The following is a 278,646-nucleotide window of genomic DNA, read 5'->3' as shown; positions in this document are numbered from 1 at the left end:
TGCCCACAGAGCCCTTATTTCACCAACAGCTTCCGGCCTCTTCCCCTGCTCGCTCACTTCCTACTCTTTCAGAAACTGGCTTCCTCTTACCTACTTCCTCCTGGAGGCTTTTGTTGATTCCCTCGGGCCAGAGCGTGTGTGCACCGCTGAATTCTGAATACGCTCTAGGGATATCTGCAAGGGACTTATCAGATCTGCGTTTACATCTTCCCAATAGACATAGTCGAAGTTGACGCTCTCCTGAACACGAATAACCAGAAACATAACATGAGTTTGCTTCAGGGAAGAGCAGCTTTTACCAATGATCTTTTACAAACTCCACCCAAAACAGATGTGTGGTGACAGACACAGTTAATCTGTTTATGTCCATACCTTGACTGTAAAGCCCTTCGTGACCCATAATGGCCATAGGATAAAATCCAATCTCCCTAGTGTGGCATTCAAAGCCCTTAACAACCAGATCAGATCAGTGTGTACACAGGTCTATTATGATGGGTGTCACTGGAATTATGTAACTCGGTTAATAGATTATGCATTTTTCTCTTACAAGGAATGCAGCTAATGAGCTACAGGAAGCAGTTCTTACTCACTTCCTACACCAGGTCCCACCCACTTCCCCACTCCCTAGCCTTTATCACCAATACAGAGTAAGGGTTCTAATGGTTTGGAAGAACTATTTCCACTGTATTCCTCTGTCAGCTACATTGCTTGCATTGTGCTTAAATAATAAAATTTAACCTTTAATTACTTTTATTTACTTCTTCGGCTATCCCATTGTCTTGGGTTTTCGCCCTTCCTTGTGGAGCTGTGGTTTAAACCCAGACCTTGTACATGCTAGGTAAATGTTCTGCCATTAAGCTATAGCTCAAGCCCTATTTATTTCTTTATTTTTGTGCACTATAGAGGAATTAAATGAAGAATTTCATGTATATTAGGCAAGTACTATACCACTGAGCTATGTTTCCCCCCCCCCAACCTCCTTTCCCTTTAAGACAGGGTCTCCTTTGTAGCCCAGGCTGCTGTTGAACTCACTTGGTAGCCTAAGGGGGGAGGAGGGGCTTTGAACTCCTGATCCTAGTTCTTCAGCCTGCCTAGTACTAAAATGACACGTGAACCATCAGGCCTGGCTCCAGCTCCCCATTTCTAAGTACACCATACAGCAGGGCTTAGTAATATGAACCCATGTTACATAGCTGTCAGCCAGATTTCTGATAGATGTTCATCACCAGATTCTCATTGTAAGGTGATGGGAGAATAAGGCAAATGAGCAGGCAAGGTGGATTTGCCGGCCAGGAAACCAGATGGTTTTCTTCAGGCTATCGCAATAGGGAGACTGCCCATTAACGATGAAGATATCTAAAAGGAATGGAACCCGAGGTTCTAGGGAACAGATAAGCAAGGTGGTCATCACGAGAAGGATGAAGGGAGAATGTCTCATCAGGATTACTCTGGAAGAATTAGGCAGTGGCTCACACCTGTACCTAACACACTCAAGAAGCTGAGTTAAGAGAATTGCTACAGCTTTGAGGCCAGTCTAATTCATATAGCAATTACCAGGCCAGCCAGAGCTATACAGGAAAATCCTGTCTGGAAAAAATATATACATACATATATGTTTATGTATATAAAAATACACACACATATACATACAGAGAGAGAGAGTCATGTTTAGAGGTATGTAACTTTTATTTCAGCACTTGGTAGACAAATGCAGTTGGATCTTTGTCTAGCTTACATAGTGGTTCCAGGCCAGCTGGCGTTATAGTGAGACCCTGTCTCAAAAATCATTATTGTCATCATCATTATTCAATAAAGAAGTGGGTTTTACTTTAGACTATTCTAGAGAAAGACAATTATTTAAAAACATTCATTTCTCTGAACAGGAAATGGTGAGGGGACACAGAAAAGCTGCCTTCCAGAAGAACGGCCCGGTCAATCAGCAATATCAAAGTGCTGAGCTGTAAAGGGAAAGAAGAAAAGCTGTGATCTCTTCCCCACATGACCCTACTCACCAAGTGCCTTCTGAAAGATGGGTCAGGGGTTAACCTGCCACCCTTTCTGCTGTCAGACACTCCCATGATCTGGGGATGCCTAACTCCAGGGCAGGCGGCATCTGTAAAATGCCCATTGTGCATCACTTTGGCTCTGGGAACGGTGGTGCCTCCACTTTGTCATTCTCTTTTTTTTCTTTCTGGTTTTCAGAGACAGGATTTCTCTGTGTAAACCCTGGCTGTCAAGGAATTTGCTTTGCAAATCAGCCTGGCCTCAAACTCAAAAATCACCCTGCCTCTGCCTCCCGAGTGCTGGGATTAAAGGTGTGTACCACTGCACCTGGCTGGAAAAGGTGTTTCTGAGTCCCCTAGTTGGGTCTCCTTATAACTTTATTCAAGTCAAACCTGGTCTTCTAATAAGTTCATGAGGACTCCCAACATTCTCTCTGTCTTAGCAGTTTCCGTTTCTCAGTAGAAATCAAGAACCTGTTGGAGGGGGCTGGAGAGATGGCTCAGAGGTTAAGAGCACTGGCTGCTCTTCCAGAGGTCCTGAGTTCAATTCCCGGCAACCACATGGTGGCTCACAACCATCTGTAGTGAGATCTGGCGCCCTCCTCTGGCGCGCGGGCATACACTGAGGCAGAATGTTGTATACATAATAAATAAGTAAATCTTAAAAAAAAAAAAGAACCTGTTGGGGAGAACCTGTCAGTTAAGAACCCTGGCTCTGCAGACATTCAGGCTTGGGTTCCCAGCGCTTCCATGGTGTCTCACAACTGTCTATAGCTACAGTTCCAGAGGATCTGATATTCTTGTCTGATCTTCAAGGGCACTGCACACATGTGGCCTACAGATACAGGCAGGCAAAACAGCCACACACATAAAATAAAAATAAATAAATCTTTAAAAATAGAAGTTCTGGACATAATGATAATGATGCATGCCTGTATCCCTGGCACTCAGGAGGGTGAGGCAGAAGGAATGCCTCACATTGAGGCCAGCCTTGGCCCTTGGCAACTGAGCAAGATCTAAGACTTTGTCTAAAAACTCTTTTTTGGAGGGGCTTTTTTGTTTGTTTTGTTTTGTGACAGGGTTTCTCTGTGTAGCTTTGGAGTTTGTCCTGATACACTCTGTAGCCCAGGCTGGCCTCAAACTTACTGAGATCCACCTGCCTCTCCTCCCAAGTGCTGGAATTAAAGGCATGTACCACCACTGCCTAGCTCAAAACTCTTTTTAATTAAAAAAGAAAGAAAGAGGCCGGGCAATGGTGGCACACGCCTTTAATCCCAGCACTTGGGAGGCAGAGGCAGGCGGATCTCTGTGAGTTCAAGACCAGCCTGGTCTACAAGAGCTAGTTCCAGGACAGGCTCCAAAGCCACAGAGAAACCCTGTCTCAAAAAAAAAAAAAAGAAAGAAAGAAAGACTAAGTAAGAGCCAGATGTGGTGACATATACCTACAATCCCAAAAATAAGGGTAGAAGAATAGTTGTATTCAAGACTGACTTGGGCTATGGTGCAAAACACTGTCAAAAAAAAGAAAAGGATGAGCCAAACATGGTGGTGCACACTTTTAATTCTGCAGAGGCGGGAGGCAGAGGCAGGCAGGTCTCTGTGAGTTTGAGGGCAGCCTGGTCTATATAGTTAGTTCCAAGACAGCCAGAGCTGCCTCAAAAACACAAAAATAAAACAAAGAGATGAGGATGTAGCTTAGTGGCAGAGGACACAAGGCCCTGGATTCAGTTTTCAGCATACACATACTCACACACGCACACATTTACACATGCACACATACATGCATGCACACACATGTAGAGGGCAGAGAAAAAGAGAAGGAGGAAGAGAACGAGGAGGATGAGGAAGAAAAGGGGGCAAGGAGAAGATTGTAGCTCAAGGGTAGAGCATTTGTCTAACATGCTTGAAACCTTGCCCTAATTTAAAAAATCAGTCTGCGTTTATGACTTCATTGCTTTACTTAGTCAAAGGTGAACTCATCGAAATCAAAGTCCTGATGGCCAGGCCTCAGATCTGTGGCAGCTGTGCCAAGAGGCAGAGCTCCCATGTATTAGGGTCTCCTCTAGCACCCAGATGTCCCCTTGCTACAGAGTCAAGGCTTATGATTGACAAGCATTTGCAGAATGGGGCAAGGAGGAGAGCTCTGTCATATGCAAGTTGGAATTAAATGTCTTTTTTATATTTCCTTCTTTCTCTTAGGGGTAGTGTTTGAGACATGGTTTCTCTTTATAATAGCTCTGCTATCCTGGAACTCTCTCTATAGACCAGGCTGGCCTCAAACTCACAGAGATGCTCCTGCCTCTGCCTCCCAAGTGCTGGGATTAAAGACATGTGCCACTACCCCATTGATTTATTTCATTTTTATGTGTATGAGTGTTTTGCTGAAATGTATGTTTGTGTACCAGGTGCATGAGGTCAGAAGAGAGCGTTAGATCCCCTGAAGCTGGTGCTAAGGATGGTTGTGAGTCACCATGTGGGTGCTGGGAACTGAACCTAGGTCTTCTGCAAGAACAACAAGTACTCTTAACTATTGGGCCATCTCTCCAGCCCCATGTCTGCCTGTTTTTGAGACCAAAATCTGCTGTATGAACTCGGGGAACTTCATCTGCCTGGATCTCTGTGGGTAAAATGGATGTGAGAAGATTAACACAACCCGGATTGCTGAAAGCATGAGATCAAAGACTCTGTGAAGGATATATATGCACAGTGGGATTCTAGAGAGTTCTATAAGGCACATGAGAATTTGTTACAACTCGCCTACTAATTCATTTTTTAAAAAATTTCCTTTTTAAAAGTTATTTTTCCTTTATAGGAAATTATTTCTTTGAGAATTCGGTACAATAAATTTCGACATTATCAACACCCACAACTCCTTTGAGATCCACTTCCCTTCTCTACAAATCAATTTTGTGTCCCTTTTTTTCCCCCCACATCATGTCTGGTTTGCTGTGCCCATATATTCAGGGATGTGTGGCCTTCCACAGGAACATGGTCAACCTACCAGGAACAACACAGTTGAAGAAATCTCTCTCTCTTTCTCTCTCTCTCTCTCTCTCTCTCTCTCTCTCTCTCTCTCTCTCTCTCTCAACATCTTCCAGCAACAGCTCCCAATAGATCACCAGCAAGGGGTGAGGCTTCATGTCTGCTTCCCTTCTCCCTGCTGAGATTTGATTTGGCTTGACTTTGCACTGGGCTTGTACACGTTGTCCTAACTGTCCTGAGTTCCTATGTGCATCTGCTCTGCTGTGTCTGGAAGACACTGTGCTCTTGCAGCTTATCCACTGACTCTGCCTCTTACACTCTTCCCACGCTCGCTTCTGCAAGGATTCCTGAGCTTCGGGAGGAGGATGTGCAGTATAGGCATTCCGTTTGGGACAGAGCATATTCTCTTACTCTCTGTACCTTAGCCAGTTGTGGGTCTCTGTGTTCATCACCATCTCCTGCTAATAGAAGCTTCTCTGATGAGGTTTGAGAGATGCATTCATCTATGAATAAAACAACAGGTCATTAGGAGGTATGGCTGAAAGGGTCTCAATATGTGGTCCAGGTGTGCCTCCAGCTTGAGAAGCTTGTACCTAAACTTGAAGTCTTCCTGCCTTAGCCTCTTCAGTGTTAGGATTATTGATCTGCAGGACCACGCATGGCCTTAAACACTTTGTGAAATGTATTCTGGGAAAGTGACTCTGGCCCTTTTAAAAGGAAGTATTTGGGAGAGTGCGGCCTATTAATCTGGGAGAGCCAGCTGCAGTATCACATGCCTATAGCCGCAGCAGTCAGGAGGATTGCCCCAAGTTGGAGGCCAGCCTTGTTTACTTAGCAAGTAGACATTGTTACACCACACACACACACACACACACACACACAGAGAGAGAGAGAGAGAGAGAGAGAGAGAGAGAGAGAGAGAGAGAGAGAGAGAGAGACTACATAAAAGGAAAGAAAGAAAGAGAAGAACCTAGAACCTGCAAGGAAAATCAGCATCTTAGAGACAAGTGGAAACCATGAGCATGTATAGAAACCAGTCTGGAACCTGGGAGGGTCACCTGGTCTAAGACCTGAGCCTGCTTGATAGTGGTGGTTCCCAATATAAGCAGAGGATGCTGGTTCTCGTGGAAAGCTAAGAGGCCAAGGTTAGACTGAACACTGAAGACTAGGCTTGTGTGGGTATGGCCACATACACCTGTTATCCTAGCACAAAGAGGCACAAGTTCAAGGCAAACCTGGTCTGCATAGTGAGTTTCAGGTCAGCCAATGCTACAAACATAATAAAAATGTGTGTAAGGAGTCCAACTGTGAAAACATGGTAGTGTTTCTCAAATTACATTACTCTATCTTTTTGAACATCTAAACTCACATATGGCTAAGGGCTTTTGTTTTGTTTTTCTTTGCCTTGGGGGGCGGTTTGTTTGTTTGGTTTGTCTTTTTTTTTTCAATACAGGGATTTTCTGTGTAATCTTGGCTGTCCTGGAACTCGCTCTGTAGAACAGGCTGTCCTGGAACTCAGAGACCTGCCTACCTATGAGCCATCTCTGTGAGTTCAAGTCCAGTCCAGTTTACACAGAAAGTTTCAGTCTAACTTGGGCTACACAGTGAGATCCTATTTCACAACAAAACAAAACAAATAACAACAAAACACAGATAACATTCTCACTAGGTAGTCCAGGCTGGCCTCAAACCAATCCTCCTGGGTTAGCCTCCAAAGTGCTCAGCTGACGTGAAGAACACCCTCAGCAGCTTCCCTCTCGTTGGTTTGCACTGAGGATGGTTGTTGTGCGAAGGTCACAGACTACCACTGAGCTGTATCCCTAGCCCACAGCTGTTCCTTAAATAAAGATTCTAGCTTCTGTCCTGAAAATGTGTGTGTTCTTTAGCTTCAACATTTCTCCGTGAACATGGCTCCTTGGAATGCTGAAGACAATCAGGGTTGGATTTCAGCATTGTGCCATGCTGGCCTGTCTAGTCCCTTGGCCTCAAGCAAGGTATTTAAGGTGTTTGGGACCTGTTTTTTTCTGTGTGTAAAAAGGGAATATCACAAAGACTCACATCATAGAATTACTCTAAGTACCAAAGTGGAATAAGAAGAGAAAGGTGAGAGGCTAAGACACAGTTAGCACTTGGTAAGTGGGAGTATGGGTTTGTTTTATGAAAGAAGGTCTCACTATGAAGCCCAGAATGGCCTAGAACATGCTTTATAGACCAGGCTGGCTTTGAACTCATAGATTCACCTGCTTCTGCCTCCCAAGTGCCGGGGTTACATGCAAAATCATGCCCAAATCAGGCTTAGCTTTTTAAAAAATCATTAATTAATACTTATTCCCTTATATCTTTGTGTTTCATTGTCTTAGACGATGTTGTTATGCAGCCAAGGCCAATTACAAACCCTTAATGATTCCACCTCTGTCTTCCAAGTGCTGAGATTATAGTCATGCATCACAATGAAGCGTTTCTAAAAATCTTTATTACATTTATTTTACTTATTGGGGGCCGTGTATATGCCACAGTGTGTGTGTGTGTGTGTGTGTGTGTGTGTGTGTGTGTGTGTGTGCAGGTCAGAGGACAGCTTGTAATCCTAGGGATTGAACTCGGGTTGTCAGGCTTGGCAGCAAGAGCCTTTATCCACTGAGCCATCTTGTCAGCCTACAATACAACTTCTCAGCTGGACAGCTTCCTATCACAGGTACCTAACAGACCATCAACAGTACTCTTCCAAATGTTCTCATTTCTATCACATCCATCACTCCTCCACTAAGGACTCTTGTCTTCCCCCTAACTGGATTCAAACCAAACCACAGGTTGTAGGTCAATGCCAAGACTTTGACTATGACGTCAAAAGAAATGGGAGTGCTTCTGGTAGGTTTTTATCAGAGCGAATATAACTTCTCAGTAGTTTTTAAAGGGTCACTCCGGCTGTTGACTTGAAAAACATAGACTGTAGGGGAACAAGATGGAAGCGAAGAAGCCAGACAGGAGACAAATGGGCGATCCAAAGGAGAAGGAAAAGTGTCTGGGCTGGGTGATGACAACGAAGTGGGGAAGCCTAATTGGGTTTTATGTTATTTTTAGATTTGATTTATTTTGTTTGTGTGTTTTGGCTGCATGCATGTAAGCATACCACGTGTGTGCAGTGCTTGTGGAGGCCAGAAGAGGGAGTCAGGTCCCCTGGAACTGAAGTTACAAATGGTTATGAGCCACCACCATGTGGATCCTGAGAACTGAGCCCAAATCTACAAGAACACAACTGTTCTTAACCACTGAGCCAGCTTTCTATTTACTAGCTGGATTATTTACTAGCTGGATTTTATCTATCTATCTATCTATCTATCTATCTATCTATCTATCTATCTATCTATCGGTTGTGGTTCTGAGGCTTGAACCCAGGATCTAAATGAGCTATACTATCAGCCCCAGCTATCTACATTAAAATGGTACCACCAATAGAGAGAGATTGGTTATTCAAAATGTGAGCCCGTAGGGGACGTTTAAGATTCTAGCCTGAGCTAGTCATGGTGGCCCAGGCCTTTAATCCTAGCATTTGGAAAGCCAAGGCCAGGAGGCCTTCCTTGAGTTTGGGGACAGCCTGGCCTACACAGTGAGTTTCAAGACAGCCAGGCTTAAGGAGAACCTATCTCGAATAAGCAAAACAAAACAAAAAACAATAACATTCAGTGAAGGGGATGTTTCTGTATATCCTGCGAGAGCCAGACCCCTGATGGCTATTTTCAATTTAGGGTCTTTATGTGGGTTCTTCCCTCCAGAATATCAGATACGATCCATGTGACCCACGAAATAGGAATGTAATAGGAAGTAAGTAGTGATTTGTCCTTTTGTGAGACAAGATCACAAAACAAACCTCGTCTTCCCACCAACCCTTCTTGGAGCACTTGTTCTGGGGAAAGCCAGTTACCTAATCCTTCAAACAGACAGAATAATGCAAAAACTCCAGCCTCTTACCGGTGGCCAGGGATGAGAATTTGGAAGTGGATTTTCCAGCCCCAATGAACCATTCAGATGACTGCAGCTCCAGACAGCCCTGAGTACAATTTGTGAGCCAGAACCACCCAGATAAACTGTTTCCTGATTCCTGACCCATGGGAATTTGACTTAATAAATGTTTACTGCTTTGAGCCTCTCAATTAGGAGGGGGCAGTAATTTGCTACACAGCAAACAAACAAAACAACAACAACAAAACTAACATACCTCCCACAGTCAAGAGGTGGGGGTAACCCAAGAAAGAAAAAGAGATTGTCACTTCCTGCCGCCATCAAACCTCTGCTTCAGCAGACGTAACACTCCGCCCTAGGACTATGCAGAGGGACAGGAAGGCAAAAGTGCTCACCACTAATGACCTGAGATTTATTCCTGGGACCCACATGGTGGGAGGAGAGAACTGACCTTTGACCTCTACATGGGAGCCATGGCATACACTTAAATGTATACACAGTCACATAAATAACTGTTTTAAGGATCCACCATCTGCCCAGCCCGGGTACACCTATAGTCCCAGCTCTCAGGAGGAGACAGAAATTGTAGGATTAACCCAAATTCAAGGCCAGCCTGGGTTACAATGAGCCCCAGGCCTGTCAGGGCTACATAGTAAGGTCTTGTCAGTCACAAGACCACAGAGAAAATCCAAAATTTGGAGACAAGTTATACTCTTCGAAGCAGTGAAGACCGAAAGTGGAGTGAGGTGGAAGAGTTAAATTGTGGCAGATTGTTGAGTGATGATGGTGCACACCTTTAATCCCAACACTTGGGAGGCAGAGGCAACTGGATCTCTGTGAGTTCAAAGCCAGTCCGGTCTACAAAGAATGTTCCAGGACAGTCAGGGCTACACAGAGAAACCCTGGCTTTAAAAATGGAAAAAAAAAAGATAAAAAGAAAAAGAAAGGAAAAGAGAAAAAAGACTTTAGTTTAAAAAAAATAGATTTACATGTTTTTCTTACATGTTTATTTTGCATGTTTGGATGTTTTACCTCCATGCATATATACCATGTGCATGGTTGGCACCTACAAAAAATCAGAAGAAGGTATCTGTTGGATCCCATGGATTTGGAGCTCTGGGGCCATAGAGATAAATAAGTGGATAAAAGTGCTTGTTGCTAGCCAGGCAATGGTGGCGCACGCCTTTAATCCCAGCACTCGGGAGGCAGAGGCAGGCGGATCTCTGTGAGTTCGAGACCAGCCTGGTCTACAGAGCTAGTTCCAGGACAGGCTCCAAAGCCACAGAGAAACCCTGTCTTGAAAAAACAAAAAACAAAAAACAAAAAAAAAAAAAAAAAGTGCTTGCTGCCAAGCCTAAGGACCTGAGTTCAAGCCCCAGTGCTTACACAGCAGAAGGAGAAAACCAACTCTGGAGATCAGTTGTCCTCTGATCTCCAAACATGTGTAGCAGCACACACATATATACACGTGCTAAAATAAAGAAATGCAAAAACTATTTTCCAATATTTGTTTTTATTTATCAGTTCATTCTCTGCAACCACAGGGAAGCTCACAGTCTGTAACTCCAGGCCAGGGGATTTGATACCCTCTTCTGCTCCTCCATGGGTCCTGAACACATGTTGCATATATATATATATATATTTAGACAAACACTTATAAAAAAAAGTAAAATCTAAAAAAAGAAAAGACATGGGAGAAGATGAAAGAGGTTCCCATCCATCCCCAAGGGCAGGAGTGGATTGAGCCATGGAGAGGACAGGCCCTGGAACAGATCAAAGTAATCCCCTGCAATTCAATCTAAGCTAGCCTTTTCCTTCAGGTAGTGGAAATAATTGTATTTCCCCCCCTCTGGTTGACTAATATCTTTGTTTATTTGTTCTTATAACAAATTCCTTGAGACCAGTTAGTTTATAAAGAATAGATGTTCGCTGGACTCACGGCTCTGGGGTGGGAGAAGTCCAAGAGCAGGTTCTCAGCAGCCAGTGAGAGCCTGTGCCTGTGCCATACCATGGCAGAAGAAGTGCCATGGGGAGACTGAAAGCATGCCAGGCCCTCTCCCTCTTCTAAAGTCACTAGTGCCCTCATTCTATTGCCCTCATAGTGATCTTGACTAATGCTAATTCCTTCTCAAAGTCTCTACTTGCAGATACCATCAACACATGACTTTGGGGGCTGAATTTCCAACACATGAACTCCAGGGGACACACCCAAACTATAGCCCCAGGAAGGACTGTGCAGCCAAGAATTTAGATTAGGACAGAGCCTGCCTCTGATTCAGTCCTCTTGTGTAAAAGGCCCTGAGGCCCAGCAACACACACTACAGGCTCTTCCGAGGAGCTTGTGTGGTGGCAATCATTAGCTAAACCTGAGGAAATCTGGACACCTGGGAATGAAGATCTCATGCCCTGATTTCTGGGTGGGGCTGGAACACAATCAAAACTTGACTCATTGAATTGCCCTAGGTGATTGATTGCCACATTGTAAAATTACCATGTTACTATCGCTGTGATGAAACACCATGACCCAAGCAACTTGGGGAGGAAAGGGTTCATTCGGCTTATGCTTCCACATCATAGATCATCATCATAGGAAGTCAGGACAGGAGCTCAAGCCAGGTGGGAACCTGGAGGCAGGAGCTGGTGCAGAGGCTATAGAGGGGTGCTGCCTACTGGCTTTCTTATAGAACCCAGGACCACCAGCCCAGGGATGGCACCACCTACAATTACTACTTAAGAAAATCCCTTACAGCCAGATCTTATGGGGGTATTTTCTCAGTTGAGGTTCCCTCCTTTCAGATGACTTTTACTTTTGTCCAATTGACGTGAAACTAGCGAGCACACCATGAATGTGCCAATGACACCAATGACAGGGAACTGGCAAAGAGAACATTCTAATCCTCTTTCCCAGGGCCAAGGGCAGTTCCAATGGGATGCTTTTAGCAACACATGAGACCAGTATTGTTCTTGTTGTGGATTGCTGAAGACATCAATTTAAGCTGGGTGGTGGTGGCCAAGTGGCTCTAGCACTCAGGAGACAGAGGCAGCTAGGTCTCTGAGTTTGAGGCCAGCCTGGTCTACAGAGTGAGTTCCAGAACAGCCAGGGCCCAGTGCTACACAGAGAAACTGTCTCAAGAAAGACAAGAAAGAAAGGAAGGAAGAAAGAAAGAAAGAAAGGAAGGAAGGAAGGAAGGAAGGAAGGAAGAAAGAAAGAAAGAAAGAAAGAAAGAAAGAAAGAAAGAAAGAAAAGAAAATCAGTTTGACTGGGTCAATATCAGACTTTTTTTTCTCTCTCTTTAGAAGTAAAATACCAAGGCCAGAGAGATGGTTCAATAGTTAAGAGCTCCAATAGAGGTTCTGGATTCAGTTCCCAGCACCTACTTAGTGGCTCACAATTATTTATAACTCCAGTTTCAAAGGTTCTAAAACCCTCCTCTTACCTCCGTGGGCACTGGGTACACATGTGGCATACACACATGTTGGAAAAACTACATGCATATAAAATTAAATAAATCTTAAAAAATAAAACACAATAGATGGGCTAGAGAGGTGGCTCAGTGGTTTAGAGTACATACAGCTGAGCTGGGTCCAGCACCACATCCTGTGGCTCTCACGACTGCCTCCCTCTATTCCAGCTCCTCCAGTTCTAGGGGTCAGATACCTCTAGCTTCCCTGGGCTCTAGTACACATGTACACACACACACACACACACACACACACACACACACACACACACACACACGAGGTGGGGAAGGAAGGGGGAGCATGGGGAGAAAGATTGAAGAAAGAGAGAAGAGAGGAGAAAGGGGGGAAAGAGAGAGCCTGTGCGAGCAAGGACTAAACATAGTCTCAGGAAGCAGACTTGTAGTTTTGTATAGAAAGCCACTGGCTAAGTGCTTCTTCCTCTTCTATCCTAATCCCTGGCACTGTCATTCCTGCCTCTTTTTTGTTTGTTTTGGTTTTTGGTTTTTTTGTTTTGTTTCGTTTTTGGAAACAGAGTTTCTCTGTGTAGCCCTGGTTGTCCTGGAACTTGTAGGCCAGGCCAGCCTCAAACTCATAGAGAGCTGCCTGCCTCTTCCTCCTGAGTACTGGGATTAAAGGTGTGTATTACTATGCCGGGTTTAAGAATATTCTCAAGGGCTGGAGAGATGGCTCAGAGGTTAAGAGCATTGCCTGCTCTTCCAAAGGTCCTGAGTTCAATTCCCAGCAACCACATGGTGGCTCACAACCATCTGTAATGAGGACTGGTACCCTCTTCTGGCCTGCAGTCATACACACAGACAGAATATTGTATACATAATAAATATTTTTTAAAAAAAGAATATTTTTAAAAGCTGGGGAGATGGTTCATGGAAATGGCAAAGGTCCCATATGTGCCCGCAAAAGGCAGAAACAGGGAGTCCCTAGAAGAAGCTGGCTCGCAGGACTAGCCATCCTGGTGAGTGCCGGATCTGTTGGAGAAACACTGCTTTTGTCTTGCCAGGCATTGCAAAAATGGAAGAAGCTTCTGTGAAATTTCTTTGGATTTAATTTTACCCAAAGCCAGGTGGGCACTGGAATGGTCCTTAATCCTTACAATTATTCTCTTGATATTCTGCTCTCCCTTTCTCCACTCTGTAGATTGAGCCCTGGGGCCTGGCATATGCTAGGCAAAGCAATCCGGCATCGAATTGCATGGTGTAAGCCTAGGGAAGGCTCACTGATCAGGAGGCCCTACAGCGTGCTGCCCTTTGTATTTTCTCTTATCTTTTCTAGGCAAGGCTGCCTCTATCTGTTGATCATTTGGGATAAGAAGCTTGAGAAAGTGAGACTTGTCAAGGCCAGGAATGAACAAACCCACTGATCAGTTTCAAATCCACACAAGGGTCAGAGGTGCCAGGGAGCGGTGATCCCAGGCACTTAGCTTTGAATCCTCTGTCAACAGTCAGGTTTGTTATCTCAGTCTTTCCTTTTCTCTAGCATCACTAGCTAATCCCTGACAATACAAAAAGGTCAGGGCTGTGGGTTCAGCTTAGTGGTAGAGCATATCTTTACAAGTGTGAGGCCCTGTGTTCCCTCTCCAGCACCAGATTCCAAAGCACCCTGAAGAGGTGGGGGTGATGGCACTGGCCTGGAATGCCAGCACTCAAGAGCTTGGTGGCCCAGGGTATTGAGTTCAAGGGCAGCCTGTCACCAACAAAGAAACAGACAACCTGTTGGATGGAGGACCATCTATGTAAACCACAATCTTAGAACAGAGGACTTGTTTCAAGAATATATAATGAACAGGGATGAAGCCCAATGTTAGAACACTTACTTGCTACACAAGTAAAAACCTGAGGTTTGATCCCTAAAGAATCAAAAGAGATAGAAACAGACATACAGACAGACAATCTTTGTGTGTTTTCAGAAGCAGAAGAAAAATCTTGCTGGGTTAACCAGACTTGGGGACAAACAGGGTCTCCTGGATGCTGGATGGTAGGCTGGATGCTGGGGTCTCCTGGATGCTGGATGGTAGGCTGGATGCTGGGGTCCTCTGGATGCTGGGGTCTCCTGGATGCTGAACGGTAGGCTGGATGCTGGGGTCTCCTGGATGCTGGACAGTAGGCTGGATGCCGAGGTCTCCTGGATGCTGAATGGTGGGCTTCTCTCTCCCTGATTTGCATAGACTTCCAGGTTCTGACCCCTTTGAAGACCTGTCTCCAGCTCACTTCTATCCAGCACCTCTGCCACTCCATCTTCCTTGCTCCCTTCCCCAGAGGCCAGTGTCCAGATGTGATCTGTTTGGTCCCATGTGACCTTTCTCTCAGCTTCTCCCTCCTGCCCCACCATTCTCTACAGATCTTCCTTTGGAGAAAAGGGAAGAAGAAGGCTGTGTGGCCAGGGGTAGACGGGGACACACAGTGATTAAAAAAAGAATGAAGGCATCTAGGGAGGAACCTACTATTATTGTTTTGCTAAATGACCATGTTGCCGGTCTGCCTTTTAAATATTTATGTGGATACCCATAGATTTGTGCTGCTCTCTCCTTTGTCGGGGAAGCTTCTTGCGAGGGGACTCAGAAGTAGGTGAAGTGCTGAGAGTGTGTGACTGAGCGCACAGCTCTAAATGGGCCGTCTATACTAATGTCTCCCTCCTCCATAAGCACCACTAAGGCTCAGGCTTAGGAGAGTTTTAAAGCAGGAGTGTGGAGAGCAGAGCTGTGGTATGCTATCTTCTGGAGATGATATGCTCACTACACTCAAGAACTAATAGCACTTGCGGTTACCGCACAAGATCAAGCCAGTGAAATTTTCGGAACGAATGGGGGAGAGGCTCATGAGATTCCCCCACCCCGACCTGAGAACTATTGGTAGTTAATAGCTGGTGGGGGAGGAAGGGTAATATCTTTTGATGAGTGCAGCCACTGGTAGGTTCCCCGTGCTCCAGGCTACAGCCCCACACCCAAGCACATATGGGTAGCACTAATCTGACACCGACGCTTATTAAAAAGGGGTGGAGCATGAGGTTGGAGGGAGACATATTGTGGGTGGAGATCCAGGGGGAATTGAAAAGGGGAGTAGGTGGCCGGGCGGTGGTGGTGCATGCCTTTAATCCCAGCACTCGGGAGGCAGAGGCAGGCGGATCTCTGTGAGTTCGAGACCAGCCTGGTCTACAAGAGCTAGTTCCAGGACAGGCTCCAAAACCACAGAGAAACTCTGTCTCAAAAAACCAAAAAAAAAAGGTGGGGGGAGTAGGTATGATGAAAACACATTAACTATATGTATAAAATTCCTAAATAATAAGAGCAAATGTTTTTTCAAAGCAAGGGGCAGGGGCGTGTCCTCTTTAAGACTCCTGATTACATCACTTGTATCATGATCGTTATCACTAAGCACATCTATTGAATTCTTGTCATTGCCCGTGAAGACCTCACCGAGCATCATCACACAGCACTCAAGACTATTCCAGAAACCCAGGCTTCATGGGTAGTCAGCAGCTGAACCAGCCCACAGTGTACCTGCAGAACTCTGACTCCCAACACAGGGGCATCCAGCCCCTTGTGGTTCTGCCCCCAAGGAGACCTTTGAAGCCTACTTACCCAATTAGTATCAACCGTCTCTCTGCTCTGTGGCTTGGCATTCCCGCGTGAGGCACATCCTTTCCTTGGTATGGCCCTCTAACCCGATGTTTATTCTCCGACTCAGTGAAGTCAGAAATCATGACACCCGCTACACCCAGGTAACCATGCCCTTACTTGCTGTGATTTGAGTTGGGATTTGAGCTAATTTTCAGCTCATTTTGTCCCCCTATACATGGAGAAAGGTCCCTTGCCTCCTGAGACAATACAATGGCTTGGACATGTCCTATAAATAACAAGGACATATGTAGGCTTACGAGGGGGCTAGTGGAGACTTGCTATGCATACCGACGATGGCTTGCACCATCCTCTGATAAATGCCCCTGTCCCCAATCAGGCTTTCCACTCCAGGGTCCATGACACATTCCAACTCACTTCCAGTGTGAGTTCAGGGCAGGCTGCAGATTCTGGGCATCATTAGCAGAAAGGCAGATTTATTTATTTTTCACAGTTTTTCCATCCTAGGAACCTAGAAGGTGAAGAGACAAAGAATCTAGCTTGGAAGGGTCAGATCTTGGTTTGCCAGTTCAGAGTCCTTCATCACTCAAACCCCGCATTAGTATGAAGCCAGGGGCAAGAAAGAGAGCGACACCGGTTAAGGTAGCTCCATTGCCTAGGAATAAGAAGAAGCGGCTGCAACCGTGGGAGAGGTAGACACACTGTCGTAGGGTCTACACTCAGAAAGGACCATCCACGTCCAAGGAACTCATGAACGGAATGCTTTGAGATGCTCATCGCCTAAGGAGGACTTTCCCCCAAATTCCTTACTTGCAAAAGGAGACAACTCCGGTGAGTAAGGACTGGCCACCCTGAGGCGGAGAGACAGGGGTCTTTCTCTGTCCCCAAAGAGAGAAGTTTCTCCATTCTCACAGCCTAGTTGCTGTGAGCCACACAGCCATCCAGGTTTAAATCTCCTGATGTTATATGCCATAGATTCTTCTTTGTATTTATGAGAAAGGAAGGCAGACGCCCTCCCTAGAGGTGCAAGCTGACAGCCACAACCACCCACCGAGTCACAAGCTTGAGCTCTTCTGACATCTCTTATATTACCATTTCTTTCTTTCTTTAATCCGCGTGCCTGTGTGTGCATACACGGAGTTTGGAGGTCAACGTCAGGTATATTCTTATATTTACTCCGCCTTACTTTTTGAAGATAGGGTCTCTCACTTACTCTGGAGTTCACCGATTTGGCCAGACTGGCTGGCAACAAACCCTAGGGATCCTCCAGTCTTTGTCTCCCAGGGCTGGGATTACAAACAGGCACTGTTTTACACACAGCTTTTTTTTTTACATGAGTGCTGAAGATCAAACTCAGGTCCTCATACTTAACATGGCAAGCACTTTAATAACTGAGCCATCTCCCCAGGTCCCATCGAGCATTCATTTTTTATAAAGCAAGTCTTGTTTGCTCTGCTAGATCAAAGAGGAATTTCATTTCCTTTTAGATATATTTAATTTATGCGTTTGACCTTTAATCCCAGCACTTGGGAGGCTCAGATATTCTTTTTTTTTTTTTTTTTTTTTTGGTTTTTCGAGACAGGGTTTCTCTGTAGCTTTGGAGCCTGTCCTGGAACTAGCTCTTGTAGACCAGGCTGGTCTCAAACTCACAGAGATCCGCCTGCCTCTGCCTCCCGAGTGCTGGGATTAAAGGCATGCACCACCACTGCTCCAAATTACATTTTTTTACTTCATGGAATCTACTCTTCTTCTCCTAATCACTATGGAAATCCAATTGTGAATTAGCTTGAGTTTAACAGACAGCAGACCCTCACCATTGTCCCCGTCTTGCTTTATTTCCCTTGCTTCTTTACATCTTCTTTTAACCCAAGTAGCTCAAGTGCTTAGTTTCTTTCCCTTTGTTGGCTTTTATTGCTTCCACTGAGTGCCTACCTACAACGTGCCAGTGAACACAGCCCCAAAAGGGCAAAATAAAAATAGCCAATCGATCGATAATAGAATGGGAAAGTTTTTAAGGACAGGAAGGGCAATCAGGGGGCCTGTGGACAACTGGGATGATGGGGAAGCCGGGTAGGGGATTTTCAGAGACCTGGGGTTGCTTTCAAATAATGCAGGTGACCTTTCCAGGTTGGAGGAGACAAAGGGGGGGGGGCAGGAAGTCTTTGCCAGTGCCTAAGTGAGGCTACTGTTCACTAAGAGCCTAGTCTTCTGGACACACTGGGTGTGTGAGGTGAGGCACCTACTCACAAGGAACTTCCTCCAGCAGGCTGTTTACAGACACCCTCGCCCTTGATGCCAGAGCATTTAATCCAGCTTCTGCTACCAAGCCTCCCCCACAACACCCCATGAGTGTTCCCTTCTGTTTAGGCTTTTAGCTGCTGGTATCGATTGTTGCTTTTATTGGCAGAGTGTGTACCAAAGTAAAAATAAACACAGGAATTTGTACAGGGAGGCAGAGAAGGGCTTTCTGTGTCTCCAGGGCCTGGGGAAGCCTTGTTGGGAGCCCAGTGGTCCCTGCTGCTTAGTGTAGCTCCACAACTAAGATAAGGATGTTTGTCCTCCACGTCCTGCCCTTCACACACAGGGCGGACAGCTCTGGGTGGAGGGCTGTGGTCATCCTCACACACTCAGTTGACAGCTGCCGAATGACATCCAAGCAGTTCAGGAAGCGGTGATCTCAAGGCTAGAACAGCAACCACACCTCTCCGTTCGTTTCCACAGGCAGCTGCCTCAGCTGGCCACTCACCACAATTTGGGGTTAAGGGTATAGTCCTGAAAGAGCCGGCAGCGGCAACTATTACTCCATAGCAAAGCCTCTTCACAGAGCGTTGTCCTGTCACGCTCAGTATGTAAGCCAATTGTTCCCACATGCTTAGCCAGGTGGTGCTGTTATCATTCTTTCAGCCATCAACTTAAAAACTAAAACGGTAACTAAAAAACACAGTCAACCCAGGCATGGTGGTACCTGCCTGTAAACCCTGCACTTGGGAGGTGAAGGAAGGAAGATCAGGAGTTCAAGGTCAGCCTCAGATTTTGAAAGTTCAAAGCTATATTGGGCTACCTAAGACCTTGTTTCAACAAAACAAAACAAAGCATTCATTCCTACTGTCATTTACAGACAGGAACTAGGATTAACAGTGGAAATCTGAAAGGCCTAGGATTTGTGCCTAGGTTCTTCTTCTTCTTCTCTCTCTCTCTCTCTCTCTCTTTTTTGTACTTGTTACCAGTTTATTATTAAGGGCACAACGCAGGACCATGTGCCTTCCAGTTCTAGGCTGTAAACTACGATGGACAAAGGTTTTAGCTTGTTCATTACTATATCGTCAGAGGCTGAAACAAGTGCCTGGCACATATTGAGTATTCAGTGAAAACCCAGCCCTAAATAGAAATGACAGGTGGTCAACCTAAGTTAGAGGCTGGCCGCTCTAGGCGCTTTAGAGGTCGGGTAGAGCCCCTAGGCAGAAGCGAGCGGTGGGTTGGGGTAAGCTGGAGAGCAGTGACCACTTACTTCTGGTCTCGGGTCAAGGTCAGCAAAAATCTCAGAAGTGAGGAGGTTGTAATGCCAGCCTGAGCCCTTAGGTTCCCTTTTCTTTTTCTAAATCGGGAAATGCATTTTCCTCCCTGTGCCCGAGGAGAAGCGCCACCGCCCCAGAGCCGAGCCACAGCGTGCAGAGAGGATCCGGAAGAAGCCGGGCGCGCGGGGCCAGGGAGTCGGGTTCCCTAAGGGGGAGCGCGGGAGAAGCCGGGCTCCGCGCGGAGGCTTGGGCACACCCCTGCCGCGGGCTCTCGCGTTTGCCTAGCGCCGTTCCACCTTAAGCGCGCAGACCTCCTTAAGCCGGGCGCGTGAGCACGGGTAGGGGCGGGACCTCTCATGCAAATAAGGGGCGTGGGGCGGCGGGGCGGGGCGGGCGGGGCGCGGCCTGACGTCAGGCCCGCTGCTGGGGCAGTTGGCGCGGTGGCGGCGGAGCGGCAGGAGAGCAGGAGCGGCGGCGCCGAATGAGGCGCGCGGCGGGGCGCGGGCAGCGGCGGGGCCGGAGCAACATGGCGCCGGGGGGCGGGGGCGGGCGGCGGGACGGCTGGCCGGCCCGAGGGCGCCTCCTCCTGGCCGCGCTGCTGCTGCCGCTATGGACGCGGGCGGCCAGCGGCCAGAGCAGCCCCCAGCAGAGCGTGATCCTGGGCATGAGGCTGGCGAGCTGCAACAAGTCGTGCGGGATGAACCCGGATGGCATCATCTTCGTGTCCGAGGGCAGCATGGTGAACTTGAGGCTCTACGGCCACAGCCTGAGCGAGATCTCCAGCAACCTGATCTCCTTCACTGAGGTGGACGACGCCGAGACGGTCCACAACTCCACCAACTGCCTGGAGCTCACCAAGGACTTAGTGGTCCAGCGACTGGTCAACGTGAGCCGCGGGAACACGTCGGGGATGCTAGTGGTGCTCACTAAGTTCTTGAGGAGGAGCGAGAACATGAAGCTGTACGCGCTGTGCACCCGGGCCCGGGTGGACGGGCCCTGGTTCAAATGGACAGACAAGGACTCCCTGCTCTTTATGGTGGAGGAGCATGGGAGGTTTCTGCCTCTCTGGCTGCACATCCTTGTTGTTTTGGTGCTGTTAGTGCTGTCGGGTATATTTTCTGGCCTCAACCTGGGGCTTATGGCCCTGGACCCGATGGAGCTGCGCATCGTGCAGAACTGTGGAACTGAAAAGGAGAGAAGGTACGCCCGCAAGATAGAGCCCATCCGGCGCAAGGGCAACTACTTGCTCTGCTCGCTGCTCCTGGGGAATGTGCTGGTCAACACCTCCCTCACCATCCTTCTAGACAACCTCATCGGGTCTGGCATCATGGCAGTGGCCTCCTCCACCATTGGCATTGTCATCTTTGGGGAGATCTTACCTCAAGCCCTGTGCTCCCGACATGGGCTGGCAGTGGGTGCCAACACTATTGTTCTCACCAAAGTCTTTATGCTGCTCACCTTTCCTCTGAGTTTCCCCATCAGCAAACTCCTGGACTTCTTCTTGGGTCAGGAGATTCGCACTGTTTACAATCGGGAGAAGCTGATGGAGATGTTGAAGGTGACAGAGCCCTATAATGACCTGGTGAAGGAGGAATTAAATATGATCCAGGGCGCCCTGGAACTAAGGACCAAAACTGTGGAGGATATCATGACCCAGCTCCACGACTGCTTCATGATCCGCAGTGATGCCATACTGGACTTCAACACCATGTCGGAGATCATGGAAAGTGGCTATACTCGCATTCCTGTGTTTGAAGATGAGCAATCCAATATCGTAGATATCCTTTATGTCAAAGACTTGGCTTTCGTGGACCCTGATGACTGCACCCCGCTCAAGACTATCACTCGCTTCTACAACCACCCGGTACATTTTGTTTTCCATGACACCAAGCTGGATGCCATGCTGGAGGAATTCAAGAAGGGTAAGGACTGATATAGTCCCTGGTTAAGTTTCCTTTTGACACCCCTTAATCCCCATGAAGCATCCCCTGCATGTTTTGTGTCTGCTGATTTTACCATTCTGTTTGTGTGATTGGTTCTGTACCCCTCCGTCCATCACTTCCTATGCCTTTGAGGTGCATGTTATCAGGCGTGGCAGAAACAGTTCCCAAGCCTTTGCCTTCTGCCAGGTACTGTGCTTTGTGTTTAGCTGCATCGAAGAGAGGCACACTTGTCTGGAGCTGGGGGAAGGAGAGAGAGTAAGGCTCATGCCTGTTTGTAAAGAGGCAAACACCAGGCCTCTTGGAGATTTAGAGGGCGAGGAGGGGAAGTAGTCCGGAGAGCTGAGGATGTCACAGGGGAGGAACGGTTTGAGGGGAATCTTAAAAGATGAGTGGCGTGGTTCTGAGTCAGACCCCTTTCATGAGGAAGCCAAGGCTGTGCTTGTGGCTCAGCAGGTGGTCCTGTCTAGTGGACCTTCTGGATGATCGGTGACCACCAGGAGAGGTTGGAGTATTTGCACACCTCTTCCCTCGAGTTTGTTCCCAGGTTGGAGCGCTGGAAAATTTGGGGACAGGGGAGTACAGTCAGTAGCCCTCCAGCCGAGAAGCATAATTGGAACAATGCCAGGAGCCATTCCCACTGTTTAGCAAAAGCATGGAGACCAAGCTTTGGTTATTGTTCCACCTTTCCCAGGTGCCAAACATAAACTTGCCTCCTCTCCCCAACCCCCATCCTAAGCTGGCCTTGAACTGCTTAGTGCGCGCGCTTGCGCGCGCACGTGTGTGTGTGTGTGTGTGTGTGTGTGTGTGTGTGCACATGCGCGCGCCTGCGTGTGTTTTCTAACATGTTTGGCTGGCTCCCAGGTAGAGGGTTTACTCCCCTGTCTCAAAGCTCAGGGCTCACACCCTTTTCCTTATTCCCAACAAAGCCTTCCTCCCTCATCTATCCTGAAACCCTCAAAGTGGCTGTAAACAGAGTGATTACAAAGTAAAACCCTCCCAGGCTGGAGGAGGTGAGGAGGCGGAAAGGGCAACTCTTTAGAGAAGAACCCGAGGCTCATTTTGGAGGGACTTTTCTTCATAATCTTGGTCCCAGCTTTCTTCCCCGTATGTAGAATCGTTTCTGGCAAAGGCCCAGGCTAACCTAAGAACCACTTTGAACCCTAGTTGTGGATAAGCCTGGGGTCATTTCTGAACTGGAAAGTGTTGGGCAGTCCTGAAATGGGATCAGGAGAGGGAGATGTTCTTGCCAGTCTTAAAAAGTGTGCTTGGGTCAAGTCAGGGTCAAGGCCAAGGGGGCAGGATGGTACCCTCTCTCCTTTAAGTGTTCTAGACAGAGTTCAGCATCAGAGCTAAGGATGTCTTCAGGATTATAAACCAGGACAGAAGATAGTCTGGGTAGTCTAGAAGATTTGAGGTTGCAAACCCCGGAGCCTGTTTGGCCAGGGGTCAGAGTTGGGGCACAGGGGCAGTGGGGAGTATGTCTCGTCTCACCCCATCTTGCAGGGAGGGACTCTGAACATTTATTTCTCTTCAGTAGCTTCATTAGGGACTGGTGAAGACTCACACACAGCTTCCTTCTCACCTGCCTCTGTCTTTGAGGTGGTTGCTGGCAACTGGTGACGTCTACAGCCACCAGTACCTCCCCATCTGTTTGGTCAGATCTGGATCCAGCTAGTATGGATTGACTTAATTTGACGTCCAGCTCCTGATCAACAGGGCTAAACTCTGTTCTGTGGGTGCGTGCTGGTTCTGGGCAGGGCATCTTTGAACTCTACTGTCCTGTGAAGAAGGGTACATTCATTGAGTTGGAAAAAACAGAGCTGGCATCTCTTAGGCCAGAGCTCTTCTGGGCCAAACCCTCCCCCACAGTTTGGTCTACCAGACTCTCCCAGACAGAGGTCTGTGCCCTGAGTCCCCGCCTTGGAGTGTGGATCCTAAGCAGTTTGTGGAGAGGCAGGTGCCATCTTCCCTGTGCATCAGGACACTGGTGATGCCAGTGGGACGCGGTGGCCACCCCTTATAACAGACCCTGGGCCTTATGCGGTGCCTTCTTGATGTCTGGAGGGCTTAGGAGACCAGTCTTAGTTTATAAATTACCACAGAGGTGGCCTTCCATGTCCAGGCCTCCACTCTGTGGCCTCTCCTGGGTTTTTCCATCTGGTGCCTACTCTTATTTTGAGGCTGCCCCGGTTGTGGCAAACACACCTAGTGTACACTTACAACTTAGAAGATTTTCTCTGCAAGTTTAGCATCTGGAAAGCTTTTTTTGTTTCTTGTTGTTATTAAGAAGGAACAAGTGATCAATTAGCACCGCCAGCATTATGTCAGATGGAGTGACATATTTTAGTGTCCTTGCTGGATCATTCACCCCCAAATTATTTAAGGGCATTAGACCCACTATGCCGGAAGCCTTCTGCCTAGCTGTAATTATATTTCTGTCTGTTTGGGTTTCTATTTTGAGTCAGTCTTGCTTTGTAGCTGAGACTGGACTTGCCTCCCAAGTACTAGGATTATAGGTGTGTGTCGCTAAGCCTGAATCTGTAAATTTTTTTTTGTAACCAGGTTTTTTTATCCCCACTCCCCAGCTTTGTAAGTTCATTGCGTGGGGGCGCCTTACTGATTTTTACCACTCGAGGCCTGGCCAACAGGTGGGCCCCCAGTGAGCGGTAGCTGAAGAAATGAATGGATGATTGTCTGCCAGGCTTCTCAGGCTTCCCTGCTCTTTGAACACACCTCGACACTCCCACTCTGGGGCCTTTGCTCCAGCCTTCTCCAGGAATGTTAGCGTGGCTCCCTTCCCCTATCTTGCCTCTTCAGCTTCGCCTCCGTGAGGCCTGGCTGCTGCCCTGTTCTGGCCTCTAGCCCCCACATAGCACTTGACCTTCCCAATCCGCTCCCCCCCCCCCCCCCGTGCCGCTTTTTCCTTTTCTCATAGCACATCTCACTGCCAGCCCTGGCGCTTAGTGGTTTGCTGTGGTAGTCCGTCTCCACCCAGTAGGATATGAGATCCAAAGGGCAGGCTCTGAAGATTGTATCGATAACTCTGGAATGGCCCTTGGCACATAGTAAGGCCTCAATAAAACATTACCTAGTGAATGAATAAATGAATGAATGATTTATCAGATTTGGAAGACAACTGTTTCTATTCTGGAAGCTTTAGAATGTCGAGGACACCAAATGAAGTGCTGTGGCATCTCCATCTGCACCTGGAAAAGCCAGGGGCTTCCTGTAATGATGTCTTAATCCCAGGCCTGAAGAGTTGGGGGCTCTGAGTGTGATGCTTGAGTTCACACTCTCCAGTTCCTTCCGTTTGCCTGCTGGTTAGCCATCTTTGGCCTTTTTAACACAGCCTCTCTCATTAAGATGAGTCATGAAATGCCCCTGCACGGAGCAGGGCGTGGGGAGCGGAACTCCCCTAGGATTAAGGCAAAGAATCCTGCTTCCTACCTCAAGACAGTTAACACAGGGTGCTTATCCGCCTTCCTGCCACATTCAGGACAGACTGCAGGTGCTTCAGGGACCTTAGGAGTAAGACTTTGTGTGGCATGAAGATATGCCAGTTCATCAAGGCCACCCAGATTCGTGTAGTTTGAACCTTGGCCCTTCTACTGGAACCTCGCCTAGAACTGTTTGCAGAACTGGGTGTTGGGAGTGGGTTTGTCACAGCTTGGCATCCTGAAACAAGAGTGCCCAGTGACTCCTAGCCCGATTTCCATTTCCACTTATATGCTTTGAAAGTGCTGAGACAGAGTCACAAATGGCACCCCACACACACCTTGCGCTCATCTTCCAGCTTTTGCTGTGGCCTTCTCTGGGGGTAGTCCTGCCCCTCCCAGGCACTTAGCTCATCTTTAACCGTCTTATCTTTCCCCACCCACCTTATAACCCTCTGGACCACTGTATAGCAAAGGACACAAACTGCACCCAGCCAAAGCTGGGCTTATATTCTATCCAGCTTGGTCACTGAACTATGAGGTGACCTTGAATCTGTTAATACTCCTCTCAGCAAGTTAGTGGGGTGTAATTTGAAGGAGAAAGCAAGCTAGAAATATTTTCATTTAAAAAAAAAATCCCTTCCACATTTCTGTCTGTGCCACGTCAGATTTTCCCATCTACTTAACTTTATTCCCAGAATAACTGTAAAGTCAAGGAAAAAAAAATAACAACAACAAAAAAAACACTGCATGAGTTTTGCATCTTGTCTTGATTTCTGTCATCTGACACACCTTCCTAACTTCTCCCCTACCCCGAACACCTACTTGTCTTTGCATTTGTTCAGTAAACATTTAACTTTTTGCAGCTCGTGTGTCAGACACAGTGCTGGCTGTTGGAGTCAGAGATGTGTCAAAGCCATTTATTCACAGAGCTCACAGTCTGCCAGGGAGACAGACGTGCGGCCAAGGCTTGGTTGTGCAAATGCACAGGTGATGCAGGAGGGGCCAAGGCTGAGTGGGATGGATGTTCAAGCGTTTGAGGCGTCTAGCGTGTGATTTGGGATGGCTAATGTGATTTACCCATGGCAGGGAAAGGAGAAGGAGGAATCGATTTGATGAGATTGGAGCAAGAGGAATGAAAACAAGCTTCACCCTCCATTGGCTCCTTGCTCAGTACCGAATACATCAGACCTTCTCTCCCTCGCCCGTGTCCTCAGATCACCCAGGCTTTTTACTGAAACTCTGTGTTTCTTTTGTGTGTGTGTGTGTGTGTGTGTGTGCATGTGTTGCCCTAACTTTTTAGGAGTCAGTTTTTTCATTCTGCCAGTGGGTTCCAGGAACCAAACGAGTGTTTTTACCCTGGTCTTATCTCACTGGACTGGTTTCGTTTTCTTGAAACAGTGTCTCACATTGTAGCCCAACTTAGCTACTGCTGTGTAGCCCACTGACACTGAACTGGCAATAATCCTCCTGCCTCCGCTTTCTAGATGCTGGGATTATAGGCATGAGTCATCAAGTCTGCCTTTCTGACGAGGTCTCAGATGTTACTTCTGTGGACAAACCTGGCCCACGTCTTGTGTAGAACATGTAGGCACCTGGGCAGGTGGATGTGCTCACGTGGGGTTAGGGAGGAAGGTCAGGGCCAGGATGGACATTGTCACTGCCAAGAGCACAAAGAAGGTGAGAAGGTGTCAAGGGTGGTACTGGGAGCGGCAGCGTGGAGAAGCTTGGAAAGCCCAGGCTGTTGGATGGGACGTCTAAGCCGCAGGGGCTCAGGGACAGTTGTACACTCGCCGTCCATCAGCTCCTCGTCAGTCAGTGATCTGTGTCTGAGAGTGACAGTTGCTGCCTGTGTGTGGATGGCACTCTGGGCATGGGGCATCGGTCCCAAGTGTGGGCAGCTGACAAAGCCCTCTGCCAGCCCAGGCTGCTGCCTCCTTTCCTTTTGGTACTGTGCTATGAGCAGGGAGCAGAGCTCCGTGGAGCAGGCTGGCACTGTGCCACCTACAGACCGGTTCCCTCTAAGGAGCCAGGGCTCAGAGATCTCAGGGATCTACGGCTGATAGACCTCTCTTAAAATCCCTGATGGGAGTGCTAGAGGGTACTGCCTGTGTCCAGGTCCTAATAAGAGCTTTTCAGCATAGCAGCATTGACTTTGCGAAAGTCTCGTATTTTTTAATTAAGAGTGCCCAGCTCTAATGTTTTCCTGATAGCACAGGTCGGGATAAGGATCACTGAACAAAGTTGGATCTGGAAACGGATGAATACTGAAAGCACAGGATCACAGGACAGTGTGCTACGGAGGCAGTGAATAAAGAAGGGGCCTCCATGAGGACGCTGTCTGTCGCTAGAAGTCTGGGGAAGCAGTGACGCGAGACAACCTTTCAGGGGGCTCTTCACAGGTGCCAGGACTTAGAGAAAGACTGTCAGACAGGAAGTAACCTCATTGATCTTTGAGCCAGTTTTGGGCAAAAGTTCTTCTGCCTGTTGTAACTGCTTTCAGCTCTTGGGAGGGGCTTTGGGGTGCAGGTCACTGCTTTCTCCGTGTACTCCTGCTCATGTTGGTACCATCCTCTAGACAGGCCTGACACACTGAATAATAAAGACAGAAAGAAGCCTGTTGTGCCTTTAGAGTTACATGTTCCTGCCAGCTTGAATCTCCTTAGAACTGACAGGGAGTCTGTTTAGCCTTCACCGAATGTTGGTTATTAAAAGGCTTCACAGCCAGGGAAGCATGTATATAGGAGGAAGGTGGGCCAGGCTTCTATGTTACTGTCTCAGTGCCTGATTTTGACAGGGCCTCCTACTTGCTTTGTCTAGCCCATGAAAAGCCCTTGCTTGTCTGGCTCCCTCTTATTTCTTGGGGGCTCAAGGACACTTTGAATTTCTGGAGGGAACTGACTCTGAGGATATAAGAACTATCTAGGCTCCCCAAGTACCCATCATGACCCTGGGCTCTGCTGCCATTTCATCCAGCCTTGATCCAGGCACATCTGAGTGAGTCACAGCTGCCCTCAGGTGCTGCCTTGTTGGGTCCCTCTGCCTCACTTGTCCTGACCATAGTTATCCTCACAACTGAGCATGACAAGATACCCTGTTGCAAGGAACTTGGAGGCTGTGTAAGGGACTTCTGAAGTCTGGATTCCTTATTTGTCCTACTGTTTTGTTTATTTGGCATTTTCTTTTCTTTCTTCTTGCTGTTCATTATTACTTTGTAGCCTTAAAAGTCATGCATCTCATTGCCAGAACTTCAGAAAAGACAACAGAAATCTAAGCAAAACCAAGCTACCAGCATCTGACCAAGAAGGAACTACTTTGAATATTCTGACGTGTTGTGGCAGCTTTTTGAGAGATTCACTCTCCTGGTTGGGTGTAGTGGTGCACACCTGAGCTAGCGCTCAAGTCTGTAAACCGAGTAGGAAGATTGTGAGTTTAGCCTAGGGCTGCCAGACAGTCCCGGGAGGAGGGGGAAGATTGAGACTGACTTCCATTGTTTGACTTTTTAAAAATTCTTACCACAAATAGCAGTATCGAAACCATGTCCATGGTAACACAGGTCTGTAGTTCCGGCAACAAAGGAGACAGAGGTGGGTAGATCTCTGAGTTTCAGTCCAGCCAGGGTTACATAATGAGACCCTGTCTAAATCAGAACAAAACAAAAACCATTTTTATTTTCCAGCCGCGTGCTCTGCCTGGAGCTGCCCATAGGTACTTTGACATGAGAATCGTTGTCTGCACAGTTTTTTGTCTTACTTTTGGAATAGCTTCTATCAGTTCTTCCTAGGTAATAAATGACTTCCTATCGTCCTGTACTTTCGTTCTTGTTTTGCCCCATGTGCCTCTGCAGAAAGGCGAGCCTAGAGGCCAGGTCTGCAGTGCCAGCCTGTTTGACTGAGGGGTTAAATGTGGTGGCACTGGAGCATTTCCCAGAGCTTGCCATCAGAGTGGCTTCCCTGCTGCAGGCCTGATTTACTGTGACATGGGCAGGGTTCTAGAAAGACTGGTTCCTTGGGCTCTCTGGAATGCCTACTCTTCGGCCAGCAGGCAGCCTGGATCCTCCGTGGAAGGAAGATCCCTTCCCTACCCCAGTCAGGCGTACACACGCATGACCCCACATAGGCAGGGAGGCTCATTTGCATGATTACATGCATGCCCCTACCCCAGATTTGCATTTGCATAGATGTGAGCACACACACACTCCCACAGCCCTTCCTACCTGCACAGGCAGGGCCACACCCTGGTACTTGCAGGCTCTCTCACACTTGTGTACACATGCACTATAACCTGGAGACTTATTCTCAGCTTAAATCTTTCTCATCAGACTTTACCAAGAGTTAAAATCAAGTTGGAAAAATAAGTAAACACATATACAGCCAGGTTTTTTGTGAAATGTTTAGAACGGTGAATTGACTCTTGAACTCAAAACAATTCCCCTAGTGACCATGACTCTCTGCCCATCCATGCCGATGACTGTGTCCACCTCCGGTTGATGTGAGGACTGAAGGAGGTCAAGTATGCAAGGCATTTAGCCCTGTGCCCAGTACTTTGTCATTCTACAGTAAACATTAGCTGTGTTAACTGTTCCTGTTCCTGTTGTCTAAAACATGCTCCAGTTGGCACTCATGGCAGCTAGTGACTACAGCCCATGATAAGGGCTGTAGAGGTGGCTCAGTGATCAAGAGCAATTATTGCTCTTCCAGAGGACCCGATATTAGGTTCCCAGCACTCATGTCTGGCAGGTCACAGTCCCCTGTAATGCTAGCTCTAGGGTCTGATGCCCACCACACTCATATGCACAGCCCCCCCTCCCAGTTAAAAATGAATACAAAAGAGCTGAGTCTCTGTAAAAAGCCAGTCACTCAGTTTTTAAAAGGCCATATAACCATATGCAGAAAGTCAGAGATTAACTTATTTGTAAGGATCCAAGCCAAGCTTAAAGAAAGGAGTTCTGAACGAGAACTGAAAACTGAAGCTATTCTCTTTTAAAAGAAAAATTGTGTGCGTGCGTGCATGTGTTTGCGTGTGTGTGTGTTATGATGTGTATATGGTGGGGGGTTGTTGGTCAGAGGACAACTTTTGGGATTGATTCTCTCCTTCTACCACGTGGATGGAACTCAGGTTGTCAGGCCTGCTGGCAAGTGCCCATACCCTCTGAGCCATCTTGCCTTCCTCGCTATCACCAACCCTTCCCTTATGGTGCCAGAGATCAGACTCAGGGCCTTGAGCAGGTTAGGCAAGTGTCCTATCATTGAACTGCATTGCCAGCAACATTGTTTTCCTGCTAATTGGAAAACGTTGACTATCATCTTAATTGCTGGTGCATCCATTTCCCAACTATGAGGGCATAATGTCAGGCTAGTCAAGCAGGAGGAACATGGCCTTGCGTACCACTCATAGCTCCACTTGGGTGTTTTCATTTCAGGATAGGGAGACAGAGGCCATACTGGTGGACAAGAGGAGAATCAAAGGGAACAAAAACATGCCAGGAGGCTCCAGACACAAAGAATATATATTTGTGTGTTTTTTCCTTTTTTTTTTTTTTTTTAAGACGAGGGTCTTATAATGTAACCCAGGTTGGTCTGGAGCTCATTGTGTAAAAACCAGACAAATTCATGGATGTCTTCCTGCCTCAGAGATCTGACTGCGGAAATCATAGGCATGAATCACCATGCTTGGCTCAAAATGTTTTTCTTACGGTGGTACACACCTGTAATCCCAATAGCACTTTGGGAGGCAGAGACAAGAGGATCCTGAGTTCAAGGTTAGCTTAGCCTACTTGGAAAGACCCTGTTGCAAACGAAAACAGAAAGCTTTTCTTCAAAGTATCCAAGCAGAAAGGATGAGGAAGCATGCAAGTGCTGCCTGGGGAGTGTGGTGTCGGCAGGGGATGGCTCCTGGGCCTGTGGGTAAAGGCCCGTGCTTGCACGATGACCTCTGTTTGATCACTTGATGCAAGGAAAGAAGTGACTCCCTCAGTTTGTTGTTTGACCTCCATATGTATACTGTGGTATTTCACCCCCCTCAAATAAGTGAATACACAGAGTTGAAAGTAATAATAATAAAATAGATGAGGGGCAAACAGAGAGCGTAAAGAAGAAAATGTCTGCAAGTTGACATTTATGGAATGCTTGTTTGATTCCTAGGTGGGTGCTGAGGCTCAGAGAGGCTGAGGCTCCCTCACGCGGTGGCTTAGGTGACACCCCATGCTGTTGGTCCTAGAAACCGCACTGTTAAGCACTGGGCTGTGGCACTTCAGTTAGCTGTTTAGAGAGAGACTGTGAGAGGCTTGGGAATGGTGAGTGGGGGAAGGGAAGGATGGCTCTAGGACTGTGATTCTGGCCATTAGGGAGGCTGAGGCAGGAGGATTGCAAGTTCAAGGCCTGCCTGGACTTTAGCATGAGTGTGGAGGCCAGCAGGCCCCTTTCAGGTATAGGTTCTCAGCTTCCGCCTTATGGGTAGGAATTGAACACAGTTCTCCAGTCATGGCTTGTGTAGTCCAGGCTGGATCCGCCTGCCTTTGCCTCCTGAGTGCTGGGTTTAAAGGCGTGTGACACCATGCTTGGCATTTTTCCTTTTTTTTTTATTTTTTTTATTTTTTTGAGGCAGAGTCTCACTAAGTACCCTTGACTGTCCCTCAACTGATAATCCTACCTCAGTTTCCCCAAGTGTCAGGATTATAGGTGTGTGCCATCATGCCTATTTTAACATGTTCGTTACGTGTACACATTGTAGAATGACTATATTGAGCTAATGTATGAATTCCCTCACATAATTAACATTGCTTGTGTGTGTGTGTGGTGAGAACACTTAGTTTCGCATTGTTAGTGAATGCAGTCACCACGTTGTACAAGAGAGCTGTTCAACTCATTTCCCAGAACAGTATCTGCCCAGTCCCCAGTCACTCCCTCTCTTGCTTTTCAAGACTTTTGATGACTTGAGCATCTTGGTTTTTTTTTTTTTTTTTTTTTTTTTTGGTTTTTCGAGACAGGGTTTCTCTGTGGTTTTGGAGCCTGTCCTGGAACTAGCTCTTGTAGACCAGGCTGGTCTCGAACTCACAGAGATCCGCTTGCCTCTGCCTCCCGAGTGCTGGGATTAAAGGCGTGCGCCACCACTGCCTGGCTTTTCTTTTGGAGACAGTGTCTTTTTTTTTTTTTTTTTTAATTTATTTATCCATTATGTGTACAACATTCTGCTTCCATGTATGCCCCCACACCAGAAGAGGGCACCAGGTCTCATTACAGATGGTTGTGAGCCATCATGTGGTTGCTGGGAATTGAACTCAGGACCTCTGGAAGAGCAGTCAGTGCTCTTAACCTCTGAGCCATCTCTCCAGCCCTGAGACAGTGTCTTTCTATGCAGCCTTGGAAATCACTGTGTAGAACAAGTTAGGTTTGAACTGCCTTCCAAGTGATAGGATTAAAGGAGTGCACCACTTAAAAAAAAAGACAATTAAGAAAACCCCAAACAGTTGCCTGCATACTCTTGTATTAACTACTGAATAAAAAGACTTCTTTCTGCTGGTGCACTCCTTTAATTCCAACACTCGGGAGGCAGAGGCAGGCGGATCTCTGTGAATTTGAGGCCCACCTGGTCTACAACAGCAGGTTCCAGGGCAACAAGGTCTGTTACATAGAGAAACCTTGTTTTGAAAAACAAACACACATACACACACAAAGATACAGGTTTTCTCAATAACCGGTGTCGTATGTATGAGGTTGTCTCTAGTCTCTAGTCCAATAATCTATTTATTACTCCTTGTTGCAATACTACCTTGACATAATGCAATGACTTTGTACTAAGTTGGTATCCAGTAACAGTGAGGCCTTTGCTTTTAAGGGCATCTTGGCCATCCTTAGCTTTTCTCCTGGGAATTTCTATGGGACTGTAGCATAGATGTCAGTCGCAGATGGGGTCCTTATTCCCTTGTGCACTTCTGACCAACTTGTTATAAGTTTTGGGTTCCCCACAGACCTCCTCAGGTTTACTAATTTTAATTTTTGGTGCTATGGATTGGAGGTTGAACATAAGTCTGAAATATGCAAGACAAAAGCTCTGCTGCTTATACAAGCGGCCTTTCCCAGCCCCGTTAATTCACTAGAACAATTCAAAAGAATTGGGGAAGTGCAGCGCGCAGGATTGCAGTATCATGTTGAAGGGTGCATATAGACAAGTTCAGGGAGAGCTGGGGTTTCAGGGTCTGTGCCTGTGGGTCTAGGCAACTTCCCTCCTGCGACAGCAGTGTGATCACCAGCCGGGAAACCCCACCCAGCTTGCATCAAGGCTGCATTATGTAGGTATGATTGATTAAAGTCATTGCCCTCAGAACTGAACTCGGTCCTCAGTCCCCCCCATCCCGAAGCCCAGCAGTGCAAAGGCCCAAGCTTGAGTTACTGAGTTTGGTCTTCTGGAGAGCAACTCCTGAAGCTACCTGGTAGCCTTCCCCGAGCTGCCTCCTTAGTGTAGCAAAGACACTTGGGCTTTTGAAGCCCTGTGCTAAGAACCAGGGTTAGACACCAGATGTGCTCTTTCATCATACATACAAATACAGAGAAATAGAATTAACTTTTACTGTTGACCTTGTTATCAACTCACTCAGGCTAATAATACTTATTATATATTCTTTTGGATTTTGTGCAGTTATATCATCTGTGAGTGATGGTGTTTTATTTATTCATTGCCAAATCTTTTATATTCTCCATCTTGTTTTTGTCTTATTTCAGTGGTTGGGACATCACAGGTCATGGCATCCTCACCTCAATCTTAATTTAGGGGACATTTTCAAAACCGGTTATCATGAGCTGCTGTCTTAGTTAGGGTTTCTATTGCTGGGAAGAGACACCATGACCATGCCAATTCTGATAAAGGAAACATTTAATTGGGGTGGCTTACAGTTTACAGCCATGTCCCACCATGATGATAATGGACTAAAACACATACATAAACACACACACATACATACATACATACACACACATACACACACACACACACACGCACACATGCACGCACGCACATAGTTAGTAGACAACTGTGGATTCAGGCTGCTAGATTTGCATGGCAGTTCCCTTTACATGTTGATATGATTGAATGATTAACCCCTTTTTTCTGAAATGTACTGATTTTTTTCCCCATGTTGACTGAAACATTGCTCGACTGGAGTCAGCCTGTCTTACTCATGATTTATTACTCCCCTTTAACATCACTAAATTTAATTTGCTAATATCTTTCCTGGGAATGTTGGCACCTATATTCATGAGAGATGGAGCTATAATTGTTTTTCCTGCTATTAGAAGATGCCATCAGCTTTTTTAATAGCAGGAAAAATAATTGTTTAATAATTAAGTCTTTCCCCTTCTTGTAATTAATATCTCACTTTAGGTGAGCAAGTTTAAACGTATCAGAGAATCCTCTCTTCCTCATCTCTCCCTCCCTGATCTAGTACTGACTTCTTACATTACCTCTGCGATTGCTGTAGTTTTCCTCCTTCAGGTTTGACTATCAAGATCTAGAATAATTTTAATAGTTTGTAAACAATTTGGAAATGGCATATGACTACTAGGAACCAACTGGGGTTCACCAAGGGGAAAAATTGCTAACTTTCTTTTCATTAATGTGTAATGGGGTAGAATTACTACGTTCATGGGGTAGAATTACTGCAATGGTGGAAAACCAGTCGCAGGTTAGAATGGGCGTGGATTTCAGCAAAGCCTTTAGCAGAATTTCCTATCAAATATTTATGGCTAACATGCATGTGTGTGCTTACTATGGCCTGACTTTTTGATAGATATGGCAGTAAATTATTGGCTAACTGCCCACAGGTTTGAAGAATAGGAACCTCCCAAGGCGGTGAGCTTGGGAGGAGGCCCTCACGCCCTGCGTCGAGCTCTGTGATTCCACTAGACAAAGCTGAGGGGCTCCTGAAACAAGAGAACTGGGTGGCAAGGGAGCTGCAGTTTGCTGGAACAGGATAAACCCGGAAGGAGGCAGGCAGTGCTGGTGTAGCACTGGAATCCCTGGGCCCTCCAGGCTCCATGGCTCCGCCTTCTCTTTGGAGAGACACCAGGTTATGGGGCCAGGTCAGCCTCTGGGCTGGACTTGGTCACACTCCTCTCTCATTTCCATCCATTGCAAGCAGTGGAGCCAGTTCTGTGTTTTAGTCCTTGCTGCCTGACTCTGGATCCCTGCTTTCTCGTGAGTCCTAACTGTCCCTAACCATCCCACCCAGACACCTTAGATCTGAACTGAATCTATATTAGATAATTTCAGAAACTTTTAAAGAACCCATCCTCAGACGCCTATCTCAAATACATGGAAATACAGATACAGGAGTTTCCAGTATCTATCTGTCTATCTGAGGCTAGCCTTAAATTCACATCTGGCTCAATAAAAACTTAATGACACAGGAAACAAAAGAATGTAAAATACTTAAAAGGCAAAATGCAAAGCCCCACATGTGGTGATCTAGTTCAGATAGTTGAAATCTGTGGATTGTTACCTGTAGAGATAGAGTTTTTATTTTTTTGAGACAGTTGTGCTATGCTAATCAGTTCCATTCGTCCCAGAACTCCTGCTTCTTCTGCATCTGCCTCTTCAGGGCTGGGATTGTATGTCCATGATACTAATGCTAGACATTCTGTGTGTTCATTGGAAAATACCCCACTCCCTAAAAACTTACAGTCAGCTATAGTTATTTCGGAAAGGTAGGCATATTTTTGCATGTTAGGGATTAAGCACTAAACATTGTGGATTGCTGTTAAACTACACTCCCAGCAAGACAAGATTATAAATACGCTTCATATCCTTGCTTCCTCTTTTGTACCAGTGCCAGGGTGTGTATGTGTGATAGTAAACATTTGTAGATGTGTGTTATATACATATATACACATACAGAGTGGTGGCACATGCCTTTAATCCCAGCTTTCAGGAGACAGAGGCAGGTAGATCTCTGGGAGTTTAAGGCCAGCTTGGTCTTCATAGTGATTTCCAGGACAGCTAGGGCTATGTAGGGAAACCTTGTCTCAAAAACACAAATATATATGCCTACCTTTCCAAGATAGCTGCAGCTCACTGTAAGATTTTGGGGAGTGGGGGGTATTTTTAAATGCATACACACACATATGCATGCACATGTATGATAATATTTTTACTTTTAACCGGCCATTTGTGGGTTGGAAATGTAGTTTAGTTGGTGGGATACTTGCTTTGCGTACCTGAAGTGCCAATACTCCACAAACTGAGCATGATGGTGCCTGTGTATAAAACCCCAGTGCTTGAGAGGGAGAGGCAGGAGGATCAGAAATTTCAAGGTATCCTCAGCTGCATAGTGAATTTGAGGTCAGCTTGGCTACGTGAAACCATGCCTCAAAAAAGAAAAAGTCCCTTTGTACAAATACTGGTAACTTTTTTTATCTTGACTCAAGCTACAGTCAACTGAGAAGAGGGAACTTCCGTTGAGAAAATGCCTCCATCTGATTGGCATATAGACACACCTGTGGGACATTTTCTTGATTGACGATTGATGAGGGAGGGCCTAGCCCACTGTGGGTGCTGCCACCCCTGGGCATGTGATATTGGGTATATAAGAAAGTAAAGTGCACAAGCCATGAAGAGCAAGCCAGTGAGCAGCCTGTCCCCTGGCCTCCACCCCAGTTCCAGCTCCAGATTCCTGCCCCGAGTTCTGTCTTAACTTTCGTCTGTGGACTGTGTTTCAGCTTAGTTTATAAGCCAAAGAATCTCTTTCCTTCCCAATTTGCCTTTTTTTCGGGAGTGGGGTGGGTCATGGTCTTTATCACAGTAATGGAAACCTCACCAAGATAGCAAGTTTGAGGGCAGCCTGAGCAAAACTCTGTCTCCAAAAAAGTCCTCTTGAGCTACAAATTGAAATGTTAGATATCTGCAGGTATAGTTTTACAGATGTTTACAGATAAAGCCTGCGCTTTACTTCAAAATACAAAAGCCAGTAAAGTGAGTGGGGGTAAAGAGGAAGCAAGATTGGCCAGGAGTAGTTAAGTATTTAAAGTAGAGGAGGCTGCAATTATGTTATTATCTCTACTTTTGTGTGCGTTTAATATTTCCCATCATAAAAACGTTCAAAACCTAGAGATTAACAATGGAATGAAAAAAATCAAGAGCATGAGCATGTCCCTGGGGTAGGGGACCAGTCTCAGAGTCCCTGTCTTGTTTTTGTCAGCAGCTCCACCCCTGGGTGCTGAGGTTAGTTTGGCCAGGACACACAGCCATTATCACCTCCTGGCATAATGACCCTGGATGTGGCTTCTCTAGTTAAATTCAGGTCTGTAGTAGGAGACTCAGTGGCACTTTCTGGGATCCTTCTCAGGACACAACTGTGGGGACAAACAGACTTCTGGAGGGAAGGTCACCCAAGGCTGTGATGGCGACACCATGTGGGCATCTCTGTATAAGGAGGCAAGCAAGAGAGGCACGGCCATCTTGATGCAGCTGTTGTTTCTTTTAACTAACTTTCATTTATTTAGCTATGTAGGAAGGTAAATAAATAGATGGACAGACAGACAGTGTGTGTACACGTATTGCAGCATAGGTGTAGTGGTCAGAGGATAGCTTGCCTAAGTGGGTCCTTTCCTCCTACCATGTGGATCCTGGGCTGGGAATTGAGCTCAGGTCGTCAGGCTTGGTGGCAAGTGCCTTTATCCACTAAGCCATCCCACTAGCCCTAGTCTTACTCCTTTTCTGCCAGTGGGGCCCCACCGTGTTGTTCATCCTGGTATTAGGTAAACTTCCTAAGCAGCCAGCCTCCTGAAGGATTGAGACTGCAGGGCTATTCTGCAGGGCTTTTCCTTTCTTCTTCTTTTTTTATTTACAAGATTTATTTATTTATTTATTTATTTTGTGTACAGTGGTCTGCCTGCATGTATCCCTGCAGAAGAAGTTGGCACCAGATCTTATTACCGGTGGTTGTAAGCCATCATGTGGTTGTTGGGAATTGAACTCAGGACCTCTGGAAGAGCAGTCAATGCTCTTAACTGCTGAGCCATCTCTCCAGCCCCAGCACAGGGGTTTTCCTAACTTTTTGTTATATACCCTATTCAAAAGAGGTGATTTTTAGTTTCTCTATCTGTTCTTTCAAAAAATTATATATGTATAGGAACCTTTTAGATAGTATATTTCATAAAACAAGCAACTAAAAGCAATTTTCCATACACTTATTATTATGTGTATATGTACATGCAAGAGTGTACCCTGGTGTGTGCGTGTGGTCAAGGGACAACTTGCAGAAATGGGTTCTCTCTTCTACCATGGGAACAAAAGATCAAACTCAGTGCAGGGACCTTTACCCACTGAGCCATCTCACCAACCCAACATAATTTTTAAACAAGAAAAGATGAAGTTACCATGTTTAAATTTGTTTTCCTAATAGTTAATACTGTATGTTAGCTTTAGAACAAAGTCTGTTCTCTCTCAAGACACAAAGTACACCCAGGGTGGGATCCACAGTTAATGACAGTAGCTAGAAGTCGGCTTTAAATGGCGTTCTTAGGGAACAATCTTGAATCATTGTGGCCAGCTCCCGTCAGCCCCAGCCCAGTCATCACACTTCCCCATGCTGTGGTCAGCAAGGCTGGCCTTCCTAGCCTGCTGCTTTCTGTCTTCATGTTCTCTCCCGCCTGCCGTTGGCTTCTAGGAGTCACAGTTGAGCCTCTGTCTGCTTGGTGAGGATTTGACTGACTTAGTGTAAGGAACCCCTCTGGTGTGTTCCCTCTCGGCTGCTGGGGAGAGGGTAGAATGTACGGACCCTCCCCATGCACAGGCAGATCGGACAGGGCCTTGGTTAGTGTGTGTGCAAATAAAAGGGAACTTTACTCATTTTGGATTTGGACCTAAGTGTGAGCAGAGCTGGCACTGATAGGCTCCGGGTAGGCCTGGCTCTGCAGTCTGTGTAGTGTCCTTGTGTTGTGCTATCCCCAGGAACCCTCTCCTCACCTGGCTCCCCACCTGTGTTTTTGGCAAGTTGGCCACGGTGGCTACATCACTGCCTCTCTTTTCTTTGAGGTTGTCATCTATCAACTTTTCTCTCTTTTTTCTGCTTTACTCCATCGTTTTTCCCTTTGTCGTTTCTTCTCTCTCTTTCTTTTTTTTCTAAAGGAGATACCTGGGACTGGAGAGATGGCTCAACAGTTAAGAGCTTTGCTCTTGCATAGGACCTGGGTTTGGGTCCCAGCATTCACAAGATAGCTCACACCTGTCTGTAATTCCAGTTCAGAGGGTCTGATGCCCTCTTCTGGCATTCAAGGGCACTGCATGCACCAAGTACATGTATATGCACAGATCTACCTGCAAGCAAAACACCCACACACATGAAATAATATAAATAAATATTTTTAAAAGACTAAAAGCTTATCTAATCCAGACATAGTGCCACACACCTTCAACCCCATCATTTGATCGTGCCCATCACAAATAGAGGCACGAGGATCTCTGAGTTCCAGGCCATCTAGGGCTACATAGTGAGATTCTATCTCAAAAAAATTAAGTCAAAAACTTAGTTATGACGCACTGTTCTCATTGATGGCATCTATTGAATTGCTTGCTGGTTTATTGAGCATCCACTATAAATAGCCTTATGCAAGATGTAGAGGAGCGGATAGGAATTTAGCACCCGTGACTCTGCTGGGAAGAGTGGAAACCTGAGCTCCCACTGAGAAGGGGATAGAGAGCATACTAAGTGTGCCATTGTAGGGACCCTTTGGCCCGGTAACTCTGTTTTGCAAATGTATGGGACTAATTCCTGTGAGTCAAGCAATAGATGTTTATGCAGAGGTTTTCGCTACAGCATTAGTCACAAAAGCTTGGTCATAATTTGCCTGTCCCGTGGAAGGAAGGAGGCTGGTATGGCAGTGGCACACCTGGTGGTCTAGTGGGCGAAACTGGGATCCAAGTGAACTGGCTGAGGACAAAAGCCAAGGCTCAGGAAGGGGCACACTCTTTTCTTTTTGCTTTGTGTGTGTGTGTGTGTGTGTGTGTGTGTGTGTGTGTGTGAATGTGAATATTTTGCCTACCTGCATTCATGTGTACCATATTGGAGTCCTTGAAAATGGGGCTATGTATGATTGTGAACCACCATGTGAGTGCTGGGATTTGAACTCAGGTCCTCTGCAAGAACAAGTGCTTTTAACCACTGAGCCAGCTCTCCAGTCTTTTTTGAGACAGGCTTTCCCTATGCTACCTTGGCTGGCCTGGAACTGGATATGTAGATGAGGCTAACCTTAAACTCACAGAAATCCTCCTGCCTCTGCCTTTTTTGGGCTAAGATTAAATTGTGCCACCACACCCAGCCCTATTTACTTAGTTTTGAGCTGGATTTTGTTATATTGCCTGAGTTAGTAAAAAAGAAACTGCTTGCTTTCCGTGGCTCATCGTGAAAGCGGCATTCTCATCATTTTTCTTCTGCAAAACTGAGAAGACAGAGTAGAAGTTAGTATAAAATGCCATTTCTGCATTGTGAAGCATGGCCACCACTCTTCCTGCACTGGCTTTTGTTGCTGCCCTTGTTTGCTGCTCTGAGCCAGTCTCACTGGGTAGTCCATCCTGATGTCAAATTCACTCTGTAGTCCCGGCTGGTCTTGAACTAGTGATCCTTTTGCCCCAGCCTAAAGTGCTAAAATTACAGGCATGCACCACCACGCCCAGCTTCTGTGGTGGTCATAACTTTTCTGTTTGTTTTGTGCATATTGTGAATCACTAGTTCCTTCAGTAAATTTAGGTCTGAGTCATCCCTTTTAGTGGCTGCAGTTCTGTGTTATAAATATTGGCTGGGTCTTCCTGGATACACCTTGCACACTCTGGGTGTTTCCTTAGTAGTAAGTCACTAGGAGTGGAAGAAAGGGCTGGGTCCAAGGTCTTGCACATTGTGCACTTTAACACACTGCTACGTTCCTGAAAGAAATAGTTAAACCCAGCAGCAGTGACTGGTTCTTCTACTAATGCAGAGTACTGCTCTGATGAATCGAAAAGCCTCGGTAGCTCACTGGGTTGGGGCTCTAGCATTGCCAAGACAACACAGCAACAAACTCCTAGGTCATTTTTAGAGTTTGCGTCTCATTGGATCAGTTTTAGTCATTGTATTTGTAATTAAAAGTAAGCTTGTGGGCAGGGGACTGCAGTGAACCTTAGGCCACCCTGAGGTACAAATGGAGACCCTCTGTCAAAAAAAAACCAAAACAAATCTCCAGGAGCCAAAGAGATGGCTCAGTGGCTAACAAGCAGACATAAAACAAACGTGATTTTCCCCCTTGGTTTAAAAAGGCTTGCAGTGAGGGCTGGCCCAATTAGCCTAGTACCTTCCAGTGAATAGTCTCCTTTTTCTTTTGATTCAAAATGTCAGATTTGTAATATGATACCACACACACACACACATACACACAGGGCGGGTGCCAACTGGAGGTTTTGTTTTGTTTTAAAAGCAAGGTTAGTTTGGTTGACCTGAAGCTCTCTATATAGCCCAGGCTAGCTTTAAACTTGTGGCAATCCTCCTGCCTCTGTCTTTCAAATATTGGACCTTATTTCTGAACTCTTGAGCGCTGCTGTGGTCACTGTAGTCTTATTACTAGGCACGGTGGCGTGTGCCTTTAAGAGAGGCCAAGGTAAGAGGGTTACTTGAACCCAGGAACCCAGGACTTGGAGAGAAGCTTAGGCACCATAATGAGACAGTATTGAAAATATTGAATCACAGTATGGAGAATGAATAAAATATGAGCCTGTGAGCTGGCTCAGAGGGCAAAAGTTCTTACTTCACAAGCTAACCTACCTAAGATAGAGCCCTAGAACCAATAAATATGGAATGAGAGAACAACCTCCAACCTCCATCTGTGCACTGCGGCATGACCTCCCCCCCCACACACACAGAGAAATAATAATAAATGAAATTATTGAAGTATGTAAGTGAAATTGATTGAATTGAATTAAGGGTTTCTTTAGCATTCCTTTCTGTTATGACTGGCTAATCTGTCATAACAGAATAGCCTAGCTGTGGATAAAGGGAGCTCTAATGTTTGAGTGGTCAGAGTGGGAGGGTTGTAAATTGAGGAACTTTATGTGAGACCACTGCTGTCCTGTGGTATAGCCTGTCTATGATACTCCCGGGCAGTTGGGCAGACTGGTTCTCTTATCTGTTTTCCAGGGAAACAAGGGTGGCCATGCCCCTCCCTAGCCTGCCTACTCACATGATTCCCTTAGATCAGTGGTATTGGCCCGCCTCTCAGTGCTCAGGCAACCCCATTTTTTTTCTTTATTATTTATTGGTGTTAATTATCATTATTTTACGTAGAGTCTGGGGATCAAACTTGGGTCCTTGTGTTTGCAAGGCAAGTACTTTACCAACTGTGCCATCTCCTCAGCCTCCCGCTGTTTTCTTACAGCCTTGGAAACCCAGCGTGGCTGGGCGCAGTGGGTGCAGTCTGCTGGACAACCACAACCTCTTGGTCTCCTAGCTTCTGCCAGGTCATGTGTCCAGCCTGGGAGATGAACCTAAGATGATGGATAAATTGTCCCAGTCTTCCCAGGCTGGAAGGCAAGGTGCTTGTCCCACTCTGGCTGACTCCTCTCCCACCCCTTCGTGCTGGGAAGGGCAGCTGCTCCTCCTGCTGGCTGAGGTCAGCACTATTAATAGCCAGCTTAATCCTGCTCAAGCCTGGGCAAAGGGAGGCAAAAGGAGACAGTTGCCGGGAAGTCAGAGTGCCCAGCCATCTCTAGGTGCAGAACTTAGCCTCAAGGCCATGGTGTCTAGCCACCAAATCGGCACCGAGGACCAGCTCTCGGAACTTGGGATTTTGATGTATTGAGTGACCCGGTGAGGAGGTCACTAAGGACACCATCTCTGGTAGTAAAGTTTTTTTTTTGTGTGTGTGATCTGGGGCCCTGTTTCTTCCCCAGGAGAAAAGTAGCTGGGGCTGCTGGGGGCCCCTGTGGACTTTGAAACCCAGAACCCAATAACACATTTCCTTATAGTGTTGGATAGATTGTAAATTTTTTTTTAAATGGGAGGGAGGAGGACATGACAGTTTGCTAAAATAAGTGCCATGCAGGGTGGGGTTCTGGCCTTCTAGGGCTCTAGAGACCGCTGTTTTAAATCTGGGTGAGGGTTTGGAGCACCTGACACTGGTGAGCTGAAATTCCAATGCCGTGCAAGGAAGCAATGAGGTCTGGGCTGAGTGTAAAGAAAACCTTCCAGGCTAGCTGGGATGATGTGTGAGCTTTGGGCGGAGAAGACAGATGCCATGCTTGGTCACAAGATACATGTCACACATATATATGTGCAGGCAAAACACATATACATAAAAAATAAAATAAATAAAAAAAAGAAAGAAATCCCTTATGCCCGTTTGGGGCTACTCATATGCACACAGGTATGGGGCCATCCACTAGAGTATTAATAACAACTTCCAGTTTTGCTGGCTTGTGCAAGCCTTGTGTGGGTAACCATAGCTGCTGTGAGTTCGTGGATGCATTGCCCGTGTCATGTCCTCTCCATCCTCCAGCTATCGTGTCCTTCCCATCGCAGCCCTCCCGACGACCCCTGAGCCTTGGTTGTTGATGGTGGCGTGAGGTTGTGGTGGTGATAGCTGCCCCATTTAGGGCTGACCCCTCGCGGCCACTCTCAGCACCCTGACTAGTTAGGAATCTCTGCATTAGCTGCTGCCTACTGTAAAAAGTTTCTCTGACTAAGGTTGAGAACAGCACAAATCTGTGGGCATGAACATAAATAAACAAATATTTAGCAACATGACCATTTAGCCAAACAACTCTAAGCTCCAGTTTGGGGGTCTATGACCTTCTTGGCGGTGGGCTTTTGACCAGGTTTATTGTACCAGACGTGAATTCTCTCCTTTGGAGCAGGCGTCACATCAGTCAGAAAGTGGTTGGTTACCCTGTAACAGTCATACCACTGTTGGCAGCAGTGGGCACGTCTTGACAGGCAGAGTATTGTTGTTTCAGCATGCAGTGGTCAGTGATGGCTAAGCCCATGGACGGCCTTTCATCCCCAGTGATCTATTTACTCTAAATGGGGAGTCAGTAGCATGGGAACTTCAAAATTACTAAAACCTAAAGTGTTTCTTTCTCCAGTCTGCATCCCTTTCTCCTTCCCCTCATTTGCTACCTCTCTTTTGCAGCTGAGTAGATGAAGAGGAAGGGGAAGACAGGCAGCAAGGCTCACCACTGCCTCTGAATCTGACTGGCTGAAAGGACAAATGGGACTGTCTTAAGCAGAGATGGAAAGGCTGGGGGCATGTGAACTAGCTCTTAGCCCTTAGGTTCAAGGTGTTAAGGCTTTTAGCTTGCAGTTGAGTAGAAAGGTTGTGGGGCACAGGAGAGGGCTATACAATTTTACTTCAAATCTGGGAATGTAGCACAATTATTAGAGTGCTTGGCTAGCCTGCGCAAAGCCCTGGGTTGGATCGTGAGCACTTTAGAAACTGGGCAGGATGGTGCAGGCCTCTAACCCCAGAATTTGGGCAATGGTCACAGGAACCTCAGGAGTTCGAGGTTATTCTCAGACCCTACCTCAAAAACAAACAAACAAACAACCCCCCCCCAAAAAAACTCAAGGCTTTGTTTTTTGTTTTGTCTTGTTTTGAGATATCTTGACATATGACTATTTAAGTCACTAGGCAAAGTACTGACTGCACAGACTCAGCCCTCCAGCACTAAGAAATCAAGAAGGAACCAGACTTAGTGGCATGCCTTCACACACATTTGTAACTCAAGCATTTAAAAAACTGAGTCAGGAGAACCATGAGTTCAAAGTTAGCTTGAGTTATATGGTATACCGTATTTCAAAAACAAAACACAGAAACCCGGTGTCTCACCATTGCTGTAACTCCAGTTCAGTTCTGGGGATCTGATGCCCCCTGCTGGCCTCCAGGGACATCAAGCATGCTTGTAGTGTACATGCATACATCCAGGTTAACACCTACACATATAAGTTTGGTTCTTATTGTTGTCGTTTTAATTAAAAAGCAAACTAGAACTGGGTGGTAGTGGCGCACACCATTAGTCCCAGCACTTGGGAGACAGAGGCGGGTGGATCTCTGTGAGTCAAGGCCAGCCTGGTCTACAGAGCTAGTTCCAGGAAAGGCTCCAAAGCTACACAGAGAAACCCTGTCTCAAAAACCAAAACCAAACCAAACCAAACAAACAAACATAAAACCCTAGAGACAGAGAGAGGAAGAAGCCCTGGGATCAGCCACAGCAGAACAATGGAAGAAGGGCTTTCAGGAGGGAGGGAGGCCTCTAAGAATGAAACCTCACCACTGAAGGTCACTGATGACCCTGAAAGAAGGGTCTTTCACCAGAGAGGAAGGTTCTGCCAGGATGAACAGGTGTTCCTTTGACAAAGCTTACTAGAAAGAGGCGCATAGCTTGGGGGTCCTGAGCTGGCTCAGTAGAGGGTACTGAATGGCTTCTTAGCCAGAACATTTTTGTAAGGCCCAGTGGGCAAGCCATCTTTAGGGAAAGTGTCCAGAATTCTTAGCATAGAGCAGGACTGACTATTCAGTTTGGTTCCCCAGGGCTACACACCTACAATGTGCCTGTCACTTGTGTGGCTGCCACCAGAAGGTGCCTAAGTGTGACAATAGATCCCACAAAGGAGCCTCGAGGTAGAGGCCGAGTCAAACCAGCTCAGGTGGCTGTTGAGGGGTCAGCTTGTTCTATTTACAGTGGGCATTTCCGTCCTTTAGAGAAGCCGCCAGCCTTTCCTGTAGCCCCAGTAAAACCATGACTGTGTGTTAAGATTTGCTCAGAGCCTGTGGCTCTTTTGAGGAATTCACCGAAAGGTGTGGTAATTGAATTCCTGTCCAATCAGGATGCTTATTCCCCAAACCTTGTCAAAAGTTACAGGCTAGAGGCATGGCTGTCTGGTTAAGGGCACTTACTGTTGTTGGTTTGGTTCCCAACAACACAGCTTACAACACCAATGACTCCAACTTCAGGGAATCTGGTGCCTTCTCATGTCTGTGCACAGCTACACACACATGCACATCCCCTCCCCACATGCACATAATACGGAAGGTGATGATGATGATACAGCCTGGACCAGAGACACAGACTCTTTCCCCATCCTAGAGACTCCCATCAGTTTCCCTTTGTCCTCGTAGTTTTTCTTCTAGGTTTTATTTTGCAGTGCTGAGGATGAAGCCAGGGTTTGAGCACACCTGACACACATTCTACCCCTGAGCTACCGCTCAGACCTTTAGTTAGAACACATTCATCTAATAGAACAGCCTAGCAATGGCCAGAGAGAGGGTCAAGAGGACCCCCACGCACACCCAAACTCCATACACTGTTAAAATAGGATCCTGTCACCACTTCTAGATGTTTCTGGGCCAGTTCAAGCTCTTAGGCCTCTTCATTCCTGGGCAACCGATGACGTTGTTCTGCTGGTTAAGAGCGTGTGTGGGGTTCTGTTCTGCATTTTGTCCGTTCAGCCCTGTCACATTCTAAGAGCAGCTGGGGTCACTGTGTCTGCTGATTTAGGAGGGTTCTGCTTGGGGTTGTGAAGGAGAAGGTTGCGACGGACATCCTATCTTTTGTGTGTTTGTGCTTCTGTGACAGTTGTCTCTACAGGATAAATTCTTAGAGGTGTTGTTAAGTTCAAGTTACAGACCCCTCATTTTGAGACAACTTGCCTTGTCTTAGTCTGTTTAACTGTTATGCCCTATTACCTGTCCACCAGCTACACTGAATGTGAGGGCCTCTTCCTATGCCCCGCACATGCAGACACACTGGCCATCATCAGTAGGGTTTAAGTGGTGCCAGTCTGAAAGCTGCTAAAAGCTATATGCTTCCTTTTAATTCCTAGCCCTCTTTAGTCGCGTAGCTTGTTAGAGACACTCCTGAATGAGAAAGAGGTCCTAGAGTTGGGTACCAAGGTCTTGGCTCTGGCAGATATCTTGCGTTTGTTGGTTCCTCTCTAGACAGGCTCTGGGAATTTATTATTGGGTGCAGACATGGTTCTGCCTACAACCTGTGGGTGGCACGGTAACTGGCATACATGTAAAAACCTTAGAAGCAGAGTGCCCTCATCCTGTGGGTGAGCTGTGGCAGTTCACTTTCTTCCTGAGACCTCAGTTCTCCCCAGTCTCCCTAGGGGGATGCCAGGGGACCCTTAGGACTGAGGAGTCAGTCCCTCTTGGGACTGAGGCATTGTTTGTGGCCTGAAAACCCTGGCAAACACCCCCTCCCAAGGGTGTTTCGAATGAGTTCTAGCCTGAATGTGAGGCCTGTACATTAGTTTGGGGGATGGGGCAAGCCATGTGGGAGACCCAGACTTAACCTGCGGAATCTCCAGAGCTTTTACCTTAGATGGCTCTGAGTCTTCATGTTGCTGGGTGGTGGGCATGTGTGTATATGTGCCCTTTCATAGTTGGCTCTAAGCCTCCATGTGGCTGGGTGGTGGGCTTGTGTGTATATGTGCCCTTTCATCTTAGTTGGCTCTAAGCCTCCATGTGGCTGGGTGGTGGGCATGTGTGTATATGTGCCCTAATAAGCACACCTTTTTATTCTTAGAGTGGGTCAAGCCCCTCTTGGCTAACTCTTTTTGTTCCCTGGGGTATGAGAGCCAGGTGGGCACCTCATAAAAAGCCTGAGAAGCATCTCTACCCACAAAGCTTCTGCAGAAGGTCCTGGTGCACCTGCCTCTCCACTCTGTCTCAGACTGAGGGGAAGGAGTTGGGAGCCATGCGGCCTAGTTTTGGCCCAGTATATGAATGCTTGTCCAGGGCATCTCCAGATGAGGCAAAAGCCAGTCTCACTCAGCAAGGCCCAGCGGACTTCAGGACAGCATAGAATACTGCTGGGGCCGTGTGGCCTGCACACTCTCTTCTCTCTTGTAGTATTGATGATTCTCTTGGCACTATTAGTGTCATTTTGTCAATCTTGCATGGGACAGATGTAATCACTCCTGGAAACCCCATTTTTTTTCTTGATATATTTTCCCCTAAAATTCTTTGGAAGCTGATGCTTCTCAGGTTTCTTGTCTGGGGATGGCAGCTGTCACTCCAGACCTCAGGAGCTGTTCTGACTTAGTGCTGACAGGATCGGAGGCAGATCACCCCTATTTCTGTAAATATGTTTTGAACGAGATTGTTGCTCTTGAAAATGTTTGCCTATGTCAACCACCTTTTAGTTTTGTAAGGACAGGATGTGCCTGGCTTGATATTTGGCCAAGCTAACAAAATGGTATTTTCTTGGCTTAATGATGTTTTGATGTAAACATTGGGAGAAAACATATTTGACATATTTTTGCCAGTTAACATTGGAGGATGGGAAGAACTTGTTTGTTAATATGGATAAACACCCTTGTTTTTGATGTATAAATAAAGACGGCTGGAGCTATTCAGGGCTGACCACTTGTATGAAATTCATTTGGTGGTGGGGCAATTCATTTCTTTGCACCAAAGCCCCTTCCCCGTCTCAGGACCTGAACCTAGGCTGTGACTTGACCACTCCAGGAAGGCCTTCCCAATTGTGGACGCTGCCTGGCCTGATACAGTGAGTTTGTTAGTGCTTTTGAGACCCAGAGCCTTGGCTTTGGGCAGTACAGCAGTCCTTGGTTCCCTGTAGGGGAGTTTGCTAGGCAGAACTGTGTTAGAGAACTGGGTGTGGTGGTCCATGAGGCCCTGGGCGGTGTGAGACCCCCTGTCCAGCTGGCATAGACACACCCCTGACCAAGGGCTTCCTGTGGTCTTGTACTATAGCCTCTCTTTCCTGGGCCCTCGGAATCCCTAACAGGCAGTGCCTGGCAGAGCCTGTCATTTTTATCCTCCTTAGGTTTTTTTCCTTCTTCTTCTTTGGTATGTGACAGGGGGTTACATATAGTTCAGGCTGGCCTGGGATTGACTGTGTAACCCAGGATGACCTTAACCTTGTAGCAATCCTCCTGCCTCTGCCTCCTGAGTATTAGAATGACAGATGTGAGTTACCACACCTGGTTTCCATCCTCTTTAAATAAAGGATCCCAAGTGTAATACATTTAAAAATACTGTGGGTCTTCCTGTTCGTAAGGGCAGTGTCTGCTTGTAGAAGAATCATCAGAAACCTGGGAAGGAAAGAAAACAGCAGGGACTCTGCCCCAGCGACTCAGCCCTAAACGTGTTGACCTTGTGCTGAGGGAGCTTCATACCTGACTTAGTGTTCTCTCTTACAGGGAAGTCCCACCTGGCCATCGTGCAGAAGGTGAACAATGAAGGGGAGGGCGACCCCTTCTACGAGGTGCTGGGCTTGGTCACGCTGGAGGACGTCATTGAGGAGATCATCAAATCTGAGATCCTGGACGAGTCGGACATGTACAGTGAGTTCAGCCCTCTCCACGGGCCCAGAATCCCATGGCAGCTCTGAAATTAGTGTCCTTAGGTAGCAAGACTTCAGTTCAGGGGTGTGGGGCCCCGGCCCACTGAGCCAGGCCTACTGGCCAGCCAGGTGCCCTTCACTGTGTCCTCCTCTGTCCTCCCTGTGGAGAGGGGCCTGGAAACTAGAGAGTCAGGTTCTAGCCCTCAGAGGTCAGGGGTCTCAATTCCAGACTTCTCTTTTTACAGCTGATAATCGAACCCGGAAACGGGTATCTGTGAAGAACAAACGAGACTTCTCCGCCTTCAAGGATGCTGACAATGAACTCAAAGTGAAAATCTCACCTCAGCTTCTTCTAGCTGCTCATCGCTTCCTGGCCACAGGTAAGAGTATGGGAAGTGCCTTCCTCATGGGTGGAGGTACAGTCACAAAGGGGGTAACCCTGAGCCTCTGGCCACTCCTCCTGGAGAGAGAGAACAGTGCGAGCTGGGACACATTCACTCTGGAAGGGTTCAGGTATTCTCCTTCCTTCTTTGTTCACCATGACTGGCTATCACAGACTTCCAGGAACAATCTAGCTAACAAAGCAAGCACTGAGACTTCCAAGGGATACCTGGGAGCCCCAGGCCCTTCAGGCTGTGGCCCTGCCGTGTGCTCTGCCCACTCCTGGCCTGCTCACCTGCCCTGAGGAGCCTGTTCCCAACACCAGCTTACCCACTAGTTTCCGCCTATGCAGGGGAAGACCTTGTGCCCCCAGGTCAGCCTGCAGAGCTGACATGTAAATCAGTGGCATTTCTCTCTTATCACCTCTAATTCAGACCACCCTTCGGGGCCTGGGTGACAGTTCAGGAAAACACTGGCTTCCCATGCTGTCACTCTTTCTCCAGCTTCCTTCTGGCTCACTTGCTAAAGGTACAAGAATTCCTTTCCCTTTGTGTTTTCTTGCTAGTAGTCGTTGGTGCAGAGAGTAGTAATTGTTTGTAGGAACACTTAATGAACATTCTCAAGGGAAGAATGCGCCTAACTGTTGGGTCATCTCACTTGACCACCCAGGGGAGTTTTGTCCTCATCTTACTGATGAGAAAACTGAGATGGGTAAGTCCAGTCATCTGCCCAAGGTCATGGCTGTTAGTCCTGGAGCCCTGTGGGTGGACAGATTCCATTCAAGCAGCAGAGGCCAAGCCTGGCCCTTCCCAGGGAGATGCAGCTTGAAGCAGTGTCCCAAGCAGGGAGGACTTAGTACAGAGTGGCCATGACCACTTAGATGTTGATATAGCAGTAACCCGGCTCCAGGGCTACCTGGTCCCAGCCCCATGTGAAGTCTCCCCTCTCTCTCTCCCGCAGAGGTGCCCCAGTTTAGCCCCTCTCTGATATCAGAGAAGATCCTGCTCCGACTGCTCAAATACCCAGATGTCATTCAGGAGCTCAAGTTCGATGAACACAACAAGTACTACGCTCATCATTACCTGTACACTCGGAACAAGCCAGCTGACTACTTCATCCTCATCCTGCAGGTGAGCCTCTGATGCTGAGCCTCAGAGCACAGGCCACTCGCCCCTCCAGCGCCTGCATCTCCCGCTTCCGATGGGCCCTCGGAGAGTGTGCAACCTGCGCTTGAACCTGTGCTCCAGGTGCTACTCTTGTGCCCACAGGTCAAGGCCTTGAACACTGCAGGGCTCTGGGGCCAGGCTTCACACCTCTCTGTTTTGTAGAGCTGCCCAGTTTAACTCCTCTCTTATTGCCACACAGGCTTCAAACCACCTGTCTAAGCTGTGTTGTAATCTTAACCGCATGTTCTTCCAGGGGAAGGTGGAAGTAGAAGCAGGAAAGGAGAACATGAAGTTTGAGACGGGTGCCTTCTCGTACTATGGGACCATGGCCCTATCCTCGGCAGCCTCGGGTGAGTTGTGGACCAGGTTCCTGTGACCTACTGACACTTGTAAATTAAGGGCAGCCTTGATGGCTTATAGCAGAAGGAGGCAGGTAAGGGCCAGAGCTGCCAGGCCTAGGGGAACAGGATGATCTTTCCCATTGGAAGGCTGAGGTAGTGAGGGGAGGGACTGGCTGCTGCAAGGACTGCAGACAGGGATGGTCAGGGAGTCTGGCAGTTCATGGGCTTTGGAAATTGAAATGATCAACTACCCTTGACTGCAGACAGCCTGATGAGATTAAGATGGACCAGTAGGAGACTCCTATACCATCACTGACTAAATCATCAGGGCAGAATAGGAGGCACATGAAGGTTAGGGACTAGGGATTTGGGGTACACACAGTACTGGTGTTGGGAGGTAGCTCCGAGCCTGTTTGCCTGGATAAGTTGTAGATGACTTCGGCTTCCCAGAGCCTCACCTACTGCATTTTGTTCAGGTTTGGTTCTGATAGTAGGGGCGATCATTGGGAGATGGGTCCTGGGTGGCTCAGGCGTCCCCTGGCAAGTCTCACCCTCCTGGACTTTCCCCTGTGTGGACACTCCGACCTTGGCAGGGAGGGGTGTGCCAGCTTACTGCAGGGAAAGAATAAAAGCTATCTTTGGTGCCTAGAGCAGGCGATGCCAACAGGGCATTGCTGTAACTCTTAAAGAATCCCTGTGCCACGTTTGTCACTGTCCTGTCACTGTGCTCCTGCTGCATAGCGCTGAGGCACCCTCGAATATCAACACAGCACAGCCACTGGATTAGGATGAGCCAGGGTGTTATGGGCTCCCAGGGCAGGATCCAGGGCAGACAAGTTGGGCTACAGAGCAATTGCACCTCACCTGAACCCACCAGGCCTAAGGAAGCCTGACCTGCTCCTACCGAGAGCATCCTTGCCTTTTGCTTAGGGAATTTTTGATATTTTGGAATGGTCTTGCTTTGTAACTGGCCTGGAACTCCTCATCCTCCTCTTGTACCCACCTAATGTTTGGGGAATTCTTGTTCAGAAGGGACTCCTCTCAGTGCTGAGGTAGAGAACTCTCTGGGTCTTGGGCTCAATCACTTGACCCTAGGTCATCACATTACATTTGGCGGGGCTGGAAGGCAGGGGAGATGTCTCTGGGTACACTTACTCTGATAGGGCTCTTTGATCTATCCTGAGCACCCTCCCATCTAAGAGACACACTTAGACTGTGCCCCACTCCCACTTCACCCTGCTTGAGGTAGCCTGGCCCATCGAATCTGCCTCTCCGTCCTGTTCCTGTGGCTTGTGACCCTCCCCTGGTCACTGACTTCCTCCTCTGTTGCTCCAGCGCCTCCTGTGCTGGCTGGGTGTTCACCCAGCAAGCTGAACTCCCTGCTCTCCTGGCTCTCAGGTAACCTGGCATGCTGGAGAAGTGCACAGTGCCACCTGTTGCTAGAGCTTTGTACTGCAGCTGCACTAATAGCTCCCGTAGGAACCTGGGAACTCCCTCCTAGGCACACTTAGGGTCCAGCCTGATTCTTAATGGGTGTTGTCTCTGCGTGACCTAGGACTCAGTTTCTGGATGGGTTTGCCACAGTCTTGGAAGGGCCTTTCCAAGGGTCTTTCGGTCCTTGAGAAAGCATCATCAACAGACAGACACATACAATGCTCATTACAAAACCCATTAGGTTTGGGAGTGGAGGATTGTCCTTACCAAGTCAAGTGCACACGCTCAGCCTGTGTCTGCTGTGGCCTGGAGGAAAGAAAGGCCAGCTGGCCAGCACCCTGCTCCCACTAGCTCACAAGCCTCTGCGGATGGCATGTCATTCCACCAGCTTTCTTAGACCTTCTCATCCTTCTTCACAGCCTACTGAGTAAGGCTGCAGGACGGCAGCATGAGGCATCTCCGCCTGTTGTTCTTAGCCAAACTCCACCCCGTCTTGTTTTTTCTCACTTGAAAAATGGAACTAACACTGTACCCACTTCAAAAGCTTGGGACGGGAGCAGTAAGTGAGATAACTGATGTAGAATATGCTGAGCCCAACTTTCATTATTTCTGTTTTCTCTGTAACAACTAACGTGTGACATTCCCACCAGCAAGTACTTAGGAAAAAAACAAATGCCAGGTGCCACTTCTGGACTTGGCCTCTCCTAGGAATCATGGGAGCAGTTAGGGATGTTTAGTTTGAAGATGCACGTGTGTGGGAAGGACCCAGTCAGCCCTGATTCTGGCCTAGCTGGTGAGCCTGCTCTGGTCAGGACCAACCCAGGTCCTGACAGCTCTAAAACTTGACAACCCAGTTAGTTAGTTCTGGTTTTTTGTTTTTATATTAGTTTTTGTTGTTGTTGTTGTTTTAGAGACAGGGTTTCTCTGTGTAGCTCTGGCTGTCCTGGAACTCACTCTGTAGACCAGGCTGGCCTTGAACTCACAGAGATACACCTGTCTCTGCCTCCCAAGTGCTGGGATTAAAGGGCCACCATACCAGACTTATAATTAGTTTAATGTCGTTCCCCCCCCACCCCATGTCTGTGTGTGTGTGTGTTTATGGGATGGAACCCAAAGCTTTACACATGCTAGACAAGTAAGTACTCCACCAGCCCCTCAATTTTTACTTTTTTGTGTGTGAAATTTCTTGTAATGTTTCACAGTACATGCTATTCTGACCCCCTGGTTTAAAAATAATAAATAAAATGGTTATTTAGAGCCAGACAATGGTGGTGCACATCTTTAATCCCAGGGAGGCAGAGGCAGGCGGATCTCTGTGAGTTCAAGGCCAGCCTGTTCTACAAGAGCTAGTTAGAGAACAGGCCCCAAAGCTACAGGGAAACCCTGTCTTGAAAACCAAAAAAAAACAAAAACAAAAAAAAAAGATGATGACTTAGCTGTCACTAGCTTTAGTCGTCCCCCCTCTTCTTATTTCATGGATGACCAGGTGGTGTTCGTATCTAAAATGGATGCTTTTCCATAAATCCCCTCATCAGGGCAGGCAGGAAGGCTTAGAAGGTAGAAGGTCTTGCCTCACAGCCTGGTAACCTGAGTTCAGTCTCCAGAATCCCTGGTGGGATGAGGCAACCGACTCCTGAAAGTCGTCCTCCGACTGCCATTGATTCCCCCCCACACACACGCAAATTCTTTCCTGCACACACACAGACACAGATTAAAAGAAAAAAATAGTGGGTCTGGAAAGATGGTTCAGTGTTTGAGAGCATTGGATCCTCTTCCAGAGGTCCAGAGTTCAATTCCCAGCAACTACATGGTAGCTCACAACCTCTTATGGCATTTGGATGTATATGCAGATAGAACGCACACAGATAGAATATATAAAGAATTTTAAAAATTGTTTTAAAGAATTGAAAATAGGGGCTAGAGAGAAGGTTCAGTGGCTAAGAGTGTGAGCCGCTCTCATAGAGTCCTGAGCCCAGTTCCCAGCACCCACGTGCCACCTTACAGTGCTCATAATGCTCATAATCTTTTTTTTTTCCCTTTTTTTTAAACATTGGATCTTACTCTGTCACCTAGAATAGCTTGGAACTTACTGTGTAGCCCAGGCTGGTTATGCATGCCAGGTAGTACTGGGAACTTTGAATTTAGCTCCTGGGACTGCTCCATGAGACAGTTTTAACTAGTGTGGTCCAGGCCCTGGGTTCGATCCCCAGTACTGCAGTAAAACAAACAGAGTCAGCACCTGTTGTGTTAGTAAACATTGACTAAAGAGCGTCTTATCATTCAAATAATTAAGATGGATAGTTTTAAATTTTATTACAGCTTATTTGTGTGTGTGTATGTGTGTGTGTGTGTACAAGCAAGTGTGCACTTGTGCACACGAGAAGTCATAGAACATCTTGTGGGTCTCAGTTCTCGCCTTCCACTGTGTAGGTCCAGGGGACTGAACTCAGGTCATTAGGCGTGGCAGCAAGTGCCTTATCCTATTGAGCCATCTTGCTGGCATTTAGTGTAAAAATGTTAAGTAATAACGCCAGTATTTTGTCTTTCTCTTCCTCTCCCCCTCGCTCCCTTTCTTTCTTCTAGAAAATAAGTGGAGTTTTCATTCACATTAGCACCTTGTACATGGTCTTCCAGTGCCCACTCTTTTCTGGTTTTAGTATTGGAACCACTACCCAGTCATTGTCATCAGACTGTATGTTCCTAGATTTTTCTAAGTGGCAATCACAGCCACCTGCGTGTAGGCACTCTGCTAAAGGCTGTGTCAGTCCAGTGAGTCACTGGGCCCAGCCTTCTTTCTGTCTCCACTGTGTTGAAGCTAGCCTAGTGGCTAGTAACTTAATAGCTCTACAAAGCAAATCTGCTCAGCCTACTCTATCTGCTCAAAGATCTCCCTTGCTCTTCAGGAAGAGTTCACTTCTCTGTGTTCTCATAACTAAGAGCCAGGGATGGTTGATTAGTTTCTTCTCTTCCCCTCTGGACTTGGGTTAACTACCCTTACCTGGGGAGGGAGGTCTGTGCTGCTTTTGGAGCCTCTGTCTTTCTGGAACAAGGGCCTGTTACCCCATTCCTCTGCCAGGGTTGCAGTTACACACAGAGCACACCTCTGACCCTCTTCTGAGCATTGTAGGGTATGACAGGTTTCACGTTGCCAGGGTAGAATTCATGAGAAAGCAAACTATACGTGTCTTTCCTTTTTCTGGAGATAAGGTTTTACTAGTGGCTGAGGTGAGTAAAATTCATGATCTTCCTCACCGTGGCCTCCTGAGTTCTGAGATTGCAGGCGTGTGCCACTTGGCTCAGCCTGTGCATTCTTCCTTTTACTACATGTATTTTTGTCTTAGAATACACAGTTTAAAGCAGTTATGGTCCTGTGTGCTTTATAACCCCAACACTTGGGAGGCAGGTAGGAGAACTGAATTGGAGGCCAACTTATGCTGTGTGATGAGACCTTGCTTAAAACAGTTTTTAAAATACTTTGCATTTTATTTACTCCTGTCTGCATGAATATCTATGCATGTGTGGGTGAGTACACACCTATGTGGAAGCCAGAACATATCAGATCCCTTGTCTATTGAGTTACTGTTATTGACTGGAAACCAGGCTGACATATGAGTGCTGGGATCCCAACACCAAAAATCCCCATGGTAAGCCGGGCGGTGGTGGCGCACGCCTTTAATCCCAGCCCTTGGGAGGCAGAGGCAGGCGGATCTTTGTGAGTTCGAGACCAGCCTGGTCTACAAGAGCTAGTTCCAGGACAGACTCCAAAAACCACAGAGAAACCCTGTCTCGAAAAACAAAAAAACAAACAAACAAACAAAAAAAAAAAACAAAAATCCCCATGGTTATGCAGCTAGCACTCCACTGAGCCATGTCTCCAGACCCTCTCCCAATTGTTTTTAAGTGTAGGTCACTTGACATAAGTTGGTGTTAGAACAGGATAGTGGTTTGTCTGTCAGATGAGGGAAATCATTGTGTTATATTCACTAATGAGGGGTTTTGTAGCCGTAAATGTCTTGGTTTTTATTTTCTGGTTGGTTTGCTTGGGTGACATTCTTAATACTTACCATGTGACACTTTTAAGCACACTAATGGCTCACTGACCCCGTGCAGTTAGATTTTCTGTGTGTGTACTTCTGTTTGCCCTGAGGAACTGTGACCTGTTCCTGGTGGAGACATGGCCCAAACATCCATGACTGAGGTCAGGCCACGAGCTGCAGTGAGCCCTAGGGCAGACCTGTGTTGATTATGTGCTGTCCCCACAGACCGGTCCCCAGCCCACCCAACTCCACTCAGTCGCTCAGCCTCCCTCAGTTACCCGGACCGCAACATAGACATGACATCCGCCTCATCTCTGGCAGGCAGCAACCAGTTTGGGAGCTGCATTCTGGGCCAGTATGTGTCTGACTTCAGTGTCCGGGCACTCACAGACCTGCAGTACATTAAGGTAAGTGCTACCCACAGTTTTCCATTTTTACGGTCCTGCCCTATGCATTTAGATAGCTCTTTTCTGGAGCCAGCATGGGCAGTCCAGACAGGAACACTTTTTTGGGGGGGCGGGGTCTTTAAAAAAAATTAGATGCCACTTATTGTGTTTCTCTTGTCGTGCTGGAGATCTAGCCAGGCCCTCGTCCATGCCAGGCCAACAGTGTACCACTGGGCTCCAGGCCTAGTCCTTCTTGTGTTTTTGTTTCCGAAAGACATGGTCTGACTGTGTAGTCCAGGCTGGCCTCAAGCTCTGAAAGCCTCCTGCTGCAGCCTCCTGAGTGAGGAGATTACAGATACTGTACCATCATGCCACGCCTAGGACAATTGATGATGATGATGGTGAGACATGCGTGTATGCGTGAGTGCGTTTGTGTGTGAGTGTGTGTGTGTAGATCAAAGGACAAAGAACAAGGTTAGTTCTCTTTCTTCACTTTTACGTGGGTTCTGGGGATTGAACTCAGGTCGTCAAGCCTGTGTTGCAGGTGTGCTTCCCTACTGATCCCTCCTGCTGACCCCTAGAACACTTCTTCCAGCTCTTTGAGAAGGACCCACCTGGCCACATGTCTCCTGACCCAGTCTAGCTGGATCTCTACACCTCAGCCCTGCTTCTCAGACTCATCCTTCTCTCTCTCTTTCTCTCTCTCTCTCTCTCCTTCTCCCTCCACAGATCACAAGGCAGCAGTACCAGAATGGGCTTCTGGCCTCCCGCATGGACAACAGCCCTCAACCCACCTTGGATGGCTGTGCCACCTGCTCAGAGAACTTTGCTGAGAAGTCTGAGCTTCCTGTGGTGGATGAGACCACAACTCTTCTCAATGAACGCAACTCCTTGCTGCACAGAGCCTCCCAGGAGGGCGCCATCTGACAGGAGGGCCCGGAGACTCCTGCCCACCCTGCAGGGGTCTCCCCAGTGGGCCCACATGACGTCAGGGAGCCTGTTAGGCTAGAAGGGGTGCAGGTAGATATCCTGCCTGACTAAGCAACTAGACATCCCTCCCAGGGGATCTGGCTGCAGATGGGGACCTCTTAACAGCTCTGATATGATGCCTGCCCAGCCCAGCTAGTGAGCAAAGGCGATTTTGTCTTTTTTTTTTTTAAAAAAAAAAAAAAAAACACTGAGAGAATTTTTAAGCTAGGCTCATTGCTCCTCTTTTTAAATGTCATTTTGGGAAGGGAAGACAGGGTTAAGGAACTTTATGTATAAAAAAGAAAAAAAAAGAAAAAAAAGAATTTTTTTTTCAAGAAACCATACAAACTTTAAAAGGGGAAAAGGGTTCTTCACCCCAGGAAATAACAGCCATAACCTGTTACTGGCCAAGACCTTGTAGCCTGTGTCTGTCGCTCTAGGAACCACTCTTTTGCAGCAGTGGGGGTCTGGAGCCCACAGGAGGGGACTCCTGGGAGGAAGACAGTTCTACCTAGGAAGCAGGGATCCAAATTATACTGACATCAACTGCCAGGACACATGCACTGAGGTCACTGAGGCTGAAAGGTGCTGGGTAACCGACCAGGGACACGATGACCCCGGCAGCAGAGAGGAAGACATCAACTCTTGTCAACTACCGGATCCAGTGAGCTCCTAAAACTCTGTCCACAGGCTTTCCTGGTGAGTGGGGACTCCGCCGAGAACCACCCCCTGGCTCGCCTCTTCCCCTTTGGACAATTTTCTCTTGTAAGGGTCTGGCTCCAAGAGTGAGGCATGGTCTTTGGCTCTACGGTTGCTTATCTGCTTCTTGGCCATGCCCTCCGTTTTACCAAAGGTCTCCTCTCAGAGGGGACGGCACCTACATTAGAAGTGACTTATCAGCTACTCCTTTTGATTCCAGGGCTGAATCTTACTGTAGGTATCTAAGTTAGCAGTCACTGCTATACCCACCCACAGCTGCAAGGAGAGTCAGGGTTCAGCAGCTCCCCCAGGAAGACTTCTTCCCCAGCTCCCCGTTCCTCTCTCTATACTCATCCCTCTAGGGACTGGGGACAGGACACGCTGGAAGTCACCCCAGCTGGGGCATCACACCGTTGCCTGTAGCTAGCTGAGGGTCATCTGACCTCACTTGCCCACTTAAGGACCCTCTGCCGTTAGGGTTTCACCTAATGGTTCCCTTTGCCTGAGGATTACCTTGGTGAGAGGGCAAAGCTGAGCTTGGGCTGACACTGTGGGTACTGCTAAGCATTGCACGCCATGGGGAATCTTACCCCAATGCCACCCTGGGAACCCCGAGTGGAATCAGGCCATGGGGCACAGCTCCACAACCCTATTGTAAGGAGACTTGAGGACCATGGGCCACATCTTCCCTTTTGTTAGGAGGAATAGGAGCTGGGGTGTAAGATCCAGGCAAGTTAGAACGTGGCCTTTGGTGACATTTAGTCACTCTTTGTCTCAGCTAGTGGAGTTCTGTCACCCCAAATGCTGCTGTGTACCCAGAGAATCCTCACTCCTAGGACCAGGGTGTCTTGTACCCCTGGCCAGTCTGAGGTCTCCCCCACTCACAGAATTTACTCCTAGAAGCCTGGAGAAGAAGGTGGTTTTCAACTCTAAGGGAAAAGACACCAGACCTCCGTGTCCTTAAGAAACCCTTAGTTTTCTGTAGGTGCAGCATGCTCCCGTGTCCCAGCTGTGTTCCTGAGAGACCTAAGTGTCAGGTAGAGCCAAAGCGCGTGGTGGGTGTGAGGCAAAAGTAGCAGGTACACACACTTCCACAGCTACCTCTCTGCACACACAGTTACCACCAACAGACAGGCCTCTCCTCCCAGCCCTCCCCTCCCTCATTTAGAATCACTTCTTGCAGAGGGTCATAATTATTTCCAAATATTACTGGTCTGATGGCTTCCTCCTCCCAGTGCAATTTTTCACTTCCTCTTCCAAACTCTGGTTCCTGGGCTGAGCCATACCCTGGAACTGGCCTGGTCTGTATGTCTTCCCAGGTAAGGAAGACTTCGCAGGTGACATCCAAATGGGGAGGCAAGTCACAGTCGCCGTAGCAAATGACTCCTATTTATTTTGCATTAAGATTTTAATTTGTATATTTTTGTGATTTATTTTGACATTGTTATGAGTTTGACTCTCGGGGAGTTTTGTTGTTATGACTCTTGTGTCTTTTGTCACAAAACAATGATAATATTTGCTAAACAATATATGGAATTTATTTTTGATTGGTAATAAAAAATGAAATGCATATAAGTCTTGGTGAGCATATAACTCGGGTGTTTTACTTCTGAACGCATTTACTGTATGTTGTAGAGACAGAAGTGACTGGCTGTCACTTGTGACAGGACAAGGGCAACTGAATATTCCGAACTGTTTGGAAGTGAAATGCAAGCAGAACTCTAACTTACAAACTATTATAATCACGGCAGTTGCCACAGGAGTTGTGGAGGGGTAGCTGCTGGCAGAAGCAGGGCAAATAAATCAGATGTCAGTGCTGGAAGGGAGCAGCTGGGAAGAGCAAATTGCCCTTCGGCCCTCTGGGGGATGAGGGCTGTTTGGCTACTTTGTGTATATTGATGGCCTGGCGGAAAGTGTCCATCTCCTGAGGACAGTGTCCAGCTGACTGAGGGTTTCCTTGTTGTGGAACCCTTTTGTGGCTTGCACATATACTGAAAACTAGCTTGCGCAGTTCTGTGCTCCAAGGCTCGAGAATCAAGCAAGCAAAGCTCAACATTAAACTGGAGGTTGTTCTGCTTGTGCTTGGGGGGGGGGGTCTCACTATGGAGTATCAAATTGGTGGGGATCCCCTCGCCTCCACCTCCTGAATGCTAGGAGTGCAGGTGTGCATCGCCATACCTACGGCTTTTGATTTTGTTTTGAGACAGAATTTCTCAGAACAAATTATGTACCTCTAACTATCCTAGAACTTGCTCCCTAAACCAGGCTGGCCTCGAACTCCTCAGAGTTCCACCTACCTCTGCCTCCTGAATGCTCGGATTAAATGCATGTGCCGCCATGCCTAGCTCTGATTTGAGACAAGATCTTGCTATATACAAACTGGCTGGTCTCCATTTGCTTTCCTTTCTTCCATTACTCTGGCTGAGCTACACATGCTAGCACATGTAATTGAAGCACACAGGAGGCTGAGTCAGTAAGATCATGAATGTGAGGCTATCCTAGGCTGTATAGGAAAACCCTGTCAATGGAGGGAGGCATAGGAAGGAAAGCACTTGGGGAGGCAACAAAGAGAATATCCCAAATGAAAGGGTAGCCTAGATATAGGGATACAGGGATGGGAAGAGATGATATCCATCTGTTCATCCCAAAGATGGGTTTGGTGCTGAGCTCCTGCTACACACCAGCCGATACCAGCCCATCAGCTGGCTTGTGAGGAAGAGCCCCTGAAGGGATCATCATCCAAGGCCTTTCACTTGCTGTCACTTCCACTTAGTGAGTCTCTAAGATTTGCCTCACGTTTCATCTAAACCTCTGTTCAAATGTCACCTCCTTAGAGAAGCCTTCCTTGATTACCTTCGCTTCAGAGAGCATCTCCTCAGTGTTTCGTTATTTTCTCTTTATAACACTTTCCACTAAATCTTTTTTTTAAGATTCACTAAATTTATTTTTAAAATCATAAAACGTTTCTTACAAAAGAGCATTACATTCTGCATACTGCTCTGAACAAATGCCGGGGACACGTGGACTATTACTTTCCTCCCGCCCCCCACCCCAGTGTTACAGTGACCACAAAGCAAGGTGTTCACAATAATTACACGGGGGGGAATTTTTTTTTTAAATATTTATTTATTTATTATGTATACAATATTCTGTCTGTCTGTATGTCTGCAGGCCAGAAGAGGGCATCAGACCTCATTACAGATGGTTGTGAGCCACCATGTGGTTGCCGGGAATTGAACTCAGGACCTTTGGAAGAGCAGGCAATGCTCTTAACCACTGAGCCATCTCTCCAGCCCCACGGGGGGAATTTTTTAAAACCACCAACAATAAAGAAAAATTAAATTCACTCTGCTGCGGTTTCAAATTTTTAATGTTTGTTTTTGCATGCCCTCCCCTCAACCCTGTAAGTAACTAAAACATACATCTTGTCAACACTACACCTCAAATGCAGAACACCTATGAAGCAGAGGAATGTTGGCTTTTTAAACAGAAACAGCTAAAAAAAAAAAATGCAGGACTCCTTCAGTTCTTCACTGGTCTTAGAAAAACTTTCCAGAATACTGCTTCACACTGTTCTGCAGCAAATACTGTGTTTCTGTATCTGGTCCTGTGTTCCTGTGATGGTAACGATCTGATCTTCGGATCCTTCCAAGGGCTCATCGATTTTGATCGATGCTCCCAACTCATGACGGATTTGTTTAATCCGCTGACCACCTTTGCCAATAATAGATCCAGCCAAATCTTCGGGACTTTCCACTAAATCTTAAACGAGAGACTCGTGTCTTCTGTTTTCCCAGCATTAGATTCTGAGCACCACGAGGTGGGAGGCTTTTGTCCCTGCCAGAGTCCCAGCCTTTAGGAAGATGCCTGTCCTGCCTGCACCCTGTGTAGGAAATGCTTCTCAAATGAGCAGGTGAAGAAAACCTTGGCTGGATACTGGCCCAGTCTAATTAGCATAATCAGGAAAGATCCTCTGAGGGAGGGATGTTTGAGCTAAGAAATGCAGGAGCTACCCAGGGAGGTCATATTACAGGGCTGGGAGGTTTCTGCTTTGTTAGATTCTTTTATTCTAAAATTTACATTCGTATGTGTGGAGGTCAAAGGATAACTTTGTGGAATTGGTTTTCTCTTTGCTTTACGTGGGTTTCAGGGACTGAGCTCAGGACACCAGGCTTGTGTGGCTTTATCCACAAGCCATCTCACCAGCCCACGTTTTTGTTTATTGTGGATCTCTGTAGCCCAGGCTGGCCTTGAAATCTCATTTACCCTGCTTGTCTCCTGAATGCTGGGATTATGGTCATTATGAATTTTGAATAATAATAAATGTTTTGCTGGGCAATGGTGATGCACACCTTTAGTCCCAGCACTCAGAAGGCAGGGGCAGGCTGATCTCTGAGTTTGAGGCCAGCCTGGTCTACAAAGGGAGGACAGCCAGGGCTACACAGAAAAACCCTATCTCATAAACAAACAAACAAACAAATAAATAGTTTTGATAAAAAGTAGAAATGCTCTGACCTAAATAACCACTAAGGAAAATGACCCAGGGAGGGCCAGTAAGAAACCTAAATAAAAGTCAAGTGTCTCCACTGAAGTTATGATGAACCAGAGATGGGGCAAGAATGGCAGAAAGAGAGAAGAGCCCTGAACTGAAACACCACAGTAGCGGCCTGGATTCTTCATATGCTCGGATACTGACAGTGTAAAGGACCATCTGTTGGTTTCCAAATTGTACTCGATCTTCTTTTTTTTTTTTTTTTTTTGGTTTTTCGAGACAGGGTTTCTCTGTGGCTTTGGAGCCTGTCCTGGAACTAGCTCTGTAGACCAGGCTGGTCTCGAACTCACAGAGATCCGCCTGCCTCTGCCTCCCGAGTGCTGGGATTAAAGGCGTGCGCCACCATCGCCCGGCTTCGATCTTCTTTTACTTGGGGTTTTTAGCCTCAAAAAAAGTGGAGAGGGACAAGGCTGGAGAGATGCCTGTTCTTCAGAAGGTCCTGAGTTCAATTCCCAGCAACCACATGGTGGCTCACAACCATCTGTAATGGGGTCTGGTGCCCTCTTCTGGCCTGCATGCATACACACAGACAGAATACTGTATACATAATAAGTAAAAAAAAAAGTTCCCTTGAGGTCCTTCCTCTCCTGTAGGTTGTTCCTTTCTAGCGGATGGCCTCAGACACGTGACTCATTGCACCCTCTGTTCCCTCTTGCTGTCAGCAGTTTATCTTGCCTCGGAGACACAGTGGAAACTAAAGGTTGAAGCTACGCTAAAGCTCTGGGAATTTTTTCTTACAGGCAGCATGACAGTTCCAGTGCAGAAGAGCATCCATGGCTTAATTGCTTCTGCGGGTAGCTCGTTCTGTCATCCGCAAGAGGCAAACTTCTTGGAGCATATAGCAGTGCTCAGATAACAAAAACAGGGAAGCAGAGATGGGATTTGCCATCCACTGTTCTGAGTCACTGCCAACTTTGGAAAGACTTGGGGAGAACTTTCAGTTTTTAATGGTGTGTGTGTCTTGATGTCCACAAAGTCCGACACAAAACAGGAACACCTTCAAGAAACCTCAGTTTTAAAACAAACCACTAGGGCTGGAGAGCTGGCTCAGAGGTGAAGAATGCTTGCTGAGGACAATTCCCAGCACCACCTCACTAGTGACTCCAGCTCCAGGGGGATCCGACGCCCTCTTCTGGCTCCCAGAGCACTGCACTAGCACGCAAAAACCTCACACGCATACACATAATTAGAAAATAAATCTTATAAACAAAGAACCGCTGGCTTCCCTGCGTCCAGTCCCTGGTTCTTACTCATCTCTAAGCCTTGCAGGCCAGGGGGTCAACAAGCTTCCTTTCCTCCTGCACACGCGCCGGGACCCTTGCCGTCCCAGACCACCGCTCGAAATTCTCCCTGGCCGGCCAAGCCCCACGCCCCCCGGCCCGCCCCGCGCCGCTTGTTTACTCCCCGGCGCAGCCTAGTTCTCCCCGGAGCCCGCCCTCGCCGGCCGCCTATTGGTCGAAGTGACGCGAAGGCCTGCGCCGATTGGCCGCAGCAGCGGAGGCGCGGGTGAGTGGGGTAGGCTGCGCTTGAGGCCCAGAAGGGGTAGCAGGCCATGGCGGCGGCGACTGCGGCTGTGGCGGGTTGGCTGGGCTGGGTGCTTGCCGCGCTCTGTCTGGGCAGCACCGCGGGGGAGGCGGCGCCGGGAGCGGGACTGCTGGGCTTCTGCATGGAGGAGGACAGCGCGCCGGGCGCAGGCTCACTGCGCGGAAGGGCAGCGCCGGAGGCCACTCTCTGCTTGCGACTCTTCTGCTCGGGCTTAGCCAACAGTTCCTGGACCTGGGTGGCCCCGGAGGGCGCAGGCTGCCCCGAGGGCGGGCGGGCGACCGAGCCCGACGAGGCGGCCGCCCCCACGGGCGAGTGGCGTGCGCTGCTGCGCCTGCGCGCCGAGGCCGGGCGCCCGCGCTCCGCGCTGCTGGCGGTGCGAGTGGAACCGGGCGGCGGGGCGGCCGAGGAGGCGGCGCCGCCCTGGGCGCTGGGGCTGGGGGCGGCCGGGTTGCTGGCCCTGGCGGCCGTTGCGCGCGGCCTGCAGCTGAGCGCGCTGGCGCTGGCGCCGGCCGAGGTGCAGGTGCTGCGCGAGAGCGGCTCGGAGGCGGAGCGCGCGGCGGCGCGGCGCCTGGAACCCGCGCGGCGCTGGGCCGGCTGCGCCCTGGGCGCGCTGCTACTGCTGGCCAGCTTGGCGCAGGCGGCCCTGGCGGTGCTGCTGTACCGAGCGGCCGGCCAGCGAGCCGTGCCCGCCGTGCTGGGTTGCGCTGGGCTGGTGTTCCTGGTGGGCGAGGTGCTGCCGGTTGCCGTGAGCGGGCGCTGGGCGCTGGCGCTGGCGCCGCGCGCGCTGGGCCTCAGCCGCCTGGCGGTGCTGCTCACCTTGCCCGTGGCGCTGCCAGTGGGGCAGCTGCTGGAGCTGGCAGCGCGTCCGGGGCGTCTCCGGGAGCGCGTGCTGGAGCTGGCGCGCGGCGGCGGCGACCCCTACAGCGATCTCAGCAAGGGCGTGCTGCGCTATCGGACCGTGGAGGACGTGCTCACGCCCCTCGAAGACTGCTTTATGTTGGACTCCAGCGCTGTCCTGGACTTCGGCGTCCTCGCCAGTATCATGCAGAGCGGCCACACGCGCATCCCGGTGTACGAGGAGGAGCGCTCCAACATCGTGGACATACTGTATCTCAAGGACTTGGCCTTCGTGGACCCCGAGGACTGCACGCCGCTCAGCACCATCACCCGTTTCTACAACCATCCCCTCCACTTTGTCTTCAACGACACCAAATTGGACGCTGTCCTGGAGGAGTTCAAGCGAGGTAAGGGGATGGTGGGAAGGGTCTCACTCCACTGGACAGGTCACTAGGACTTGACCTTTTCCAGAAAGTGGTGGCCTCGAGTCCTGGAATGACCTTTGGGAATAATTCAAGACCATCTTTTAGAAATGGGAAGGGAAGTACTGTGTAAGTCTGATGCAGGAGGATCGGAAGGTGGTTCCAGGCCAGTCTGGGTTGTGTAGTAAGACACTGTTTATTTAAAAAAGAGAGAGAGAGAAGACATAACTCAGTGCTTGCCTAACATACACGAAGCCCTGAGTCACTAAGTAGGTGGTGGCCTACCTACTTAGAAAGATGGAAGCCAGACTGGGCTAAAGATTCTGCCTCAAAAGTAAATGAATGAACAAAAGCCTCCCGTGGTCCCTCTCACTCAGTTGGCAGCAAGCTTGTCTACTTGGCTCTAACCCCAGAGGTTTCTTTCTCCTGGGCCATTTCTGTGCGCTTGGGTTTCCAGACTCACCCAGATTCTTGGATAGTAACTAAAAGGATGTCAGAAGGCTATGGTAACTGGAAATTGTTATCTTCGCCTATTTAATATTAAATTAGCTGGACCTGTGATGTTTCTGGCCCTTCCAGGTTGCAGGACAAGGAAGGACTCATAAATAGTTCTCTACGGGTACCGAGGAAACTTTCATTTAATGTCATTGAAAGCAACATCATGAATAATGATTTAATTACCCTTTCTGGCTTTTTTCCCTTAAAGGTTTTTTTTTCCCTGAGATTTTTATTTTTACGGGTATGAGTGTTTGTATGTATTATATCTGGATACCGTTTGCATGCCATTTCTATGGAAGCCAGAAGAGGGGACCGGGTTCCTTAGGACTGGAGTTACAGTTGTTAGCCGTCCTGTAGGTGCTGGGAACTGAACCCTGGGTCCTCCAATGCTCTTAACAGCTAAACCATCTCTTTCATTTAAATTGGTTTTCATCACCAGTCATTAAGCCCAGGTGCTCACGCATGCCAGGCAGGTGCTCTTCCCCATTTCCAATTTCCAGTCTCCCCCTTCTCTGCCTAAAGCTTCTGGGATTCTCCTTTAACTTGACATTTTTCACCAACTCCTTTCGCTGCTTTGTTTAAGCAGCTTTTAAGATTTACTTATTTTATGGTTATGAGTGTTTTGCTTGCGTATATGTATGCTCACTTAGTGCATGATACCTGAGAAGGTTGGAGGGGGAGGGGGAATCAAAAGGATGTGGCTTCCAGTATAGCTTTCTATCCTCATCCTCAGGGTGCTTTCTAGAGCCTGAGTGTTCCTTGCCTACCTGCTAATGCCTCTTTGGAGGGTAGGGGAGATGCACACCAGGGCTCTAGGTAGGCTGGAATGTGTGATTAGAAGTGGGTGGAGCACAACCCCCTTGAACTGGGCAGCTGGCAAATTTTCTGGCCCCAGGTCCACTCAGTGAGCCCCAGGACAGTCAGTACAGGAGGCAGCTCTCGGTAATGAACACACTCTTGTGTTGAGTGCAGTGTGTGCCAGGCTCTGACGGGCACTCTGCATGCCCGGTCTCCCTTTGTCTTTGTCTACCTGTGTGTAGACCATGAATGGATGAGTGGGAGACTGGTCTTTTGGAGGACCTCTCAGGTGTGTCTTGGCTTTTTCCTAGAACTTGGTCCTGCAGCCTCTTCCTAGGGAGTGGATAGGGTCTGTCTGGGCTGCTGTCACTCTAAAGTGCTGGGTGTTTCCTACACCCAGATTGTAACCCAGAGTGGTTTTTACTGATGAGTGGCTGATGTGGACAGCAGTGGTGAGGGGAACCCAGGAAGTGTGCCACATTGGCTTGAGGAGGTGACCAGGGAGGTAGAATAGAGGTCATTTGCTGCTTGGCTAAGGCTGTGGAGCCAGAGCTAGTACTGGAGGCAACCTGTGTGTACGATAGTATTGGCTGGAGCCAGGAGCAGGTGTTTTCTTACATTGGAATTTGTGTCCCAAGGAGCAGATTCCTAGCAGGCAACTGATATGAACTGCAAACAAAAAATTGAAGAGGAGGTGAAGATTCAAATGTCAGCGTAAAAGTAATCTATCTCCTGGGCTACAGGAGGGGTACAGAAAGTGGAACACAAAGCACACAGGAGGAACATTCTGGACCCCAGGAGTAAGAGGAACCAGAAGCTTAGGATGTCCTGAGGGCTAAGAGAGCAGACCACCTTTTAAGAGAGGTCAGCAATCAGAATGACTTTAACTTTTTTTTCCCTCGTGGTGCTAGGGAAGGAACCCAGAGCCAGGTATTTGTTAGTCAAGCACTTTGCCATTGAGCTTTTGTCCTTGATCTGTGGATCTGGGGCAGAGGAGTAATTGGGAGACTGAATGTGGATGGCCTTCCCTCACTGTGCACAGTTGCAAAGTAGAGCCCAGGGATCAGTGACCAGCAGAGGACCAAAGGATGGAGAATGTGTGGCAGGGGAGAAACCTTCTGCTTTTGGGTTTAGGATGGAAAAAGACATGTCAATTAGACATGTCAACAAGAAGGAAATGTCACACACAGGGAAGGCCATGGGTGTGGTTGCTCCAGATTTGGGGTTGACCTCTGGAGGACTCAGCAGGCAGGTTTCAAGCATCCTGATACTGAAGGATTTGGGGCTGAATGCCTCTCTGTTTAAATAGATTATCCCAGAAGCTTCCCAATAACATGCCTTCTAGGAGCAGGGTACAACCTAGAGATCAGTGGGATCCTTTCTGTCCCCTGACTTTGGTCCTGTTATGAATGGGGAGCTTCCTTGGCCTACATTTCCTTGTGTGGGTCCTTTCTGGCCCAGCTCTTTATATTTTCCCTCTTAAGAACAAGTGACAGTCTTCCTGATGTCACAGTTTTTAGATCAGTTTTCTCCCCTCTCACAAGCATCTGAGACTGTGATGGCCTCTGATCTTCCTGAAGCTTGAGTCTGTGGTACCTCGTCTAGCACCCTGTGGGAGCCCTGGTCCATGTGGTGGCCTCTGATCTTCCTGAAGCTTGAGTCTGTGGTACCTCGTCTAGCACCCTGTGGGAGTGCTGGTCCATGTGCTTATTTCAAGCAGCATTAGGTTGGGACTTTTGTAAACTGGGGAAGAGGTGCCCCTTGCAGGGATTGTTTTGTGCACAAGTGGCCTGACAGAGAGAGTACTTTGGAGTAAAGCAAGCAGTCAACCCATTGACTTCTTCCCTGTCAACCGCATGTACTCTTGAAGCAGAGAAAGGATTAGGGATGAGGTCTGGTTTACTGTCTGTCGAGCCAAGGGTTGTCATGGTGCTGAGATGAGTCAGCTTTGCCCAGTTGCTGGAAGGATGTTGCCACACGATTTTTCTCAGTGTGCATACATACATGATAGCTTTAGGAGATATCAAAGGGGGCTTGAGGCATAGGTCAGTGATGGAGGGGTGAGAAAGACCCTGGTTTCTATCCCCAACAACACACACACATACACACAGTGTTCCAGCATCCAAATAATTACACTACTTTTGAGCCTGCTAACTAAAATGAAAATTCTAGAGCCTTCCAGTTTATGGTTAATTCATCAGGTCATGTCAGTCATACCTGCCATGGTTCTGTGGAGCTGGTCTAGCCAGACTGTACCCTAGGGAATATCCAGTCCTGTCCAGTGGAGACAAAATGTTAATTCCTCCAGCCCCTCTTTCTTTCTCCCTGTTGTTTCCTTATAAAAGGCCTTCTGTCCCTCCAAGCTCTCTATCTTCTGTAGTCATATGGCCAGGGACTCCTTCCATTTATTATTGAACTACCCGGTCCAACAGGTCACAGAATTGTGAGTCTTTTCAAAGAAGTTTGAGAGCACCGGAGAGGTTAATCCCTTTCAATACGTGGCATGTTGGAGAAAAGGACTCACTCTTGGAAGGAGGGAGCTGCCTTGAGGCTTCTCTGCTCTGAGTGGCCTTTTAGAACCCAGACTTTGGTTTTGAGAAGCCAAAACTTGCATCTTGCACTCTTGACCTTCCCTGCCTGGCCTCACAAGTTCGTATTCCATGGCAGAGCAATTCCTTGTATTCCTTGAGGAAATGGCACCTGCCTGCTAGCTTGAGTTAGTTCCAGGACTATCACCAAGGATTGGAAGGAATTAGAAACCTGGCACTTTGACCCAGTACCTCTGACTCAACAGAATGAGCAGTTATCAGGGGCATGTGGCCTTTTCCTCCTGAGAGGCTTTCATCTTTTCCCAGGGGCGTTGAAGCCTCCTGAAGAAAGATGCATTATTTGGTTTATATTTCATGATTCATGTGAAGGCCGAGGCATTCTGGGCCAGTGTGTGTTCTCGTCACCTTGCCTCGGACCTGCTTGTCTCCATCCTATAACCCTCTAACCCATCTATGACTCTGGTGCCCTTGAGTGGACCCTTTTCTGGGTTGTTGTGTGCTACAAGTGTTAGGCACATATATATCAGGTTTCAAAGGTGTGTTATAAAACATAAAAAGAGGTGTAAAGTATATATTGTGTTTTCATGTTGGTTACATGTTGGGATGGTACTTTAGCTTTATTGGATAACATAGTGTTAAAATGTTACTAAAAGATTTTAAATTACATATATAACTTGTACTCTGTCTTTGAGATAGACATAAAGTTTTATGGATGGAAAACACTTTGTGACCCCAAGTAAATTTGTGAAGTTTCTCCAACATTTGCCAGCCCTGTAAGAGTTGGGTTTTGTCAAGCGTTTCTGTCCTCATTAAATCAGCCAATAGGAAAGTAAATGAGAAAGACACAGGAGCAAGGGGGCATGTTCCAGCTCTAGTTCTTCTTCTTGATATACTGCGGATTCTAAATGCCCACACTTACCAGTCCCATCCTCTAGAAGACCCCTGAGGGGCAGATCCAGAATTGGGAAAACCTGCTGAGGATGCATGTCTACCCTCTTAGCACTAGAGAGGCAAGAGGTTCACATCCCAGGCCAACTGAGATTGTATAGTGAGACCCTTCCTCAAGAAACAAAAGGGGAAAACTAAGTACAGTAGTGTACATTTGATCTCAGCACTCCTGAGACTGAGGCAGGCGCATTGTAATTGCCAGGACATTGGCTGCAGTAATGAAGCCCTGCATTAAAAATAAAGTCAGATAGATGAGTAATAAAATAAAATCAGGCCAGGCAGTGGTGGCGCCCGCCATTAATCCCAGCACTCAAGAGGCAGAGGCAGGCAGATCTCTGTGAGTTCCAGGACAGCTAGGGCTACACAGAGAAACCCTGTCTCAAAAAACCAAAGGGGGGGCGGTTAAGAAGAGGGCTGTGAGAATACAGCTCAGGGCAGGGGCTAGAGTGCTTATAGCAGGTATGAGGCCCTCGTGTGCTCACTGGTGTGCAGAGGATAGGGTGTGGTGTGCTCAGTAGAAGCATCTTCTGTTTTTTGGTGTAAGAAAACCTGGGAGGCCCTGCAGGCTGCAAATACATGTTCTCTCCTACAGGGAAGTCCCACCTGGCCATCGTGCAGAAGGTGAACAATGAAGGGGAGGGCGACCCCTTCTACGAGGTGCTGGGCTTGGTCACGCTGGAGGACGTCATTGAGGAGATCATCAGGTCTGAGATCCTGGACGAGTCTGAAGACTACCGTGAGTTTGACCTTTGTTCTCTAACTCAAGAGCCCTCCCAGCAGCCTGAAAGATGTCTGATTCAGGGGCCAGTGGGTTTTAATGCTGCTGAAAACTAGCTAGAGCTCCATCAGACCTTATCTTCCTACTATGGTGTGGGCCATTGTTACCCTCCTTATAAGCCATGCAGACTGTCCCATTGTTGACTTTTTTGGCCCCTGTGTGAGCAGGGGCTTTGTAACAGCTCTCCATCACTGAAAGAAGTGTCTGCCCTTGACTGGCCAGTGCCTTTCTGCTGCTTTTGCTGGCCCACATTCTGTTGCGCATAGCTCCTTAACGCCTTCTTTGAACTGGGTGTGAAGCTCAATAGTAGAGTATCTATCTAGCTCGAATGGGGCTGGGTATGGTCACCTGCACCATATAGGCTTAAAAAAAAATTCCACGTCTTTAATACTAGCAAGGCAAAGTCAGGTAGCTCTGAGTTCCTGACAGAGGATGTATAGTAGACCCCGTCTCCAAAAAAATAAAAAAAAAATATTCTTTACAACCAGCTGCTGAGCAGGTCTTCTGTAGCAGACAGTCATGGGACCTTCCTCTTCTAAGGATGACTGCCAACTCTGTCGGGCAGACGCAGAGCCCATGCTTAATAGCTGGGGCCTCACATGGCCACTTGGGACCCTGTTCTGCCACACCTGTGTCTTCAATTCCTGAACCAGTGTAGGGTCACCAGGGTATCTGCTGCCGTTTGCTGTGGCTGATCTTCAAGCACTTGGATCTGAAAGATCTCCATAGCATCAGTCTCTTCTGCAGGAGAGCCAGACCTCCTCTGGGCATGGCTAGAAGTGTGGCTGTTGCCTCCTCTGTCCTAGGCACTGGGATTATAGTGTGGTGGGCATGGTAGCTCGGTGTCTTGCAGGGAGCAGTGCCAAGGATGTTTCCTTGGGGCCCTGGTGATGTCTCCCCTGAAATCCCTGGACCTTGGCAGGAAGGAGTGGATGGCAGTGCCATTGTCTCTGTTTGTGTTCATACTCGCGTGCTGATCACCACTCATGCCATCTTTTCTGCCTCTGCAGACACCAAGGTGAAGAAGAGGACTGTTGCCCTGAGCACCCCTCTTAAGCGGAAGGAGGAATTCTCCTTATTCAAGGTGTCTGATGATGAATATAAAGTAAAAATCTCGCCTCAGCTGCTCCTGGCCACCCAGCGCTTCCTTTCCCGAGGTGAGGGTGAAGGATGGTCCTTGCCCCTGGTCTCACCACCCAGAGGGTCAAGAAACCACCCAGACCAGACACCAGCTTGGCTTCTAGTGAGCTGGAGGCTCTCGAAGAGCATCTGCCTCCTTCTGCAGAGCTAGTGGGTGTCTCTTGATAAGGTGTGTTCTGGGAACCTCATCTGGCCCATGTTGTATGCCCTGCTTGGCGCTCTTGTATGGATTACCGCAGCCCAGGGACCACTGGGAGAGCCCAGGAGGCAGCAGGAGGCAGGTGTGATGACAGGCCATTTGGGCCCCAATGGACACTGTCCCTTTCTCCCACCGTGGAGCAGAGGTGGATGTGTTCAGCCCATTGCGAATCTCCGAGAAAGTCTTGCTGCATCTGCTGAAGCATCCCAGTGTCAATCAGGAGGTGAGGTTTGATGAGAACAACCGCCTGGCCGCACACCATTACTTGTACCAGCGCAGCCAGCCGGTGGACTACTTCATTCTCATCTTACAGGTAACCATGGTTGCCCAAACCTGGAGACAGATTCAGACAGCCACTCTTAAACAGTTGGGGCTGTGGTTTCTCCTGTACTTTCTTATATGATGGGAGAGATAACCTGTCCTCCTCTGTCTTCCTCCCAGGGCAAGGTCGAGGTGGAAATTGGGAAAGAGGGCCTGAAGTTTGAGAATGGGGCCTTCACATACTATGGAGTGTCTGCTCTGACAGCTCCGTCTTCAGGTAAGTCATGATTAGCAGACACTCTGGATGCTACAGCAGGTCTTCATGCCCAGGACACTGGCTTGGCAAGAGCCTGTGTCTCTGCTCCCCAAGGGGCTTCTTGTCTCTAGGCAGTGTAAGCGGGCAGAGCAGCATCTCTGCCTTGTTTATATTGGTAGCCCACTCAGTCCCTGCAAACGTTTCAAGGTGGCTTCTTCATGGTCTTCCATGTTCCCACCCATCTCTCAAAGGTGACTTAAGGGGTGGGCCCTAGAGGCTGTGCAGTTGTCCCATTGCCTTATACCGCCTCTGATTATTCCTTCCATAGCTCACCAGTCCCCGGTGTCTTCACGCCAGCTCATCTGCCATGACCTGCAGCCTGAACCAACTGAGAGCACTCGCTCCTCCACATACTGTCCTGACTACACCGTGAGGGCTCTTTCTGACCTGCAGCTCATTAAGGTGACTGTTTGGGCTACACATTGGTGCTACTTTAACTGACTTTGTGCTCCCAAGGGGCTAGTTCAGCTGATCACTGTGAAGTTGGAGAGTGAACTCAGCACAAGATGACAGGCTCACATCCCAAATGGTAGGACCTCCCCCTCTCCCTGGACTGTTGGGCTGTTGGGGTCTGGGCATGTCTGGAGGCCTTGCACCTGATCTCTCCATTATAGATCTTAAAATCTTAAAATTTGGCTGTAAAACAAAACCATGTGGCTCAAAGACTTTCTGCCCTTCACTCGTTTAAAGGTCGTGCTCATGCCTGTCTAGTGCAGGTCAGAGGTGGGAGCTGCTGTGTATCTATCTCACAGATTGCACCTGCTGTGTAATTTCTCTGTTCTCTAGGTCACACGGCTGCAGTACCTTAATGCACTCCTGGCTTCCCGAGCCCAAAGCTTGCCTCCGTCCCCAGAGAATGCTGAGCTCCACGCCATCCCAGGCAGCCAGACCAGGCTCCTTGGTGATAAGTCCACTGAGACAGCAGGTAAGCCCCACACGGAACATCCTGCAGTGTTGGGGTCCAGGGGTCACGGGAAATCCTGCTACTGTGCTGCTTGTGCTCCCTGCTCCCCTGTCTTGTTTCCTTGCTTCTCTGCCCATCCTTTCCCTTCTTGCTGTTTGGAGTAGCTTAAATTACTCGATCAAGTGGCACTCAAAATAGAGCAGAACACCTTTTCTCTCTGGCCTCTTAGAGATAACTTAATTAGTTCTTGATAAGTGGGGAAAATGTTCAGTTTAGAAACTCTCAGGTCACTTAGAGAATCAAGATTTGGCTTATTCTCGGCCCTGGCTTGAGGGAATACTTGCTGTGGAGCTGGGCCAGCACATGTTGGTAGTGAAGTTCTGTAGAGTTGGATGCAGAAAGCACTTGGGTTGGGGGTAGATTGCATTATGGGTAGGCACTGGGCTGCCTCAGAGTCTATGGTTTGGGTAATGAAGGCCAAAGGCTTTCTGTTGTTTCTTGAGTTTATTGATCCTTGCCAAACTGAACCTCGGAATTAGCTCTATTCTGCCACCCAAGGGACCCAAGTTCTTACCAGGTATTTACTCTGCAAGAACCATGTTTAGAGCTGACCCCATCTTCACCGGCGAAGCTGCCCACATCCTGAGAGGTGGGAATTGCTGGGTTTGTCCGACAGATGAGGAGTGGGGTTTGAGGGCCCAGAGCTAGACAGCCTCTTGGGGACTTAGGGCTGTGGTCACTGAGACCCACATTTAAAATCACAAACATGATCTTACAGTAGAAATTGCTTTTTTAATCAAGAGGTGACACAAGGCACAAAGGGCAGAAACCTCTGACCACCTGAGCCACCATGATGGCTCAGCTCCTATGGGCTCTGGCTCTAGGTATTACTAGGGACAGCTGTGAGGCATTGCCTTTCAGTCTTGGCTGCGGGCATGGGTCACCTTCCATTTTAAAGCAATGTCAATTTCAGAAAGGTATCTCTCACTGTGTTCACACAGTGGTCAGTGTTCACCATGGCATTTTGTGGAAAACCCCAAAACAGAAGTATACACAGTCACATTAGCCTTACCAAGACTTGTTTCTAAAACATGAATGTTTTCTGGCTCCAACCACTAACTCAGACTGCATGGGCTATATTCAAGGTATAAATGTGAACTGGGAGGATAGTTCTCCTTAAGAGTGTCTTCCTGGCTGTAGAGATGGCTCAGCAGTTAAAAGCACTGGCTGCTCTTCAGGGGTCCTGAGTTCAATTCCCAGCACCCACGTGGAGAGTCACAGCACCCGTAATGAGATCTGGTGCCCTCTTCTGGCCCGTAGGCATACATGCAAGTAGAACACTATACATACATACATACATACATACATACATACATACATACATACATACGGTCCCCTCTTCTGGCCTGTAGGCATACACACAAGTAGAACACTATACATAAATAAATAAACAAACAAATAAATAAAATCTTTTTTTAAGATAAAGAGTATCTTCCGCCAGGGATTTTTCTCCCCTTCCTCATTCTGTCCTCCCCCCCTTAGCTCCCTCCTCCTCGTTTCCTTTGCCTGCTTTTCTTTCCAGGTGCCGGGGGTTAAACGTAAAGCCTTGCACACCTAGGCCAGCATTCTACCATTTGAGCTGTACCTCTAGTCTGTAGAGAATTTGTAATCCTCTTGGCTTTGCCCATTCTTTGGACATCCTTTACAAAGAGTAATTTACAGTGGCTTGAGGGCCATTTCTTCCTTAATGGTTTATCTACCTCTGCCAATTTTCACCTGGGTGTGACCTGATATTTGCCTAACTCTGGGGTCTTCCTGTGTTTGAGTTACTGCACAGTGCTGCTTTCAGAGGGCACCGTTTAAACTAGTGCAGAGAGACTCAGTCCTGGTGGATTTGGGCACTAAATCCCTGGCAGAAAAGTGCTTTTGTTGAAATATTTGGAAGGTATAAGAATTTAAAATTGATGTTAGGGGTTGGGCCAGGTGGTGGCAGTTACACACCTTTTATCCCAGCACTCAAGAGGCAGAGGCCAGTGGATCTCTGAATTCAGGACAGCCTGGTCTACATAGTTCCAGGACAGCCAGGGCTATACAGAGAAACCCTGTCTTGGAGAAAAAAAAAGAAAAGAAAAACAAACAAACAAAAAAAACCCCACTTATATCAGGGATCAACAAACTATGGTGTTGGAAGCCTGGTTTGGCCAGGTTCCAGAGTTTATGAATAAGGTTTTATTAGAGTCCACCCATTTGTTGGGGTTGTCTGGCTGCCTCTGAGTGGCAATGGTGACTTGCAAAATGTAAACTCTTGGCCCTTTTCTGAGTTTTCTGACCCTGGGACTCCTGGCCCTGGCAGCCCTGTGATCGGGACTTCCCTCCGTGGTCCCCAGCAAGCCTTCCGCGTGGCGCCGAGGAGCTGAGGCCCACTGCCACTCAACAGCGTGTTTCCTCTTCTCTCTTCTCTCCGCTCTCTCAGCCTTCCCAGTAGGCCTTTCCCTCTTTGGCACATTTGGACACTGCAGTTGATAAATGACTGTGGACTAGTGAGCATTTTTTGTTTTAAGAAAACACCAAGGTAAATATCTGTTTCCTTTTTCTTTGATTTACTTTCCCCATCCTTTAGCTGTTGGCAGGCACTACAGACAGCTTCCCCAGGCAGTGGTGCGTTTCTTTTGGTGGGGGGAGTTGGGAGGGATACTGTATTTAATGTTTATGTATTTACATGACACACCTGTTAGTCCTGGAGCACAAGGCTTCCTTGTAGCACAGGGGCTCTTGATCATCCACGGAAGTTTCTTTTTGCCCAGCATAGCTGCCTGAGCCCCCAGGAGTCAGAAATACATAGCACCCCCTAAGTACCATGGCTCACACCTATAATCTCAGCACTCCAGAGGATGAGGCAGAAGAACTGCCTTGAGTTTGAGGTCACTCTGCACTGCATGGTGAATTCCAAGCCAGCCAGCAAGACTTTGTCTCAAAACAAAATAAGGGCTGGCAGTATAGCTCTGTGGGTAAAGATGCTTGCCACCAAGCCTGATGACCCAAGCTCAGTCCCCAGCACCTATGTGTAGAAGGTAAGAACTGAATCTCACAGGTTGTCCTCTGACCTCCATACATATGTCTCAACCCCTGCTGCCCCAAAGAAGTGGGGGAAGGGCAGACCCACAAACCAATGACATAAAAAATCAATAGCTTATCTTTGTCCTTTATGGGTGACATCTGCCCTTGGAATGAGTTTCTCTCTTGAGGCCTACTGACCATGTTCCTGACTCTGCTTTGATGGTTCCTGAGGTGTCCTGGGGGCCCATCTATCCAAGCTGTTTCTCTTTGTCCTAAAGGTTCAGTACTTTGTTTTGCTAGAGCCTGCTCTCTTGACTAGTGTGAATACCATTCTCTTTTTCCCCCCCTTAGGGTTCAGCAACAACAGACCTGGCATCCCAGTGGAGGAGAGCCCTGGGCAGAACCCAGCAGTGTAACTGCTTGTCAGGCAGCCCTGAGCTGGAAATGGACGAGCGTGTGGGGAGCTGGGGAGAGTCAATCAGGAGCTTCATGCCAGCCTGTCTCCACCTATTCTGGCCACGTTTTAGATGGCCATTATAAGATGTGGGTCCTGGGCCTGCAGCTGACCCTGCCTTCCCTTAGGAGATTGGATTGGCAGGTCAGTCCTTCAGAAGCCTGTGTCTGGGGATGGAAGGAACAGCATCATCTCTAGTCCCCAGCTTCTCCCCTGATGCTGTAATAGCACAGTGTCTATACCTCCCTGAGCTAGGTGCCATGCGAGTGCACAGTTACTGCCTTTACATGGCCTTGGCCTCTCTTTGTTTTTGGTTGGCCAACCCTCTGTTGCTGGCATCACTTTGTGAGCAAACCAAGAGTGCCGGCTTTAGATGGAGATTCAAATCTATGGCCCTGTCATGTACTTTTTGGCTTCCTTTACAATGCCATATTTTGATTCATACACTCCAGTTTTTTCCATGTGCCAAATCTAAGAGCACGGTTCCCCCAATAAATATGTGCCCTAGTTCTGCTCCCTCCTGTGGAGGTGGCTTCTCTGACTCCTTCTGAAGTCATAAGCAGGCTGGCCCAGTTACACAGTAGGAAGCCTGCCCAGCATGGCCCGGGGTCAGCTTGCATTTCTCCTCCACCTGTGCAGAGTGCCACTAATGGTAGTGTCAGTTTCTGTTGGAGGTCATGGGTGGAAGGCTAGAAGTCAGTGTTGAGTGACCGCTTATTGTACCTGCCTTGTACTTCTGTCCTAAGCCCAGGAGATGTGCCGCTGTACCGTGTGGTGAGCAGCAGTCAGGGAGGACTGTCTGCAAACCCGATTCCTCTTTGTCACCTGCTGAGAAGTCAAGGTTTTCTGTTTCCAGTGGTGGTGTTTTGGGGATGCAGGGGTGGGAAAGCTCTGTTTTTCTCTTCTAGTTTACCTACATTTTCCTTCAACAGTTTCAGCTCTGGGACCATAGGTTGGGGTGGGAAGGGAGATTTCTGGAACTTTCCTCAAAAGAATGTGGGTCCTGGTAAGTGAGACTTGCAGGCCAAGGGAACGGTGGTATGCTGAGAAAATATTCTCAAGGAATATGCTCTAAGAACAAACTCAGGTTGGAAGCAAATACTTAAATCATCTCTCCCCAGAACAGAATTTTGCATTTTGGCTGCACCTCAGAATCACCTGGCCAATTAGAACCTTCAATAGCTGGGCCCTGCTGGGCTTCTGAGGTAGTCACCATGAACACCAGGGTTATGGGCTTGAAATAGTGTTAGATGCATAGAAGAGTTCCACGTGCCCTGTACTCAGCTTCCTCTACTATTAACGTATTAAATAACCTTGTTACATTTATCAAAATTAAAATGCTAACATTGGTGCCATACTATTTTAACTGGAGACTTGATTTGGGTGTTACTTTTGTTTGTTCGTTTTGGTAATATCCTTTTCTGTTGCAGGATTCCAAGGTAGGATGCCAAAATTCACTTAGAGCTATTGTTTTCCTATTTACCTGACTCTGTATTTTATAGTACGTGCAGATTCATAGGGAGTTACAAAGATACGATCCATGCACCCTTTATCTGCTTTTCCTCAGTGGTCCTATCTCACAAACTAGAATGTAGTCTCAAAGCCTGGATTGGTGCAGATGGTACCTGGCACCTGTGTAGACCCAAGTCTAACCCACTGTCCTGCCACTACCAGGGTACCCCCTGGACTGCCACTCAGAGCCAGCGGCCCCATCCCTAAGCCCTGGCAACCATTCTTAGACTGTTCTCATCTCTGTTTTGTCATTTCAAGAATGTTTCAGGACTGTGCAGTGTGTGGCACTCAGCACAGTGCCCTGGGGATTGACCCAGCTCATTGTGTCTGTAGTTTGTTCCCTTTCTTGCCAAGTGGTGTTCCATGGTGTCTTGCCCCGTCAGAGGACATCTGGGTTGTTTCCAGTGTTTGGCCTTTTCTAAATAAAGCTGCTATGAACATTCATGTACAGAGTTTGGTGTGAAGATTGGTGTTGACTCTGGAGTACAGTTGCTAGGTTGTTTATCTTTTAAAAAGAAACTTTCAGGCCTTTGGCTGTAGCTGTGTACAACCTTCAATTCCTACATAAAGTATAGGAAGGATCCAGTTTCTCAAATCCTCCAGATGGTCATTGTTTTTTTTACTTCAGCTATAAGGTAAGTGAGATAAGTGACCACCAGAACCACTGTGGTTCTCGCCTGCTTTTCCTGATGGAATCCAGCACTATACATGAATCTGTTCATGTTTTCACTTTGGTGTCGTGTCTGTGTTCTTGCCCATTCATTTGCCGCCGCCCCCCCCCTTTTTTGTCTGAGAACTTCAGATTCTAAAACCCTTTGTTGGATGTTTGGTTTGCAGAGATTTTAAGCCTGTAGTGCTGTAGTCTAGATCTGAAGTGTCCCCTCAGGCCTGCGCACTAAAGACTTAATCCCTTTGAGGTCACTGGGCATGCCCTCAAAGGGACTGTTGGGGCCTTGGCCTCTTCCTCCCTCTCCCTGATGACTGTGAGGTGAAGAGGCCTCTGCCATGTTTTCCCTCCTTAGAATGTACATGGCCCAGAGGACCAGGCAGCCCCAGGCTCCTCTGAGCTGCCCATCTCAGTTGTACGCTCACAGTAACAGCATACTAACAGTGAGATTGTGTTCTTTTCTTTTTTTTTTTTTTTTTTTTTTGATTTTTCGAGACAGGGTTTCTCTGTGGCTTTGGAGCCTGTCCTGGAACTAGCTCTGTAGACCAGGCTGGTCTCGAACTCACAGAGATCCGCCTGCCTCTGCCTCCCGAGTGCTGGGATTAAAGGCGTGCGCCACCACCGCCCGGCTAGATTGTGTTCTTATAGCATGGTCTTATCTGGAACAAAGGTTTTTAATTGTGGTCAAATTCATTTTACCAAACTTTCTTTTGTGCTTTCAGCATATCCAGCTGTTCTAGATCTCAAAAATTGTCTACCTTTTTCCCTAACAGTTTGAATTCCTGTTCTACATGTAAGCTTGTGATCCATTTTAAATTAATATCTCCATAAATAAGGCTTGGTCACAGCTGTTTTGTAATTTATGAATATGAGTGTTTTGCCTGCATGTCTGTACATCACATACATGCTTAGTGCCTGCAGAGGCCAAAAGGCATCGGATCCTCCCTGGAACTGGAGTTAGGGGTGCTGAGAACTGAACCCCGGTCCTTTGGAGGAGCAGCCAGGGCTGGTGCTCTTTGCTGCTCAGCCCTCTCTGGCCCCCACAGCTGGTTTTTTGTTATTGGTATTTAGGGTTTTGTTTATAGGCTCAGGCTGGCCTCAAATTCATAAACTTGCTTTCTCTGGCTCCCCCCACCCCATTCCTTGTTTAGCCTAAGGATGTCCTTTTGTTGAAAAGGCATCTCTCCCTCTGTTGGGTGTATTTGTGTGTGGGGGGGGGAGGGACGGACTGTTTCTGAGTTGTCTACTACATCACCTTAGAGTGGATATATCATCCACTATACTCAGGATCACTGAAGTTGGACCCACTTTTCCCTTTTTCCCCCCATTAATTTTCTCTTAGGGTCTCAAGCTGGGTGTGATGGTGTGCCTTTAATCCTAGCACTCAGAGGCAGGTGGTTCTTTGAGTTCAAGGCCAGCCTGGTCTACAGGATGAATTCCAAGAAGAAACCTATTTTAACAACACCCCCCAAGGGGTGGGGAGGTGTCTCAGTCTGTGGGCCAAACTGACTTCACAGTCCCCCTGCCTCAGCCTACCAAGTGCTAGATTTATAACCATGGAACATCATGGTTACCTTCTTTTATTTTTCAGAATTTGGGTGTTTTTTTTCATATATAGTCTCAATGCATTGCCTGTGCTGTGTGCCTTGTCCCACACTGTGTTAAATCTAAGCTGCAACACAAAGCAATCTTCCTGAGGCCCTCCAAGTGCTGGGATTATTGGCAGGAGCTACCATGTATGGCTCAAAATTGCTTAGGGTATACATTTTCTTACAAAGTTTAGATAATCTTGTTTACACCGTTCTTAGATTTTGGTAAGAACTGTGTTAAGCCTGTATGTTTTCAACGTGGGAAGAGCTGACATCTTTTCATGTTGTGCCTTCTAGTCCATGAACATGTTATGTCTATGTCAACATTTTCATTTGTAGGCTTCAGCAGTTTACTTTTTTTTTAAGGTTTAAACTTAAAAAAGTTGTACTATGTTTTTTTTTTGTATCCATAATGTTCATTGGTATTAGGGAAAATCAGATTTTTGTTTATATTGTGTCATGAGGTCTTGGACTATTAATATTAAGGTAGGTATTTATCACCCATCACCTACCTAGACGTCCTTACAATTTGCTAGTATTTGTAGATAGCCATGTCCTCAACTAATACTTGGATCCTCCTTCCAGGGCTTCTGACCTAGTAACATTAGACATTAGGATTTTCAGAAAAGGTCTCACTGTGTAACCCTGGCTGGTCTGGAACTCAATATGTTGATCAGATTGGCCTTGGCCTCAGAGATAGGTTTGCCTCCTAAGTGCCAAGATTAAAGGTATGTGCCATCATACCCAGCCGACATCAGGACTTTTAAAAATTGTGGGTCCAGAACATGAGAGCCAAGTGCCAGGACCCTCTCTTCCCGCTCCCTGATATGTGTAAGGCATGCCTTGCATTTGGTGACATGAGTGCTGCACTGATCTCTGTCGTGGAGGATGACAAGGCCTTTGGTTTGGTTTTTCATGTAGCCCGATGCACTGCCTCCTCCCAGTGCCCATAAGACAACTCGGCTGCGGTGGGTAGTCAGTTTAATGAGAAAACAGTGTCCTGTATAAAAGGTAGCTGTGTGTCATGTAAGTGTCCTCATTTCTGAGGGCTCGTCATATTGAGTAGTCTTGAATGTCTGTCTTGCCCACGGCACAGGTTGTCTAGGTGCCCACTGTGTCACAACAGGGCAGGGCCTGCCCACAGAAAGGTTTGTGCCTTTAGGAGGGAGCACTAGTCTTTCACATAGTAACGGGCAGAGAGGCTGCCAAAATGAACGTCAGCTCAGAGCTGTGTGAGGGAGGCAAAGCCTTCACCTTTTAGCCCTTTGTTCAGCCTGTGGCCTCAGTGGAGGGCCCAACGTCAACTTTCTGGCATATTAGGGGCCAGCCCTGCCAGTAGTACAAGTGCACCAGTGAACTGGAAACAGCTGGAAGGGGAAGGAGCATGTGCCTGTGTGAAGTCCTCATTACACTACCAGCTGGCATGGGTCTGTGACTATGTCCTACAGCAAGGTGCTCGACTCAGTGTGCAGGGCACAGAGCTTGGTTCAGGTGCTTTCCCCAGTACCAGGGGGGCAATAGAGCCTCAGGTAAGCTAGGGCTGCGGGCCGCCGCCCCAAAAGTTGAGTGGGCCACAAGCAATCCCCAGCACCTGGCACCCTACCCTCACATAAGACAAGCAGAGCTGCCCTTTAGGTGGGGCTTTCCCAGAGTACACACTAGTTCCAGTCCACCAGTCTCCAGCTTCTGGGGCAACCTGGTAGGCACTGACATCCGAGGGCTGCGATCCTGTTGTCATGCCCCTCAGCCTGCCAGAACCACCCCCAGAGTCTGGAGATGAGAGGTGCCTAGAACTACTCCACATGCTCTCAGGGTTGCTGCTGATAGGAGTGGAGTCCCTGGAGAAACTCCACCTAAAGGACAGCGTGAGCGGCACCAATGCCTGGCACTTAGGTAGCCTGTTTCTTCTCTTGTACCCTGCAGCTGCTGGCCACATAGAATCTCTACAGAACAGGCCAAGGCCAGTCTCCTGATCTAAGGATTGGTAGACAGAGGCCTAGACCCAGCTGTGGGTAGTGCCGGTCTGTTCACTTCCTGTTCTGGCTTTTGCTCTTGTCTGGATCCACTTCTTGCTTATGGTTCTGCTCCAGCCGTGACAGGGAACACAGTCTCCCTCACTGAAACCCAGGGGGCCTGTTCTACCTGCTGCCTCAGGCAAAGCAGCAAAGCCAGCGGAATCAGGGACTGGAGCAGAGAACCACTTAGAGGTGGGTGGGAAAGTGGGTGTGGAATGGTAGTTAGGAGTGACCCACAGGTCAAAGTCATCAGCACCGGGTACGGGGGTGCCCCACATGGGCCTGTAGTGCTTCCCGGATACCCCGCTGCCAGTCTCGTGCCAGCTGCACTGGTGTCAGGGAGGCCTGTGAACAAGGATACTGAGTCAGTCTGTCTCCAGGTACTCACCCCGACCTCAGCACAGGTGCCTGCCTGGCACTCACCACATTCTTCATGCCCAACTTGGCTCCATAGAGCAGCAGCAGCTTCGTAGCTTTGTGGTGCCCATAGCGCACAGCCTCATGGAGTGCTGTGTCCCCTTCCTGTGGAGAGACCAGTTGGTCACTGCTATAGGCCCAATGCTGACACAGATGGCCTCCGGCCTGCCCTAAGCTGCTCACAAACACCCACCTTATCCTGTGCATTGATGTGGGCGCCACACTCAATGAGGTGCTCCAGGCAGTCAGTGTGGCCCGTGCGCACTGCTACATGAAGAGGGGTGCTCCAGATCTAGGGAGAAGTGGGGTGCAGTGCTGGATCTGGGCTGGCCATTCCACCCCACCCAAAAGGGCTGTGTCTTCTTCCAATGGGAACATCTGTTCCTTGTATGCTAATGTCTGTCCCTAACAGATTACCACCCAAAGCGGCAGTGGTCCCTCACCTTGTCCTGTGCATTGACCCGAGCCCCCTGGTTAAGCAGCAGCTTGAGAATGTCCAGGTGTCCTCCACGGCAGGCCCAGAATACAGGCGTTCTGTCCAGCTGCACACAAAGCACCAAGGTGTTCTGACCCGCTGGGTTGCAGAGCCTAACTAGAGCCTCCACATTCCCCGTCCCGTTTCTCACCAAGTCCCGTGCCTCTATAGCAGCCCCTGCCGCCAGCAGCTTGTTCACTAGCTGTCTGTGGCCCTTCAGACAGGCCCAGTGCAAGGCTGTGCGGTGGAGCTGGGAGGAGAAACAAGATTAGGCCGAGAGCAGAGCTACTCCTTAGAGCCACCCACCCCCACCTCTTCTGTTCCTAGAACAGTTCGGAGTTACCCAGTGTCCCAGGCGAGGACTAGAATGTACAAGATGGCACATCCAGGTGTCGGAAATGCAGTCACCCACCCCCTACCTTGTCATGGGCATTGGGATCCCCTCCATCTGTCAGGTACTTGTCAATCAGGGCTTCCTGGTTCTCGGCAGCTGCCTTCAGGAACGTGTCCAGGTCCACTGGCTCCAGTGGGACCTGGGGCTGCGGCTGGGCGAGCAGAACAAGGCGGAACTAAGTTACTCCCTGGCCCTCAGGCACCTGTCACTTCTGCTTTACCAGTCTGGCCCAGCACACCAATTCTCGGGGGATAAAGAATGAGAAATGGGTGTTTTGCACTGATTGTTCCCATACTCTGGTTCATATGCTGAATCTTAATCCCAGTATCTCAGAATATGACCTTTTTGAAAATAATAGTCATTGCATGTGTTAGAGTAGGGTAGACCCCTTTCTTGTATTACTGATGTCCTTATGTCAAAGACACTGGATACAGGCAGACACACAGCATGAGGAAAAGGTAGAGACGGGTCGTGTGTCAGACCAGGAGGCACTAGTGCCAGCAGCCCTGAGAAGCTGAGCAGGTGAGTGGATGCTGAAGAATAGCCCTGCAGACTACACATCTAGCTCTGAACAAACTGGAATGGCTTGTTTGTGTGGCTAAGTCCTCAGTGGCCAGCACTTGGTTACAGCTGGCTGCCTGTGAGACTTAATTTGGCCGGATCTAGAGTCATCTAGGAGGCAAGCCCTTGGACACATCAGTGAGAGGTTATCAAGGTTAGGCCCGCTGCTGCAAACCACTCTAAATGTGGGTAGAACCTTTTGATGGGCTGGGGTCCTAGGCTGAGGAAAAGGAGACAGCCAGGAAGTGAGCATTGGGGCTGGAGAGGTAGCTCAGCAGGTAAAACCACTTGTTGCTCTTGCAGAAGATTCGGGTCCAATTCCTAGCACCTACATGTTGCTTTACAACCATCTACCTGTACAGAGCATTGATGCTCTCCTCTGACCATCAGGCATGTACACGGTGCACATGTGTACATACAGGCAAGCACTGGTACACAGAGTCAGTCTCTCAGCTCCCTCAAGCTCCTGCCGCCATGCTTTCCCCGCAGCAGTGAGACAGTTAACTATACTCTGGAGCGCCATGCTTTCCCCGCAGCAGTGAGACAGTTAACTATACTCTGGAGCAGTGAGCCAAAATAACCCTTAAGTTGCCAGGTGTTTTGTTGCAAGAAGCTAAGGCGCTAACCCATTGCCCTATAGAAGGAGAAGAAAGCCCGCAAGCATTCCGTGCAGCTCCCCATGCATTGACTAAGTAGCTACAGCCCCTAGATCATTCTTCCCAGGCCCCCAAGACGGGAGGCCATCTCTGCCTCTGGAACACCAGCCTTCCTCACTCACCTCAACCACAGGCTCAGGTTCCCTGGGGGGGACTTTGTGTCTCAGTCGCTTTTCTCTTCGTCTTTGAAGCAAGTTTTCCAAGTCTTTCATATTGTCCAGAGTCAGTCTGGAGCTGTTAAATATTTCCAGCTAGGGCAGAAGACATGCCCAGGCCAGACATCAGTCACCGGGTAGGGTCTCAGGGCAGGCTCTGCTCTAGGTCCTCATTGCTCATAGTCACCCACACTGCCCAACCCCTTTCCAAGGCACTTACTTTCTTTTTCTTCTCTTCTTCCAACTTCAGTTTCTCCCGGGCCACGGCCTCTTGGGGTCCCAGCCTCCAGTCCCTAGGCCAGCCTCCAGGATCGGGAACTCTATGTCCAAACTCCAACACTTTCCTATCAGCTCTTTCTCCACTTACCTGCAGGACACGTGGAATAGATTAAGGAACGGGACCATTGGAGGGCTGCTTGGGAATCAGTTGTGGGACACAGCAGGATGGCTGAGATCCGACATACAAAGGTCAGTTTTGAATCTGGGAGTTAGCCTGACTCTTCCTGTTGAGCATTTCCTGGTGGGCTACAATGCTGGTGCAAACACACACGCACGCACGCGCGCACACACATACACACACACACACACACACACACACACACAATCTGCAGTTTTTACCAACTGTGGCAGTGGCCAAGGCCAGGGGATTTGCTGTCAACTATCAGCAAATCACAGAGTGAAGGGAGGCTGGTGTCTGTCTATATTGGGTTCATGCCTGGGAGCTCAGACAGATGACACCTTAGCTTCCACCCTGGGCTTCTCTGCCTCGATTCCTATGGCATGCCATACTGCCACCTGACCCAAGCTTAGACAAGAGAAGCTCCTTGGCCAAATTCCAAATCCCTGCGTTCAGCCCTTGGGTCTTAGAGTATGTTTCTGCCTCTGTAAAATGGGCTCAAACCATCCCCGAGAGTTGGTCACAGCTGATACCCAGCCAGCCCCTTAGCCATCCAGGGAGCTGGGGAGCAGGGAGGAAGGTGCAGGCTGTGGGTGAGAATGCTGCAGAGAGGAACAGAAGATCCCAGGCTTTCCTCTAACTCATCAGCTTCAACAGCCTCCTGTCTCCTGGAGTGGGCTTTGCGGTCCACCTCCCAGGAGCCAGCTGGGGCCACTGCACCCCAGTGAGGTATACGTGCCTCATGTCCACCATGCTCTGCCACCAAACTGACACTGCGTCACTTTCTCTCACTGCCCATGGAACACGAAGAATACCACCCCTAAAGTGCCAGACCCTCCAGAACGTTCCAACCAGATGATACAGCTATATCGTGGATTCCAGAGTAACTCACCACTTCCTGGTTCTTTCCCACCATCCAGACAAAGGCACACCTACAAACTTGGGGGTGCAAGTCTATGACCGAGTGCTAACCTCGCATATGTGAAGCCCCAAGATGGACCCCCAGTACCACACTCACCAAAAACAAACAAACACAAACTCAGTAACACAAGGGTTTTCCCATTTACTACCGCCCGGCTTCTTTCCCATTTGTCTCCCTTCTCTTGATACCCGCTAACATGAGAACTGGGCAGGAAAGAACCATGCTGTCTGCCCTCAGCCAGCTGTAAAGTCTAACCACCTACACCTTGTGTTGAGTTACTGGTGAGGACCAGTAACCTGCCTTGCGTCCTTACCAACTGCTGAATGCTGATGAAGTCCATGGTCCCCCCCCTTGCTCTCCACACGCCCAGCGAAGGGAGCAGAGTGCTCAGCCCTTTTATGGGAGCGCTCTCTCTTGTGGGTGGGGAAGGACAGAGCTTGTGCCCAGACCAGATGACTCTGGGGCCCTGTCACACTAACCAAAATACAGTCTGGGAACATGGCCCACTGAGGGCAGGAAAAGGGGCTGTTGGAGCTGAGTCAGCAACCTCCTCAGACACCTACTACCTTGCACCTGCCACACACCCCATCTACCAGAGAGTCATTTTACCACCACATGGGCTGGGATGCCTGGGCCAGGCCCAGGGGAAACATTTCTTACTCTTCTGAGTTCAGAGCCCACTGGTGGGACCCAGACTCACAATGGAGATCGGGCTGCCTGTGCCACTGCCAAGACCAGCTTAGACCCTGGGCACAAGGCAGGCATCCAGAGGACCTCAGGAAGGACAACAGAAGAGGCTGACCTAATGCCTTGGGAATTCTCCTGGACCTACATGATGAAACTGGGTTTCTCTGGCTAGTTTCAAGGCTGCCCTTCCCTCCCAGATTTGTCCTTCAGCACATGGTGTCCTGCCCCAGCCTGTCATCGGTCCTTATAGGGCTGAAGAAGCCTTCTAGGTCCACACCAGATACTCTCTGGGCAGGAAGCATGCCCTTCACCAGGGCAAGGGAGACCCGCTCCAAGTCCCGGGCTGTAGCAATGATCATGACAGCCAGCCACAAAGCAAACTGTCTTCAGCCAACAAAAATCAAATTCCTAATTCTTCAGAAGCCAGAAATGTTTTTCACTCTACTATGCCCCAAATTCCAACTTGACCTTTGCAAGGAAATCAGATACCCAGTAAACAAGACTCCGGCATGAAAGCAAGATGAACAGGGAGACCCAAATAAGCACAAGGGGAAAATGTGGTTAAAGGAGGCCCAGAGACCACAGAGAGTTACCAGAGCGCCTGTTGTCCACGTCGGCCTCATGAATTTAAGAGAATTTAAGGAAATGCAACTTTTTTTTTTTTTTTTTTTTTTGGTTTTTCGAGACAGGGTTTCTCTGTAGCTTTGGAGCCTGTCCTAGAACTAGCTCTTGTAGACCAGGCTGGTCTCAAACTCACAAAGATCTGCCTATCTCTGCCTCCCAAGTGCTGGGATTAAAGGCGTGTGCCACCACCGCCTGGCTGAAATACAACTTCTTAAAGAAGCCCGGGTCTTTCGGTTTTTGTTTTCCCTTGTGAGGAGGGAAGCAGTTACTCCGTGGGAAGGGAGGCTGACAAGAAAGTTGGACTAGCTCTGCCTCCACTGTCCCACGTCTGATGAAGCTGGGCATGGTTGAGCATTATTCTAGTACTTGGATGGGTTTGGTGGAGCACCTCAATCCCAGCATTTGGGGGCAGAGACAGGAGGATCTCTGTGTTCAAGACCAGCCTGGTCTACAGAGTCAGTTCCAGGAGGCCAGGATTACGTAGAAAGATCTGTCTCAAACAGACAAACAAAGAATAAACAAACAAAATGCCTCGCACTGAGATGGCTGAAGAAAGACGGCCTTGGGGTTAAAGTTTCGCAGTTGCTCAGATACCTGTATCCAAACCAAAAAAAAATTTTTTTAAAGGAAAATGATAGTTTTTACCACACAGAGGTAACTGGTATTACATCTCTAGGTCAAAAAAGAAAAAAAATACTTACTCTCTATTTTTAAAACAAAACTAAAGACCTATTTGATTATTCTTGCTTTTGTGGTCCAGGGAAACCACATCTTCCCAGCTCTCCCTCGTGTCTGCATGGCACATGCCATCTGCAAATTGTCACACTGTGGGCACCACGTGGCCCTCTTGCCACACTGCCACCTCTACATTCCAGTGATGTGCCGAGCCCGACCCCTTGCTGCAGGGGAGCAGGTCAGTTGTGTCTTTTCTCTCTCAGTAGGTCAGTCTTGTGCTCTCCCCTTCTCTCCCTTCTGTCTATCTCTGTCTCTCTCACAAACACACAGTCTCAAACTGTAGCTCAGGCTAGCCTCAAGCTTATAATTCTGCCTAAGCTCCTGAGTCCTGGGATTACATGTTCGCCGCCATGGTAGGCGCTCTCTTTTTAAATATACACTATATATATATATACATACATATATATGTATATATATATGTATGTATATATATTTTGTTGTTGTTGTTTTTTCGAGACAGGTTTTTCCAGCCTGTCCTGGAACTAGCTCTTGTAGACCAGGCTGGTCTCGAACTCACAGAGATCCGCCTGCCTCTGCCTCGCGAGTGCTATTAAAGGCGTGCGCCACCACCGCCCGGCTTATACACTGTATTTTAATGCATCTCTTGTTCTGTCAGTGCCGGGGAACCCAGGGCCTTGGGCCCTACTGCACAGTTTGTAAATGAGTCTGTAAATAGACAACTCTGTAATCAAGAACAAATCTTCCTATGTTGCTACAAAGAAGTCAAAACTACTCGCTCTGCTCACTTAAAGAGGTATTGCTACATTGCTGTCTATGGTGTGTGCACCAGTTTCCATGACCAAAAGCCAAACAACTCAAGGCAAGTGACAGTGCAAAAGACAATTTTAATATCCATATATGAAGCCTATTTCATACACGTTTCTCTATATGCATATAACCAAAGCAAAGGCTCGATACGCAAAGTTCCTGGGAATGAATAGAAGCATGGCAATATATGTGGTATACACATAACTATAATCCCAACACTCAAGACGTTGGGGCCAGAAAATGGCTCCAGGTTGAAGGAAGGCTAGCCTAGACTACACAGCAAGAACAAAACCATGTCAAAGAGGAACGTCAGGGACAGGTGTGCAGTCTCACTGGCAAGCTGTGCAGACCAAACAAAAAAGCAATTATAATTACCTGGGTTTTTTTTGAGACATGGTTTCTGTAGCTCTGGCTGGCTAGAGCTCCAACGGATCTTCCTGCCTTGGGGGCCATGACTAAAGGTGTGTGCAACGGCACCTGGCACAACCACACTCTGTAAAACCGGACTTCTAGAACTGAAATTCTGGAATAAAAGTCAGTATCAGCCAGACTTTGGGACTGGCCACCGTTTCTCCACATTGTGTTAGGGATTGAATGGTAGGGCTTTTGCACGTCAGGCGAGCGCTCCACCACTGAGCGACAGCCCCTTTTTATCTTCTGAGACGGGGTCTATGCTGCCCAGGCTGACCCACACTGCCAGGCCAGGCCCAGCAGCGAGCACTCCCTGTGCTGCTTGTAGTGCCCCGCATCCTCACTGGAGAGCACAGAGCTCCTCAGACCTCCAGGAACCCTGAGGTAGGCCTATTCCAGTCACTGTCATCTCACAGACAGGGAGGCTGAGGAACAGGCAGGTAAAAAGAGAAAACTGCACCATTTGGCTAGAAAGCAGTTGCTGTTAGACACTGTATTTTCTTCTAATACTTCAAAGTTTTGCATTTTTATATTTAGGACTCTATCTGGAAATTTATCTTTGTCTGTAGAATGATGTCAAGATATAAGCTTTATTTCCATCCAAATGGATAGCTGTTTCTACAAGGACTAACTTATATGATCACCTGTCCAGGCTCACAGCCGTCAGCCCTCCCAAGCCTTCCTGCTGCTCCCACACCAGCTAGACAGGGGCTCTTCCGGGCAGTCTGGCCCTGGTCCCATCAGGCAGCACGATGCTGAGCAAGGCAGGGTGTGGAGAGCTGTCTGTGTACCCTTCAAGGGCAGCCAGAGACGGGAGGCGGAGCCTCAGCTGGCCAGCAGGTCCCTCAGGCCACTGTTGCAGGGCAGCAGATCACATGCTTTGCGATCCCGGACAGCCTTCAGGGCTGGGCTGTGTTGTAACAGGAGGGAGCAGATGTCCTCGTGACCCTTCTCTGCGGCCTGTGGGGGGGGAGGGGGAGAGAGAGAGAGAGAGAGAGAGAGAGAGAGAGAGAGAGAGAGAGAGAGAGAGAGAGAGAGAGAGAGAGACACCTGAATCAAAACATGATCCAGAGCTGGGCCCTGCACTTCCTTCCTTTTGGGGACCTGCTTAAGAAAGTGTCCAGGAAACAGGTGCCTCCGAAGTCTAAGCACACTAAAGTTCCCACCAAAACGCCATGCCTTATACACAGATTTGCGAAGCACCTGGGGCAGTCTGGGCAGCTACTCATTAGTTCTGGTTCTAGTTCAGCTGCTCTGGAACTTTCTGTGTGGACCGGACTAGCCTTGAACTTCTGGCAGTCCTCCACCTTCAAGTGTTGGAGTTACAGCTACTGAAGCAGCCATGTTTGGGCTTTTGTGCATGTCGGACAAGCAACCCACCACTGAGCTACAGCCCCGCTTTTTATCATTTGAGTCAAGGCTGCTCCTGTTTATGTCTTGTTTTTTTAAAGATAGTTTCACCATGTAGCCCTGGCTGACCTGAAGTTCACTATGTATATCAGGCTATATGTATTTACTGCTATCTGCCTGCCTGTGCCTCCTGAATGCTGAATTTAAAGGTATGTGCCATCATGCCTAATCTTTCTTTTTCTTTCTTCCTTCCTTCCTTCCTTTCTTTTTTCTGAGACAGTAGTTTTTTGATTTGTTTTTTGGTTTTTTTTTTTGTTTTTTCGAGACAGGGTTTCTCTGTGGCTTTGGAGCCTGTCCTGGAACTAGCTCTTGTAGACCAGGCTGGTCTCTAACTCACAGAGATCCGCCTGCCTCTGCCTCCCGAGTGCTGGGATTAAAGGCATGCACCACCACCGCCCGGCTGACAGTAGCTTTTTGAGAGAGAGTCTCACTGTGTTGCTCAAGCTAGCCTCAAACTCACAATTCTCCCGCCTTGGCCTCCTGGGGTGCTTTTCCACTCACCTCACCCCTGCCCCCCAGCTTAGCCTGAAATATATATATATATATATCTCCTTTGCCCAGTAATCATTCAGGTCTTTATTCAGCTGTCCCACAGTTGCCCATCACCCCAGCACTGAAGCGAGTGCAGACAAGAGGCTCTCTGGGGCTTGTTGGCTTCCAGCCTGGCTGAGAAAACTTGAGCCCCATGTTCAGGAAGAGACGCCTATCTCAGAGGAAAAGGCAGGGGCTGACAGAGCAGAACACCCAGTGCTGACTTCTGGTTCCTGTACAGGCACGTGCATCTGCACGCAGATGTGTGCGTGCACTCACAGATACGTGTACACAAAGAAATCATGTTTTAAATTCTGTGCATGTGGAGGGGGGTATGTGTAGATGTGTGCAGTAGCCTGCCAAAGTCAAAAGAGGGCAGCAGATTTCCTGGCTGCAGTTACAGGGTGTTGTGAGCTGGGGACTGAACTTAAATCCTCAGCAAGAACAGTATACACTCTTGGGCTGGAGAGGCTCAGAGGTAAAGCCCAATTCCTAGCAACCACTTGGTGGCTCACAGCCATCTATATTGAGATCTAGTGCCCTCTTCTGGCCTGCAGGCAGAACACTGTATACATTATACACCGTAAATAAATAAACCTTTTTTTTTTTTTTTTTTTTTTTTAGTTTTTCGAGACAGGGTTTCTCTGTACTTTGGAGCCTGTCCTTCCTGGAACTAGCTCTTGTAGACCAGCTGGCCTCGAACTCACAGAGATCCACCTGCCCCTGCATCCTGAGTGCTAGGATTTAAAAAAAAAAAAAAAGAATAGTAGTACACATTCTTAACCACTAAGCCACCCCTTTAGTCTCCACAAATTAGTAAATTAAGTTTTTTTGTCTAAAGACAGGGTTTCTCTTTGTAACAGCCCGGGCTGTCCTGTAACTTGCCCTGTAGACCAGGCTGGCCCCGAACTCACAGAGATCTGCCTGCCTCCTGAGTGCTGGGATTAAAGGCATGCACCGCTATTAGGAAGTATTTTTAAGAAACAAAAGACGCCGGGTGGTGGTGGCACACACCTTTAAACCCAGCACTTGGGAGGCAGAGGCAGGCAGATCTCTGTGAGTTCGAGGCCAGCCTGGTCTACAAGAGCTAGTTCCAGGGAGCCTCCAAAGCTACAGAGAAACCCTGTCTCAAAAAACAAAAACAAACAAACGAACAAAAAGACTCGAGCTTCTACACCTGTCAAGGATTTAACAAAACCCAACATGCAACTGTTCACTCCACGCCTGTGGTGTGTCCAAAGGCTGCACACTCCACAGAAGCCAGCTCCAGCTGCTGCCTCTGGTGAGCCAGACCTCAAAGAACAGCCAGTGGGCTTAACCTCTGAACCTCTCCAGTCCAAGAGTGTATACTGTTCTTGCTGAGGATTTAAGTTTAGTCCCCAGCTCACAACACCCTGTAACTGCAGCCAGGAAATCTGCTGCCCTTTTTTGACTTTGGCAGGCATCTGCACACATCTACACATACCCCCTCCACATGCACAGAATTTAAAACATGATTTCTTTGTGTACACGTGTCTGTGAGTGTCCAAATGTGACTTGGGAGGAAAGGCTTTATTCTGGTGCTGGTTGTTGCTCATCATGAAGGGAAGTTGGGGCAGGGACCTGGAGGCAGAAACTGAAGCAGAAGCTATGGAGGGATGCTGCCTACTGACTTGCTCCTCACGGCTTGCTCAGCCTGCTTGCTTCTTCTCCTTCTTCCTCTCCCCCTCTCCCTCCTTCTCCTCCTTCTTTGAAGCAAGGTTTTTTTGTGTAACCCTGACTATCCTGGAACTCACTCTATAGACCAGGCTGGCCTCAAACTCAGAGACCCACCTGCTTCTGCCTCCCAAGTGCTTGATTTAAATGCATGCACTTCCATGCATGGCTTTTTAAAATGTCTTTACTTTTTATTTTATGTGTGTTTTGCTTGCAGCTAGAGAGTCAGAGTCATTGGAACTAGAGTCACAGATGGTCTGGGCCACCCTGTGGGTACTGGAATTGAACCTGGGTCCTCTGTAAGAGCATCCAGTGTTCTTAGCTACTGAGTTATCTCTCCAGCCCCTGGCCTGCTTTATTTTTTTTTTTTAATATTTATTTATTATGTATACAGCATTCCTTCCATGTATGCCTGCAGGCTGGAAGAGGGCACCAGACCTCATTACAGATGGTTGTGAGCCACCATGTGGTTGCTGGGAATTGAACTCAGGACCTTTGGAAGAGCAGGCAATGCTCTTACCCTCTGAGCCATCTCTCCAGCCCCACCTGGCCTGCTTTCTTATCCTACCCAGGACAACCTGCCCAGGGATGGCCTGGCCCTGGTGAGGTGAGCCCCTTAGTGAGGTGAGCCCAACCACTTCAATCCTTCATCAAGAAAATGCACTCCAGACTTGCCCACACCTTGATCTTATGCAGGCATTTCCTCAGCTGGCAGCCACTCTGTCCAAGTGAGTCTCGTTCATGTCAAGGTAACAAAACTAACCAACATGCCAGGAGCCCGGAAGCCAAGGGCAGGGCACAAACAGCTGAGAATGTCTGGGAACCAGGAAGGTTCTACAGAATTGCTATATACACTATAGTCCAGAAAGAAAGGTAGAAATACGGCCTATGACAACTGGGAGGGGAAAAAGCTGGATGGGTTGGGGCAGGCTTAGGATCAGTTCTCAAAAGACAAGGGCAGGAGGACTGATTGCCACTAAGTTCGAGAAGACCCTGATCTGCTATAGTTCTAGGTTAGCCAATGCCACATAGTAAAACTCTGGTGGGAGGGGGGAGAGGGAGGGAGAGAGGTAGGAAGGGAGAACCTGGTTCAAGAGAGGAGGGCGGGGAGTGGAGAGGCTTCCATTTGGAAAGCCGTTTGTGACACACAGAGACAGTGAGTACAAGAGGATGGAAAAGACAGAGCCTGAGAGCTGAGGACAGAACTGAGGCCATCAGGAGCTGAACCCAGCTGGCTTTGTGGGATAGCTCCTTGGACCTGGGAAAAGCAAGCCTGGGGGGGGGGGCGGAATCCATGGAAGGTAGGGTTTGATGGGAACTCTTTCAAAGTCACAGCACTGGTGGAAAATCAGAGCTGGGGCAAGGAAGGATTCTATCTATAAATATATACATAAATCACATCTTTAAGATGCATGCGTGGGTTGAACAAATAGTTCAGTGGTAAAGGACTTGCCCAGCAATCCCCAGCACGAAAGAAAAAAGAAAGAAAGAAAGAAAACAAGTGAGTGATCGAGCAAGCAAGAGAGGGAGCGACTGGAAAAGTGGAGGCCTGGAGGAAGAGCCTAGAGTACTGAGTCCCAAAAATAATCATCCTGCCTATGCCTAGAAAGTGGGTGGTAGAGAGGTCAAGCAGTACTGGTTTAAAAAGCTGATTACAAGGGAGCGCCTTTGCAATTCGCCACTGGGGAGAGAATGAACTCAGACACAGGAGAACGGCTAGAAAACTACTTTCCTAAGGTGCTGACAGGCAAGCACTGAGACCCCAGGTGGCTTCTCTTCGCTATGCTTTTCCATTTTCTGCAATGAGCACTGTGATCTTGGTCGTCAACTGGGTGGGACTTAGAATCTCCTAGGAGGTGTGAGGGCATTTCCAGAGACCTTTAAGCTCATGAGCACAAGCTCCATCCAGCTCATGGTTGGAGCGCCTGCATTCATTTCAAGACCTGCTGTAATCCCAGCAGGAAGAGGCGGGAGGATCAGGGTCATCCCACACACAGCAAGTTTGAGGCTAATCTGGGTTATGGGAGCCTATTTCAAAAGACAAAACAACAACTTTAAAGTGAGGTGAGGTAGCACGCCTCAGGTCTCGGGGGTAGAGACAGGAATGACTTCAAGGACCGCCAGGGCCAGAGTGAACCCTTGTCCTCTGTTTCCTTGACTGTAGATGCAGTGTGGGTGCAAGATGGCTCAGAAGGTAAAGGAAGTCACTTGCCACCAACCTGTCGGTATCAGTTTGATCCCTTGGTCCCCTGTGTGGAAGGAGAGAACTGACTTCTGAAAGTTGTCCTCTGATTGCGTCATGCCCTCCCTGTCCTGCTCCCCCACGCAAATATAGACATCACGTGGCCAGCTGCCTCGCGCCCCTAGCCTCCTACTGCTGTTGTATAGCTGCCAGGATAGACTGCATCCCCTACCTTGACATGGGTGTGGTGGCACACTGCCTTTAATCCCGGCAGCTGGAAGGCAGAGGCCTGTGGATGTCTGTTTGTTCAAGGCCAGTCTGGTCTACATAGTAAGTTCTAGGACAGTCAGGACTACATAGAGAGACCCTGTCTCAAAAAAAAAAAAAAAAAAAGAAAGAAAGAAAGAATTTTGTCACAAGAAAGCAATGAGAAAAGTAACTAATACATGAATAAAATTAAGGAAAAGAAGGTACGAAAGAGACAGGGACATACCTTATGTAGGCTGGTCATGCCATCATCATCAACCAGCCGAGGGTTGGACCCATGGGAAAGCAGCAGTCGTGCAATTTCCGTGTGCCCACAGTAGCTGGCCCGGTGCAAGGCTGTGGCACCCCCGTGGGTCTGGGCGTCACACTTTGCTCCACTTTCCAGCAGAAATTGGCAAACAGCATAGTGCCCATTGCGACTAGCATAGTGCTGCAGGGGGCAGAAACGGAAGTCAGACAGCAGCAAAGTCCTGGCGGGTGACAGGGGCACTGGGATGGTAAAGGCACTGGCTGTCCAGCAAGGGGCAGACCTGGAACCAGCTCAGAGACACTGTGCTCTTCCACTAATTAAAATACCCAGCTGCTCATGATGCTGCCAAAATAAAAAGGGGAGGGTGGCTAAGGATACAGCGTAGGAGGGAGAGTGCTTAGCATCATGGCGGCACAAGCCAGGGTCTGTAATCCCAGCAGGAAGAAGCAGGAGGATCAGGGTCATCCCACACACAGCAAGTCTGAGGCTAATCTGGGTTATGTGAGCCTACTTCAAAAGACAAAACAACAAACTTTAAAGTGAGGTGAGCTAGCATGCCTGTAACCTCAGTACTGGGGTGGGGGGGGGCAGGAATGACTTCAAGGACAGCCTGGGCCAGAGTGAACCCTTACAAAAGCTAAAAACCTAAGAGCCAGTGAGATGACTCATTGGCTAAAAGTACTTACTACCAAGTCTGGTGACCTAAGTTCTATCCCCAGAACTCAGTGCAAGGAATGGAACAACTCTCCAAAGTTGTCCTCTGACCTCCACACATGCCCTGTGACAAGCTCGTGCCCGCTCGCAGGCTTGCACATGCGCGCACACCACACGCACACACGCACACGCACACACACACACACACACACACACACACACACACACACACACACTGCGGGCTCGCACATTCACATGCCGTGCATGCTTGCACACGCGCGCGCACGCGCGCGCACACACACACACACACACACACACACACACCACACACACACGCACCACACACACACGCACCACACACACATACCCACACACTGCGGGCTCGCACATTCACACACAGTGCAGGCTTGCGCGCACGCGCGCGCGCACACACACACACACCACACACACGCACCACACACACATACCCACACACTGCGGGCTTGCACATTCACACGCAGTGCAGGCTTGCACACACGCACCACACACACACACCATGGGCTTGCACATTCACACATACGCACACCTGTTGTAATAGCTGCGACGGGGCTGTGTCCCCAGCACCCCGGCTGCCTGGCTAGCTTATGCCCCGAAATAATTACACGGACACTGTATTCTTTTAAACACTGCTTGGCCTATTTCTATCTAGCCTCTTCTAGGCTAATTCTCACATATTAATTTAGCCCATTTCTAATCATCTGTGTAGCACTGCTAGGTGCGCTTACTGGGAAGATTCTAGCCTATGTCCATCCTGGGTCGGGGCTTCATCGCATGTGCCTCAGAGAGCAGAGCTAGGGAGAGGGGAGCATGGCATCTCTGAGCTCACTTCCTCTTCCTCCCAGCATTCTGTTCTGTTTACTCCTCCCACCTATGTTTTAACCTATCAGGGCCAAGCAGTTTCTTTATTGCTTAACCAATGAAATCAACAGATTGATATATGACACTCCCACATCACACACCGGTAACAAGAACCAACAGAACAAACACTGCAGGGCTTTGCTGGGAGTAAAGGGGAAGAGAAGAGGCAGCCCAGAGTCAGAGCCTGTCCCATAGCTCACCAGCGCGGTATAGCCGGCAGAGTCAGGCTGGCTGGGGTCTGTGGCCTTCTGGATGAAATATTTCACTCGGCCCAGGTCTCCATTCAGGGCTGCCGACCAGATTCCTGCAGAAAGCCAATCAAAGCACTCAGCAGGGTCGCAGGATGGCATTTTTCTTTGTGTAAGTACTAGGGGAGGCAGAGGCAGGTGGGTCTCTGTGAGTTCAAGGCCAGTCTGGTCTACAGAGCTGGTTCCAGGACAGCTAGGGCTACACAGAGAAATCCTGTGTTAAACAAACAAACAAACAAGAAGCTGATCAGGGAACGGTGAGACGGCTCAGCAGGTCAAGTACCTTCATCAAGCCTGACTACGCGAGTTCGACCCCCTATACCTACATGGTGGAAGGAGAGAACTGACTCACGCCAGTGTCCTCTGACCTCCGTACTCATACCCACATGCCCCACACACCCTAAATTTAAAAATAAGTAAAATTACTGAAATAAGATAACCACGAATAGGTTGACCAATACTACACACCCAGGCGAGGAGAGAATTCATCAGTGGCTTGGAATTCAGTCACAATGCAGTATAAAATGATGGGGGATAGAAGAGGTAAAGGAACTTGGAAAAGACCGTGTACCAGCATACTTCTAAAGCAATCACGGACAGATATGCTGGATGTCACCGGCGTCATGTCCTTGCAGGGCTCCAGGAATTTAACCTTACTGGCAAGGGAGCCCAGACACTGCAGACACAGAAGCTAGGACGGGGGCTGGTGGAGAACTGCACAACCCAGAAGCTCATCGTGTTTATTATATGCAGTTGAACAGTTAACCAGGTTACTGTGTTCAACAAAAAGGCAGGGTTATTCTACACAGCTGAACGAGGAGGCGGGGTTATTCTACACAGCTGAACAAGGAGGCAGGTTTAGCTAACATCAGTAGAGCAATCAATCTCTGCAGAGGAACAGACTTCAGGCCATGAATAGCCAGAGGGAGAAATGGTGGACATTTTCTGCCTCACCCTTATGTGTGTGTGTGTGTGTGTGGTGTGTGTGTGGTGTGTGTGTGGTGTGTGTGTGTGTATGTGTGTGTGTGTGTGTGCTCAGCACTTGTTGCTCTTCTAGAGGTCTGGGTTTGATTCCTAGCACCCATAAGATTAGCTCACAAACATCTGTAACTCCCATTTCAGGGGATCCAATCCCCTCTTCTGATGAGGCCCATACATGATGCATACATACACATGGGCAAAACATTCACACACATTAAATATATATATACTAAAACCAGTGATCAGAGAGATGGCTTGGCAGTTAAGAGTAGTTGCTAGGGCTGGATAGTGGTGGCACACACCTTCAATCCCAACACTAAGGAAGCAGAGGCAGGTGAATATCTGAGTTCAAGCCAAGCCTGGTCTACATAATGAGTTTCAGGCCAGTCAGCACCACATAGTGAGACCCTGTCTGGGGGGTAGGGGTGAGAGAGGTGGGAATGGGGAGATGGACAGACCAACAAAACAGAATACACACACACACACATACCCAATAACTGAACTAAAAACTAAAAAATCAAATGAATTAAAAACTAAAATAACATGATTTACAGAAAACATTCACACAATAGGTGAGCACCTGCATCACATGTGGGAAATTAAGAAAAGAATAAGCAAACAAAGTAACAGCAGGTGATACACAAACTATTTCTTTTTTCCCTTTTAGTTTTTGGAATCACTATGTATCCCTGTTCTGTCTGGCTTTGAACTTGTAGCCCTCCTGCCTCAGCCTCTGAGTCAGTCCAAACTGCTATAAGAAGAGCAAAGTGCTACTGTAACAGAATAGCCTGGAAGGGAAGGGCCCTGCTTTGAACCAGGACACGGTTTCTTTCTCAACAGAGACAGGGCTGAAGTGTTGAGCCAGGTCACCGTCTCTTGTGGGGAGCTGGCCTGTGCACGTCAGAATAGCTGTGGCTCACAAAAATGTCTCTAGATATTTACGGGGCATAACTATCCCTAGGTAAGGACTTGATAAGGCATAAGGAAGGTTTCTCTGAAGAGGTGTCATAGAACTGAGAGCTCTCAGTCTGAAATTTTCAGGAAGGCTGGCTAGCAGGCAAAATGAATGATGTTAATCAGTCAAAGGTTAAACACCCAAAGGGCACCACTGCAAAGGGTACAGAAACAGCTTTGTAGGTCACAAGAAAGAACTCGGTTTGAGGAACTAAAGCAGTGGGGGTGGGGCTGGAGGGAGAGCAGCAGGCAGCTCTGCAGCGCACCTGGGGCGGTTCCCAGCACCCAGCTCACAACCATCTCTAAGTGCATCTCCAGGGAATCCGATGCCCTCTTCTGGCCTCCATGGGCATCAGGCACAAGTTGTACACACACATAATTCTGACAAACGCATATAAATGATCTTTAAATTAAAAAAAAAAGTAAATGTAATAATCTCATTTGCTATTTTTCCAATGGGGAGGAGAACACACTGGACGAGGGCATGAGAGGAAGGGAGAAGCCCTGTTATATATATCCCCAGCCCAAAGATGGCAGTAGCTGAGCTAAAAGGTGCAGGTTAAGAAGTACGGCAACGGTCGGGTGTGACTGCACATGGGTCATAGCATCTACCCTACCTTGCTCTAGCTGCACAAGCTACCTGTGCCAGGGGTAACAGTTCATAACACAGTGGTGGCTGGCACGGAGAACATTGCTGCCAGCAAAATCTCTGTATAATCTGGGACAAAACAGTTACATCCTTGCGCTTCTCACGTAAAATGCAGTCACCTGTTTTGAAATCACTGTAATAGCTACATCATGGAGAGCAACCCCCTGACCTCCCAGGCGGACACAACCAGCTGCAGATTCTGTCCCTGGCTCTTCTGTCCCCTGAGCAGACTGTCTCCTAGCTAGGACGGTCTCCAGACCCAGTTCGGAAACCAGTGCCTCAGTTTACCCGTCCGCACTAGAATCGATGCGGCCGAAGGGCTTCCTGCCAAGCTCTGCGGCCAGCCTTCCTGCACCAGGCCCGGAAGCTCCAAACTCGGTTCGCGGCCTCCTTTGGTTCACGTTCCGGGAGCTGGGACTGGGAACTGCCTGCCTCCAGTCACGCGGCCTCACCCTTCTCACCCCTCTCAAAATCCATCTCCTCCAGCGTCTGCTGTACCCCGGGCACCGCACCAGGGTGCGAACAACAGGAGCCGTCCGCGCACGGTTGCGGCGCCGCCATCTCGGCTGCCAGGTTTGCAGCCGGGCTCCCCTACAAAGTGCCCACCCTCCGTCCCAAGATGACCACTTGGAGTCCGTAGTTGACCTCCGAGTTCCGCCCTCTCACCCGGACCGACCAATCCGACGCTTAAACCTTAGCTTAGCAACCAATGACAGTAGCGAGGAGGGCTGGATGGGTTGGGTCTTGCTGCTCTGCCACCACGAGAGGGCGCCCAAGGCTAACTAAGCACAAGGAGGCTCAGAGGTGCGGGGTTCTGCTGTTGCGCGCCCGGAGGAGGCGGGACGGTTCTTGCAACCGCGCCTTGTAGGGTGTGGGACCAAGCAGCTTAGCCCGCCAGGCAGTGTTTACGTCGCATTCGCCGGAACCGAGGCCTCGCGGGCTCCCCAGGGCACAAGGACTCTGGACGCCGCCCACAGTCCTCATCCCATCTTCCCGGCATCAACTGACCAACGGGCCGTCCATGGGCAATGCAGCGACTGCCAGAAAGTCACTAACACCCTGACCTCGTTCCTTAACAATCCTGTGGGAAGCAGGTGGTCTGAGGGCAAGGACCTTTGAGCTTAACCCTCTGCCCCCTCCATGGTCACTGACTGCCAACATAGGCTGGGCTAACGTCTGAGCTAAGGGAGACACACTCAAGCATGATCCAGCTTTCTGACCCACACTCAGGGAAACCAGGATAGCAGTCTGCTCAAGCTGCAGTCAAGTGTAAGGACGGCGGGGGACACTGGAGGGGGTGGTGCTCACTACTGTGGTCTCTGTCCCTAGGCACGGGTTAGATTTATCTAAACCAGTCGTGTCCAAACTGCAGTTAACAATAGCATCGAATTCTGCACAAAAAATCTTAAGACGTCATTTCTTTTCTTCTTTTCTTTTTTTTTCTATTTTCCTTTTTGAAACTCGATTGCCGGGCAACTCCCATCAAGGGCACTCAAAAATGAATCCAGGCTGGGCCTGTTATTTTTCCCAGTAACATCTGGGCTTATACTACCTCATTAGAATCAGGGCTTGGAACTTTCTGGGTGGCAGTAGACTATCTTTCCCTTTCCCTACATAGATGGGACAACAGAAAGCTACAGGTAGGTCCTCCTTCCACTGAGCTTGTCCTGGGCTCCATCTTCATAAAAACGCTGCCTCCACAACCTTGAGACGTTTTTTAGGAGGTCCCCTCCCTCAGACCCCTCACCCCTGCTCACCCTCCCTGGAGTTCTGGGAAGACAAACCCCTTCTCCTACTCTTCCCCCAATGCTGACTTTTCCCTGTGGCACCAGGCCAAGTCTGGCTCCCAAGAGGATGTAGCCCTGGTCTGGTTCCCAGTCCCATAGGCACCAGTGTGGGAAAACACTTGAGTCTTAGCTGGCCCCTCCAGACTATGATGGGCCAGCCCAAAGGATGGTTCCCTTTTGGCTCAATAGATAGGTTTTAGTCAAAATATCTGAGCACCAGAGTTAAGTTTCATTTTCTCCATTTTATTTGTCAATATAAAAATACTCAAATATTTACAACAAATAAATATGTGGGGACACAATAAGTTACACTGTTAGGAGCCCTTTTCCTGGAGCTGGGAGAGGATACGCCAGTATCCACAGCATGCCCACTCTCCCTTCCCTCCCCCCAACCTTTCCCAGCCCTGTCGGAAGAGCGCAAGTATAAAATACCACTGAACCCAGAGGCCAAGTGGGAGGCCCTGCCCACCCTTCCCCCTGAAACAGGAGGCTCCATCTCCCTCCCCCACCCGCCCTGAAAACATTCACAGCCCTAGGAGCAGGACTAGACCCACCCCTGAGTCCTGCACTCCCCCCAGAGGGGTACAGCACCCTGTCCACCCATCCCCATCTGTACATCACTGACCCGAGCTCGGGACAGGTGGGGGTAGGAGAGGCAAAGTGGTATGACCCCCTTCCCCTTCATAGCTCCAAAGACTCACCAGGAGGACCCCAGGCCAAGGGAAGACTTAACAGAGACACTCCTAGACACACACACACACACACACACACACACACACACACAACACATACACACACAACACACACCCCTCCATACATACACGCACCAACACATATATGCACAAACACCCATATCTTGAAACTTCTGCCTTGCAAAGTTTTGGCTGCTGGGGTCCCACAATGTCTGAAATTCACAGAGGAGGGCGTGGCCTCCTGTGAGGCTGATGCCCTGGTAAGCCACACCAAGTGGCAGTGCCCATGCTGAGCAGGTCCTCATGGCTGGGCAAATGCTGGGCAGTGTCTGTCCCAGGCAGAGCAAGTGCCCCTGCCATGTCCCTGAGGTAGCTGGTGCCTGTGCAAAAGTAAGGGTGCACCTCCCACGAGACCCCCGCCAATGAGGTGGGTGGGGGGGCTCCCCTCATACTGACGACTCCTCTGGGTTGGAGTCAGGCAGTGGCTGGCGCTGCTGAAGTTTCCGCCGCAGCTCATCCGCGAGCTCAGGCAGTGGATGCCCAAGTCCTCCTCGGTCCTCCCCTCCCAGTTGTAAGCGCACATAGCCATTGGCGTTTGAGTTCCGACCTCCCCCTAGGTGAAGCCGAGTTGGAGAAGGCAGGGGCTGGCCAGGTATGCCAGGAGGTGGCGAAGGGGGCCCACCCCCGGGCTGGCACCGGGCGTGACCAGGCACAATCTTGAGAGAGCCGTCTGAATAGTAGTAGCCAACAGGATCCCAAAGTTTCTCATCTGTTTCGGGGCCAGGGCGGAAGGGGGGACTGGTTGGTTCCTTGGGCAGTTCTAGCGGGTACACCAATGTCCTCTCAGCTGCCTTGGCACCTTTTTCTAGCTCTTCTCGAAGTCGCCGACGAAGTGATAAAACCAACAGCAGCAACACCAGGCACACAGCCCCCAGAGCCACCACAGCTAGCCATACAAGCCCCAGGTTTTCCAGGGGAGCCCGGGCCTCCAGGGTCACTGACGGGCCAGCCACGACAGCAACAAGGTAGCTTTCTGCAGGCAGTCTTGTCCCCTGCTCCTCCGAATAGCAGTGATAGGGCCCAGCATGGCGGGGCTGGGCAGCCATCACTACCAGCGCCTGGAGTCCTGTGTCATAAAGGAAGGAGCCAGGTTGTTCGGCAGGCAGGTCCCGGCCTCTGAAGGTCCAGCGGGCATGGGCCAAATTTGACAAGAGGTGGCAGGGCAGAACCAGGTCTGTCCCCGCCACTACGGTGATGTTCTTGGACGCAGATCGGACTGCAGAGGTAAAAATGAGAGAGAACTGGGTGTTAACACAGGAAACCCAGAGCCAACAGCAGGAGGAGATACGCCAACTCTGGCTGCGGTTGGGGGGTATCCCCAAAATGAAGGAACAGAGAAAAACGGCTCACCTTTCTTAATGCCATACTGGTTACACATCTTTGAGGTGTCCAAGTTTGTCACGTGTTGGATCAGAAGGGACCTGGTAGGGAAGGGAGAGAACATTGGCAGTCCTGCTAACCACCTTGGCCTCCCTTCCTGGCCCTGGCACTCCTCACGGAATGCCCGACTCACCCTGGGTGACCAACGGTGGTGGCCACACATCGGCTGGTGTTGACATTCCAGGCACAGTAGGGATCCCGGGCAAGGACACAGTCTGCACAGAAACGGTACTTTGTGCAGTCATTCAGGGGCAACTGGACCAGCTGAGAGCGGGAGCCAGCGAAAAGCACCCTCTGCAAAAAAATCAGACAAAGGGTGAGCCTTTGAGAGGCACAGGCAGAAAGAGAGCTTGGATCTGTGCAGGGAGCAGGAACGCGCTAGGGACCAAAGGAAGAAGGCAGAAGAAAAATCCAGGCCGGAGGAACAAGCTTGATGAGAGCTGAGCCAGCACAATCCTAATCACGGTATTGACATGACCTTATTAGACAAGAACAGCAGACCTGGGAGGCCAAGGTATACGCACACCCGCTCACACACACACACACACACACACTTGCCCACACACACACACACGCTTGCTCACACACACACGCACACTTGCTCACACACACACACGCTTGCTCACACACATGCACGCTTGCTCACACACACACCTGCACACACACAGCTCAGGAAACGCTCTCCTCCAGCCCTAGAAGCCGGCACAATAACGGGCCCATCTAAGGCATTTCCCTCTGCCTGAATGGTGACTGCCAATCTGTATATTTACTCAGCCCCACACTTTCCTTGCTGCCATTTCATTATTCAGTGATCAGGGGAGCAACTTTGAGTCACAATAGCTGGTAAAAGGCAAACAAATCAAAGTCCAGAGGGTGCTGGGAATATGCCAGTTTTGCATAAAGGTTTGAAAAAAAAAAGCAAATGCTTCAAGGAAATGATCCAGAAGATTGAGGACCTGGCTAAGAGACCCACTGGGGACTGGAAGAAAACTGATGTCCCTGTTACATGGGTACCAAACACACTTTAGAGCCTGGGAGGTCTGGTCAACCACAGTACGGAAGGGCCTTAAAAACACATGAGAATATGAGGGCACTAGCCAAGGCTAGATTCTGGGAATGGGGGTCCCATGGGAACTGGCTTTATGTAAGAACCCTTGGAGGGTAGGTTCCAGTACAGTCCGTTAATGCTCTTACATCCTGAAACTCGCAAAAGCTAAGTGAGGGGCTCTGAGCTGGCCAATCACATGCGCCCAACTAGGGAAGGCAAAAAGCCTGGGTGTGGACTAGATGGTGCGGCACTGAGCAGTGCAGCCCGTGTGGCCCATCCTACCTTGCTTCGGGACAGCACCAGACTCTCCACCGGCTCCTGGTCAAACACCTGCAGCTCCTCTATCATGTGGACCCAGGACCCCAGGCTCACAGCCTTCAGCAGCCAGCCGTCTCCTGGAGAGGGGATGAGGAGAGTGTGTAAATGAGGAGGCCCTCGGGGCGTCCCCAGGCTCCCAGGCTTGGGTACACCTGGAAAAGTGCCTACCTGTACCAATGAACAGCACTGTATAGGTGGCGCCATCGAGTCCTGTGACCCTGTCGGCCACCACGTGTGTGAAGTTCGTGTTCTTCTTCACAAGCAGGGGGCGGCCCAACCGAGGCCTCACCTGCTCCTCCATCAGCGGGTGCTTCTTGATGAAGTTGAGGATGTTGTCTGGCAGCTCCAGAGAACTGGTGTAGCCATTGTGGCGGTGCCAATTGTTGATGCACTGTGCGGGAGGGGGCGGGGGGGAGAGCTGTCAGCTGGGTGAAGGAATGGGTCCTGCAGAGGGTACTGGGTGCACAGCCCCATGCTGAAGACTCACCGAGCCAGGCCGAGGGCTGGGTACTGGGTCAGTATAGCGGGCCCACTTCTGGGCCTGCTCGCTGTACTCTTTGTAGGGGCCCTCGAACACCTGTTGGATCTGTTCCAGCTGGTACTCACAGACTGCTGACAGGTCCATATCGCCCCTGTTACAGCAAAGGAAGGACCTCAAAAGTCAGGTCTGGTACTTCTTTGCCCACACCGTACCCTGGCATCAGAGGAAGCACTATAAAGGCAGGGCTCAGTATAGAGTAGTCATGGCCATAAGGTGGCTCTGAGGTTCACCTGAGGCGGTTTCTGCTCCCCGCCCCCCCACAGAGCTTTAAAAAGAGCAGGCCAGAATGATCTTGGCTACCAGGACCGACCCGCTGGACCTCCTCCAGAGGTCTGTGCAAGACTCACGCCCACATACCACCCCCGACCTGACCGCCACCTGCTCCTCAGAGCCCCAACCACCCCAGAGCCACTTACCATCGCGCTTGAAACACCCCAAAGAAGGTGGTGTTGTGCCAAGAGGTACCCAGCAGGGTGTGCACTGCCCGGAGCTGGTTGAAGTACACCTTCCACTCCGGGGCCGAGCACACCAGCTGTGCTTTCAGGAACGTTGTCCACTTCTTCTGCAGGGTCCGGGCGCCCCCCATGTCGCCCTGGTGGATGGCAAGGAGACGCGGCTGCTTAGCCCCTGCCCAGCCCTCGGGGCTCCCGCCGCCCACCGCTGCAGAACTTGGTACCTTACAGACGCGAGCCACGCGAGCCACCACCTGCTCGGCGTAGCAATCGTACTCCACTGCCCGCTCGCTGAAGAAGAAGTAGACCTTGTCATCGTCCCCCGTGAAGCTCCCCACACTCTCAGGGACATAGGCAGAGCCTACGAAGTGGGGTTCTGGGGCAAAGCAAGGAGGGTCAGTGGCAGGGTGCCAGGGCCTTTCAAGGCCCTTCCCCTCTTGGCTTCCCCGGTCCCACTCCATAACACACCATTTAGCCAAAACGCCAGGTACTCGGTCTTGATGGAGTGGTGGGGCCCCATGTTCCGCAGGATAACAGGCTCGGTACCCAGGAAGTTGTTGAGCGTGGCTGAGAATAGCTCACCATCTACGGATAGGAGACAAACGGCGGGTCAACCAAGCTAGAAAAGTAAGGTTCAGACAGATGTACTCTGGAGACAAGCCGACCAAGTCCCCGAAGATTCGCCCTGTCCCTACTGGAGGCAGCCACTCACCCACAAGGAGTCCAGTGTGGCCCTTAGCTGGGTCATAGGGACATTTCCCCTTCCCGTCTTCAAATTCTCCACGCTCCAAGGTGAAAGTGAGCATGTCCTAGGAGCAGGAAGATACGGAAGACAGGCATTAATACAGGGGCCTGCACGGCCCGAAAAATCACGGTCTGGGAGTACAAACAAGGAAGTCACAGAGGTCAGGGACAGGTGGGTAAGGGGCACACCCAAAGGGGGGGTAACACTCACGATGTAGGTGCACTTGGGCTGGAAGGCATAGGTACCACAGACGTATAGGTGGGAGGCATTGTATGGCTGAAGGAAGCGGATGAAGTTGAAGCACTCGGTCTTCAGAGAGAAAGGTATACAAGTTAGTGAGAATGAAGAGGTGGGGATACAGGATCACTAGGGTCCAGAAAGGAGAGATTCCACAAAGGCCTGGCAGGGGAAGTGCCCTGAGAGCCCACCTGGTTGCTCTTCCCTTTCTGGGTACACTCAATCTTCTTCTCAGCCGGGGCCTCCCAGGAGATCTGAGGACCGGAAAGGACACATCAGAGATGTCTCAGGCACATGTGAAGTGTGTGTGCTACAAACACAGCTTGAGCTACGCCGTGGGGCCATCTGGTCCCCATTCTGACACAAGCCCCAAACCTATCCCACCTGGAGGAACCCAGAAGGGGAGAGCAAGTGCTAATCCTGATACCAAGAGAGACCTCCGGGCTGTGGGACAGTCTTCCCAGGCCACACACCCCCCAGTCCTGTGTGCCTCCCGCTGCCCCACCTCTCACCACGCCTTGCAGCTCCAGAGCCTCTACGCTGAAGGCAAACAGCGCCTCTCGAGCCCCCACATATAAAAGCCCAGAGTGCTCCCTCAGGGTCAAGGTCAGGAAGTCCTGGATGCCCGTCTGGGAGAACCGCCTCACTACTGTGGCCAACTCTGTAGAAACAGGGACAAAACAAGGTAGGAATGAACAAGGGGTGAATGGCAGCCTCCCCGGGGTTCCAGGAGTCCCCTACATCCATCTTCCTTTGTCCAAAGGTCCCCTGGGCCTCATCATCACTGCTCTCCGCAAAAGCTAGCACCACACACACAGACGACAGCCAAACCCCTACTGGCCATAAAGAACTTTTTCTGAATAGACTTGGACTCGATAGCTCCACCCTCCCTGGGCTTCTGAAGCCCCTCTTCACCGTCTGGGAGGAGGCAATCTGGGCTGGTATAGGGGAAGGAAGGATATCTCAGCCAAAGCTTCCGGCCAGAGGAAGCCATCTGACTGATGTGAGGGCTCTCACTCAGGGTCAGCGGTACCTCAGGCACAGAGTCGGGCGCTTCCCCCACCCTGGCCTCCTCAGCTCCCATTTCCTCCTTTGCTCTGCTACTTGCTGACCACATCAGGGTCCAGCAGACCCTGGCGGCAGAGTCAGGGGGGCAGAAGGCACAGAACAGTTGTGAGCATTCCTTGTCTAAGAAGCCATTTACGCCAGCAGGCGCCCATCCAGGCTTCCGGAGATGCAAGCACAGATGGGTATGGGGCTGGCAAGGTGGCATGTGGGGAAGGGGAAAGAAGTTAGGACTGGGAGGGCAAGGGGACCAGAGACTCAGAGATCTGAGTTGGTGTTGAAGCCTGAGAAGCTGTGCTGCCGTCCGGCACATGTAGCGCATGATCACACATCTGTCAGAGGACCACAGCTCTGCCCCCCTGCCCACAGGGCCCGGCACTTAAGCCAGCCCCAGTCTTTGGAGGCAATGACCAGCCAGAGCTGGGTCGGCACGGGAGGGGCTTCATTAGCAGTTGAGTGCAGCCTGTGGGAGGTGAGCTCATCCCATGTCCCAAGAGCCCATGGATGATACAAACACCTGACATCACCTCTCCATACAGGTGTGTGTGCAAAGGAGCGCTGTCTGCTCGGCTCTGCCTCCTCCCCCAGCAAGCACAAGCACTTATATACACCCACCTAGAACCACCAGGCGGCTCCAGTGTTGGGGCCCCGCAGGGGAGGACCATTAGATGAATTAAGGGGCTTCTGGGGACAGTCAGCTAGGAGGACTGGAAATGGGGTTAGGCTTACACTTGCCCTAGAACTTGGGGTTCAGGTTTCTCTCTCTAGGCTTCCAAGCACTAGTGACAATTCAAGTGAGGAACAGGGAGGGTGACCCCGAAACTACCTCCCTTGCACACCGGGACAGCCAAGTCTGGGTTGGGGTTGAGGGTGGAGATGGTGGTAAGAGATCCCAAAGAGTTATCCCAGCGTCAGATGGGGGCAAATCCCAGGTTCTGACCTGCACTACCAGTTCTGGGTCCCTGGGGCCACTCGCATTTCTTAGAAAGCCACAATCACACCTATCAGTATAAAGTATGCATGCTTGGGGGGATAATTTTCTCAGCAGCTGCTCCTTCCTTCAAGCAAGCATCCCCTTCTTCCCCCAGCAGTCCATTCCTGCCTCCCTCTGGCCCTGCCTCCCATGCTTCAAGCACTCACCCCCAGAAGATACTGTCTTCCGGGGCACAAGGTTCCACCACACCTCAGCCCCAATGCCCAGGCCCCACAGCCCTGCTGCCAGCAGCCAGACAGCCCAGTGCGGGGCCATGGCAAACACCCGGGCTCTAAACTTCAGTCCAGCAGCCCTGCTGAAGGAAAAGAAACTGGTCAGCATCACAGACCGGAAGGGGGCCAACACCAAGAGGCACGCCGCACAGGGCGCACATTTGAACACAACTCCCCTGGAGCTCCTGGAGCTCCCCCTGCTCCCTTTTTTGGAGCAGACCTAGTTTCAGCAACTGGCCTCTGCCCCCAGGGACCCTGGGGGTCTCTTCCAGAGGAGCAGGGAGGAGCTGAGTCAGCAGGCACTAGGCGTGGGCAGTCATCAAAAAGCCTTCTATGGCCTCCAGGCCATCCCTACTCCCTCTCAACAGGGAGTTGTGCAGATAAAATAAAAAGGTTTTAGAACAATCTTAAGAAACAGGACCTGCTACCTGGACTCTGGCCAGGCCCAAGACCTAATTCGGGGAGGTATACCCCTTATTCGGCAGAGGCAAGCAGGCGGTTGGGCAAAGACCCCCAGTGGGGGACTTGGTGCAGCCGCCAGTGTGCAGAGTTCCCGGCCCCAGCCTGTCCCCTCCCCCAGCGCAGACAATAGCCGGGCAGAGCCCAAACCCGGTTCCACATCAGCAGGGCTAGAGTAGGAGTGGGGCCGGGAACCAAAAGGGCCCAGCTTCCCGAGGCCCCTTTGTTGCCCAAGAGGGAGGCAGGAAGTGGGTGGGATGGGCGTGGAAATGACCAGGGCCAGTCCTGTTCTTCCAACAGCCTTCTACGAGACAGTGACCCTCCATCAGAGAGGCGGCGGGGCAACGAGTCGGCTCAGGGCGTATGGGGATCTTCTCACCGCGACGGGAGCGGAATCGTGGAAGGAAGTGAAATGGGTTTGGGAGGCCAAAGGGGGTTTCTCCTGGAGCACTGGGGATGCCCACGAATAGCCCTCGAAGGCTGTGTGTCCCCCCTCGCCACTCCCCGCTCCTCGGCTCTGACGAACGTTCTTAACTCGGGGATTGCACCCCGGGGACCATGGCCTAGGCACTAGGCCAACGTGACTGATTTTCACTAATCCAGACGCTCCGGGCCGGGAACAAAGATGCAGAATCTGGGAATTTCACTCCAAAACAAAGGTTCCAAGCCAAGACCCTGTCCAGGTCTCCCTACTGTGGGCTCTCCCCTCCCCCAGCTCCGGGGATTTGAATGCAAACAAAGCAGTGGCGCTGGGAGCGTGGCAAAACCAGGCTTGAGGACGCCCCCTATCGGCCCAGAACCCCTGCGCGGGAAGGCGGGGTGGGGGTGGGGGACTGGGGCTGCCTTCCCCCCGGGCAGTCCCCCTGACACACCCTCAGCTTCCCCTCCACCAATTACCCTACGCTGGGGTCAGAACCCGGTGGCGTGCTTCGAGAATCCGCCCGCGTACCAAGACCCAACCCCCAGCTCTTTCCAAGGCAAGGGACGAGGACAGCCAGGGGGATGGAGGGGTGCAGAACCAGGATTTGCGCCGCACTTGCACACACGGAGCAGCAGATCGTGGATCGCAGCGCTCCAAAGCGGGACAGTGCGGCTAAGCTCGGATGAGGGGGCTGGTTCTCAATGCCAGCCCGCCTCCCTAGCAGAACAGGAGGGCGGGGGGCCGCGCTAGGGAAATCCGATCCCACAACATCGGCCACGGTCCAAGCCCGCCCCAAACTTTCCGTCGAGGTGGGGGAACCGGAGCAGCTAGCGAATCTGGCAAAAATCCGGACCGCGCGCCGGACAGCCCGAGGGTCTCCCACTGCCCCTAGCTCCGCACCCTAAGGCGCCCGCCGATCCGGCCACTGGAGCTGCAGACACAGCTTGCCTTACTGCTGATCGTCCGCTGGGCAGCCCGCGGAGGACTCGGTAGGGACCCGGATCGGACAGCTGTCTGCGCTGCCGCCCCACCCTGCACCCCAGACGCTGTCCCCTCGCGTGCGCGCCGGTCCCTACCCGAGCCGTGGGGACAAAGCAGCAGCTCTGGAGCCCCAGAGCTCTGGCCTCACTCACCTCTTCCGTGCAGCTCGAATCCCTGGGCGCCGCCCTCGCTTTCGGCTCCGGCCACGGTCCTCCCCTATCCCCGCGCCGTTCCAGCCCGCGTGCGCCAGCCAGCACGCTTAGGCTGTCCCGCGCCACCGCCCCTCGGTCCCAGCACCGCTCTCGGCGCCCCTGAGCTCGGGGTCCGTGCTCTACCGCGCCGGGCGCCGATTCTTTCTCCGCTGCTGCCTCTGCTCTCCGCCCCCAACCCCCTGACGTCAGGCAAGGAGGGTGTCGAGTGGTGGCCGGGGGCGGGACGCGAAGGCCCGCCCAGGAGGGGGCTGAGACCCGCAGCCCTTGCTTGCCCGTCGCTGAGGCTTGGGGACCCTTGCGACTCTGGCCTCCCCGGAGTCAAGGTCTACGCCATGGCGCCCGGAGGGAAGGGTGCGGGGAGGGACTTCAGGCATTGCCACCGGGAACCACACTCACCTGGTCTTCCAGAAGTGTGCCTTCAAGCCTTGCGGCGGGCTGGGCTCAGGAAGGACTGAGGGGTTCCCCCCACGCTCCAGTTACAGGAACGAAAGCTGGCAAGCCATTTTGGGATGCGTATCCGAAGGGAGGGGAGCAACGGAAGAAACTGAAGGTTCTCCAAAGGGCTAACCACAGTGGTCAGTCTTTTGACTCCGAAATCGTTCTTCTTTCTGGCCCTAACCCTTAGGCTGGTAGGAGCGGCTCACAGGCAGAGAAGACCCCCAAGTCTCCAGGCTGCTCCTTGTTTCCAGGCTCCAGCAGAGCCTACCACCAGGAAATGATCCCTGGTACCACTTGAAAGGTTGATTAACAAGTGGCATGAGCCCTTCTGTTCAGATGAAAGGGGCTGAAGGGAGCCGCGCTGGGAACCACTACCACCTTCAGAACTGCCAGCCTCCGCCCACAGCCGCTCCTAGATAACTTGTAGCTTTGGCCTCCTGGGCCCTGCTGGATGGGCAAGTCCTCTTTCCAGCCAGCTGGCCCTCGCGCTAGGCAGCTGGACAGAACCTTGGAGAAGCTGCTTCACCGGTACCCGGAGACCACCCCTAGCCAGAGTTAAAGGACATCGGGAATGAAGGAAAGTCGAGGCCAGGAGACTTCTGTGGTAACTTTAAGCCCCTGGGGCAGTCCTAGAGAGAAGCAACACTTTAGACCCCATCAGCAGATCTGGAGTGTAAATCAGTTCGACAGCAGCCTTTATTCTGGGTTAAAACTTGGCATCTGAAAGTGGAGACCAGAAGGACAGTGGGGATAATGGAGAAAGGCAGCCCAGTGGGGTTTCAGTAACAATTGAGTCTTTGCTAGGACACAGAATGGCCCCTTCTCCCTCACTGGCCAGAGCCACATTTCCCAGCTTCTTTCCAGTAGGAAACAAAGCTGGGGCCTTGGAGATGCTGGAGATAGGAGGCAGGCCAGCTACTATCAGGGGTGGGCAGGGAATGTGCCCTGTTGGAGCTGGCCAGAGATGAGCCATTCAGGCCCTTCCTCCTCTTGGTCAGCCTCAGTTTCCATTTAAATAAGGGTAAGCTGCTACACAGACTTCCAGGCTTCTGTGCTGTTGTTCTGTGTCCCTGGCTTTAGAACCTGCTCTCAAATTTCCTCAGGCCATGCTCAGGACCTTTACAGACTGGGTATCCTCAGCCCTAGGAGGCTGACGCAGGACTTCCAGGCCAGTGACTGTTTCTCTCATCTTATCAGAAAGATTAAGCAAGATCTAAAACTGACTCAAATTCACATAAACAGCAAGGTAAAAATTGTGAATGGGGCCTTGGAGTGATGGCGGGAGCCTGTGGTCCCAGCTGCCTTGGAAGGTGGAGGTAGGAAAGTTGTGAGCCCATGAGTTCATGTCCATGTCCACCCTGGGCTCCCTAGTGAGACTGTCTCAAAAAAAAAAAAAAAGGAAGTTGAGTTCCGTGATTCCCATTCCTCTTTCTAGCAGTCACCATGCACACCGCTAATGCTCCACTTCCTGTTGCTTTTCTCTCTCTCCTCCAAGTCTTGCCCACCAGGAAGGAGCGCTGCTAGGCAGTGACCTGAGCTCCTTGGCTCTACCTCCATGGTGGCCCCAGTGGAAAGTTTCAAAAGGTTTGGGTTTCACTGGCAGGGACAGCATTCTGCACCTTCATGGCAGGCATCAGGGTCTTCTAAGCCAGGGATGGAGGTGGAAAGAAGACTGCTCCAGTAACGGCCAGAAAGCCCCTCCCTGCCAGGCTCCTCACCGATAGGGCTCCACCCCCACCTCACCCCCCACCTCTGTGCATTCCCTGCCATGCTCGGTTTACCGCCTTGGGTCTTCTCCACAGGTGGGTGGGCAGAAGATGAAGTTTCCTACATGACTCTTGCTCGTGATTCATGCTTTTTAATAAAAGGACAGCTGGCAGAAAAATAAGGATTCTGGATCTTACATCAAGAAAAAAAATAGTAACACTAAAAAAAAAAAATAAAAGAAGAAAGAAAAAGAAAAAAAAAGATAAGGCTACATAGCTGTGTAATCTCCCTAGGCCTGCCCAGCATAGCCTATGGAAGGCATCACACTCTGATCCTTATTCCAGCCTGACAGAGCAGACCCCGCTCTGTGCCCCACACCCCTTTTGCTATAGCTTAAATGCTTGTGGTCAACTAAAGGAAACAAGACAAGTTAAACGCCCACCCTCCCGGACCCACTGAGTTCAAGCTGACCTTTGTAGAGCCCAATATTGGTCATGAAACACAGTACTCCGCTTCTTACCAACCACCCCTCCCAAGCTAAGTGGCAAGAGGAAGGCCCAGAGTGTGCACTGGGGGTCTCTAGTCAAGGCCTCCTTGAACCTGGACCATTTCCAAGGTAGCCGGAAGTCTCCCCACAGGTGGGAGAATGAGAAGACTAGGGTGGGCCATCTTTCGAGGAGCTCTCTGTGACCCAGGGAACTGGGACATAGGAAAAGGACTTCCTTGGTCTACTTCCTCCAAAGGGAGAGTTATCAAAGCTGTCCACCTGGGAAGCCTTTCCCTTCCCAGCCCCTCCCTTCCAGCATCACCAAAAGGAAGCAGGAAAACATCCGTCATCACAGCCCAGGATACTGCTTTTCCAGTGGCTTCTACCAGGATATCCCCTGCCTTTTCCCAGGGGCTTAGGGTCAAAAACCTGGAGGGCAAATGGTGAAACAGCTTCATTCCAGAATTCTTGGCCTGGAAGAGGCTCCGTTTCCAACTGATCCCAACCCAGGGTTGGTCAGCGCCCAGTCAGTCCCAGAGCAGGACAATTACATGACCCAGGGGACAGTGTCCACCCTTGAGTGACCTTACATCGCATACCTCTGCTCAGGTTACAGCAGCCTTCTGGGAGGGACTGAGAAGTCCCCAACACTGCCTCCTCCTCTCTGCTGTATCTGTTTCTCTCTCAGGGATGGGTATGTTTGTGGAGTAAGGAGCCAGGGAGGACTCCAGATGTCTACACTGACGGACACTTTGATCCCCTTAAAGCCAGGTAAGGGCAGCTTCAAGAACTGGAAACTCCCCAGTTCAGCCTCTCAGGTCTTCCTACCCCCTCTCTGCCCTTGGCAATGAGAACAAAAGAGGGAGATTTCAAGGTGATTTCCAGGTTTCCAGAGCAAACCCAGTTACTGAGGATTAACTGCCAGGATGTACAGTGTCAAACAGCAGCGCCCAGAGGCAGGGTGAAACGGGCTAGCTCTCCAAAGTCCCTGCCTGCCTGTCAGAGAGCTGAGGATGACCTGCTCACTCTGCTGCTGGGGTGTGAGGGTTTGCCACAGGGTCACGTGATGCAGCCAGGAAGAGAAGCCAGAACTATCAGTCAAATCACTGGGCATCCAAGTCACCTGGCTCTGAAAGGGCTTCTTCCACTTCTCATTTGGCAAAAGCTTTGAGACAGAAAAGATGTCCTCTGTGGTACCCAGTACTGTGCAAAGCCTGTGCCCTGTCTCTAAATAATAGATGTCTCTAGTTCCTGGCCTTCAGAGGACCCAGACAGGGAGGTACCTGTGTCTGAAACAGGCCTAGGAAGGTCTGGGCTCCACTTTAGCTATGTTCTCTCTCTCTCTTCTCTCTCTCTCTCTCTCTCTCTCTCTCTCTCTCTCTCTCTCTCTCTCTCTCTCTCTCTGTGTGTGTGTGTGTGTGTGTGTGTGTGTGTGTGTGTGTATCACCTGGCCAGCCCCTAATCCTGGAAGATATAAACAGGGAAAATTGTATGCAGCAGCCATGGGGCAGCTCCAAGGGCCATCACCTGAGACATGAACAGTCAGGTTGGCGGGGGTCATCCTCTGCTGCCTCCTGGCCCCTCTTCTACCTGTTGCAAAGCTCACTCCAACTATGAAAGTGTCAGAAGGGTCCAAAGATGAGCATGGATTTTGTCAGAGGAGTTGCTAGATAAGAAAATAAATAGGGGCTAGCTAGGGGGCTGCTCCTGGAGATACAAACGGGCCCACTCACTTCTCCAGGGGTCCAGGTCAAAGACATCCAGTTATACAGTTAGAGGTTAGGACACAATGAAACTGACCTGGAGGCAAGGCCATGGAGAGCAAAAGAAGGATCCAGAAGTGTCTTTGGGACCCACCCCCACTTCTAAGTCTAAAGAGTTGATTTCACAGCTCAACAATAAATTGAATTAAGCATAATTACAGCCCTGATCCACCATACTTTCTGTATAGCGTCCCTAGCAGGGGCGGGGTAGTCCCAGACAGGATCCAGACAATGGTCTTTCATCCAAAAGTGCCAGGCTCCAGCAACCCTGGTCACAGTGTGCCGGCTCCGAGATAAAGAGTCAAGTGGAGGAGGTGGTTCCTAGGCCCCAGTCACATGACTACCAGAGGTGAGAGCAGTGGCTGGCTCACGCAGAAGCAAGGCATCAGGTTAGGCGCTGGGCATGAGCCCTCGGGATAGGGATTTAAGGAAGGGAAACCACTGATGCTGAAAATAAGACTTTAATGTGCACAAAGGAACCCCATATTAAGGATGGACAGAGAGAACAAGATACAGTGTGTGAATGTGTGGGAAGAGTGGCCAACAAGGAGGGCCCAGCAGGCCCAGGAAGCCAGTGCCATAGAGACAAGACCTAGGCTAGAAGAGACAGCTGAGCAAACAAGCGTGTTTAAGGGTGGGGATGGTCAGGGAGACGACCTCCAGTGACAGTAGGCTGGCTTCACCAGGCTGGGCCTCCCCAGCCTCTGTTCTTTACCTCCTACAGTTCTCCTCCTGCTGGATCCGGAGCCTAGAGTCACTTTGCCATTATCCCTTTAAATATCTTTCCAAGGGTTGAAGTACTGGCCCTGTGAAGAACAAGAAAGCGGCTTGTAATGGCCTGGCCCCAGTACTGTCCTCTATGCAAAGGCCCCTGCATTAGTGGTGTCCATTCAGCATCTTCCAGAGAGGACTCCATGGCAGGTGTCTTAGGGTTCCGAGACCGGATACAGTGGGTCAGCAGGCCTAGGAGGCTCAGCCAAGGTCCCATCTCCTACTACTGTGGGCCCAAGGAATATGGGAGGAAGATGGGATCTGTGCACACTCAGCCAGGCCCCAATCACTCTGATTCTTCTTTATGACAAAGGATGCTTCCCACCAGCGGCCAGTGGATCAGGAGAAGGTCTGAGTTCCAGCTTTTTCTCAGGGACTTGCGAAATTTGAGCACCAAGCCACAGCCTGTGGCCAGTGTGTCAGCCTCAAGTCAGGGGTGAGAGGGAATTGTAAGGGAGGGGTCAAGGAGAGGCAAGCTGGGAACAGGGCGTTCAGCTGTCTCCATTAAGGGCTTGGGGGCTCAGGGCCAGCCCAGCAGGGCATGCTTAGTGGAGAAATGGGGGGGGGTGCCTAAGGGTGGAAGGGAGTTTGAAGATGGGGACTGCTTTGTGCCAAGGAGTGATACTGGCCACGAGCCCTGACTTTCACATTCACTCAAGCTGCCTGCACGGTGGGGCAAACTATTGACCCTCTGGAGTCTCTAGATACAGCTCATCTGTAAAACTGGCGACTAACAATCCTTGCTTCCTGAGGTCTTCAGGTTCCGGTAGAAAAAGATCTTCACTCTGTAAACTTTAGCTAAAATGTTACTACCTGGACTAGTTGAGACAATTCCAAGAACAAAACTGCCCCTGTGGAGTGGGTGCTGCTGCTGTGGATGTGGGGGTAATAGGGCACTTGCTTAGCATGCAGGAAGCCCTGGGTTCAAGTACTAATCACTCTCCCCTCCCGCCCCCCACCGCAAACAAAACAAAACAGAGCAGCCTGGGAAATGTTCTTAACAAAGCAAGAAGCCAGCTGAGGTCCACAGGACGAGTGGACAGGAGGTGGACAGCTGTTGCCTGCGGTGTCCCTTCCTGGCTGGTCATATCAAACTGGGATTGCTCAGCTCTCCAGGGCCGAGCTTCGCTTCACATTTGTTCACAGACAGGCTCCTTGTGTTCCCTTCTGCATCCCCTCCCCGGGCCCTGGATTAAGAACGAAGGTCCCCTGAGACATCCCCACCCTCCACCACACTGCCCACTCCACCCTCTCCCTTTGGAGTCCAGCAGCTGCAGCGGGGGTGGATGGCCTGCTGGATCTGCCAAGCCCCACCGACTGACCACTTCCCTTTCCTCCCAGGTCTAGGGGATTATGGGACACCACCTGGGGCTGACAGTGAGCCAGCAGGTCCTGCCAGCGGATGTAGGTCTGGGTGGCGAGGTCCTTGAGTTTGGTCCGGTGCATGGCCTGGGGGCTCTCCCGGATATGGGTGCTGATGTGGCGGTCCAACTGCATGCACAGCAGCTGCAGCTCGCCCTGAAGAGGAGGAGGAGCGGGACATGAGCCAGGCATATTCTGGAGGCCGGGGCAAGAAGGAGAACTAAGTCAGAAAGGGAGTGATTCTCTGAGTGACTGCTGCCAAGCTGGGTAGGAAAGGGAGGAGAGGGGACAGATCAGCATCCCTTAGGAAAGGCTTTTGGGACATGGTGGGAGAAAGAGGCCCTGGCAGCCCTTGCCACTTTCTTCTTGGCCTCTCATTCTGCAGTTCCTGAAAGAAGACTGGTTCCTCGCTGGTCGTTGTGGTCCCACAGTGCTTGATACAGTAGCTACTACCGAGCACCCAACTCTTCCCTGCTCCAGCCTCTTGGGAGACTCACCCATTGATCTGGAGTGATATCCTGGCTGCTGACCACCACCCCAGCCAGTGTCAGGAGGCTGTGGCACAGATAGCAGACCTAGAGAGAGAGCACAAGGATGCTTTCTTAACTCATCTGAGCCTGTGAAGGTTCCTTGCGCGCAGCACACACAGCAGCTTCCAGGAAAGCATCTTTAAGGAAGGCCTGCATGAACAGAACTTGGCCTCATTATCTCAGAACTGTAACTAGCCCAGGAGGCTGGACCAACTTTCCTATAACATACCTGCCACCCAGAAAGCCATACCACCCCAGCCTCATCCGGGGACTCTAGAACTGAAAGTCCCCAGGGTCTGTGTCCTCAGACCTCTGCACAGCCTGCTTGTTGAGCCACCTACACCTGTGCTAGGTAAGGGATGTGAAACTATCCCCTGCACAACCTCTGAGCTCCCACCTTGGAAACGGAGCCCCAAGGAGGATAAGCACCTGCACAAACCCAGGCACAGCACTGTTTGACTCTCAGTCCTGATGTCAGACAGGAAGCTGGCCAAAGAAAAAGCAAGCGGTGAATATCTTCATACCGTCCAACAAGTCCACCCTCACTCTTGCCACTGGATATGCAAGAGATAAAAAAACAACAACAACAAAGGCCAGGTATGATAGAGCATACCTGTAATCCCCAACTTGGAAGCTAAGTAAGACAAGTTCAAGGCCAGCCAAGGCTACATAGGAAGACCCTGTCTCAAAAGTAAGCAAAAATATACAACAACAATGAACACAAAAAAAGAGACAAAAAGAAGAAAATGAGAAGGAGTAAGGCAAAAATGGCCCTATGGGGGCAGAGACAGTAGATTATAACACCAGACAGATCCTGTGTCTTTTACATCAGCCCTAGGTGGGGCAAAGGGTGGAGGCGGGGTTGGTCAGCCAGGTAACTAGCTGAGTTTGAATGGGGTAAGGGAGGGCATGGTTTGGGGACAGGGCTGGCTGCAGACACTGAGGCTCATTGGGCTGCTGTTGACTTGGGGTGCTCAGAGCCTCCTGAGGGACGCTAGTGAGAGAAGGTAGCAGTATCTGCTGTGGGTTGAACACACCGTGTGTACCGTCTTTCTGGGACAAAAGATTGCAAGATGTGTCTTTCATGTTCTCTTTGCTGTCTGTCCTCTATGCCATGTGGTGGGAATGTGTATGTGTGTGTGCGTGCGTGCCTCTGTGCTAGAGACCAAACTCAGGAGTAAGCGAAGCACATACTCTTCCCTGAGCTGCATCCTCAGCCCACATCCTCTTTTCTTCCCCTACTTATGAATATGGGGGGGGTGGCGCTGGAGAGATGGCAGCTGCCAATACCGCAGTTGGAAGGCTCACAACCACCCGTAATGCCAGCTCCAGGGGATTCTAATGCCTCTGGCCTCCTTGAGTACACATACTGTATGCATGTGCACATACCCCCATACACACATACACATACAATAAAAATAATACAAATCTGAGGATGTGGTGGGATATGCATTTAATAATAGCATTCATAAAGGCAGAGGCAGGTGGATTTCGGTGAGTTTGAGGCCAGCCTGGCCTAGATAGTGAGTTTTAGGCTATTCAGGGCTACACGATGTGACCCTATCTCAATAAATAGATACATGTAAATAGATACATGTGTGTAAAAACAGAGAAAAAGAGACCACGAGGTTGAGAGGAAGCAAGGTGGTGGATAATAAAGGGAAGGAAGGGGTGAGAGGAAAAAAAGGGAAGGGAAGTGACATTATTATAGTTTAATTTAGGAAATAAATGCTATTTTAAATAAATAAGAATCTCTTTTGAAAAAGAAAAAGACTATTTCTGGGGACTGGGGCTGTAGTTCATTGAACACAGTGCTTGCCTAGCATACAGTAGGCCTCAGGTTCAATTCCTAGAACCATAAAACCGGGCCTGGTGTCACATGCCTGTAATCCCAGCATTCCTTAAAGGCAGGAGGTTCAAAGTCATCCTTAGCTACACAGTAAATTCAAGGATAACCTATACAAAACAAACAAACAAACAAATAAATCTGTCTAATATGTATTATTGACAGAGTCAGAATATACCTAAATTTGTTGAAGATTTTTTAAACAGGACACCGCCCTACTTTAATTGAGTCTAACCGGGTTTGGGGCAAGAGAGGAACATGACCTTGGAAAAAAGCTGAGGCCCCTTTCTGACAGGGCAAAGCTCTTGGCATGGAGCAAACTGATAGTGAGAGGTGGCAGAGGATGCCAAAGAAAACATCCAAGGGCAGTGGAGCGGGGGAGGGGCCGCCTGGGGAAGCCTGGGGATCGCCCTTCCGAGGTGTAAAGGGGTGGTGGCTCCGCTGGAGCAGAGGGCTAAGGGACCTCGTGACTCCTCACCTCTAAACCCTTTCTCTTGCAAATGCCTTTCGCTAGTACACACCACCCCTCCTGAAGATCAGCCTGCCCCAAGCTCCATAGTGGAGGTCTTTGCTTCACCTGGACTGAGGGATTTACCGTCCTAGAGGATCGCCCTGGGGGAAGACTGCCGGACAGGCTGCCGGTGCCTTTACCCTGTGCAGCGGATCACTAAGGAAAAAAATGCAGCATGCACAGCTCCAGTTTCACAATACAGCTCTCACTGATTCCCATAACTCAAGCTTCAAGGAAAACCCCAGATAAATATTCTGAGCTTCTTTTTTTGGTCTGGGTGTGGGGAGGAGGGATAGGGTGTTCACCACATTTTTCAACCATTTCTCCGAAGGACAAATCCAAATGCACACGGTTTGGGGGTCGGTGTGTTTCCCCCCACTTGCTGGAGAGGGCCCTTTAAGTTATCTGACTCAGCTTGAGGTCATCGTAGGGCTGCACCCTGCTCAGGGCAGGCAGTGCGGAGTCCCTGCCAGTGTTTTTTTGTGGTGTGGGGGGGAGGTTTTTGGCTTGGGATGCTTCTCAGCTGTAGAATCCTCATCTAGCAAAGGTAAGGTTTTAAGTTTGATCCTTAGTCCCTCAAAACAAACAAACAAAAAACAAGGGCACGGTAGTGCATGCCTTTAGTCCCAGCACAAAACCAAACTGAAGCAAAAGGTCTCAAAAAACCAACCCCAAACAACAAACAACATCAAGTTTCAGTGTGGACATCAGTCATGCAGGTAAGGGTCTCCTCAGTGGAGGCAAAGAGCGGTTGTTGGTTCCTCTGTGTCAGGGAACCAGGGGTTCTGGGCCTGGAGCAGGCAGAACCTGAGACCCTTCCTCTACAATTCCACGGCTTGGAGGTGGGCTAGGGCTGCAGAGCAGGCCTGCTGTGCAGGCAAGCGGTCATCTCAGTAGGAGCAGGATGCATGTAAAGTGAAGAACCACATTTCCCTCTCTGTGACAGTGACCACTTTCTGAATTTAGCAAGCCTGCTCCTGTCTTGGCTGGCACCACAGAGATTAAGCAGGAAGTGGTGGCCAGAGGACGTGGGCTATGCAGCCCCCTCCCCCACCAGATTACCCCTCTGCCCTTTTCCTCTACCTTTAAAACCACAAGGTGGCCTTTCCCCCAGTCCAAGGGAGGCCCCTTCCAGGACTCGGCTTGTGTGGGTGCGTGTGGTATGTGTGTGTGTGGTACGTGTGTGCGGTACGTGTGTGCATGTAGTATTTGTGTGTGTGTGTGGTGTGTGGCTGTGTGTGTGTGTCCATGTATGTGTGTGTGTAGCTGCAGCTGGGGCCAGTATGGCTTTGGAGTCAGTCTTCCACGATGGTGGGGCTGCAATGTCCAGGCCTCATATCTTGTTTAGAGCGGCAGGACCCCAGCCAGTTGAGGAGCCCAGCCCCTCGTGCACAAACACGAATCCAGGCTGGGAAACCACAGTGGGAAAGAGATCCAGGAAACCTCAGCCAAGGACTCAGAAGAGAGCGGCAGAGGGTGAAGAACAGGACGTGCCTGGACCCAATACTGACAAGCCAAGGCAGTACTGTCCCCCAGTCCCACTGCCAGCAAGGCCTTTGCTTCCACTTCCTGGGTCTCTCCCCAGAGTCTGGTGACGGGCCTCTTCCCAGAAACTCATTGTGGCATATCTCATTCCTGCCCTCCCCCAAATCAGGACCTAGGGATGAAAGGGTCAGGAGGCTCGTCACCCAACAGACAACAGGCAGGTGGCACCTCTGTTTCTGCTCCAGTTAGTTCTGATCTCAGGTCTCCTGGGTCAAGTGGAACTCATTTGCAAGTTTTTGTCAAAGGAGACAAAAGGGAACATGGGTGGACATTTCCCGGGAACTTCATCCTTCAGGAAATCCCCTGTTAGTTAATGCCAAGGGGGTAAGCTGGGTTACTTACGCCAAAGGGTGGAAGAGAGAAGGGAGTTCCCAGGAAGCCGCTTTCTCTAACCCAGCAGCAGTTTCTCCCTACCTCAGGTCATGACCAAGGATGTAGCCTTACACTGGAGTCTTTAGATGGAACCCTTTCCTCAGAGCCTGCCAGGCAGAAGGGGACAGTAGACTTTCAAGGGCAGGAGGACTCTGTGGAAGCAGGTCCAGCCAGGCTCTGGGCAGCTGCTAGGGACTGGGGAGAACTGAGGCTGGCCCAGGGACACCGAGGAAGGAGGACGACGAGGATGCACGGGCAGTGGCCCTCTAAGTCACATTGCTGAGGCCCAGGGCTCATCCTGCAGGGTCTGCATACCTGCTCAGCAGCACCAGGATGCCAGGACTACCTCTTCTGTTTCTGCCCTTGACATCACGGGCCCTGGCTGGTGGCTCCCCTGGGGATCGTGCATTCAGCTCAGTCTCTAAGGTCTGGAGGCCCAGCCTAGCTTGACAACGGACCCCAGGAGACTCCTTCGCCAGTGCGCTCCTGTCACATGTGGAGCACACGTGCCGATGACGAGCTCTAGAACCAATCTAGTTACAGACCCAGGCTGCACAGATCACTAGACTGCCTGCGTGCGAGGTGGGCCGCGAGCCACTCGCCTTTTTAAAACTAAATTTAAATCTAGTATCACAGCATCCCGATCCAATAAGACACACGGAGAAGGCCTGGTGACCCTGCGTCTTGGCATATGTGGGAGCTCAAGTCTGGCCAGATCCCCAGCATGTCCAGTTGGAGAAGGAATGGCAAGAAGTGGATGTCTGGGACCTCCCCCTTCATCAGGAAAGGCTCTAGACTTGTATCACCTCTATAAACAGGGCTGACACTGTAGAAAGAGCAGAGGTCCCTGGATGCTCTAGAGGCAGGACATAGAGGCCAGGCTATTCCTGGGGTGGACGGGGACACTGGCCTGTGCCCAAGGGCGTGGGGCAAGTGCTCCTTCAGGGGTTGGGCAAACAACAACAATATTATTAACCCTGGGTAATCTGGAGGTAGGGCCACTAACAGGCCCCAGGCCAAGACCTTCAGCTCAGGGATGGAAGCAGGGCTCTATCTTGTGTGTCCACCAAAGCACAGTACATGCATGTTTCTAACTACACTTCATCTGAACATAGGAGCGTGGCACCTGCCATCGTGCGATGCCATTTCTTCCCTGTTTCTCAGGGGAATCTGCATAAGCTACTCCACGCTGCTCCAGTTCCAAGGTTGTACTTTCTGACCTTGGCCTTGGCAGGCAACAGAGCAGAGGGCTGCAACCAAGGTTCCATGCCAAAAGAAAAGCTGACCTCCAAAGTGACTGCCCAGGATAGGGGACTGGTCACTGTTGTAGCAAGTAGGAAATGATGAGGACACATGACTACTGCTAGGAAATGAGACGTGTGACATAAAACCTCTTCTTAGACCAGAGTCCCTGAAGATACGGGGGCAAGAGGTCAGGCAACAGACGTCACAGACACAGCCTGCCAGATTCACCACAGGGTTGGCTAGGCAGGCCACCCTATTCTATAACTGAAAGTGATGCGGTCATGTTGGGGGATGGATCCCTAAAAATTGGACAGGGATAGGGCCACTTTCGGGTGACAGGGGACAGGCTGGCAGCATCTAGACAGGAACAGGACTTCTGGATCAGCTGCTGGGAACAACCAGTAAAGGAAAAGTTGCTCTCGGGACCCCAGCTGATCAGGAGGCAGGAGGACTCTTCCCAGGGTGCTGGAGAGTCTGAGGGGTCCAGAATGTACCCTCACACCCACCACCACCACGCCCCCAGAGCATGAGCTGGAGCCTGCTCTAAGCTCCCAGAAATGAGTTCTGAGACCCCAGGCCTATCACAGTGGGATCCTCCTGTAAGCTCTACCTAAACTCTGAGCAGGGACCCCAAGGGGCTCCTTCCTGTTCTGCTCTGAGGACTGGGTGGGAGCTGGGAAGCCTTAGCACAGGAGGTAGGGGTAGGGCATACATAAGAAGGAGGGCTGAGGGCATGTGCTAAAGTGAAGCCATCTCAGACTGTCTCCAGAGGGAGGAACCACAGGGTTGTGGGCAAATCCTTGAGAGGGTGATCCCACCCTGCTCATCCTCCCACATTGGCTTCCTTCAGGGGTGGGGGTGGGGGCAAGCAAGACGACAAGCAGAGGCAGTAGCTCTTCCTGCTTCTTCAGCTGGAACCAGAGACCCTGATCCCATGGGAGTCTGGACGGAAAACCTAGTTCTGCCAGGGGCCCAGAGTCTCTGGCTATAGGAAGCTGTGTGTGTGTGTGTGTGTGTGTGTGTGTGTGTGTGTGTGTGAGAGAGAGAGAGAGAGAGACAGAGACAGAGAGAGACAGAGACAGAGAGAGACAGAGACAGAGAGAGACAGAGAGACAGAGAGAGAGAGAGAGCGCGTGCGAGCGCGCGCCCAGGCTTATACACATGCATGCACATTAGCATGTGGGCCTGAGGGCATGGGGAGCCTGTGCAGTTCTGCAAGGAGTAGCTAGGACTGGCCATCTGCAAAGAGAGCTGCTTTCTCTCAAAGGCCGTGACAGAAGAACAGGGTGTGCTGTGCGGCCCCAAGTTTCTAGGTACCTAGGATGCACCCCTTCCTTTGTAAGAGTGGCCCAGCTTCCTGTCCCCTACATTTAGGCCAAAATGTTCTATGGTGATGTCTGCAGAGTTGACTCCAGCAGAATACATGTGACCTGGGCCAGCCAATCACCGTCCATGCCAAGCCAGTGAGTCTTGACTCTGGGACAGAAGCTCTTTCTTTACCCTGGCCAGGGTGGCCAAAGAAAGGAGGTCAACCTAGGGTTTCACACACACACACACACACACACACACACACACACACACACGAGAAAGCCTGTCTGGGAATGCAGGGTAGAGTAGAGTCAAGCACTGGGGAAAGCCACCCTGGGGTTTTGTGACACAGTGCCTGCAGTTGTGGGCTCAGCGAAGCCTGGGGAGTCATCCCAGGACAACCAGGAACTACATCCCCATCAAGAGAGGCCAGGGAAGACAAAAGAGAAGAGACAGAACAGGGGAAAAGTGAGGAGCAGAAGCAGCTGAGAAAGCTGTGAACCCTGTCGGAGTGAGCAGCCCCCACTCCTCCCTAGCCAGTCAAGGCAGAGCTGAGAGATGGAGCACTTGGAGAGTGCTCCTACACCCAACCCTGGCCTGACTCGGGCCTGAAGAGAAACGGCAGGAGGACCCCTCACAGGGCTTATTTCTGCTCAGTCGGGCATTTCACTGGAGGCCCGCTGCTGAGGGTGACTGGGGACCCAGCCCCACGCGCATCTCTGTTTACATTCATGGAGGCAGGGCACATGCCAGGGGTTAAGTGGACTGTTATGGACCTCCCGAGTTCAGCAGACAGGAAGTGGAAGACAGGAAGATGCAAGGCCAAGGCCATCAGCATGCAGAGTGCTGTGGTTTGGTCTTCAGGGCTGTACGTGATGGGGGCAGAGACTGTGGATGGAAAATCAGAGTACGATAGATACAACAGGTCTGAATGGGAGGAAGACACTCTATAGAGTGTCCAGAGGGAGGAAGAAACCCAGATAAGAGTGCCAGGACAGAAGCTGATGAGTCACCTGCCCATGGACAGGGACCCTGAGAGGTCCTCCAGAGCACTGGGCTGATTGGGGTGAAGGAGAGAGCAGGCCAACCCTCCAGCTGGTTGGGCTTGAACAAAAGCTCCCTGGGACCCCACCCTGCCTCCTGGGCTTAACCCTGTTGCTGCAAGTCTTGCTCGCGTTCTTGCAAAGAACTCAGATTTCTGGGAACCAAGCAAAGCTGGCCTGGGCCTGAGTCTACAGGTTCCCAGACTTGCGTGTGCTTCAACTCATCTGCAGGGTCAGCTTCTCAGAGGCCACCAGGTTTATGACAAAATGCAGCTAATGCTTATTTTGGAGGAAGGAAGATGGAACAGAACCACAAGCTGGACAGGAAGAACTCAGGAGTCTGCATGTCTGTTTTCCATTCCTCAAATCCAGTTTCCTCCTGGCTCTCCTAACCTTGTCCTGACCCAAGTTTACAGCACTGTGGGGTGTGTGTGGGGTGTGTGTGTGGAGGGTGTGTGTGTGGGGGGGGTGCTGTACTTTCAGGAGAGAAAGGGCAAGGGGAGAGGCTCCAGGATCTGCTTGTCTTTGAAAATGACACAGGGGTTCAAGTCAAGCCCAGGGAACATACATCCCCTTGTTGGAGTTGGAAGTACCAGCAAGAGAGGCCAGAATCGAGCACAGAGATGCCAGAGGGCAGCTAACCCTTCCTGTCCCTGCAGCAACCGCCCATTAAGGCAGTTCTTGGCAAGGTCAGCCAGCCCAGGGACAGACAGCTGCAGTCTATAGTCGCAGCAGCAAAAGCAGCAAAACTTGTTCACCAGGTCTCCCAACACACCTGGCACACCACAGGGTTTACAGGAGATGCACACAGGGCACTTGCACACAAACACACGGCAGGCCACGCCCTCTGCCCAAGCTGGGCAGACACACACCTCCACAGAGTTGCAGCTGGCTGGAGCCCATCCCCGGCATCACCCACAGTCAAAAGCACACCCTACCTCCATAAAATCGCTTCTTCACAAACACTGATCCCCCGTAAACAAGCTTTTCCCAAGTCTCTGCAGCCTGGGACCTCCACAGAAAGTCACAAGGGATGGATGCACCTGCAGGAGGTGACCGACCGATGTACAGTCCCCAGTGAGCCTCAAGCTGTCATCTTTGGAAGGCATCCACTATCAGGCTGGGAGGAGGCATACGGGAAAAGGGAAAAAGGAAGTAGGCTCCCAGTGCCAAGTTGGTCTTTTTATCCTCAGTTTTCATTCCACAGTGGGAGACATTTAACTTCCTCAAATTTAACCAACTAGAGAGACACTCCCATCCTACCATCAGATTCTGGTTCCCTATACCTTCCAAATCTCTAAGCGGGGAAAACCTCGCTAATACAGCATCTGGGCTGGGCTGCAGCTCAGTAGGAAGCACATTCTTAACACGTGACAGGGTATCATGATAGTAAGCAGTATCAGAAAAAAGTGCAAGTATATATATTTACACATGTGTACACACACATACATATATACATACACACATTATATTTATACATTTATGCATAGTAAATGCATTTGCACACAGCAATAGACATGGGAGAAAAAGCAAAAATGATTTGATAACTGTGGTTAAACAGAAACAAGAAACATAACGGCAGGTTTAACAAGACCAAAACATCAGCCACTTCCATAAAACTGAATGGGTCACAACTCAACTCCAGGAGTAGATATAATACAACTAGGTCAAATCTGGCCACATTCAGAAAACACCATAGCTGAAACCAAATGCCCCCGGAAACCCCAGTGCTGGGTTGGAGGGCTGAGCTGGTAGACTGGAGGAGAAAATTGAGTCAAGTTATGCAATGTTTTTCTGCCTGCAGCCAGAAGGCCAGTCTCACGGGGGGGGGGGGGGGGGACGACAACACAGGACACACGTCTCTGGCAGAATCACATCCTTGGGCCAAAAGGAAGCATTGGGAGGCCAGCCTTAGTGTTATTATACTCACCTCTGTGTAAACATTGTCATCTCCCACCTGGGAGACAGACAGGGTGCCTGCCTCTTGCTAGAAGGTACCAAGCCCCAAGCATCTTCTCACCTAGATGTTTATTCCACTCTGGGAAAGGCTAGTTCAAACCGGGCACAGATAGTCATCAAGGAGATTGGCACTATATATGAATATTTTGAGATGAGACACTATGCTAGAGTTGAACTCCTGGGCTGGGAGAATGAATCTCCCTGCCTCAATTTTTTTGGGGGGGGGGGTTGAGACAGGGTTTCTTTGTGAAACCCTGCTGGCCTTGAACTCACTGAGATCCACCTGCCTTTGCCTCCGGAGTGCTGGAACTAAAGATGTGCACCACCACTGAATTTCTAGCCTAGACTACAGCCCTAGGTACTGAGCCAGGCACTTTAAAGTGTTAAATCTTATACACCAATCTTATAATGTTCCTTAACCATGCTACCACTGAGTTAGACTCCAGCCCTCTACAAAACGCCTTTTTTCCAAGCATATTTTTGTATGTGCTAATAGCATGGTAAGTGACTTTGACCCTGGTAGGACAAACGGCCTTCTTGGGAACCTGCCCCTGCCTCCAGCCTGGCTCTCTCCTCCTCCCCCCACAGAGTGGAAGCCTGAGCAGTTGCTTCTTTTGTTAAAGTACTTGGTGGTTAGCTTTCCCAGGCAGGAGCCTCACTAACTTATAATTACCAACAATGCCCTGTGATTGGTTCTCTCATTACCCAAGGTAATACTTCTGAAGTCCGGGGTTCCATAAATGCTTGTGGTCTTAATGATACAAGGATATTAAGAGATGAGGGGGCTATCACTGGTCAAAGGCAGTGCAGGGGGGAGGGCAGTTTCAAAAATGGGGGCAGGGGAGCAGATGGCCACAACAGAGGAAAGAGGAAGAGACATGAAATACAATTCATTTGTTCGGGTTTTCACTTAGTGGCAAAAAACATGCCATGCTGAGACACAACTGTGCCCACAATCCAGCTAGACAGCCAGCCATGCAAGGGGACAACAGTGGGGCCATGCTGTGCCCCTGTGTCTCCCCTGGGGGAGGGAGGAGGTGGGAAGACCAGGAGAAGAGTCTGCAGAAGTGTTGATTTGCAGGGCTGGAGGAGCGCTGTGACCCCTGCAGTTTAGGGCAGGAAATCTCCCAGACAGGAGTGTGTTTAGTGTGGGACAGGCAGAAGCTCAGCACTGCAGCCTCAAAGGCTGGGAAGAAGCTTTCTCCTTGATGCTTGATCACCTCCAGCTGACCTGAACTCTGGCCTCAGTTTCCCCATTGCACTTGAGAAGCAAAAAGGCAAAGACTTTGAGCTCTGTGGATGAAAGGCTGCCCCATCCCAGACCACCACTCCCTGTAAAATTGGGCGGATGACGCCTCTGCTCATTTTGGCTGGTGAGTAGCCCCATCTCATCTTTGAAGATGAAACACGCTCAGACCTAATGAGGAGTCAGTTGGCTGAGGTGGAGTGGGACCTAGTCACCTGCCCGGCCTGGCCCCTCCCAGCCACCACAACACCCAGCCCAGGGCACAGAGCTGGAACCATTTCACGGTTCTATTATGGCACTCCACTAGTCCCCCTCTGTCCTGTCCCCTGGTCCTGACTGCCTCTGCCCTTAGCCACTTCACCAGCAGAGGTCAAGGTGAAGGGGAGCCCCGAGGCTCTGCAGTGCTCTTGGCTGCAGCACAGGGGCTCTAGAGGTCACAGCAGCCCCACCTGCCCCTACTGTTGGTCCCCAGCCAGTGTGCCCTTTGCTTTGGGGCAGTAAGCACCCCTGGATGCGCGCTGCTCTGCTCTCCTCAAGCTTTAAGGCAAAACGGACGATTGATTTCTAACAGGCAGACAACGAGGGAGGAGTAGCTGTGCTTGGAGCCTTCAAAATAAAGGATTCCTCAGCCTGTTTATCCTCCCATCCCGACTGCTACACAGACACCTTCTGCCCCTACTACCAGCAGGTCAGCAATGTGGTGAGCCCAGTGGGAGCCTGGGGCTCGGTAGAAGCCACACCCCTGCTGGGTGAGGCTGCAGCCTGGCCTGAAGGTTCCTGGAGGCCATATAGTCTCTGTGCAGACAGCCAGACAGCAGCCGCTTCTTTCTCATACCCTCCCCCCTTTTGTCACCCCAAGGTCTCTAGTATCCAGCTATGACAACCTACCTACCCAGGGTCTCCTAACCTGTCTGTGTCATCCACTCCTGTTTCCTGGGAAATACCTGGCACAGGACAAGGGATGTGTGTATGGCCCCCACCTTCCTAGGAGACTGTAGCCTTGTAAAAACACTAAGACAAATCCCAACGCAGGCGAAGGCCACCTTCTCTGCACGTTCTGAAGGGGAGTGTGTACCTGTGCACGTGGGGGATTATCCTATCTTCTTAATGGTTCATTTGTGTTCATTAAGTAATTAATTCACTTATCTGATTCTCAGAGTGATGCCCAAAGGTTGGACTTCTGGATTGTTAATATCCAACCTCAGGAACCAGAGTTTTGAATCCCTGCCTTCCTGAATTAGAAGATCCCTATCTCCATCTTTATTCTGAGTCTCCAGGGATAGAAGAGCCCAGGAAGATGCACTTGGAAGCCCCCACAGCCACCTTGGTCCCTGCTCTGACACTAACCCCGGGGATGCACCGGCCTCTGCTAATTCCTAACCCACAACCTCCCAACCCAGGACACTTCACTGCCTTTCGGGAGAGCTGGTCAAGGCTTAGAAGAACTACTTTGGAAGAACTGGAGAAAGGTCAAGGGCTAAGCCTTGGTCAAAATTAGTGAGAATAAACAGGGAAACTAGGCATAGCTCTGGGCCCACAGCGTCACCTGCACCTACAGGCACAGGTGGGCAAGGGGACTAACTAAAGGCTTGGGAGAGATACTGAGCATCTCCTCCCCACATAGAAGGTAGCTCGCTGGCCTCTGTCCTGGAGTGGCTTCTGGTTCTGGAAGGACTAGTGACCACAGGCCCCACAGGCTGTGCAATGGGGACAGCCCCGCCTTCCCCGTTAAATGAAGTAGCAGGGTCCTTCTTGGTAAAGGCAGGCAGGGGGTTGAGGTGCTTACCTTGTAGTCGAGCTCAGCGCTGGCCCTTGGCTGTTTCCCCTGAGACGGTGGCAAGGTCTCTGCACCCAGATACTGCCTGAGGGATGATGGTCTCATGAGGCTGAGGAGATGGCCGAGTACCGCTAGCTGGGGAGGAGAGAGGAGACTGTGACTGAGTGTGTGGACAGCTCTGGGAGATGCCCTCAACTGTGGCAGAGGGTCATAGTCAAGCTTCCAGGACCTGAATCTGACTCTCACTTATGAGCTGTGTGTGTGACCTCCCTAAAATGGTCCACACTCCTTCTTCCTAGGAGGAGGGATGTGTATATGAGCATGTGTGTATGCACATGGGCACATGTATACATACATACACACATACATACATATGTATATATATACATATGTGTATGTGTATACATACACAAGCATGCACACATACACACACGTACACACACACACAGGGTGTACCTAGCACAGGGTGAGCCCTCCCTTAACTTGATGAAGTAGGAAGCTCTCCTAAGACTTTAAGGTTTACCCTAATTCCCTGTAAAATCAAGAGTAAGAAAGAGATTCCCTCTGACATTGAGCAGGACCTCGGTGACCTGAGCAAAACCTCAGCCACTGAGCTGGTCCTCAGCCACCAAGCTGGTCCCTTGCCACCTGCGCAGGTCCCTGGCCACCTGAGCAGCCCCTCGGCCAATAGCATACTCTCTCCTGTATCCCTTTTTTGTCACTTAGCTTGTTGCTGCAACATATTCGATTCACAGGAAAAGGACTGAACCTCTTCAATCCATAGCTTTGCCTGTCCATTCTGTGAGCCACAACTACAACCGCTCTGCTTGCCTGTCCTAACTCCTCTGCATCTGTACCACACTCTTCCCTCCCAGGAATGCCAAATACTGAGTCTTCTAAGCCATAAAGAAGATACACACACACACACACACACACACACACACACACACACACACACATATATGAGGGTCTCCCACAATATAACACTATCAAGAATACCAACAGCTCTGTTTGTCTGAAACAAGGTCGCCCCTTGTGTCCCAAGTTGGCCTAAACCTTGTGACCCTCTCAGCTCTGCCTAAGTACTGGGATTACAAGCATGGACCACCGGGCCTGGCAATTCTTTTAATTTTTTTTATTACATGTTATCTGTGTGCGCACACGCATGCGTGCAAACAAGCCACAGCAAACACTCTGATGGTAGAGGATAGTTTGCAGGGGTCGGTTCTCTCTGGGGACTGAATTCGGGCCATCGAGCTTGGTGGCAAGCGCCTCTAGAGCATGGGCCATTTCCCTAGCACATTCTGTTTTCTTCCTAGATGGGGTCCTTCCTTTGCAGACTAGGCTGGCCTCAAACTCGCAGCCAATCCCTAACTTTGCCTCCTGAGTACTGGGATGTGTGTCTTGCCCAGTCCTCTTTTTTCTTTTCCTAAATGTTGGGAGCAGTGAACCCCCAGATCCTGAAATTCTTGTAAACAACTTGTTTTCCTCTCTGAGCACCCTCAGGAGTTCCTGATGGCAGGGGTGGGTTTGGCTGGGGCGTGGCTATCAGTTAAGGATCTCTATATATGTGGCCCCTGGACACACTAAAGGGGGCATTCTTGGGATCAAGGATGACCTGTGTGTCTCTGTCTGTATTTGTGAGTCTTTGTGTGTTTCAGTCTCCAGCCCCTTGCCCAGTTCATGAACTGTATGGTAGCACGTGGAGCGCAGACGGCCGTGATGCGCTACACCTAAAAAGTCATACTATTTTCTTGTCCAACAAAATAGCCAATAATTCACTCTCACCCAGTATCTATATTCAGTTTTCTCCGTCAGAAACTTCCTTTCAATGGGTCCTTTAGATGGGGATTTCCCTGCAAGGTCTACAGAGGGATCTGGCTGATCTGTTAATCTACCAGGCACCCAACCCACCCCCTGTTTAGCTTTGAAGAATTGCCCAACCCCTCTGAACAAAACAGGCTTTGAAGCTAGCCCCTCCCCCTGGTCACCTCAAACATAGGGTCCCTGCAAGGACTGCCCAGATGATGTAGTATGGCTGGGTTGAGGCAGGTAGGCCCCAGTCCTCGTCCCTCCAAGCCATCCATGTGCAACCCTAGGGATGGGGGAGGATGTGGAAGAATGGGCAGCGACAGGGTATTTCAAGAGGACCGGCTCCTTAGATCTAGCAGGTGCAGTGTGGCCACAGACAAGAGGGTTGAGCCCCGAGCCCAGCTCCCAGCTTGAGCCCAGCCGGGTGGCACGCCACACCTGGCTTCCTCCTGTGACTCACCCCCCAGCACCTGCTCAGCACTTCAGCTGCCCTCAACCTCAGAAGCCCTGGAGAGCAGCTGGGCAGGGAGAGGAGGATGAAGAGCTGGTTGGTAGTCAGTTTGGCTTTGGCTCCTGGAAGGAGGCCAGGCCTTCTCTGCAGTGTGGAAAGACGGCAGCAAAAGCGGGGAGGAAGGATCTGGGCAAGGATAGGTTCCATCTGGGGCTGCATCGAGAGCAGTACTGCCTTGTGCCAGCCTTCGGGATAATTTTCAAAACAGCCCTGCCCTTTCGCACGCTGGAGGCTCGCTGCTCACAGCTGTGCAAGCACTGGGCTGCCCCGCATTGCCTCGAAGACCACGCCCCCAGAGTGACTAAAGGCCCGCCCCAGCAGAGCCAGGACTCTCCGTGCTCGAAGAGCAGGGGGCAGGGCCGGTAGGGAAAGCACAGACCAGGCTCACTTGCTCACTCTTATTTTTCTTCTCGCTCCAGGAAAGCAGGCTGGCGGTGCCTCAGTGCAATCTAGCATTCTGGTCTCAGATTTTCTTTTGTTTCCCGCATCGCCCCACCCCCACATACCACCCTCTCTCCTGGATGAAGGCTTCTTTGGTCCGCAAAAGTCCTGGAGAGGGAGGGTTAGGACCACACCAGCACCCTTGCCACCCCCACCCCCTACTTCCACTGCAGAGTGCCAACTCAGCAAACATTCAGCCCATTAGGGCAGACACCTCAGGGCAAGAAGTGATGATCACCCAGAAGGACAGGCCTCCACTGGCCTTGCCAGTCTCCTGGCAGGAGGAGATCCTGGCAAAGCAACTGTCTACACAGCATGTGTCTCCTGCTCTCAGATCCTGGCAGTGCCTCCAGTTTGCACAGGAGAGGTGGCTGTAAGGTGCAAGGAGGTCCCAAATGACCTGCTGCTGCTGCTCTCTGGAGCCTGGTCCTTCCTGAGGTGTCTGAACAGAGGCATTGCACATGTAACCCACAGCCTACAGTATTGGTGTTTACTACCCTTGCCAGTCCCCTACCCGGCACACCTTTTCCCTCTTGCAGGCACAGAACTTGCTTGCTTAGTGTCCTGACTTATTGTCAGCCCCCTCCCTGGCTGTGAGGTCAGCACTGTCTCTTGCAGTGCACAGGGCTAAGCACCATGCCTGACACATGGCTGATGCTTATTAAGCAGTCATTAGGCAAGCGAATGGCTAAATAGCATCAGTTAACCATTTCCTAGGAGATTCAAACTTTTGTATCCCCCTTAATTTTGGACACTCAAAACCCTTGCTTTCCAAATTTCAAGACATGATTTGAGGCTGAAGGTGGTGGTGCTTGCCTTTAATTCCAGCACTTGGGAGCCAGAGGCAGGTGGATCTCTGAGTTTATAGAGTGAGTTCCAGAACAGGCAGGACTACACAGAGAGGTCCTGTCTCAAAAAGCAAAACAAAACAACAACAACAAAGTTGCCAGACACAATGGCACATTCCTGTAAACTTTGGACTTGGGAAGCAGAGGCAGGAGCAAATCTCCAAACAATGGTTGATAAGATGGCTCAGAGGGTCAGGTGCTTGCTGTCAAGCCTTTGCTCCCTGGGTCCGACACCGTGGAAGGAGAGGACAGGAGAATGGACTCCTGCAGCTGTCCTCTGACCTCTATGTGGGCACTGCGGTGTGTGCACACACACAATAGTAAATACATATTTACAAAAAGGTTTGCCTTGTTTCTGTGTTGCAAGAGGCTGGTATAAGAAACAAACTCCGAGTTTCCTCCCAAACCTGTTCCACCTGTGTCTTGCCTGGCTGCTGAGAGGGTGTCTCCTTCCCTCCAAGTCTGGTTCCTGGAGGGCTCCCACCCGCTCTCTGGAGCCCTGCCGGCTGTCCTTGGGAAGTCACCTAGCAGCAGCCATGCTCCAAGGCTCCATCTCTGCTACTCTCAGGCCAACTGCCCTGCACCCTCCTCGCCCCTTGCTTCATCCTCCAGCACTTGGGTCTCAAGGGCTAGCTGGCTTTAACATGTTTAGTTGAGAGTCTGTCTCTCCTCTCGGCCTGGAAGCCCTCTGCTCCAGCCACACCAGTCTCTGTGCTTTCCCTCCAACCCAAATGTCCTCTCTAGAGCCCCTGGGCCTTTGTGCTTCCTACTTCCTCAGCCGGAAGTGACCCTCTCCCCCACCAAAGGTAGGTTTTCCTACAGTTCCGCGCCTTTACAAAACCGCACCCACCCAGTGCTGTTTTTCCTCTTCTGGGAAAAATTTTAAACTTTTTTCCCCATAGCACTTGCATTCTCTGCAAGTTTGCCCCAAATGTTACTTCTTTCTCCGTGCCTCTGTTGGCCTGCTCAGACTAGGACTAGCACAAGAGAGGGACTTCATTCAGTTCAGCTCTTTTCCTGTCCAGACCAGACTCTAGAGTACACTGGGGCCTGAGGCTAAACAGCGACTGTTTCTGAAGTATTCCCAGTATTCTATGAAACAACAGGAATGACTGGTCCAACCCCGGGACTCTCCGGGAAAACGCAAGTGCTGGGCTGTCGCATTCTACCGACCTATTGTCTCTCCAGCCTAGCTCTCCAACTCCTGCTCCTGAGGCTCAGGCTGTGCCTTGAGACCGGGACAGAGGTGGTGGTGGTGGGGTGGCAGGTTGGGTACTGAGAACCCCTCCCAGCCACTTCAGACCCCAGGACTCTGCTTCTCTAGAGTCAACCCCGGAAGTCCCTTCACAGTGGTATAGGCTGTGAAGAGCCCGGGAAGAGGCTGGAGGGGTTGAGGTGATGCAACATGCTGTAGTGGTCAATGGCACAATTCTAATCCTGGCTCCCCCCCCCACTTCCCTGCTGTGTAGCTTCCCTGACTCAGTTTCTCCATCTATAAAACATGGATAGAGTAGCAGCTCTTCCAGCCCTAGGTTTTGAGGGAGGGAAGCGCTGTGAACAGTTCTCAGAACACAGTGAGTGCTGCCTGCATGGAAGCCACAACTATTACAGGTGAAGGGGCGACCAGTGGACAACCACAACTGTGTGCATTCACTGCAAGGGAGGTATGGGCAGGGATGGCTGTGCGGAGGGGATGTGGGTGGCTGGGGGTCAAAGTAGTCCTTCGAAGGCAAGTCTAAGGAAGATGGCTCTGACAGGCCAGCCAGGGAAGGAGCACGCCTGTTGATCAGACATCAGGAAGAGACCAACAGCGGAGTCTAAACACAGCTGCTGGGGCTTCCTCCCTGCAGAGGCACCGCTGACTCTCTCCCTCCTCCCCGCGGTACACTCAGCATGCAGGGACTCATCCCCTGAGACCTGGCTCAGGTACCTTCTCAGAAGTCTATCCTCAGGCAGTGTTAGTCACCCAGGTCACAGCGAGCTGGCTCACCCCGCTTCAAGAGTCATCTGGAAGTGTCACACCTGGTGTCTGAGCCTGAGTCTGGGATCTGAGTTGCCTAGTCAGTGTATAAGGAACTGACAGGTCCAGAATTGGGTCCCCGGTGGTCACAAGCAGGTAGGTGTAGGGGCCTCGAGCAGAGAAGCAGAGTCTGGCTCCACTTGCCTGACCGGCCTTGTGACCCTGGATTCTTGGTTGTTGCAGAGACCTCCTGAGCTGGCTCCCTAACTGACCAAGCAGCACACACAGTTTGCCTCCCTCGTTGAGGCTCCTCTCCAGGCCCCAGCAGCCCTGCCGGGCTTCCCCTCACACTCCCTGCAGACAAACGACTAAGCTTTGAAATGCTCTCATCTTTGGGTTCCTGCTAACCCAGCTTCTGGGCAAGAGGTCCCAGGAACCTACCCTCCCTGGAGTCCTGATTTTCTTTCCTTCTTCTCTGTCAGTTCTCTATGGGGGCTTAGTGAGCTCATCTGGCCAAAGCCAATGCCTTCACAGCAGGCTTCCATGGCAGCCCCTGGGCAACCTGTCTGGTTGAATTTCAGCTGGCCCTGCCCCTGACTTCCTAACCTGTCTTCCCTTCTTCAGTGACCTCCCTGGTGGTGGCTTGCAGAGCACTCTGTCTTTGGGGACCCTGGCTGTCTCTTTATCCCATAAATTACATTGCCTTCCTGGTGTGGGCCAGGCCTGGGCTGAGGGGCAAGGGAGAGCAAGTAGACACCACTGGTTCCCAACTCAGGGGCCCCAGATTCCGCCTGGGAACAGGGGTGTGGGGAAGACAATGCAGCAGACACCAAACAAGTAAGGGAGGGTGATGGACAGGACCAGGAGGCCTCCTTGAGATGGCACCTCAGCCAGAGTAGGAATGGCAAGCTCCCGCCATGCTAGGGTGTACGTATTCCAGGCTTAGGCGAAGTGGGGAGCTGAAGCCAGAATCAGGAGCCAGCCCCCTCCTTCCAACCAAACCAACTGACACTTTTCTTAGCTCCCTCACAAAAGCTTGGATTTGACTCTAGCTGGCTTGGGGATGTGCTGGGCCTGGGCGTGCCTTTGCCTGTGTACCTGGCCTCTTAAGTGTTGTTGAACCAGGCATTGGGGGGGGGGGGGGGCGGTGATGACGACACGACCCTGAATCCAGGGAGATCCCTAGTGGAAGCAAGAGGCTTTCAAATTCTCGAACATCCTATTCTTGGAGCCTCAAGAAGGCAATGGCCTCTGAGCTGAGAGGCAGGGTCAGAGCTCCACAGAGAGAAGAGTCTGGGAAGAAGCCTGAACTCGCCCCTGATGCCCCAGGGATGCCTAGCCCTGGAGTGGTGAACTCTGGTAGGAGCTTAAAAACTTAATAGTGTTTCTTTCCATCTTTATTGTTCTTCTGTCATGGAACCAGGGTTTGAGAAGTGAAGAGTGGGAGGTTCCTAGGGGCTGGGAAGTGAGTTCTGTTCCTCTGTCACGCAGCGCAGGCTCTAGCTGCTGAGTCATCATTCTAGCCCTGCCACTGTTCTTCAAGGATGTGGTCCCTGGAAGGGAGACCATGCCCCAGTGGATGGTCCCACATCAATGTGTATACGGGCTATAAATGAAGTTAGGAGGGTAAGAATGGTCTAGGAAGCTTTAGGGCAAATAGGAGGGGATATGTTGCATGTATGTATGGAATTCTCAAAGAATAAAAATATATTAAAACCAACCAAACAAAAAAAAACATTTCAGACCAAAGCTGGGATGGTAGCACGTTTGTAATTCCAGCACTCTGAAGCTGAGGCAGGAGGATCTGGGAGACTAACAAAACATAATGTTACAAAAGAAGCAGAAATAATAAATTTTATGATATGTATATTTTACCCAAATCCATAAACTGTAATGCAGGCTCCGTGTTCACAGATCTGGTCAATTCCTAGAGCCTAGGACAAGGCAGTTAGGCAAACTATTGTTTTTCAGAGTGGCAGAGTTAAAGTGTTGTGATTAAAGGAGTGAACCGCCACACCAGCCTCACCTAGGCTGGTCTCTAAGTTTCAGGCTCAAGGAATCTTTCTGTCTCAGCCTCCCCTGTAGCTGGAAACACAGCCTCACCAGCTGTTTTCTTGCCACGCTGGTAACAGAGCCCCGGGCCTCACACAAGCTAGGCAAGGCTCTACCATACACTATCCCTCTAGCCCCAGGAAGCTGAGGGAAACATTCAAATCCAGGTTAGGTGTGGGGATGGTCTCTTTGATGACAGCTCAGGTGTAAGCAGGTTATGGGGAAGAGGGGTTGTGGCCCACCAGAGGCCTTCCTGGTCCTGCTGAGGCAGACTCACCTGGGTTTTCTCTCCCCAGAGAGGAAGTGCCTCTTGCTGACCCAGCATCCGGGCAATAACCGTGAGGCTCAGTTGGCTTCGAAGTAGCCTGGGAGAGAAGAGCAAAAATCTGAGTGGGGTAGGCTGGAGGTCAGGGGGCCTCTGAACATTCTGGAAAGACAAGATATCCAACAAGCAAGGATAATACATTTTTCTTCGGAGTTGTAACCCCCTCAGATCTGTACGTATCTGTAGATCTGAATGGGTGAAAGGTCTTCTCCAAAGCACACCAACATTCCTTCCTTTGCGTAATAAACGCTTACAGACTGCGACAACACCAGGTGTGTCTCGGTGACAGCGCATAGCGTGCAGGAGACCCTGGGGACTGGAACATAAACAAAGTAATAACTGAAGAAGAAAAATGCAATGACGGAAGGCATAAAACAACTAAGGAGGAAAATACGCAGATAGAGGGGAAAAGGCAACAGGAAGAAAAACACATTCCCTTCTCTGTTCGCTTTGTCCTGCCCAGTGCACTGCCTCTCAAATTTCAAAGGACTTCAAGCAGGGTGGATGATTGGCCCCTTGAGACCAGGCTTTATTGTCTTTTTTTTTTTTTCATCCACTTTTCAGAAAACTTTTCTTTGGGATTCCCCTCCTACCATCCTGAGGAGCCAGGCTCCTGGGATGTACCTGAGTGCCACTCGGTCACTGAAGCAGCCTCTGGGTCTCGGCAGGACAGTTAAGAGAGTATAACTTCTTGTGGGGCAGCTAATGTGACAGGCGTCACCTTACAGTGCTGACTGTCCTCCTGTCTCCCAGCTGGACAGCCTTCATGGAGGCCAGCAAAGAGAACAAGGGACAAAGCGCCCCGGGAATGCCCAGAGCCAGCTACCCCCAGTTTCTAGCCCATTTGTTCCCTGAGCTGCTCGTGAGCCTGCACGGGTCTCCTGCTTCAGTCAACCCAGCCGGTCGTCTGAGACCAGCCACCAGCCGTAAGGCAACGCTTAGTCAGTGCTGACTCCGGACTGAGACATCTTCTAGTCAGGAATGAAGGCCCCAGTGGGCTTCAGATGTTAAAGATGTTAATGCTTGGGTCCTCAAGCACTTCGGAGAGTAAAGAAGGGAGGAAGAAACCAGAGGGTGGGGCTGAGAGTTGTCCTGGGACCTTTGAGACTAGGTGACAGGACAAACTTCTCCTCAGGTCAAACTCTCAAGCCACGGCTCTGTAATTAATCACCTGAGCCTTGCTGAGGAGATTGCAACATGTCGTTCCAGGTCTCTGCACACACTGGTCTGCAGGCAGCAGGCAGCCCCTTGAAAGGATTTATTTGTTTATTCTGACGAGGACGGAATCCAGAGCCTTACGCCAGGTGCCATGCCACAGAGTTTCATTCTCTTTTGTTTGTTGTGTTTTATTTTGTCTTGGTTTGTTTGAAGACAGGGTTTCTCTGTGGAGCCCTGGTTATTTTGGAACTAGCTCTGTCGACCAGACTGAAGCTTAACTCACAGAAATCCGCCTGCCTCTGCTTCGCCAGTGCTGGGATTAAGGGCGTGCGCCACCACTGCCTGGCCAGAGTGCCATTCTTTTTTTTTTTCCTTTTTTTTGGTTTTTCGAGACAGGGTTTCTCTGAGGCTTTGGAGCCTGTCCTGGAACTAGCTCTGTAGACCAGGCTGGTCTCGAACTCACAGAGATCCGCCTGCCTCTGCCTCCCGAGTGCCACTATCGCCTGGCCAGAGTGCCATTCTCATCTCTTCTGGAGGGACTTGTCACTGCACTGTGCTAAGTAAACCCACTCAGAATGGAACTCAGCTGGCCTGCGAGTGTTACCGCCTTGAATCATGCCAGGGAGTAAAATGAAGAGAAGAAGGGAAGCAGAGAAAGGCATAGAAGTGAAGCATGACGGGAACATGTGTCGGGTTGGACTCTTAGAGGAGAAGGGCTCACAGGTCAAGGGACCCCTGTCGGTGCCCTCAGTCACATCTCTGGAAAGACATGAGGACCAGAAAGACCAGATGCAGGCCACAGCGGACGCTAGGAAATGTCTCCTTAAGGAGGACTTCGGGAGGCAGGATGAAGCCTGGTCACTTCAGTGGGTAGTGATGATTCCAGAGCACTGTTCCCAGCGCCACACTTGCTTTAGCAATGGGAGTGCCGTGAGTGTGGAGGCAGCCTCCACCCAGGGAGAAGATTGTGATCAGCCTGGGGGCCTGAGCTCTGCGTGCTTTGTTGATTTTTCTTAAGTAACAGTCAAAAAAATCGGAAGAATCAACAAAGCACGGGGTTCTTGGTTTAAAAGAAGTGCAGCAGGTGGTGCCGACACCTGAAGGGCTCCGGTGGAAAGCACAAACAGCCACTCACTCCGGCCACTCACTTGGAGGTGGGAGACCGTGAGGTGCTCACAGAGCTCGTAGGAAGGGTCATGACCCCTTTGGAAAACTAAAGATTAACTGAGGACAGACCTACACCTGCTCCCGTGTAGACAGGTACGAGAGAGGTACTCACAGCAGAAGCACCCCGATAAAACTGGCGGACCGGTAGCTACATAACCACCTCCACATGTTCTCTTCACTCAGCTGTGGGGGAAGATGGCAGCTACAGAAGGAAGTCAGTGTGAAAATTCAATTGCATCAAGTCTGAAACGGAGTGCTGGAGGTCGGGGGTCCTGGTGGCCTCGGGGTTTGCTCAAGCTGTCCTTTCTCTCCCAATCTGGGTGGCAGTTTCACGTGTCTGACTTGGGAAAACGCCACCGAGACATAGGCTCGGTGGTCTATTTGTATGCTGTAGTTCAACAAAGCTATTATACTAAAAGGAGATTCGGCTGGAAGGGGACTTGGTTTGTCAGATTTGGCAAATTAAAGTTTAGGCTGCCCTGTTAAGCACAAATTTCAGATGAAGAATCTGTTTTCCTTTCTGTTTTAAAAGAACGCTGTGTTATGTGTTGTATTTGTATTGCATCTGGCAAATGAAGGGGAAACCATTCTGCCATTTTTGACTGGGAAGACAGAATTCCACCTGGTTTTAGCCTTGACCTCTTTCTGCAGGGCTATGCTGAGGTCCCGGGGCTCCCCAGGACTCCGAGAGCTAGAGTGAGCACAGAGAGGCAGCTGCCATCTGAGTGGACACAGGATGGTGAGTCAGAAGCCCCTATCCCTGTTCCTCCATGGCCCCCGCTCTACGCTCCATCTGAAGCCCAGCTTCCTCCTCATCAAGGCCTCGACCCTCTGTGGCTTGCCTGTAGCTAGGACCTGTTTTCCAGCTGCTCCTGGGCTCTAGGATCCGGCAGCAGCTGGGCCCAGACACAGTGGGAGGTAAATGGCTGCTGCTGCTGTGCTACAAAACCTACTGCCAGAGTCAGGAGTGCTGCATCTGGGCTTCATTAATCCCCCCCACACACCAAGGCCCACAGAGGGTGGGGAGGGGCGGGCCAGAGAGAGGGCCAGAGCTGACAGGCCTCACAGCAGTACTGGGGAGGGGGATCCAGAGGGAAGAGGTGGGTGAGTGTGTGGGGTGTGGTGGGGGTCACACCAGGGCTGTAATCTAGAAAAAACGAAAACAAAAAGCCCCAACAACAACAAAACAAAAAACCAAAAACAAAGAGCCGGCAACATTGAGGGGTGAGTGGATATAAGGAACCCACATTTAAGAGCTGAGCCCCCCATGCTGGCGCTGCCTGTCTGTTGCCCACAGCCTTCCTGACACTCCTTCCTGAATTCCCAGTCCCGCAGAGAAACAGGGACAGGGGCCACTTTAAATTTGACAGACTGTGAGTTTGAAAGGGAAAAAGCAGAGAGGACCCACCCAAAATGCCACCCCAGCTGTGCAGGGGGCAAGCAGAGAACCCTGCCCAGACTGTTGGGCTCTTTTTCTCCACAGAAATTGCCTAACCCCACCTGGCAAAGCTTTTCCAGAACTCAAACCAGGCAAGCAAAGAGAGATGCAGAAGCCACTGGAGTCCTCCCAGCAGATGTCATATAAGGCGAAGGGCTCCAGCACAGCTCTCAGACCAGGCCAGGCCAGTGCTGGCCTCTGGCCCGCCCACCTCCCAGAGGCCTGTAAGACCAGGACACTGGATCACACAGAGGCACCCAGGGCACTAGAAAATCGGGAACAAGGTTTTCTAAACCTAGCCCAGAGGATTTGGGTACTTTGCTTCCAGTCTGCCGCTGTCTGGGCAGCTCTCACAAGGGACTGGGTGCCCTGCAGGAGCACCCAGGAAGGCAGAGTGTATGCCACTGTGATGTTAGGACAAGGGACATGAGCCAGCACAGCACCCCCTCCACCCCCCAATGCTCTGTCTTCACTCCCTCGGAAGGGAACCAGGCCCTGCTGAGGCTGAACTGCCCTAAAAGGCTACCAGGCATCTGGCCAAAGGCATGTGCTGCCTTTTCCAGTGCGTCCAGGGCAGCCCAGGCTGCAGCAGTCTTGGCCTGCTCCTCTAAGGGAATGCTGCCCGACACCTGGCTGTGTGCTGCCTGGCATGGCCTACATCTCCAGGGCCACACACACCTGTCAGACCACTGGCTCTTTAGTCCATGATGGGAATCATCCTTTTCTGATTTTGTTTTTGTTTTTTTCAAGACAGGGTTTCTCTGCGTAGCCCTGGTTGTCCTGGAACTCACTCTGTAGACTAGGCTGATCTTGAACTCAGAGATCTGCCTGCCTCTGCCTCCTGAGTGCTGGGACTAAAGGCGTGTGGTACCTTTAATCAAGATAACTAGGTGGGAGCTATCTTGCATGTGAGTGTGCTTCCAAAGCAGGAAGAACCAGGGTTTGAGTGCAGCGGGTTGCGCAATCTTTCCCAATGCCCATACTCCCACCCTGCCTGAATTCGCAAGCCCGCAGCCATCACGCAGCCTGGTTTTCCATTAGTGCTTGTACAATCCCATGGGGGCGGAGGAGGAGGCATGCACGATGCAGACTGGAGGAGAGGATACGGTAACCACTGACCGAGGAAAAGGATGGCCATACAGCCAGATGAAGCTATAACCACTCACATCGCCAGGGAGCTGGTCCCCAAGATGCCTGTGAGCACAGCACGCCAGTCTCGCAGGAATGCACTGCATGGGCCCATCTCCAGCAGCGTTCAGAAACAGGCGAAGAACCAGTAAGTTGGAAGAACACCAGGGAAGTGGTTTCCTCTGCAGAAGGAATGACCAGGTGACATTCTGTGCAGACACTGGGTCGTAGTGCACCAAAGGCAAGTCCCTGAACACCCACCTATGGTATGTGTCCTTTTCTTCATGCAGAATTACAAGTAAACGAAGAGGCACCTATAGGCAATGGACACTTAAGCCAGAGCCCTGGACTCAGGCATCATTCAAAGCTGTGGCCCCTCCTCTCAAGGGTTCAGTTTTCATCCCAGAAGCCAACATCTGCTGCCGAGCTGGTCCAGTCCACTCACTGGATAGACAAAGGAAGTTCTTCCTACATTTTGCCAAAAATCTGCCCTTCTGGGACGCTGACCAGGCTTCTGGAGTCTGCTCTGGGAGCCGTCTGGCGGGTATGGCTGTCCCCATCCTTGAAATCACTGGCTGTACTCAGATGGCTCTGCCTCCTGCAGGCCTGACTACTTCACTTTTCCATCTTTTTGACCATTCATTCTCTTTTGTGTCCGTGGATGGCCCTGGTTATCTGTGTTCCTTGTCAAGTGGGCCGCTCTGCTCGGAGAACGGGAGGCTGGTGCTCATTTTCTTGGCAGTCAGCAGACTGAACCCACGTCCTTTGGCTTTTCTTTCTTTCACATGTCTTCTTGTCAAACCCCATTCATTTCTCAGACCCTGTTCTTAATCGTACAGCAGGGCCTCTTTTTCCAGCTTAGCCCTTCATTACCGTCGGCGGAGAGCTTCTGGAAACTTCAATTTGCTGTCAGTGATAGTCATGTTGTCTATGAATCTAGCCATTGTTCTGCTGAACGCCTCATTCAGGACCTGGGCTTTGCTCCATCCAGAAGCCCCACTAGTAAAGTTTGTGAACTAGGTGGCCACAGGAGGCTGCCCTGCAGGTGAACTCATCATCCTGTGCTCCTATGTTGTCCCCAGGGTGTGATGACAGCTTTATCAAATGCCCTAGGAATCTCCAGACAAGCATTCCACGGTCCCCTCCGGAAGCTCGTGCAGTATGATGTATTCTAAGGACACCTAGACACCAGGGTGTCATTTCCGAAGTATATACTCACCCACCGCCCCTAGGAATGATGTTAAGGGAGCCTGCTTCCCAGACCCTCCCAATGAAGGACCTGTACTGCAGGTGGTGTGTGTGTGTGTGTGTGTGTGTGTGTGTGTGCACGCACACGTGTGCGTGCGCTCCTGCCCCGGGGAGGGCAGAGGAACTGATCCTCCCTCCACACGGTCACAGCTGTCATATGTCACTTCCACACTGAGGCTTCAGTGCCCTCCAACCACTTCTGATTCCATATATAAAACCACTCTTCTTTCCACAAAGAAGACAGAAATGAGGAAGTCTGCAGTGTTGAAGCTTCACTATCAGTCTCAAAATAGCACTCCTCACTTCAAAGCCAACTGCGCAGGTGCAGGAGCAGACCGTCTGGCGGCCCTTGGCAGTCTCCGGCAGTGCTGCCTCTGACCCAAGCTACCTGCTTTGCTTTGTGCTCAGCTTTCCAGTTCCACATCTTTCGAACCTAAGGTCATGGGGGAGCAGCGCTGAACTTCAGAGGTCCAGGGGCCTGTGCTGGCTAGACACCTCCCCTGTGCTCTTCCTGCCTTATCTGCATGAAGCTCAGTACAGGGTCTCCTAGCTGCCACAGCCACCTTGCCTTTAGAACTTGGGGCACAACACCCCATTGCCTCTGTGCGCCTTAAGGTGCTCATCTAGTAGCCAGAGGCATGCTGCCCAGCCTCAGGAGCATCGCCACCAACGGGGGTCTTTCTCATTTGCCTAGCTCAAGGCTCAAGAAAGTCAGCTAACCAATAACCCCTGGGTGTGAGGGATGTCAGCCCTAGCCAGTCAGCTGAAGAGAAGGGGGAAGGGAGCCTCGACTGGAAACTTTGAAGCAGATGCTCAGCATGAGTTCAGATGGCTGCAAAATTTTAGGATACGGCAGCTATGTGGGAGTGCATGGGGGGGATCTGAAGGGGCACAGTAAGACTATGGGGGAGGCCGGGCGCTGGTGGCGCACACCTTTAATCCCAGCACTCGGGAGGCAGAGGCAGGCGGATCTCTGTGAGTTCGAGGCCAGCCTGGTCTAGAAGAGCTAGTCCAGGACAGGAACCAAAAAGCTACGGGTAAACCCTGTCTCGAAAATCCAAAATCAAAAAAAAAAAAAAGACTATGGGGGAGGCAGTATGGAAGAGTAAGCACAAAGACCCTGGAACACTAGGCTGGGTTGCTTGGTTGGTAGACCAAGGGGAGGAATTTTTTTTTAGTTTATGTATATGAGTGTTAGACCCGCATTTGTGTGTGTGCCTGGTTCTTAGAGGTCGGGAGACCTCTGATTCTGATACTGGAGTCACAGATGGCCATGTGATACATGGAGTCACAGAGCTGCCATGTGGGTGTGGGGACACCAGACCTAAGTCCTTCTGCAAGAGCAGCAAGGGGTTTTAACTCTCGGCCATCTATCCAGGGTGCCCAAGCCCACTCTGAAAGGATCTTCATCCAGGCGGGAACTGACAGTTTATGGGAAGGAAGCTCACGTTCCTGCAGAGTGTCTGATGGGTTATTTGAAAGACAGTGGGACTGCCAGGAGGAGCTGCAGGTGCTGGAGCACAGCCTTCTCCAGAAAAGACAAAACTGTCAGGATCTCGAATTAGGGGTCTGGTGGGAAGGAAAGAGGTGGAATTGTAGGGCCAGGAGTGGGGAAACTCAACAGTGGTCCTGGTCCTGTCACAGCTGTGGACTCTGCTGAGGGCCTAGGGAAGGCTGGACAGCAACTTACAAGGTGGGTGCGTATAGGGGCCACGTGGTTTTAGGGCAGGTAAATAAATAAAAAAATAAAAAAAAAAGGAAAGGAAACATGACTGCTCCTAGGTATGGTGGAGGAGAAGATTTCTGTAGATACGTGGGAGAGTATATAGCCAGAGGCAGGACCAGACTGAGTTCTGCGGGGGGGGGGGGGGTGTTGGGGGAGTAAAGGAGAACCAGGTGCAGCAGCCAGGAGGCCCAGAGTAGAAGGAAAAAGGCCAGGTAAACCAAAATGGTTGGGAGTATATAGGGAAGGGAAGCCCAGACCCCGGGGCTGGAGAGTTCAGGGTAGGGGATGGGGTATGCCAGTCAGGACGACCCTGTAACAGGTAGGGATGGAAGGATGCAGGGAGAACCTGGTGGCTAATACCCACTTTGATGTGCTAAATAAGCTGTTCATCCTCTGCTGTTTGTCCCAGGCTTGAAACCTAACAGAAAGTCTAAAGCAGAAGCAGGAAGGGATCGAACACTGTGGACAAGGAACTGATGTAGAAACTGAGAGGACAGTAGGCAGCAGGGGTCCAAGGAAAAACCTCTCAGGAAAAGCCTGGCTGGGGCTGATGTTGTCATCTCATTACAGCTGAGGAAGGAATCTAACCCACCCCCACCCCACCCCTGCCCACCCAGACAGAGTTTCTCTGTGTAGCCCTGGCTGTCTTGGAACTCACTCTGTAGACCAGGCTGTCCTGGAACTCAGAGATCTGCCTGCCCCTACCACTGAGTACTGGGATTAAAGGTGTGCACCACCACAGCCCTTTGGATCTAACTCTTGGGAGTTGGGACAAAGGCATGTTCCCTCCAGTCGAGGGACACACAGTGAAGGGATTTCACCAACACAGGAAGAATGGCCAAATTTGAGGACTCCTTAACAATAAATGAATAACCAACCATACAAAAAGACATAGCACCAGAGCAAAGATAAGAAAAACAAATGGCATTCACTATTTCCCGTATTTACAGAAGATTTTTCACATTCTGATCCCTTTAAGGGCTGAGGAGACAAGACAGCTCTCCCGGCAGGTTGTCGCCACTCATAGGAAGAGGGGACAGTTAACAAAGGTACCACCACATTTCAGCTGCAGAGAAAAAACAAAACAAAAAGCCAAGTAAGGTCCCAGAGTGCCCCAGGAGGGACTCATCTGGACAGCTTGAGTAGAGGAGGGTCTCTTAACGCGGGGACAGGTGGGCGGAGCCTACCATGATTGAGAGTGGGTATCTCCAGGTAGTCAAAGAGGATGCTCACAGAGACCCACCTGCCTCTGCCTCCCCTGTGTTGGGATTAAAGACATGGGTTTGAGTTAGATCCTCAGAGCCCACAGATGAAGGGACTCAAGTTGTTCTTGTGCACATGTATGTACACACACACACACTATAAATAAGTGTAAATAAAATGAAGAGATAAGAAACTGATTCTGTAAACCAGGCTGTGGAAGCAAAAGCAAAAACAGGAAGGCCATCACATTTGGAAGAGACGAACCCAAAAGACAAAGCTACTCATGCTTATCTCAATACCTTGAGATTTGTCTCCTCCGGCAACGCTGCCACAGCATTTTACGTAGATTTCTGTTTCAGTAGTTTGCTTGCTTGAGACAAGGTCTTGCTTCAAACTCACTAGGTAGCAAAGGCTAGCCCAGAACTCTATCCTCCAACTGTACTTTGCAAAAACTAGAATTACAGGCTTTGACAGCACACACGGTCTTTTTTTGCTTGGCTTTGTGAGACAGGGTCTCATGTAGGCCTGGTGGCCTTGAACTTCTGCCTCAGCTTCCCACATGCGGGGATTATATAGACTAGTTCTCTCACCCTCAGTTTACCTAAAGTTGTATATCATTACAGCCTGTTCTTCCCCAGTTAGCCCTGATTGTTTCATGACCCTTTCTTCTAATTCCTCCCCCCACAAAGCATCATGTTTACAGGGCAAGTATTCTATCAACCTGGCCATATTCCAGGCCTCCAGGTCTACTCTTTCTTGTTTTTGTTTTTTTTTTTTTTGAGACAGGATCTCACTATATAGTCCTGGCTGGCCTGGTACTCACTCTGTAGACCAGTTTGGCCTCAAACTGCCTGTCACTGCTTCCCCAGTGCTGGGATTATGATCACGAGCCTCCACTGGCTAGCCAAGTCTGCATGTTTGTGTGTATGTGTTTATGTCTGTGTCTGGGGTAGTGCACAGCGACAAATGCTCCTGGAGCTGGACTTCCAGGTGCTCGTGATGTGGGCTCTGGGAACTGAAGTCAGGTCCTCAGTGAGAATATGTGAACTCTTAACTCCTGAGCTATTGCTCCAGCCCCAGCGTGTACATTTTAAGTCGACTCCATCCTGCCACATGGCCTTCCTGAGGAGGCATGAGGCAAACATGCACACTGTGAACCTGAGAGCCGAGCTTGTCTCTTCAAATCTTGTCAACACAGGCAAGAGGGCTCTTTCAGCTGTGGGCTGGTCTGGGTTTTGTGACATGTTTAGTAAGCCTTCACCCACACCTCCATTGGAGCAGGCAGTCTAAGTGGGTCTCATCATCTCGCTCTCTCCTCCGAAGGCCACAGTGCAGCAGCATGCCTGGGATGTTTAATAAACAGTCACAGACAGCAAAGGAGGCGGGCCCTGGAGCCAGGCGACATTAGCTTTCAGCAGAGACGTGCAGCCCTCGGCTGCCTTCATCATTCTGATGGGGCTCCTTCCAGTGGCAGCGAGGTTTGGCTCTGCACATGAGCATACGCTAGAGACCTTCGCTGAAGGCAGAATCCAGTGCCATCCAAGTGGGGTCACCTTCCCCGTGCTGATGTCCCTTCAAGAACCCCCCTTCCATTGGTCCCACTCCAGGTGGCTTCTTTGCCATCTGTTTTCATGGTTAAGGTAGCAGCTTCCTCACACTGTGGTGTGCACCCTGAAGTCTGGATCACGGCTGGAGTGCTGAAAGCACAGCACAAATCCGTGGGAGTGGAAGCCAGCGGGAGTTCTTGCTTTGTACTTAACCGTTCAAGTAGATTCAGAGTGTGACAGCTTCCTCCTGGGGTCAGTCTGGGCACTGAGCCCAGTGGGACTGCCCCTAGCAAGGGCAGAGCCAGGCCACCAGCAAGCTCCTGTGTCACCACATTGCTGCGGCTCTAACTAAAGACCCACGGCAAGACGGGAAGGAGAATTAGAAGCTCCTTATGAGCCAGTTTGGAAGGCTTGCCAAAACATACCTCGAGGAGAAAAGAACCTGCAGGGAGCCTGTGCACACACAGGCGCGGAGACTGGAGATGGCAGGCGGGTGGCGTGTGTCTGGGACATGCCATTCCTAATCACTCCTTGGCACGACCTAAACTTGGTACTATCTGAATGCTCTATTTAGAAAAAAAAAGTAAAATAAAATTTCTTTTAAAAATTATTACTATAATTGTGTATGTAAGCAATTGGTGTCCAGAGATCAACTCTGGATATCTTCCTCAATCATTCTTTGCCTCTTTGCCTTATATTTTGAGAAAAGCTCTCTGTTCTAGCTAGGTTTATTTTATTTTTTATTTTTTTTATTTTTTGGTTTTTCTCTATGTAACAGTCTTGGCTGACCTGGAACTCTCTTTGTAGACCAGGCTGGCTTCAAACTCACTGAGATCCGCCTACCTCTGCTTCCCAAGTGCTAGGACCACCTGGCTCTAGTTAGGTTTCTATTGTTGTGATAAAGACCATGACCAAAAGCAGCTAGGGGAGGAAAAGGTTTATTTCAGCTTCCAAATCCTAGTACATCATGAAGGGCCATCGTGACTTGACTTCAGGTGGAAACTTGGAGGCAAGAACTAAAGCAGAGACCAAGGAGGAGATGGCTTACGGGCCTGCTTTCTCTCCATCCAAAGCCACCTGTGCTGGGGTGGCACTACCCACAGTGCACTGGATGCACCCGCATAAGCCATAAATGAAGAAAGTGCTCTCCAGGTCAATCTGATGGGGGCATTTTCTCATTTGAGGTTATTCTTCCAAGGTGACTCTAGCCTGTGTCAAGTGGACAAAAACCTAATAACCAGGACAGTCTCTGAATCCGGAGCTTGACAGTTGGGCTAGCTAGGTTGACTGGGCAAACGCCTGAGACCTTCCTGCCTCTGTTTCAGCCTCCCAGTGTTGAGACTACAGCTATTATGTGTGGCCATGTCTAATTTTTACATGGGTGTGGGCATCCAAACTCAGGTTAGGGTCTCATGACTATATAACAAGACTTCACCTGTTGAGCCATCTCTCTATTCAGCCTCCTCTCCTTTCCTCACTTCTGTCCTTTCCTGTCCTCTCTTCCTTCCATTTCCTCTCCTCATGACACAGTCTCACACTATAGTTTAGATTGGCCTGGAATTCATCCTGTAGCTCAAGCTACCTTTCCAATTCAACAGTCATCTGCCTCAGCCTCTCCAGCACTCAGGTTATAGGCCACTGTGCCTGCCTTATTTACGGTGTGTCTGTGGGTGGGGGAGGGGCAAGATCGCACTAAGTAGGCTGGGTTTACCTTGAACTCAAGATCTTCTCGCCTTAGCTCCTTGAGAGCTGGGATTACAGGTCTGCCACCGTGGCCAGCTAATCTAAACAAACAACACTCATCCAAATGAGGAGCCCTCTTGCCGGCAAAACTTGTGGCCTAGACACGTCCGTCTGAAATAAGGTGAAGGATGCTCCACTGCACTCCCAGCCATTCGAGAGCACTTGTCAGGGGCCTGGGAACACACGGGGAAGCTGCAAAGATGCCGGCTCCCCACATCAGTGCGGGAAGAATGAGCACAGGCATGGATTTGGGATATGACAATACCTTCAAGTCTATTGGGAAATGATGGATTATTAATATAATAAATTGGCATTGCATCCACACTCTTCTTCAGGGGTAGGGGAATTCTATAGGAAAAGCAGATTCTGGGTGGAATTAAGAGATACTAGGAACAAAGTACAGAAAAGGAATTTACTAAAGTCAGTACTGAAAAAAAAGAAAATAGCTCCTCCTCCTCCTTTTGGTTTTTGAGACAGAGTTTCTCTGTGTAACAGCTCTGGCTGTCCTGGAACTTGCTTTGTAGACCAGATTGGCCTCAAACTCATAGAGATCTGCCCGCCTCTGCCTCCTGAGTGCTGGGACTAACGGTGTGCGCCACCACCGCCTGGCTGAGAATAGCTCTTCTCTCTTTGTGTGTGTGTGTGTGTGTGTGTTTGTGTGGTTTTAGGCAAGGCCTACCTAGTCAAGATGCAAAGATTACGTCATACAGTAACCCAGGCAGGGTTCTGTACTGTCCACACCTATTTCCTGCAGCTCTAAGTTAATTATGGGCTGGGCATGGTAGTCCATACCTGCCATCTCAGCCAGGAGGCTGAGGCAAGTTCTACGCCAGCCTGGGCTACACTGCAATATCCTGTCTCAAAGAACAAAATGACAACAACAATCAATTTCTAAAAACGGCCTAGAAAGATGATCGCTGGGTAAAGGTGCCTGCTGCCAAGCCTGATGACCTGAATTTGACCCCCGGTCCCATATGGGAAAGGGAGAGAGCTGCCTCTCATAAACTGTCCTCTGTCTGACACACGTGCTGCAGCACACGTGTGTACACAGGTATAGAAAATAAGTAAATGTAACAAAAACTAAAAACAGGGCTGGAGAGATGGCTCAGAGGTAAAGAACACTTGCTGTTCTTGCAGAGGACTTGGCTTTGATTCCCAGTACTCAAATGACAGCTCACAACTCTTTGTAACTCCAGTTCCATGGGATCAAACACCCTCTTCTGGCTTCCTTGGGCACCAGGTACACATGCGGTGCAGAGACACACATGCAGGCAAAAACACACATAAAATAAAACTAAATTTTGTTTGTTTTTGTTTTGCTTTTCAAGACAGGGTCCCTCTGTCTTGGCTGTCCTAGAATTCGCTTTGTTGACCAGGCTGACTTTAAACTCATAGAGATCTGCTTGCCTCTACCTCCTAAGTGCTGGAATTAAAGGTGTGTGTCACCACCACCAAACAAAACTAAATTTTAATAAATTACAAAACAACTTTCCAAAAAGGACAATTTACAACCTTAGGAGAAAACACATTGTAACAAATAGGAAAAGTAACTTGTAAATCAATGTAGTTAAGAAGATAAATTGCCTGATAGATGGGTAAGGAAGCCCAGAAGGAAATGCACAGTAAGGGACCACAAACAGCCAACAGAGGGGAGGAGCGGCTCAATTCCACTGGCGATCAGGGAGTGAAAATTAAAAACATGGGTTGACATTTTCTGCTCATCAGATTGACTGCAACTTAAAGTTGAAACTGAGAATATGCAGCGTTAATGAGTGTGTGGAGGGCATTCATTTTCATAACTGCTTAGCGGTATTAGCGACCGCTCCATCTGTTTTTTGCTGGTGTCTGTCAGGCTGAGAGAAACAGCTAAGGCTGCCTCTGCTACCTTCCAGGTATCATGGGGTGCGATGAAGTTTGTTGGCGGGGGTGGGGGGGTGATTGCTTTAAAATGACCCAGACAGAGCAATGGCTGTCATGAAGCTGACACTGAGACGCAACCAAAAGGAAGGATTTAGAATTCTGAAGGCCGCAAATCCAGGTTTAAGTATGAAAGGCGAGAAAGGGAGCAGCCTCTAGGTGTATCCTTTCCCTGCTCCCCGGAGCAGATGTGCTATGGGGGATGGCAGAAATCCCAGAGGTCTGGGCTGAGTGGACAGGGGCATCCTGGGGTATGGAGAGAGTCTCCCTGTCAAGTCTGGGCAGAGTCAGTGAAGAGCCTGAAGCTGAACCAGTGCGGCTGCGGCTGACCCGCCAAGTCAGTCAAGGAAGTCGGCCGGATGGGCCTGGGCTGTGAGGTGGCCTCAAGTCCCAAAGGACTGACTCTTGGGAGGTCACAGGGACACCCACAGAGGACGACTGCCAAGTGCCTATAGGGACACAGGCAGGGCACTCCATGTGGCTGTGAGCAGGGAGCAGAAGGAATGCAGAGATGAGAAGAGACAAGGCCGAGTCCAGCCAACAGGTCTGATCTCCTGGGCTGAGTCTGTCCTGCTCCACTCATTCATCATTCCAAAAGAATTTTACAAAACACGGACAGGCTGCCAGGCACAGGCTGAGATTTGGGGCGATATGGCAGGGATCCTGACAAGGCACCTGCTCTGGAGGTGATTTGGAGGGAAGAGGGAGTCTAGGAAGGGAAATAAACAGTAAGATAATCTCTGGCAGAGAACTGCCGGGAGAGAATAAAATGGCGATGAATTAAGAGTGGAGTGGGCGGCGAGAAGAGGAGAGAGGGGCGAGCAGCTGATGTCACCCAGCAAGAAAAGGCAGGGAGGGAGCCCCAAAGAAAGTAGGCGGGCACTGCAGGCAGAGGGTAATTGCATAAGACAGTGTTGTGCTAATAAGATCATGTTAAGAAAATTAGGCTTTTTCATTTGTAAAGAACTCACTAGTAAATTCTATTTTTAGTTCTTCCTCTGAGAGTTTGCAAATATTTGTTTGTTGGGGCTGCTGGGGAAGATTCTAGGTCCTCGAGGAACCTTTTGGGAATGAGCATCAGGGGAGGAGGCAGTGCTGTTGAGAAGCACCCACCTGCCACGGGGAGTCACGTCCAGAAAGAACTGCACAAGCGCCAGGAGGTTGTGGTGGTGGTCGGAGACCCAGCTGAGGGAGCAGCATAGTGCCTGGAGCTGTGGGGACAGAGGCACCCTGTGGGCTCGGGGGTGGAGGGAAGGCTGCCTTCACCCCTGCCCTGATGCCCAGTGAACTCAGGGGAGCAAAGGGAATCACGAGGCCACAGACCCCTGAAAAAGCTGCAAGTGGTGCCCTCCCCATGTAGGGTACGCTAGGGGCAAGACAGTTCAGGGACCAGGCTGTGGTACCTTTCCCGGCCACTCTTGGATGTTTTCCAGCAGTAGGAGCAGGAGTTGCTGGAGGTCAGTCTTGGGCAGCAGGCGCAAGCCCACATCCAGGCCTGCGCGACACAGCAGCTCCATCAGGCTCAAAATGCTGGTGTCCGTGTAGGACCTCGGCTGGACTAGGAAACACAGGATCAGGAACTGAAAGGAGAGAGAACCAGGATGGACAGGGGTACATGGAATGAGGGAACGACCAACAGGAAACAGAGTGAGGAATGAGGAGGGGACTCAGAGTGAGAGAAGGGACTGTGGGACCTGTTCCCTGGTGACCAGTGGGGAACCTTCTCTGTACACTTCTTTGGCCGTGCTGGCAGTCACAGGCGGATTGCAGGCTTTCAGTAGCATGGGTACCGGGGCCACCACTGAGCCTACAGTGGTGCTGAGCTGGTTCACTGCAGGCACCTGATGATGCTCCCCAGCTAAACTGCTGAGTAGGGCTGGGTTGCACCCCAACACTTGGTGGAGAGGCAGGAAAGGAAAGTTTGGCTCACCTTGTAGATGTAGCTCAGCTTAATGTCCAAGGCTACTTCTTGGGGAGGGTCCTGTGTCTCCTGCCAGCCCAGGCTGGCCTCACTCTCAAGCACTCTGATATAAAGCAGAGACAGTTATCAGTCTACATGATGGGGGGTAATCGAGGAGGTGAACCAGGAGAAAGAGGCAGAGCCAGTGGAGCAGAGAACGCACAGAGGCCCCATTGTCCAAGGCCACTGTTACTGTGTGTCCCAGCATCATGGCTAGGAGAGACCTTTCCCTCCCCCAAGGAGAGGTTTAAAAACATTTATTATGGTTGGGCAGTGGTGGTGCACACCTTTAATCCCAGCACTCGGGAGGCAGAGTCAGGCTAATCTCCATGTATTCTAAGCCAGCCTGGTCTACAAAGTGAGTTCCAAGGCAGTCAGGGCTACAGAGAGAAATCTATCTCGAAAACAACAAAACAGCAACACATAAAACACAAACAAACATAAAAAAAATTTATTATGCCACTGAGATTCTGATCCAGGGGCAGGCAGCTGGGGGTGCTTCTGTGGGTTACGTTCAAGATGCTGGGTGGAACTACCTTCATGTCAGGCTTGCCCAAGCAGGGAACCTGTCTCTCAATTTACCCTTGCAACCCTGGATTGGGAAGTTCCTGGTCCCTTGCCCCATGGGGCTTCTCAACATGGTGTCTGGCTTCCTCCCCCAGAGTTGGAGGGAAGTACACTTTCGACATCTGTGCCTTTCAGACCTGATCTTAAGATGACATTCCATTGTTCCTGCTGATTTCTAACAGCCACAGAGGCCACCCTGACTTGCTGTGGGTGGGGACTACACAAGAGCGTGGGGGAGAGAACACCCCTGAGTGGTGGTCACTGGGTGACCACATTCAGAGGTCTCCGGCTTCAGCATTCTGGGACCTCTGATCCCCCTAACAATCTCCTACAAAACCCATCTTTGCCTGTTCAATAATGCTACCCACTACATGGTAAGAATCACATGGTAACTCACAAGCAGGTTGGGCGAGTGAGACAAAAATCAGAACAAAGCTAATCCCTGCACAACCCCACCAAAGGCTGGAGTTACGTTGCAACTAATAAGTTATCTATGAACAAGCCCAGTGTGGCCAGGCCCTCCACTGATGGGGCGGACCTACTCAAGCACCAGCTGAGGTTAGCCCAGAGTCACACACAGGCAGTGCAGAGCTGCTCCCAGCAAAGATGGGGTGGCATGAGTGGGGAGCCCTGCACTCGTCCTGGATCACTCAATTATTCTCTTCCAGATTTCAAGCCAAATGTACATTAGCCACTTGAGGTCAGGTAAGTAGGTTTCAGGTAGCCCCTCTGCCGTCTCATTCACTTTCCCACTGTATTTTGAGACAGGGGTCTCAGCTATTCCAGGTTAGTCTCAAGCTCACTATGTAGCCAAGGATGATGGTGAGCTTCTGATCCTCTTCCTCCTGAGTGTTGTGTGGAGCTGGGGCTCAAACCCAGGGCTTCACGCAGAGGGCCCTCGACCCCTGCAGATGCGGAGGGTGACACTGATGCTGTTGCAGTTTCAGGCTCTAGCATGGTTGCTCTGGCCCTGGGCACTGCCAGGCACCACTATGCAGCTTCAGCAAGTTTCATTTATCTTCACTTTTTGGCCCTGGTGTATCAGAGGGGCAAGGGATCTGTCGCCTACATCCTGGGAAGTTGGTGCCAAGCAGCCAAAGTCAGTGGTGGGGAAGCTGGAGCTGCGCTCAGCCTTTCTTTGGGTTCTTAGCATTTATTAGGACCAGAGAATGGGTGAGGTTGGAGTTTGCACATCTGGGTGTATACTGGGCCCGCGCCAACATGTGAGTGGGTGTCTTGGTTCGTACCAGCCTGGGAGCAGGCACTGGATGCAAGCATGGGTGGGCATGTTTTCAGATGTGCACAAAGACTCGGGCAGCCGTGCGCTGCTACAGAGAAGCAGGCTTCCAGACAGTGTGACGCTGCCAAGGGAGAAGGAGCAAAGAACGTGTGAGCTGGCGACATGTCTTTTTAGAACTGTCTGAGGAAACGAAGTGTGGCTGTGACAAAGCCCTCTCCTCCTTGGGAAGGGATGCCAGACTTCTCGAGTAGAGCTACCTTCTCTTGTGAGTGCCAGATACTTCCCAGCCCTTCTCTTTCTGGACAGCAAAGTCACGAGGGCCCTGCCCCACTGCTGGCATCTCTAACTGCTATTGTGAGTGTGATTTATTTACATAGCTGGCAGTGCTGTGTAATGACCAGGGCCTCCTGCATGCTAGGCAAGGACTTTACCCTGGAATGATATCCTGCGAGTGCTATTGGAGATGTAGCATTGGCTAATTCCCACGCCTTCACCTAGTCAGGCCAGGGGGCACCAGGAATTTAAGGCTCATCAGTTCCCATTCTTGCAGCCTGAACTCAGCAGTTGAGGAGTGAGCTCCACAGACAGCTTCTTCCCCAATCACGGATGAGCACTCACTGCCTCCCTTAATGGCCTGGAGTCTGAGTCTCAGTCACACTGCTTTAGACTAATACCAATTTACCTCAAAAAAAAAAAAAAAGCTGGGCATCAAAGAACCTACATATGGAGTTTGTTTTTATTGTGGCTAAGTTAGTCACTGGGAAAAAAAACTGCCCTTGCTTTGACTGCTGTTATTATAAATTGAACAAACAGAACACAAAAGAAGGCCACTGCCACACTTTGCCAAGACAAGGTAGAGCAGTCTTTAAAAGTTCCTACTTGGCCGGGCGGTGGTAGCACATGCCTTTAATCCCAGCACTCGGGAGGCAGAGGCAGGTGGATCTCTGTGAGTTTGAGGCCAGATTGGCCTACAGAGTGAGTTCCAGAGCAGCCAGGGCTGTTACACAGAGAAACCCTGTCTTGAAAAACCAAAAATCTTCACTAAAAAGTTTGTCAGATATTCTAGGCCTACAGGCCAAAGATGGATGCCCCAACACTGCAGAAGAACCTTGGGCGACTGCTCAGGCAGCAGCTGTCTCTGGCATTTCTATAGTTTTGTTTGCTCTGCACTTCTGTTTACTTAAGTAATACTATATCCTTCTCAGTTCTCTGATGGAGTTGAAGACGAGATTGTTATAGTTACGTTTTTTCTTGTTACCAAATTCAGAAAAAAACTTACATAAGAGAAATAAAATTTATAAGGTTGAAAAACATAAAAGCTTAAGTTGTTTATGCAAGATGTTTGAAGGTCTAAAAAGACATTTTTAAAATGGTAATACAAGTTATGATAGAAAGTGGTTTAGGTATAAAACTTTGGACTCACTAAGTTAGGATAGATAACAGAGTACTTTCTCTAACCTTCCCAAATACATATGGACTGGATATTGTAAGTATAATTCTTACCTGATAATTGTTTGTATTGTATGTAGTCTTACTATGCTAGAGTTAAAACCTTTTTTTATTTAGACAAAAAGGGGGAAATGCGTCAGGCAGTGGTAGCATGTGCCTTTAATCCCAGCACTCAGGAGGCAAAGGCGGGCAGATCTCTGTGAGTTCAAGGCCAGCCTGCTCAACAGAGTGAGTTCTAGGATAGGCTCAAAAGCTGCAGAGAAACCCTGTCTTGAAAAAAAAGGGGGGGGGGTAATGTTGTGGGATATTTGTACACCGTATGAAGGTGTATTGCTGAGATTGGTGTAATAGAAAGCTAAACGGCCAGTAGCTAAGCAGGAGGTATAGGCAGGAATTCCTGGGAGTGAATGGAAATAGATGACTCTAGGTACACAGAGACGCCAGGAGACACAGAAGCAGCAGGACGGGCAGTTTATGACACAACACTCATGAATAGAAATGGGTTAATTTAAATTATAAGTACAGGTTAAAAACAAGCCTAAGCTAAGGCCAAGCTTTCATAATTAATAATGTCTCCTTATTGTTATTTGGGAGTTGGCTGGCAGGACAGAGACTCATTACAATGTAGCATTAAGCAGTGAACACTGCCACAGTTTGTACAAACTGGAGTTAGTTGATATCTCCTTAAATGAGAAGCAGTCCTCTCTGAACCCATGAGGTGTGTGTATGTATGCGCATTGCTCCTGGATCCAATCACACTACTGAAGGTAGTTACCACTACCCCAGTGCGGGACAGGATGTTCTTCCCGGGTGTTGTCATTATTGTACCTGCTGGTGTCTGAAGAGGGTGTCCCATCTGAGAACCAAGTGGGCCAGACTCCTGACTCCAGAAAACAGCACTAGAAATGCTCTTGAAGGGGCAGACCCATATCCAGGCAATCCTTTGGCTGGCCTTTTGTTACAGTTTGGATAAGAAATGCCCCCAAAGGATCCTATGTTGAAGGTTCAGTCACTTCATGAACTAGTGAGCTCGTAGTGGAGTGGACTGTTAACAGATGAGGTGTGGCTGCAGGAAGCACCCACGGGGCGTGATTTTCAAGGGCACAGTTGTCCCCTCCATGGCTGAGCAGGTCCTCCACCAGGCCCTACACCTTGCCATGAAAGCAGTGAAGACAGCTGACCCCAGACAGAACCCCCTGAAATGGTGAGCTTGCAGACATCTGCCCTCCTCCCTTAGGTGGTTTCTGTCAAACACACTGACAGCTTTGTGGTCAAGAGGCAGCGCTGAGGATCACAGCTACCTAAGAGCCTTCCTGCTGTTCCCAGGGCAGAGGAGACAGCCCAGCCTTTGCTGCAATGTGGGCCCAGCCCCTTGCAAAGATGCTGAAAAGCTCTAACTCCTGATGCTGATCTATCTTCACACACTGGCCTCTCTTCTGCCCTGCCATTCCCCAAATCCTCCCACTTTCTGGACCTGTGATTTGCATGGTGCAGCTGCCAAAGGGCTGCGCCTTTCTAAGAGGAAGTCTGTGTGTGTCTGAGTTGCGTACCTTGCCTGCAGGGGTGGAGGAGTGTGCGCGCGCGCGCGCGTGTGTGTGCGCGCATGTGTGTGCATGAGCGTGCACTTGTGTGAATGCATTGGGAGACAGTCAATGGCCTTCTCTCATCACTCCTACCTTTCTAGTCAGGAAAGCTCGTGACAGCCGAGCCACCTCACTGAACCTGGGTCTCACCGTTTCAGCTAGACTGGCTGACCAGCAAGCTCTTGCCATCTTTTGTCCCTCTCTCCCAGAGCGTGCCTCACTTCCCGTTGTTCTGGGAACCCAAACTCAGGCTCTCATGCTCCCACAGCAAGCGCTTTACCAACAGAGCCGGCTCTCCAGCCCTGTCAGGAAATCGTAATGCACATTTCAGAAGAGAGATGGTGGCAGAAACCTGAGGTTAGGAACAAACAGCGCAAAACATGGCTTTCGCACAGCAACTAGAGGGACAGCCAGTCATGCACTGTGTACAGATGCCTTTCAGTCCTTATTTCAGCCTGAGCTGTTATAAGACTCTGGGGATACCACCAGAGGTGGCTCACAAAGAGCCATAGGTAGTCACGTGGGTAGAATAAGGATAAGAAAAACCCAGAGTGAGCAAACGGCACAATGCCAGCATCTAAGAGTGGCCAAGAACCAGGACGGACAGGACCATGGGATAGAGGTGGCCTGCTCTAGCATTTGTCTTGTCTGTTCCTCAAGATGTTGTGCTCTTGGTGAAGGGGTGATGGAACTATCTGGATGCTTCCCAAATACTTTGCAGGAGTTGTCTTTCAGCTCCATGATGGTATCTGGAGCGCTCTCACAGCAACCCAAGAAACAGCCCTGAGCATCCATCTTCAGCACCCACCTGCTCCAGGGAAGAGGAAGGAAGAAGAATCAATGGATGCAGAAAAATCTCCAGTCTCAGGGGCTTGGCAGGGACTCAGGTCTGCTCTTACAAGCCACAAGCAAGAAAAATGCTCTGGTGGCCATTGATGGGTCCTCCAGGCCCACTCTGAATCCTCCCTGGGCAAGAGGGTTAATGGTTATGCCAATGTCCGGGGCCCATTAAAGGAGGGGGGGCTGAAAGGCATGCCTAGAGCTGTGTGTCTAGACAGAGCACACATGACCTGTAAAGATTGATCTTAACATTGGTATGCAGATCCTAGACACTGGATTGCAAACTGTTTTTCTTTCCTATGAAAATATTTAATAAGATGTCTTTAGTCTTAAGAAAACTAAACCATGCCATCTTTATTCAAAGTCAGAACACAATGAATCAAGTAGAAATTATATGCTTTTAATGTTAATGAAAGTGAAATTTTCTAAATAAATGTTTAAAGCATATAAAAAAAAAAAGAAGAAAGGCATGCCTAGGAGTGAGACCATGTGGCACATCAACTCCCCTCTTCCAATTTGGGTCTTCACTGTCCCTGGCCAAGCTCGAGTCTGTGCGCTAACGTTTGTGTGAACAGATGATTGGAGGCTTTTGGGAAGAGCAGAGTCTCCAGTGTATCTCCAATCTCCCAGGTGGGCTCTGTGTGTCACAAGTGGCTTCTTGATCCCCTCCACCCCAGGCTCTCTGGCATGCTTTGCTTTTCCCGAGTGTAATTCGAATCCCCCAACTCATCCAAGACACAGTAGGGTGTGTTAGAAAGCAGCAAGAGGCGGATTACACCCGATATGGAGCGCTGCACTCCAGAAGGGAAAGGGGCAGAAGCGTGGCAGGCTGGCACATGCGTGGGGTATTTATAGCAGAGCCAAGTGTGGCTGGGCTTGGCAGACAATTACTAAACACAGTCGTGGAACAGGTTCTTAAGAAATCACCCGCTTTCTTGCAGAGGAACATCCGGCAGCTAAAGAAAGGGTCCCAGCTCTGCCTGGGTGGAGGGACTGCTGCCGGATGCGGGGTGGGGATATCTCAAAGAGTTCTCAAGGGAGCTGGGATGTGCTGTGAGTTGGAGAACAATGTAACACACAACACTTGTATAGCCTCTATCTGGTCATCACCCTCCCAACAACAGTCATTGATAGTGTGTGCGGCTCTGTCCCTAGAGGGCAGGGATGTGCTCACACAATTAGTTTCACTGTCCACCACCAGCACCAAGCCCAGTATAGGCACAAAATGGAATCATGCAAAATAGAACCTAGTGGAAACTGTATGCAAAATAGTGCTTGGTGCTGGGGATATAGCTCAGCTGGTCGTTTGTCTAGCTGGTAGGAGGCCCTAGGCAGAGGGAGTTTTCCTTTCTTCTTCTTTTTCTTTTCTTTCTTTTTTTTTCTGCAACGAAGTTTATTTTAGATATGAATGGTATTTTTGAGACAGTCATACTGTGTAGCTCTGTCTGGTCTAGACCTCCTTGTGTAGATCAGACTGGCCATGAACTCACAAAAACCTGCCTGTCTCTGCAGTCTGGGACTAAAGGATATTCAAGGGGTTTCCATTTTATGCCAGACACACTGGTGTGGACCTGTAATCCCAGCACTCTAGGAGGCAGAGACAGGAAAGCAGCCTTGAGTTCAAGGCCAGCCCTGTACACATAGAAAATTCTAGTCCAGCTAGGCCTGAAGAGGAAGACTCTATCTTTAAAAACAATGTTTGGGGTGTAGCTCAGTTGGCACAGTGCTTGGCTAGCATTCAGGAAGCCTGGGTTTAATCTCCTGCACTAAACAGAGAGTCTGAGGCCTGCCTGAAAGATATGAGACCCTACCTCAAAACACCCAAACACACACCCTCTCCCAGCCCAACAATGATAGAAAGCTGGGATCGGCTGGCCAGGAGCCGCTGTACACGTTAGTCAAACAGATCTGAAGAGAGACTGGAGTCTGCGAGGGGGAGGCGTAATTTGGACTGAGAAGTCTGGGATCCACCAGTGGAGGGAGGCAGGGTCTGAGTAAGGAGCAGAACTCTTCCAGCCTGGTTGTCTGAGCTCTAAGCCCAGAAGGCCACACTGTTTGCTGACTGACACTTGCTCCCACAGGCAGTCACTAGAAAACCAGAGAGAAGGCGGCAGTGCGGGAGGAGAGCTACACACCTTGGGCGGTGCTGGTAGGCCCCCTGTGGATACAAGGCAGGGTTGAAGGCTCCCAAGCTGTGAAACACCTGCTTGACCTCTTGCAGCGAGGGGCACCACAAACGCACGTCTTCATCTGTTGAGACAAAGGAGGCAGAGTTAAGACTGGGGAGAAGAGGTGGGTAACACTTCCCCTGATGCAGTCCCCAGCTCCGGCCCACTAGTTTCTCCACATCTTGGTGGCGGTGGGAACATTGGCCGCACAAGTGAAGCGACAGGTGCTTTGTGTTTTTAGGTACTCATGTGCTACAAGAGCTCATCTGGTCTTCCTCCAGGTATGAGCTGCACGGAAGCACACAGGCCAGAGGCTGGCCATGCCTGACCGTCCATTCACACCAGGTGGCAGCTGGGCTCAGCTACTCATAGCCAAATGAGACACAGCTGCGGCGTCTCCCTGCTCCCTGCCACAAACGAATGATGTGATTTTGTACCCACTGCTGCTGAGACCTCTGTGGGCTTCCTGGGCCACTGTCCTGGCCAGGCCAGGAGCAAAGCTTGCCTCCCTTTCAGGCCACATCAACAAAGGGGGAAAAAACTGTATCCTTAGGGTTTCTTCCCTGTCAGACCATTTAAGGACTTTGTTCAAAAAACAACAATAAAAAAAAAAACGATGACTGGCTGATGCCGCAGGGCAGTCACCCAGCCCACAGGCCTTTCCACCCCTTAGCCCCTCACATCCTCACTGGGAGGCCTAGGTTCTGTCTCTGACCTGTTCGCATTTCTCTGTATTATCTTATCTTTAGTTTACTTGCTTCTAGTGGCCTCTCCTCAAACAGCATACAAATTACAGGAATGCTAGTTCATTTCTGTAAACCTAGCACTTGAGTGGAGGAGGCAGGAGGATTGTTGTGACTCTCAGGTCAGTATTGGCTAAAGAAATGAGGCCATCTCTCAAAAATAAAAACAATTAAAAATAGAATTACTGCAGAGGAAGGGCCATATCTGCATTTATTTCCAGGGCCTAGGAGCAGCCAGACTGGAAGAAACTGAATGAATGAATGAATGAATGAATGAATGAACAGAGACTCCACACAGCATGACTAAGCAGTTCACAGGCACAACGGAAGCTGTGAACAGTCACACAAGGTGAGGAGGCAGTGGAAAGCCACAGGTGTTCTCAAATGTTGAATCAAGACCTTGGAGGCTGGGCTAAGACATTTGAGTAGCACCAGGAGGGTGAGTGTCCCACCTGAGGTGGAAAGTAAGGGGGGGGGCGGGCTCTTCATCCTCTGTCCTCTGGGAGCACTCGTCCAAGAGGGAGAGAAGCCAGGTAGATAAGCAAAGGCCCAGGGTGTCCCTGCAGAAATCCAAGGCAGGAAAAAGGTTTAGAGCGTGGCCAGGGGTGCCGGTGGGTGCCTGTAGACTGAATTTGGAGGCAGAAGCAGGAAGATCACTCAAGTTTCCAGCCCAGCCTGGCCTACAAACAAGACTATCTTAAATAAGCAGAATCAGAGAGCAGGCAAGGCGGCTCTCCAGGGAAAGATGTCTGCGGCTAAGTCTGACAGCCCGAGTTCGATCCCTGAGACCCATTAGTGGAAGGAGTCACTGCGCACAGGCTGTCCTCTGCCCTCCACACCTGAGCCGTGACAAGCGTGCCCATCAACTGAATACACATGCAAATAAAGAAAAATGTCATGAAATAGAAAATAAAACAAAACCCAAAGGTGAAGTGGAATCGAACCTGCCTAGGGGTGGGGGAGCTGGCTGCAGCGGGCAAGTGAGGCATGCCACAGGTAATGTGAGGGAAGCGCCCCCCCCAAGAGGTACAGCCATGACAAAAGCAGATTAACAGGAAAAAGTATGGTAGGACCAGAAGGAAGATGGGCCACAGCAAAGGGGAAAGGAAATGGCAGCGTCTTCAGGCCTAGAAAAGGGGCGCCTCCTTCCACAAGAACCATGCAGGGCTGTTCCCTAAACTTGTGAAGTCTCAGCAGGTCACACCATCTGCCTCGTTGACAGACAGCACCTGGCCAGGCACAGGGTCTTTGAAAGCTAGCCAGGGCCACTGCTTCAGCAGGAGTAGGGTGTCTCTCTCCTTAGAAATGTATATGGGTCGGGACTAACCAAGTAAGTAATGAGACTCCTGTTGTTGTTTTCTCCCTCTCGGCAACCTAACAAGTCAAAGAGCAGTAATGACAGCCCTCGACCTCCTCACAAACGAGCTGAAAAGCGGAAAGACTCCAAAACACAATACGAGTCCCTGAGCCAGAGCTCTGTTTACCTGGGCCTCTGGGGGGGCCTCTGCACGTACATGCACGCACACGTGGGCGGGAGCATGAACTTTCCAGAGAGGGGAAGAGAATGGACCTAGGGCGAGGCCCGGCTGGGCTGGAACATCCTGCCAGGCCCTCAGAGCCTCAAGGGGACGTGTCCTGCCCCACCTCAGCCCACACAGGTGCTCAGGGCTCGAAAACCCCTCTGAGGGCAGCAGGGCTGAGCACGAACGTTGGCGTCACACCTCTTCTTTCTCCAACACAGTGCCACCAGACCTGAGGTGTCGGCGCAGTTTCAAAGGAAGGGGGCCCAGATGTGGGGATAAATCAGTCCCCATCAACAGCCCTGGAAGTTGGTTCTTGGAGACAGGAAAATACCACCCAGAGCCCATAATTAAGGCTTCCTAAGTAGGCCATGCGCTCAGCTTTTCCTCAGCTCTCTGTCCCAAATGAGGGATTTCTGGAGGCTGACACATAAGAAAATCCAGACTCGAAGCCTCCAGGCTGTCTTCCTATCGAAGTTTCTCCACACACAAGACAGTCATTTTAGGTGACTCCAGAGCAGTCCTCGGACATGGGGGCTTTTCAGTGCCAGCGTGGGCAGCTGGGCTGTGCCAGAGCCTGGGGCTGGAGGCGGCCCTCTGAGTGGCTCTCCTGGGATGGAACAGACGCTTTAAAAGGAAAAACGGTATCTGGCCTAAAATAAAAGTGACTTTTCCATCTGTGTCACGGAAGAAGCTGTTTTTTCAAGGCTGTGCTCCCGGCACTGGTGACACGGAATGAGAAAACCACACGTGTCCTAAGCACTCTTGCAGCCACTTGGCCAGCGCCAGCCATTCTGAGCCTGGCTCCCAACCCCCTTTCTAGGCCTCCATCACTCATCTTGGGTCAGCACAGGTATGCCAACAGTGAAGCGGGCACCCTGGCTCTTGTGCCTGTCACCTCACCCCAGGTCGGGTGTCTACTGAGCAACACCATCTAACTCAGCCTGGGCCCTAATTTTCTGAAGTCCCATATACCTCAGGAGGAAAGAAGGCCCCAGGAAGGGGAAGAAACAGACTCTCTTTAAAAAAAAAAAAAGAAACACTTCCCAGGGAGTGTAGGGGAAGCCGGGGAACTGTCTTACTTCCCATTCCAGCTCCCATTACTTAACTTCCCTCCGCACTTTAGTGCTTACATTTAAACTAGTTTCAGTATGATTTGCTTTAGTCAGTGAAAATGTTCATTCACCCAGCCACTGTTGACCAAACACGGAGTAGGAGCTGTTGTAAATGATCCTGGAGGCCAGAGCATCGAGAACTAATGGAAACTGAACCGGGGAGTGAGACACTAGGTGGCCCAAGTGGCATGCAGGAAGTGTCCAGGATGAGTTACAGTGACAGAATAGGCTCAAAGAGACCTCAAGTCATGGTGGATTTTAGAAGCACGGGAATGGGTGTGTGGCTGTGGGATGGAGACAAGGGCATTGAGGCAGAAGAGCGCCCAGAAATAAAAGGCAAAGGGAAGTCACTGCTCTTGGGAGGTGACCCTGTCATCAAAAGGATAAAGGAAACTCTTCTAGCCAATCAGGACTTTAGTTTTTCTTTTTGTGCTCCTGGAGGGACCCAGGCTCTTGCACATGCTAAGCACATGCTCTACCACTGAGCTACATTCCCAGGGTTTGAGTTCATATTTTAAACCCATGTACATTTCATCACCCCAACCACAGCGTCAGCTCAGGGCACAGACAGCCAATCTCCCTAGTACTGACATTGCCTCTCCCAGCGCCCTCCATAAATCCTGCTGTTCTTGCCGTTTCTCCCCTTTTGTTAGTCTTGAACTTGTTCCTTTGAAATCTCTCTTCCACTCTCTCTCTCTGAGATAGGACGTTACCGCGTACCCTAGGCTGGCCTTGAACTCGCGGCAATCCTGTCTCAGTTCCCAGTTCATTTTGCATTTGTGCATTATGCTCTCTTCTCACTCATCTGAGCAGAGCCCCTCTCTCTGCTATCCCTACCAACCTCCCTACCATGTGATCCACCCTGCATGCCTCCCTGGCATCTCTGTGGGCCTCTGGCCTGTTTATTCATGGCTCTGCGTACAGCATAGATGATGGCGTCCCCAGGTCACCTCTCCTTTCCTCTGTCCTCTGTAACACACACCACTGCCTGGTGTCACCTAACACCAGAGTATTCAAGGCCCCCACCATTCAGACTGTATAGTGCCAGACCACAGAAGCACTCATACTGGCGAGAAAGAAAACATACAAAAGCTAAACAAAACCAGCCATGCTTAAAGAACCATCAAGTCTATGTTTCTATGGTGAAAAAGGAGTCTGGGGCGGTGCAGATGACAGCTGGAGCCAAGGCCTGACTGTACCTGTGGTCGGCCTGCACTGCTCCTTGTTCTGCTCTCAAGATCAAGGTCATCTCAGGGTCCAAGAAGACAACTATAGCCCAGCTATCACATCTCAGCTCCAGGAATTTTCCTCTTTCTTTCTTAATAAGCATACATTCATTGTGCAAGATACAATATTTCCATACTGTTTGGTTGGAAGCATCACTCCAGCTCCCTAACACCCCTTTATACAAAAGGTCTGGAATATTTAGTTGGGGGAGCCTCATCCCAGCCCCTTGGCATCCATCTTTGGAATACTGGGCAGGAAACTCCATTTCAAGTCCCCTCCCCTGGGAGTTGTCTTAGTCTAAACCCTACCTCCGAGAAAGCCTGCCAAATGGTGACCCCTCCCCAAGGAGGGTTAAGAAATCTCGCCAAATGGTAACCCTCTCCCCAGGGAAGGTCAAGACCACTCCCACAGGCTCTTTAAACTGCCCCCCAGAGACTAAACATGTGATCTCTAGGTTTTGCGTGGACTGCCCTTTCCTCTCTTCCCCTCTCCATGCTTTCCCTGGGTCACCCGGGAGCATTGCATTAAATATGGGCATCTTTTAATTCAGTTTAATTCTGTCTGATTGAAATTATTTGCATCTTCGGAGAGGCTCATCTTAAGAAAAACCTAACACATACATGTATATCATGTGTTAAACACACACACAATAGATCTGTGAGAGAACATATTTGTCTTTCTGAGTCTGGCTTAATTCAACATGATGAGCTCCAGTTCTACTCATTTAACTAAAAAATCATGTCATTTTATTCTCACTATATAGCCTTGGCTGACCTGGAACTTGCTATGTAGACCAGGCTGGCCTCCAACTCAAAGTCCTACCTGCTTCTGCCTCCCAAGTGTTGGACCCAGAGGTATGTGCTACTAAACCTGGATGCTGCTTGATTTTTGTTTTCTTTTTTGAGACAGGCTTTTCTCTGTGTAGCCCTGGCTGTCCTAGAACTCACTCTAATTTAGAAGAGGAAAGGGTATATTTGGCTTACACGGCCAGGTTTCAATCCAGCACTGAGAAAAGTCAGGGCAGGAACTCAAACGAGAGTAGCAAGAGGGAAAAAAAGAACAGAAGAAATATAAGTAGGAAGGGATGAAATCCAAGTATTCTCATTTGTAGATATGATTTTAGAAGAGACCATATCCCCAGAGTGGTGGCACATGTCCTCAGTTTCAGCACAGATAGGTGACTCTAAGTCTGAAGTCAACCTGGTCTGTATCTCTTGCTTCAGACCAGCCAGGGTTACACAGTGAGACTCTTATCTCAGAGACAGGGAATCTTTTAGAACTGTAATCATCAGCACTTTCAGCGAAGTGGCAGAGTGCAAAGTGCACACCCAGGAATCAGTAGCCCACTTCGAGACTAGCCACAAACAAGCTGGGAAGACAGCAGGGCAGCAGTGCAGTGCCGCTCAGACGGCCACAGTCCACCCCCACCCTGGATACTCCTGACCAAGGAAGCGAGAGACCTCTGCAATGGAAACTTCAGAACACCTGAGGAAGAAGACGTAGGAAGAAGCTAGAAGATGCTGTCCTACCAAAAGTAATTTACAGATTCAATGCAAGCACATTAAAATCCAATACCAGTCTTCACAGAAATAGAAAAACTTCATATTTATTGAATAGGGATGTACATCAACGGAACAGAAAAGAAGTCCAGATAGAAACTTGTGTAGGTACAACCACCTGCTTTTTTGACAAAACACTCATTTGTGCTCAAATAAACTGAATATTTACACATAGAAGAATGAAACTAGATCGCTATCTCTCCCCCCAAACAAAACCCAACTCCAAACGGATTGAAGACCTTAATGTAAGACCCCAAAACTCTCAAGCTACTAAAGAAAAGGCAGGGAAAACACTTCAAGATATGCACTTCAATAAAGGCTTTCAGAGAACGCTAGCTGCTCAGTAAATATGGCCAACAATGGACAAATGAAATTTGTCATGAAATTAAATAGCATTTGTACAGCAAAGGAAATCTGTCAATCATGAGAAGAGGAAGTCTGCAGAATGGGCAAAAACCCATTCTGTGTATGCCAGATACACATCTGACAAAGGATTAATTCTGTTAATAGAATATGCAAAAAACCAGCAAGAAAACAGACAACCCCATTAGAAACAGGGGCCATGGAACTGAACAGAGAGCTCACAAAGGAAGAAGTACAAATGGTCAATAAACATCTTAAAGGGTGTTCAACATCTTTAGCCATCAGCAAAACTCAAACTAAAAGGACACCAAGAGTCCATCTCACCCCAGTCAGAATGTCTATCATCAAGAAAACAAGTTACCAGGGGCCGGTAGTGCTGACCTTACTTCCCAGCACTTGGGAGGCAGAAGCAAGCAGATTTCTGAGTTCAAGGCCAGCCTGGTCTATAGGACAAGTTCCAGGACAGCCACAGAGACAACCCCCTACCCCAAAAGAAAACAAGTGACAAGCAGCGCAAGCACGGTTGTGGGGAAAGGGGAACTTTGTGGGAGTATAAATTGGTGTAGCCACGATGGAAATCAGTGTGGAGGTTTAACAAAAGGCTAAAAATAGAACTACTGTATGACTAACTAACTATGCCACTCCTGGACATACACCAAAGGACTCAGCATACCACAGAGATACATGAGCATCCACGTTCAGTGAGTCTCTGTTCAGATAGCCAGGAATAAGAAACAGTCTGTCGGCTGATGAATGGGTAATGAAAATGAGGTTCATAAACACATGGAATTGTATTCATCTCTAAAGAATAATAATAACTGCAGGGAAATGGAGTCAGAAAATATTTTTAAAAAACTAAATGGCCCAGGTTCTGAAAGACAAATGCGACATGTTCTCTCTCTTGTATGTGGATCTTAGCTTTGGGTTTTGAATTTTCTGTGTTTATCTGAAATGAATGTCTCTAGAGGCCAGCAAACTAGAAAGGAATCATGAAGGGGAGGAGAAGACATGGTGGGGGAGAGTAGAACACATATAAAAATAGAAGAGGGGTGATGGAGGAGGGTCATCTTTCTATCTGTTGTTTCATTGGTTAAGTAATAAACTGCTTGGCCTCTGATAGGACAGAAAATTAGGTAGGCGGAGTAGACAGAACAGAATGCTGGGAGAAGGAAGCTGAGTCAGGGGAGTCGCCATGATTTTCACTCCCGACACAGCCGCAGGTTAAGATCTTCCCTGGTAAGCCACCTCGTGGGCTACACAGATTATTAGAAACGGGTTAGGTCAATATGTAAGAGCTAGCCAATACGAGGCTGGAACTAATGGGCCAGGCAGTGTTTAAAAGAATACAGTTTCCGTGTAATTATTTCAGGTAAAGATAGCCGGGTGGTGGGAAGCGGCCCGCCGCTCTTATTACTACAGTGGGGAATACTGGTGTAGAAAGGTTTAAGTTGGGATGGGTGTGGGGAGACAGGAGAGAAGATGTGGGCGGAGGGATAAGCAAAACATATAGAAAGCCACATGGAAACCTACTACTTTACAAACTAATTTAAAAATGTGATGATGATGATGATGATGACGACGACGACAACGACGACGACGACAAAGAGCTTCTCCAGGCTGGAGATACAGCTCAACTGATAGAGTGCTTATCTAACTTCATGAAGCTCTGGGTTGAAGCCCTGGCACCATATAAACTGGGTGTGGCAGTGCATGCCCATAATGTCAACATGGAGGTGACAGCAGAAAGGTCAGCAGTGCAGCCATTCTTGGCTACACGGTGAGTTCACGGCCAGCCTGGTATACAGGAGACTCCGCCTGAACAAAGGAAAACAGAAGTCCCTAACAACGTCAAATCACAGAAAGTATTTGGGTGAAGAATCTGAAGTTAAAAAGAAATGCTCTCTCATTGTCTGGTCACTCTGTCCCTCTAAGAGGTTGGTCCCTCAGAATCTGGAGTTTCTCAGCCCCAGCTACCACCAGGATCCCCTGGGAACTTTAGACAGGTCTCATGCCAGTATGGTGTTGAGTGAGTTCCAGGTCTCCACTCTCCTGAGCTTTTGGCAGCCCATGATGCAATAGAACTTGGAGATAATGGCTGGACAGGTAAGGGATGCAGAGCTTCAGAGGGCACGGGAGATGAGTTAGATGGCAGCCGAGCTGGAGCACAGTATGAGTGACTGTCCCTGCAGTCCAGCTGGGCCCACAACCCTGACCTTGGGGTACAAAACAGCACAGCCAGAGCTTGGCCAACACCTCTACCTCCACAGCTGGAGGACACGAAAGGATCAGAGCAGCTATCCGAGGATGTCTGTGGCAGGCAGGCGATGTACTGGTTCTACCCATTCTGCTCACTCATCAGATAACTGCCCAAGTCCTGTGATGTGCCAGGCTCAGATGGCTGCCAGGAACCCCACAACTTAGAACTGAAAACAACACAAAGACAAGACCCTGGGGGTTTGGATACGGTCTGGAAGGTAAAGATGCTCACCACTCTGTCTGATGACCAGAGTTTAATACATAGAACCCATGTGAGGAAGGAGAGAAGAGGCTCCCATAAGTTGCCATCTGACTTCTACATGTGCACTGTGACATGCACACTTACACACACACACACACACACACACACACACACACACAAAGACACATCCACAAAGTACATTTTTTTAGTTGTGGTTGAGATGGAATTTCACTGTGTAGCTAGCCTGGATGGAACTCCTTGTTTAGACCAGGCTGGCCTCAAACTGTACTGGTGTTAAAGGTATCTACCACTACAGCTGGCAGAAATAAATAAACGTGAATTTGATCACAAGCAACACATAAGTCAGGTTTGGTGGCACACACTTGTAATGCCAGCACTTGGGAGGCAGAGACAGGAGAAGCAGAAATTAAATTATTTTTGTCCACATACTGAGTTTGAGGGCAAACCAGGCTATTTGAGCCCCTCTCTGAAAAAAGAAAGTGGGGGGTATGGGAGTAGATCTTGAAGAAGTTAAGGGGATAAATATGATCAAAACACAAAATTCTCAAAGAAATAATAAACATATATCAATATTTAATTTGAAAAAGCAAGCCCCCTTGTCCTAGCTTAGTTTCTGTTACTGTGATAAAACACTGACGGAGACCAGCTTTGGGAAGGGTTTGTGGCCTACATCTTCTGATCATCATCGAGAGAAGTCACCTCAGGAATGCAAACAGGGCAGGAACCCGGAGGCAGGGATTGAAGTAGAGACCATGAAGAAAGTTGCTTCCTTAAAGGCTCAACTATCTTAACACCTGCTCAGGGCTGGCATCACCTACAGTGGGCTAAGTTCATGCACATCAATCAGGGATAAAGAAAATGCCCTACACACTTGTGCCTTTAGGCCAAGCTGAGATAGGCAATACCTCAACTGACTTTCCATCTTCCTGGATGATGCTAGGGCTTGACAAAATAAAACAAAAAACTAACCAGCAAAAACCAATGCCTTGTTAGCCTGACACACAAATACATTAAACCATAACTTTTCCTATCTTGTTTTGTTCAAGATTATCACAATATAATACACAGTCCAACCTTTGAAAGCCTCACTATCTTTAAAACTTTCAATAAGGGGCTATAAAGACAGTGCAGGGGTTAAAAGCACTTGTAGCTCTTGCTCCAATTTCCCAAAACCACCAGTAGTTCCTGTTCCAGGGGATCCAAGACCCTCTTCTGACCTCTGTGGGTACCAGGCATGAATGTAGTAAACATACATACGTGCATGAAAAATATTCTTACATATAAAATAAATAAACCTAAAATTAAATTAAATAAAAAAAACTCAATAATTTAAAGTTCAAAGCGTCTTTAAAATATTCATATTCAACCTTTTAACTGTGGGTTTCTATAAAATTCAAATTCAATTACATGCCTTCTTGTTTCAAGGGAAGAACCAGGGCAGAATTACAATCAGATCAGAACAAAAGCAAACTCCAGCAGTGCGATAAGTCAGTGTCTGACATTTGGTGCGCACTCAGGACCATCCTTGGCAGCCTTGGCTCTCCTGCTCTGCGATCCACAGCTCACATAGCTCAGCTCAGTCCCAGGCTGTCATCCCATGGTCCTGACATCTTCAATATGCTCAGGTCTCCACTGGCCTCTTTAGGGACTCCAACGCTGCCATACGGCACCAAACTCAGCTCTTGCAGCCTTCACTGCAGCTGACGCTGTTTACCAATGGCCTCCTGCCCTCTCTAGGGAGACTATAAGCCTGCCACGCGGTGCCAAGTCTCAGCTGCTCATCATGACCACTTTGTGCCTTCAAACCATCAGCATGTGTGAGTCTCCTACACACTACCAAGTTCAGTTTCCATCCTGAGCTGCACCTCAATGATGCTGATCTCTTATTCAAATCATAGCTGATTTTCCCAGTTCCAGATAGGCGGCATCGATCATCTCTAATAAAGGTTTCATATCAGTGGGGCTGATCTGTTGTTAATCATGGCTGATCCTTCAGCCTCACTTGATCAGAAACAACAGATTCTTAATTCGATATATAGATCATAATAGCATATATATCATCATATAATAAGATAATCATGGGTGTGTGTGTGTGTGTGTGTTTGTGTGTGGCCTCCACTGTCTTCACGGCTCTCCGCATTCTTCAGTCCTAGTTAGGTATCTAACGCTGTGATAAAATGCCAACCAAAGACAATTTGGGGAAGAAAGGGTTTATTTCACCTTGAAGATTATATTCCATCACTGAAGGACATCAGGGCCTGAACTCAAATCAGGAACCTGGAGGCAGGAACTGAAGCAGAGATCATGGAGGAGCGCTGCTTTCTGGCTTGTTCCCCTTAGTTGCTCAGTTTGCTTTCTTACACACCCCAGAGCCACCTTCCCAGAGGTACACCACCTACAATGGTGTTAGACCCTCCCACATCAATCACTGATCAAGAAAACTTCCCCACAGGCTTGCTCAAGACTTAAGAAGTTATTTTCTCAACAGAGGTTCCTTTCTCTGAGATGACAGCTGATCTCTTGTCCACTTGATACACACATTCAACCACTCAAGTACAGTGTTTCCTTCCTCATCTCCTCAAGATGTCATGTCTAATATTAATAGCACAACAGAAAACTTTTCAAATTTTAAAAATACCACAATCTTAAAAACTCCAACATTTTAAAAGTTCAGGCTTTTTTAAAATAAACCAAAGTTTCTCAACTGTGGACTCCTTTAAAATCAAAAGCAAGCTAAATGCTTTCTTATTCCAAGAGGGACAAACCAGAGCACAGTCACAATCAGATCAAAGCAAACTCCGAGTCTGACTGTGTCAGCCATTCACTCATGCTTTCCTGGGCTCCCAAGGGCTCGAGCAGCTTCACCGCCCTGGACCCCCATCCAGAGCACACATTGCAATCTCATAGGCTCAGGCTGGCTCCATGCCACAGCTGCTGGTGTCCCTTTGGTGGTCATCCCACAGTCCTGACATCTCCACAATGCTGTGGCCAGGACAACCAGGCTGCACCTTCACCAATGGCCTCTCCTGGGCTCTCATCAGGGACTCTGACCCTGACATATAGCATACCAAGTTTCAACTTTTCTCCATGACCCCTTTAATCCTGGGGCTTCTACTGCAACTGAGCCTGCACCTTCACCAATGACTTCTGGTCGTCAAGTTTCAGATTCTCTCTTCCATGATCCCTTCCAATCCTGACACTCCCATGATATCAAGAGCACCATCTGGGAGATTAGTCATAGGCTCGCCTACAGGTCAATCTTATGGAGGCATTTTCTCAATTAAGGACCCTTCTCTCAGATGTCTCGAGCTTGTGCTAATAGCCAGCACCTTTTCACAGTCCCACAAAAAAGCCCAGTAAGCTCTAAGCACTCAACAGCTTTCAGGCCAACGTTCTCAGCTCCTTCTATAACCCATCTGAAAACCACACGCCAAACCTGCCACAGCGATACCTCATGACTGGGATAGCAATTTCTGACCGATTTTGGTTTCTATTGCTGTGATAAGACACTAACCCAAAGCAGCTTGTAAAAGAAAAGGTTTCTTTAGCTTATACTTTCCCATCACAGTCTGTCACTGAGGAAGGCCAAGGCAGGAACTCATGCAGGACAGGAACCTGGAGGCAGGAACTGAAACAGGCCATGGAGGAACACTCCTTACTGGCTTCCTCAGCATGTTTTCTTATACAACGAGGACTGGCACCACCCACAGTGAGCTGGAACTCACTCTGTAGACTAGGCTGGCCTTAAATTCAACTCAGAGATCCACCTGTCTATCTCTCCCAAGTTTTGAGAACCCAGTCTTAAAGTAAGTAAGTTTTTTTAAAATACTACTCTAGAGCAGTGGTTCTCAATCTGTGGGTCTCAACCCCTTTGGGGGTCAAACAACCCTTTCATGGGTGTCACCTAAGGCCATCAGAAAACACAGATATTTGCATTATGATTCATAACAGTAAAAAATTATAGTTTCGAAATAGCAACAAAAATAATTTTATGGTTGGGGGTCACCGTGACATGATGAGCTGTATTTAAGGTCACAGCATTAGGAAGCTGAGAACCACTGCTCCAGGGGTAAGTGACTGTAATACCAATACAGATGAAACTGGGGCAAGAGCATCAAAAATTCAAGGAAATGGTGAAATTATGTGTACATCAAATAATTATTTTAAAATAAATTGCTTTATGATTCACTATCACTGAAAGTCTTGGGGGTGCTTGACACAAGCTTTTGAGACAGAGTTTCATGTATCCCAGGCTGGCCTCAGCTTTGCTATGCGGCCAACGATGACCTTGAACTTCTGACCACTGAGATGAAAGATGTGTGCCACCCCCCCCCTTTTTAAAATCTCTGCTGGGGATCAAACCCAGGGCTTTGGACAGGCTAGGCAAGCATTCTACCAATAGCGTGACATCTCAACCTTGAATTCCTTTCCGTAAGAAGAACTTTGTGAGCACTGTTTCAGAGTTAGAGAGCGAGGCTGGAGAGGAGGAGGAAGGTGAGAAAATGAAAGAAGCGCTGACAGAAAGTGACTTGCCACATGGGAGCCTCTAAGCTCCAGAGTCCTGGGGACAAGATGACGGAAACGCAGTATCCAGAGACCCTGCTCAGGAAAATGAACCAATCTGTGCTCAGAGTTGAACTTCTCGCCCACTTTCAAAGCATCCGAGGAATGTCCTGGCCAGGGTCGTTCTATCTCATGACAACCCCCTCCTCCTACACAAATATGACAGATGCTGGGAGAGAATGGTCTGCGTAGGTAAAAATGAACCACATTGTTTTGGAAGCTGGTGGGAAAGGGTCTACGTGCCATTTGCTCCTTCTCTGGGGAGTTTGGGTCTCCAGCTGGGGAGAAACACTGCTTTCTACACCATAGGATTTAGTGGGACTGGGGCTGAGGTAATGGTTGGTCCCAAACCTCTGCACGGACGAAGACCACTCAGCCAAAACACATTGTTAAACAAACATGAAATCATTACTTCCTAACAGTTAATTTTCCAGGAATGCTGGCTTTCTAAACCAACTCTACCACAAGAAAAAGAAAACCAACACAAGAAGGATTGATTATTGCTAATAAACATGTTTGGCAAGGTTGCGGGACACAAGTCAGCGCAGAGAAAAGCCTCTTGTATTTTGCTATGTTAGGAGTAAAAGCCTAAGAAGGGAAGTAAAGAAAATGACCCTACTCATAATAGCATTGAAAAGAATAGAATACTTAGAAGATACATTTTTTTCTAATATTTATTTTATATACGAGTACTCTATCTGCATGTGTGACTTTATGCCAGAAGAGCACATCAGATCACACTATAGGTGGTTGTGAGTCACCACGTGGCTGCTGGGAATTGAACTGAGAACCTCTGGAAGAATAGCCAGTGCTTTTAACCGCTGAGCCATCTCTCCAGCCGGGGGATACATTTAAAAAGAGATTTTATTTATCTATTTTTAGCTGTGTATGTGTGTGTAAGCCTGCGTGAACTTTAGGAGCCCACAGATTCCAAAAGGTGTCTGGTCCCTAGAACTGACATTACAGGCAACTGACTGCCTGGTGTGGGTGCTGGGAGCAGCTTGGGTCCCCTGAAGGCAGTAAGACCTCTCAGCTGCTGAGCTTTCTCTCCTGCCCAGTGCTTAGGAATAAAGTTAAGGAGAAGAAACATAGCTCATGTATGACTGAACACCGTGGAAAGAACTCCGTGAAAAGACATCCCATGCTCATGGACTCGAAGACAAGATTGCTGCCACAGTGCCATGGTTTACATGTGTCCCCCTGTGTTAGAGACTTAATGCTCAAAGCCACAGTGTTGTGGTGATGAAGTCACGAGGGAAGAATTCCTAAGAATGGGTTGATTATCTTGGAAGGAGCTTCCGCCTGAAAGGGTGCCTCCAGCTGCCGCCCCATACATTCGCAATGCCCTCAGTGACTGTGACACTGTGACCAGAGTGGCCGTCAGGCTTAGACTTCCCAGTCTCCAAAACAGTGAGCCAAGTGCATGTCTATTGTTTCCAGATCACCCAGTCTGTGGTACTCTGCTAAGGCAACATGAAACAAACCGAGACAGAAGGCAAGCACTGTGCGGTTAGCTACAGATTCAACACAACCAAGAATAAAAACTCCAGCTGTTATTTTTACATAAATTGTCAAGAGTTCCATGGTGTCTCAGATGAAAATGTGGGGACTCTGAACTGCTGCAACCATTTCAGAAAGGGTAGAGGATGAACAGAACTCATTCTGAAATCTACAGTTAGTCAGGAACTCAGACTGCTGGCCTAAGAACAGACACACACACCAAGGAGGAAACTGTGAATTCAGAAAGAGACTCCTACATTCATGATCAACTGACTTCCAACAAGGCTGACCAGATAATTCAATAAAAAGGGAATGGTGCCAGGACAACTAGACAGCTCCAATAAAAAAATAGAGCTGAGCCAGGCAGTGGTGGCGCACGCCTTTAATCCTAGCACTGGGGAGGCGGAGGCAGGCGGATCTCTGAGTTCGAGATCTATTCGAGGTCTACAGAGTGAGTTCTAGGGGATCACGGCTACACGGAAAAACCATCTCTCAAAAAACCAAAGTGGGGGAGGAGAGAATGAAGTTGAACCTCTGTCTTACACTTTGCATACAAGCGAGAGACTCTGAAGTGGATCAAAAGGCACATATGCACTTTATTTATATACACTTATTTTTTAAAAAAACTAGGCTGGCCTCAAACTCGGAGATCTGTTTCTCTGCCTCCTGAGTGCGGGGATTAAAGGTGTGCAATACCACTTCCTGGATATTGATATTCGAGCAGAAGGAGAAGCAAATTGGTAAACTGAACTTTACCAAATGAAAGCTGCAAAGTGGGGAGCTGGGCTGGGGGGCTGCTCAGTGGACAAGACTGCTTGTTCTGCAAACCCGTGAACCTGAGCTTGAAACCCCAGTACCCACAGAAAAAAACTGGGCATAAGTATGTGTGCCTGTAACCCCAACATTGACAGCTTGCTGGACAGTGAGTCCAGCTCAAATGAATGAGCATCCAATTCAGTCAGAATTGTCTCAGAGCAGTAAGGCAGAATAAAGCAGGCATGAACCTTGAAAACCTATTGCAAAAAGCCAGAGACTGTGATATTACATACAACAGTCACTATGGCACTGACAAGCTACCAGCATTTGTGAGGCAGAGGCAAAGGCAGGGGTGAGTTTGGCATCAGCCAGTCTGATCTACATAGTGGGTTCCAGGTCAGCCAGGGCTACATGGTGAGATCCTGTGTTTAAAGAAAAAGAATTCAAGACTAGTCTCAGATACACAGGTTAGTCTGGGATACATAAGATCCCGTCCAAAAAAAAAAAAAAAAACCAGAAACAAAAAAACCAAAGAAACCTAACTAACTAAACTTTGTGTCAAGCAGGCAAAGCCTTAGAGACAGTAGATTAAGGGTGGTCAGGACCTGGGGAGAAGGGCATACTGAGAAGGGCCTGACTGCCAGTGGGTACAAAGTTCCTGTGGGAATGATCAAAGCATTATGTAGGTAGGCAGCAGAGATGGCTGAGCTCGCTAAGCATGCACCACTGAGCGAGCCTATAGCTGGCCAGCAAGCACCAGGCTCCTGCTTTGATTCTCTGCCCTGACCTACCTCAATGGTGGGCTGGGCTGGGACCTGGAAGATTAAGCCAAATAAACACTCCCCTCCCCCAATTTGTTTTGGTCAGTGTTTTATCACAGCGACAGAAAGGACACTTGAAAAAGTCCAGATTTGACAGCAGTAGGTTCTGGGCTTCCAATTGAGAGCCACACCCCTTCTTCCTTGGTAAGGGAGCACCATTTGTGCTGCTGTCTGTTCAGGACAGCATGTCTGCCCCAGGAGTAAGCAGTAGGCAGGCAGCCCCGTATCTTAGCAGAGGAGTCCAGAGGAGGCCTCGGCAGCAGCCAGGTCTCTGAGCCACAGTCTGCAGAAGCAGTTCTGGCTATTTCCTGCCAGAGGCCCCGGAGAAGAGGCCCATTTAGCCAGAACCAGGGTGCATGTGTCATCACAAGCATTTCCGGAAAGAGATCCGAGGACATCTAGGAGCCTGAGCCTCCCAGGGTTCAACACTCACTGTTTCTTTGTATAGTCTAAACTGTTACTTCCCTGCCAACTTTGCCATGTAAGGAACTAAATGACCAGATATTAGAGGCACAGATACATGCTATTGTTACATATGTCAGACAATGTAGCCACCCTGGAATCCTGGGAGTTGGTTCTAAGACCCTCTCCAAAAATCCGAGGCTCCTTGGGTCTCTTATACAAAATACCACAGCAGTTCAAGGAAGCCTCACACACTGCACATCTCATAGTCTTCAAATCATTTACCTAGTACGACATCCCTCATGGTCTTCCGACCATCCCTGGAGCCCCACAGTAGTTAACCCAGGGGCATGGCTGTGTAAACAGGGAGCCTTGTTATTCTGGACTGTTTGGGGACTCGTTCTAAAAAAAGAAGAGAAAAATGAGTATCTCAAAAGAGGTGGGAAAAATGGGTTTCTTGGGTTTTGTTCTAGAGGGTCAGACTTGTGAGACTGAAAACTTCACACACAGCCAAGATGTTTGAAGGATACTGATAGTCAGAAAATGGCAAGCAGCCTTCGAAGCCCAGTTCTGTACTGTGAAACAAGGTGGAAAGAATGTGCTGGTAGGCTGGGTGTGGTGGTGCATGCCTTTAACCCCAGCAAACCAGAGGCAGAGGCAGGTGGATCTCTGTGACTTAAAGGACAGACTGGGTGTGAAAGAATGTGCTGGTAGGTTGGGTGTGGTGGTGCATGCCTTTAACCCCAGCAAACCAGAGGCAGAGGCAGGTGGATCTCTCTGACTTAAAGGACAGATTGGTGCATTCTGGGAAAAATCAAGACTATGTAGAGAGACCACACCTCAAAAAACATAAAATAAACAAAAAGCTCTGGTAGGCTGGGTGTCGTGTGCGTGCCTTAATCCTAGCACTCGGGAAGCAGAAGCAGGCTTCTGAGTTCAAGGCCAGCCTGGTCTACTTAGTGAGTTCCAGGATAGCCAGGGTTACACAGAGAAACCCTGTCAGAAAAAAAAAAGTCCTGGCAAAAAAAGGAAATTGTGGGTTGGCAAGATGGTTCAGTGGGTGAAGGCATTTGTCACCAAGTCTGAAAACTTAAGTTTAATTTCCAGAGCCCACAAGGTGGGAGAGGAGAACCAGTTCCCACATGTAGCCAGCCTTCTGACCTCCACATGTGTGAATGCGCGCGCGCACACACACACACACACAAATCAAGAAAGCGAGTGTACGTGATGGTCTGAACGAGGAACGTCCCTATAGGCTTAGGCATTTGGACACTTGATCCCAGGTTGGTAGTTCTGTTTGCGTCACCAGGAAAGGAGCGCGAGAGTCCATGGCCTCACCCACTTACAGTTCCCGCTGTGCTTTGCGCTTGGGGTTGAAATGTGAGCTCTCAGCTTCCTGGTGCCATTGCTTGCCACTTGTTGCCATGACAGACTTATTTCTCTGGAACTGTAAGTCCAAATACCACTCTTCCAGAGGCGGTCGTGGACATGATATTTAGCCACAGCATCAGGAAGGCAAACAATGTACACACCGAGAGACACGCAGGCAAGTCGGAGCCTCGTCTTGTGGCCTGTGTTTCAATTTTATTTATTTATTTATTATGTATACAATGTTCTGTCTGTTGCCTGCAGGCCAGAAGAGGGCACCAGACCTCATTACAGATGGTTGTGAGCCACCATGTGGTTGCTGGGAATTGAACTCAGGACCTTTGGAAGAGCAGTCAGTGCTCTTAACCTCTGAGCCATCTCTCCAGCCCCTCAACTTTGCCTTTTTAAAATTTGAGTGCTGGGGTCCAACCCAGGCTTTCCTCTTAGGCAGGCGTTTTATCACTGATCTCTCTCTTTTCAGCTTTCAACCCTGTCTCATGAGAACATGGAATGCATGACAATCCTATGGCAGTGATTTTAGAGTCACAGAAACCCGAACGCTCATGCTACAGAGCAGAGTATGGAGTTTCCTGTCATAGGCCACTAACAGTCAAGGTACAGTTTAATGAAAATACGGCTTGACAACATGAAGGCTGTGTGTGGTGTCATGCATTGGCCTGGAACACAACTAGTGTGTGTGGCCCCTTTAGACAGGACAGGCACTCCATTTGGGGCTCACTTGGTCTCCAAGCAACTGAGAGTGCAATCCTACCCTGTGCAGTTTCTAGAGGTGATCAAATGCTCTATGCCCTCCCCTTGGTCATTAGTCTTCTGAGGACGAGGGCTGGCCTGAGTTATCCTGTCCCTCTGCCATCCAGCTGGGCCCTAATGCAGGAGGCCTCCAGGCATCTGTGAATGGATAGTGGATATTCCCTGAGGTAAAGACTAGCAATGTTCCAGAATATTCCACCCTCCAAGCTCACCACCAGCTGCTTCTCAATACATCCTGCCCTGGAGCGCTCAAGTCTCTAACTCCCACAGAACATGCTGAAACTGACCCCCTCTCCTGACTCAGGAAGTGGGCTAGGAGAAAGGTCCTAAAGATAAAAGATAAAGATAAAAGTCACTCCATCAGACCTTCCACAGGACAGTCAGTCAGAGAAGAGCCATCAGTGAGCACACACCCCAGGGAATAGGAACTTGCGTGTGGAAAAGACAGGTGTTAAGGCAGGCGGTCCTGCAGTTTTGCCTAGGGCTAACAGAGGCCTCCAGGGCCCCCAGGTTGTACGTGAACCTGAGGAGCAAGGCTTCTTTTGTAGCCATCCTGGATCTAAATAAACCTTTAGCATGCATCCTGTGCTGGGGTTCAGCTGAGCAGTCAAACATGCTTAACAGGTACAAGGCTTTGCAGCCCTCCTCAACGTCTTTGCCTGTGAGGGGCAGTGGCCACTGTCCTCGCACTGCTGCCTAGCTGCCCAGCTTCTCAAGCCAAAACCTGCTGAACAACTCCCATCTGTCTCCTCAGCCCTGGGGGCTACAATTCTGTGACTTCCCCTTCTTGAGGGACTGTATGCAAATGGGATCAACTGGTTCATCTCAGTTAACACACAGGTTCTAGGATTCGTTTATACTGCAGCATATGTCAGAACTGTCTTCCTTCCACTGCATGTCTATTCTGGCCATCACACACACACACACACACACACACACACACACATATATACACACACACACACATATACACACACACACACACATATATTACAATTCATCATACATCTATGCCATATTTTGTTTGTCTATTCATCTGTCAGGCATGTAGGCTGCTTCCACCTTTTGTCTGTTAACAATGCTATGGTGAACACAGGTGTGCAGATACCTGTTTAAATTAGTTCTTTTGCGGATCAGGCCTGACTTCCTCCAAATCAGTGGGGATCCTGACCTCAGACAGGGAATGTTCTAGCCTAGGGTCTATTCTATTTGGCAGGGGACAGAACCCCAGTCTGGGTTCAAAGGTGATGTCTGAGAACACATTCTGTAGCCGGGGGAGCCAGAACTGAGAACCAGGAACTCGGGAGCTACTCAGTATCCTTCTGACTGGAGGGAAGGCGAGCAGAGTGGAGGAGACACATCCCACAGCATGGAGAGGGGTGGACAAGAAAGGCCTCTGTTTCCGAAAGGGCAGGCATGCTGCAGAGGCGGCCCTGGGGCCGCAGAGGGCAACACAGGCCACAGGGGCAGAGGTTACAAAAAGGAAGAACACGCTTGGCCTGGTAGCTTCTCAGAAGCCCTTAGTGAGGGGCCTGTGGGGGTGTCTGGAATGCTCTGATTTGACAGATGGCTCCATCTTGGCAACTCCTGAAGCAGAGGAGTATAATACAGACACTCACAGGGCCGGGGCTCTGGTGTTCCAGGGGCTACAACCTTGGCCCTCAGAACTGTGTATTTGCGTGCTCTGGGGTAGAGAGTAATGGCTGGACAAAGGCGGAGCACAGTCCTCTGAGAGGCCCTCTCCCTGCCAGCTGTGAGCAACTTCTAAGTGCTTACATAATGTTTTTTGGTGCCAAAGTGTCTAGGTTCAGGTACCAAATGATGACAGCCGAGGAAGGTGTAGCCACTAGCAGGACACGAAATGCTTCTCTGGAATGCTGAGTCAAATGTACCCAAAATGCCAGACCGGAGGCTGTCACTCAAGGTGCTGTTGGGGGTGGGGTGGGGCGGGGGGTGGAGGGGCAGTTCTGAGGCTTCCTTCCTGGTGATGCCAGGCTAAAGTGCTTCTCTGATGCGCTGCAGCTTTCCTTCCTAGGTCCTTGGAAGAATCTGGATGACAAGCTGTCTTTTGAGCCAGAGCCTGCCTGGGGCAAAACTCACCTTTCTGGATGGTATAGGGATCCCAGGAGGCTGTGAAGTCGGCCTAGATTTGGTCACTGGGAATTGGACCCAGCCTGTGGAAGTCCCAAGGAGCCTGTTGGCTCTGCTTGTCACTAACACTAGAGCCAGAGCCAAAGATGTGCTGTCTGACGTCTCCATTACAGGTGATGCAATGTCCTCAGCATGCTGGGTCGGGGTGGGGTGGAGGGACAGGCTCCAGTATGTGAGTACCGACTTACCCTGCGCCCTGGTACTTACCAGGCTGACGGAAAAGTCGGTCTATGCTGAGATCCCAGAGGAGACTAAAAGCTCTTGAAGATGTTTCTGGAGGCCATGTTAGCAACTAGGAAGAAAACAAAAAACATTTAGTACAGAGTAATAGTAGCAAGACTTCATACAAATTTAATATATTTTTGTTTGTTTATTCTTAAAGAACCTCAAAGGAAGGATCTCATGCAGCCAAGGCTGGCCTGGAACTCGCTGTATAGTTAAGGATAACCTTGAACTCCAGGTTTTCCTGTCTCTACCTCCCAAGTGCTGGGATTCTAAGCATAAGTCACCAGAAACAGTTTCATACAAGTATATAATATTGTATATTAAATATATCTCATTTCATGCTTCCAAGTCAAGAGGGTGGAAGGATACTGTCATGGTTGTTGCTGTGTGCCAAGCCTCCCTTCCTACTGCCCAGTGCCACGTATCTGGAGACGGCAAGCAAAGTGGGATTCTGTACCTGGAAGTTGATCTTACAGGCTATGCCTGGCTCAAGAAGCGGCTCTCTCTAGCCCAGAGCTGGGATCTAAGAGCTCAACCCCCACATCCTCAACTTGGACAGTTCTCATGGGTCACCTGGTTCCAGAACCCATTCTCCACCCCACTCTCCACCTCTACCATACCCAATGAGGAGACCGCTGGACCTGACTATAACAAATCATTTGTTCAGTCTCCTGCTCTAGAGGGCCTGTGGTTTTCCTTCTCCCAGCTGTAGTTCTTAAGGGCTCTGTGTCAGAATTCAAGGCCCTGTTCCTCTCCTGCATCCCAGCCTTCTCAAATAGCTTTAATGTCTACCAGGACGAATACAAATTCACTGGGGATGCAGGCTGCCTGCTTCTGTCCACTCTCCCTGGCAAGGCCCACCAACAGGTGAACCTGTGAGCATGTGAGGGGTGCGTGTAAGTTAAGAGTGTCAAGGCCTGGGCTGTTTACCTCATGTGTACAGTGTACCTTCAAGAGGCCCTGGGAGCAAGGAAGAGGCAAACCAAGCCCAGAGGTCACCAAGTCCCAGCAAAAATAGGCTATCTTTAACAAAGGAGTGGCCAACTGAGCAGAGGTGGTAAGTTCTAACGGTCACTCCTCGCCTAGAATAGACCCCAGGTGTCCTGGACAACCTGCGACCTGCCCAGTCTTGGACCAGGTCAGCTACAGTCTTTCACTCAGATGTGGGAATGGGGCCTGGCCTTACTCGGCCATGTGCATAGAGAAGAGAAGGAAGTCTGCCCTGAGTGCCCATCCTTCCCTATCCCTGCTTCTCCTTCTGCCTGAGGCCCAGCCATGTCTGACTGCCCAGTGAGAATCCCCTGCAGTGGCTTTAGGGAGACCCCAGACCTCTCTGTCCTCAGTAGCCTGACAGAGGTATGAAGCAGCACCTGTGCCCTTGTTCCTTGCACGGGCCCTAAGCAGAGCTGGGGATCTGTGAGAGTGGACAGGCTTAAGGACCGACCAGACAGACTGTAGGACGGTCTCGGTTAACCCACTCTGCACTGCTGGCTCCATCACACAATGCTGACACCAAGGACTTGCACAAGGTGACACAGAAGGAAAAGCGACAGAGGCTGAGCTTGCACCTGGGGCTGGGGCTCAACTCCTCTCCTCTGTGTGCCCCTCACGGCACAGTGGAGCTGGCACAAGAGATAGGAGAGGTTTCTCCACGCGGTCCATGGCTTGAATTCCAGAACCTAGTGGAGACTGAGCCATGGAAAGGGAGAGACTTACGCCTATCAGGGTCACACAAGGACCCTCTGTGGGCGATGTTTTAGAGGGGTTCTTTGTGCCTCCCAATGGCCAATTGTGTATTCTGTCATACGCTGTGCACGGAGCAGAGAGAAACTGTGCTGCGGGTGCAGAATAATGGCCTGACTGTTCCCAGCTCCTACCCGCCCTGCCGTCCCAACCTCTCCATCCCAGGAACTGGGAGACGGACCAGGGTGACAACTATGCCCAGGGTCCCAGGACTCCAGCGTTCTTTCCCTCCAGGACAAGAGCACCACAAGCGTCCCCAGAAGGTGCAGAGTGAGCCTTATCTCGAAGGCAGCCAGTCTGCCAAGCTTGAGAAGTGCCTGAATAGCCCACCCTGCATGGCAGCCCTCAACTGGCAGCTCCGGTACCAGCTGGAACTTGTGACCAGCCCATCCCCAGACAAGGACAGGTCTGGGCGAGGGGCCAAGGCAAGGCAAATGCAGGACATCTGGAAGGCAGCATTAGGTCCTGGACTGTCTTCTAGCCTCCCACCTACCAGAAATTTACATCCGCACACAAAATGTGCGTTGCCTTGAGGCAAAATGTTCCTTGGGGAGGAAAGTGGGGCAGAAGGCGCTGTTTTGGGCTTTTCCAGACCACCTACAGCTTCACAAAGCAGAGAACCCTCAAACTCCAGAGTCTATAGCAATGGACTCACGAGCTCAGGTATCCAGGGCCGCAGAGGGGCCTTGGGTGCCCCCTCCAGCTATGCTCCTGGGATGAGCCATTCATGACTGTGACAGCAGGAGTGGGGGGCGGGCAATGGGGGAAAGGTGGTGTTATGATGGACGCTCTTGTTGACTAGAATGGACCTAACACTTGTTGACTAGAATGGACCCAATCACTCGGTTCTAAGCACTTCAGGAAAGACACACCCTGTAGGTAGCCCAGGAACACTCTAGAGGCACACAGATTGGGGTTGCTGCACAGAGAACTTCCAGGTTCCATCTCTGGACTTATTTGGGCCTCTCCACCTCCAGGACCTTGGCATCTTTAGCATTATAGTGAGGATTAATCCTCACCAGCCTTCCTCCATCCCCTGGATCTGAACTATCCAAAGCAAAAAGCAGCTAAGCATCATCAGTCTGACCCCTGGGCCTGCCTGGGCTATAGGGCTGCATCATTCCCGCCACCTAGCGGCATGTCTGTGTTTCTCACCTGGAACAGCCACTGGAGCAGAGGTCGCGGGTAATCAGAGGCATGCAGATAGAGGTTGCTCAGGAGGCCCTGGTGCAGGAAGGAGAGCTGCTGGGGCAGTGAGGACCTGTGGGGCCAGGGCAGTCAGGTTAGGGTAAGTAGCTCCAGTTGGCAGAACCAGCTCAGCAAGCTGGTCTCAGTGACGCTGCAGGACTCACCTTTGCTGTAGAATAGCATGAAGCCTATAGGCACATTAAGGACAAATGTACTTTTAGAATCCTTGGCATGAGACACCATGGGAAGGGAAAAAAAAACCCTACTGATGACATTGTCAGAACAGGCTGTTGTCTCCAGAGTTTCCCACAGACACACTTCATGGTGTCTGAAAGCCACCCTGATTAGTATTTGCCCCTGCTATGTGACAGAGTGGGAAACCAAAGCAAGGATCCTGGCCAAGCAAGGGGAGAAACCAGGGGTCAGGCATCCTTGTCTGAGGCTCCTTCTGGGGCTTCAGCTGCAAGGGGCAGACAGAATTACCTGTGGGCACCTGCGTCTGTGGGTCTAGTTATACAGTGTTTCTGCCTCATCTTGTGTTTTCCTGACACAGAAGGGACACCTGAGAGGATGGGAAAATGACAGAAAGAGCCCGGGACTGGGAACTTCTGGGAAGGAAATACCCAGCAAGGATTCCATGAAACCTTCCTCAGACTGTGTGGGCTGGCCGCACCTGTCCCGGGAGTGCATACGTGTGCTCAGGTCAGTAACATGGCTCTAACCAGAACCTAGTTGTGAGCTCCTGCACCCCGTTAGAAGCAGGCTGCTGGCTGGAAGCTAAGCTCTGGCAGGCACCTTGACCTTCAGGACCCCGGGTCTTCAGAAAACAAAATAGGGTAGTTAGCTGTTCCAGTCCATTGTGTGCAGCTTTAGCGCTTTGGAAGAAACTTTAGAAGGCTTGGTTGGACTTAGTCACTTTCTGAGTCCCTGGTCACTTGAATCTGGGTGTGAGGTAAGGTACTCCACCCTCCACACATTTTTTTGTGCTTTTTTTTTTTTTTTTTTTTTTTTAGAAAACAGTCCAAAGATGGCCACTTGGATTCCAGGAAATGAAACCATGAAGGAAATATTCAGATAACATCATGTGTCCCTATCCTTTCGGTCAGCCCTCCCTGTTCTACTACTGTTTTGAAAAGGACATCATACTGCCATCTGCCAGGAACAGACTGCTCTGAAACCGAGATTTTCCCTTGAGCCAAGCTGCCGTCACTCTGAGCCTGTCCTGGCCATTTACAAATTATATATCTCTAAAGTCATTTAAATCTGGAAGAGAAAGAGACATTGTTCCTGTGGTCATGACAGGTTAACCACTCTGAAACACGGTCCTGTGTGTGTACAGGTCCTACCAGTTCTGTCCCAGGTGCCTGTCACAAGGACGCTTTCTTGATGAACCAAAGGGACAGCACCCCCAGCAAAGGAAATCAGAGTTTTACATACTGGCAGGATCTGCTAAGAAGCAAGTGTTGAGGCCACTGCAAAGCAGGGGATTCTGGGAGACACTGGCTCTGGCATGCTTCTGGGGTGGGGCACCCTGCCAGTTGCTCAGTGGGGAAGCCAACTGCACAAGCCCCTGCTGGCCTGGAGCAACACATTTTCAACTGCCGCACGGAGGGAGTGTCGCGGTGTCTTCCTTCTGCTCCACGAGAGCTGCCTGCAGTTCATCCCTGTCAAGGTTGATTTCATCCATCAGGCAAGGAGCAAGGGAGCCAGGGAAGGCCTTACCCACGGTGCACTGCAGCAAATGGCTTTCTAGGCATCCTAGGTCTCCAGCTAAATAAGATGCAAGGAGATGAGACTGGGGAGTGAGCCAAGTGTGGCTCACTGGATGTGAGGGGAGCTGCTGGTCACAGTGACACAGGGCCTAGAGCAGACACTGGCCTGACCCTCAAGAGGAAGCACAGGCCCCATAACATCCCTGGTCAGGGAGGCCTGGAACAAAAAGGAAGGAAGGTGTGTCATGAAAACTCGAAAACCTTGGGTGACATAGTCGGTTGTCAGAGTCAAAAGCCAGTGCCCAATCTCCACACCAAGAATGCTGACATTGGGCCAGACAGATGGCTCAACTGGTAAAGGCTCTCGCGGCCAGTCCTGACGACCTGATTCTGATCCCTGGACCCATATAGTAGAAGGAGAACTGACTCCTAAAAGCTGATCTTTGTTCTCCGTGAGCATGGTATGGTGTGCTGTGTTCACACATCCACGCACATGTACATGCACACACACACATATGATAAAAAAATTAAATAACATTAACAAAAACCCAAAATAAAAAAGAACACTGATGCTGGGTCCTAGCTCATACCTTTACCAATGCTGAGGTCAGAGGTTAGTTTGAGAATGTTAGAGGACTCTGGAGAAGGGAGGGACAGCAGATGCCACACAGTCCAGGCTGAGCATGAAGCTCCCAGCTGTCATCCCCAGGATGCCAGTGAAGGAAAGGTCCCATGGAAGGCCCTTAGCTGTGGATGGAAAGGACAGGGACAGGGTACAGCCACACTGTATGCACGGCTAATCCCCAGCCATCACAGCTCTGACAGAGGGCAGATATCTTTTTCCTCACCGCCGGCTGCAACAGAAGGGAGGGAGGCAGGAAGTCAGCCAAACAAGGAGAAAGACAGCCAGCAGACAGCAAATGGGGGACCAGCTTGGTTCACATGGTGGGCTGCTGAACAAAGCTGCAGCCTCCTTGGAATGTCTGACCCTGATACTGCCCAAGGGGAGAGGCTTCCAGCTTCTGCCTGCAAGTTCACTTTATGGGCAGCAGTCCCAATGGGAAGAGTCTCTAAATGCCGCGCGAATCCCAGTGACAGCAGAAGGATAAACACCACGGGGAACTATTTATACAGTATCACTTCCTGGGCCCTTGCCAAGTTTTCAGATGCAAAGTTTCAATAAAACGCCCAAATGGAGTAGAATGAATAATGGTAGAAATGTCTGCCTGTGCCCCGCTTTTCTCCTTTGTTTAAAGAGAATGCGATACCACCCCGTTAGATGCCTAGGGATGCCAGAAAAGTGGCCCAGTTTTGCGGTTTCCCCTTCATTCTGGGGGCACCTGCTGCCAGCAGGATGGTCCACATTCCATGGCTGGCTTTAACCTGTCACCCTCTTCCAGGAAATGTGCACACAGTAAAATAGGAGCCTGAGCTGCGGGGTCCTGGGTTGATGTAGGTAGACACTGTACGCCACATAAGCCGAGAAGTTCAGACATCCCCACCTCCTTCTTCCTCCCAGTCTTGCAATATTCAGAGGAACAGCTCAGGCTGCACCTAGGCTTCCTGAGAGCTTGTGTGCCCTCACACCAAAAAGGGACACACAGGCACATACACAGACACAGACACACACACACACACACACACACACACACACACACGAGTGAGCACTGCAGAGGCTGGGGCTCCTGGGAGTAGGCCTCTGCTATGCGGCAAGTGGGCCTCCATCTAGTCTGATGCCCTTCCAGTTCCCTATTTGGAAAGATCACATTTCCTTTCAACTTCCATCAATGAAGGAAGAAACAAGGTTTGGCTTCTGGGATCCTAGGAACCAATGGCTGGCATTAAGGCATGTAACCTGGGTTCCAGGGATCCGATCCGAGGTCATATGTCAGTCGACCTGGTGATAGACAAGGGAGGGTACTCTGGGAAAGCTCTAGTTGCATGGTGGGACCTGGGGCAGCATTTATGCACAAGAACCCGAGAATCTGCACAAGGACCCGCAGACTTGGAGCCCTTGCCCTGTCACTCCAGAGGGTTGGCACGCTTCATCTGCGAGGACACGTCCCATTTTGCTGAGAGGAACATGTTCTCCCTTCATGGCAGGTGCAGAGGCAATGCTCTTCAAGAGGAGACTTTTAAAACAGCAGCACCCACGTCCACTCCTCTGAGGACCACCACCATACCTCCCAACAGCAAAAGGTTTGAAAAATGCAAGAGTGCAACTTGAAAACTTACTTGTTGGCTCACAAAACATTAAACTGTGTGCACACATGTGCTCCTGTACATGCATGTGTGTGTGATGTGTGAATACATATGTGTGTGTACCACAGTTCACAGGTAGAAGTAGAGGACAACTCTTGGGGATTGATTCTCTCCTTGCACTGTGGGTTCAAGGATCAAACTCAGGTCATCAGGCTTAGCAGCAAGTGCCTTTCCTGCTGAGCCACTCAGTGGCCTAGGACTGGCGGTATGTGGGGCAGTCTTGTAATCTTGAACAAAATTTCTTCTAAGGTCATGTTTCTTTCTGACCAATACCATAGGATCATGATGGGATGGCTATTGCTCCCACTCTTACGGCTAGACTTGAAGACTTGGGTATAATCAGGAAACAAAAAAAGGTCCAAGGAAGTGGCCCCTACCCAGTGTCCAGCACCTTGCTGGGATGTCACACAAGGGCATATCTCTAGAAAGCAAAGTAAGATTCAACACCACTGAGCTGAGACACTGCCAGCACCACGGCCTTTGTTCATTAGCATATCTGAGGGAGGAGGAAGGTCCGAGTTCTTCCTCTAGGGAAGCTGGGCAGCCACCTGGCTCCCTTTGGCAGGGCAGCTCTGATCCCAGATCATAGCTCCACGGGCCATCTCATCTGTCAAACACTTCCTGCCACCAGCCAGCCTGTTACAGGCAGAAATACGCTGATGGTGCCCCCCCCACTTTTCCCTCCCCCACCCCGTGCTAAGGCAGCCTTCCTTTCTCCGACACCCAGACACCCAGCCTTGTCGGCCCACTCCCAGCCAGCTGCTTTCCTTGCTCCTCTGCCTGTCGCCCTTTTCCTTCCTTCCTTCTCCCTTTCATCCCTTTCTACGATGGCAAGGTGAACCTTTACCAGGGGTCACATGCACACCTCATGAGCTCACACCTTCTAGGCTTCTAGACACTGACACACTATTGATAACAGAGAAAAGCTGATAAGAATGCGTGTTTCCAAAAAACTAGGAAAATGGCTATGTTAGGGCATCGAAGCAACATATCACTACTTATGACAGCATCATACAATGAAATTGTAGTTTTTTGACTTTGTTCTGATACCAATCAGAACCATCTCTAAACATTTATGGAGACAGTGCTCGCTGCCATTGTCTACTGACCAGAGTTCAGGTCCTAGGGCCCATGTGGAAGGCAGACACCGACTCTGACCCCACACACATAAGACAATCAGAATTTGAACACTGACTGATATGGATGAAAAGCTACTCTCTTTAGGGGCAACAGCATCTGCAAACAGAATGCTACATTGCCAGGCAGGAACAGAGAGAAAACACTGACTCACCCTGCTACAGCTGAGGAATGGGAACATGGAGGTCACACCGCTCATTCCACCCTCAGACAAGCCTGCGGCCTTCCAGAATAGAGACCTTTACAGAGGGCTGGAGAGCTGGCTCAGTGGTTAAGAGCACTTGCTGCTCTTGCAGAGGACCTGGGTTTGATCCCCAGCACTCACACAGTGGCATACAACCATCCCTAACTCCAGTCCTAGGGGACCCAGTGTTCTCTTCTGACTTTCCAAGGCAAGCACATAACACTGCAAGCAGAATATTCACCCATATTTACCTACATATATATTTATGAGTCAGTGCTTTGCCAGCAGTATGTAGACTTATGTGTGTGTGCACACATGTGTATAATATATATATCTTGAACAGCAACATCTAAATGTTACTGGTAATCTTTAAAGCAGAGATAGACTGAGAACTAACAAGATCAAGCTCATGCTGTGGTTGAAGTGGGTGGGTCACGGTGGTCCTTTCTCCATCCGTTTGGCCTCCACCACAGCCACCAGCCCGTAAGTGTTATCCAGCAGAAGGCAACTGCTCTAAATTCTCTTTATCTTTCTCTTATATTCTTGGACATGAGCTCACAACTGCCAAATGTTGGGCATGATTGTGGTAAACCATTTAAAAATCCCCTTCCAGAACAATTCTTCAGTGATTATGTGATAATGAGCATGAATTTACTTCCCAGAAGAGGAGGAGCAAGGCAGCTGTCCCTATTGTTATCAAGCCTGCTTCTGGCGGGGACAAACTTTCCAGTATTGATGGCACACAGACTGAAGACAGTATCCCCAGCAAATATACTAGTCCCTCGCTGTTTGTGCGGGATCTGATCCATTGATTCCCAGTAGATGACCAAAATGGTGGCTGGTACTAACTGCTACACGATGTGTGTCTGTGTGTGGGTATGCGCACAGTCGCCTGTGGAGTCCAGGAGAGGGTGTCATAGCTCCTGGGAATGAAGTTACCAATGGCTGTGAGTTGCCCCACGTGGGTGCAGTGTACACACTTAACCATTGAGTCAACTACAGCCCTTCAACCTTAGCAACCCCAGTATATAATGCTTTTCTTTCCTAAAGTCAAGAACTTACACCTTTTGACTTAGAGGAAGCATCATGGCTTCTCTTTGGCCCGTCCGAACTCCGACTAGCACTGCACCTATGCTCTACAGTCACTAAGAAGAGAAGAGATTCCTTGACTACAAGCTCTTCCACACTTTGAGGATCAATCTGAGAATGGAGCTGGCTACTTGATGATTAATGGGTGGGGAGCATGCCCAGTGAAGATCACCAGACAAAGGCAAGGTTCGCACTCCAAACTGATGGAGGGGATGGCACAAATTCCAACATTCTACTCAGAATGGTAAACATGTAAAAACCTACAAATTATTTCTGGATTTGCTCATTTAATATATCCAGACCACAGTTGGTCACAGGTAATTGAAACTGCATGAGATATAACTATGGAAAAGGGACCCTGTTATAGGTGGGAGTGATCACCATAGGTGCTGATAGCCCAGACCCTGGCCCTGTGCTAATTGAGATCCCCAGGCCATGTGCGATGAGTCTGACTCAGGTTGTTCTATACAACTGGAATACTGGGAGAGGAAAAGGCAGTATGAACATGTGAACGCGTGGCCTGGTGTATACTATAATGTAGACAGTTTTTCAAGGAAATGTATACATCCAGGGACTGAAGAAAGGTCTCAGTGGTAAAGAGCACATTCTGCTCTTCCAGAGGACCCAAATGTGGTTCTAAGCACCTACAACTCCTGGCCCCAGGGAATCCAATACCCTCCCTGGCTTCCTCAGGTACTGCATGCACATAGCATACATTCATACATACATACATACACACACACAATAAAATAAAAAAATCTTTTTTAAAATTAAAATAAGAGTTTATAGCTGGTCAGTGGTGGCACACCCCTTTAATCACAGCACTTGGTAGGCAGATCTCTGTGAATTCAAGGCCAGCCTGATCTACAGAGTGAACTCCAAGACAGCCAAAACTGCAAAGAGAAACCCTTTCTCAAATAAAAAAGTTTATATAACTAAATTAGTAAATTTTCTAAGTAGACATACATGCCTACGCTACTGTGACAGATAATCCTGGTTGTCACCTTGACACTCCTTCGAAGCTGGACACTCAGTTGAAGAATTGCCTCTTGGCATGTCTGTGGGAGCATTTTCTTGACTGCTAATTAATGAAAGAGCCCCAGGTCACTGTGGGCAGTACCATTCCTAGGTAGGCAAGGCTGGTTTCTATAACAATGACAGCTAAACATGAATGAGCCTGAGATCAAGCCAGTAAGCAGCATTTCTCCATGGCCTTGGTTTAGGTTCCTGCCTCCAGGTTCTTACTTGAGCTTCTGCCTTGACTTCCCTTCATGATGGCCAGTCTGTTTGATTATCAATTATCATTATTGAAAACAGAAAATTAATATAATTACCTCTATTCATAAAAGGTGTCATATTCATGTTATTCAAAACACTGCTTTGGATTTCCTTATTTAAGGTGGCCCCTGTCTCTGAGACAGACCACACTATTCCCTCTATTCCCCGATGTGTCTCGGAGTTTCTCTCAACGTGATAAAATACTAGGACCATGACAACTTGGGAAGGAAAGGGTTTATTCCATCTTTACTTCCAGGTAGCAGTCCATCACTGAGGGAAGTTAGAGTAGGAATTACACAGGGCAGGGACCTGGAGGCAGGAGCTGATGCAGAGGCCATGGAGTGCTGCTTATTGGCTTGCTCCCCATGGCTTGCTTAGCCTGCTTTTAGATAGTCCTGAGAGATACCTGCTCAGGGGTGGCACCACTTACAGTGGGCTAGGCCCTCCCACATCAATTATCAATCAAGAAAATGCATCACAGACTTGTCCTCAGGCAAATCCAGTGGCAATACTGAAGTTCCAAAATGATTCTGTCTTGTGTGAGGTTGACATAAAAATAGCCAGCGCAGCATGCTCACCTGAGGAACAGCTCCTCCAGTTGGCTGTGTGGCTTCAGACTGGAGGAGTCCAGGATGCAAGGCAAAGGGTAACGTCTCTGCAAAAATACAGTTTCACCTGGATGCACTGGCGAAATGAACTGCACGGATATGGAGAACTTCTCTACCAGCCTCCTGGCAAGGCAAGGGGAAAGGGCAGGAGTTAGAGGTGTACCTGTTTCTACTGCAACCTACAGAATGCTCAAAGGGGAACGAGGAGAGGGGCTGGGTATAGCCAGGGCCAGAGTGGTGTCCAGTAAGGGATGAGGAGGCACCAATTGATGGGGCACCATGAGTGTGGGTCTCCATGCTGGCTGGACCAACCACCCAATGAGCCTGCTGGAATGCAGATCCTAACCAGCTACACCGTCTGTCAGTCTGTTAGAATCCGCCCTGGGCATACAGGCAGGGAAGGAACAAGGTGAAGAAGGAACTCTTTGCAATTCTATCATGACCCATAGAGACAACATAGGAAGTGGGAAGACAGTTAAGGTCAATCCTGAGAACAAACTGAGTCTCTACACAGTGAACTGTACTGATAGCCAATGACAACACACTGATGGGGGCACCAGCCTGAAGACTAGGGAGAGGGTGTGTGTGTGCGCATGTGTGTGATCTCCTAACGGATTCCAAGATCCTAAATGGACGCCTGTAATTGCAGCTAATATTGAATCATATAACATAATGCCTTTTTCACAACTAAATTCTTGTCACACACCATGGCTGTAACTTACGTACTCTGAAGTGCGACAGGAAACCTCGCACCAATTTCTTTTTCCCTTTCCACAGCTTTGCAGATGGAGGATCTGCTCTTCTGTAGATCTTGGCAAACCACAGCAGACAATTTCCCCCTTTTCTTAAATTGCGAATGTTCACCCTTTTTCTTAAATGAAGTGCTTTTCAGCCTTTTGCTGCATATCTGAACTTCCTGCATCACTACTGTGCTTTGGGGTTAACTGAACACAGGCATTGGTCCTGTGGCTGCTGATCTGCTCAGCCAGGTTCCAAGGGAGTAATGGGTGCGTAGAGTATTCAGAGTGGATCCACAGGACAAAGGGGTGATCACTGTCCTGGGAAGATGGAGCCACACCACAAGATTGAATCGCAATACTCAGCACGGTGTGCAGTTGATAGCTTACACACTGTTTGCTTTTGGAATTCTTCACTTAATATTTCCAGACAGCAGTTGACTATGGTTACTAAAAGAATGACAAATGAAACCAGACAAGGGGTAATTTCTCTACATATATGCCATACATAGCATGCCTAGACACAAGAGCATCCCACATGATTGACACTTCCAGCTATGATCCTTTTGGACAGAGTTAGGTGGGGAGGAGAGGAAGAGTGGATATTTCCTGTTTGCATTATAAAGCCACACTCCTCTCAGAGTTCTGATAATACAGCATACATTCAAAAACAATAAAGAAAGCAAGCAACAGATATCATACTCCCTCCTCTAACTGCAAGGTGGCCCATGGGTTCCCAAACAGATGTGCTGTCTGAGATATCAAAACCCAGAGGAGGAGGAAGTTGGGAGTATATCAGAATCTGGGACATAAGTGGCTGCCCTTGGCGATGGGGCCATGCACCCTGCTACCTGATAGCCAGCCATGTGAACCTGACTCACTTTCTGGCGAAGTGACCCAACAGAAGACTCTGGTGGCATCACAGGGCTGTCCTGTGGATGAAATGGAGCAATAAGTGGGATAAAGGTGGAAACCCAGAAGATTCGGGCTCTGTAGGCTTTCTAAGAGTCCGATATCTACAATACAAATAGTAAAATAACTGCTTGGTCATGTCTCTGCTACAGAATGTTCCAACTATCATAGTTTCTTTTGTTACTTTTATAACTGGGGGAAAATGTGCAAGTTATTAAAAAAATCAGTAATAAGTAGGCTCATCATCTAGCCCTTTCCCCCAAGCCATCACTCAAAGGGACCTTTGTAATGTGAACTGTAATGTATGTGTATCATTAGAGATTCCGAGACACTGTCACACGTCTAATTAGGGATTTCCTGTGCAGCCTAGAGTGGAGAATAAAGGGCCGTGTTGTGGTTTAAATATCTGCCTCTCCATTCCCCGCCCTCCCCCAGCTCAGCACACACATAAGGTCTTTTAACTTTAAGAAAGAGATAATTTTAGATGTCATCCTGCCAAGATTCAAGCCAATTCTTAAGGACTGAGCAGACACTTCTCTCGGGATGATCAGGGTCCTTTCCACCACAGACAGTTGTGGCACTCGCATGACGTCTTGTCTGGCAGATGGTGCCTGAGCCCCCACCCTTGGCCTTATCCCTTCCAACCCATATCGCCTCGCTGGCCCTCACCACTTCCTCTGGCCCCATTCAGAGACAGAACAGGTCGGCAGTTTTCTACACCAGTGAGTCATTTTTTAATTTTAATGCATAAGGTTGAACCATCCGCCACGATGATCCTACATCAAAACCACCACCTCAAAGTGGCTGTTGTCAAAGAGGCTCTCTCAAAGCCCCACTGGAGAATGTCATGCGCCCAGAAAATGAGCCATGATTTCAAAGCCACAAACACCTTCTGCTGTAAGCAGCTACACATAGCTCCTTTCTGTGTGGAAATTCCTGACCTTCAGGCCGTGACTTCCACAATCCTGTGTGCGCTCAGGAGAAAGGTCAAAAGGAGCAAAACTATCCTTACTACAGAGATCTAAAAAGCCATTGTTTTCTTTTTGATTTGGGGCCAGGAAGATGGCTCAGTGGTTAAAGGCACTTGTCATTAGACATGAAAACTTGAGTTCAATCCCTGGAAGGAGAGAACCAACTTCTAGAAATATCCTTTGACCTCCACACATGAACTGTGGAACATGTACAACCCACCCCAATAAACAAATGTAGTAGAAGTTTAAAAATCTTTGTATAATGTATGACTTGTGTGTTTGTGCACCCGTGTGTTCATCTGAAGGTCAGAGGACAACCTTGGGTATTGGTTCTTACCGACTACCTTGTTTGAGACATAGTCTCTTTCTTTCTCTCTCTCTTTTGAGACTGAGTCTACTATGTCGCTTGGTTGATCTGGAACTTGCTGCATTGACTAGGCAGGCCTGAAATTTACAGAGATGGGCTTCCTCTGCTTCCCTAAAGCTATGCACTACTACATCTATTTTTTTTTCTTTTTCCTTCCTTTTTGTGTCCCTGGCACTGTGCACTCCAGGACAGCTGGCCAGCCAGTTTCCAGGGCGTCTTCTGACTCTGCCTTCCATGCTTTAAAGATTCCTAGACTCACAATGCTATGGCCAGTTTTCCATGGCTTCTGCGGATATGAACTCAGGTCCTCATGCTGATCTAGCAAGTGCTTTTCTCACCGAGCCATTGTTTCAGCTGACACAGAGATTTTACAGAAGTTGTAAGAGGCTTCATTCCAAGGTTATGTGTCCAGTGAGTTGAGGCCCCTGAAGCCAAATTCACAGCCTGTGTCTGCTCCTAGTGACGCCACCACAGCGTCCCTCCCCTCCTCCCCCCACTGTTTCAGCTCAGTCTCCTGCTCCACCACTTCATCAGGGGCCTCCTAGGACACCAGGCAGGCTCTGTACCTGCCCTGCAGGGGTCTGGTGGAAACCTGACAACTTCCTAGCAACCTGGGTCCCCAGGCAGCATGCAAAGTGCTTGCTGTGCCCAACTGGTGGCTGTCCTAGTCATGACATGTTCCCAGGCTTTCACCGTGAAGAGGAAACGGAGAGAAAACAAGAACAAAACCTGCAGCTTCACCTGCTTTTAGTCATTGCTCCCTCCGATCTCGGGGGTTATAGCCTCAGCCAGACAGCAATGGTTCTTTTTATCTTTTCTTTTTCTTAAGATTTATTTATTTATTCTGTATACAGTGTTCTGTCTGTATTTTGCCCGCACACCAGAAGAGGGCATCTGATCTCATCATAGATGGTTGGGAGCCACCATGTGGTTGCTGGGAATTGAACTCAGGGTCTCTGGAAGAGCAGTCAGTGCTCTTAACCTCTGAGTCATCTCTCCAGCCCCAGCAATGGCTCTTTGGGTTGCTTTATTACCTTGGAGACTGATTTTGATCTCTGACCAGCCAGAATCTTGACCCCACTTGCCTGCCTTTTGCATTGGCCTCTCCACCTATTCTCCAGCCATGCTTGCTTCCAGCAGCCCAACAGAACTGCCCTTCACAAAGTCATGGTCCCTGCCGCGTTACTACCTGCTGCTGCACCTCCCTACCGCCCTGCTCTCTGAGCACTAACTGTTCAACAGTCACTGGTGCTGGCTCCAGGACCACGTCCTTTTCTGCTTCCTCCTCACAGCCTCAGCTAGGGACCTCCACCCTTAAGCACCGGTCTCTGTACTTGCTTCTCACACCATCTCATCCTGTTTCAAAGCTCTTTGTTTACTGTTGAGTGGGGTCTTGCTTTGTAGCTGGGCCGTATTACGTAGCTTAGTCTTGCCTTGAACTTTCGGTGACTTTCTTGCCTCTGCCTTCTGACTACTGAGAAAACAGGCATGTGATATTATGTCTGGCTTCTTTCAGGCTTTTTTTTTCTTTTTTGGCTTTTCGAGACAGGGTTTCTCTGTAGCTTTGGTTCCTGCCCTGGAACTAGCTCTTGTAGAATAGGCTGGGCTTGAACTCACAGAGATCTGCCTGCCTCTGCCTCCTGAGTGCTGGAATTAAAGGCATGTACCACCACCTCTCCGCTCTTTCGGAATTTTTTAATCATCTACACATGGTGACTCCCAAAGTTGCCTCTTCCAGCCACCTACATGTTCCCCACTACTTCTAAAGCCAGTATCTGCTTACTGGATCTTTCTCTGCACCTTTAAAGATTCCTCCATGCTGAGTGTGATGGTGCATACCTTGTCTTAGGGTTTCTATTGCTGTGAAGAGACACCATAACCATGGCAGCTCTTATAAAGGAAAGCATTTAACTGGGGTTGGTTTACAGTTTCCGAGGCTCAGTCCATTATCACCATGACAAGGAGTATGGTGGCACACAAGCAGGCAGTTACGGTGCTAGAGAGGTAGCCAGAGCTTTACATCCTGATCCTCAGGCTGCAGGCAGAGAGAAGTGACTGGGCTTGCCATGGGCTTTTGAAACCTCAAAGCCCATGCCCAGTGATACACCTCCTCCCATCAAGACCACACCTCCTAACCCTACTCAAACACTCCATCAACTAAGGACTAGATATTCAAATACATGAGCCTGTAGAGGCCATTCTCATTCAAACCACTACATGTCAGTGATCCCCAAAATTGGGAGACAGAGGTAGGTGGATGAAACCTGAGGTCAGCTAGGAGGCCTGTTTCAAAGAATAAATAAAAACAAAGGCTGTCCCAGTCTTCCAGCTGCTCAAGCCAAAGTCTGCAGTGTTCCCTGCTTTGATTCTTTTTCTCCCATGCCCTATAGCCAACTTACTAGCAAACTGTCACTTTTATCTGAAGCAGCCAGCTCTTGCTTGCCCTGCCTACCTGCCTATAGTTCTAGGCAGCATCAATTTTCCCTAGACTAACTGCTGGGACTGCATGTGATACTATGAGACAGTGTCTTGTTTCTTCCACGGCTTCCTGATTGTGACTCCCTCCTTCAGGTGAACTGTGGAAACTAAAACTCCCCTTCCCCAAGGGGTATCCCAAAGACACCGAGGCCCTCAAATCTGCAGAATCTTCCCTTTGATCTACCTTACTTGACAGTTATGAGACTCCTAACTAATCATAGAGAGTCTTTCCTCAGGCCCTGAGGAAGAAATGCTGCTGAGAGCGGCTCAGCCCCTGAGCAGCTGGGCAAAGGGGAAACATTTCTCATGCAGCGCCTCAACAGCTGTGCCTGTGCAAGGAGATCTCCAGAAAAACACAAAAAGGCAGATTTCAGAGCATTTCCTGAGCAGTAGTATGTCCACAGGCAACAAGGAAGCTCTGTGCACTTCAAAATTCACCTGTGTCTTCACTGTTCCTACTGGCCTTCGTGACAAGCGACGGAGGTGATTCTGAGTCCTGTGAGCTGTCCCAGCAAGTCCACTGGACAGAAGGAACAGGCTGTCTGTCCGAATGCCAGTTTACATGGAGTCGGTCAGAAGGACAAGTAAAACAACCTGGGCCTGTGACAGGCACCTGGAATGGGGTCGGGCAGTCACAGGGATGAAGGCCCCCATTGTGGGATCTGAGGGTCTCCAGGTAGGCAGTATATAAACTACAGAGGACACCACCTGTTGTCTGCTCCCAAACCCTTGATCCCCGGGAGAGAGAAATACCCATCTTCTGTACTCAGAAGTGATGGAGGAAGGTCATTGGTTAAATTAAAAGAAACTTCTTGGTCCTCATTGGTCAGAAGATAGGTGGGAGGAGTAAATAGAATGGAACGCTGGGAGGAAGAGGAAGTGACCTCAGACTCGACAGCTCTCCTCTCCAGAGCAGACGCCTCAGAGAGATGCCATGCCCCACCTCCGACCCAGGATGGACTTAGGCTAGAATCTTCCCGGTGAGACCGGTGCTCACAGATTATTAGAGATGGGTTGATCGGTATATCAGAATTAGCCAGTAAGGGCTAGAGCTAAAGGGCCAAGCAGTGATTAAAAGAATACAGTGTCCGTGTAATTATTTCGGGGCATAAGCTAGCCAAGCAGGCGGCTGGGGTGTTGGGGACGCAGCCCCGCCGCCCTTATTACTACAAATGGCGCCCACGTGGACAACTGCTTCCACATAAAGCCTGAGACAGCTTGGGAAGTAATTCTAGAACAAAATGACAGTTTTGTGCATGGTTTCTTGGTAGCAGCACTCTCTCGGGTCTACTCTGCTTGCCAGAGGCAAGCAAGTGCCTCATCTAAGAGAAGCTTCCTGACTCAGCTTTAGCTGCAAAACCCTGCAGCTCATTAAGAGGTCCTGCCACGAAACACTTAAACGGTGTTGACGAAAAGCTGAACACATGCTTTTCGGTTTTCAGCCGCAGCAGGAAAAAAGCTGCGCCGTTTAAAAATGCCGGCTTTCTGGGCCATCCTGCCAGGGCAAACTCTGACTGTTTGAGGCAGGAGGGCCGGCTACAGAGAGAGGACTTGAGTGTTGTCTGCTGTAGCTCGCTGGCTGGCAGGGACCTTGAAATGCCATAGAGTTGTAGCAGTAAACATGGCTACAGCCAGTACCTCAGCCATGAGGCTGGAAAGCTAAGGAATGGGCTACATCTAGCCCGCAAAGCCACAGCTTTAGTCCTACTGATATTGCTTGGTAAATTAAAGGCTCTTGTGGTCAGAAAAAGAGAGATATACAGTAAAGAGAGATTCAAAGACAAAGAAAATTTCTAAATGGTTTACTGTGTGTTAAAAATATATGCAAGCTAAAAGTTGAAGTTCTTAAAGTAAAAAAGAAAAGGAAGAGAGTTGTTGTGTGTGGTAGTACACACCTTTAATCCCAACACTTGGAAGGCAGAGGGAGATTGAACTCTGTGACTTCAAGGCGTGGTAGCACACACCTTTAATCCCAGTGCCTAAAAGGCAGAGACAAACAGATCTCTGTGAGTTCAAGGGTAGCAAACACCTTTAATCCCAATGCCTGGGAGGCAGAGACAGGCGGATCTCTGAGAGTTCAAAGACAGCCTGGCCTACAGAGTTATTCCAGGTCAAAGATGTACGCTCAAAAAGCAAAAAGTTAACCTAGGAATGTCACAGCTTAGATTCTTAAGCACCTAGTGATTTAAAGGCGCAAATCAAAAGTGCTCCTGGATAGTAAAAAATTGCAGATTCACAATAGGACAGATTCAGACCACTAAATGAGTCACACTGTTGGATGAATGTACGTAGGCTTGGGAGAGAGAAGAAAAAGAATATAGAGAATAAAGTTAATGGTTTAAAAAAAAAGGTAAAGTCTTCAAAGAGACAGAGTACAGATAGTTATAGATTAAGAGAAATAAAGAAAAATAAGCCACGTAAAAATGGAAAATTCACAGAGAGTCTGGATTCTTTGTGTCATTGTGTTTTCTTTAAAATTTTTGACTGTAAAGGAGCTAAGTACAGACAGACATTTCATTATATGGACTGCCAAATGGAACCAGAACGGATATCATAAGGGTATTACGATTTCAAAATTTGGGTCTAAGGATATGATGCTTTGGAGCAGGTCTTCTTTTGTTTTCACAGTGGACCAGACCCTGTGGATTGCATCTATCCCGATTTGGTATGACGGACCATGCCCTCCTGAAGGGTTGGTGTGAACACCCTCAAAAAATTACTTCACTCAACTGCCAACTGAGATAAACCTGGCACACAGGTTACACCCTAAATGATCTGATTAACAGCGCCCCCATTCAGCAGGAAGCAGTTTGGAGAGAAAAAACTGTGCCCATGTTCCCAAAATATTGTTTATAAATGTTCTTTTACATTTAAAGGGGGATATGATATAGATATGAATAATTTGCATTAGTATAGATTTTGCTTTACTGATAGAGATTTAAGGTCAATTTTGTTATATGTATAAGTGTTTCTGATTTTGATTAAGGTATTGTGATTGTGTAGTTCATTTAAATATGTACTGTATAATTAAGAATTATAGGTTGTTAATGGATAATCATCGATAATAGTAAAGCTTGTAGTCATGTTATTTAGATTTTCTAGATATATAGAGATATATTTTAGATAGACATTCTTCATGTCTTTCAAAGATTACAGAATAGGACATTTAATGTTTTAATAACTTAGGACTTTTCATGACAATGAGACACTCTGCTCCTGACAGCACCAATCTACTTCAAGAGGAAGATGGGCATTGAAGAGGATCGTCATGGAGTTTGATAGCCATTTGGGCAAGAAACTGCTCTTGCCTGGACTATTGCATAAACTGGACACAGAGAACCCACAGAGAGAGGACTACTGAACTTGCCTAAGGTGAGATGATCTTTCGGGGTTCCTGATTCATGAAAGAGTCTGCGAGACATTCTGCAGGACACAACAGATAGTGACTGAACTGACTTTGAATTTTCCTGCTTTATGGAAATGTCTGCTGGATACCATGGGCCTGAAGGCTGAAGATGGATGCCCCAACGGTACAGAGGAACTTTGGGTGACTGTCCAGGCAGCGAGATGTCTCTGTCATTTCTAGAGTTTTAAAAGTTGCTTTTTTCTTGTTTGCTTATATAGTATTGTATCTTTCTGGAGTCTTTGATGGAGTTAAGAATAGTTATAGTTATAGTTTTCCTTAGTTATGATAAAGATTATTGTAACTTTTACTTGATAACTGTTTTGTTATATGTAATTTTGCTATGTTAAAGTTAAAGCCTTTTTTTGTTTAAACCGAAAAAGGGGAAATGATGGAGGAAGGTCATTGGTTAAATTAAAAGAAACTGCTTGGTCCTCATTGGTCAGAAGATAGGTGGGAGGAGTAAACAGAACGGAATGCTGGGAGGAAGAGGAAGTGACCTCAGACTCGACAGCTCTCCTCTTGGGAGCAGACGCCTCAGAGAGAGACGCCATGCCCCGCTCCCCGGCAGACACACGCGATGAAGCTCCGACCCAGAATCTTCCCGGTAAGACCGGTGCTCACAGATTATTAGAGATGGGTTGATCGGTATATCAGAATTAGCCAGTAAGGGCTAGAGCTAGAGGGCCAAGCAGTGATTAAAAGAATACAGTGTCCGTGTAATTATTTCAGGGCAAAAGCTAGCCGAGCAGGCGGCTCGGGTGTTGGGGACGCAGCCCCGCCGCTCCTTATTACTACACAGAAGTCTCTGTGCTGTAGGGTAAGTAGAGGAAAAGAGCCATTTTAATTTTTATCCACACATGTTCTCTGTCCATGGCTCCCTTCTTCTGCCCCTGTTCTACCAGTCTGTCCTCAATACAGGATGTCATTCAGATTGTGTGTCAGATCAGTGGCGGCCTGCTCAATTGGAGCAGAAAACTCCAAACCCAGCACCCACTTTGGTCCCTGACCTGTGTCCCTGCACTCCCTCACTGCTACCCAACATGCCAAGTGTGCTTGCACCGAGGGCCCAAGCCTGGCTCTCACTTTCCGAAAGACTTTTCCTAACCCCTCATCCAGTGACACTCTCCCCGCATTCCTCGCATCTCCTTCCCATGTTATCCTCTACCGCCAGCCCTTTCACATAACTTGTCCTATTTACTGCTTGTCTCATTGAGCTTAGATCAGCAACATGAGGGCACAGAGCTTGGCACAAGTTGACAACAAACACTGATGGGAGGTGAATGAGTGGATGAACGAGCAGGCAGAGACATGGATGCCTGATGTTGTATAGACTGAATGCCTGTGTCCTTCCAAATCGCCTACAGTGAATCCCAATCCCAACATGGCAGTTGTTTCCTTCATGAAGGAGATTACTGTCATTGTATAGAGAACCTGGGTTGGGGCTATAGCTCAGTGGAAGAATGTCTGCCTAGGTCCAACCTCCAGCACTGGAAGAAAAAACTCCAAACACACTCAAAACATCTCAGAGAGGTCTAAAGCCTTCTTCCTTTTATCTGAGGACAGGAGAGCTCTCCCTACAACTGACAGGCTGGCACCTTGACCTCTGACTTCCAGTCTCCAGAATCCACTTGGAAAAGCAGATTTCTAAGAGCTGGGCATAGTAATGAACGCCTTTAATATCACCACTCAGGAGGCAGAGGCAGATAGATCTGAGTTCAAGCAGGCCTGGTCTACAGAGCAAGTTCCAGAATTGCCAGGGCTACACGAACCCAAACAAAACAAACAAATAAAAAAGCAGATTTCTGCTGTTTCTATGTGCCTAGTTCATGGGACTCTCATAGCAGCCCTAAAGGGTTAAGATACATGGTATGTTATCACTGTTCTATTGCGTGAAGACACCATGAACAAGGTAACTCTTATGAAAGAAAGCATTTAATTAGGGGCTTCCTTTTAGAGGTTTAGTTTATTATTATCTTGGCAGAGAGCGAGAGCAAGAGCGAGACCGAGGGGGCGGGGGGGAGGCGCAGACTGGGCCTGCCATGGGCTTTTGAAATCTCAACACCCACCCCCAGTGACACACCTCTTTTAACAAGGCCATACCTCCAAATCCTTCTAGTCCTATCAAAAAGTTCCATTGTTTGGTGACTAAGCATTCAAATATATAAGCCTACGGAAGCCATCTTATCCAAACCACTATATTCCACTCCCTGGCCCCTATAGATTTATAGTCATATCATAATGTAAAAATGCATTCAGTCCAACTTTAAAAGTCCCCAAAGTCTATCACAGTCTCAACCCTGTTTAAAAAGTCTCTTCTGAGTTCATGGCAATTTCATAACTATAATCTTCTGTAATATCAAAATCAAAGAGCAGATCACTTACTTCTAACATACAATGGCACAGAATACATGTTACCATTCAAAAGGGTAGAGAGGGGAGGGAGCTGTGGTGCTATTCTTGGTTGTCAACCTGACCATATGTGGAGTGGGCTACAGATCCAGAAGGGAGGGTACCCCTGTGGGAGATTTTCAGCTTGGTTTGAAGTGGGTGACTGCACTTCTAGTCTGGATTTTTGAGGTAGGAAGACACAGACCGTGATCTGGATATTGAGGCAGGAAGACATAAGCCTTTGATTTTGATCTAAAGGCTGAAGACACAGGTCTTTAATTCAGATCTTAAGGCAGGAAGACACCTTTAATATGGGCTATGACTTTAACTGGAAGTCTCTACAAGGACATACAAGAAGGAAGCCTTCTTTGTTTCCCTGCTTGGCCTCGCCTTGCCAGCACCTCCACTGGTATTGGAGCCTGCTTCTTCGGGATCCCAGCACATACAGAAGACCAGCTGGGACACCCAGCCTTGTGGACTGAGCAACCGCTAGATTCTTGGACTTTCTTTTCACAGCTACCAATTGTTGGATTAGCTGGATTGTTAAGTCAGTCCAATAAATCCTCATATATGTGTGTGTGTGTATATATATAATATCATAAATATATATGTGTGTGTGTGAGTGTGTCTGTCTCAAGGATCATTCCATAAATTCTGTGACTCTAGAAGCCCCAAGTAATACAGATTTCTGTATCAGCAGTGGTTCTAGAGAAGCAGAAGTATAAGGATGAATCTTATCCTTTTTACGTATCTGGGACAAGCTTTTCAATTCATCAGCACCTTCAGCTACTAAAGTCTCTCTAGTCACCCTGTTTCCTGGGAGCCCAGAGAGCACCGAAAACCCATGGCATGAACTATACTACAAACTTAAAGAGATAAATGCATTTGATTATCCTGAGTCATCCATTGTGAGTGGCAATGGAGCTGCTGACCTGTATATGAAACTTCTGACAGCTTGGGGAAAATGATTTTTCTGTCTGGGTAAACTGATAAAGGATAGGAATGAGCTCTGAGATAAAATTAACTAACTTCAGAATTTGGTGAAGGACAATAAAGAACTTAGTGATAAAATTGATAAGGGGGGGGCTTTAGGTACACATAAACAGCTTAAAGATTTCTAAGTGTGCCCTGGAAGGGAACCTTATCTTAAACAATCACAGAGCTCAAGAAAATCAAACTGAAGTTCTCGTTATAAATTTGGCTGAATTATATAAAAAAATTCAAGACCCAGGCTCAGAAGGTGTCAGTGGTTAATGGAAGGACATTAACTGGTAAAGAATGGGATTCTATACCTTGGGATGGGGACGTGTGGGAGGACCCTAGTAAAGCTGAGAACTTTGAGCCCCCAGATTCTCAAGAGTTTATCCCACCTGAGAAAGTAGTACCCTCAGCCCCACCCCTTGAAATACTGCCTTTTTCATTTTTCACTGAGGAAATTAATCCTTCTTTGGCTGCTAAACCAGGAGTGAAGGTCATGCCAGGAAAGAGAATACTGATGACTCCCACCGATAGTTGCCTCTAGACCCTATAACCAGACTTAAGGCAAAGCGGGCTCCAAGGGGAAGTAGGAAGTACACTCAAGGAGGAGGGGCACTATACTACTAAAGAGCTTAATGTGTTTGCTAATTCATTCAAGCAGAAGTCTGGGGAGTACGTGTGGGAATGACTCTGGGACTTTCTGTCCATAGCCAGCCACTACTGGAGTAGCTGGACTGCAGCCTGTAAGTCACTTCAATAAATCCCCTTTAGATATGTATTCATTCCAAGAACTCTGTAACTCTGGAGAGACCTAGTACACAATGAGTAGAATGAGGAAATACTGGACCAAAGCAAGTTGAAAACCAACAGGGCAAACTCCAAATTCTTTACCTCCATGTCAAAATGTTCTTCATATATCCAAATCTGTCCAGCTCTGTTGACTGTAACACATTTCTCTCTCTCGGGCTGGTTCTACACCCAGTCTGCAGCTCTTCTTGGAATGTATCCCATGACTCTGGCATCTCCAGCATCATGGGGTTTCTGATGAAATCCAGATTTTGCCTTCACAGATTCATGCAATGGCTCTTTGGGTCTTGATTCAGGGACACCCCTGACACACACATGGTCCCAGTGACTTTCTTAGCCATGGTTAAGGGGATTCCATAACCCCTTTCTTGTATTTTTGACCCTAAAGCCAGAACCATGTGGTTAAAGCTGCCCAGTGCTGCTACTTGCTGGGGCTGGAACCCGGCCCCTCATTAATCACACTCGCTTCAGCTTTCTGTGGTTGGTGATTCTGTCATTGATTAAGCTTTTCTTTAACTCCTTTTCTGAACTGGAAGCTTAGCTGGGCGGGGTCTTGGCCTGAGGTCACCACTCCCTTTACATGGTGTGGCATCAGGCTATGTTTTTAATCTCCTTGAGAACTGGATTCAGTTCCACTACATTTCCTAGAGCTCTCATTCTCCTCAAACTGTAAATTTTTTATTTTTCCTTGCTCAGTTTGTTCTTTTTCATTCCAGATCTGCAGAAGACTGGACACTAGTAACCAAGCAGCAGAGTCCATGCTAGGCTATCTTGAAATCTCTGCTGCCAGTGCCATTAATTCAAAACTCTTCAATTTAGCTTCAGGCAGATTTTTCAGTCAGGGACAAAAAGCAGCTAAATTCTTTGCCAAAATATTACAAGAAATGTCTCTAGGTTTCTTACTAATATTCTTCCCATCTGAAGCTTCTTGAGCTGATTTCTACAGTTAAAATCACCCTTATCACACTGTTTTTCATGCTCCTACTAGGATGGACCCTTAAGTATCACTTTCTAGTACAAAGTCCCAATGTCTTCCATATTCCTCCAATGAACAGAATGTCTGTCACAGCAAAACTTCACTCCCGGTACCAACTTCTGTCTTAGTCACTGTTCTACTGTTGTGAAGAAACACCACGACCAAGGCAACTCTTAATAAAGACAGCATTTAATTTTGGGGGGCTTGCTTACAGTTTTAGAGGATTAGCCCATTAATTATCATGGTGGTGAGCATGGTGGGGACATGTAGGCAGGTGCTGGAGCAGTAGGTGAGAGCTATATTCTGATCCACAGGCAGGCAGGCACACACACACACACACACACACACACACACACACACACACACACACACACGCGGCTTGCCATGGGCTTTTGAAACCTCAAAGTCTACTCCCAGGGACATAGTTCCTCCAACAAGGCTGCACCTCCTAATCCTCCAATCCTTACAAAGAGCTCCACTCCCTGGTGACGAAGCATTCAAATATATAAACCTATAAGTCCATTTTATTGAAACCATCACACATGGAAAACGTAATATCGTAAAGACAGATTCCATTGTAGACCCCAGGCATCTGAGACCTCATGGTGTAGATGAATTCGGCCCTCCCAAAGACCAATAAAACCTGAGCCAGACAACAGCACTGATGGCCATTCTCCTTCCTCCAGTGAGAGGAAGATGAAAAATTTCATGTGGCCATAGTCTCCTCTCTAAAGGCAGTTTTCAGTTAAGTCTGTGGTTTTTGTGTAGCTATTTCCACACGAGATATGGTCCTAGGAACCTGGCTGATAACTGGGCTGTTTGATGACCTCTGTGTCCTAGAAGCACAGCAGCGCTGATTGGCTACTTCTCGAATTAATGAGTGGCTGTGGCCATAAGAAGAAGTGGCACAAATTGCTGGCTGAAATTCTGCCCATACCCATAAGAGGCCCAATTCCTACCTGTGCTCAGGTGTGAGCACCGCCTCTCTGTAGTCTTCATCACCTTCAGAGGAGTCAAGCTTGGAATGGTCCTGCCGCAGTAGCTGCTCCCACTTCTGCTCCATGGCCTGTTCTCTTTAGGGGGGAAATGAGAGCCTGAGCCGGTCATCAGCACGGCTACCCTCTCTGTACCCATCTCCACAGGCTGCAGGGGTTCTCCCCATCCTCTAGAACACGGCAGGCCTAGGAAGTGCCAGGCTACTTTCCTGGTATCTAATATCTACTTCCTGAGGGGTGGAGTTCTGTGTCTCTAGTGGGCAAGGCTGAAAGAAGGCAGCTTTGGCTGCACAGCGTTCAGCGCGTTTTCATTTGTGATCTTGTTTGAACATATCAGGGCTCAACCACATGATGAGAGGACGCTTGTACCCCCTGGTCCTCGGCAGCCCAGAGCCTTCCCTTCCATTATCATGGACCCTTGGGAAGAACAATTCTATTTCCTGCTAAGGTCCTAAAAGCAGCCTTATACCTGATCATTTCTAGCCCATGTGACTGGTTCTCTCATGTCACATGTCTAACTCTTCAATCCCCAACCAACCTAGAACCTAGCAGGTCGGGACGTAAGACCCATCAGAAGCTTGGAGCCCTCCGCAGGCCATCGCTCTCTCAGCCTTGCTACATTCTCACCATCACGCCCACCCCTCCAGGACCGTCTGTGCATGCACAACAACACACTCTGGCCCCTTAGGATGCTTCCGTGATTCAGCGGGTGTTTGGGTCCAACCAGTTTATCACATCACTGCTTTGTCTCCTACTACCTGTCAGCACCCGGAGTTCCTGTCACAGCCTCCCAGGAGCAGCATGGCCTGTCCTATCTGCCTTTACAAGACATCACCCCTCCCCCTGCAAGGATCAAGGACCAGCCTGCTATTTGGGGCCCTTTCTTAGCAACTTGACAATATGGAAAATACCAGATTCAAGATATGTCCCGGTGAGGATAGTGGCACCATTAATTCCTACATCAAGTCTCCATCTCAAGATATGTCCAGGTGAGGAGTGTGGCACCATTAACTCCTACATCAAGTCTCCATCTCAAGATATGTCCAGGTGAGGAGCGTGGCACCATTAACTCTCTACATCAAGTCTACATCTCAAGCAACAACGACAACCAAACAATAGTCCTGAGATATTAAAAAACAAAACCACGGAGGAAGGAGACAGATTGATTCTGAGAGCAGACAGAATGGATAAAACTAGGGAAAACAACTGTCCATTCCATGAGTATCCCTAACTCTACTCTGGGCAAGCATGCAGGGCTGTGAGTTCTGACCAAAGATCCTGTGAAGACAGGCAGGGATGCTTCCAGCAGCAGTTAGGAGGCAGGAGCTCAATGTGTCTGTGCCTGTGCACAGACCTGCACTTAGTCTATGTGCACACATGCACACAGGAAGGACGGGGAGGAAAGAATTAGGTCACGAGAATAATGAACAATCATCTGCTTACACGCCACCAAATGGCAGGTCAGCCAGCAGGCCCACACAGGAGCAGCTGTTCCTGGCCACTTCACAGCATGAGGAGTCGGCTGGGCACAGGAGGAGTCTGCAGTCCCACTCCAAATGGCCCCTCCTCCTCCCTGAGAGTCACACCAAAAGAGACAGACAGGTGCTGGTCGCTGACACCAGCTATACCCCCTAAGAGACTTCGACTTCTGACCAACTTTTGCCTTCAGAAACTGCAGAGGGGAATAGTTCTCTCTGAGCAGTGGTGGTGCTGTGTGACAGGAAGAAGGCCAGCGTGATCAGATAACGTGAGAAGGAAAGGAGGCCAAAGGTGCTGATACAGCACAGGACAGAGGCCAGACTCAGGCCGAACCACAGCTGTCTTCTTTTCAATGGCCCTCTGACGGGACACCCTTGTGCCATGAACTGGGTAAGGGAGGAGGCTGGGAGCAAGAGGGACCTGGGATGAGGGCTTTGATCCTCATATAGATGGAGGCTCCTGGCCCTGGACCTGACTGTGAGCTATGTTTCTTCCTAGTCCGAACACACAGGGTAGGCCATGCCTGCCAGGAAGGCTGCCCCACATCCCCACAGGGAGCTGCCCTGAGCCCTCAGTCTACATTTGTGTCATTGCACGCTCACCTCTTCTCTCGCAGTAAGTAGTCTAGGTTGTTGACATAGCACTCCGAGCCCCCAGAGGAAATCTGGAAAGACAGGACACAGGCATGGGGAGGATTTGGCATGAATGTATTCTGCTCGCTTTTCTGAACCGATGATATGGTCACATAAGTTTCTAAAAATTCAAAATAATGAAAGATCTCTCCCAGTGCCTGGCTACAGGCAACTCCAGGTGAATGTGCTTGTGGGCTTTCAGGTGTTGCTATACCAGGACAAGCAAGCAGTAATTTTATCAACCCCTGTAATTCAAACAGAATATGCCACATGCCTCATCCTGCACTGTGCTCTTTCCAATCAGAAATACATCTTGAGTGTCATTTCATATCATTGCCAATGAGATTGTGTATGTGTGTACATGTGTAGGTATTTGTGTGTATGTGTATATATGCACATGTGCATGTGTGCATATGTGTGTGCATTGGTTTGCAAATGTATGTGTGTGCATGTGTGTATATATGTGTGTACAGGTTTGCATATGTACGCTTGTGCATGTGTGTATACGTATATATATGTGTGTGTGTGCATGTGTATGTATCTGTGTGTGCATGTTATATGTTCAATTGACATTGCCAGGTTGTTCTTATACATGACCAGAACACAATTCATTAGTTCTCCAGTGGCAGGCATTTAGGCTACTGACAATCTTAGGCTACTGTATATAATTGAAACACTATGCTTGGAATAAATTTCCTGAGTCCATGGGCCCTTAAGCGTCCCCCACTGTGCTTCCCATAGGACCTCCCTGAGTCTCCATTTAGGATCTCTATTACTGCACTCCAGTCAGTCTTTGTGTGTACCAAGCCCAGATCCTGGCCCTGAGGTCCTTCGTTGCTGGAAGATCGGCCCCTAACCTTAGACATAAATGCCATGAGGGCCCCCATGCAGAAATGACATTGAATCTGGTGCTACCCCTGGCTTTCATCAGGAAGACTTAGGAGTAGAAACACGGGCAGGAGTGGAGCCTGGCTTGAGGCCTGCACTCTCAGCTGTGAGGGCCCTTGGGCTGGGGAGAGGTTAGATATATAATCAAGCAAGAGTTGGGCAGGGGGGCTAAGTGCACAAGGAGAGTTGGGGTATGGCTATGGGAAGGGACAGCCAGAAAGGGTGGGCTTGTGGGCAACTAAGAGAGGTCACTAAAAAGAGGCCAATGATCTAATCTACATGGGAAGTAAAAAAAGACAAGATCTCCTGAGTAAATTGGGAGCATGGAGACCTTGGGGGAGGATTGAAGAGGGGAGGGGAGAGTCAGGGAGGGAAGCAGAGAAAAATGTAGAGCTTAATAAAATTTTAAAAAAAGAGGCCAATGAGGTAAAGTCGAGGTGGCGGGGGCAGGGAGAGGCTTACTTACCTCTGGAGTCACAGCCTGTTGACTCGGACCTGCCATGCTCCAGAACAGTTCCTCCAGTGAGGCCAGCCCTACCTTCTGGTCTGGGGGCTTCTTCTCCAAGTCCTTATGTGGTCTCCTGTGAAGCTGAAGTACCTTCTTGTTCTTGTTCAGGAACTCTATAGGTGGTGGGCTCCAATCAGTGGGGAACGAGTCTCGAGGCATCTGCATCTTGGGCCTCTTCAATGGTCTGGGAGGAAGAGCCACCGTGGAGCTGCAGAGCGGTTGCACTGAGCAGAGAAGAGCATGGTCCTGAGTTAGGAAAAGGACAGGCAGGCACAACAGTGGCTTGAACCCCTGTGGATATGAAAGAGTACTATGGTGTCCCCATCCACCCCATCAGTGTCCCAGACATTAAATCACACTGGGTACAGAGAGGGACGATTTGGAATTGCTATGTATTGATTGTAAGGGTAGTAATTCCTCCATCATGATGCCTTTGGCCCTGCCCTCATCATGTTTCTACCTGAGCAGGTAATGCCTACCTCCTCAACAAGGAAGGCAAGCAAAGTCTTCTGGTCCTGGGCATCTGAAAACTTTGGGATGCTCTGTCCTCAACGGAACTCCTTGACAGGTGAGGTGACCTCCAAAAGAAACCTAAAGACTAAATCCTTGTGTTTCCCAGAAGGAAGGGCCTGGTTCCCAGGAGGAATTCCTTCTCCAGGGCTGTTACAAGGAGTAGGCATTGTGCCTGAGAGATAAGCTGTATTCTAAGATGATATCATGTCCCACATCATCCGGTCTGAATTTAGGAACTCCTATTCCAACTGGTACCATCCTGTTTGTTACAAGAGGTGGGACTGGTTAACAACTTTCTGGATAAAGTACCACATACCAAAATTAAATCAAGACCAGATAAAAATTTAATAGATCTACAACCCATAAGGAAATAGAAACAGTCATCAAAAGCCTCCCAATCAATAAAAGCCCAGGACCAGGTGGCGTCAGTGCAGGATTCTACCAGAATTTCAAAGAAGCGATAATACGGATACTCCTCAAATTGTTTCACACAATAGAAACAGAAGGAACACTGCCAAACTCTTTTTAAGAGGCTACAGTTACCTTGATACTAAAACTACACAAAGACTCAACAAAACAAAAGAATTACAGACCAATCTCCCTCATGAATATTGATGTAAAAATACTCAGTAAAATACTGGCAAACCTAATCAAAGAATACATCAGAACCATCATCCACCATGATCAAGAAGGCTTCATCCCAAAGATACAGGGATGGTTCAACATATGAAAATCCATCAATGTAATCAATCTATCATATAAATAAGCTGAAAGAAAAAAAAAACAAGATCATCTCATTCGATGTTGAAGAAACCGTCGACAAAATCCAACACCCCTTCATGAAAAAGGTTTTGGAGAGGTCCATGAAACAAGGAACATTTCAAAACATAATAAAGGCAATAAACAGCAAGCCAACAGCCAGCATCAAACTAAATGGAGAGAAACTCAAAGCGACTCCACTAAAATTAGGAACAAGACAAGGTTGTTCACTTCTCTCCATATCTATCAATATTGTTCTTGAGGTCCTTGCTAGAGCAATAAGACAACAAAAGGAGATTAAAGGGATACAAACTGGAAAGGAAAAAGTCAAACTTTCACCATTTGCTGATGATATGATAATAAATACTAAGTGACCCCAAAAATTCTACCAGGGAACCCAACCCATACAGCTGATAAACACCTTCAGTAATGTGGCGCAATACAAGATCAACTCAAAAAAAAAATCAGTAAACCTCCTATATACAAATGATAAAAGGGTTGAGAAAAAAATCAGAAACATCACCTTTCACAATGGCTACAGACAACATAAAATATCTTGGGGTAACTCTAATAAAACAAATGAAAGACCTGTATGACAAGAATTTTAAATCTTTGAAGAACAAAATTGAAGAAGATTTCTGAAAATGGAAAATGAAAAAAAAAAATGATCATGGATAGACAGAATTAGCATAGTAAAAATGACAATCTTACCAAGAGCAATCTACAGATTCAATGCAATGCCCATCAAAATCCCAGCACAATGCTTCACAGACCTCGAAAGAACAATACTAAATTTCATATGGGGAAACAGAAAACCCAGGAGAGCCAAATCAACTCTGTACAATAAAGAAACATCTGGAGGCATCACCATCCCTGACTTCAAGCTCTATAGAGTTATAGTAATGAAAACAGCTTGATATTGGCATAAAAAAGACAGGAGGACCAATGAAATCAAATCAAAGATCATTATATTAAAACACACACTTATGAACATCTGAATTTTGACAAAGAAGTTAAAAATATAAAATGGAAAAAATAAAGCATTTTCAACAAATGATGCTGGTATAATTGGAAGTCAACATGTAAAAGAATGCAAATATATCTATATCTATGGCCATGCACAAAACTCAAGTCCAAATTTATCCATATTGAACCTCATAGAAGAGAAAGTGGGAAGCACACTTGAACTCATTGACATGGGAAACCACCTCCTAAATATAACACCATTAATACAGACACTGAGAGCAAATATTAACAAATGGGACCTCCTGAAACTGAGAAGCTTCTGTGAAGCAAAGGACATGGTCAATAAGACAAACAGCAGCCTAGAGAATGGGTAAAGATCTTCACCAACCCCACATCTAACAGAGAGCTGATCTCCAAAATATACAAAGAACTCAAGAAACTAAACATCAAACTACCAAATAATCCAATTAAAAAGTGGGGTACAGCTCTAAACAGAGAATTATCAACACAAAAATCTCAAATGGCTGAAAGACACTTAAAGAAATGTTCAACATCCTCAGTCATCAGGGAAATGCAAATAAAAAACAATTGTGAGATACCATAGAATGGCTAAGATCAAAAGCACTGATGACAGCTTATACTGGTGAGGATGAGGAGTAAGGGCAATACTCCTCCATTGCTGGTGGGAGTGCAAACTTGTATAGCTGATGTGGAAATCAGTATGATGATTTCTCAGAAAATTCGGTATCAATCTACCTCAAGACCTACCAATACCACTTTTGGGCATATACCCAAAAGATACACAATCACACCACAAGAACATTTGCTCAAGTATGTTCATAGCAGCATTATTCGTAATAGCCAGAACCTGGAAACAAACTAAATGCCCCTCAACCAAAGAACAGACAAAGAAAATGTAGTTCAATTACACAATGGACTACTATTTGGCAGTAAAAAACAATAACATCTGTAAATTTGCAGGCAAACAGACGAAACTAGAAAAACCATCCTGAGTAAGGTAACCCAGACCCAGAAAGACAAAAATGTATGTACTCACTCACAAGTGGATACCAGACATAAAGCAAAGGAAAACCAGCCTACAATCCACGACCCCAGAGAACAAGAACCCTTTCCAGAAACAGAAGCAGATGCAGAGATACACAACTAAACAATGGGCCGAGCTCTAGGCAAACAGAGTGTTGAGCGATAACATGGACAAAGGGATTAAGATGGTGATGGGGAAACCCACAGAATCAGCTGGCCTGATTCCAAACTGACAACTGGGGAACCTATACAGGACCAAGCTAGGGCCCCTGAATACAAGTGACAGTAGTATGAGTTGGGCAGTATATGGGGTCACTGGCAGTGGGACCAGGATCTAACGCTAATGCAGGAACTGACTTTGTGGAGCCCACTCTCTATGGAGAGATACCTTGCCAGCCTAGACATGGGTGGGGAGAGGGCTTTGGTCCTGCCTCAAGGAGGTGCTGGGACAAACTTCCCAGGGGTGGCCTTAACTTCTCTGGGGAACGGATGGGGGTAGGGTGGGGGAAAGGGGAACCAGTGAGAGGAGGAGAGAGGGGTTACTAGAATTGGTATGTAAAAAAATAAATTAATAAATAAAAATTTAAAAATACTCACTGCTCTTGCAGATGACCTGAATTCCATTTCTAACACCCACATTAGAGCTCATAACTACCAAAAACTCCAGTTCAAGGAGATCTGATTCCCTCTTCTCATCTCCACAGGCATCCATGTGCACATGGTGCTCATACATACGATTAGGCACACACACATAAATAAAATTTAAAATAAAATAAAATAATCTTTAAAAAACCAAAATAACCAGGCATGGTGACACAAGCTGATGTGGGAGTGTCATATACCAATCTGTTGCTTTCATTGGTTAATTAATAAAGAAACTGCTTGGCCTGATAGGTTAAAACATAGGTTGGTGGAGTAAACAGAACAGAATACTGGGAGGAAGAGGAAGTGGGGCAGACACGATGCCTCTGCTCTCCAGGGCAGACACGATAAAGCTCCGACCCAAGATGGATGTAGGCTAGAATCTCCCTGGTAAGTCACCACCTCATGGTGCTACACACATTAATAGAAATGGGCCAAGCAGTGTTTATATGAATACAGTTTGTGTGTTGTTATTTCGGGGCATACGCTAGCCAGGTGGCCAGGAGCTGGGTGGCAGGAACGTGGCCCGTAGCTCCTACAACAACAAGCCTTTAATCCCAGCACTCAAGAGGACAGAGGCAGGTGGCTCTCTCTGTGAATGAAGCTACTCTGGTCCATACAGAGTTCCAGGCCAGCCAGGAGACCTTGTCTCAAAAAAAATAAAACAAATAAAAATGTCACTGTCAGCTGGTTACAGGACTAAGTGAAGATACTCTTCAGGGCTGGTAGTCTCAGGTCCCCAAATGTCCAAGGCCCAGGGACTGGACGAGCAGACTTAGAAACATATGGCTCTAAACCATAAGATATAGGGGCTGTTATCCAGGTCAGAGATTAAAGTTCCAGACATCTGGGTTAGAGGTTTATCAAAAAAACTTTAATTGGAGCTGGAGAGATGGTTCAGAAGAGCACTAGCTGCTCTTCCAGAGGTTCCAAGTTCAATTCCCAGCAACTACACGGTGGCAAACCATCTATAATGAGATCTGGTGCCCTCTTCTGGTGTTCAGGCATACATGCAGGCAGAACACTGAATAATTAATAAATACATAAATATTTTTTTTAAAAAAAAAGCTTGCAGGGAGATGGTGGTGCACGCCTTTACTCCCAGCATTCAGGGAGGCAGAGGCAGGCAGATCTCTGTGAGTTCGAGGCCTTCCTGGTCTACAGAGTGAGTTCCAGGACAGTCAGAGACACACAGAGAAACCGTGTCTTGAAAAAAACCAAAAACTGCTAGGTGGTGGTGGCGCACGTCTTTAGTCCCAGCACTAGGGAGGCAGAGGCAGGTGAATCTCTGTGAGTTCAAGGCCAGCCTGGTCTACAAGAGCTAGTTCCAGGAAAGGCTCCAAAGCTACAGAAAAACCCTGTCTCGAAAAACCAAAAAAAAAAAAAAAAAAAAAACCCCAAAAAACCAAAACCAAAAAACCAAAAAAAAAAACAACCCCAAAAAACAAACAAAAAAGAAAAAGAAAAAAACTAAAAAACAAAAAACCCAAAAAGCTTTCATCTCCAGCAACCCCACCGCTTAAGTCCCTGCAATCCTCAGCTTCCAGCGGTAGTGAGTGGCGGCAGCAGCAGCACTGCAAACAGCGACATCTACATGGGCTCCAAGGTGCTGGGACCCTCAGCCTACAGAGGTCAGTGTCCTTGACAGGAGCTGGTCTTACAGCTGTCAGGCTCAGGGTGTCTCACACTCCTGGCCTCTGAGGCTTAGTAGCTCCCTGGAACTCTTCTAGCAACCAGGGCTGACAGCTCTTCAGGGTCCTCACTGCTTCTCTCCCCACAGTTTCTGCCTGTCACTTCTGGAGCTCTTCCGGTGCCCTCTGGTGGCTGTGCTGTTATCTTCACAGCAGCTCTAGTGCCACACCCACCCTCTCTTCACACGGTCAGCTCTTGTGATAATAATAACAAAAGCAGGGCCAGAGATATCTCAAGTTCCATTCCTGGAATCCACGGAGGAAGAAGAGAAGCAACTCCCAAAGCAGTGCCTGTGAGTGCAGGCCAGAGGCACGGGATTCCTAGAAGCCATAGTAATCTAAGCGGTTGTGAGCCACTTGGCATGGGTGCTGGGAACCGAACTCAAATACTATGGAAGAACTCTAACTACTGAGCAACCTCTCTAGCCTGCCCCTCAGAGGTGGTGCACTCTTGAATCCTAGCCCTCGGGAGGTGGAAGCAAGGAAGACCTGGATTTTGTCATCCTTGATTACACAGGGAGTAAAAGGCCAGCCTGAGTTATTTTGAGACCTTGTCCCACAAAAGCACATAACCATACCAAAACAAAGCCACCTCTGAAAGAACAACAGATTAAAAACACTAGGTGATGTACAAAGACCACCGAGAGAAAGCTGGGCTTTAATGCTATAACACGTGGCAGTCAACAAAGGAGAATGTCTCCTGAACAGCCTGCTCATCCCAGTCAGCAGGGATGTCAGCACCAAGCCTGGGAGACCCTCATGCAAATAAAGGACCACACTTGAACCAGTCACAAGTGCTCCTCCTCTGGCCTGGGTGAGAACAGAGCTACAGGGTCATTGAGAGTTTACAGAGTCAAGCAAAAGTTGTTTTGAAACAGTTGTGGCTGAGTTAGCATTCTGGAGCTGGGACTACTTCAGCAGCAACTAGCTATGGCTGCACTGGGCTTACTAAAGATGCGTGTGGAGGGTTCAAAGGCGTGGTGGTGTGGGAGCTCGGCTGGGGGCTTGACTCATGGTCCCTTTGGGCAAGGTGGCAGTGCACCAGCGAAGAAGCCAATGCTGTCGATTAGTCACATTTCCTACTTCCTATTACACACGTTAAGAGGGGGTGTTGACAGGAGCCTAGGGATACGGTGCAATGGATAAAGCACTTGCTGTGCAAGAATGAGAGCCTGAGTTTAGAACTGCAGCACCCGCTTAAAAATCTGGATGTGATGGTGTACATCCCGGCTTAGAATATATTACTCACTGAACTGAAGCAACAAAATAAGTGATCAGAAACAATAAAAAGCAGCAGGCTTTATAAAGGTAAGTGAGGAGGAAGAACCAGCCGGGAGAAGCCGGCTGCAGGAGGTATTGGCCACACTATGCAAAACGTCCAGCTGTGCTTGTTTTTGCTTTTTGTTTTTTTCTTGAGACAGGGTCTCTCTATGTAGTCCTGGATATTCTAGAACTTGCTATACAGATCAGATTGGCCTTGAACTCATAGAGATTCTCCTGCCTCTGCCTCCCAGGCACTGGAATTAAATGCATGCACCATCATACCTGACTAAATGTCCAGTTTTAACATAAAATTACAAAGTATGCAACGGCAAAACAAACTCCAAGATTATGATCTATTCGTAAGAAAGTGGAAGGGCAATAGACAGAAAACTACTCCTGAGGAAGCCCAGACATTGGACCTTTCAGAGCAAAGTGTAATCAATGGTCTTAAGAATGTCCAAAAAATTCAGAGACCATGACAAAAAGCCAAGTGAAGCAAGGAGAATGATACGCCACCAAAGTGTCAGCAAAAAGGTAGGGCGATAAAAGGCACCAAGCAGAAACCCTGGAGATGAAAAGTCTAAAAACTGAAATAGAAACTCTGTAACAAAAATACTTTCCAACAAAGGCAGAGACAGCAAGACCTCAGAAAAAGGCAGGCAGGGAAAGGAGTTGTTAGTGGGCTTGTCTTAGCAGGGTAGCACCTGCTACCAGAAGGAGACTCGGTCCTCTCCAGTGAGTCTCATGGGTCTATTGACCCCACTCAGGACAAGCCCCATGCCCAGGGGTAGATGGCCAACATAAAATGAACTCAGAGGAAATTTTGTAGACTTTTTGTCTCATTTTCCTTTTTTGGAATTTTTTTGTCTTATTGGTTTTTTGCTTGTATATTTTGATTTCCATTTTTGTGGTTTTGCATGTGTGTTTTTGTTTTTTTTTTAAGAGCGAGATTAAGAACATAAAGTTGGATGGGTAGGAAGAATTAAAGGAGAAAAACATGATCGAGATATATAATTTAAAAAAAGCATTTCAATTAAAAAGGAAAAAGAGAAATCCATGTCTAAACTGAAAACAAACAAACAAAATGGGGTATAGGGGCTGAAAAGATGACTCAGTGGTTATGAGCACTGACTGCTCTTCCAGAGGACTGAGATTTAATTCCCAGCATCCACAACCATCTGTAACTCCAGTTCCAGGGGGTCTAATACCCTCTTATGACCTCTGAAGGGATTGCATTTCTGTGATGCAGAGACACATGCAGGCCAGACACCCATAAGCATAAAAAATAGTAATAAATGAAAATATTTTAAAATATGGCATAGCAACTAAAGGGAAGTAAAGAGAGGAATGTAAGACAGTGCGTGGTCACTTCTTTTCCTCCTGTCTGGCTTGAAAAGTGGGTGGACAGTGCAGCACTCGTAAACCTCTTCTGACGGACACAACACAGAACGTCATCATTTACATAAAAATAACACCACAAAGGAGGGGAGTCTATAGCTATATTGGTATTCAGGCCTTTTGTGTATTTGCTGTTGGGATGTTTTGAATTTATGGCTTCTAGCCTAGCCTAACGTCAAACTCTCTATGTAGCCAAGGATGGCCCGATACTTCTGAGCCTCCTCTCTTCATCTCTTAAGAGTTAGGGTTATAGTCAAGTGTTACCATTTTTTTAATAAAGTAGTTTATACAACAATGGGGATTGAATCCAGGTTAGTGGTTTGAATAAGATGTCCCCCAAAGTCTCACATATTTGAATACTTGGTCCCCAGGTAGTGGCTCTCTAGGAGGATTATGAGGTGCGGCCTTGCTGGGGAAATATGTCACTGGGGGCAGGCTTTCAGGTTTCAAGACTCTGACCATCTTGAGTTAGTTCTATTTCCTGCTCATGTTTCTAAATGGGAATTCTCAAATGCTTCTTCAGCCACCTGCCATCTCCACTGCACCATAATGGAGTCTAGCCCCAAATAAACTCTTCTTTCTGCAGGCTGCCTTGCTCATGTGTTTTATCACAACATGAAAAACAGCTAATACACCAGTATTAATAACTAATGTATTAGCAACTAATACATTCTGTGCAATGAAGTCTTCCAAATGAGCTTTGTCCTCAGCTCCAGGTTTTTTTTTTTTTTTAAAAGATTTATTTATTACGTATACAATGTGCCTCCTGCATGTACACCTCCATGCCAGAAGAGGGCACCAGATCTCATTACAGATGGTTGTCAGCCATCATGTGGTTGCTGGGAATTGAACTCAGGACCTCTGGAAGAGCAGCCAGTGCTCTTAACCTCTGAGCCATCTCTCCAGCCCCCTCCAGGTTTGTTTAAAAAGAGAAACAACTCTAGATTTTTTATTTTAATATTTATTGGTGTTTTGTCTGCATGTATGTCTGTGTGAGGGTGTCAGGAGCCCTGGAACTGGAGTCACAGACAGCTGTGAGCTGCCCTTGTGGGTGCTGGGAATTGAACCCCAGTCCTCTGGAAAGCCATCCACTGCTCTTAACAGCTGAGCCATCCCTTCAGCCCCTAAGATTTATTTTGTTACGTTATGTGTATGGTGTGTATGGGTATTTGCCGGCATGTATCTGTGTACACCTGGTACTCTTGAAGTTCAGAAGGAGACATTGAATTCCCTGGGACTGAAGTTATAGAAGACTATGAGTCACCATGTGGGTGCTGGAAATTGAATCTGGGTCCTCTGGAAGAGCAACAGATGCTTTTAACCATTGACTCCAGTTGATGAATCATATTTTAATATTTATTTATTATATATGCAGTGTTCTCCCTGCATGTCTGTCTACACTCCAGAAGAGGGCACCAGATCTCATTCTAGATGGTTGTGAGCCACCATGTGTTTGCTGGGAATTGAACTCATGACCTCTGGAAGAGCAGCCAGTGCTCTTAACCACTGAGCCATCTCTCCAGCCTTCAGTTGATTAATCATTAATCAACTCTCCAGACCCCCAGATTTTTTTTATAAAAGAACTCTCTATTTTTTTAAAGATTTATTCATTTATTGTGTATACAACATTCCTTCCATGTGTGCCTGCAGGCCAGAAGAGGGCACCAGATCTCATTCTAGATGGCTGTGAGCCACCATGTGGTTGCTGGGAATTGAACTCAGGACCTCTGGAAGAGCAGCCAGGGCTCTGAACTGCTAAGCCAGCTCTCCAGTCCCCAGACCCCCAGATTTTTAAATAACATTAAAAAAAACCATATATATATATATATATATTTTGGAGACAGGGTTTCTATGTAGCTTTTGAGCCTGTCCTGGAACTAGCTCTTGTAGACCAGGCTGGTCTCAAACTCACAGAGATCTACCTGCCTCCACCTCCTGAGTGCTGGGATTAAAGGCGTGTGCTACCACTGCCTGGCTTAAAACTATATTAGTATATTTTTTTTAACATGACAAAGACAGACTTTATTCAAAGGGGACCAGACTGATTTGTATAGAGACCAGTGAAGCACAGTCTTGCAGTGGGACTGAGGAACTGGACATGATTCTCTAAAATGGCATTAATCCAAATAAGAGTGTATAACTACATGACATTTATAGATGAAGAAGTTTTATATTTTGGTTTATAAGTCTTTTTTTACCCTGCATGATTTAAAAGACAATTACACAAACCAATAATTATATAGCTATGCTAATGATAATATAATATTGAAGATATAATTCACAACAATGAAACATAAGAGGGGATGGTTTGAGTTGTAAAGGGGCCAAACATTTTGCATACTAGTAAACTGGTTTTCTTCCAATTTAGCTTTTTTATCAGCTGAGATATAAATTATAATTTTCATGATTAACTACTATGTAAATATCTTTAAAAAAAGGTTTAACTGTGAGGTGGTGGTGCACACTTTTAATATGCCTCCTGAGTACTGGGATTGAAGGGATGCACCACCAGACCCAGCTTCCAATAATTAATTTAAAAGTAAATAAATTAAAATCTTTTAAAAATTATATTACTTATTGTGTGTGTCTATGTATAGATGAATGGGTCCATGATGTGGGAGTGTCATATATCAATCTGTTGATTTCATTGGCTAAGCAATAAAGAAACTGCTTGGCCCTGATACGTTAAAACATAGGCGGGAGGAGTAAACAGAACAGAATGCTGGGAGGAAGAGGAAGTGAGTGCAGAGACGCCATGCTCCCCTCTCTGGAGAGATGCGATAGCTCTGCTCTCTGAGGCTCACACGATGAAGCTCCGACCCAGGATGGAAGTAGGCTAGAATCTCCCTGGTAAGCCACCTTGTGGGCTACACAGATGATTAGAAATGGGCTAAATTAATATGTGAGAATTAGCCTAGAAGAGGCTAGAGAGAAATGGGTCAAGAAGTGTTTAAAAGAATACAGTTTCTGTGTAATTATTTCAGGGCATAAGCTAGAGCTAGCCAAGCAGGCAGCTGGGGTGCTGGGGACGCAGCCCCACCGCTCCTATTACAGCAGGTCCACGTGTGGAGAGACTTGCAGGGTCCTCTCCTTCCACCACCATGGGGGTCCCAGGAACCAAACTCGGGTCCTTCAGGCTTGGCAGCAGACACCTTTAACCCACTGAGCCATCTTGACAGCCCTGGATTAAATATTTAGTCAGAAGGTAGAGACTGGCAGCCATACCTGATAGTGCATGTCTGTAATCCCAGCATGCCAGGGGCAGAGGCAGGAGGGCTGCCACAAATTCAAGGCCACTCTGGTTTACATAGTAAATTACAGACCAGAGAGGACTATAACATGAATGTTAAAATCACAACAACAAAACCCCAAGAAACAAAAGGCACAGATTAGCAAAATCAACTCAAAAATCATGACTCTAGGCTGAGAATGTAATAGTAGTAGTAGTCAGTAGTAGTAGCACTGCTTAGCATGCTTGAGGCCCTAGACTTAATCCCTAGTACAGCAAAGATAAATTAAAAAACCCTGAAATCCAATTATATGATGTCTTTACTTGACTTACACTGAGTCCAAAGACACAAACGGGTTGAAAAATTAAGGATGGAAAAAGATATTCCATGCAAACAGTAACTGAATGAGGGCTCTGCTGCCATCAGACAGGGTATACTTGACGTCTAAATTTAGTATGAGAGACAAAGGCACAGTCATAAGCAGTATCAGGGCCTGGCAGCAAGAAATTGTATCAGAGATGTTGGTCTAAAGGATGCAAAGTTCCAGTTAGAATGAATACTTCCAAGAAATCCATTATAGGAGCCAGTAAGAGAGATCTGCAGGGAAGGGTGCTGACTACCAGGACCTGAGTCTGATCCCAAGACAGGCGAGAACTCACCCCCACAAGCTGTCCTCTGACTTTAAGGTGCTCACACACAAAGTACATATAAAAATGTAAAAAAAAAAGGGGGGGGGGTATTATATGACAATGACTAGAGTTAGTAGCAATGTATAGTATTCTTAAAAATTGCTGAAAACAGATTTTAGGTATTCTCGCCAGAAAACATAAGTGTGTGCTCTAGTGTCCTTTCTGCTGCAGTGGCAAACACCATGAACAGAGACGACTTGGGGAGGCTCATGTTTCCACATCACTGTTCACCAGCAAAGGAAGTCAGGGCAGGGACTCAGACACAGAGCTGATGCAGAGGCCATGGGCAGGTGCTGCTTACTGGAGAAATCCTTGTGGCTTGCTCAACCTGCTTTCTTATAGAACCTGGGCCCACCATCCCCAGGATGGAGCCACACAGGATGGGCCATGCCGCCTCCATCAGCCACTAATGAAGAAAACACCCTGCAGGCTGTAGCCCAATCTTCTGGAGGCAGCTGAGGTTCCCTCTTCTCAGGTGACTGTAGTTTGTGTCAAGTTGAGACACCACCACCACCAACAACAACAACAGCAAACAGGCTGCTAGCACAGTGACCACAAGCAACTTGAGGAGAAAAGGATTTTTTTCAACTTCCACCTCCAAGTCCCACTCTATCATTCCAGGGCAGGAATGGAGGCAGAAACCACGGAGGAACACTGCTTGCTGGCTTGCTCCCTGCCTTCTGCTCAGCTAACTTTCCTATACACCTCAGGACCACCTGTCCTACAGACATGCCCACAGGCCAGGCTGATGGAGAACCCCCCACTGAAATCACTATGGTTGGTGTCAAATTGATAGTGTGTGTACAACAATGCTTAACTTAGTGATCACACTGCATAGTGACTGCATTACAGAATGCAGTCATTCAAAGTGACAGATTGTATGTGATGAATACGTCAATTTTTGTCAGCTAAAAGTAACTAAGGAGTCTATAACAACTATAAATATTAATTATAAATATCTAAAAATAGAGCCCTAGAATATATGAAGGCAGCTGACAGAACTGAAGGAAGAAAAGACAGGCGATGGGAGCTGGAGGCTTTCCTACACTACAGCCACTGCTGGGGGTGTAGTCCTATGGGAGAGCACTTGCTTAGCACGAGAAAGGCCCTGGATTCCAGGCCCAGCAGCAGCACAAAAAAAGAAAACCATGAAAGAAAGAAAGAAAGAAAGAAAGAAAGAAAGAAAGAAAGAAAGAAAGAAAGAGAATAAACTAGACAGAACATCCATGGAAAGAGAATATACGAGGCCAGAGAAGTCTCATGTCTATAGCACTGAGGATGTTAAAGCAGGAATTTGGTGAATTTGAAGTCAGCTGGGACTAGTTCCTGGCCAACCTGGGACAAGAGTAAGACCCTGTCTTTAAAAAAAAAAATCAAATATCAAATGACCAATGAGACAGACACCTTTCCAAGTTTGGTTTCCAACATGACCTACACTGGGCATCTCACAGCTGCCTGTAACTCCGGTGCAAGGGACCCGTCACCCTCTTTCGGACTCTGGGCCCCTGCACTCCCAGGTGCACAGACTCACAAACATACATATATACACTGTGGTGAGCTGGATGAGAAATACCCCTCAGGGGTTCAGGCCATGAACACTTGGTCCCCGGTTGGTGGTGCTGCTTAGGGAAGTTTAGGAGGTACAGCCTTGCTAGAGGAAATATGTCACTGGAAACAGACTCTCAGAGTATACAGCCTGCTCCTATTTACACTTTGCTTCCGCTTTATGCTTTTTGTGTTTGCTGTAATAGATGTGATCGCTCAGCCTCCTGTTTCGATCAAACACATGACTGCTGCCATGCCTCCCAGCCACGATGGACTCCTTTTTAATTAATTTCATTTATTTATCTATTAGACAGGGTCTCTCTATTATGTAGCTCTCTCTGGCTGTCATGGAACTTGCTAGATAGAACAAGCTGGCCTCAGTCAGATCCACCTGCCTCTGCCTCCTGAGTGCTGAGATTAAAGCCATGCACCACCATGTAATCCCAAATAAACTTTCCTTCTATTAAGTTGCCTTGGTTCTGGTGTCTTATCACAAGTACAGAAAACTAATACACACATAGTTAAAACATTTTACAGGAAAATATGAGATCTGAGCAACACTATTAAGGAACTGGATCTAACGAACACCCTCATCTTGTGTCAGCTGAGTGCACACAATCCTGGAGTACACGGGGGCCATTCTCCAGGAATGAACCACACAAGGCCTTACAAATTATCTCTGACAGCATTACTCATAACAGCTAAAAGCACAAACAGTCCAAAAGCCCATCAGAGGGTGAATGGATAAACAGAATGTGGTATTAGGCACATAAAGAAATATTGTTTAGCAATAAAAAAGAATGAAGCACTGGCAAATGCTACAACACAGATGTGAAAGAGCCCATTCATAAAAGACTACAGATCTCATGAATGAAATGTCCAGGACAGACCAATCCATGGAAGAGAAAGTAGATTAGTACCTGTCTCCAGTTGGGAGAGAAGAGAGATATTGGGTGGGTGGCAAAGGCATCCATGTGCCTTTGGGGGTAGTGATGAAAATGCTCAAAAACAGAGGGAAAGGCAGCATAATTCTATTGACTACCCATCCTGAGCAGGTACAGTATGGCGTGTGAACCACACACACCTCGCTCGGTGAAGTCCTGCAGGGAAAGCACATGCGTGGCCTCGTGGGGCACAATGATATTTGCCCTACTCCAGAGAGTCTGTAGCAGGAGGCTTGAGGTTATCCTTGACAACACAGGAGAAAGGAGGAGGAGAAGGAAAGAGGAGGTAGGAAGAAGGAACCCAGAAAGCAAAATCCAACCCTATATGTTGCTGCTCAGCAAAGGACAAAAGAACCCAGTGATGGCAAGAAGTGTCAAACAAAAGTTAAGCGCATTGGGGTTGGAAAGATGTCTCTGGCTAAGAGCACTTTCTGTTCAGTTTCCAGCACCCACATGGTGGCACATAACCACACTGCAGGGGATATGATGCCCTCTTCTGGTCTCTCAGGGCACTGCACTCATGTGGTATACTGATACACACATAGGCAAAATATCCATACATATAAAAATATTTACTTAAAAAATATCCCATGTTGTACTGCTGATAGAGAGGCAAGCGGGAAAGAGAGAAGGCTTCTGGGAAACTCCCTCTGAGTGATCAGGCCTCTTAAGGACTCAAGTGCAGGAGAGAAGTCATAAACTTCTCTTTAAAAAGACAGTTTATTTTACTTGAGGATTCTAAAGTAGCAGACGAGTCTGTAACATCTGCAGAAGATGAGCGATCATCTACTGAGAGGATAAATCAAATATAAAAAGAAAGTGCTGATGGGGAGGATGAGAAGAGTTCCATGTGGCAGGGGCCTTGCGGCAGGGGGGGAGGGAGGGCACTCTCTCCTTTTTAGAGCGTTTCTTTTCTGAGCACAAGTGCTCTCTGTGTCACCCTGACAATGCAGAGCCACTAAGTTTAGGCAGCATAATAGCAGCCTTTGTTCTGTCCACCCTGGTCTTGCTGTTCCCATTCTGGCTGCTCCTCAAGATCACCCAGAGGCAGACCGACTCTGGTTTTGCAAGTTCAGCGGGGAATTGGGGGCGGGGGTGGAGAGGTGATCCCAAATGTGGATCAGAGGAGAAAATGTGTCACCACTGACTGCAAAAGTGACATGACATCTCAGCCCCTCTTCACCTCACAAAGAGCTTGTGTATCTTGACCACGTTGATGAGCTGGTTCTCTTGAGTCACTTAGACACAGATGAAGTGTGTCTGTGCCAGGCACCCAGCCTAGGGCCTGGCTCAGAAAGTTAGGGGGCATTGTTCTCTAATGTGCAGTGTCCTGAACACAAGAGCACAGGTGCGAACACACAGAGAAACACACTCAAGTGAGAACAATACGAAATCAGTGAATTTCCTAATTAGAAAATGACTGTGTGTGTGTGTGCACCATGGTACACACGTGGAGAGAGAGAGCGACCTGCAGGAGTCTCCCCTTCCATCACGGAAACCCCAGGTAGTTGGACTCGTCAGGATTCTCTAGAGGAACAAAACATACAGAATGAATATATGTATTTATATATGTAAAGGGGATTTAGTAAAACGGCTCACAGGCTATCGTCCAGCTAGTCCAACAATGGCTGTCTATCAACAGAAGGCCCAAGAATTCAGTAGTTATTCAGTCCATGAAGACAAATCTCAGCTGGTCTTCAGTATATGACAGAAATCAGAAGACATAGGTGCTCATTCCAGTGAAGGAATGAACTTCCAGTCAGAGGGAAAGCAAGGAGGCAAAGAGAGCGAGCTTCCTTCTTCCATGACCTACCTTTCTTTCTTTCTTTCTTTCTTTCTTTATTTATTTATTTATTTATTAAAGATTTCTGCCTCCTCCCCGCCACCGCCTCCCATTTCCCTCCCCCTCCCCCAATCAAGCCCCCCTCCCTCATCAGCCCGAAGAGCAGTCAGGGTTCCCTGCCTTGTGAGAAGTTCAAGGGCCACCCACTTCCATCCAGGTCTAGCCTACTGCCCAGGCTCCCACAAAGCCAGTACGTGCAGTAGGATCAAAAACCCATTGCCATTGTTCTTGAGTTCTCAGCAGTCCTCATTGTCCGCTATGTTCAGCGAGTCTGGTTTTATCCCATGCTTTTTCAGACCCAGGCCAGCTGGCCTTGGTGAGTTTCCGATAGAACAACCCCATTGTCTCAGTGTGTGGGTGCACCCCTCACGGTCCTGAGTTCCTTGCTCGTGCTCTCTCTCCTTCTGCTCCTGATTTGGACCTTGAGATTTCAGTCTGGTGCTCCAATGTGGGTCTCTGTCTCCTTTCATCGCCTGATGAAGGTTAATATTCAGGAGGATGCCTATATGTTTTTCTTTGGGTTCACCTTCTTATTTAGCTTCTCTAGGATCACGAATTATAGGCTCAATGTCCTTGGTTTATGGCTAGAAACCAAATATGAGTGAGTACATCCCATGTTCCTCTTTTTGGGTCTGGCTTACCTCACTCAGGATAGTGTTTTCTATTTCCGTCCATTTGTATGCAAAATTCAAGAAGTCATTGTTCTTTACTGCTGAGTAGTACTCTAATATGTATATATTCCATACTTTCTTCATCCATTCTTCCATTGAAGGGCATCTAGGTTGTTTCCAGGTTCTGGCTATTACAAACAATGCTGCTATGAACATAGTTGAGCGTATACTTTTGTTGTATGATAGGGCATCTCTTGGATATATTCCCAAGAGTGATATTGCTGGGTCCAGGGGTAGGTTGATCCCGAATTTCCTGAGAAACCGCCACACAGCTTTCCAAAGTGGTTGCACAAGTTTGCATTCCCACCAGCAATGGATGAGGATACCTCTTTCTCCACAACCTCTCCAGCAAAGGCTATCATTAGTGTTTTTTATTTTAGCCATTCTGACAGGTGTAAGATAGTATCTTAAAGTTGTCTTGATTTGCATTTCCCTGATCGCTAAGGAAGTTGAGCATGATCTTAAGTGTCTTTTGGCCATTTGGACTTCTTCTGTTGAGATTCTCTGTTCAGCTCAGTGCCCCATTTTATAATTGGGTTGATTAGCCTTTTACGGTCTAGTTTCTTGAGTTCTTTATATATTTTGGAGATCAGACCTTTGTCAGTTGCGGGGTTGGTGAAGATCTTCTCCCAGTTAGTGGGTTGCCTTTTTGTCTTAGTGACAGTGTCCTTTGCTTTACAGAAGCTTCTCAGTCTCAGGAGGTCCCATTTATTCAATGATGCCCTTAATGTCTGTGCTGCTGGGGTTATACATAGGAAGTGGTCTCCTGTGCCCATGTGTTGTAGGGTACTTCCCACTTTCTCTTCTATCAGGTTCAGTGTGTTCGGACTGATATTGAGGTCTTTAATCCATTTGGACTTGAGTTTTGTGCATGGTGATAGATATGGATCTATTTTCATTCTTCTACAGATTGACATCCAGTTTTGCCAGCACAATTTGTTGAAGATGCTCTCTTTTTTCCATTGTATACTTTTAGCTCCTTTATCGAAAATCAGGTGTTCATAGGTTTGTGAGTTGAAGTCAGGGTCTTCTATTCGATTCCATTGGTCGACTTCTCTGTTTTTATGCCAATACCAAGCTGTTTTCAATACTGTAGCTCTGTTATAGAGTTTGAAGTCAGGGACTTCCATGACCTTTATAGCGGCTGCCCACAGAACGTGTGGCCCAGATTAAAGGTGGATCTCCGCCCTCAAAAGATCCAGGTTAAAAGTGGGTCTTCCCAATTCAAACGATTTACTTAAGGAAAAAATCCCTATGCCAGGCAGTGGTGGCACACACCTTTACTCCCAGCACTTGGGAGGCAGAGGCAGGTGAAACTCTGTGAGTTTGAGGCCAGTCTGGCCTACAGAGCTAGTTCCAGGATAGCTAGGGCTGTTACACAGAGAAATCCTGTTTCAAAAAATCACACACACACAAAAATATCTCTTTTGGCTGGCACTGACTGAACCTTGGGATGGTCTCAGCTCAGGACACAACCACAGAGCCAGAACAACAGCCCAATATAGAATCAAATTCTCACCTCCCAGATTCAGATATGGCTGCTTCATACCTCCCCTTCCTCAAATTCAAAAGGGAAATTCTGGTGTTAGTGTTGGTGTGGATAGAGGCTAGGGCCACTGAGCTCAGCCTGGTAGGAAACACGAGGAAGCCCAGAATATGCTACTCAATCCAGCAGAGAACAACCTAATTCTAATTAGTACAACCTAATTCTAGAAATTTAGATGTGCCCTTTCACCCATATTAAAAAAGAAAACAGGCATGGGCTGGAGAGACGGCTCAGTGGTTAAGAGCACATGTTGCTCCTGCAGAGGACCTGGGCTCAGTCTCCAGCACCTGCATGGCACTTGTATATGTGTGTGTGGGCATGCGTGTGCCGGGTTGCATGTGTGGGGGTCAAACAACAACTTGAGGGACTTGGTTCTTTTTACTCACACGGGAGGTTCCAACTTAGGGGTTGGACGTGCACAGCCGCCCCTTCCACCCACAGCCTTCTTACCAGCCCCGGCCCCGAAATATAAACACACAGGGGTCCATGTTGAAATTAAGAATATAGCCAGGTCCTTGTCCTGTAGTCAGACTGATGACTATCTTGAATATCACCAAAGAACCTTCGTCCGGCAATGGATGGAGATAGAGACAGAGATCCACATGGGAGTACTGGACTGAGCTCCCAAGGTCCAGTTGAAGAGAAGAAGGAAGGAGAAAATGAGCAAGGAAGTTAGGACCATGAGGAGTTGGTCCACCCATTGAGACAGTGTGCCTGATCTAATGGGAGCTCACCAAAGCCAGCTGGACTGGGACTGAATGAACATGGGGTTAAACTGGACCCTCTGAATATGGCTGACAATTGGGGCAGATTGAGAAGCCAATGATAATGGCACTGGGATTTGTCTCTACTGCATGTACTGGCTTTTTGGGATCCTATTCTATTTGGATGCATACCTTCCTAAACCTAGATATAGGGAGGAGGGACTTGTACTTCCCACAGGGTAGGGTACCTTGCTCCCTCTCAGGACTGGAGGAGCAGGGTGTGGGGGGGAGCGGGAGGGAAGTAGGAGGAGAAGAGGAAGTGGAAATTTTGATTGGTATTATTTATAAAGTAATAAAAAAAGAATACGGCCAAGTGTGGTAGAGCACACCTTTACTTGATGGGGAACTTTTTTAAAAATACAATATGAATATGTATTGCTCTCATTGTTAATAAAAAGCTGACTGGTCAGTGGCTAAGCAGGATTTTTGAGGCAGAGAGAATGCTGGGAAGAAAAAGGGTAGAGTCAGAGTAGTCTTGAGAGATGCAGAAAGAAGCAAGATGAATGTGCTGGGTTGCAAGAATGCTGCCACATGGCAGAGGGTAGATAAGAAATATGGGTTCATTTGAAATGTAAGAGTTAACTATTAACAAGCCTGAGCTAGAGCAGTGGTGGCGCACGCCTTTAATCCCAGCACTTGGGAGGCAGAGGCAGGTGGATCTCTGTGAGTTCGAGACCAGCCTGGTCTACAAGAGCTAGTTCCAGGACAGGCTCCAAAACCACAGAGAAACCCTGTCTCGAAAAACAAAAAAAAAACAAAAACAAAAAAACAAAAAAAAAAACAAGCCTGAGCTATTGTCCAAGCATTTATAATTAATATTAAGTCTCTGTGTGGTTATTTGGGTGCTGGGTCCTGATTAAGAAAAAAAACCACTGCCTACATTTAGGCAGAGGCAGATGGATATCCGATCTCAAGGCCAGCCTGGTCTCTAGAATGAGTTCCAGGACAGCCAGGGCTATACAGAGAAACCCTGTCTCAAGAAATAAAAACAAAGGCAAACAAACAAACAAACAGACAAAAATCCTTCACAGTCACTTGAGTTTAAGTTAATTCCAGATGTAGTAAAGACGGTAACCAAGAACAGCCATCACAAGTTCACTCTTGTCAACTTGACACAAATCACATCTCCTTATGTCATGCTTAATTTCCAAGTGAAAACAATAACCAGGTCACAATTACACCTAACACTATGTAACTATCCCTTGTACAACAGCAAAAAGCATTATAAATTTTATAATAGGTAACAACGTCCCTTGAGGGCCACTCTTTTAGCATCTCCAGTGTAAATATGATAACCAATTTCCCATGATAATCTGGATCAATCACCACTCCTAATACCGTTATTCCTCTCTTAGCCTGTTGGCTTAAAGACATCAAAAATTCAAATGTGGTCAGGTGGTGGCATCACACACCTAGCACTAGGGAGGCAAACTATGAGTTTGAGGACAGCCTAGTCTACAGAGTGAGTTCTATGACAGCCCGGGCTACACAGAGAAACCCTGTCTGGAAACCACTCTCCCCCACTGCCAAAAAAAAAAAAAAAAGCCAAAGTGGCCAAGGGGAAGTCTAAGCTTCCAGTTTAAAGGAATGTTGGCTCCTGGCAGGAGCACTCCCCACTCCTCTAGAGGCAAAATTACTAGCCCAGCAGAACATGAGGTCACAGGAAAAAGCAAAATCTTTCTTAGTGGGTCACTAGGGTGACAGTGAATGGAACTATTCTCTTTCCCACCCCTTGATTTCTGTAGCCTTGGATACTGGCTATGGGAGAAAACCCACCATATACTGGATGCTGATCGAAGCATATACTGCCTTCTGGAGGACCCTGCTCCAGCCTTCCAGCTGCTGCAACTTAACTGGTGCTGTAACTGTCTTCAGAAGGCCATTCCATCTTTCTCTCAGGCCAGCTGCTTCAGGGTGGTGGAGAACATGGTAAGACCAGTGGGTTGCATGGTCGTGGGCCACTATCACATTTCTCTGGCTGTGAAACGAGTTCCTTGGTCAGAAGCACTGCTAAGTGGAATACCATAACAGTGGATAAGGAATTCTGTGAGTTAACATCCTGTAAGGATGGTGGTTTTGGCAGAAGCATTACTACAGGAAAGGTGAATCCGCAATCAGAATAAATGTCTACTTCAGTGAGGACAGAGTGTTTTCCTCTCCATGGAGGAGTGGGCCAGCGTAGTCATGTTGCAGGCTGATCACTGGGGGAACGGCACCATACCTGGGGCTCAGTGTTGGTCTCTGCTGTTGGCAACCTGGCGCTCAGCAGCAGCTGTAACCAGGTCAGCCTTGGTGACTGGAAGTCCACGTTGTCCAGCCCATACCTAACCTCCATCTCTGTAACCATGCTCACTTTGCTCATGGGCCCATGAGGCAATGACAAGGATGACTGAGGAAAGAGGCTGATTGTCTACAGAATGGGTCATCCTATCTACTTGATTACTTAACCCCTTCTCTGCTGAAGTCAACTTTAGATGAGCATTTACATGGGACATATCCCATGTATCTTCACATCTTATGCTCATTTGGAAGTCTATCCAAATACTTCTTACCCAGATGTCTTTCTCACCAATTTTCTAAACATGCTCTTTCCAAGTCCTGACCACCCAGCCAATCCACTGGCTTCAGCCCATGAATCAGTGAACATTTGCACATCTGGCCATTTCACCTTCCAAATAAAATATGTGCTGCCTGAAGTTCTGCCCACTGTGAAGATTTCCTTTGCTTGTGTCTTTCCGGGTTGTCCCAGAAAGGGGTGGTAATGCTGCAGCTGTCCACTTCCGGGTAGTGCCTGCACAACATGCAGAACCATCACTAACCCAGGCCCTTGTCTTCTCTTCCTCAGTCAAGTGATCACAGGGCATATCCCATGAGGCTCTAGGTGCATGCTTGGCAGTAGACAGCATTGCAACTAGAGTAGACTTGCTCCAAAATTCCAAAGGTCTCTTCTGCAGTTCACTTGTAGGGGGATGACAAAGGCTCCAAACAGTATCTCTATCTACCACTGGCAACTCCAGTATTGTTGAGTCTGCTGTATTATATGGTCCGAGTCGTAAACAGCCGGCACAGCAGCCTGGGCCTGTTGAAGAGCCTTCTCCTGTTCCAAGCCCCACTAAAAGCTAGAAACTTACCAAATCACTTGGTATCTGGGCTGGAGTAACACACCCAAGTCATCAATGTGCTGAATACAAACAGGCACACTAAATATCATGGTTCTTTCTTGGTGGTCAGAGGGGCCAAATAAAATGATTTATCCTTCACCTTGGAAGGAGTATCTCTGCATGGTCCACAACACTGGACTCCTAAGAACTTCACTGGGGCAGAAGGCCCTTGTAATTTGGTTGGATTTATTTTCCATCCTCTGATATGCATATGTGTTAGCAATGAGTTCAAAGTGGTTGCTACCTCCTGCTCACTTGGTCCAATCAGCATAGTGTCACCCATATAGTGCACCAGTGTGATAGTCTGTGGAAGAGACAGACGCTCCAGATCCCTTCTAACTAAGCTGTGGCACAGGGCAGGAGAGTTACTATATGCTTGAGGTAAGACTGTAAAGGTATACTGTTGGCATATTACCAACTAAAAGCAAATGGCTTCTGGTGATCCTTATGGACAGGTACTGAGAAAAAGGCATTTGCTGGATCAATAGCCACAGATGTGTTACGCTGCTCAGGTAAGGACACATCTGGTATAGCAGCTGCCATTGTTCTTATTACCTGATTGTGTTTTCAGCAGTCAACTGTCATTTTCTCGGTCCATCTGTCTTCCGCACTGGTCAGACAGGAGAGTTAAAGGGAGATGCGGTGGGAACCACCACCCCTGCATCTTTCAAGTCCCTGATGGTGGCAATAGTATTTTCAGTCCCTCCAGGGATGTGATAATGTTTTTGATTCACTGTTTTCTTTGGCAAAGGCAACTCTAACGGCTTCCACTCAGCCTTTCCAATCATAATAGCCCTCGCTCCACAAGTCTGGAACCAACGTGAGAATTCTGCCAACTTCTAACAATATCTATCCCAATTATATATTCTGGGGCTGTGGAAATAACTACAAGATGAATTTAGGGATCCACTGGGCCTACTGTGAGCTGGACTCCGTAAGCCCCTACTTTAACTGGAGGGCCACAGTGTTTCTTGGGATCTCCCAGAATCAGCATCAGTTCATAACCAGTATATAACAGACCCCAGAAAGTCTGACCATTTCCTTTACCCCAGTTTAGAGTTAGCCTTGAAAACGGCCATAGGTTCCTCTGGGAAGGACTGGAGAAAGGCTAACAGCAAAACTTTTAGGTGTTTTATCAAGGTCCTTCCTTGGGGAACCTGGTCATCCCTTCATTCAAGGGGTTCTGGGTCTGCACACTGGCTTAGTCTGGAAATTGGTTCATCGGCCAAGACTCCCTTTTGCCACAATCCAATGGCACCTTTCTCTCATTTGCTTGAGGTTTTTCTGCTTCTACAGATGAACAAAAATTCATAGGCTTCTTACCTATTCCATGCCTGAAAACACCATGGTTGATTAGCCGGCACCAAAGGTCCACCCCAGCCATACCTTAGCACAATCTCCTTGCCTGTGTGGTAATTACATGTTAGGCCGTTATGAACATTGTTTTGTCTATGCTGCCCATTATGATCACCTTGTCTTTGGCGACTCAGTGCTGCCACCTGGCCCCTGCTACTTCAGGGTCCAATCAAAACCACTGCATTTAATTCGTCCAGCTGAGCAGCAGCACCTCCAGCCCCAAGGTCTGGCTCAAGCAAAAGGGCCACAACAAAACTCTTCAGAGGTGCTGGGCTCCCTCCCTCCATTTGTGTCTTATAGGACAGTGGAGGCGGTGTCCTCTGGGCCTTCCCCATTGTGGAGCACTAGGTTTTACACAGGGTACCCACTCTAGCACTGCAATTTCCCTGAGCCTTAAAATCCCTTCCTCGACACTAAGCCAAGGGATACCAGGCATCTCCAAATCATTTTTAGTAGGCCATCTTTTGACAAATGCTTCAGTCAACAATTCAAATAAACTTTTTGTTCAGGTAGAAGCTCTGGCCGCCCCTTCTACCACCAATCCAAACCCTGTCCAGACTCAGAAAGCTTGCAAAACCCCAGAGATGCTCAAGACCACACCTACAGGGTATTAAACAGTCTCTAAAGGAAAGGACACTCAGTTCTTTCATCTCTTCTCCTGTCTCCTCTCTGGGGACTGGAGAATTACCTTGGAGCATCTTACCAATAAACCTGGACCCTGGACTTTTAATTTGACTTGGTTATGTCAGTGGAGAGACTTAATATAGGGGTTCAGAAACCTTTCACTTTTCATGCCTTTTTTTTTTCAAGACTGGTTTTCTCTGTGTAGCTCTGGGGCTGTCCTGGAGCTCGATTTGTAGACCCTGTTGGCACTGAACTTACAGAGAACTGCTGCCTCTGCCTCCTGAGTGTTGGGCTTGAAGGTGTTCACCACCACCAGCAGCTTTATTCTTTGTTTTTTTGAGGCAAGGTTTCTCTACACGGCCTTGGCTGTCTTGGAACTCACAAGCTTGCATAGTGACTCATGCCTTTAGGTCTAGCACCCAGAGAAGGCAGAAGCAGGTAGATCTCTAAGGTGAAGGCTGACCTGGTCTTCAGAAAACAAAAGCCAATAACACCAATACCACCAACAACAGACTTTGCCTTTGTGCCTTGTCCTTGCCTCAGCCTCCTGAGTGTGGGACTACAGGTGCCTGTCAGCACGCCTAACCACACACATGACTTTCATACTGTTTGGGTCCTGGTGAGTTATGCCCTAGAGCTGTCAGTTAGGGAACTGTGTGGGCTTTCTTTGCGATTAGATTCAGGTCGTATGTTCCAGGAGGCTCACAGCACCCATGTGTCCTGTTACTGCTCTTGCACCAGGCGATGGTGGGAACCACAAGGTTTCTATGCTGTCGTCCTACAGTCTTGTCCTTTCTGATTAAGCAGTACCTTACGGGAAGATGCTCTGAGATGACATAAACATCCGTTTCCTGTCACGCTTCTGTTCCCAGTTTCAGCACACACTGGTGACTCTTGCCTGGAAGGTTTGCCTTGCAGTGGTTGAAAACGAATTTGTTTATTCTTTTTAAAAAATAACTTACAATACTTTGAGCAAATCACACTGAAATACAAAAGATCAAGGAACATCTACAAACTGGTCCAAGAGGTAAGGATGCTTGCTGTCAAGCGTGATTATCTCAGTTGGATCCCAGGAAACCCACGTGGTGGAAGAAGAGAACTGACCCCTACATGTTGTTCTCTGACCTCCACATATACAGTGTGGTAGAAGCGTGCCCGTAAGTATGCACAGACATACAAAATATAATAAAATAAAACAAAATAAAATAAAAATGATACCCCGAGTCATTCTCAAAGACGGGCCCTAGTGGCCCGTGCCTTTAATCCCAGTACTTGGGAGGCAGAGACAGATGTATCTGTGTGAGTTCAAGGTCAGCCTGGTCTACATATCTACATATGTCGTAGGATAGCCAGGGCTACATAAAGAGACCCCGTTTAAACAAAACAAAACGAGACGAGAAAGGAAATGGACAACCTGGCAGTGGGGTGGCAGAAAAGCAATGTCTGCGTCTGCAGGCCTAGGAGCATGCTTCCCAGGGATGAGAGAGGTGGCTGCTTACAGCTCTGCTTCTATACAAACCATCTCCAGTGCTAGCTGCAGGCGATGTTTGCGTGCTGAAGAATCTAATTTTAGAACAAATCAGCCAGGAGTGGGCACGGCAGGAATCTAACCCAGGAGAATGTGAGGCCTCCTGTTGTCCAGCCTGTGTCTTCTCTTAAGACAGCCGAGGGTGAGCCTCAGTCTTGTGTCGACAGGAGAGTCTCGCGCAGCCCTGACCTTCCGCAGGTGAGGTTCCTGGTAAAACACACAACCTGCCTGCCACAGACAGCCTGCCCTGCTGACTGCTGCTCCGACAGCCTGCGGCTTAATTGGTGAACCTCGCCGGGAGCACAGTCATTAAACCAGCTAAAACACAGGAGCAGGTTGATCAAATCCCCAAAGCTCAGCTGGTAAGCCAACTTAGAAACAAAAGAAATAGGGCTAGAGAGAGGCTCGGGAGTAGTTCTGAGCGCTCCTTCAGAGCACTTCTGTCTCTAGCCCACATCAGAGCTCTCAACTGCCTGTTAACTCCGGCTTCAGGGATCCTACACCCTCTTCCGGCTGCTGCGGGTGCCTGTGTGAGTATGTACCCCTGCCCGCATATACACGTAATTAAAAAATAAATCTTGAAAGGGTGGATTGGGAGGGAAATACCGTCTCTAGGTGAGCTCCAAGTACTAGCAGCTCATAAAGCACCAGCAGCAGGTGGAGTCCTCCCTTTCGGGCCCAAGAGTGCACTCACGAGACCCATGGACTGTGGTTGCTGCTTCTTGGGTAACTAAGTCTGGCTGCTTCAAATACCTTTTCCTCCAAGGCGTTTGTCCGCCCACAAAAGAATGCATACATATTTTTCGATACAGGTGCCTATGCTCAGGCTTTTGACCATCCTTTGGCTCACATCTCTTGACTACATAAACATTTTCAAACAAGTCAGGCCTGCGGAGGGCTGCAGAATCCAGCCTGACAGCAGCTCATTGCTTCTCCCAGAGCCACCAACTGAAACCCTCAAGGAAGTCCCTCAACCAACAGGGACTGAGAAGCTAATTGTTTCAAGGACACAGGTAACTTTCAAGCCACTAAGACTGACGAACACTTTCTGGTGAGCAACAGCACCAGGAAGACCCTAGGAATTATGGGACACAAGTTCAGAGCTGTCAGAACAGGAACAAATAGGCATCTGAGAGTCAGCGAGACATTAGGCATCGCTGGGAGCACGAGACAAAGGCCTCCTGTGGTCAAACTGGGAGACAGAAGCAAAATCTAGTCTCTCCTTCCCAAATCCCTCATCACCCAGCCAGTCAGGACCTAGCCCTCTCTTTCACTCACCGGCAAAGGACTGTACCTGTATCACCTCAGACCCCTAGTGGGTATGGTAACATGCCTAGACCCCTTCTTCCTGGGTTAGCACTCCCCCCAAATCACGCAAAGCCAAGGCTCCCCCTCTCCCCATCCAGGTCTCACAGTGTGATTTCAACACATGACCTCCTACTTTTTTCTTTGTTGTTGTTCTTTTGTTTTCCTGGCCTTAAGGAGAAGAAAATAAATAAATACAGAAAACCCAAAGCCCTTTGAGCATCAATGTCAAAACAGTCAAGATTAATGCAGAAAATTATAGCCGACTTGCTTTTCTGAACATTGCCGTAGCAACATGCCATACTCTCAGCATCGTGTTTTATGCGTTCCTTTAAACAAATATTTACTGGTTAGGAATGCTAGCGAGGACTCAGCTCACAGTCTGAAAGATGGAAGAATACGAGTGTCATCCTCAAAGAAAAGCAAAGCAGACCCCTGTGTCGTAAACTCTCCATCCATCAAACTGAGCAGGGCCTGGGAACAGCGAATGTTTCCGGAAAGACAAACAGCAACTAATTTTTATGCCCTGGGAAACATTAAGAAACAAAACACAAGAGGCCGCACGACCCAAAACAAACCATCAAGCCAGACCTTGGCGTAGGGCACATTTGGCAGGAGAGGGTGTAGCCTGTTAACGTGGGCTAACCTGAGCATAGAGGAGGCTGGGCCTACTAGCGAGGCCAACCCTGAGCTGAAACCAGGAAAGCGTAAAATGGAATCCAGGCAACTGCACTAGAACCCACTTCCAGGCCCAGTCTGGTGATAGACACGAGCCCTGGGTGGGTACATTAATTGTGTGCCCCAGGAACTCACCGTTAAGATGAAGCTTCTGGTCCTACCCCTCGAGTCTGGTGGAGTCTACTCCTGGGAGCCCCAGCCTCGGAGCCTGAAGAGGAGGAAACGGCAGCCAGGAAGCGTTAACAGAAGCATTAGCGCAGCCTCAGAAGATGGCGCACAAAAAGCTGGAGCAGGCTACCAGGGTGGTGGGGTGCCAGGTCAGCAACAACAGTAGAGAGGAAGGACTTTCTGTGGAGGCCACTGCGCCTGCCTGCCACGCACGACGTACCCACCGTTACAACAGGTGGGTTCCGTTCTCGTGCTCCATTCACGTGACCCTCGGGCCACGCAGCCACGTGCCCGCCACTGTGCGCAGGTCAGATGATGCCCCCGCTAGATCCAGCGTCTGGTTTCCGCCTGCGTTCTGTTCTCGCTCTTTATACCAATCGTGTCACCTAAACCCCCACCTGGGAACAATGGTTTCCGTTTCACAGATCGGCTTGGGCTTGTGGGGAGAAGGGAAGGTGTCGAGATTTGAATTCAACACAGACAGTTGACTTTCCACGGTCTAATGATCCGATTTTTCCCAAGTTGAGACACTATAACTTGTGTGGATCCCATTAATGTTGACTGCGGTCTGATTTGAGAACAGATCTGTTCTGGGTGGACAACTGTGTGGGCATGCGTCAACCCTTCAGATTCACATTCAACAAGCACTGGTTGAGCCCTGTCCCTGCTGCATCTGACATTGAACGAGGGTATTTACACACATAATTTCGGATTAGCCTCAGCCAGCTCTGTCTTCAGTGAAAATCCGTGCCCTACCCTGGTCTCTGGGCAGTAGGGCCGTGGAGCCAAGCTGAGCTTTGCCAGCCTGTCTCGGGGACTTTAGCAAAGTCTGTTTCCTGAGGGAGCCTCCTTAGGTGACCAGGATAGGATGCGCAGGATCCCAGCTGCCCTGGTGTGCTGGGGGAGCCTTCTTGTTTGACCTTTATTTCTTTTAATGGACCAGTTAATTCATCCGACTTCCAGTTGTCACGGACATTTTTACTTTTAATTTAATTAGTTCTTTTCTGAGACAGGCACTTACTGTCTTAACAGGCTTAACCTCGAACTCCAATTAAAAACTCCAATCTTCTGACCCTCAGCCTCATGAGGACAGGGTTTACTCAAGGAATCAGACCCGTTCTCTCTGAATTCCTTATTGTTTTTTTGGAACGCGCCTGCCATCTTAAACGGTGAGGCAGGTCCCTCCTAATGAGCACCAGTTGAAGGTTTAATAGAAAGAGACAGAACCAAAGGCAAAATGAGAATACAAAGGATAACTCCGTGGATGAACCGCTTCCAGAAATAGGACCGCACTGGCTTTTTCCAGCCCACCAGAGGGCGCGAATGCCCCAGCCAGTTTTCAAATAAGAAACAGGCTCGAGGGCCCCCTACTGGGCCCAGAGCCTGGGCAGGTTTATGAGCTCCCAGCTTGAGTGCAGGGCTGTTGTTTCTATTGACCTGTCTTTCCCCCACATCTCCCAGGGAGTTCTTTTTAATTTAGGGACTCCCCGTGTTCAGGTTTTGTGCCTTTAGGACCTTTGCATTTATTCAGGGGGTCCAGGAAAGAGTAGAAAAGGAGGTTTGGTAAACTGAACTGCTTCAGACCTCGCCTGTCCTTCCTCTTAGGATCTGCTTTCTTTGGTCCTGCTTTAGAGTGTTGTGGAGTATTTGTTTACCCTGTAAAGATGTGTTTCTGTCTAATATGCATTCTGACTGGTTTAATAAAGAGCTAAGTGGCTAATAGCTAGACAGGACAGTAGAGGCGGGACTTCCGGGAAAGAGAGGAATTCCGTGGGAAGAGGAATCTAGGAGCACAGGAGATGCCAAGGAGACACTAAAGAGGTAGGATATACGGTGCAGAGTAGAGGTGACCGAGCTACGTGGTAGAACATAGATTAATAAAAGCAGGTTAATTTAGGTTATAAGAGCGAGTGGGACAAGCCTAAGCTAAGGGCCAAGCTTCCATAGTTAATAAGAAGTCTCCGTGTCATTATTTGTGAGCTGGTGGCAAGTTTATTACACTAGAGAACCACATGCATGTGTGCCCACACCTACCTGGGGAGCCTAGTGAACCAAAATCAATCAATCTCATCCCTCCACCCCCAGTAGCACAGGCTGGTCTGGAACTCACTGCACAGCCTAGGGTAACTCCCAATTCACTGCAATCCTTCCTCAGCCTCCCAAACGCTGGATTACAGGAGTTAGCCACAACCTCTGGCTGTGTATTGATCTCTTGATCCGGTAAACAGGTAGCTTTAGGGCTAAAGTTTAGATCCAAGCAGGGGACTGTCCCACAGAACAGAGCTGAGCACTGCCCCTTTGTCCTCCCAGAGCAACCTTGAGCTCTTCTTCCTGGGTCTGTACTGGGGCCAGGGAGTGGGGTCACTTCCCTCCATATCTGTATCAAAGGATGTCCTGGGGTCTAGGCTGTCCTCTAGGTGCCAGTGGAGTTCACTGGTAGGAGCAATGAGGGAGGGGAGAGGGGTGGGCTTTTGTCTCACAACTGCTCCCTCTCACTGCTTTGGCACAATGCTCATGGGGTGACGATTCCACTGTGCCCCGTGGGTCTTGTGGAGGACTCAGTGAGGCACCTAACAGTGGAGTAGGGGCTGACTTGGGCTGCTCAGCTGTCACACTAGACTCCTTTTGTTCTGGAAGATAAAAAATGCTTTAAATAAGTGTGGTCATCCGACGACGATATCGCTCCTGCTATAGCGAGGCCCAGTGCTGACAGCAGTTCCACAAGACCCATTTTGAATTTGTGGTGTCCGCATAAAAAGCATTTCACTCTGACCTGAATGGGTTTTGGCTCTAAGCAATCAGCCAGGAATTCAGCCTTGGGTCTCATTTTCCTCAGGCCTCCAGAGGGTTCCTGGGGATAGACCTAGAAGGCCTGAGGAGCATTTACCCTTTTACCCCTGCCATAATTAAAAAGTTGCCCAGCACACACCTTCCACAGTGCCCAGGGACCCTGAGGCTACTAAAGCTCCGAGTTACTTCATATGCAGCAGAATTGAACCTGAAGAGCCTTTTGACCCCATTCCTTCAAGTTTTGTTGATTCTGACCATACCAAGGACAGTCAGTCAGACAGACAGACAGACACACATACACATGACTCAAGGCAGAAATAATATGTGATTTAATAACCATCCTTGGCTTTGGTCCATGGAAAAGATTTAATATTAATTGCCTTAATATTCAGTAAGAATCAGTAAAACAAACACCTCCTCCAAATAAGGATATTAGTGGCTGACTTTAAAAAGATGCTTATAGAAGGTGAACCCAAAGAAAAGCATATAGTTATCCTCCTGAATATTAACCTTCATCAGGCGATGAAAAGAGACACAGACAGTGACCCACATTGGAGCACTGGACTGAAATCCTGAGGCCCAAATGAGGAGCAGAAGGAGAGAGAGCACGAGCAAGGAACTCAGGACCGTGAGGGGTGCACCCACACACTGAGACAATGGGGATGTTCTATCGGGAACTCACCAAGGCCAGCTGGACTGGGTCTAAAAAAAAAGCATGGGATAAAACCGGACTCGCTGAACATAGCGGACAATGAGTGCTGCTGAGAAGTCAAAAACAATGGCACTGGGTTTTGATCCTACTGCACTACTGGCTTTGTGGGAGCCTAGGCTGTTTGGATGCTCACCTTACTAGACATGGAAGGAGGTGGGAGGTCCTTGGACTTCCCACAAGACAGGGAACCCTGACTGCTCTTCGGGCTGCTGAGGGAGTGGGAGGGAAATGGGAGGTGGTGGCAGGGAGGAGGCAGAAATCTATAATAAATAAATAAATATGCTTATAATTTCCGAATAGGTAACACAGTCACAGAGCTAAAACAAAAATTCAAAGCGCTGAAAATCTGAATGCCTCCCTTCATAGCCCCCTCCATGTCTACCCCTCAACCTTGTGCTAACAGAGGTAACAGCTTATATTCATTTTTCCACATTCGGAATGGTCTTTTGCAAACTCAGAGATCTACCTCTGCCTCCTGAGTGCTGGGATTAAAGGAACTCAACACCACCACCCAACCAGAATCCCTTAAGTCTGTAGGGGCATGCATGCCATGGTAAGAGTGTGGTGGTCAGAGGTCAGCCTGTGGGAGTGAGTTCCCTCCTTCTCTGTGGGTTCCAAACATCAAACTCAGGCTGCCAAGCTGGCAGCAAGCAACCTTCTTGAGCCATCTTCCTAGTCCCCATAATTCCCTTTTGTGAAAAGAAGCACATTGCATGGAACACATCACTGCGTTTTCACTTGCTGTGTTTTAGGCACTCGCTCTGCCATCTGCAGCAAATGGGCAGAAGTAGAGGACACCATGTCAAGTGATGCTATGGGACAATGGTCTTTCATCCTGTCACTTGTATTATGTTTAATAAAATGCTGATTGGCCAGTAGCAGGCAGGAAGTAGAGGCAGGGTGACCAGGCAGGAAATAGAGGCAGGGCAATGAGAACAGGAGAATTCTGGGAAGAGGACACAGTCCACAGTCATGACCCAGCCACAGAAGAAACAAGATGTGACTGCCTCGCCGAAAAAGGTACCAAGCCACGTGGCTAACAGACAATAATAACGGGCTAGTTTAAGATAAAATTAATTGAAAGAAAAGTCTGATCTACTAGGCCAGTTCATTTATGATTAATGTAGACATCTCTGTGTTTATTTGGGACTAAACAACTGTGGGACCTGGTGAGACAGAAACCTCTGTCAACAAAGTGAGAGAAACTGAGCACAGAAAGATGAGCACCACAGGTTTCTTCTCATATGTGGAAGCTAAACAAGATTGCCCTGACAGTAAGATGGAGATTGCTAGAAGTTGGGAAGGATAAGGAGGGATGGGAGATAAAGGGAAGTTGGTTCAATTAGTGCCCACCGTACGCATGTGTGGGAATATTACACCACAGGGAACCCTTGTAACATGTACAATTAATACATTTCCCTTTTCTTTCTTTTTCTTCCTTCCTTCCTTCCTTCCTTCCTTCCTTCCTTCTTTCTTTTTTCTTTTCTTTTTAAAGACAAGGCCTCACTGTAGCTTAGCTGGCTAGGAACTCATAATGTTACCTAGGATGGTCTCAAACTCACAGATAAGTGCCTGGATCTGCCTCCTGGGCTCTGGGATTAAAGGAGTATGTCACTCCTTAATACATCTTTTTCTTTCTTTTGGTTTTTCAAGACAGGGTTTCACTGTGCAGCTCTAACTGTCCTGGAACTCGCTGTGTAGACCAGGCTGGCCTTGAACTCACAGAGATCCGCCTGTCTCTGCCTCCCGAGTTCTGGGATTAAAGGCACGCGCCACCACTGCCCAGCTCCTTAATACATCTTAATAAGAAAATAATAATAATAATAATTAGACCTAAGGCACAAAGTTAGTGTAAGATGGTTTGCAGAGTGGCAGCTCACAGAAAGTGCAAATGATCAATCCACAACCGTAAAAGTTCAGGGAGCTGAACATGGCATCAATAACAGCTCTGCAGAGCTCATTCAGCCAGAGGCAAACAGCAAAGATCCTACTGGTGGGACCAGGAGTTGCTCCAAAGTTTTGAGCAAATTACTCAACTGAATGTATTAAAATGTTTCAACCTCGCTTTTTTGATTCCCATCTACATGATGCATTGCTGAGTGTCAGGGAGGCAAAAAAACAAAAACAAAGAAACGAAAAACCCCAACAACAACAACAAAAAAACCCCAAACCCAAAACTCAACAAAAACAAAACAAACTAGCAATTTGGCCTGGTGTAGTGGCACATTCCTGTGTTCCCAGCACTCAGAAGTGGAAGGTAGAAGGGTCAAGAGTTCAAGGCTAGCCCCAGGTACAAAGTGAAACTGTCTTAAATGGTTCTCAACCTTCCTAATGCTGGGACCTTTTAATACAGTTCCTCATGTTGTGGTGACCCCCAACTATATAATTTTTTTATTGCTACTTCGTAACTGTACCTTTGCTGGTGCTATGAATCAGAATGTAAACATCTAATATACAGGATATCTGGTATTTGATACCCCCCCAAAGGGGTTATGACCCACAGGTAGAGAACCACTGGTCTAAAACAGAAAGGGCTGGGATGTAGCTCAGTGGTAAAACACCCACCTAGCATGGGCGCTTGGTCTGGGACATCCTCTGCGACTATGGTGCAAACACATTGTCTTTAAAGTGCTTCTGACTGAACTGGCTTTGAGTCTTTTGAAGAAAAGAATCCTTAGAAATCTGAATATTTACCAGGGGATAGCTGGAGCCATTCCAGCACATCTATAAAGGATATTATGCAGCAATTATATGATATATATATGTTTTTATTCGCAGGCGTGTCCACAAAATATTCTTTAAATTTGAAAAGCAATGTTTTACTCATTTGTATTTTTACCTCACAAGCAAATAACTTTCATGTATTTCTTCTTTATACCAATTCTTTGCATATATTTACATAAGACTGGAACCAATGACTTTCAGCCAGAGGTGATGTTGACCCCCAGGGTATATATAACACAGGGCACTGACGGAAGAGGCTTTCGTTGTCACCCTGGAGAATGCTAGGAGGCAGAGCTTCCAAATCCCACAATACCCGAAGGACAACCTCAGCTCCCGCTGCTTCAAATCCTTTCCTGACCCAGATTGTTAATTGTGCCAAGGCTGAGAAAGTTTGGCTTGGAAGGGGAGGCCCAAAGAATAAATGCCAAATTGCCAACGTTTTCCTTACATATTTGTGTTATGTGATTTATTACAATGTGCTTTTATTTTGAAAATTGTGGTGGTTTGAAACAAAATGGTCCCCATAGGCTGATATATTTGAAGGCTTGGTCATTACAGGGTGACTCTATTTGACAGGGATTAGGAGGTGTGGCTTTGCTGGAGTAGGTGTGGCCTTGTTGGAGAAAGTGTGTTACTGGGGTGAACTTTAGGGTTTTAAAAGCTGAAGCCTGTGGATCCAGAGGTAGAACTCTCAAGCAACTTCTCCAGCACCAGGGCTGGCTGCATGCCACCTGTTCTTCGCTATTATTATGAGAATGGACTAAACCTCTGAAACTGTAAGCAAGCCCCAATTAAATGCTTTCTTTTATAAGTGTTGTCATGGTCATGCTATCTATCTCTTCACAGAAATAGAACACTAAGACAACTAAAAATTACCTTATAAGGTAAGAAATACTATTTAATAAAAATGGATTGTTTTGACCAAGACAGTGATGGAACAGGAGTTGCAGATTGTTCCCCAAGGGGCAGAGATGTCAGTGGAGGGTGGATAGAGCTGGAGGCAGGAAAGGATGGGAACACACTGCAGCCTGGTCCTGAAGCTGGTGTTATGTACACAATCGTGTGTGTGTGTGTGTATATGTGTGTTTATGTGGGTGCATATGTATGCTCATGCATATGGAGCCCAGAGGTTGACCCCATGATGCCCTTGATTGTTCTCCCTGTTATTTTTTTGCAGCAGAGTCTCTCACCAAACATGGAGCTCACCATTTTGGCTAGAGTGGCTGTTCAGTCAGTCCCCAGGATCTTGCTGCCTCTGTTTCCCAATGTTAGTATTACAGGTATAGGCTGCTGAACCCAGCTTTATGTGGGCACTGGAGCTCTAATTCAGGGTCCCATGATTACATTTTATTATCTGAGTCATTTCCCAGCCTCCACACATCCGATCTTGTTGACTAGAATGAGAGTCAAATTTTCTTGAACCCAACAAACCCTGACAAAATTCTCCTATTTCTAGGGAATATTCCACAACATGAACACAATGCTCGGCCCAGGACGTGGCCAGTGTCTGCAAGTCCTCTAGTTGTCCCGCCGTGAGTTTTTACCCTTTACCTGTGTGCAATGGGGAGCAATGGGAGATGTTTTCTGTCTAAATTAGAGGCCTCTGTACCTATTGTGGTTTCTGTCTGCATTATTAACTTTCCTTCCTCCCTCCTCCTAGTATCTTCCTCATTGGTCCATAACCTCGCAGAACGGCCACCAGGAGGTGCCCTGCATCCCCATCCCTGGGGCCAACACCATCACCTCCAGTGGACACTGCTGTAGGAAGAAACTGAGCCTTTAATCCCGGCAGAGGTAGCCAGATGTCTGTGAGCTCGAGACCAGTCTTAATGTACAAAGCGAGTTCCAGTCAGTCATGGCTGACTGTACTCTGCCAAAAAATAAAAAAGAAAACAACAACAACAACAACAAAAACACCAAAAGAAAAAGAAATTGAAGCCAAAACTGTGAGTAGGTCCTGCCAAATTCTGACAGGGTGGAACAACGTAGCAAATTGGTGATGGCTAATGTTCTGCCTGAAGACCCGAACCCGCGGATTAACAGGCATAGCCAACAAAACCGTCTTCCTGAGCTCATGTATCATTTGTGGTGCAGCAAGTCCCTGACTGGGGGGAACTTAAGCTTCCAACAGCCCCCACCCCACACACACACCCCACAGGAACTGCTATGTGGCTGGGACACAGAGGCGCGAGCACGCAAGCGGAAAGCCGCTCGCTAGCTGTCATGGTGACTAACGTCACGCCTCCGAGGCTGAGGGAGTCTGCGCGGCGGGCGAAGGGGCCGAGCTGCTCATGCGCAGCACCTACCTTAGCTTCTTGGGCGGGCGGGGGGAGGAAGCGGAAGACTGACTGGACATTGACAGACGCCAGTCACCGGAAGTCCCGCCTGTCTTGCCGAGCCTGTTCCCGGAAGTGCATCTACTTGTCTCCGGCGAGATGGCTTCAAGGTTACTTCGCGGAGTGGGCGCTCTGGCGGCTCAGGCCCTGAGGGCCCGCGGGCCCCATGGCGCGGTTGCGACGCGCTCCATGGCTTCTAGAGGTACGTGAGGGAGCTGGGCGCGCCAGGTCGGTGGCCTCGGGGGTGGTTGATGACGGCGCGGTCGAGCGGGGTGGGCCATTGAGCTCGTCCTAGCCCCGTGGACCACCTTGCGTTCCGGGAGCCTGCGCTCGGCGCGGTCTGGCGGTGATTTCGGCCGCCCACCCGATTGACCGCTTCTAAAGTGCACTGACTGGAAGGTGCCGGGTGACCTTGGGAGACAGGGACGGTTGGAGAGACGAGAAAGGGCTGGACCGACATCCAGATTCCTTGCCCACCTCCAGCCCATACGCTCTCATTGATTTGGTTTTAGAAACCAGCTTCGGCGGTTGGTGGGGAAAACATCCCATAAGGCGTTGGGAGTCATGACTCAGTGGGCCGAGGGGGCTATGGAAATGGGTAACTTGGGAGCCCACCAAAGAAGCTTACAATGTCACCTCTCCCGTGTCGGTCATTTTCGCCTGTATTCATCATGGTCCTATTATGAATTATTGATACAATCCATTTTTCTTCTTGCAGGTGGTGGTGTTCCTACTGATGAGGAGCAGGCTACAGGGCTGGAGAGGGAGATCATGATAGCCTCAGAGAAGGGACTGGTGAGGGAAAATTCTCGGTGTCCTCTGGAGCCCTTGGACTTGGGCGGGATCACAGGAGTCTGCTGTCAGCCAGCATTTGGTCCCGGAAACTCGACTTGTAGGAACAGCCCCTTTGAAGTGTAGTGGCCGGGGATGTCTGTGATGTATGTCATAATTAGTCCATCCTTGTCTTTTTCAGGATCCATACAATATGCTACCTCCGAAGGCAGCTTCAGGCACCAAGGAAGATCCTAATTTAGTCCCGTCCATCACCAACAAGCGGATAGTGGGCTGCATCTGTAAGTACCTTGCCTTTGGTTTCTGGCCTGTTTGTTTATGTCCTGCTACACAGAATAGAATGTCTGTAAATCGCTTCAGATACATGCATGTGACTGACTGTATGTGCACAGAAATACTCATGAACACTGTTGTAAGGGTTCTGACTGTCCCGATCCTCAGTGCGTGTGAGAGGCCACCGGAATCAGATGCCCCTGGGGCTGTAGTTACACGCAAGGTTGTGAGCCAGCTGTGTGGATGCTGGGAATTGAACTCAGGTTCTTTGGAAGAGCAATCCATGCTCTTAATTGTTGAACTATTTTTCCAACCCAGATTATTTATATATATATAGTATAAACCTTAAATATAAATATATAATATATATAAAACAAGTTGTGTGCCAGGCACTAAGGATTCAGATCAGTGCTGCTCCTGCTGCTTTGGGATTCTCCGCAGAGAATGGAATTGTGGGAGCCTGCAGTGACCCTGATACAGGGTATTTCACTCATAGGTAAACTCTGCCCACTGTTTCATCTGAAAGAGCAGAGCTTGCAGTGATCTCTCAGAGTCAATTGCAGTTTTGTCTCTGAAGTGTCTATAGGGAAGAGGTGCTGGAGCTGGACGGCTGTCAACCACTCTTTCCTTTCAGGTGAAGAGGACAACTGTACCGTCATCTGGTTTTGGCTGCATAAAGGCGAGACTCAGCGGTGCCCAAGCTGTGGAACCCATTATAAGCTGGTGCCCCACCAACTGGCCCACTGAGCCCTGCGTTAACTTTTCAGAATGTGATGGAAAACTACCCTCCAATAAACTAGCCGTTGTATTGGCTCCTCCCATAGGTGGCTAGTCTTTCTGTAGTTTTTGTTTTGTTTTGTTTGAGACAGGGTTTCTCTGTGTAGTCTCTGCTGTCCTGGGACTCTAGACCAGGCCAGCCCTGAACTCACAGAGACCTGCCTGCCTCTGCCTCTGCCTCCTGAGTGCTGGGATTAAAGGTGTGCATCACCACCACCACTACTGCCCAGCTTCCATAGATATTTTTGCATTGTGATCAGCTGTTTCTTAATACTGGCTTGACATCTACTTAGAATGTAAAACCAGTATGGAGTTGTTTTATTTATTTATTTGTTTGTTTGTTTATTTGGTTTTTCAAGACAAGGTTTCTCTGTGTGTCTTTGGTGCCTGTCCTAGAACTAGTTCTTGTAGACCAGGATGACCTTGAACTCACGGAGATCTGCCTGCTTCTGCCTCCCTAGTGCTGGAATTAAAGATGTGCACCACCAGAGCCTACCTGAGTTGTTAGATTTTTATTTTTAAAAAAAATTTAAATTTTAAGTTTTATATGAAAAGATAGAGGAGGAAAAATCAAGGGAGATTTTGAAGGGTGAACAATGGCAGTATTTGAACCTTACTTGGGTCTTGATGTTTTTGTTTTTACAGTGCTAATGATTGAATAACTGGGCCACATGCTACTGAGCCACCTTCCAACCCTGAACCTAGATTTAGGGGAAAGACGTTGGGGACTGTCACTGACTTCTGTACCTATCTGTGGTTCCCAAGTCTGCCTACCAAGTTTAAAGGAGAAAGGAGGGGGAAGGGAGAGATGCACTGAGCTGGCCACAGCTGTGCCATTTATAGTCCCAGTTACTAGAGTCAGCGTGGGGATCACCTGAGCCTAGGCCACATAGACAGACCTTGACCCAAAATATTTTAAACTCAGCATTGATATTAGGTCATCACTAAATTTTCAAGTGTGAGTTTTTCTTCTCCAGAAGGACCCATGGAAAAAAGAATTGGGAAGGAGAGCAATAACTCACCTCAGCCACCATGTTTATGATGTGTTGGTAAAATTCACAAAACAAATTTCTGTAAAATGGAAATATCTCTTCATTTTATGTTGAAATTTGCCAGACTTGGCTTTCTTTGCTATCTCCTAAACTGGTTCAGCATACATAATTCTGGGTTTGAACTCAGGGATGGAGAGCCTAGGAGAAAGGCCCTTTCCCGATCTTGCTGACCTGTTTGGAAGGTGTAATCTAAACTACTGCTCTAGATGTGAGTGATCGTCTCTGCTTCCGGGTGCTCAGGCATTGATTGGCCACAAGACCTTTCCTGTTGGAAGGGGATCCCACACGCTACTAGGTCTTACTCCGACAATCCCACCTTAAATTCTATTACCACTATTGTACCCCGAAAACTTGAGGTGCTGCTGGGAAGCTCTTCTTGTACACACTTTTCTTTCCGTTCCTTCAACTTGCATAAAGTGAGCTAGACCAGAAGTCAGCCTGTGCTCTCCTGGCTTCTCATTTCCAAATCCTCCTTGCTGTTTTTCTTTGAAGGATTGTAACCAGTACAGAAAGAAAAGTCTCCAGGACATTTACAAGCTGTGGTGGGCAGAACAATGATCCTCTCAAGATGTCCACATCTTAAGACCCAAAACCTGAAATGCACAGAGCAAGCAGGAATTGAGGTTGTAGGTGGAATTGAGTTTGCTGACCCTAAAACTAGGGACAACTGACTGTCCATCTTTCAGGTTCAGCAGGTAATGTATACCACCTGCCCAGCCTGATGACCTGAGTTCAATCCCTGGGATCCATGTGGTGGAAGGAGGGAACCAGCTTCATTAGTTTTTCTTTGTGTGCTGTGGTATACATGCACACTAAAATAAATACCTTAAAAATTAGATTTTGGATTATACATGTGGAAGGGAATGGGAGACCTAATGATACTGATTCAACACAGGGAAGAGGTCTTGAGCCAAGAATGCAAGTGGTCTCTAAAGGAAGGCAAGAGAGTGATTATTTAGTCTCCAGATATGAAGGCCTGTGGATACTTTGATTTTAGCCCAGTGAGACCCATGTTAAGCCGATACGTAAGATCATAGATTTACATTCTAAGTCACTACATTTGGGATTAACTTTTTATAGCAGCAATAAGAAACTAAAACAGACTACTAAATTCCTGAGTCTATGGGTCTTAGCTGAACTTTGGAATCACCTGAAGATCTACAAATCTTAGGACCCAGGCCATACTAGACCACTGAAGCATAGTCTGTGGAGTGGACCTGGGGGAGCAGAGTTCCCCAGGGGCTTCTAGTCCGCAGCTACAGTTGAGAACTACACTAGGCTAGTCAACGTGGGCTTGAGGAGCTCCTGTACCTCCTTGGACTATTTGGGATAAGAAAGAACTGCGGTGTTCTGACCAAGAGGGCTAAATTTCAGGTTCTGCATCCAAGAGGGTTTGTCTTGTGTCGCCAAGGAAACATACAGACTTCATTACAGGTTTAGGAATAAACATTTCCAGAACCCCTTGGAAATTGCCAATCTGGTGCTGTCATACAGGTGTAGCATGGTTTTTTGTTTTGAGACAGGGTCTCATAACTGATGGTCTAGAACTCCTGTGTAGACCAGGCTGGCTCAAACTCAGAGATCCACCTGCCTCTCCTGAGTGCTAGGATTAAAGCCATGTTGCCACCATACCTGGTGTGTATTTTTGTTTTTGTTGTAATATTCTGTGTGCATGCATGCATGTGCAGTGTTTGTGGGCACATGAGCCACTGTATACACATGGTAGTCAGAGGGTAACTTTGTGAAGTTGGTTCTGGCCTTACCCCTTTATATGAATTTGAAAGATTAGTTCAGAACATCAAGCTTGTGTGGTGTCTTTACCCACTAAGTATCTTTACCCACTGAGCCATTCTTTTGTTCCATCTTACAGACTTTACTTAATCCCTTCAATATGACTATCAAAAATCAGGAAGGTAGTTTATATATTTCAATTACCTAATCCTTAGACAGGAAGTTTTCCTAAATGTTCATTAGACTTGTGTGTGTGTGTGTGTGAGAGAGAGAGAGAGAGAGAGAGAGAGAGAGAGAGAGAGAGGGAGAGGGAGAGGGAGAGGGAGAGGGAGAGAGAGAGAGAGAGAGAGAGAGAGAGAGAGAGAGAGAGAGAGAGAGAGAGCGCTGTGTAGCCCAGGCTAGCCTCAAACTCAAAACTGTGTGTCAGCCTCCTCCTGGTTGCTGGAATTAACAGGTCTGTGTCACCACACCCAGCTATTCAGTGTCTTTTCCATCAAGGGGTTCAGTTCAGTCATATTATCATCCATTGTAATGTCAGGGGCAATTCCTACCTTACTCAGTCTTTTGACATTGTCAGTGGTTTTTAAATTTAAAATTTTAGAAACCAACCCGACTCTGATTTGTGCTATCAACTGGAACACAGTCAACCTAACAGGTAAAAAACAGACTCTTCCCCTACCCCAGGTCATCAGCTGTCCACAGTCCGAATGAGGGTTCGTGATGTTTCCGCATCACACTACAATGTTGACCGACCTGATCTTGTGCAGGCAGTCAGAGCTGCTGGGAGTTCCCGAGTGCACTGGTCCTGTCACATTCAGAAGACACTGGGACATTTAGTCCTTCCCAACTTCTGGCTCTTACAAACTTTCTGCCCCTCTTCCGTGGTAGTCAGTGAGTCTTGGGGATGGAGAGTAATAAGCAGATGTCATCTGTGGTCACTTAGTGACTTTGTCTTAACCATCACCTACTATACAAACTAACTTCTCTGTTGAGGTCTGAGAGCTGTACTAATCTATGGGTAGACAGAAGGGAATTTGATACTGTCCTTTTTGCAAAATGGTAGCAGTAGGTTCACCCCTGGGGTCAGTGAGCTTCCCCAGCCATGGGTGCTTGGGACAGATTTGCAGTATCCAGGCATGCATTTCTTTATGCAGTCAGTAAAGTGGTTGGTTACCTGCCAAGCATTGGTGTCACTATTGCCCCCAGGGGCATCTCTTGCTAATACAGTCATTCCAGTTCTGACTAAGACTTCTCTCCCCAGTACTTTCCAGTGCAGACAGTTAGCCAGGAAACTTCTGGTCAGTTACAGTTTGATTTTTACATGTCCTTTGACCAATGTGTGAGTATCTTCAGCAGTAAGACCTAACCATCAAGTACTGGGGACAGCCAAAAGTGAGCAATAGCCTGCATTGTCATTGTTTTGGGACCGCACAGACAACAACTTGAGAGGAGGTATCCTACACATGAACTCAGGCCTTCAAGTGCACAGCAAGTACTTTATCAACTGCGCCTTCTCCCAGCCCTTAGTCACATATCACTAAGGAATCCAATATTTTATTGGTTTATAATACATTAAAGATTGGAGCATTGGGGGCTGCTTCAACTTGGCCCACACGTTGCTTAGATAAGTCACTTGAGTTCTTACTTTCTAGTGTCACAAGACATAGGTGTACCTTGAGCTTCCCTTTATGGAACTGAAGGACACACCTGGATGCAATGCTCATGGTCTTAATTCTAGACCCTCCAAGCAGAGGTAGGAAACCATGTATATATTCTAACCTGGCTTGCCTGTACACAGATGAGTGTTTCAGCATTAGTAGAATACAACCAGGAGTTCATACCTGTAACTCAGTAAAACACAAGCTTAGTCTAGCTGCTTCCTCCCTTGGCTGTAGCTCTTTTCCATTACAGACGCTCCCTGAGGGCTATGGGGGCTATGGAGGCCTTTGTTTTAAAAAAATGTGACTTGGACGTGTGGTTCCTGGGGAGAGAACAGGAGCAGAGCTAGCAAGCAAAACGGGACACAGGTAGGAATGGAACAGACCTCAAGTGTATTCTGCCGGCATCACACCAGCTGCTGTTTTCCCAGAAGTGGAATTCTATGTTAACTGGAATTCCACTGAACGGAGAGGTGCTGTTTCTTCCTCCCCCATGGCTGTATTTACTCGTATCAGTAAAGACTCATGAATATTTTATTGTATGGCTTATAACTCGTTACAGATTTGAGGTGTTACCCGCACAGTAGATTATGAGAGCAAACACACTGGGTGGGCAGAGTGGAGCAGGGTCATGAGCTAGGCTGGGGTAGCCCTAATGGGAAAGGACGGGTAGCAAAGGGGCTGCAGGAGACACAGACTTGACGGACAAGGTGGGGTGCATGTGAGAGGGAGGAACTCAGCAGTAAGGTTCCAGACACAGGCGGCTGGGAGCCAGTGCCGCCAGCAGAACCCTGCACAAGGGCCGGCTTGCAGGGTCCCTTAGCAAAGGTTTCTGTGTAAACTTTGACGCTATGCTTGACCACGTGACCGCACAGATACCTGATCAGTACTGTGGCTTATAGCTTTCAGCACTTGGCTCTGGTCGCTATCCTTCCATAGTAAAAACTGTCACACACCTAAACCATCTTCTCCAGACCCTCGACATGCTAGCTAGCCTAACTGACCTCTTCGGTTTATGTTACTGTGCCACAGACCAATTTACCTTCCCCTGCCAACTGTCAAAGGCCTCTCCCTAACCACCGACCCAGGTTCTTACAAGCCAGCATATCCCACCTGTTGGCTCAACCCCAGCACTGTCAGCCCAACACTGTTCCAGAATGGCTGGTGTCTTTCTCCTCTGAGTTCAATGCTATTTGGGGCAAAGCCCTTTTGTTCTCCATCAGCTCAGAGCCATGTGGTGCAATAGGTACTAAAAGCAGACTTCTCTACTGGTTGAGCTCTCACTGCTAGCAGGACTTCCTGGTTGTTCTGCTTCCTCCTGTGAACTCCGGTCCACTCCTAGGCTGCCCTTCTCATCCTGCCCTAGGCTGGTAAGTCTGCACCACTGCCAGCACCTGCGTGCCTCTGCAGGCCTGTGTTAGATGTGGGGCACACATGGCAGCCCTGTCTAGGAACATGCAGGGAAGGCAGCCGGGCTCTGCCTCCCCTAGCAGGTCACGGCAAGTGGGTAATGAGGCTGGCCTCGCTTGTCCCCGTTGCCCTGCCAACCACTGAAGGCTTCGGGCTCCTGAACTATGCCAGTGTCATGCTGAGTTCCCTCTGGGATGAGTTGAGCAAACGAGAGCACAGAAAGCCACAAGAATCAGAGCCACACATTGGGCTTTAGCCATAATTATTACTATAATGATTTATAAAAAGAATTATTTTTCAGGCAACTGTGTTAAATTATTGTTCAGCTCTGGAGAGGGAGGTGGGGCCCTGGCCTTTCTTGAGGGAGGTGAGGACATGCCTACTCTTTGGGTCTGACTCCTGATTGGCTTCCCCTCAGCAAATCAAGACCACAATCCCTTACTGTCCAGGGTGCCGAGGGAAAGGGGGGAAGGGCAGCAAATCAATGTAGTGCTTTGAAAGGGGGAGGGGCAGACCACAAGCTGTGGCTGCCCATGGCTCTGATGCTCTGACCCTTGGCCACATTCCCTCACTGGGAATGGAGAACTGTTCCTTAGTCCTGTCTAGGACATTTGCCCAGCAAAACCAGGTGTGCAAGGGTCCAGGCAGCCCTGTCAGCCAGGACGAGGAAATTGGCATGAAACACACCAGTGTGCCTCACCACCCCAGTGGGAGCTCCTGGCTGCTCCCTCAGCCCACTCCAATGACGGAGGGACTCTCGCCCCAGTGGGAGCTGTCAGAACAAAGGAGCATGAGTGTCTGGTCTCGGAGCTTCAAGCACGGAGCAAGGAACCACAGGCCCAAGTGGCCTTGCTGAGAGGGTCGTCCACACCAACTCAGTGTTGGATTCTTCGATTCCTATGCTCCAGCTTGGGACTTCCATCCATGCAGCTAATCGTCACTGTGTCTGTGTGTGTATGTTGAGCACAGGGGCAGGGAGGGCTACAGGCGAGCAGAACTGCGCCACCTGCTCCCGGGGGAGGGCATGCAGGGGACCCTAGGCCTACAACATGAACCCAGACCAAAAGGGGTCAAGGGCTCTGGCTCCCCTTCCCTCCCTCTCTCCCAATATGTCCACTCTCCTTGGGCATTAGAAGGTTTTGCGATGAATCGCACGGGAGCCATCTTCTTCATATTCCTTTTTGGATACCCACATCTTCTTAAAGGTGTCCAGGGAGGCGAGGATGGAGCCGCTGTAAGGATGGAGAGACAATATTCTTTGGTACCTGTGGGCTGGGCCAACCGCCATCCTTTTACTTCATCCATTTTCCCAGCCTGTGTGAACCCCTGGAGGAGTCTATCCCTAAGCCCTTCTGCTTGAGCACCATCTCACCCGATCCATGTGGAGTACAGCCGTTCCTGAGGAGCTGAGATCTAGGAGGGAGCAAATGACTGCGTAACCACCTGTCCCCAAACACAGCCACCACCCTCAAACCCAAGGTGGCGAGAGCATGCATGGTAGGGCAGGGTGGAGAATGGCAAACACAGGTGTGGGCGCAGGCGCAGTGGGGTTCCCATATCCCTGAAGGCCAGCGCCACCCAGCACCCTCTCCCCAGAGTTTCTAGTCTCACCTTGATTTTAACATCCTTTGGGGCGAGCTTCTTCACTTCACTTAGTAACCTGTCTCCAAAGCCTGTGGATACAAATAGGGCCAAGCCTGGACCACAGCCAACCTCCTTGCTATGGTGGCCTTTAGACCACTAGCTGCTGCCGTCCCTCTTCCTGTATCCTGGCTGTGGGCGCGTACAGCGTCTGAGAGACTGACATGAGATGCAACCTAAGCCATGCAGTGCCACCTGACCCTGTGTCCTCCCTGAAGACTCCTCAACTGAGTGCCCGCTACAAATGCACCATGCTAAGGAAAACTTCATTTTAGTGCTTGGTTGTTATTTTGGTTTCTTTTCTTCTTCTTTTTTTTTTTTTAAAAGAGTGTCTCATCCTGTGTAATCCAGGCTTGACTCTGACTTATGATCCTCTTGCCTGAGTCTCCTGAGTACTGAAGTGATAGGTGTGTGCCCCCAGGCCTGGCATAATTTAATCTTAAATTGAGTCTTTAAAAAAACCAACACATTAAAAACATCTCTCCTACCACAAAACCCAGTTCACTGAGTGCTGCCAAAGAGGTGATGGGAATGGCACACTGCTGGCCCCAGAGAGCGAGAGGTCTGAGGTGTTGGCTGCCCTGGGCCTTTACCCTGGCTGCCATCTCTCCAACAGTACCTTTAAAGAGTGTTGAGCCCCCCGAGAGCACAATATTGGAGAACAGTGTTCGGCGAAGATCCATGTCAGACTTGTGGATGGCAAAGGCCAGGACTTCGTGGAGCCCCTCACTCTCATCCCCCACCAGGTCTGGCTGGAAGAGCAGCTCGGGGGCTCGGAAGCGCGCAGGCCCCACCTGTGGAGAAGAAGAGTGAAGCACAGGTTCTCCAGAGGAGCCAGCCCTTTCCCTCCCGGTTAGCATGAGCTACCACACTGGAACCAGGCCTGGCCACTTACATCAAGTGTGCTGCCGTCTGGAAGAGTGTACTGCACCTTCTCAGTCTCAAGAGCCTCGTCCTTCTGTGGGTTGATGGACAGGTAGCAGGCTCGCTGTATGGGCAGATTGTAGCAGGGACACTTGCAGCCAGCGCTTGCTCTCCTGTATTGGCCTCCCCAACCCCAGCCATGCCCACATCCCCATGCCCTTCATCACCTCTTTGATGGTCCGGACCACCTCAAACTCAGCCGAGGTGTGGAAGTCAGCCCCTTCCTTGCGCAGCAGCAGCCTCAAATATCGAGAGACGTCACGGCCCGCGATGTCTACCCGCATGATGGAGTGTGGCATGGCAAAGCCCTCATAGATCGGGACAGCGTGAGTGACCCCGTCCCCCGAGTCTAAAACCACGCCTGTTGTGCGTCCCGTCGCGTACCTGCCACCAGGTCAGCATCCTTTACTTCAGCCACCGAGGTGAGAAGACCTCCTCGACCCCGCCAGGGACCCTGGGACGTTATTTATACTACCCAAGAAACAGGAATGGAGGGGATCAGGAGGCTGTGCCTCCAGGGACATCAGGGTGTAGGGCACTCACAGGCTGAGCACGGCCTGCATGGAGATAAACAGTGCAGGAACATTGAAGGTCTCAAAGAACACCTCTGCCGCCTTCTCCCGGTTCTTACTGGGGTTCAGCGGGGCCTCCGTGAGAAGAACAGGATGCTGTGAGAGACGAGAGAGTCACACACACACAAAGAGAAGCCAGGCACTGAGCTTTCCTAAGCTAGAAGCACCACTGTAACAGCCTGAGGACTCCATCCTGAACCAGCTCCAAAGACCAGGCCCTGCAGAACTCTGCCTGGCTATCACTTGTTGTGCACATAAACACACAGAAAGAGCAGGAAAGGTCCTATCAACGCGCAGACAGGGAGCGGGCAAGGACATTCAGGAAAGCCGGGCATGTGGAGGGAAGGGTGGCTGCCACACCTCCTCGGAGAAGGTCTGTAGCTGGTCCTTGGAGTAGACGTACTGCCAGATGCGCTCCATGTCATTCCAGTCTCGCACCACGCCGTGCTCCATGGGGTAGCGGATGGTCAGCAGCCCCCGGTGCTCCTGGAGGACAGGAGAAAGCCGGACATAGCACCTGGCCTTCGTGGACCAGCTGCTGCACACTGAAGTCGCCCTCTGCCTCTGCCTGCTGGGTATCTCCCTGCTCTGCATGCAAGCTCCCAGAGCTCAGCTGGCCTCAAATGGCTAAGGGCCAGAGAAGATGGCAACATGCCTCATTGAATACAGTCTTCTGGGCAAATGGTAGCTATTTTCATCAAGTCAGCTGTGCCTGCTGGCAAGAAACCATCAAAAAGCAGGCCTGATGACTGTGGGTGCCTCAGAGGGTAGGGTGACTGGACCCTCACCCCAAATCGTGCCCAGTCATTTATATGCACTCTGTATTAACTGTATGTAGCCCGAGGATCTACATAAGCTGGGGAAGGCTAACTGAAGGGAGAACCCAGCATGATGGGTGAAAACTTTTCAGGTGCTTTGGGGTTCCTTGTCCTCCTCTAAGTAGCTTCTCATCCATACTCTATAAGTAAGCTCAATAAATATCAGTTTTCCCAGCTGAGTGGTTTTGGAACACGCCTTTAATCCCAGCATTGGGGAGGCAGTGGATGGCAGACCTCTGTGAGTTCAAGGCCAGCCTAGTCTACAGAGCAAGGTCCAGGACAGGCTCCAGAGCTACACAGTGAAACCCTGTCTCGACCCCACACTACCCCCAAAAAGAAATCAGTTTTTCCAGAGTAAACACTGATGGATCTTGTATTTTGGTTTATGGAAGAAACCTTAGAAGGAGGTTAAAGATGTCTCCTTAGGAAGGAATTTTTACCATGTCTGGTAGTCGGCAGGATATAACAAAAGCAAGGATGTGTTGCAGAATATTACTTTAAGATGTCTTACATTTGTTTCTGTTGTGGAACATTTGTTTTAGTGATGCAGAGGTGTGTCGCATTCTTTCATGTTGCATTTGTTTAAGCTGTGTTACTTTGCCTGCTTAAAACACCCGATAGGTCTGATAAAGAGATGAATGGCCAATAGCAAGGCAGGAAAAAGAATAGGAGAAAACAAGAGAAAAAAAGACCAAGGAGCAAGAGAACAAGGAGAGGAGGACACTAGGGGCCAGCCATGGAGTTAGAGTGAAAGCAAGATATACAGAAGAAAAGGAAAAAGCCCACAAGCAAAAAGGTAGATGGGATAATTTAAGGGAAGCTGGCTAGAGACAAGCCAAGCTAAGGCCAAACGTTTATAAATAAGAATAAGCCTCCGTGTGTATTTATTTTGAATCTGGGTGGCGGGCCCCCCAAAGAACAAAAGAGGAAAAAAGAAATCAACCAACTACAAAGATGAGTTTGGGAAAAGCCAACAGCACTGCTCTCAGTCCAGATGATGAGACAGGCAGTTAAAGCCACATGGAAGGTGGGGTATCTGTTTTCCCACGTGGTGTGTTGGAGTATCCCTGCAATGCCCATCCTGGGTAACAGGATGTGCAACTGAAGCCTGGGGGGAAATTGCTTGTGTGAAGGAGGAACTGCCATACAGGGGACACATGGCTAGCTTCCTCCCTTGAATATGCTCTGTATATCTTCTCTTGGGGGAGGGGAGTACAAATTAATCACCCAAACTCAAATTCTTTTAGTAGCCAGGTACGGCAAATGGAGAGGTACTTACTGGCTGGAGTGGTACCAGGACGGCAACCAAGAATGCACCAGCCTCAAGCCAAGAAGGTGCATCTGACTGCGAGGTGAGCAGGTATAAGATACTGTCCCCCTTGGCCCTAGATCTGATCAGCTTGAGCTACTTGAGCCCTACTGGAGCTCATCAAGACTAGGAAAATGTTGGGGCCGGAGAGATGGCTCACTGGTTAAGAGCATTGACTATTCTTTCAGAAGACCTGGGTTCAATTCCAGCATTCATATGGCAGCTTAAAACCATCTGTAGCTCCAGTTCCAGGGGAGCTGACCCCCTTACACAGACGTACGTGCCAACAAAACACCAATCAATGCACATAAAATTAAAATAGAAAGTCTTTAAAATAAAGAGCATAGGAAAATGTATCAAGGACCCACGAAAGTGCCTCCAGATGAGGAAGTCATATAACCGATACAAAGGGGCGGAATCTTTTGTTGTTATACTGGACTTCACTGATGTTTTTCTTCAGGATCTCTTGGAATCTGAACAGATCCTTCCTGGAATGGGCTTTCAGAGTACTTCAGGTTACAACCCTACTATCTGTCACGGAATGGTGACCTACGGCCTTGCTTTGTCACCCAGAGCATCCTTGGTAAAAAGGTTTCATCATATTGACGACATAATGCTAACCTGAGTGCTCTGCGGGTTTGGAAACCCATCTCAAAGACTTAACAGTACACCTAAAGGAGCAAGGATGGGAAGGAAATCAGGTCACAAAGGGTGCAAAGCCAGACACAACCATGAAATTCCTGGAGGCTTCATGGTTGGGTGAAGCATGGATGATACCCACTGTGCTGGCTGGTCTGATATCAACTTGATACAAGCTAGAGTTATCTGAGAGGAAGGACCTCAATTAAGCAAATACCTCCAGAAAATCCAGCGGCAAGATATTTTGCCCAGCCCATTGTGGGTGGTGCAATTCCTGAGCTGGTGGTCCTGGATTCTATAATAAGAAAGCAGGCTGAGTAAGCCAAGGGGAGCAAGCCAGTAAGCAGCATCCCTCCATGGCCTCTGCATCAGCTCCTGTCTCCAGGTTCCTGTCCTGACTTCTGAGGATGAACAGCCAGTGATATGGAAGTGTAAGCCGAATAAACCATTTCCTCCCAACTTGCTTTTTGGTTGTGATGTTTCATCACAGCAACAGAAACCCTAAGACACCCACAAAGGTAATCAAGAGAATTCTGCCAACAACTCTTACATGTAAAAGTTAAAGGATGAACGCAGGATACCTTGTGAGAGTGTGAAACAGACCTCTGAGGACTTGAGATTAACCGAGAATCCCAGTGTTAGGGGTGGGTTGACAAAGGAGACCCTCTAAGCCCCCCTAACAATAAAGTCTACTGCCATGCTGTTGTTTGTACACCAAAACTAGATGGTAGGACCCTGTTGGTTGAAGTCACTGCATGCTTCAGTAGCAGAACTTGGTAAAATCCAGTGGAGAACATTGCTGAAGGGAGTGAGTGAGTGTGAGTGTGTGTGTGAGAGTCTAAGGGCTGACGGAAAGGAGAGTGCCACAGAACACAGTAAACAACTCCAAGCAAAGAGGAGCCATTTTCATCAAATCAGCTGTCCCTGCTTGCAAGAAACCTTTTGAGCAGACCTGAGGTTCCCTCAGAGAGGCTGAGAGGGTCACTGGACCCTCACCCGAGATTTCTCCCTCCTGTACCTCCCTGCCATTCCTAGGCAGTTCTGTCCTTAACTGCACATGGTCTCAGGCCTTGAGAGGAGCTAGCGTATGCAGGCTGGGGAAGGCTTTGAAGAATGAAGATGGCTGTGGGTGTCCCTCGCTCCCACACTAGCCTCTCACTCACACCCCATCAACAAAGTCTCTGGTTCCCTAGGGTGAACTTCGGTAGAATCCTAGTCTGGTTTCTCACTGGGGCCTTATAAAGAGCCACTGTTTCTGTCGTCTACTCGGGGAGAGAATTCTGGAAATGTGCCCCATCCCACAATCCCTCCTTTTACCCCACAAATGTGCTTCCTCACTCACTGCCCAAACTCTCCAGTGTCTCCATCCATAGCTCCAGCCAGCGTTCCTGTCAGCACAGCCCCTCCTGGGCTGCCTGAGTCCACCGTTCTTCCAGAATACGGCCAGGGCGCTGGCCTCTTGGCCCAGCTCTCCAAGCAGTCCTCACCTGTCCTCCACAGGATAGCCTCCTCCATCTGCCCTCAGAAATCCCTCTCGTCTGCCCTTCTATTCAGCTCTCCCCGCCCTCTTCAGGCCTGGGACTGTGCCCAGGAACCTACCTGGCTCCTGCCCACACTGGGCTGGCTCTTCTCTCACACTCTATGTTGGCTCCCTCAGAGTCTGATTTAGCTGTGTGGTCCCCCAGGTACGCCAGCCTAGCCAGAATGAGAAATGGCCCCAGCCCTCCTTACAGCAGGGCCATCAACTCTAGATGCTTCTAATTCTCAGTCATTTTTGGGGGTAGCTGAAGATGACTTTGAACTTCCGATCCTCCTACGTCCACCCCTCCCAAGTGCTGTGCTCGCAGGCTTGTGACCTTAATTCCTTCTCCCATAGTTTCCACACAGCATCTGAAAGAGGACAGGGGGTCCAAGCCGATTCCTCGGGTCATTTTGTTTGCGTATCACAGAAGGAGGACTGCCTTGCCACACACACAGCACCGAACAACCGAGAGGGGTCAAAAAAGGTGCAGAAACCCTAGAACAGGTTGCTCTGACCACCAGCCAGCAATCCCGTGACTGAGGAACTCAATGGAGGGCCAGTTACCTCTGCTTTTGGTCCAATGAAGAGGTCTCCCTCCAGGGCTCCAGCCATAACCCGCATGTGCTTGGGCCTTCCGACACTGCAAGGACACAGAAGGTCAGTGAGCTGGGCAGGTGCACGGCTGAACCTGTGTCCAGGAAAACCGCAGCCCAGCCCAGCTGCAAAGCTCTAGAGAGTGGCCAGTCTGAGCACTGGGAAGTGGGCGAAGGGCAAAGGTCAGAGCCTAGACTTAGGGAAAGTGGGCCAGCAGCATGGGTCTTAGCAGCACAAACAGTGTGGAGTCTGAAGGAACGGGTCTCTCTCCAGGAAGCGCTGAGTGTGAACAATACGACCCTTCATGGCCTAGCTCTAGCAAGGGATGAGCCTTCTATAGCCACTGTCTCAGCCTAGCCTCTTGTCTGCTGTTGGACGGAGGACAGCTGTGTAGTGGCTTCCTTGTACATCCTTCTCACAGTGGCCACTGTCCCTCCCTACAGCCACAGCTTCCAGAATAGAGATGAGTTCTTGGAAGCGTGCATCTGATGAGCCGCCATTCCAAATCGTGACCCACATTCCCCACGTACCACCAACAGCATTCCCTGACACCCACCCAGTCAGAGTTCTGGATGGAAGGCTGAAGCCCTTCGGTCCACCCTCAGTGCGCCCAGGCTGGCCTTGTCCCCAGTCCAGGGGACTTCAGGGTCTAGTTCTGATCTGGCCACTGACAAATCCTTTAAGCTCTGAGAGACCCCAGAGAGAACTTTTCCATTGGGCAGGTTCCCAGGCTCACCAGGATCCCTAGGATGATACCACCTAGGCAGGTATTCCCGCCACCATTAGCACTACCTGGGGCGTGTGGAGTGGGCTACATAGGAACATTTCCTAGATGCTAAACAAAAACGAGCCCTGATCAACATTTCTGGGAGCTGCAGGTACAGCTTAGAATGTACACTTAGATTTCAGGAGGCAAGGGGTTCAAGCACCCAAACCCCACAATAATCAGAGAAACCTTTCCAGGGAGGCAGGGGTACCCTCCCCCCACAATTCTCTGTGGGAGCTTAGCTCTTTCCCTGGAGAGAGGTTCCTTTTATTTCTGCCACAGCCATTGCCACACCCCATCCCCAGGGCCATGCTGGCTGCTTCTCCTCCTCTTTGGCTCAGCCAGAAACAAAGGTAAGAAGCTCTGAAGAGGAAATTCAGCCCTTAACTCTCCCAGAGCTCAGGCTGACCCCTCTTCTGCTTCCTCTTCCAGGTGGATGGGGAGTGGCCCTCAAAGAAGAGCGCAGTAACCACAGGGTCCGTGTTCTTCCCAAAAGCAAACACAGGAGGTGGGGGAGGCTGCTGCCCCAGCAACACTTACTAGTTTGGGAAACAGTACTTAGGAATCTGGTCTCCTGCAAAACCAGCCTTGATCACCCCTGAACCCTGCAAGGAAAAGCAATGTTTAGCTTCTGCCGTCAACTCCGGACGCAGTCAGTGTCCCCATGTGGAGAGCTCTGGCAGCCCCACCAAGGTTGGGCAGCAAGGAAGCCAGAGACCCCACCTGGAGGACAAGATTATTCACAAACACTAGCGGCTCAAAACTGGGGGTAACGCTGCATCTCTGGCCCTGGAGATTTCTATTGGGCTGGGTCTGGAAACTCAAGGGGTGGGGGCGGGCGACAAGAGGGGCTGTTAAGGGCATCTACTGGGTGGAGGTCAGGGTTGCTGTCAGTGTTCTACAGTGTGCAGGTGATCCCTGTTACCAATAATCACCCGCACCAGTAGGGCGAGGAGAGAGAAGCCATCACACACCTCCTCCTCGGTGAAAGCTATGGCTAGTTCCTGTGGGAGGAGGCACACAGCTACACTCCAAAGATAGCTGGATGCTACCCCTCAGTGTCCTCCTATGCAAGAGTCCCTTCCTTCACCGGCAGAAATAGACCACATACTGGGTCCACCCGGGAGACCACTTGGGGTGTGGAAAGATTGGTACCTTTCTCAGGTACCTTCCCTGGGGAGTAAGAGGAGGAGACTGGCCCTGCTCCTGCTCCAGCCTGGAAGCTGGACCTAGGATGTCAACAAGAACCTGGCAAGTCCTCTGCTCAGTAAAGGAATCACTTTCTCATACCTTTTGCCCACCAATCTCCATCACAACCCTTTGGGGGTGCAGAGCAGCAACAAAACATGTCCAAGTCATAGGAGAGGGCCTCCAAGCATAGGAGAGGGGCAAGCGGGTGCCCCTGAGCTCATAGCTTGTTGGCCACCAAGAAGGGAAGTAGCCTGATGCGCACTGTAGCTTGCCAGAGCACTGGTCGGATAAGCACATCCTCGAGCCCAGGACTAGCCTCCAATGATAAACATCCTGTTTGATTTAAGGGAGTCCACATGGGTGCTCCAAAAAAAGGCAGCCACAAAGGGACTCCATCAGGGGGGTCACGTGGGAAGGAGTCAGCTCCCAGAAAGAGCAGAAGTGTGTCACTGTCAAAAACTCCAAGGCCTGCACGCCAGAGATATCATCTAGGCATAGCCAAAGAAAACCCCGGCCACGGCAAAGGCTCTAAGGCAAGACATCTCCCAGGGCATCTGAAGGCAAGCAGAACCCAGGTGCTGGAAGACAAAGCCTCGGGAAGCAGGACCTCTTTCCTTTCAGGCTTGCAAACAACCTAGCCCCAACTGCTGCTGCTCTGTCCCGGGAAAAGAGGTCCTGCACTCTCCAAAAGGATAATTTAAAGAGAGGGGGGTTAAAGCGGCAAAGAGGACGCCAAGTGGTGGTGGGTACTTGGCTGGTAGACATCAACGTGCAGTGTTTGCCTCTGGGTGCAGCCTCTTGGGAAGTGTTGTAAAGATCACCAGGCCCTCCAAAAGACGAGGCCAGGAGTGTGCAAAGGTCAAATGTCAGCCGACCTACATCAGGCTGACCAACAAGCAAAGGGCCGGAGGTCTAAACTTGCCCAGAGCTTCCATCCATGACAGATGCGTCTGCTGGCCTAGAGCACCAAGGACCACCTGGCTAGGTCCTGCTGTCCTGCACATCCTGGGCTCCTAGGGAAGGGGTCCCGAGGCCCACACCTGGCCCCGCGGAGGCAGCGAGTGGGCACTGGTCCCACCAGCGCGGGCCAGTGCGCGGCGCCGCGTGCGACCCCTGGGCGGGATACAGCCCTCCCCCAACCCCGCTGTCCCGACTCACATTGTCGATGACCACGGGCTGGTTGGCGATGATGTCGTAGGACTCCATGGCCGGGCCGAGCCGGCCCTGCCCAGCAGGCGGGCTGCAGGAGGACCGGCGGGCTACAAGGCGAGCGGGAGGACCAGGACGGCCGCGACTCTAGACGGGGCGCCGCGCCCCTCCCCCAGTGCACTGCCTACGCGAACCCAGCTCTGCGGCCAATCACAGCGGGTAATTGGCCTGATTGACGGCGAGCGCCGGGGCGGACTGCTGAGGGACGGGGGCGGGGACTCTTGGAGCTGGTTAGCCAATTGAAGCTGCCCGGAAGGACAGCCGGGCGTTGCTAAGGTAGGCTGCGCGGCGTCTGTGCGATGATGTCATGGCTGGGTGCTTAAAGGGGACGCAGGAATTGAATAGAAGATAGTGGGTCCTTTGCGATTGGAAAGTGTCACTTACTGGAAACACATCTTCAATGCAACATCTGTGAGCACTCCTCGTAGGAAGACAGCCTTAATATTTCAACGGTAGAGTCAAATTAGATTTACTCATTTTTTTGATTTTTAGAGATAGGGTTTTTGTTATGCCCAAATCCGTGGGTCCCCACAAGAGCCAACAAAGGAGACCGAGTCCCAGATGTAAAAGCAAAGAGCCTTTATTTTAACCAAGTTTGCAAACTCGGTCTCTCCACATGTCCAACGTATTTGGACTATCTGGAGAGCCCCGATTGGGTTTTTTATAGTAGTAAAGGTGGGTGGTGAGCGGTCTCTGAGATTTGTCTAGGGGTGTCCTGGTCAGGTGCGCTGGCAGGTGATCCTAGCTACAGCTCTTGGAATGCCAGGCATTTCCTTTGAATGTTCTGCTCTTGGGTGGGGGTCGGGCAATCTCGGCCTGCCAGGCATTGTCCCATAGTAAACTATTGAGACCCCAGACTCCAGTTAAATTCATCGATGGCCGGAGTAAAGAACTTCCTTTGGATGACCTGCCCAGACTTAGCTTTCATGGCTGGCCCCACAGTCAGTAGGGGCTAAATGGTGAGATCTTGTCTCCAAAAAAATTCTATGTAATTTATAGCATACTAACATATTTATATTACATATATTAACTTATAATAGATATAATAATCACTGAATTGCCTTGGTGCCTTTGTTTTTTTGTTTTTTGCTTTTTCGAGATAGAGTTTCTCTGTAGCTTTGGTTCCTGTCCTGCAACTAGCTCTTGTAGAGCAGGCTGGCCTCCAACTCAGAGATCTGCCTGCCTCTGCCTCCCGAGTGCTGGGATTAAAGGCGTGCCCCACCACAGCCCGGCTGGTGCTTTTGTTAAGAATCGATATTTTCTATGGACGTTCTGTTTCATTAAACCATCAGTCAATAACATATATTTGTGGCATCAGTGTTTTGTTGCTGGGACAACATCTTAGAAGATCATCTTGAGAGACCTTCTCTCTTGTGTTGATAGAGTTCACTGATGAAGTTACCTGGATTTTGAGTTTTCTTGTCTGAAGATTATGACCCACAAATTAAATTTCTTTAAAAGAGATACAGAATGGTTCGGGTAGTGGAGGCTTCCTCCTCCTGCCCCCTGTTCCTTCTCCTTCCCTTTGGCTGCTGAACATGGAACCTGCAGCCCGGCAAGTTCTCTGCCACTGAGCCACACATACAGTCTTGCTCTACTTCGTCACTCCAGCTTTGTTACTTTGTGTCTGCCATAGAATTCCTCCACTTTCCTTCAATTCAACTGGCAAAAGATTGTCCATAATGTACCCATGTAGGTTGTGTGTGGAGACGTAACCGAGAATATTTCCTTAGAGCTTGGCTTGGGGAAGGGATGGAGTGAGATAGAAAGAGAGGCACATGGGATGAAGTCTACATTGACCAGAGCAAGAGGAACATTCCTCTAGTAATCAATGCAATCTTGGGGTTCACAGTGTGATTAAAACAGGAAGGATAGATGTGCTTCAGATAGGGAAAATAGAAGAAAGCTGTAGAAATGAGTGGGGGCGGGGATCAAAGGCTGCAGCTGGGGGCAGAGAGCTTTGGATCTAGACTTTTCAGTCAGCCCACTCCCACTTCCTCTTGTTACGGTTTCTCCATGGAATTGGGCCACCAAGATGGCTCAGTGTGAATGGGGCTTGCTACCAAGCCTAACGGCCAGAGTTCTATTCCTGGGTGCTCTACATGGTGAAGGGTGAGAGACAACTCCTGCAAGTTGGCCTCTGGCCTCCACGTATGCACTGTGACATGAGCACACACACACACCCCAAATAAGCAAATACATGTGAACAAAACAAAGCACAGGATTGTATGAAATTTTAAGGCAAATGAATCAGTCTTAGCCATGCTCAGTCCATACCTGGGCTGCAGTTCCACCCCAATTCATTCCTAGGTCTTTCCCAGTCTATATTCAGCATTTCTAATATAGGGTAATGAATTTTTTCTTTAACTTACCCAAACTGGGGAGACAGCTCAGTGGGTAAAGCATTTGCTATGTACACTTGAGGACCAGAGTTCTGATCCCTCAGAACCCATGTAAAAGCCCAACCAGGCATGCTGTAGTCCCAGCATATGGTTAGGAAGCAGAACAGGAGATCCCTAAGGCAAGATGACTAGCAAGATTAGCCAGAATCTACCTGCTCTAGGTTCAGTGAGAGACCTCGTCTCTATAAATAGAATGGAGAATGATTGAAGAAGACATCCAGCATCAACTCTGGGCTTCCACACCCACACACGCGAGCATGCATGCACCCACACACGTGAGCATGCACACACCCACACACATGAGCATGCATGCACCCACACACGTGAGCATGCATAGACCCACACACGTGAGTATGCATACAAATCATACAAATGTGCACACTGCACGCACATACAAATTTATAATAATCTTTAACTTAAAATCTCCGATATATAATTGAATTATTTTTAAATAATTACTGAAACTATTCAAAATGTAAGACAGCCTGATGGCAGACCTCAACAGAAACAATGAAACAGAACACATAGTACTTACTATCAAGAACCAGTCAGCTATGCATGGTGGCGCACGCCTTTTATCCCAGCACACAGGAGACAGAGGCAGATGGATCTCTAAGCCAGAGGTCATCCTGGTCTACAGAGTAAGATTCAGGACAGCCAGGGCTACACAGAGAAACCCTGTCCAAACACTGTCCCAGGACAGAGTCATGCAAGAGGAATTCTGAGTGCTTCTGAGAAAACTCCAAGACACGAGTCTTGTGACCTCAACTTCTTTAAAAACACAGAATTGTTCTTGGATTGTGCTTTTATGCCCCTCCCAGGTGTCGCTGATAGGAGTGCGTTCACTTCACATCGTTCATTACACCCGGCTATTGTTATTTGTTTAAGTGCCTCTTTGGAAAAACACGTTTTTGCCGTGTGCAGCTTGTCCTTGTGATTGTACACTTTACTCACGGGACTCTTAGCCCTCAGAGTATAAATTGTCTGATGCTCTGAATAAAGCTGGCCATTGCATGACACTGTAGTCTGCCTCATTCTGGGCTCTACTCTCCAGGTTCACACTGCCAGTTAGTGTAACCAGAGTGGTAAACAAAACCATGTCTTCAAAAACAGAGCAAAACAAAAACTCAAGGTAGTCTGTATTTTATAAAAACTTAGTCCAGGGGCTGGAGAGATGGCTCAGGGGTTAAGAGCACTGGCTGCTCTTCCAGAGGATGTAGATTCAATTCCCAGCACCTACATGGCAGCCCACACCTGTCTGTAACTCCTGTTCCAGGGAATCCAACATCCTCACACAGATGTACATGTGGGCAAAACACCAATGTAGATCAAATACAAATAAATTTTAAAAGCCTTACTTCATATGAAGTCTGGAGCTATGATGAGCACTTGTGACTGTAGCCTCAAGGGATTCCGCATCTTCTGTTTTTTCTTTGTTTGTTTGTTTGTTTGTTTTCGAGACAGGGTTTCTCTGTGGTTTTGGAGCCTGTCCTGGAACTAGCTCTTGTAGACCAGGCTGGTCTCGAACTCACAGAGATCTGCCTGCCTCTGCCTCCCGAGTGCTGGGATTAAAGGCATGCGCCACCACCGCCCGGCGATTCCGCATTTTCTGGTCACCAACTTTGTGTGTTGCTTTCGTTGGTTAATTAATAAAAAAAACTGCTTGGCCTGATAGGGCAGAACTTAGATAGGCGTGGAAAAGAGAACTGGATGCTGGGAAGAAGGGCAGTGTGGCAGACACCATGGTTCTCCTGCCTGAGACGGATGCTGGTTAGACTCATGCCGGTAAGCCACAGTCAAGTGACGATACACATTAATGGAGATGGGTTAAACTAATATGTGAGAGTTAGCTAATAAGGGGCTGGAGATAATGGGCCAGGCAGTAATTTAATTAATACAATTTCTGTGTGATTATTTCGGGTATAAGCTAGCCGGGCAGTGGGACGCAGCCTGCCGCTCCTCTTACAACAACCAAGGGCAACCACACATACTTGGCTTTCATTCACATAGATACACATTTAAAAAATTACTCCAGGCAGAGTCTCTCCACCCCTGCCCCTGCCTGGATGGCCAGGAACCTGAGGCTGGATAGCCCAGAGACCTTAGGACAGAGCCAGCAAGGCAGCTGTCATCAGAGAGGCCTCATCCAGCAACTCACAGGAGCGGATGCCGAGACCCACAGCCAAATATTAGGCAGAGGTCTGGGGAACTCCACTGAAAAGGGGGAGGAGGCATTGGCAGAGCGAGATGGCCTGAGGGCACCATGAGACCGTGGCCCACAGAGTCAACTAAACAGGGTTCATGGGGGCTCACAGAGACTGAACGGACCATCACGGAACCAGTACGGGTCTGGCCCAGGTCCTCTGCATGTATGTTATGGTTGTGTAGCTCGGCCTTCTTGTGGGACTCCTAACAGGGGAGCAGGGACTGTCTGTGACCCTTCTGTCTGCTCTTAGGACCCTTTCTTCCCACTGAGCTGATTTGTCCAGCTGTGATATGAGGGTTTGTGCCTAGTTTTATTGTAACTTGTGCCATCTTCTGTTGATATCCCTGGGAGGCCTGCTCTTTTCTGAAGGGAAATGGAGGAGTGGATTTGGCAGAGAGGAGGGAGGAGGGGTTGGGAGGATTGGAGGGAGGGGAAACTTCAGTCTGGATGTAATATATGAGAGAAGAATAAATTTTTAAAAAACTTCATATGATAAAAGGAAAACTTAGAGAAAAACTTGTAAATGCTTGGGGAATTGTTTCTTTAATATGTATATATTAAAATTATTTAATATACATATTATTATTTTAATATACATAATATACATAAGCATTTTGCATTAAAATTTTTATTTACACTTAAATATTAACTATTTAAAAACTGCATACACATATATCTTAGAAATAGATTTTTTTCTTTTTTTTTTTGTGACAGGGAAAGGCTGTCCTGGAACTTACTGTGTAGACCGAGGCAGCCTTGAACTCACATAGATCCACATGCTTCTGCCTCTTGAGTGCTAGAATCAAATGCGTGCTTCCTCATGCCTGGCTAGGAAGTAGATTTGCAAACAGTAATTTCTTTTAAACTTTTCAGTTTTTGAGAATTTCCTAAGTGAGCACGGCATTTACGTCATTCCCCTTCCTCTTTTCCCTCAAACGCTGTCATTTTCCTCCCACCCCTGATATGCATGGCCTCTTATTTAATTATAATTGGCATGTGTGTGTGAGTTTTTAAGTACAACCTGCTGGGATAATTTAGTGTTGCTCATATATGTTTGGGATTGAGTAACCTATCAGGAGCTTGACCCTGGAGAAGACTGATTCTCTCCCTTCCATAACCATTAGTTGATTATGGCTTTTCTAGAGTAGGCCTTGTTAAACACTAATTTCTAATTTAAACTCAAGCTATTATTCTGTAATTATGCCTCACACAGACAAAGATTCCTCTGTTTTTGTAAACATTGCATGTATTAAAAATTATTCTGTGTATCTTTGTGTGTGCTGTGTGCGTCCTTGTGTGTATCTTTATGTGTGTCTGTGTGTGTCCTTGTGTGTATCTTTGTGTGTCTGTGTGCATCCTTGTGTGTATCTTTGTGTGTGTCTGTGTGTATCTTTGTGTGCGTCCTTGTGTGTATCTTTGTGTGTGTCTGTGTGTATCTTTGTGTGTGTCTGTGTGCGTCCATGTATGTTTATCTTTGTGTGTGTCTGTGTGCGTCCTTGTGTGTATCTTTGTGTGTGTCTGTGTGTGTCTGTGTGCGTCCATGTATGTTTATCTTTGTGTGTGTCTGTGTGCGTCCTTGTGTGTATCTTTGTGTGTGTCTGTGTGCGTCCATGTATGTTTATCTTTGTGTGTGTCTGTGTGCATCTGTGTGCATCCATGTATGTTTATCTTTTGTGTGTCTGTGTGTGTCCTTGTGTGTATCTTTGTGTGTCTGTGTGCGTCCATGTATGTTTATCTTTGTGTGTCTGTGTGCGTCCATGTATGTTTATCTTTGTGTGTGTCTGTGTGCATCTGTGTGCATCCATGTATGTTTATCTTTTGTGTGTCTGTGTGTGTCCTTGTGTGTATCTTTG

At 48.8% G+C, this 278,646-nt stretch overlaps 8 protein-coding genes across 16 annotated transcripts; 3 read left to right on the top strand and 5 right to left on the bottom strand.

Moving 5' to 3' along the window:
• Nucleotides 1-19,974: 19,974 nt before the first annotated feature.
• Nucleotides 19,975-60,200, top strand: Cnnm4 (cyclin and CBS domain divalent metal cation transport mediator 4). 2 transcript variants are annotated; one of them, XM_075980451.1, is made up of 8 exons: nucleotides 19,975-21,433; nucleotides 49,070-49,213; nucleotides 49,458-49,592; nucleotides 50,554-50,723; nucleotides 51,013-51,109; nucleotides 52,436-52,498; nucleotides 56,797-56,978; nucleotides 57,687-60,200. In XM_075980451.1, the coding sequence occupies exons 1-8, from the start codon at nucleotides 19,993-19,995 to the stop codon at nucleotides 57,882-57,884; spliced, it is 2,430 nt and encodes an 809-aa protein (XP_075836566.1). In that variant the 5' UTR covers nucleotides 19,975-19,992; the 3' UTR covers nucleotides 57,885-60,200. The 2 variants fall into 2 exon arrangements, with proteins under 2 accessions (XP_075836566.1, XP_075836567.1); XM_075980452.1 differs by lacking the exon at nucleotides 52,436-52,498 and having other exon boundaries at nucleotides 19,976-21,433.
• A 4,496-nt stretch (nucleotides 60,201-64,696) lies between these two features.
• Cnnm3 (cyclin and CBS domain divalent metal cation transport mediator 3) lies at nucleotides 64,697-79,857 on the top strand. 3 transcript variants are annotated; one of them, XM_075980446.1, is made up of 9 exons: nucleotides 64,697-65,966; nucleotides 71,367-71,510; nucleotides 72,563-72,709; nucleotides 73,035-73,204; nucleotides 73,333-73,429; nucleotides 73,737-73,870; nucleotides 74,255-74,393; nucleotides 76,846-76,944; nucleotides 77,781-79,846. In XM_075980446.1, exons 1-8 carry the CDS (start codon nucleotides 64,730-64,732, stop codon nucleotides 76,893-76,895), a joined length of 2,118 nt encoding a protein of 705 aa, XP_075836561.1. In that variant the 5' UTR covers nucleotides 64,697-64,729; the 3' UTR covers nucleotides 76,896-76,944; nucleotides 77,781-79,846. The 3 variants fall into 3 exon arrangements, with proteins under 3 accessions (XP_075836561.1, XP_075836560.1, XP_075836562.1); XM_075980445.1 differs by lacking the exon at nucleotides 76,846-76,944 and having other exon boundaries at nucleotides 77,781-79,857; XM_075980447.1 differs by lacking the exon at nucleotides 77,781-79,846 and having other exon boundaries at nucleotides 76,846-77,018.
• Nucleotides 79,858-82,615: 2,758 nt separating this feature from the next.
• Nucleotides 82,616-88,059, bottom strand: Ankrd23 (ankyrin repeat domain 23). Of its 2 annotated transcripts, none has more exons than XM_075980449.1 (9): nucleotides 87,957-88,059; nucleotides 86,545-86,691; nucleotides 86,292-86,420; nucleotides 84,978-85,103; nucleotides 84,710-84,808; nucleotides 84,527-84,625; nucleotides 84,277-84,375; nucleotides 84,090-84,188; nucleotides 82,616-84,011 (listed from the first exon to the last, which is right to left on the bottom strand). In XM_075980449.1, exons 1-9 carry the CDS (start codon nucleotides 87,981-87,983, stop codon nucleotides 83,916-83,918), a joined length of 921 nt encoding a protein of 306 aa, XP_075836564.1. In that variant the 5' UTR covers nucleotides 87,984-88,059; the 3' UTR covers nucleotides 82,616-83,915. The 2 variants fall into 2 exon arrangements, with proteins under 2 accessions (XP_075836564.1, XP_075836563.1); XM_075980448.1 differs by lacking the exon at nucleotides 87,957-88,059 and adding an exon at nucleotides 87,614-87,652.
• A 2,455-nt stretch (nucleotides 88,060-90,514) lies between these two features.
• Ankrd39 (ankyrin repeat domain 39) lies at nucleotides 90,515-102,185 on the bottom strand. The gene is made up of 4 exons (XM_075980450.1): nucleotides 102,048-102,185; nucleotides 98,955-99,058; nucleotides 97,180-97,383; nucleotides 90,515-91,828 (listed from the first exon to the last, which is right to left on the bottom strand). The coding sequence occupies exons 1-4, from the start codon at nucleotides 102,145-102,147 to the stop codon at nucleotides 91,694-91,696; spliced, it is 543 nt and encodes a 180-aa protein (XP_075836565.1). The 5' UTR covers nucleotides 102,148-102,185; the 3' UTR covers nucleotides 90,515-91,693.
• A 1,415-nt stretch (nucleotides 102,186-103,600) lies between these two features.
• On the bottom strand, nucleotides 103,601-114,350 carry Sema4c (semaphorin 4C). 5 transcript variants are annotated; one of them, XM_075980441.1, is made up of 15 exons: nucleotides 113,587-114,350; nucleotides 111,052-111,200; nucleotides 109,359-109,507; nucleotides 109,038-109,100; nucleotides 108,820-108,918; nucleotides 108,577-108,673; nucleotides 108,333-108,449; nucleotides 108,089-108,240; nucleotides 107,829-108,004; nucleotides 107,359-107,503; nucleotides 107,040-107,262; nucleotides 106,836-106,948; nucleotides 105,639-105,799; nucleotides 105,476-105,546; nucleotides 103,601-105,341 (listed from the first exon to the last, which is right to left on the bottom strand). In XM_075980441.1, exons 2-15 carry the CDS (start codon nucleotides 111,158-111,160, stop codon nucleotides 104,512-104,514), a joined length of 2,505 nt encoding a protein of 834 aa, XP_075836556.1. In that variant the 5' UTR covers nucleotides 111,161-111,200; nucleotides 113,587-114,350; the 3' UTR covers nucleotides 103,601-104,511. The 5 variants fall into 5 exon arrangements, with proteins under 5 accessions (XP_075836556.1, XP_075836557.1, XP_075836555.1 ...); XM_075980442.1 differs by having other exon boundaries at nucleotides 111,052-111,197; nucleotides 113,587-114,019; XM_075980440.1 differs by lacking the exon at nucleotides 113,587-114,350 and adding an exon at nucleotides 113,131-113,356 and having other exon boundaries at nucleotides 111,052-111,197.
• Nucleotides 114,351-117,751: 3,401 nt separating this feature from the next.
• Nucleotides 117,752-253,289, bottom strand: Fam178b (family with sequence similarity 178 member B). Its single transcript, XM_075980437.1, has 16 exons — nucleotides 253,278-253,289; nucleotides 216,376-216,641; nucleotides 214,992-215,053; nucleotides 212,875-212,988; nucleotides 197,866-198,018; nucleotides 189,593-189,698; nucleotides 186,677-186,761; nucleotides 165,099-165,213; nucleotides 157,255-157,348; nucleotides 156,728-156,904; nucleotides 156,438-156,535; nucleotides 141,002-141,089; nucleotides 133,110-133,235; nucleotides 120,216-120,293; nucleotides 119,722-119,874; nucleotides 117,752-118,391 (listed from the first exon to the last, which is right to left on the bottom strand). Exons 2-16 carry the CDS (start codon nucleotides 216,580-216,582, stop codon nucleotides 118,359-118,361), a joined length of 1,689 nt encoding a protein of 562 aa, XP_075836552.1. The 5' UTR covers nucleotides 216,583-216,641; nucleotides 253,278-253,289; the 3' UTR covers nucleotides 117,752-118,358.
• Nucleotides 253,290-253,351: 62 nt separating this feature from the next.
• Cox5b (cytochrome c oxidase subunit 5B) lies at nucleotides 253,352-255,195 on the top strand. Its single transcript, XM_075980438.1, has 4 exons — nucleotides 253,352-253,509; nucleotides 254,026-254,102; nucleotides 254,281-254,380; nucleotides 255,007-255,195. The coding sequence occupies exons 1-4, from the start codon at nucleotides 253,407-253,409 to the stop codon at nucleotides 255,117-255,119; spliced, it is 393 nt and encodes a 130-aa protein (XP_075836553.1). The 5' UTR covers nucleotides 253,352-253,406; the 3' UTR covers nucleotides 255,120-255,195.
• A 4,911-nt stretch (nucleotides 255,196-260,106) lies between these two features.
• On the bottom strand, nucleotides 260,107-272,349 carry Actr1b (actin related protein 1B). Its single transcript, XM_075980436.1, has 11 exons — nucleotides 272,135-272,349; nucleotides 270,326-270,390; nucleotides 268,990-269,065; nucleotides 264,498-264,623; nucleotides 264,109-264,233; nucleotides 263,733-263,949; nucleotides 263,537-263,629; nucleotides 263,261-263,435; nucleotides 262,612-262,673; nucleotides 262,373-262,413; nucleotides 260,107-262,232 (listed from the first exon to the last, which is right to left on the bottom strand). The coding sequence occupies exons 1-11, from the start codon at nucleotides 272,180-272,182 to the stop codon at nucleotides 262,130-262,132; spliced, it is 1,131 nt and encodes a 376-aa protein (XP_075836551.1). The 5' UTR covers nucleotides 272,183-272,349; the 3' UTR covers nucleotides 260,107-262,129.
• Between the last annotated feature and the right edge of the window lie 6,297 nt (nucleotides 272,350-278,646).

The sequence above is a fragment of the Microtus pennsylvanicus genome, chromosome 7 (genome assembly GCF_037038515.1).
Source record: "Microtus pennsylvanicus isolate mMicPen1 chromosome 7, mMicPen1.hap1, whole genome shotgun sequence".
In the NCBI taxonomy this organism is placed as follows: domain Eukaryota; kingdom Metazoa; phylum Chordata; class Mammalia; order Rodentia; family Cricetidae; genus Microtus; species Microtus pennsylvanicus.
The sequence above is the reverse complement of the archived record's forward strand: the minus strand, read 5'-3'. Positions and strand labels throughout refer to the sequence as shown.

Coding starts and splice junctions, on each gene's coding strand:
- Ankrd39 (XM_075980450.1), bottom strand. CDS start 102,147: ATGGCGGCGCCGCAACCGTGCGCGGACGGCTCCTGTTGTTCGCACCCT. Junction 99,059..102,047: donor GGAGATGGATTTTGAGAGGG/GTGAGAAGGGTG, acceptor GGCTTTCTGCAG/GAATCTGGTCGGCAGCCCTG. Junction 91,829..97,179: donor GCATGACCAGCCTACATAAG/GTATGTCCCTGT, acceptor CCCCCCCCACAG/GCCGCAGAGAAGGGTCACGA.
- Actr1b (XM_075980436.1), bottom strand. CDS start 272,182: ATGGAGTCCTACGACATCATCGCCAACCAGCCCGTGGTCATCGACAAT. Junction 264,234..264,497: donor TACAGACCTTCTCCGAGGAG/GTGTGGCAGCCA, acceptor CGTCTCTCACAG/CATCCTGTTCTTCTCACGGA. Junction 262,674..263,260: donor GGGCTCAACACTCTTTAAAG/GTACTGTTGGAG, acceptor TTGTATCCACAG/GCTTTGGAGACAGGTTACTA.
- Sema4c (XM_075980441.1), bottom strand. CDS start 111,160: ATGGCCCCGCACTGGGCTGTCTGGCTGCTGGCAGCAGGGCTGTGGGGC. Junction 108,919..109,037: donor AGAAAGGGAAGAGCAACCAG/GTGGGCTCTCAG, acceptor TTCTCTCTGAAG/ACCGAGTGCTTCAACTTCAT. Junction 105,800..106,835: donor TGGTGCTGTCCCGAAGCAAG/GTAGGATGGGCC, acceptor ATTTTTTTGCAG/AGGGTGCTTTTCGCTGGCTC.
- Fam178b (XM_075980437.1), bottom strand. CDS start 216,582: ATGCAGATGCCTCGAGACTCGTTCCCCACTGATTGGAGCCCACCACCT. Junction 156,905..157,254: donor AGCTGAGCTACATCTACAAG/GTGAGCCAAACT, acceptor CTCTCCTTTCAG/TTCCTGATCCTGTGTTTCCT. Junction 119,875..120,215: donor ATATCACTCCAGATCAATGG/GTGAGTCTCCCA, acceptor CCTCCTCTTCAG/GGCGAGCTGCAGCTGCTGTG.
- Cnnm4 (XM_075980451.1), top strand. CDS start 19,993: ATGAGGCGCGCGGCGGGGCGCGGGCAGCGGCGGGGCCGGAGCAACATG. Junction 49,593..50,553: donor TCATCGCTTCCTGGCCACAG/GTAAGAGTATGG, acceptor TCTCTCCCGCAG/AGGTGCCCCAGTTTAGCCCC. Junction 52,499..56,796: donor CCTGCTCTCCTGGCTCTCAG/GTAACCTGGCAT, acceptor CTGTCCCCACAG/ACCGGTCCCCAGCCCACCCA.
- Cox5b (XM_075980438.1), top strand. CDS start 253,407: ATGGCTTCAAGGTTACTTCGCGGAGTGGGCGCTCTGGCGGCTCAGGCC. Junction 253,510..254,025: donor GCGCTCCATGGCTTCTAGAG/GTACGTGAGGGA, acceptor TTCTTCTTGCAG/GTGGTGGTGTTCCTACTGAT. Junction 254,381..255,006: donor GCGGATAGTGGGCTGCATCT/GTAAGTACCTTG, acceptor CTTTCCTTTCAG/GTGAAGAGGACAACTGTACC.
- Cnnm3 (XM_075980445.1), top strand. CDS start 64,730: ATGGCGGCGGCGACTGCGGCTGTGGCGGGTTGGCTGGGCTGGGTGCTT. Junction 65,967..71,366: donor CCTGGAGGAGTTCAAGCGAG/GTAAGGGGATGG, acceptor TCTCTCCTACAG/GGAAGTCCCACCTGGCCATC. Junction 71,511..72,562: donor GGACGAGTCTGAAGACTACC/GTGAGTTTGACC, acceptor CTGCCTCTGCAG/ACACCAAGGTGAAGAAGAGG.
- Ankrd23 (XM_075980449.1), bottom strand. CDS start 87,983: ATGGACTTCATCAGCATTCAGCAGTTG. Junction 84,809..84,977: donor ATCCCAATGCCCATGACAAG/GTAGGGGGTGGG, acceptor TTCTCCTCCCAG/CTCCACCGCACAGCCTTGCA. Junction 84,376..84,526: donor GGGTCAATGCACAGGACAAG/GTGAGGGACCAC, acceptor ACTTCTCCCTAG/ATCTGGAGCACCCCTCTTCA.